At 41.7% G+C, this 288,358-nt stretch overlaps 14 protein-coding genes, 3 long non-coding RNA genes and 1 pseudogene across 20 annotated transcripts; 7 read left to right on the top strand and 11 right to left on the bottom strand.

The window, feature by feature from the left end:
* Positions 1 to 752, bottom strand: part of LOC136746592 (sialidase-3-like) — a 3,987-nt pseudogene extending 3,235 nt beyond the window's left edge.
* A 3,256-nt stretch (positions 753 to 4,008) lies between these two features.
* On the bottom strand, positions 4,009 to 8,227 carry wdr73 (WD repeat domain 73). Its single transcript, XM_066699185.1, has 8 exons — positions 8,116 to 8,227; positions 7,436 to 7,503; positions 6,990 to 7,078; positions 6,417 to 6,505; positions 6,228 to 6,295; positions 5,491 to 5,652; positions 4,931 to 5,299; positions 4,009 to 4,545 (listed from the first exon to the last, which is right to left on the bottom strand). Exons 1-8 carry the CDS (start codon positions 8,172 to 8,174, stop codon positions 4,304 to 4,306), a joined length of 1,146 nt encoding a protein of 381 aa, XP_066555282.1. The 5' UTR covers positions 8,175 to 8,227; the 3' UTR covers positions 4,009 to 4,303.
* A 3,092-nt stretch (positions 8,228 to 11,319) lies between these two features.
* On the bottom strand, positions 11,320 to 13,327 carry defbl3 (defensin, beta-like 3). The gene is made up of 3 exons (XM_066700256.1): positions 13,262 to 13,327; positions 12,865 to 12,976; positions 11,320 to 12,467 (listed from the first exon to the last, which is right to left on the bottom strand). The coding sequence occupies exons 1-3, from the start codon at positions 13,314 to 13,316 to the stop codon at positions 12,446 to 12,448; spliced, it is 189 nt and encodes a 62-aa protein (XP_066556353.1). The 5' UTR covers positions 13,317 to 13,327; the 3' UTR covers positions 11,320 to 12,445.
* Positions 13,328 to 17,942: 4,615 nt separating this feature from the next.
* On the top strand, positions 17,943 to 45,764 carry abcg1 (ATP-binding cassette, sub-family G (WHITE), member 1). The gene is made up of 15 exons (XM_066699183.1): positions 17,943 to 18,193; positions 19,590 to 19,833; positions 29,696 to 29,813; positions 30,109 to 30,241; positions 30,795 to 30,845; positions 31,149 to 31,294; positions 32,238 to 32,361; positions 32,534 to 32,648; positions 32,860 to 33,008; positions 33,898 to 33,999; positions 34,202 to 34,370; positions 35,071 to 35,171; positions 41,295 to 41,453; positions 41,891 to 42,009; positions 42,325 to 45,764. The coding sequence occupies exons 1-15, from the start codon at positions 18,131 to 18,133 to the stop codon at positions 42,551 to 42,553; spliced, it is 2,022 nt and encodes a 673-aa protein (XP_066555280.1). The 5' UTR covers positions 17,943 to 18,130; the 3' UTR covers positions 42,554 to 45,764.
* Positions 45,765 to 45,830: 66 nt separating this feature from the next.
* Positions 45,831 to 52,985, bottom strand: LOC136746589 (thread biopolymer filament subunit alpha). Its single transcript, XM_066699184.1, has 10 exons — positions 52,319 to 52,985; positions 50,778 to 50,989; positions 50,488 to 50,548; positions 49,951 to 50,046; positions 48,304 to 48,480; positions 47,722 to 47,847; positions 47,255 to 47,368; positions 46,977 to 47,083; positions 46,341 to 46,711; positions 45,831 to 46,228 (listed from the first exon to the last, which is right to left on the bottom strand). Exons 1-10 carry the CDS (start codon positions 52,916 to 52,918, stop codon positions 46,209 to 46,211), a joined length of 1,884 nt encoding a protein of 627 aa, XP_066555281.1. The 5' UTR covers positions 52,919 to 52,985; the 3' UTR covers positions 45,831 to 46,208.
* A 10,001-nt stretch (positions 52,986 to 62,986) lies between these two features.
* LOC136747318 (uncharacterized protein C11orf87 homolog) lies at positions 62,987 to 66,011 on the bottom strand. The gene is made up of 2 exons (XM_066700255.1): positions 65,657 to 66,011; positions 62,987 to 64,852 (listed from the first exon to the last, which is right to left on the bottom strand). The coding sequence occupies exon 2, from the start codon at positions 64,699 to 64,701 to the stop codon at positions 64,213 to 64,215; it is 489 nt and encodes a 162-aa protein (XP_066556352.1). The 5' UTR covers positions 64,702 to 64,852; positions 65,657 to 66,011; the 3' UTR covers positions 62,987 to 64,212.
* Positions 66,012 to 80,497: 14,486 nt separating this feature from the next.
* On the bottom strand, positions 80,498 to 203,368 carry ddx10 (DEAD (Asp-Glu-Ala-Asp) box polypeptide 10). The gene is made up of 18 exons (XM_066699182.1): positions 203,055 to 203,368; positions 202,386 to 202,446; positions 201,688 to 201,818; positions 201,085 to 201,243; positions 200,756 to 200,876; positions 200,201 to 200,390; positions 196,995 to 197,121; positions 196,394 to 196,556; positions 196,109 to 196,193; positions 189,081 to 189,182; positions 181,870 to 181,957; positions 179,543 to 179,631; positions 177,057 to 177,426; positions 140,335 to 140,460; positions 138,636 to 138,815; positions 128,109 to 128,165; positions 93,562 to 93,725; positions 80,498 to 81,355 (listed from the first exon to the last, which is right to left on the bottom strand). Exons 1-18 carry the CDS (start codon positions 203,274 to 203,276, stop codon positions 81,157 to 81,159), a joined length of 2,634 nt encoding a protein of 877 aa, XP_066555279.1. The 5' UTR covers positions 203,277 to 203,368; the 3' UTR covers positions 80,498 to 81,156.
* Positions 203,369 to 205,611: 2,243 nt separating this feature from the next.
* spcs2 (signal peptidase complex subunit 2) lies at positions 205,612 to 210,082 on the bottom strand. Of its 2 annotated transcripts, none has more exons than XM_066699180.1 (5): positions 209,975 to 210,082; positions 208,503 to 208,586; positions 208,106 to 208,265; positions 207,640 to 207,775; positions 205,612 to 207,242 (listed from the first exon to the last, which is right to left on the bottom strand). In XM_066699180.1, exons 1-5 carry the CDS (start codon positions 210,011 to 210,013, stop codon positions 207,056 to 207,058), a joined length of 606 nt encoding a protein of 201 aa, XP_066555277.1. In that variant the 5' UTR covers positions 210,014 to 210,082; the 3' UTR covers positions 205,612 to 207,055. The 2 variants fall into 2 exon arrangements, with proteins under 2 accessions (XP_066555277.1, XP_066555278.1); XM_066699181.1 differs by having other exon boundaries at positions 208,503 to 208,583; positions 209,975 to 210,081.
* On the top strand, positions 208,181 to 214,393 carry LOC136746586 (uncharacterized). Its single transcript, XR_010816404.1, has 3 exons — positions 208,181 to 208,317; positions 210,647 to 210,739; positions 214,313 to 214,393. It is a non-coding gene; the product is annotated as an uncharacterized LOC136746586 (long non-coding RNA).
* On the bottom strand, positions 210,817 to 223,522 carry kpna1 (karyopherin alpha 1 (importin alpha 5)). The gene is made up of 14 exons (XM_066699179.1): positions 223,334 to 223,522; positions 222,310 to 222,444; positions 221,804 to 221,914; positions 218,466 to 218,565; positions 218,152 to 218,246; positions 217,825 to 217,956; positions 217,531 to 217,619; positions 217,082 to 217,181; positions 216,382 to 216,545; positions 216,116 to 216,194; positions 214,739 to 214,864; positions 214,394 to 214,521; positions 213,853 to 214,028; positions 210,817 to 213,516 (listed from the first exon to the last, which is right to left on the bottom strand). The coding sequence occupies exons 2-14, from the start codon at positions 222,433 to 222,435 to the stop codon at positions 213,329 to 213,331; spliced, it is 1,614 nt and encodes a 537-aa protein (XP_066555276.1). The 5' UTR covers positions 222,436 to 222,444; positions 223,334 to 223,522; the 3' UTR covers positions 210,817 to 213,328.
* Positions 223,523 to 224,967: 1,445 nt separating this feature from the next.
* Positions 224,968 to 226,257, top strand: LOC136746583 (uncharacterized). The gene is made up of 3 exons (XR_010816403.1): positions 224,968 to 225,056; positions 225,198 to 225,278; positions 226,214 to 226,257. It is a non-coding gene; the product is annotated as an uncharacterized LOC136746583 (long non-coding RNA).
* Positions 226,258 to 226,787: 530 nt separating this feature from the next.
* Positions 226,788 to 228,853, top strand: LOC136746582 (uncharacterized). Its single transcript, XR_010816402.1, has 4 exons — positions 226,788 to 226,833; positions 227,375 to 227,407; positions 227,879 to 227,895; positions 228,204 to 228,853. It is a non-coding gene; the product is annotated as an uncharacterized LOC136746582 (long non-coding RNA).
* A 543-nt stretch (positions 228,854 to 229,396) lies between these two features.
* Positions 229,397 to 237,274, top strand: c8g (complement component 8, gamma polypeptide). The gene is made up of 7 exons (XM_066699177.1): positions 229,397 to 229,631; positions 230,338 to 230,483; positions 235,532 to 235,602; positions 235,718 to 235,825; positions 236,208 to 236,309; positions 236,668 to 236,726; positions 237,121 to 237,274. Exons 1-6 carry the CDS (start codon positions 229,485 to 229,487, stop codon positions 236,709 to 236,711), a joined length of 618 nt encoding a protein of 205 aa, XP_066555274.1. The 5' UTR covers positions 229,397 to 229,484; the 3' UTR covers positions 236,712 to 236,726; positions 237,121 to 237,274.
* Positions 237,275 to 247,387: 10,113 nt separating this feature from the next.
* Positions 247,388 to 249,796, top strand: LOC136746580 (lipocalin). The gene is made up of 7 exons (XM_066699176.1): positions 247,388 to 247,572; positions 247,840 to 247,979; positions 248,273 to 248,352; positions 248,481 to 248,594; positions 248,811 to 248,912; positions 249,008 to 249,030; positions 249,487 to 249,796. The coding sequence occupies exons 1-6, from the start codon at positions 247,477 to 247,479 to the stop codon at positions 249,022 to 249,024; spliced, it is 549 nt and encodes a 182-aa protein (XP_066555273.1). The 5' UTR covers positions 247,388 to 247,476; the 3' UTR covers positions 249,025 to 249,030; positions 249,487 to 249,796.
* A 2,968-nt stretch (positions 249,797 to 252,764) lies between these two features.
* Positions 252,765 to 258,714, bottom strand: LOC136746578 (zinc finger X-chromosomal protein). 2 transcript variants are annotated; one of them, XM_066699174.1, is made up of 8 exons: positions 258,235 to 258,714; positions 256,918 to 257,008; positions 255,932 to 256,453; positions 255,649 to 255,798; positions 255,294 to 255,431; positions 254,724 to 254,858; positions 254,203 to 254,346; positions 252,765 to 254,012 (listed from the first exon to the last, which is right to left on the bottom strand). In XM_066699174.1, the coding sequence occupies exons 2-8, from the start codon at positions 256,976 to 256,978 to the stop codon at positions 252,823 to 252,825; spliced, it is 2,340 nt and encodes a 779-aa protein (XP_066555271.1). In that variant the 5' UTR covers positions 256,979 to 257,008; positions 258,235 to 258,714; the 3' UTR covers positions 252,765 to 252,822. The 2 variants fall into 2 exon arrangements, with proteins under 2 accessions (XP_066555271.1, XP_066555272.1); XM_066699175.1 differs by lacking the exon at positions 255,294 to 255,431.
* A 1,501-nt stretch (positions 258,715 to 260,215) lies between these two features.
* On the bottom strand, positions 260,216 to 266,162 carry eif2s3 (eukaryotic translation initiation factor 2, subunit 3 gamma). The gene is made up of 12 exons (XM_066699173.1): positions 265,898 to 266,162; positions 264,951 to 265,014; positions 264,634 to 264,761; positions 264,243 to 264,364; positions 263,777 to 263,871; positions 263,257 to 263,415; positions 262,894 to 263,028; positions 262,433 to 262,527; positions 261,897 to 262,041; positions 261,457 to 261,626; positions 260,617 to 260,789; positions 260,216 to 260,528 (listed from the first exon to the last, which is right to left on the bottom strand). Exons 1-12 carry the CDS (start codon positions 265,964 to 265,966, stop codon positions 260,465 to 260,467), a joined length of 1,419 nt encoding a protein of 472 aa, XP_066555270.1. The 5' UTR covers positions 265,967 to 266,162; the 3' UTR covers positions 260,216 to 260,464.
* A 415-nt stretch (positions 266,163 to 266,577) lies between these two features.
* klhl15 (kelch-like family member 15) lies at positions 266,578 to 271,896 on the top strand. 2 transcript variants are annotated; one of them, XM_066699171.1, is made up of 4 exons: positions 266,578 to 267,029; positions 267,707 to 267,794; positions 268,642 to 269,353; positions 270,398 to 271,896. In XM_066699171.1, exons 1-4 carry the CDS (start codon positions 266,969 to 266,971, stop codon positions 271,505 to 271,507), a joined length of 1,971 nt encoding a protein of 656 aa, XP_066555268.1. In that variant the 5' UTR covers positions 266,578 to 266,968; the 3' UTR covers positions 271,508 to 271,896. The 2 variants fall into 2 exon arrangements, with proteins under 2 accessions (XP_066555268.1, XP_066555269.1); XM_066699172.1 differs by lacking the exon at positions 267,707 to 267,794.
* A 3,741-nt stretch (positions 271,897 to 275,637) lies between these two features.
* On the bottom strand, positions 275,638 to 280,186 carry c3hxorf58 (chromosome 3 CXorf58 homolog). Its single transcript, XM_066700073.1, has 8 exons — positions 279,819 to 280,186; positions 279,091 to 279,194; positions 278,873 to 278,967; positions 278,532 to 278,637; positions 277,783 to 277,914; positions 277,494 to 277,603; positions 277,009 to 277,138; positions 275,638 to 276,825 (listed from the first exon to the last, which is right to left on the bottom strand). Exons 1-8 carry the CDS (start codon positions 279,844 to 279,846, stop codon positions 276,610 to 276,612), a joined length of 921 nt encoding a protein of 306 aa, XP_066556170.1. The 5' UTR covers positions 279,847 to 280,186; the 3' UTR covers positions 275,638 to 276,609.
* Positions 280,187 to 288,358: the final 8,172 nt, after the last annotated feature.

Genomic DNA, 288,358 nt, shown 5'->3' with positions numbered 1-288,358 from the left:
ATCCTCACACCTGACTGTACTAAACCAACAGACTGTACCATCTTCGATGCTTTCAGGTGATTGGTGATCCTTAGATATAGATTAGTCTTACCTCAACCGATTCACTATTCATCTTTCCTCTCCTCATCACCAGGCATTTTGCATCACTATCAGCAGGTGAGGAGCGTTTCTCTGCTGTTAAGGTACAACGCTTCAGGTGAAGCAACCCTTCGGATCCCAGTGAATCAGGCAGTCAGGCCAGTCAGTGTTTCAGCTACAGGAGAGACTGTTCAGCAGGAGACAAGCGCTCGGGGAGAAAAATTCACAGACACAGAAGTAGTCTGTTAGTTTATCTTCCGTTTATTGAAAGTTTCACACAGCTTTTATACAGTCTAACAAACAACTTCAGCAACAGTTATGGGGCAGTCCTGATACGTAGTTACATAACATAATAGTAATGATTCATTGGTTAATGGGTTTGGGAAAGAAAAAGTTCTGCAGTGTTCCCAACAAGCAGGTGCACATGTCATGCCTCGTGGGAATGTTATTGTCCAAGGAGGTGCAACACATAATATATTTGTGGCAAAGAAGGGGGAGATAGTTTAGTACATACTGTGCGAATAACATGTTTTGTGTCTGCCACAGCTGCAGGGATTACAAGCAGTTCTGTGGGTTACAATAATAAGTACAAATATGAAAGCTAAAACCAGGCAGTACACAAGAACAAACCTTAAACTACTACTATATATATACACCGTACATCAGAAGCGGCACGTCAACACAGTTTACATAAAAATGAAACAAAAGAAACCCTCGCATCTGCGAAGGCCAGGAATGTGCTGATTTCCTCCAGGTAGATAAGGGCTGGGATTCTGTAGGTCACTCCATTGGGCTCCTGACTGAACATGATTGTTTGGTTCACCGTGCTCAGTGGAGGCAATGGTGTTGACTGAGGTTTGTTGCTTGATGTGTGGCCACCCATTCTTAAAAGCAGTGTAACTGGAGAACCAAAGGATTAATGAAAAATTACAACACCCCTAAAAATAAACGCCTAATTCAAGGAAAAAAATGTATTTTCCCCTTTTACTGCTTTGGAGAGAGGAATGCAGCTCCTGGGTATAGAAATTCAACAGGTATGATTCTGGGTCAAGTAGCCCTTTTCAGTTCTTGAATGCCTTATATGGGAAAGAGCTGACAGCCAGATGCAGTTTCCTCCATTGAAACATCCCTTTCTTATTCCAGGAACTTTCACAACCACCCCGTACCCATGCACAGCCACAGTACTGGGCATTTTAAGTCAGGCTGGGGATCATCTGACATATTGTTACACATATTATAAAAAAAAAAAAGAAAAAAAAGGCTACACACGTTGAGACTACAACCCCCTGGAGACAGCATGGCTTCTGCAGGTGGGTATTGAAACCAAGATAAAATGAACAGTTAAATATTGTAAAGCACAAAAACACCAACTAAAGGTAATATCTACTAAGGTAAGCATTTACAACATTTTTTCCAGTTTAACTCTCCTTTAAGTCAATTAAATCTGATTGCATTTATTATAAGTACATTATTGTTGTTTCCAAGGAACAAGACAGACTTAAGAAAACACGGATATACATGGTTATAAATGTCCATGGTTATACATGGATAAACATAGCTATATACTAGTACTGTACATTTTATTCTCAGGACACATGAAGGACTAATAAATGAATGACAATTACCAGTCTTATTGAATTAAAATTGTATTGTTCAATATTGTGAATTAAAAATACCCCTTCAGGAATCATTAATCTGTAGAGATTATTCTTTAAATAAATGTTTGATCTGATGTCTGTAAAACTGTAAAATATTCTACACATTTTGACGAGTCTTATTCATGAGCTTCAACACAAGTCTTATTCGTGAGCAAACAAATAGAATATTTTCTGTCAAGATCCTCCATCACACTATTTATGTGCAGAACATATGACTAAACTACACCTATGACACAAGTGCGCTTCATATGTTATGTCGCATTGAATCACAACATGCTGATCTACTTATCAATTAGAGTTTGCATGGGGAAGTGATTGATTGACCAAGTTAAGGACCATGCAGTTCCTGACCACTGACCTGCATCTATTCAAGACATGTGTGTTCAGACTATACCTAGAATACAATACCACCCCCCCTGCCGGACAATATGGCACTCTTACATCACACTTCTAGCACTTTTAATTGGCCTTATTGTAATTAATGCTAGATTTGGCCAACGGTGACGTAACTAATGCAGAGCATTTTGTACTTGAGTTCACATAAATTGGAATTAATGCTGTACATTGCATTTTGCTTAATGTGATGTTTTTCTGACAACTGTAAGTCACCCAGCTGAAGGCCAAAATAAATAAATACACTCACCTAAAGGATTATTAGGAACACCTGTTCAATTTCTCATTAATGCAATTATCTAACCAACCAATCACATGGCAGTTGCTTCAATGCATTTAGGGGTGTGGTCCTGGTCAAGACAATCTCCTGAACTCCAAACTGAATGTCTGAATGGGAAAGAAAGGTGATTTAAGCAATTTTGAGCGTGGCATGGTTGTTGGTGCCAGACGGGCCGGTCTGAGTATTTCACAATCTGCTCAGTTACTGGGATTTTCACGCACAACCATTTCTAGGGTTTACAAAGAATGGTGTGAAAAGGGAAAAACATCCAGTATGCGGCAGTCCTGTGGGCGAAAATGCCTTGTTGATGCTAGAGGTCAGAGGAGAATGGGCCGACTGATTCAAGCTGATAGAAGAGCAACTTTGACTGAAATAACCACAATAAGCCACAACACGTACAACCTTGAGGCGGATGGGCTACAACAGCAGAAGACCCCACCGGGTACCACTCATCTCCACTACAAATAGGAAAAAGAGGCTACAATTTGCACAAGCTCACCAAAATTGGACAGTTGAAGACTGGAAAAATGTTGCCTGGTCTGATGAGTCTCGATTTCTGTTGAGACATTCAGATGGTAGAGTCAGAATTTGGCGTAAACAGAATGAGAACATGGATCCATCATGCCTTGTTACCACTGTGCAGGCTGGTGGTGGTGGTGTAATGGTGTGGGGGATGTTTTCTTGGCACACTTTAGGCCCCTTAGTGCCAATTGGGCATCGTTTAAATGCCACGACCTACCTGAGCGTTGTTTCTGACCATGTCCATCCCTTTATGACCACCATGTACCCATCCTCTGATGGCTACTTCCAGCAGGATAATGCACCATGTCACAAAGGTCGAATCATTTCAAATTGGTTTCTTGAACATGACAATAAGTTCACTGTACTAAACTGGCCCCCACAGTTACCAGATCTCAACCCAATAGAGCATCTTTGGGATGTGGTGGAACGGGAGCTTCGTGCCCTGGATGTGCATCCCACAAATCTCCATCAACTGCAAGATGCTATCCTATCAATATGGGCCAACATTTCTAAAGAATGCTTTCAGCACCTTGTTGAATCAATGCCACGTAGAATTAAGGCAGTTCTGAAGGCGAAAGGGGGTCAAACACAGTATTAGTATGGTGTTCCTAATAATCCTTTAGGTTAGTGTACATTAATGGTCTTATCAAGTGGGGATTTTTTTTTTTTTTTTTTTTGAAAAAAAAAAAAGTAAAACCTTCCCAGAACACTAAACTTGGGTTTTCCAGGCAGAAAAAAACCCATATAAATCAGACTATTTTTGATGTATCATTTCAGGAATGTATAAATAATGCTGCATCCATCTGTGTCAAAAGGACACTACAATATTTGTCTATGTTACAAATTACTGTGAAAATTTTATCACACAGAATGTTGCAGGGTCAGCTTCTGGTAACCAGTTCTCGACAGAATGAAACCAATTAAAGGGGAATTAAACATTGCGAAAAATAAAACCTAGACTAGGACCGAAGCTTCCCCTCAATCATAGGACTCAGGAAATACATTGATAGGAAATAGTTGATGTCCAAAATTTCCCAGATGGAAGAATAGTAAATAATACATTCTAAAAAACAAACCTAAAAACAGAATAAATATTTTTTATTTATCATTTCAGAAACATATGAATAATGCTGAATCCATGTGTATCAAAAGGACGTTACAAATGTGGTCGTGTTCAGTTTATTATGAAAGCTGAATCACGCAGAATGTTGCAGGGTCAGCTTCTGGTAACCAGTTCTTGACAGTGAAACCAATAAAAGGGGAATTAAACATTAAAACCTGGGTTAGGACCGAAGATTTCCCTCAATCATAGGACTCAGGAAATACAGATTGTGAGTTAGCTAGAAGACATGTATTAAAATGTCTGTGCTTCTTAGCGGTGGACAGCTGTCTGGTCGGCCCAGTCCCAGACGTGCAATGAGCCGTTAGTGGCAGCGGATAACACAGTCCTGGGTTTCCATGGATGCCACACATGTGTTGTGACCACAACTGAATCCCTGTCCCTGTCGGGGTCGTGTGACATCCTGTGGCCCTTGTGAATAAACAGCGGTTCTGCTTCCGTGGCTGCTGGGCCCCAGGATTGTGTGTCATAGATGTGCACTGCTCCATTGAAACCTTATGCAAAACAAAAGAACACAAATGTGATGCACCATTATTGGCTGATATCTGTTCTCAGTTTCACTGTGGCTCAGATTGCTCTGGACAACAGTAATAATGACAACAACAGTAATGTACTACACTCAGTGGCTGCAGATGTCTGTAGGATCACCGTCTTCACTCCTCTCAGATTGTTCCAGTTAGAATTACTGTACTGGGGAATGTGTGTGAGCCCATTTCATTTCAATTGTTGGGGTTGTTTCTGCTATGAGCCGCTGAGAGGGAACAAGAGCTACCTGCGGTTTTTACACTAAACACATACAAACATACCTATAGCAAGCGTGACACTGTTCTGCAAATCTGTCACACTTATATTACTCTCATCAATGGCTTCCTTGCTCACCTGACACAGCCACACACTGATCTAAAGCTGGCGCCCAGGTCACAGTCATGAAATCCAGACAAGGAGCGTCCTGGTGGATGGTCATCTTGGCCTGACACAAAGGGCTCCTTGGACTTCTGAGATCTGTGACAAGGACTTGGCAAGCAGAAGAGAGCCTCGCCACAGCACAGGCGGCTGGGTCTGTGTGGACGTGCCGTTTCTTCAACCCCATACACCACTGGAGTCCCTCCTGCTCTGGGCTCGCCACGGACTGCAGGCCGGCTGGGTCCCTCACATCACACAACCACAAGTGACCCCTGTCCGAGCAAACCACAAACTCATCTGCACTCACAAACTCTAGGCCGCTCACTCTGTCTGCACAGTCTGTGTCTGCAATGGGCGGTAAAGAAAGGAAAAAAGGTAAACCTCATCAGCACAAGCTGCACAAGTGATTGAGTGGAAAATAAAAGATCAAATCAAAACACAGAAAAGGTGATTCCACACTGAAACAAAATAACAAATAGGTGTAAATTAAATATAGAACATACAATCACACACAAACACCTCTGTTTTGTAATTACCCACTGAATAGAGAGACCTGTGTGACTCCAGGTCAGTGAGCGCTGTGTCATTGACCTGGGAGGCGTGGAGAACACAAGGTTTCCCGGAGAGACTGGGAGCAACCTTCCTCTGGCTCCGTGACCCAGTCGAAGCTTCAATACATGCTGTTCTCTTGATGACATCTACAGTCCAACAAAAGACAAAACACAATGGAGCACAATGAGCTGCTAAGCATTTAATAATAAAACAATACAAAAATCTCCTTGAATTTGCCCCTTTCTTATTCCTTTAAAAAAAAAAAAAAAAACTATATGCAGTTTATGCACACAGGGTCCTTAGAAGTATGTCTCATTTATTCTAGATAAATACTGTATTAGAATGTATTTCAGTAGACTATGGGGCAGGTGCCTCGAACCCTGGCCCTGGAGAGCCCCTATCCAGCAGGTTTTGGAGGTCACCCTTCTATCACAAATTGATAAACACCTGGAAGTATTTTATTCTGATCCATGAAGCAGGTGGTTTGGTAAATCCAGTCCTTTAGAAAAGAGTGGGACTGATCATCTGAATACCTTCAGCCTCTCAGAGCAAGAACGATTTGATTAATTGATTAATAACTCATGTGTTCCCAGTATTTAGCAATGGGTGATTTACGGTGACCTAAAGTGGAGTGGGGCTCCCCAGGACCAGTGCTGGAGACCCCAACTATAGGGGCTGTTAATCTTGTCCTTTAAACTCCTGAGAAGGCGCTGGTGCTCACCACTGTCATCACCTCCGATCCTCCAGATCTGCAGAGGGCTCTCGGGGGGACCGCTGGTCACCACAGATCTTAGAAACAGTAAAGGAAAGTGTGCACATTTAGAATGCCTTTGATACAGAGCGGAACTGACAAGCCAGTCAGGAATAACATTATTTTATAGTGACAGCATAACAGAGAGGGGTAAATCACCTTGTTCCCAAGACGTGCTTGAGGCAGTGAATGGGTGTGTCAGAGAAGCCCCCGTGTTCCACCTTAAAATCCCTTTCAGGACACAAACCCTGAGGAGAAAGGTCACACAGCATGCAGGACATTGACCGAGGGACCCAATGCAATTTCTTAAATTACATTTATCCTATTAATCCCTTTACAATAAATATGTATTAATGCAAATCTATTTTCTTATTTTTAGTTAGTTACAAACTATTGATCCAGGCATTAAGTTCTAATGTTTAATATAAATGCACTCAGAAGCTTGTTTTATATCAAAGTTAAAAAGCAGCTACTGACTATCAGTATCTTATGCACAAACTACACAAATACATAAACAAGTCAATCAATCAATGAATAAGAAGCTTTGCTGCTAAGAATGCGCTAATTTACAGATTGAATACTAAGTGTCCATGCACAGTGTTAGTCCTGTAGTGTGAGGTGCTTGCTGTCAGGTTCCCTGTTCTGATATGGTCAAGGATGGCACCTCCACAGAGGGATGCGCCTGCAGCTGCTCGGGTCTTTATAGAGCACAGAAGCCGGCTGCATGCTCACCCGGTTTTCTTTGGCGTACAGTTTCTGAGGCAAAGCCAGCTCCAGGATTTCATTCCTTTTGCTACTTCCATAGCCTGCTACACAGATACCTAGGGTGTATTATAAAGGAAGGTCAATGATAAAGTTGCATAATACTGATAAAGCAAAGATAAATATGCATGTTGTATTCTACATTTCCAAAGCACTCCATTCAATGTCCTCTTTGAACTCTGCAACATTGTACAGTTCCTTAAAACTTTTGCATTGTGAAAGGCAATTCCAGTTCAATATAAACCGGAATTGCCGTTCACAATGTGAGTTTCCTTGGAGCCAGTCAAATGATTAAATAAATACACACCAATGAAGACACTTCAGAAAGGTCACAAAGGAAGCATTTCAATTGCACTGGGAACTCAGTCCTATAATTCTCAAAACACAGATTTGTTGTGTTTATTTTTCTTTCTCACTTTTCTCTCCGGTCCATTCTATGACTTGCGTCGGACCCTGGAGCTCAAACAGATGCAGATCCGTGTACCTGAGGGAGAGAACAACAGTGTGAATGAAGACACAGTAATCTCAGTGTAACAGTGCAATATTGCCCGATATGGCATGAACAGTGCGTTTGAAAACTAAACAAACCACCGTTTGCTCAATTCAATATGCTAATGCTGTGACTCGTATATTATAGTTTCAAAGTATTTAGTACAGGGTATCATACTCACAGCTCTGGTTTATTTTATATATATATATATATATATATATATATATATACATACACACGCACACACATTTATTAAAACTGCCTGTAAACGTCACAATGTGTGCACCATTGTACATTACACTTGAAACCGGAATAACGTTCAGTCTGATACAAATCCCTTTAATCCATCGTGTTTATGTACACAAGGCTGAATTACATACGATATACATGATATAAGTGCGCCAGTTTTCTTCAGTTGCCAATAAAATATATATATATATCACAGAGAGGGACCATTTCAAAATGCTACTGCCGAGACATGCGTTACTGTTTTGCACAGATGCAATGTCAATGTGTAGCAGTAAAGCGCCGCAAAGTGGTAGGTTAAGTAAACTCCCCTCTTTGTATTATATCCAAATGTTTATCTGAATAATGTAGTCTGCTCACAAGTTAATGGATTCGATAAACCAGTCGTCAACTTCATCTTCATACGAGGATCCCTCCATCTTGACTCAAAATAAAGGCAGGTGTCGCAGTTCTGTAGTACTTCCGGGTTACTGAGAAAGCAGCGCCTACATTCAGGCAGGGCGGAATCCCCCGCGTGAAATGGGCAATTACTGAAACATGGCTCTTTATTATGCTTGTTAATTTGTAGTTTTCAATTTACAACAATGCTTTAAAGTACAGTCTTAGTTCAACTACGTAATGCCACTGTGCACAGATGGGTAGCTGAACAGGCGGATTTCAGGCTAGTGAGAGCTAATAGATGCGGACACGTCTAGACTGAGAGATGCTGAACAATACATGCAGGCCTGTACAGAAGAAATGCCACCACAGGTTATAAAGGCTTCTGTTAATGCCTTGAGAGAAAGAGTTTACCCTGTTTTTATTATTATTATTATTATTATTATTATTATTATTATTATTATTATTATTATTATTATATCTGTATAAGGAGAATAGAAGAAATGGCACAGAGTGATATTGCTAGTACTGTACCACCCTCAAACAGGCATGTTAGAATTTAAACTTAAAAAGAGGAAACCCAGTGAGACTGAGATAAAGGTTTAGCACAAGGGCTACAGTGGAATTGTATCTTGTATCGCAAGAGCGGTTATAGCTGCCAGCTTGTGTTGCCACAGAAATATCACTCCCGAGCAGGGTGGCCGCTGATAGATCAGAAGAAAACCATATAGACGGGCAGATAGAAAATACCAGACGAATGGCCAACCTAGATAGAACTCCACACCAAAATGTACCACTTCCTCATGCAGCTCATGATAGACTTATGAGTAGGCTGTCCATTTGTCCCATTTTCAGCTGGTCTGTCCCCTATCCGTTAATGAAACGGCACTGGGCATTAGCCATCACAGTTAAAACCCATGTCTGCATCAATATTAGCTCTACCGAGCCTGGACAGTAAAATTAAAATCAGCTAGTTCCGCTACCCATCTTTGCAGAACTAATAATGTATGTTAAAGGATTATTGTCACTGTAAACTATAAATGAAGAAGCATAATAGAGATAATCCTTTCATTTTTCAGTATTTATCCATTTTAATGCTAGGGATTCCAACTTGCCTGAATGTAGGTGGTGATTTGTCTCAGTGGGCGTCAATTTTCGTGTCCCATAGGCAAACTCTCTCATATTACCTTCCTAGCGCTGGTACAGCACTGCACCAATCCCCTCCTGCGATGCACCAGTGTGTCAGACAAATGGCTGCTTAAAGTCAGGGGACCTAATATCTGGTGGCATCAGTTAAAGTAATAAATATTACCTGGTGCTGCTCTGTCCACTGAATAGCTTGAGACTTTCCCTTTCCATCACCATTAATTTATGAACACTTGGATTCCAGTCTCTTTGGCCTTGTCTGGAAGGACTACTTTGACAGCTCGTAGTTTACCAATTACTGTTTTTCTCCTTAGTGTTACATCATAGCCTGCATTATTAATGACCTGCAATGTTACATATTGACCTGCTCCTAACTGCAGAATATGTAAGAAAGTACTTTAATTAGCCTAATCAAATGACATCCCCAATGTGGAAACACCTGGGCAGTTATCTGCAGATGAAAATGTTTTATCTAGAATACACTACTTGATGAATTCCCAATCCCTAGTTGTGTGCCTGAGGAGCAATTATAAATAGTGCCACGTATTCTGTTTGTTTGTTTTATGCTTTTTCGGATTGCTTCTCAGCAGGTTGTGAAAAGGCTAAGATTAATAGGGTATCCCATAGAAATAAAAATTACACAACCATTATAATGATTTTCAAATCAAATGAGTTTCTTTCTAACCGGCTTTGAATGTTGAAAGCAAATGGGATTTAAAGCAGATTTTAAAATAAATAAGTTATCTAAGGATTCTGCCGAGATCAAAAGTTCAGCCTTTTTTTGCTCCGAAATCCATCACTGGTTTGGACCAGCCAGAGACAGCTGTCTGTGGTTTGTTGTCATATTATTCTGCACGTAAAAAAACTCATGTAAACAGATTTGTGGGGGTTTGTTCCATTGTAGCAGTGTCACGCTGTGCTGACCGTATTACAGAAGTACAAAGATTGAATGATAACCCAGACGACAATGAAGTGCACAGAGCAGCACATGTTTATAGACACAGGAATCTTTAACCACTACTGAGCCAGATCTGGCGCTGCTGTTTCTTCACAAAAATGTCTGGTTGTTGCACATTGGTGTCTTACCATACAGAAGATTAATATATTTAAAATATATAGGAAAGCATATATCTTAATTTACATTAACACTGTATAGTGCTTTAAAAATGTTTTATGAATACCGTAAATGAAAACATATAGACTGTATGTTTAATGATACCTTATATGTAGGGGGAAATAAATACATGTATCATATGTACATTTGAATTTAGAAAATAAATACATAAAATGTTTGCTTCCTACTTGAAACAATACTTAAATATATTATTTCAAATGCAGACCTGACTAATAGAAGTTTATAACAAGAAGTCCAACTCTAAAGGTGAATTTTAATAGCTAATATTAGGGTTTGGGCTAGATAACCAACATTATGTGTGTTCTTTTTGTGTTCCGGATGCTAAACAAAGATGAGAAGAGTGTAGTTTTCTTTTGTTTTTGTTTTTTTGTTATTTATGTTGGCGGCTAAGGTTGCAATTCAGGTTGTTTTTAATGCTAATAAGGTAGGGGTTCGTGCTGCTACTAACTGACTCATTGCCAGAATCCCTAGCCTAGTCAACACCCAAATAGTAGACCCAGTCCACTAAACTTCCTGTTTACATTTTCCCAGTACATTTGATATGTTGTATCAAAGTATCATTGCATTATGTTAATAAGGACTACTGCAATTGATTTAACATAAACACCTACGTACTGAACTACAGAGAAGTCGATAACATGACACAACTAAATCACTCTTCAGTAGGCATTTAGATCACTCTTGTCATTGATTATTCTAATAGTTTGCTCTCAGTACTGTCTTTGAGATTAATTTCCAGTTCCTGAAGGTCTGTAAAAGTAATCGACAACTGTATTGATCTAATTTTACCCAGCCAGATACTGTAAACAAATAAACACAAAAACAAGACCAGAACATTTTTTTTTTTTTTTGTAATTTATTTTATTTTAATTAATTATTATTTGGAAAACAAGCCAAAATATACATATAAATATTTGTGACACAACTAGTCTGTGATTATGACTGATACAAACATGCATATAGACAGTAACACTTTTATAAAACTGCCTGTTTGTTTAAACCAGTTTGGTTTGCTGTGCAGTTGCTTTTGTCACATAGATTGTGAAACACCAGAAAATTGTACATACCTGTCAACAAAAAGCTTTCAAAAAGCTGCAGTCAGTAGTTCAGGGCTCCAAAACTGGTCTTGATAGAAAATTTTGTAAACCGAGATCTCTTTTCATTAATACATTTAAATGTCGGTGTGAGACACTCAGTTCTTTTCTCTTAAGTCACATATTACTAAATATTTGAATATGGGAAATAAGCTCTCTAGGAGAAATTTCCAAAATAAGGGAGACTTCTGGAAAATAAGGGAGAGTTGACAGATATGTTTTAATTTAGAAATAAATTAAATTAAAACATGTACATCTGTTCTGGGATTGTAGTTTAAGTGCATGTGTTTAAATGTAATAGATTAACAAAAATGTAGGCAAAATATCTCGGAAGATATTGGATATTGGATGTTGGAAATCAACAGCATTACCACATCTCAATGTTTCACTGCTCTTCAGTTCTGTATCTTATACTATTGCGTGCAAAAGTAATGTTGTATAAGAGATTACCTAAGCTACACAAAGGCGTGCTTTGTCAGTAACTTATATTTTCCTCCTTTAGGGTTTTCAAGGGGTCCTCTCAGTATAATGAGCACAGCCCCTTTAACACAGGCAGCTGTTTTGTATACTAGACCCATCAGAGGATTCAATTCTTTATATTCATGGCTATCTCTAATAATTTGTGGAAATGTTTTGGTTGGACTACATTTCATACATTTTATTTTTGTTAAATCAGTCCTCCTAGTCCCAGATAGATTTTTCAATATTTACAACATTTTAGTGGTTAGTCTGCACTAAGTGGTTTATTATATTTTTCCATTATTCTCATGTTATTACACTAGATTTCTAAACTCCGCAATGCTATCACCATGGTATCATACCCTAAATGCTCAAGAGCACAGTTCTTTAGATGCAAACTAAAGCTAATGCTGCACTTATTCTATGCACACTCTGCCTGCATGTCTCATTGTGGATTCAGATTCCTTTGCTGTGGGTGCTAATTCCTCAAAGCACAGCATCTGCAAAAGATAAAACAAAGCAAAGCAAAAACACCTTCAGCACTGCGTGTTTGCATTCATTACAAATGATAACATCCATAATATGTACACATCTAGCTTTTACAGTGTTGAGTGCAAATGCTAAATAATAATCATCATACTTCACGTAAAGGCATGTGGGAAATGCTAATTTATAATTAAACATGACTGTGCCACTAGCATAGATATCCTGCAAATACATTCTGTGGAGAGGAAACTGCTGAGCACAGTGGAAGTGACATTTTAGTGTTTCCCTCTAAAATAGTTACTTCAGCACAGGGGAGCAGCTGATTGATCAGAGAGACTAGTCAGAGCAAACTTGGATCGGATCAGCTGGTTAATCTTCAGTTATTTTCGGACTGGTCAGAGTTTGCAGTACCTGTATTTGCGAGGACAGCCATGATGACCCACTATGTACTCCTGGGCATAGCAGAACCGGCGACAGTACCCCCTGTAACCGCAGGTCATGTACTTCACCTCCACCTCGTCAGCTTTACAGGGGGACAATGCGGAGACTAAGTCACAGCACTGTATCATCACAGCTGAAGGTTAGAATGCCAGGTTCCAAGATTCTACAAAATCCATCGACTTGCTTTCCTAGTTCCACCCTTCAGTCACTCATTGAGAACCATGACAACGTTTACATGATCTGTTCACCTGTTCCCCACAGCGGGTTTTGCTAACAGTACATGAGATAATTAAGGTGACAGACAAGAAATGCAAGTATTATTAAAATTAATAGTCATCATCATCTCAGCATCTCATATGCTGCTTACCTTGTACAGCTGCAAGTAGAAAAAGCACAAAGAAAGCCAAGCCCAGCCGGTTCATGACGTGACTGTGTCAAGAAAAGACCTCAGACAGCACAGCAGGGCACCCAGGCTGCATTTATATGACCCCTAACAACCCAGGGGGCGGAGTCCACTGCAGTTGACTGGACCTCAACAATTAACACCAGCAACACTGAGGTCAGGTGCCCAGAGGAACTCAGTTATAACACTCTCCAGATACAGCTAGGAAAGTAAACAAGGACACACACAAAAACAATGTATAAACTGAAACAAATTTAAATGCCACTTGTGGGAAACATACCTTTTCACAGTTTGAGTCGTCTAAAAGTACCAAAACTTGGTTCAAAGGTAAACAAATCCTCTGAGGAAATGGTTAATGCTGCACAAAGTGTGTGTGTGTGTGTATTTACTTCACACAGTTGTCAAGCTACACTTTGTCAGGGATAACTCAGTCTATGAGGTGCTGAATGAATAGGAAAAGCTCAGCAAGGAGTGCTTCTCCCTAGCTGGACAATTTGCGTTCATGGGCAGACCTTCACAGCTCAGACAGACACAGGAGAGCAAACAAAGTCTGAGCTAGTGATGGTACTGTGTCAGCACCCCTGTAAACCACAGGCTGTTAGTATTAGGTTGATAGGACTGCAAGGGTACACTTACAGTTAGGCTGAGAGCACTATTTCCCCACTTTCCTCCACCCATAGCAGACATGTTTAATGTATTTGAATATGTAAAGACAGTGTTTTGATTTCCAGATTTTTTATCTTTAAAATTTATTATTTAGTAATTGTCTTACTGTAAGTCTTCAGCAGACTGGATAGTTGAATTTGTGTAAGTTATGGATGAGGTAACTGATACATGAAAATACATGAAAACTAAGTTAAAAGAGAATTTATAGTGAAGTTATTCCATTTCAAATTTAAGAACACTACCTGATTAACCAATTACCAAACTGTGTGTAGTCCATGTAATTTAATACTTGTCTGTTCTCAGGGCTCCATCTTCCACTGGACACGGAAGCTTTGCACGAGATATTGCTGAGGTGGACAAACTGTAGTAAACCAGCTCCACACAGACAGCATTGTGATACAAGAACCATTGTTTTGGGTTCCACAATAGCTGTCATGTATAGAGGGAAAATGCAAACACGAGCTTAACTTTATGACCCCTGCAGTCCCTGTGAGGGGGTCTTAAATTTGTTTTGGAGATGGACTGATTTTTTGAGACCGAAGTGAATGACAGAATCAAGGAGGATTCAAGCACAAAATGTGGCCTGTTTTGATCTTGCACTCAGCTGGGGAAATTTGTCATGTTCAGCAATAATAATATTTGTTATTTACTTTAATATTTGTTATTTTAGATTAAATTGGCACTTGATACTCAGTCATTTTGCAAACATCAAAATTCCTCAAGAAATATAGTAACTGGGCTGCAACTAAATTTCTACATTTGAATTTTTAAAGGGCATACAAGAGTATTCAATCTTATACGATATAAAATCACACCTCCCTTCTGCCAGTTTAGTGACCCAAACATTATCACAGTGAGATTAAACGGCTTGAAAGCCATTCCACGATGTAAACGCACACCTCCCTGTTCCCATTTTACATGGAATGATTAATAAAACTCACCATTTCTATTTCAAGCATGCTGATTAGGTTCACTGTAAGCAGACAGACTTGTTATTTCTACGCCATTCATTGAGCATCAGTTGTGTACCTTTCTCTGTGACGCACTTTTGTGTGAGTTATTGCACATTTCTGCACTTGAAATATTGCTGTTGTGGGGAAATAAGGTGCCGTCAGCACAATTAGTATTCACAAGCAGCGGCAGCAACACTGGCACATGCAGGCCCTGTGACTCGTTCTCCATGCCAGGTACGCAGATGTTATTCAGTGAAAAACTTGTTCCCTGATAAAGGAAAATAGTCGGTACAAGAAGGCAGTCCTGGCTGTTTGCTCTATACTGTGAATTCACAATTCTATTGCAGTAATCTAGCTGCCGCCTTTGTCTAACTATTGTACAGAAGACAAAACTGGCAGGTTCCATAAGACCTGGTAACAGTGTTTGTCATGCTCTGTTTTATTTCAGTTATTATAATGTTTAAATAGTAATTACAAAAAATGATTAATCTGTAGTTTAAATTGTAGTGCAAACATTTGTCCATTGTATATTGTCTTTAAAACAAACTTTGTGTAATGTCCACTATTGGGAAATATCTTACTCTTTTTAATATGTATATTGTCATTTTTCGTACAGATTTTGATGGTTAATACATATATCTTATCATGTGGTAAACTGGAGATATTATCACACATTCCTTGCTGTAAATCTTCCTAGCAAATAAATGTACACCACAGTTTCAGTCAGGAATCAACCTCATTTATATACAGATGTTTTAAGCTGTGACCCAGTGGTCTTGCTCTCACATCTTCCAACACATTGTACCTAAGGGGAAGGCCAACTGGAAAGCAGGCAGGGAGCCAAAACCTACCCACTACAGCCCAGAGACAATCTCCAGCCAGGAGGTGGAGAGAGTAAACCAAAAGCCAAGGAACAGATGTGGCTGAATTTCAATAGCTGTTGAGTAGTTGACCCCGATGAGCTGGATGACTTGCTTTGGATTTTCCTTCCAGAAATATAACTTGTTTTGCAAGGGCACTGCAGCAAGCTACCCCACTGTGCAGTCGAAGCTGAATCTTTAGTGTTCTTTCAGGAAAACGTTTAGATGAAGTGTCTGAGGTCAATTAGACACTGAAAACCAAGTGAACCAGATGGGCCCACTTGCCACCACTTGTTGGTCTCCTTTCTTGGCTTCTCATAGTTCTTATCCTCATTGTTTGCATTTTTTTGGTTGCTTCCTTTCCATCCCAGATTTTGCAAAAAAGTGGTTAAAATATGGGCACCAAACAGGCAGTGAGCAATGGGTGTGTTGAGAGCATATGTAACCTGTTATACAATGGCAAATTTGAGATTAGGCTCTCTATATCATGTGTACCATTGAGGAGACCAGTAGAGATGACCGCAACTGAAAAGTCAGTGGTGTGATGAGTGGGTGTGCGCACTGGATATTCACAAGGGGGCGCACTAACACTGCTGCTGTCAGGGTACCAGGACAGGACAGACAGCTGCCCTTTCTATGCTCACACTCCCTCATGGTACACACCAGTTACATCTGAAATCTACTGAAAGCCTTTTCTTTAAAACACCTGAATATCAGCTTCATCATGATCATCACTCTTTAATGAGCCAAGAAGTTGAGCGATTAAGTATTCCCTCCACATCCATCTTCTTCCTGCAAATCATCATTTATTCTCTTGCCATTTTGCAACAGTTCTGCTTTTTTGTCTTATATTAAAATAAACAAATGCATATTATTTTGTATTAATCATCATCATAACTAGATTATCTGATAAGTATCTGAAGATTGTCTGCATATGACAGTACTTCTTGCATGATATATTGGATATGTATGATGTTTATGGTAATATGCAGGTTAATATCAGTGATAATTTTTGTATAATTTAGTTCAGAAGTAGTATGCATCAGTATTAGTATGTTAAAGTACATTGGTAACGGTAGTATAATGGAAGGTGTGTTCATTTTCACGGAAGTGCTACCATTAGTATTATCCTCCAAAAGCAGTAATGCTGTATTTATATCTTAACCCCTTTATAATACGCACATAAAGGAGCCAAATAAGGAAAAGGCAGACATTGTGTTGTACAAATTCAAAAAGAGTCACAAGACAACAAGAGATGCCCTTAGGGAACAAACAGGGTCATACATGTACAACATTAACATACTTAGGTAAGCTGATATATATATATATATATATTAGACTGGGGCTTTTCATTTATGAATGAAGATTTTAGGGATATATATTTCAATAGTTTTTACACAATGCAGTTATGTTCAGTGGCTTTAGGCTACTTAGAAATTCATAATCTCTCGGCTTTTGTGCTTGACCCTTGAAATCCAAAACACATGTGTTCACATGTAGGGAAATATATTTACCAATTTTTGAACTTGAGGGTGTGTGTTTGTTTTTTAATAATTTTTTGATGCATTTTAAAATGTGCCAGTACATGGCTAACAATGTTTTATTGTGTAAACGAACCAATAATGTTTTATTTGTTTTGAGTAGCCTATACAACAAATAGTTTTTATTTTAGGAATTTCATATTGAACTATCTTATTTCAATGAAAGGGAAATTATGTTTTACAAAGAACCGCTTGGACCAGTCAGAAATAAACTGGTAACGAATGTGAAGATTAGTTATACAGTAAATGTTTCTCTATTATAATGTTATCATTATAACAAGAACACATTCACCTAATGCAAGTGTCGCTATAGTTGCGAAATTGTACAGAAGAATGATCAATAATAAAATAAAAATAAAAATATAAGCAACCACAGTGAAATATTCTTGAAAATATATACATATTCTCCACCAATTCTGTGTACTTTATAGCTCCCGAAATGCTGCGTTTCACCTGCGCGCATCCTGTCCAGAAGAAGCACCAGGAGCGACACACGAGCATCTCCTCTCCCGCCCTCGCCCCGCCCCCTGCTCGCCAGCGCTCCAATGAGCTGCGGGGGTTTGCCTGACGTCACGGTATAACCACGGGGAGCAGGTAGTGCGCTTGTAAACAATAACAGAGCGACCTCATGCTGGACTGAGCGGAGTGCGGGACCGCAGACACAGACACACACAGCTGCCCTGCGAAAAGCGCCCGGCACAAGAACAGAGGAAGAAAAACATTTTGCAAAAGCAGCAGGCAGTGGGAACTGATGCACAGTGGCTGGAGTGGAATAGAACCAGATAACGTGATTAGATACAAATTAGTTCGGGAATGGCATGTCTTATGGCAGCTTTTTCAGTTAACAACACTGCAGTTACGAACTCCATCATCATGGTAAGTCTGAAGGTTATTTCATTTTTAAAATGTATGTATTTATGTATGCATGTTATTATATTCTATATGCAAATTATTATAGTTCTCAGCAGATACCATTATCCAGGGACAATTGTTACAAGATATCACATTATGTTTATTACCCATTTATGCAACTGGGTTTCTACTGTAGCTGTAGATGTTGTTGTTTTATTTGTAATGGGGGCAATAGCCCATGCATGGAGTGATAAACCCACCAAGAAACATTCCCAAGTCTATATAATAAAAGGCTGTTACAGTACGCACTTACGTCGGGCATAAATTACAATTTGATATTGTGTGGGTGATTCTGTAGACAATGTGAATAATCCCACCTGAAACAGGTGTACAGTAGCCTACTTGGGAAGTTCGTTAAAAAATGCTGCACGTTTTGATGCAATGGGTGCCTAAAATAGCTCACCTGTATTGTGGATGAACTGCAGAATGAACGCTAGTAACCTTTCAGATGGCTGGACACAAAAGCTAATCGTTAGTAGCTCTGTATTGACGTTACAAAGTAATAATGTGTTTGTGTTCGAGCTCTTTCATCGATCTTGTTATAACTGACATACGGACTTTATGTATAATGTTGATCCGTTGCGTACATGTTTTAACAGTATTATCACATATTTTGCACAAACGCCACAGTGTTGCTGTTTATTTTATTGCTTTTGATTTAGGGCAGGTAGTGTTAAATGTATATATGCGTTCATCTGGAAGATGCATTTGATTATACTTAGTATTTTAAAATGTAATTATCAAATGTAGATATTCATATATACAATTAATTCGTTATCTATAGTATTAAGAACAATGTGATATGCTGTTGTTGCAGTATTGTTCCGTTATTTTAAAATGATCAGTAACATGAAATGAGTTTTGTCGCACGGCTGTTTTCCTTCACTATTAAAATCAACTGTGTCCGATAGTAACCCCACTGGCTTCTGCTGAAGAAGAGGGATTACTGTATCTTTACTCCGGAGCATGCTCACAGCACTGCTGCATCAAATCACATTGGAACAGATTTATTAGAGAGCTGGAGAAACAAAATATAAAACTCCCCAACACTATGTATGTTATGCACTCTCAGCTAAACCTATAAACAATACATTGTGAGGAATATATTTGGAGCAAAAGTACAGTTATATATTCACCAAGTATAAAATAAAAAAACAAGACAAAAAAAAAAAAACACACACACACAGTCCTAATATAAGAACAACTTAATATTCATAATCAGGCTAATAATTGTCTATTTGCAGAAACAACATTCTTTCTTTCTGTATTATTATTATTATTATTATTATTATTATTATTATTATTATTATTATTATTATTATTCAGGCATGGTTATGGTTCTTTATTATTTCCTGGGTAGAATACCAACGGCCCCCCTGACCTGATGCTGGATGCAAGATCAGTGTGTGTGTCTGTGGATGAGGTGGTATCGAATGGTGTGGGGCAGCAGCAGACCCCCCTGCTTCATGGGCACCTGAAGAAGGTGGAGAACAGCCTAACCGAGGCCCAGCGCTTCTCCTATCTGCCCCGTCGGCCCGCCGTCAACATCGAATTCAAAGACCTCTCTTACTCGGTGCCTGAGGGGCCGTGGTGGAGGAAGAAAGGTAAGAGCCTCAGTCCAAGGCAGGGGTCTGCAGCCCTGGTCCTGTAGAGCTGCATAGAGCCTTCCCGGGAATTATTATAGCTACGCTCAGAAATACTTAATTGGACCAATTGTTGGCTTCTTAGAGATGATAACTTATTTTTCCAGGTCTATAGGTGTTTGAGAAGTAGTTAAAGCTACCTATAAAACTGAAGATATAGAATAGACATGCTATGGCTGACAAGAACCAGTATCTGTATATCTTCTGGTAAAGATTTTTTCTATTTTTGAGAAAAAAAAAAAAAAAAACCCACTGGCAGTTTGTATACTAATTTGGTGGACAAAATGCAGTTGTGGCTAAAACACTCATCAGATAAAGTTTAATTGGAATTAAATTAAATTTAAAAGCAAACAAACAAATGATATACAGTTGGGTCAAATAAGTCAATGCATCCAAAGTTGCCAGAACCGCAATTATTAAATAAATCAGCTTTTGAAATAATACATCTTATTAATAGGATTTGGTGAGAGTTGTTATATAAATCCTTGGGCTGTCTAGTTCTTGCAGTAGAGAGGGACCTATGTCACTTGCATCTGGATGCACATGCCCCACACAGCCATGACCGCTGAGCATTTAAGCCTCTGTGAGCAAGACACAAAATATTAGGCAGAATTACATCCAGTGCAAAGTGTCAGATAGGGCTCACGTGTGTACTCCTCAATTCTGTTGTGCCCAAACTAGTGAACCTGTTTACTTCTCCTGCTTTGTAGCATGACTGATTACATTTTGTTGGTCATCTGAGACAAGTTAAAATATACCTGTATGTTTTACAATGAAATGACCACTTGCGTTGCATCCAGTTCAGATGTTGTGGGTTGTGTCTGCCCCAAATGTCACAAGAGTTGGTAGCTTCTGAAAATACCACTTCTAGCTGGAGTAAAAGAGCATGCATTAAACCCTGCTCTGAGAATTAACCCCCACCCTTTAATAACCATCATCCAATTCACCATGCAGTTTTGTATTTTGGAGGGGGGGATGACCCAAACATCATCTTTGGATTGCAGAGGATTTCCATGTGCACAGGACAAACATACAAGAGATTTATCATCCTAGAATATTATGCAATTACGCAATCTCCAGCTGAGTTCCCGAGCTAGTGCCTGGATGTTACTTGGATAATTTATGTAAAGGAGGATTTGTTGTGGTTCTCTTGTGAAAGTGGCATTTGGATTATGTTTTTTGCTGTTGTTGTGGCTTTCGTTCGGTGGAAAAAGGTACATGGAATTTAATACACTATCCAGGGCAGGGGCCACAGGCATATATCCCAGTCTTTTAGGCCGGTTGGATGGCTTAAAAGGGCATCCTAATGTCAGGCTGTTTGGAAATTTATAAATGGACACAAAAGATAAAGGCCTTTACCTTATTTTGATAGCCATTTGGAAATAGTAGGGCAGTATCAATTTCAGACAGTGGTGTCCAACTCCTGGTCCTGCAGGGCTGCAGTCTAGCAGAGTTCAATTTGCCACCTGTGAAAAGGGTTACACTGTTTCAATTAAGCAAGTAATTAGTTGAATAACTATAATTAAGGACTCAGGTGTTACAAAATACCAGGAGAAACTGTAGCCCCTGAAAGCCAAAGCTGGGTCCCCCTGCTTTAGGGGACGAGCCTGTTTCTGAAATAGCAGGTCACTGTTAACGTGTGTGTTCAGGACTGCAGTTACTGTCCCGTGGCAGAACATGTGTTACCGTTACAGCAGGAGGTGGTGCTCGTTTGATATGTTTTCGTACTATTACCAATTCTCTGTATTCTGCAGGGGGAAGGTGTTTGTTACATTGACATAACTGTGCAGCTGGCTGTTCAGCTCAGGCAGCCCTCCACCTCAGGGGTCCAGTTATATGAGGGCCGTTCACTTCATTGTCAGGTCCAGAGCAGGTCTTCTGAAGGACACATACAAACATCTGAAGGAGGGAATCTTTGGACAGTGTCCTGATATTCTCTTCTTTTTCTTCCTCTCCCTTCCTGTAGCGTATGATCTCTTTGTGTGTAGGCTTATACACAGGTACAGTGAAGCTTCTTATGGGGCATGTGATGAGATGTGCAAAGCAGATTCACCCAAAGGCCTACTTTTCTTCATCCTCAAGGAATATATCGCCTCAGAGTGACTTTGGTTCTGCACTGGAACAGATTAACCAGATACTGTCACACAGGCTATATAGGCAGCTGGTTGTTTTGCTCCATTCTTCTGATCTCAGGAGCTTTACAGGAACCCTTCCTTATCGTAGGAGACTTTCTTAAAAACCAAGAGAGGCATTAAAGTTCAGCTGTCAGTGCACTGAAATACCTTATGATTTATCTCGACAGCCCTGAACCAGACTGTGAGAATGGGCACATCGTATTAGCAAATGCCCAGCGTGATTTGCATGATTTTTGAGAGTCAGAGTTTGTGGCAGAGTTTAAAAATCGAATCAAACGCAGAGCAAGTGTAGATAAAACCTTTATAATCATACCTATAGAGCAACATCAGGATTTAATACTTTTCCTTCACATCATGCTGCCTATTATTTCAAGGTATTTTAAGTTCTTCCTACAGTATTATCTTTGAAAATGCTAATGAACCTTTTTCTGCCACTGACCTACTTAAAATCTTCAAGTAAAGGCTATAGATCTATATGATTCCTTGTATTGGAACAAATTAAAAGAATAAAAATGGCATCTTCCCAGTATTTTTTTAAGCGCCCACCCATGTTTTCTTGGCAGTACACAGCGGCACATATTTTGCAATGCGACTGTGACATGACTTCATTAGTGGCATCTCGCAGTGCAGCCAAACGCAGCGAAGGAAAAACACAAAATGAAATGTGTGAAAAACAAACAAACCAAGGAGGATTTCAAAACCGGTCAAAATCAGGTTACAATGGCAGAGCTTATTTCATTTCCCAATTATCAAGGAATTTAACCAAAAACAAGACGACAGATGACAGATAACTTGTAAAGTGTATTGTTAAGTATTTTCATTCCAGAAAATGTATACTTGGGCTGAAGTGAGCCCTGTATGAATGAGTGTGTTTGTTGGAGGGGGGGGCAGGAGAGGTAATGGCTGTATCTCAGTTCAGTCCTTCTCCCCTGGCTGTTCTGTGTTGTGTGTGCTGAAGAGGAGTCAAATATCAGCCTTCTTTGCTGCCAGCTGAGGTGACTTCATATTAATGTAGAGTTCTGATACGCCAAACACATTAAATATACATGAACGCCGGTGCAGGTGTCTGTCCTCGTGGACACAATGAGTGAAGGAGGCCCAAGCTGCATACTTCTCTAAGGAGGAAAGCCAGCAGTAGCGCATTTTAATGAGTAGGATTTTTTTTGGAACATGGGATAATGAATTCTCCCAGAGGACACTGCTCTCATAGACACACATTCAGCTGAATGAAGAGTGCCTGAGGAAGGGAGACTCACTGGCAGGTCTCACTCACCTAAAGACAGAGTTCCAGCATTGTCATTTCAGAAGCTGTCTGTGGTGTAGGCCTGTATCTATATTTGTGCACTAAAACCCTTTCGAGTTTATTGATGGGAAGGGGAGGCCTCAGCCTTTCTTTTTCTCAGCCTCTTTACTTTTATTCTTGACCAGAACTCCAAGGTTTTTCTAATGTGAGTCTCTTTAATTTGTCCAAAAACCATATAGATTTTATGGAGTCCAGATCAGTTCATTTTCACATTATCATCTAGCTGCTTCTGCCTCAGGTGCAGTGCTCTCCCACTGACTACTGAAAGCCATAAATTCATCCTGGAAGTGACCAAAACTTTGGTGAAAATAACCTATGCCATTGGGACACTTGGCTAAGCATGCATTTCTGCTCTCTGAATTAGGATACTATTATATAATGGCTAAACCAAGCGAGAGCCTCGTTTGTGGTTGTTTATTGGGCGCAATTTCAATGGAAGAAAATGAATTAGCAAACAGAAAAAAAATACATGGAATTAGTGGAGATGCCTCCCAGGCTTTTGACACTGAATTTAAAAGCAAAGCAAATCCTCCCCTGAGACTTGTCCCAGTATATTTTCTAATCCACGCGAGAAGGAGATGCAAAGCTTCTTCCCTTCAGAGCAGGTGCACTGCAGCAAAGCAGTGTATGAGCAGCTCACAGGCGGTTACTATCGGTCAACAAACTGTAGTAACCTCACTTGAGGAGGCGGGGCATGGAAGGCAGCAGGCTCCGATTGGCTGCGTTGTTGCTAGGATGGAAGAGGATGCTGACAGGGGAAAGGATGGAGCCGTGCAACATCTCTTGCTCATGTTATACAACTGCATCACAAGGGAAGTAGGTCTCTTAGCTAGCTGTAGGCATTTTTTCTCTTTATTTTTGTTCAGAGATTTGCATGCTGGGACTATTTCAGTTCAGGGTGACGTTTTCGAACACTTACCAACCAGAGCGAACAAAAATAGTTGTTGTTTTCTTGCCAAGATTAAATTAGCTTTTCTGATTGTGCAACATAGTGAACCAAATCTTTAGTGATACTTTTTTTAAATGACAGATGGAAATGTGACTCTTCTGCAGCAAACCCTCTTTTACAAGAAAATAAATGATTACCTACAAGGCTTTAATCCGAATACCTGTACATACAATTCATAGTCCTGCTGAGTGTAAAGATCTCTGGTCGGAATTGCTTACAAATAATAGACTCTTATGTAACAGTTTTAAAAATGTAATTTGTTTCCAAAATCGCTTTTGTGTTTACATATTTATTCAGCATTAATGTAATATTTTTCAGAAGCATTAACACTCTGCATGTATAAAATTAGATCAGACCTGAATTAATAGACCTCACAGCTTTTGTCAACATTATTTACCACTAGTTATGGATTACCCAATGTTACTTTGGGAAGAGAAGTCCTAGACTAGTGTAAATCGAGGTCTGTGAAACCAGCCAATAGAGTATATTCAGAATTCATGGGAATTTTTTAATTCAGTATGCTTTAATATTTTTTTCTCCAGAATCAAAATGAATTATATTACTTCAGCTTAACTAAACCCTTAAAATCCAAAGAACTTAAACACACAAGGTTACACTGAAACCAAAACATAACAGAATGACACCTTGTAATATTTACCAATTGGGTTCCTGAATTCACTCCTTTCTGTCAGCGAACTCTCATTGATCTTTTCAAACTGAAGACAAAGGGAAACTTGTGCATATCTGCAGAGGGGGAGGAGCTCATAAATTTTTTCTTTGATACGTTCAAGCTTAATGAGATTTCAGAAGACAGAATCTTGTGTTTGGTTCTATACATTTGTATTCATTTGTCACAAAACATAAAACATCTCCTTTTGCATGTAGTTTATATATTTATTTCATGCACGGAGGATGTCCCGGTCACATCAGGCATCACACAGATCCACTCCCCTCTCCATCTGTCTAATGGACATTGGCTACAGATTAGTTGTGGAAATTACCACCAAGCTCATTATATACGTATGCTTTTAGTGCACTGATTATTTACAGATCACAGCTGCTTTTCAACCCAGATAACGCAGGAAAAAGACCCCAGACTGCAGCTGTGAATATCGGAAAATAATGTAAAAGGACGATATGGAGAACACTTGCTTTTTGTATCATTGGACTCCATTGGTGAAAAAGTGTATGAGTGTGTGTTGTAAATATCAGCGCCAGTCTTATTTGTGCGGACTTGAACAGAACTGCTGCATACAGGAAAGTGTCCCTCTAAATAACTATTGAAAGCCTGATTAATTTTCCAGCGCATTTTCTGCTGCACAGAGGGATTCTGAATGGCGTACACTGGGTCATTTCCACTGAGCTTTCCTGCTCAGGTGTTAGTGTTAATTAATTATTAGTTTAATAATCCAACAAGGAAGTAGAGAATGTTTATGGAGGTCAGACTTTGGGAATGAGACACAAGACTGACTGTCACCTTGGGTAAACCCTGGTATTAATACCTTACTAGTTGCTCAGCACTGCCTTGATGCACACTGCGGGATTAATGCACTGTGATTTACGTGACTGTAAGCTGCTGTTCTGCGCAACAGCTCCAAATAGGCATGAGAAAGTTTGCACCACCAGGGTTTATTTTCACTGGCTTTTAATAGAAGTTTCCAAGCTGCACAGGAGTTCATGAATTGAAAAAACATATATCTATCAGCAGACATAATGGACCAGCTATGTCCTCATGGTCTGATAACTGAGAAGCCTGGAAATGGTTATGTATCTTGGTGCTCCGCCTTTCAATCCGATGCAACAGATTCAGTATTATATTGCAAAAGCTGTAGTGAAGTCAGTATATCTTAATTAGGAACATATTACATTTGACCAGACACTGATATTTGGCAGGCCTATTTATTTAAATACATATACTTTAAGGTGAAATGTGTCAAACGTGCTTTTAAAAATCATTGGAGAAAAAACTACTGAAAAGCTTTTGATCATCTTGATGGTCAGTGAACTTGCTGATACTTCATCGTAAGCATGTTTCCCCATTCATGACCAAAAGGATTTTGTCACACAGATGATTCATTTTGCTGTAGAATAATCCAATGTATCCTGAAGCAGAAGCATGTCTTGTTTTCACAAAGGTCTAGGCTTTGGGTGTTCTAGACGAGCAACAGGAATAAACTGTCAACGGAAGGCTGCAGCATTTTAAACATGAAAACAAAATGGCTGCCTGTGCCGCAGATGGATTTTTTGATTACTTTGTGTGGTTGGGTCTTTGATGAGATAAAGAAACAGCAACTCCGGTAAATGTTGGTAATAGCATCTGTGGGGACTTTCTCACTTGGGCTTTGGCTTCCCTTGCCACTTTTGACAGTGCCAGAGCTACATTGAAAGTTGACATTTGGCCTGCACTGAAGCAAAAGTACTAGGGCCATAAAGGAGGCTCCTGTGCAGTTATAGTGTCCTTGGATGTGATAGAGGCGTGAATGAAGGAAGGTGATTTTTTGTGAGGTGTTCTGCAACAACGACTTCCATTTTGGAGCACTGCCAGCCAGGTGTAACGGTACAAGACCCGTGTGTCACCAAATCACAGGAAATTGTTACCAATATCCTGTTTGCTTTAAATCATTGGAATGGAATTTTAATATCTAGATGTGTGTAGCTGAGCAGGTGTGGGAGATTTAAGTGTTTAGTGACTTTAATCTCGCTCCATCTCCTGCTTGCCTCCAAGACGTTGGGTGCTTCCTTAGATTTAACAAATAACACTGATAATGTATCAAAGATGGAACCCATTCAGTACAGATTTTAAATGTTTCTAAACATAAAATATTGTGTTTTTAGCACTCAATAACTTGTAAAATCTGTAAAACTGTCAAATCTGCCTTTAATGCAACAATTGCCTGTTCTGCAGTGAAACCAGCCATGCAACAGTTTACTGTGGTAAACGATAGGTTATTATCATAACCCCGGTTCCCTGAAAAAGAAAGACAGCCATTACCTAATGGGGAGAGCCTTCTGATTGGCAGGTCAGGAGGCTCTTCCCATTAGGTAATGGCCGTCTTTCGAATTGAAAGGGAAGCTACTTTACATTGTTTATTGTTTATTGTGTGTCATTGTTTGACACTCTGCTTTATCTGTGTTGATGACTGGTTGCTTAAAATATTTGTGAGAGGATTGTGCCATCTGGGGAAATACAGGATTGTGGACAGTATTAGTTACAAAAATAAATATGTTCTTCTTTAAAACTATGGCCAGAAAGTGTTGAGTCACAATGTCACAAAATTGGATAATAGGCAGAACTTCTTTCGTAACCACGGTGTATATGTAAGCCACATATTCCTGAAATCATCATTATTAATCCAGTTGCCTGGGAGTACAAAATCACCTTCGTTTAAATATAGAAATGTGGTTGTAGTGAAGGGATTACACTGTACATCCCAGGAGTCACTGATACAATGAATTACCAGTTTGTCAAAACACACTAGGGCTACAAACAGGTGTAAATGTGCACACTGGAAGGCAGATTGCAGCACGAAGGCTATCCGGATTATGTAAATACCCTAGAGAATCCATTAATTTTATATTTTTTCACAACCGGTACTGTTTATCTGTCATCTGTCAGTCATTCAAACTGAAGCCTGAAATAGCACACCTCATTGAGATAATGGGAATATGAAGCTGTCAGTTGACAAAGCAAATGTCCCCAGCAATTAAACTAACTATTTCAATGTGGTGACAATGTACCATGAAAATATAGTTTTACTTTGTCTGTTGGAGCACATTGATGGCAATATAAGACCATAGTGAATAAGAATGATAATGATGATATTAAATAAAAGGAAGTGTCACTCTTCCCTAAACTTTGATTGGCCAACAGCAGAATGAACCAGACTCCTGTAGGACACCATCAGCAAGGAGAAGGTTCTCGGTTTGGAAACCCATATCAGAGGGTTTATAGTACTGCACAGGATCAGAGGGTTTATAGTACTGCACAGGGCTTTTTATAGTACCTTACTCAGGTGAACATTTTTCAACAACTAATTTGCTTGTTTTTGTCACATCCATCGTGCTGTTATTCCTCTGCATTTGACCTCTGAAGACCTCCCCCCCCAGTCTGAGGTTAAAATTGTTTTTGCTGAAAAGGCTCCTTGGTCTTCCTTCGATAACCTTGCCAGTGGTAACACACTCCGGGGTGCTTTACAGCTTACCTGTCTTTCGGTAAAAGTGATACTGTCAAGGGCTGAGACACTGCTGACCACTTCTCCAGAGGTGGGTCTGAGAAGCTGCACCGAAAGCAAATCCCCATCGAAGAGGACAGGAAAGGTCAGAGATATTTGTGTATCGCTCTGACAGATTATAATGAAAATCCAATTAGGCTGGGAACTACTGCAATCAACAGGATTAATGCTGTGGGGCATCCATTAGGTAAATAACAGGTTACTGTCGGTTATTCCAGCCTGTACAGACCCTGTGATTGCTAAGGACAAATCCATGGTTATTGTTGTAGTTGTTGTTGTTTCAGTGATAGACAATAGGCAACCCCAAATTCCAGTGGAAAGATCTGTGGAAATGTCAGTAGACCAGTGATGACATTTACATGCATAATAAGAAGCATCAAGGGAAAATATATAGAAATAGAAATATATAGCAAAGAAAAATCAAGAACACCACAAAATGCTACAAAGACATCCTGCCTTTACTGCTCGAACATTTCTTGTGAGTGCAGGGTTTGGGTTGTCATTTTAATCTAGCAATTTGTCATTCATCTGTCATGGGCTAGCATAGTGAACCTGGTGTTTATAAACTGTAGATCAAATAACTTTTGAGCAAAACAAAAAGATAGTTCTGTGACTTGCGATATAAAGTGCTGGGCTTGCAGATAGTAGAATACTATCAGAATAGGACAGATCTTCAACTCTGGCAATTAGACCGCTCTTGGCTTAACGATTTCAATACTGCATCACAATTAAGGAGTATCTGACAGAAAGCTTTCATCCATAAGGGCTGCCTCTTGTGAAGAAAAGTGTGTTTTTTGTGGGATTTACACTTGTAGGTATAGGTAAACATTGCAACACACCTATTTTCCTCCCAAAATGTTTGTGTGAGTTCATATTTTATTAACTGTAGCCACTAACAAACCCAAAAAGAAGGCAAGATCTGTTATTGTGTTCATATTCCCCCAACAGCCAACTCAAACACTGGAACTGAGGGTCAAACAGGGGTGCGACCAGTGATACCGCTGATAAACCATGTAAGCGCAGTCACACAGTGCAGGGCTCAGGAACAGACAATGCATTCACGAGAACAAAGAGACACTGTCCTAGGGAGATGAGAATATAGGGCAAAAAAACCTCAGCAGGTAGACTGTGTGAATTTGGATTTCTATTGCTATTGTGTAGGGGTTGACATTCAAAACCTGGTGTTTGTTGCCTTGTGTTTCAGGTTACAAGACCTTGTTGAAAGGCATCTCTGGGAACTTCAGCAGCGGAGGTCTGGTTGCCATTATGGGCCCTTCAGGAGCCGGAAAGTCTACCCTCATGAATATCCTGGCTGGCTACAGGTCAGTACAGCATGAGAACACACAGACCCTCAGAAAAGGCTCAGAAAACACTAATAATAATAATAATAATAATAATAATAATAATAATATTTGTTGTAGTAGTAGTAGTAGTAGTAGTAGTAGTAGTAGTAGTAGTAGTATAACTGGTAATCAAATACCACTTGTGGTGGGAGTATCTCCATACTGACTTTTCCAGAGGCTTCTTTATTTCTATTGTAAAACTTTTTCTAACATGGAGACTTCTCCCAGTCACCGTAGTCATGTTGTGTCTCATCTCTGCTGTGTGGGTTTGCAGGGAAACTGGGATGAAAGGCGAGATCCTCATCAACGGCCATCCCCGTGACCTCCGATCCTTCCGCAAGGTGTCGTGTTACATCATGCAGGACGACATGCTCCTCCCACACCTGACTGTACAGGAGGCCATGATGGTGAGTGCCGGGGGGTGGGGGAATTGGTGGTCAAGCGGTATTGGGGGCACTTGGGGGTTGGTTGAGGGGTGACAGGTCACCCAAAGATTACAGCGTGGGAGAACTTCTAGCTGAGGGTACTGGGTCACTCATTTTCCATGGCTGCACTCATTGGGGTTTTAACACTACCTCTGACTCTTGCAGGACGGTGCAGGACAGTGCACTTTCATGGACTTTCAGATCCCTGCTTTAGGCCTTCCTCTGGATGAAGATTGCTTAGTCATTCTAAAATGAATGGTCTCTGTATCTTACCATGCTTTACTGTCCTAAACACCTTGACCTGCTCATTATAATATCATCATGTTACCAGCTATCTTTTTAAAGCTAAGTTAAACGTATTTAAGGAGAAGTTTTGTATTCCTGTAATAGAGCACTCGGCTCACTGGAACGGACTGCTCAAGTTCTTTGATAATATGCAAGGAAGGAAATGTTTTTGTAGGAATTGATGAGGTTTTTATACCAGCTGATACCTTACCTAGTGCTAATGACTCCTTTTCATTTCCCGTCCTTTCAGGTGTCAGCTAACCTTAAACTTCAAGAGAAAGACGAGGGCCGGAGAGAGATGGTAAGAGATACAGTAGATTCTAGTAGAGCACTGTACCTCTGCTTTTTTCTTTGGTGACAAAGACCATGTTGGCCTTTATCTTGGCTTGTAACGTATGCTGGCATACTCCTTCATCTTCAGTTTATTGCTGAACCAGTAACCATTTTATCTCCTGAGCTTGGCTTTGATGTCAGAAACTCACTCAACACTTTTTAGCTTGGAGATGTGCAAATAATTATTCTTGGGAAGACTGCTTTAAAATGTTGTCAAATGTTGCCATAAGGAGAAGTTTTTTTGCTTTAATGCTGGCATTTCCTGTGTTAGGTGAAGGAGATTCTGACCGCCCTTGGACTGCTTGAATGTGCCAAAACACGGACGGCCAACCTGTCTGGGGGCCAGAGGAAGCGGTTGGCCATTGCTCTGGAGCTGGTCAACAACCCCCCAGTGATGTTCTTTGATGAGCCCACCAGGTCAGTGAGTTCTGCCCTCCTGCTTCACTATATTGGAAACTGTGGATTAGGGACCACAATAAAAGACCTACGTTTTTATATTAATCCGGGTAATGTCTCCAGTTTTTCACTTCAGCAATATAGAAGAGTTAATTACATATGCTTAAGAAGCCTTTTTGTATTGGTGCCCATGGGTAACATCCATGGGATCTGATGGGAGCATTTAACAGCACAACAGTCCCTTCGGAATAAATTAAACCATTAGGAACAGGAGTTCTCCCTAGATAACCATTTGATGCTAAACCAGTGGGATTGCAGCGAAATTTTAAACCAGGAGTACAATAAAGCAGAATCTCAGCTGAGCAAATTGAAGGCTCGTCCATTGACACACATCCTTTTAATCTCGTAGATTGTCGTGCCTCTCTGCTACACAGAGGTGCCCAGTGTTCACAGCCTGATTTCAGTAGAATGTAATACATATGCTAATAAAAGCAATTAAATACATGTTCTGTCCTAGTTACACATGTGTGTTTGGTTGGCCTAATTGTGTATTAGCACTGTGTGTCTTAGTCAGTGCATTGATCCCTCAGGATTGTGTTGTTGGCTTATGACCTCCAGCTGCCCACATGTCAGTACTGCTGTATTCTGGAGAAAAGCGAGAGAATATACCGCCACCTACTGGAGACAGAATAATAATTTAACACTTTTTCTTCAGCGCCCTAGAAAGGAACAATTTCTCTCTCAAATGTTGGTTTCCAAATGCACCATCCAGATAACTTTTCACCCAACGCTTTTTTGTGGAAGGGAGAAGGGTTTCTTTCATAGTGGACAGTGTCCTGAGTCAGGGTGTGAGGCCCATGGCCAGCTAAGGATAGAACTGCTGTCCACCTCATGTAGGTCACACGTGTGGGGACATTTGGGGTGTTAATAAAGGTGTCTTACTGTGCATCTCTTAAACCCACAGTGGTCTGGACAGCTCCTCGTGTTTCCAGGTCGTATCCCTCATGAAGGCCCTGGCCCAGGGGGGGCGCACAATCATCTGCACCATCCACCAGCCCAGTGCCAAACTCTTCGAGCTGTTTGACAAGGTGACACACACTTGTCTTTTTTTTTCTTCTGTTCTTTTCTGCTCTGTTTAATTTCACTGTCATAAGGACGGTAACCTGGTGCCATTTGTGATCAGCCTAAAAAAAGAACAAATGTAGATGTTTTTAATTAATCAATCAACCAGAGTTACTTATGTATGATTTGGTTTTCCAGCTGTATGTCCTGAGTCAAGGACAGTGTATCTACCGAGGCAAGGTCTCCAGTCTGGTCCCTTATCTTCGGGAGCTGGGACTCAACTGCCCCACGTACCACAACCCTGCAGACTTTGGTAAGAAACCCAGCGTCTTTCTTTACCCCATTGCAGCTGTGACATCTTTTATGTGTTAACCACTGTGCACACGTGTGTGTCGGCACAGCAAATCATAAATATATATTTGCAGTTTTTTTAAAAATAATTCATGGTCACCGGAGATGTGTCGATCATAAGAGAGACGGTGCATTCCGTTGTCATGGTGAGCAGCCGTATGTGTTTTGCACAGTGATGGAGGTGGCCTCGGGGGAGTACGGAGACCAGACCTCTCGGCTGGTGAGGGCCGTGCAGGACAGGAAGTGTGAGAAGGACTACAAGACCGAGACGAATGGGGACAGGCCTCACAACCCCTTCCTGTGGCACAGACCCTCAGAGGAGGTAATGGCTAACACGCAAATGTGTCTTTGGTAGATATGGTCTGCATTAATGGTAACCTAGCAGGTTGTGGCTCTGTATGCCATTAAAAAAGTTCAGTGTCATTATTAGATCACAGTGAGAAGTATGAGAATAAGCATATGTGCCCACTGGACATGGGTGACCTTGTAACCAGCTTTGGCTTCATTGTGACCAGGGCTTCCCCATTCCCAGGAGCAGTACAGCCTATTGCTTTGTGTTAGTGTCAGACAGTGATTGAGATACTGTTGAATCTCTCTCTGAAGGTCCATAAGGAGCTGGATTAGATCAACTGAGGATTCGTATTGCATGATTCTTGAATATCCAGTTGTATATGCCCTTAGAGATTCTCTACTTCTGTTTCTGCTACAGCTGTTGTTTACAAGAATAGAAGAGCCCAATGCAGATTATTAGATTTTTTTTATATAGTTACCAAATAGCCAAGGGAAACCTGTCAATAAGGTTAATGAATAATGTTGGCCAACACATCACTCAGCGGGATATAGACACCTAAGAGAAACTCTATAGGAAAGCAGCCGCAGGCATGTAAGGGCTCTAGGTCAGGAGCTCTGAGGACAGACTGAGGAATGATCTTTCCAGGGAATAAACAAAGCTAACTTTCAAATAAATGCATAGAGAACAATACAAGGAAATGAGAGGAAACATTTTAAAAAGTGCTTCTTGATGGAATTCATCAATCCATTGGAGGACTAGAGGAAAGTTAATACAGAGGGCTAATCTCATTAGAAATGTTCTCTGTCTCTCAGGGAGATGGTGATGTGGAGTTTAACCCTGGCTTGTGCTGAGTTTAGGTCCATATTTGCTGTGTGGAAAAGATTTAAGTTTTCATTTTGTTTGTCATCATGTTGCCCAGGATTCCTCCTCCACAGAGGGCTGCCACAGTTTTTCTGCCAGCTGCCTGACTCAGTTCTGCATCCTGTTTAAGCGGACCTTCCTCAGCATCATGAGAGACTCGGTAAGAGCCCTCAGCTGCCGGGAGTGGGGGGCGGGGAGTGCTGGGGAGCTGAGCACAGGGGGAAGAGAGTGAGAGCCTCCACCCTGGAGTGTGTCTGGTGTGTGATTGAGATCTTGACTGCGTGACGCCCCTTGTGTCTCTCTGTGCTAAGCCGTCCTGGCTGTGTCCGTAGTCGTGGGTCTGACTGCCTTGTCTCCTGCAGGTCCTCACTCACCTGCGCATCACGTCTCACATCGGCATTGGCATCCTGATCGGCCTGCTGTACCTGGGCATCGGCAACGAGGCCAAGAAAGTGCTGAGCAACTCCGGGTTCCTCTTCTTCTCCATGCTCTTCCTCATGTTCGCCGCCCTCATGCCCACCGTATTGACCTGTGAGTGAGACCTGGACCTGTAGTTAAGGTCTAATGTGTATATAAGGTAGATTTAATAATATTACATTTATTCCCAGCTAAACACAGCAACAAAGAAAGAAACAAAAGTACATGTAATACAGTCTGCTATCCCAAAAGCAGGCATTTTGTCATACAGACCAGCTCTAAACGAGAGATCTGAAAATAACTGACATTTTTCATCGTTGCTACTTTCACAGAGGGCTCCTAATTATAAACTGAAAGCATTCGCAAGAACAAAACATGTCAGAGATTCAAACGTGATTTTCAGACACTGACCTGGAGTAACCTGGATGTGAGAGACCCGGTCACACATATGTAAATAAATAATGAATAAACGCAGGCTGGAGCCAGAGAGCAGTACTTAAGGACCTGATCTGCAGTGAGCTGTGAATGATTGATGTTATTAGGGAGACACAGAAAATCTCCAAACCTAATCATCCTGAAGACGCAGCACATTCACGTTGGCTTCAGTCGGAGGCTGCACTTCTCGTAAACACATATTAGTATTAGATCTTATGCAGAAAAGTGTGAAGCAAGAATATATATTTTTTTAATTCCTTATTGAAATACAGAGCTTTTCAGATAGATGGTTAGATAGATAGACAGACTGACAGAAATTAATAAAAACAAATTTATAATGATTAATTACTGATTCAATCTCTCTTTTTTTTTGCTGTAGTTCCTTTGGAGATGGGGGTGTTTCTCAGAGAACACCTAAACTACTGGTACAGTCTGAAGGCCTATTATCTTGCTAAAACCATGGCTGATGTGCCCTTTCAGGTAACTGTCCCTCTGCTAGACTGCATATTTTCATCAAATAGTTACTGCATGACCAAGCCTGGCTTAATTTGGAGTATTGCAGAACTTTGCCTGACTGGGTCTGAGTGTTGTTTAAAAGAGGATAGATAGATAGATAGATAGATAGATAGATAGATAGATAGATAGATAGATAGATAGATAGATAGATAGATAGATAGATAGATAGATAGATAGATAGATAGATAGATAGATAGATAGATAGATAGATAGATAGATAGATAGATAGATAGATAGATAGATAGATAGATAGGTTTAGGTTTTAATAAGCACTTTATTTACAAGTTGAAATAAACAAAAACACTGTACAGCAATCCACTAAATCATTAACACAGCAACCACCCCAAACCCTCCCATCCCCCACCCCACCCACATTCCACCAACTACTACAAGCAAAAGTATAAAACCTGCAATCTTATACATAAAAGCACATATCACAGCAACCAACACAACATTTTCAAGAATAAAAATGCCCCCCCTCAGGTTGATAGAGATATAGGTTTTAGTTAAATTAAAACTTCATTCATAATTTCAGCATAACAATAACATTGTAGACCTATCCACTAAATCATTAGCACTGCAAAAACCCCAAACCCTCCCATCCCCTCCCATCCCCTCCCATCCCATCCCCCACCCCACCCCACCCCACCCACATTCCACCAACTACTACAAGCAAACGTATAAAAACAGCAGTCTTATACATTAAAAGCACATAAAACAGCAAACCAACCATTAAATCATCATATAAACAACACTAAACCACCCCCCTCCACTTCACACAACACTTTGTTTACACACCACAGTAGCTCAAAGCTGTCCAAATCCTGCTTAGTGCTGTAGAACTGAAAATCTACCCTGATTTTAGACACCACTAGATGTTTGAAAATATGCACAGGATCCTGAGCGATAAAACCATTGACTTTGTTCTTCCTGCTTTTTAAAATGGCAAACTTGGCCTGTCCAAAAATAAAATTGCTCAGCTGAAAAATGCTTTGCCTCGTCTTTCGGTATTTAAAACCAAAAATAAAACTTGCTTCAGTAAACGGCAAACCCAGACCCTCAATCAGCGTCTTCATTAGCATAAACAGTGGCCTCAGTCTAGCAAAGAAAAAAAAGCAGTGAAAAACAGTCTCCCTCTGAGAACAGAAAGGACAATTGTCCGTAACCCCAGGCTTAATGATGGTCAGAAAAGAGTTAATGGCAATGATGGAATGCAGGATCCTCCACTGCAGATCCCCCGACCTTTTTTGCAGTGGAGGTTTGTACAAAGTACGCCAAGCTGGTTCAAACTCCTCCCCCACCCCTAACTGCTCTCGCCAGTGCGTATCAGGTAACTGCTGGAGCTGCTGCTGGTGACGAACCTTCACGCAGGCCTTGTACACCTGCTTCCCATCCACAGTAAATAGAGAAAGCTCAGTAACATTCTCCACCTTCAGTAAATGAACCGGCACCTCAGTGTGCTGACTCAATGCTGGGGACACTGTTAACAAGGGGAACTCAGAGTCAGGCTGTGGGGCCCTCCTTTGCCTAAGCATTCTCCCCACCAAAACCAGCCCCTCTGTAACGCAGAGCATTACGGACCTGATTTAGAAACCGCTCCACTACACGCACAGAGTTAACGCCCAGCTCTGCAGCCAAAAGCTCAGGCTCCTTCCACCTAAAATTACTCAAGTCCAACAAGTGCCCGACTTTCACCACTCCAGCCCTGACTAACACACTAGTGAAATGCAACCTCTCCACTAGCTGTGTTTGGAAAAAGGGATTCAGAATCAGGGGCTCCTCCAGTACACCATAGAAACTGAACCTCTCAGTATCTCTGCCGACAATTCTGAACAAGCTCCAGGCCTTCAGGAGACTGCAGTAGTACAGGGGCAACTGGGTCACCTTAAGGCAATGCATTTCTATGAGAAAAATACTCTTTCCAAAACCTAACTCCCCCACCTGTCGCAGGAAACCCAGAGCAAGCTGTGCCCAGGGCACGTCCTCTGAAGAGTACAGCAGCCTCTGAAGTGCCTTCAGACGAAAGGCCGCAGTCCTACTGGCAATGTCGATCAGACCCTGCCCCCCCTCTGCCAAAGGCAGATACAGCACACATTGTCTGATCCAGTGCAGCCCGTCCCAAAAAAAATCCAACAAAATGGACTGAAGCTGCTTAATCAAAACCTCAGGAGGTTCTAAAACAATAAACCTGTGCCATACACTTGAGGCAACCAGGTTATTAACTACAAGTGCCCTGCCCCTATAAGACAGTTGAGGAAGTAACCACCACCATCGCTGCAACCTGGCTTTAAATTTCTCCACCAGCCCTTCCCAATTCTTCTGAGTGGTGGCGTCATCACCCAAAAACACTCCCAAGTACTGGAAACCCCCCCTGTCCCACCGCAGTCCTGCTGGCAGGTATGGCATAGCACAGCCATTCCAGTCACCCACTAGCACTGCATTGCTTTTCGCCCAGTTGATTTTTGCACTGGAGAGCCTCTCATACTTTCTCTGGCATGCCTCAAGCTGCTCCACATCCCCGTCTCCAACCACAAGCACTGCTATGTCATCAGCATATGCAGTGACTTTGAAGGACATATCTGGACACTGAGGAAAAGTCACCCCTGTCAGTACTCTCCGTAACTCATTCACCAGGGGCTCTATAGCCAAGGAGTACAGCATGCCAGAGAGAGGGCAGCCTTGCCAAATGCCCCGCTGTACCGAAAATGGGGCACTTAAAATGTCATTTATCTTCAGTACACCAAAAATATCACCATAAAGCAGCTGGATTTTCTCAATAAAGCCGACACTAAACCCAAAGGCATCCAGGACCTTCCACAAATACAAGTGATCTACTCTATCAAAAGCTTTCTCTTGATCCAACGACACGATACCAGCTTTAAAACCAAAAAGTTTAGAGGCTGCCATAATGTCCCGAATCAAAAAAACATTGTCAAAAATGGACCTGTTAGGTATACAGTACGTCTGATCTGGATGCACCACCTCGCTCATGACAGTCTTTAAGCGATTGGCTAGGGCTTTTGAGATGATCTTATAATCGGTACAGAGTAGCGACACAGGTCTCCAGTTCCTTATGCTGCAGAGGTCCCCTTTCTTGGGGAGCTGCGAGATCACAGCCCTTCGGCAACTCAGAGGCAGTTCTTTCCTTTGCAGACTCTCCTCCAACACCTCACACAGATCTGCCTTCAACAAGGACCAGAACAGTTTGTAGAACTCCACTGACAAGCCATCAATCCCAGGAGCCTTGCCAGTGTTCAGGCCCTGCAAAGCGTCAGTGAGCTCCTCCTCACTCAGATGCTGCTCAAGTCGCCTGGCTCCCTCCTCTGAAACCTGCGGGAGGTCCTCAAGGAAGCGCTGGGAATCCGACGTCTCCTCCATGGCCTCCGCCATGAACAAGTCCCTGTAGAACTCCACAGCCAGCCTGCGAATGTCCCCAGGCTCGCGCAGCTCCTGTCCTGCTGAGGTCGTCAAGCAGTGTATCAGCTTACTCTGTGCCCTCTTTTTCTCTAGCCCGAAAAAATAATGAGTGGGAGCATCCATCTCCGCACAACTCTGAAAACGTGCCCTCACCAGGGCTCCCTGTACTTTCATTCCCAACAGATCCGACAATCCCCTCCTTTTCTTCTGCAGACTCTCAATCAGTCCAGCCGTTGGGTAGGAGTCTACGGCTCTCTGGAGCTCCACCTCTAAAACTTTCATGGCTTCAGTTAAGCCTTTGGTGACATTCATGGTGTACTGCTGACAAAAAGCCCGAATCTGTACTTTCCCCACATCCCACCATTGCCGTACAGAAGAGAAACCGGATTTCTGCGCCCTCCACCTCTCCCAAAAGAAGGTAAATACTCTCCTAAAGTGCATGTCAGCACCCAGAACTGCATTGAAATGCCAATGGGAGCTACGTGGCTTTACTGATGGAAACATCACAGTTGCCGTTACCAAACTGTGATCTGAAAAACCACTAGGGGTGATAAAACCAGCTTTTAAAATATTTACATTGTGCTGAAAGGTATAAAAGCGATCCAATCTAGCCAGAGAGACATCCTTCTCTGTGATCTTCGTCCAAGTATACTGTCTGGTGTTGTTAAAAACTTTCCAAACATCAGCCAATTGAAAACGTTGAATAATCCTTAAAAGCTCTTTGCTGGACTGAGGATGAGGTTCTAAATGATTCCTATCCTTCAGAGGATCAACTGTACAATTAAAATCCCCCCCTATAACCACCGTCTCCTCAGGTGTGCACTCCAAAAGCAGTGTTTCCAACACTTGGAGGAAACACACTCTCTCTCTTCCCTCAGTGGGTGCATGACTCCGTTTTTTAGCAGAAGCACCGTCCACAGATTTGCGAGTGCGTTTCTTCCCAGGCACTTTAAAAACCCTGCCGTCCTGACCAGGATCCGTCCCCACTTCCATTCCCGTGTCCCACACACTGCTCAGTGTTGTCTTCACAGTCTCCATCTTTTCAGTCTGGTCACCAGCCCTCTCGCTGCTCACCCCCACTCCACTACCTGATGCCCCGTCCTGCTGCTGTATACTGCCATTCAGTCCAGTTAAACGGCTGTCATCCGTACTGTCTGATGCTCCACAAACATTAGCTGACACACCGCTAATACCTGGGACCTCCACAATCGGCACGGTACCGCCGCGGTCAGAAGTACTCTCACCGCCCACACTCTCCTGTACCTGGACCTCCAGACCCTCACTCTCTTCAACAGCCTCCCCCGCAGCCCCTCTTCTCGCCACCTCTGCCTCCTCGGCTGTTCCGCTAGTAGGGCGGTCGGGCTGCTCACCACTCCCCGACCTGGCCTGCTTGGGCTCCCCGGTTCCCTGCCCCCAAGTTTCCCCGTCGACTGGGACCAGCACCCTCATCCTGATCCTTCTCAGGGCAATGCCTAACAGTGTGGCCTTCATTACCGCAGTTGACGCACTTCATAGAATCAGATGTGACAAAGACAACATAATCATTGCCATCAACCTTGAACTTAAGCACAATGTTCAGATCCCCATTTATGTCATTCAAAATCATAAATACCTGCCTTCTGAACGAAACAACATGTTTCAACTGCTGTGACTTACACCCAAGCGGTATACGTTTCAAGCCCGACGTTATCTGCCCATGTCTCGCCAGTTCCCTCTCTAATAGGTCGTTTGACAGAAAAGGAGGAACATTAGACAAAGTAACTCTCCTGGCCGGAGCTGCTAGGGGGGTAACATTGATCAAAACACCACCGATCACTATACCGGTCTCAACGATACGCGAGACCAACTCAATGCTGCTCAGAAACAGCACAACAGACCCGCTCATACCAGCTGCCGACTTTATATTTTCACAACCGACAACTTGCCCGATCGCCAGAACACACTCCTCCAGCGGCAAAAACTCATCAGAGGTCACTTTAACGCCATGCCGACGTGTTAAAGTCTCGAATGAAAAACTCAGATTCCCCCACCTCCCCGACCCAGCCCCAGACATCCCGATCGCTTCGTTGACTGCAGGAGTCAGCTCAGCATGGGGAAACTCTTCAGAAAAACCTTTTACAAAACTGTCAAAAACACATTCAGAAAGAAAGAAAGAAAGGAAAAAGTAAAGGAGAAAAACCACAAACAAACCTGGCAGCAGCAAACATGCACACCTGCACCTCCACACTCACTCCCAACAATCACAGCGGCAGACAGCAACAGTCGATAGTCGATAGTCGATAGATAGATAGATAGATAGATAGATAGATAGATAGATAGATAGATAGATAGATAGCAAACAAAGAAAATGCCAAATGAAAGCGTGAAGTAGAGAGAAACACTGCAGAGCTTGCCACTTTATCCTCTCTTAAAATGAGAAGCTATTGCATTAAAAAAAGCTGTTTTCCTGATTTAGCCAAATCCTTCATCCAGTATCAAGTTATATAACCTGGTTTACCTCTGAACTGCAGCTTAGAGTTGCTCAGTTATTCATTGCGCTGACGTTATTTGAAGGAGTGTTTTTTAGTTGCTGTTGTTTACTCACTTGTTTGTGTTTTTAATTTTAAGTTTACTTATCTTTTTTATTACCAAGGCCACACACATTTCTAATATCTCCATTTGTTTCCATAGATAATATTCCCCGTGTCGTACTGCAGTATAGTGTACTGGATGACATCGCAGCCCTGCGACGCCCTCCGCTTTACTCTCTTCTCTGCGCTAGGGACGATGACGTCACTGGTGGCGCAGTCGCTGGGGCTACTGATAGGAGCCGCCTCCACCTCTTTACAGGTAAATAACCATAGCAACAGCCCTCGTTGCACAAAAGGGTACGGATAAGACGAGGCTATTTCATCCCGGCCTGAGCAGTTTAACGATCCAGAACCACCACGACCTTCTAGAAGGCGTGCACTGTTTGTCAAGTTTATGGTTTAATGTAGTTAAAAAGAGATTGATCCTAGATAACACAAGGCCATGGGCTCAAGTTCTGGTGGTGTACAAGCTTCAAGCAGGGCTGGGTTCCCTTGAGGGTTACAAATCGCAAAGAGTAGGATTGCATTGGCAGAGATGATAACAGCAGCTGGACAATGCTGTATTTTGTGTCCGTCAGCACCACACAGCGGCCATGTAGGATGCTATGCTGGTCCCAGACTGAACTGCTGCACCAGGAGGCAGTTTCTTATCCAGTAAAGACGTTTCTCTGATGTTGTTTCTTTCCGTGCCTGAAGGTGGCGACATTCGTGGGTCCAGTGACTGCCATCCCAGTGCTGCTGTTCTCGGGATTCTTTGTCAGCTTCGATACCATTCCTAAATACCTTCAGTGGATGTCATACATTTCTTATGTCAGGTACGTTTGTTCAGGAGGATTCTTTCATCACTCTGGTCAGGTTCATGGGGTGAAAGAGAGCCATGCAGGGTTCGTCCAATGTCTAATGTCCATAAAGACATTAATCCACTCCTTTGTTCTTTAAGTAATTGTCCAGTGTAAATATTCTTACCACCCACCTGTACAACAATGAATGAATAAATAAATACATACATAATTTCTATCTTCACCTCAGAATTGTACAGGCCAAATAGCATTGAATCATCTCCTTTTCTTTTTGTTCATTGGTTTGTTTCTGTCCTAAAGAGAGTCTCTCCCATGTCCCCCACCTTGCAGGTACGGCTTCGAAGGGGTCATCTTGTCCATTTACGGGCTGGACCGCGAGGACCTGTACTGCGACAAGGACGAAACCTGCCACTTCCAGAAGTCCAAGGCCATCCTCAAGGAGCTGGACGTGGAGAACGCCAAGCTCTACCTGGACTTCATCGTGCTGGGGATCTTCTTTGTCACGCTGCGCCTCATTGCCTACTTCGTGCTGCGCTACAAGATCAGTGCTGAGAGGTAGAGTTTGTCAGGGAGCAGCAGGAGGAGGCCTGACTGTGGGGAGGGGTGTCTCCATTCGGTTCAGTCTCAATACAGCAGATAGGGAAGATGACAGTGACCCTTCGCTGAGGTGTTAGGCCCCCATAAAAGCGCTGAGCAGATGTGCGTAATGTGAATGCAAAAAAGCAACAACAAACGGAAACAAAGCCCTGTTTTGTGTGTGTGTGTGTGTGTGTGTGTGTGTGTGTGTATCTATCTGGATGACCCATGTGTGTACAGGAAGCACACAGGACAGAGCTGTCACTTGAGCTTTTTTTGTGTGCACTCAGCTTTTCCACGAGATGAGACACGTCTCCAGTCTGTTACGGCTTGGTCTCATTCAGATGTTTAAGATGCATAGATGTGTTGATGAAGTATAACTTAAAATGTTTAAATGACATTTTAGGGGGGGTCAAAAAATCACTTAAGGTTTGCTTATCCTGAATGTAACCTATTCAGGACATTTAGCTATAGAAACATTTAGTTTAAAAATGGCTGGACCATAATTTCTCAGCATTGTTCACTGTTCAAGTTTAAAACAAAACATGTGAGGGTCCAGTCCTGGGATGGATACCGGGCATATAATAGTAGTACCCTTCTATTATTTGGTGCAGTGTTTCTCTGCTAACAAAACAATGTCGTTTTCAAGAGATTGACAGCTGTACGCGCTCTCAGTGGACCACTGTCATTCTGCCTGAATCACTCTATATTTGTTATTGCTGTTTTGCTACAACTTTTCAGATGATGAGAAGTGAAATGACTGACACCAATAAGATAAGCTCAACTGCAAGAGCTGGTCTCTTCATATGCTTTACACTACGACTAGGTAAACATTTGCAGTGGTGTTTGGAAATTGTTTTGCATGTTTTTTTTCTCACACTCCAAAAAATCCCACTAACACTGTTGTACGTGTCCCTGTGTGTGGTGATCTCAGAGCGGGCATGCTGCCATTCGGCTTTGCCACTCTGAGAGCCGTAGTGTGGTGCTTTGAGCTTCTTTGCATTATGCTCAGCCCAAAGGAGGTCCTCGCAGGCAGCCCGTGCACAGGTAGGAATGTATTAGATCCTCCACACCCTAGCTGCCTGTAGGCCTCACACCCCTCCTCTGTGCTGACATTGTGCACTGCAGTCGTTTTCATCCGAGCCTGATGCTGCTGTGTGTTTGTATCCAGGGAAGACGAAACTACCTGTCTCCTGTCACATCCTATCATGTCCTATGACAAGCTGTACACTGTGTGTTCAGTTGCATGTATAGCTGACCACACCCACAACGTGAGGGGGCATCTCATTCCAGTTTGACTGGTGTCCGAGTCATGACAGTAGTGTACCTGTGTTGTACACCTGAGATAAATTGGTCTGCAGGTTGGCCTGTCTCTTTAAAAGTGTTCTGCCTGTTTCTGTAAAACTGGCCAGTAGACAGGTTTACATTCAGCATGGAATCCAAGGGTTTGAGCATGTTTTTAATTGCACAATGGGTCGAATGGCCTCCTCTCGAATGGCCTCCTCTCGTTTGCAAACTTTCTTATGTTTCTTATACTGTTGCCCAGTCAGACCTGGTTTTATGCAACTGAAAAAACAGGTCAACAAAAACCTTTCACAGGAGCTTTTCTTGTTATATGTTGCTTTCTGAAATGTCAGTACATAGTTGGCAAAAACGTGAGTGGAATTTCTCCAGTATTCTGTTCTCTGAGTTAAGTCAGCACATGCATTTGTTGATCTAAAGGTGTACTGAACAGAGAGCTGAAAATACCCACACGATAGTGTTACTCCAGGTTGGACTACAGTTGTTATCAGACAAATACACTTAGATACAGTCCACTGGACAGAACTGCATCAGCCTATTTACATAAGAGGCAGTATTACACAACGAGAATAGTGTTCAAACAAGCTAAACCGACATCCTGATTGTTAATGGAGCCGTGATGCCACTCCGTAAATTTAAACAGCGCTGTGACTGTTCAAACCTAATTCTCATTGCCAGAGGCTATTCACACTCAATCGTTCAACTGGACGATCAGGCACCAGTTCACAAGGCATACAGAGAGCATCTCCCACATCAGAGTTGAAACTTGTCCGAAGCATTTATCCTACACACAGGCGCCAGGGTGAAATACAACTGTAGTGCTGTTTCTGTGATAGTTGTTTCATCCACAGAGAATGAGATGAGGCCCATAAAGCACTGTGGGATCTCTCCGGATGAAAGGTGCTATATAAATGTAAGATATGATTAACCATATGTTGAAGAATACTCAGAATTTGATTTAGAGGCTGCGATAAAGCAGGTTACTGTTAGGTCGAAACAAAAGAAACAATATAACTATATTCTGGGGAGACCCTATTCCTCTGTATAGAGGCTCAACACCATGGCGATCAAAACTGAAATCCATCTGTTTTTTAATGATGGATATTATATCCCTGCTTGTATTTTTCAAAAGATGCAGTAACAGTTAATGAATTACACTCTTTGAAACCCATTATTCTTTCTCCTAAGCTCTATGCTATTTAATATGATTAATTATGATAGCCCCATTTTTTTCTCAAGTCAATATGCACGCTTTGTGTATTTTGTATTGTCGAATATTGTAACAGATTATTAAACTATATTTAAACATCTTAACACAGGCTATTGAAGGGTTTGGCTAGTTTGTGGGGGGGACAAAAAGTTTACACCAATAAAAGCAAAAGTCAATGCAAAACTATTATTTTTGTAGTTGAAATGCAATTTTGTGCTTATGTTTAATTAGTAATATATATATATATATATATATATTTTCTTTTTCTATGTTATACATTGTAATTGCTGAAGGATACGTTTAATTTCTAGGGTATTTAAACCTCTTGTTCCTTGACTTGCATATTTGTAATTTTTACACACTTGTAAATACAACGTCTGTCAAAGCTGTGTTCTCCTGTTTGGTATTGAAATATATTCTGAACTCATTAGAGCAGCATAACAGTTTTAATAGGATGTGGGGCATTACAATTACAAAATGCATTTGATTTCTCTGTTTTTTGTTTTGTTTTTTAAGTCTGACAAAAACACTTTCCCAGCTTTGTACTCTCTAGTTGATCTGTAGTTGATCTTGTTACCTCGTGTAAAGGAAGGGAGTTCAGACGTTTCTAGGTCATGTTTTCTGTACACTACAGATATGTATGGAAATGTAAAGAAATCTAATAAAGTGACAATATTTTCCAGCTTGGCTGTGTTTGTGCTTCGTTTCCACACGATTTTTCTTTGGTCACAGGGCAGTTATATTGACATATTAGCAAAGGTTTTTATTTATTCCAACCACTGACAACATTCATTAACAACAGCTGTCTTTACAGTAGACTTGAGACATGGTATGTGTGGGGGAGGGTCAGGTAAACCATCGGGTTTCTTGAACCATTTGTCTATTATAAAAAACGGCACGCGACAATGGAAGTCGCAAACTACAGTCTCGCAATGAAAAGGGAAGCACACCGTTACTGAACTTAATGGCTGAGCTGTCATCAGGTACTGGTGATGCTGGGAGCTGATCCTTGAAGGTGTGGAAGTTCCCTCTCATCAATGTTGCTGTTTAGCAGAGAAGAACTCTAGATTATGTGAAGCGCAGACAAGGCAGGAGGTCTTCAGAGTGTCTGTAGCCAGTCCTGTCCTCAGTAGGCCGTGGAAGAAACTAGATCAAAATTAAAACAATGCTGCTGTAATGAAATGCAGTGAGGACAAGCACCCTGGTATTCTTGTGCAGGCATCACATGCCATGTGCACTGGTGTGGCGCTGTACTTACATGTGCTGCTGTTGAGGCTGGAGGACACAAAGCTGCCCCCGGCGCTGCTGCCCATGCCAAAGCCCGCCGAGCTGCCGCCCAGGCCCCCACCAAGGCTGTAGCCGCCTCCCAGACCAAGGCCTCCTCCAAAGCTCGATCCTAAACCGAGACCTGAGCCTCCTCCTAGGCCGCCTCCAAGGCCGCCTCCCAGACCTCCTCCAAGGCTGCCTCCATAGCCGCCACCATAGCCGCCTCCATAGCTGCCGCCGCCTCCTCCTCCTCCTGCGGCCAAGGCCATGCCACCACCTCCTCCCATCCCAATGCCGGCTCCTCCACCGCTGCCCACTGACGTCCTGGACATGTGGACGGTCACTCCTCCCCCGGACTTCAGCCTGCAACACCAAGAGTACAGTGAGGACTCGCCAGCCATGGGGACATGGTCACACTGACGCACAAATACACACACACAGTAGATCTAAAAGTCTAAATTGCAAATGTATCTGGCAAGAACCAACACAGATGTAAAGCAAAGATGCAAAATGGTTTGTCTGATTTATGGTACGTTTACATAGAAACTGGATTTTACCAGATAATAGGAAAAAGTGGAATTATTCCAGAGCCCAGTGGGTGTATGAGAGGCTGGTGAAGGAGTCTCACCTGCTCTCCTCACTGTCCAGGAGCTTCTTGTAGGCTGTGATCTCCACATCTAGGGACATTTTGCTGGCCAACAGTTCCTGGTACTCTTGGCCATAATGAGCAATTTGCTTGGAAGAAAAACATTGGGGAAATAAAATCATGATCAATCTACTGGCAAAAAAACGAAGTAAATAAATAAGGAGCACTAATAAATGGACTGGCCATTAAATACACAGACGTGTTATACACACATATATGTATATGTGTAGCGAGTGCAGAGAGAGAGAGTGCTGGGCTACCTTTCTGAGGTCATCAAGCTGCGACTTCAGAGTGATGGCGGTCTCCTGGTATTGCTCAGTGTGGCTGCTGGAGTGGGATTCAGCGTCTGAAACCTGAGATTCCAGCTGGAGGTTCTGTAAAGCAACACCAGGAGATTGAATTAGATTTAAGGCACTAGAAGTTATTTGCTCTAAACTGTAGCCTAAACTCCTACAGGCAATTGAAATTCATAGTGTAAGAAATATCTAAATTCTTGTTTTAACCAGTAGTAAGGCACCATGTGTAGAACAGAATGGATAACACTATAGTTCAGCTGAAGTGTGATGAATGCATGTTTAAATGTTTGTATAAAAAAGTCATGATGCATCTCTGATGACAAAATGTGTTTTGTCCTGTGTATGGTTTTTTTTTTTTATCAACAAAAACATTTATTTTTTAAATAGTCCTGCTGAATACTACTGCAACTTTTAACATCAACACAACATACCGCTGTTTTCAGTCGGTCGACCTCCCTGAGGATAGAGTCGATCTGTAGTTTTATAAGCCGCAGTTCCTCCTTGGTGTTAGTGAGGGCCTGGACATTGGGCTGGGTGCTACCAGACATCATGGAGATCTGCAACCAAATGAAGACTTGCCATTGCTGATGTTCTTTTTGTTATAGCTTTTCAGTACTCTTTTCTCTAGAATTTTACATTCTATTCTAGTAATGTATATTTTCCAGTCTTCCATTTTCCATTGAGCACAATTACTGGAAGATTTTGGAAAGTAAAAATACATAGGCTACATGGATCCATGCATACATACATACATGGTTTCTCTTTCAGTTCTTGTTTTAAATCAGATTTGGCTCAGAGACTCAGAAAATTGAGTAACCATCAGGGTCAGTCACCTTAAAAATATTCCCAGATATGAGTACAAGGTGTTGTGAGGGTTTATTATGTTCTTATTCTCAGAAAACCTTTCTTACAGCACATAAAAATGTATGTAGAGATTAAGTTCCTTTGTTGCAGTACCACTTAGATACCACTTGATGGAGACAAACGAGCATACGTGAAACAAATGCCCATACCGTGTCCTGCACCGCCAGGAGAGAGTCCTGTTTGCTCCGCTGTGCCAGGTGCTCGTAGTGGGCCTTCACTTCAGTCAGGGCCGAGCTCAGGTCTTGCGCCTGGGCCGCATTATCCACCGAGATGGAGAAGGCAGATCTTACACCCCCGGATATGATGTTCCTGACCTCCTTCACTTTCTGCGAAACACAAAGAACACAGAGAGCCGGAGGATAAATCTTAGAAAGTAATTTTAAGTCATTTAATGGGAAAAGGTCTGGAGGGAAACCTCCACTTAATTGACTGTTGTCAATATTCCAATACCCACATCACTGTCAATCACCATCACACACTTGGTTTATTTCACTCAACATCAATCATTCAAAGTTCAAACAGCATCTCCATCATGCTGAAGTTAGACATGTCATGAGGCAAAGAGAAAATAGTTTCTTAAAATTAAGCCTCTCCATATAATCATCATCAAGTGCATTGTGCAAGTTTCTTTAAGTTAAAGTGATGAGTCTGTATTAAACTTTTATTAATCAAGCTGTCTAAATGGTAAGGGGGTGGATTATAATATACTCCTGATATTCAATACCAATCCACTGAAATGCATAATAAAAAATACTTATAAAGTCCTTTATATTCACTGCTGATCCCCTCATTAGCATTCACTGTAGCTATCTGATTGATTTTAGCTGAACCAGGCAGAAGATAGCCCAGAATGGCTTTCAGATCATTTGAATTTCCATGATTGATGAAAGGACATTTTAATAGTATACAGTGCTTCAGCACAGCAGATCTCAAAGGGGCATTTCTAATGAAGCTTGCAACTCAAAAAGCAAAGAAAATTATTTGTATTTTCCAGGGAGTTTTGAATATAATTTTTATTTGAATTCACTGTTTAATATGGGGGTCTGGGAACAGAGATGACGGCCATAAAATGTATAAATACAGTAAGAAAATGAAAGAGAAATTGAAAGATTATAGGTACCCTATTAAAAGGACAACATTTAGACACAATTAATTGTTTCTGAAGCCAATGGTGTTTGGCGATAAGATCACATACGGTTTTCATTATTTCACTAGACTAATGACCATTGTAAAGGTCATGACATCATCAGGAAGACGGGACAAAACATACCACCGCTTTTCAATAACAATAACACATGCAAATCACTTTAATTGCTGAGGAAATCTAAGCCATATCATTAGGAAGTCTGAATGAAATTGGATTTCTAATTAGAGTGAGGCGTTCAAAAAGGTATTGATTGTGATTCGAGCCTTTTTGAGACTGTTTATACATTCAATGGGGACAATTCAATAAAGCAGCTCAGGGAAAGGGGAGCTGGAGGAGCAGTATCCACCCGTGCAACGCAACCTGCGATGCAAATGCATCTGTTTATACCATAAGCAAGACAATACATTGTAAGAAAATACTGTTTTCCACTGTAAATGTTTCTTTTTCAACATTTGACTGGGAAACAATGTTATTTTTTAAAACAAAACAACACTACAATGTCCTGAATAAAGTTAGAAGGGGCAGTTTTACATTATTCAAACTATGTACTGATGGCTTAGAGGAATATGCTGCAAAGAAGTCTCCAGGAAAAAATGACTGAAGAACCTAAAACTCTGATTATTGTGTGTGTGTTCAGGTGTGTACTTACAGCATCATAAATTTGCTTGGAAAGGACAATCTGATCTTCCAGTCCCACGATGTTGGTTTGCAGTTCAAAGATGGTCATGTACAAATGATCCACCTCCTGCAGAAACACACAGGCAGACTTCAGTGTGCAGACAGGTGTGCAATGTTTAAAGCTGTGTCAGAACTGCCTGCCTCAGCAACTGACCCCTGAAGTACAGAAATACTTACCTGATGAAGAATGTGAAGGGGCTGCATTTATTAAACTTTGTATAGTTATCTTACGGTTCATTCTTACAACAGCTTGAATAAAAATATACTATATTTCATTTAAAAAAAGTAACTACTAACATGGTAAACTCTTGAAGAAGGCTTTGTTGCTGAAACACAGTATTTTTGGAAATTGTTTTCTTTAATATTGACATGTTTATCCATATACTTGAAGCATTAAGATTATAGTTTAATTTATTTCAAGTGCACTCCTTCTGTGCATGTAGTTCTTTAAGAGTGAAGAGAGAAATGAGACAGATCACCTCACGGGAAAGGAAATGGCTGCCCTTACCTCTTTCAGTGTGGTCCACTCCAACTCCAGAGACTTTGTCACTGATGTCTCCTCATCGTACCTTTACAACAGAAGCAATAACCAAAAAGTCACAAACACTCATCTGCTGAATTAACTGTGAGGTCACACTTGTTGCCCTGCCTTTTCTCAGAGGTGGTGGGAGGGCGGCTCTGTGTGGTTACATGTCTGACAATCAAAGCACCAGCTCTGTACGACACACAACACAGCTTAGTGTCTATTCTTTTGTAACGAAGCAATACGGTCAAATTAAAACAGATATCTGAACTCACTTGGCTTGGACATCATCCATCACAGCTTTGAAGTGTTCGATCTCAGCCAGGATTGCCTCTTTGGTGGCGGTCAGGGTGTCAATCTGGGACTTGTAAGCCCCGATGGCAGAGGTCAGGATGATTGATGAGCTTGCAGGTCCATTCTGGTCTGGGTTGGTGTACATCGAAATCTTGGCTCTCAGAACAGCGTTTTGCTGCTCTAAGAATCTGACCTGAAACAGATACGTTAGGTTGAACATAAAGTGACTGAAACATGCCTTCATATACTGCCCCCCAGCCCTGCTGCAGGGTTGGCCCCGCTCTATAAACTTCCATAGGCACCTTCAGTCAGTGTCAAAATAACATCTGAGTCTTGACTACGTAAATGTATTGAAATTATAACCAGTCACAGGGCCTCTGCCAAAGCAGGACAGGAGGCGAATTTCCTGTCCATTCAGTGAATCATTCCAACCAAGTTGTGTGCTTTTGAATCAATGCATGGGAACAACTTTAGATTTAGACTCTGTGCACAATTACACAGTTGTTTTAGGAGGGCAGTCGCTTTGCGATGCTCAGCACATTTAGAGAATCCTGTAAAATGGTGCTTCTATATCCAGCCTCTTCCAAAGATTTATTGCAAGTGTCGGAGAATCTCTCATGGCGTTTTATTAAATTCTCTCCTTGTGGCTGCCGTCCTGTTTAACAGGTACGTGGCTGGACTTACAAACATTTTATTCCACCAAAGTGTGATTTGCACCCCCTGTTATTAAAAACGATATCATATCCATCAGGGCGCCTGTCTCTTTTGCCAAGACACATTCAGGAAAGACTTTGATCACAGAGATCTGTGGTGAGAGATAATTTGTGGTTGATTCTGAAATTGCACACACACTTGTTAGTTTATCAAGCCCTCTCACTCAGGATATTTAAAGAGGATGGATTCGACCCCAGATAAAAACACAAGGCGGATCTCTGGATGGAATTGAATCTCTCTGCTGTATCTTTATGGATAGAGATGAAGACTGATGTCAATGGATTTGATTCCCGTGTCAGCATGAGAAATGATTTCACCATTCAAAATGCTTGTTGTTTGAAAAAAATATTAAAGTCACTTTGGTCATGAAGACAAAAGATGCACAAATGATGATGTGATGAATCATAAGAGGTAAGCTGAACAATGGATGAACATAATTAAATTGTACTTTACTGCTGAAGGACAGATTAATTTATGCTGGTGTTAAGGCTACGGGAAGCATTGATCTTTGTAGTGACAGACAAAGCCCTCACACAAGTCATTTAAGATGAACTGTAATTTTAGGTCAAATGAACAAAGTGCGCTGAAGGATTCAACAAAGAAACTTTTAAATTTCTACCCCAAAACAAACATGTGAAGAGAATTCCTGTTAACCTAAAGGAAGTTCAAAACAAATTACAGCAAGAGGGTATCATAATATATTTAAAGTTCAGTAAAATGGTGTTAAAGGGCTGTACGAGATTTTGTCAGAATAACAAAAAATAAATATTTGAAGTATAAATAAACAAGCAAACAAGCAAATAAATACCTTGTCAATGAATGAGGCAAATTTGTCGTTCAAAACCTGCAGCTCCTCCTTCTCTTTCAGACGGGTGACCTGCACAGTGTCCACCGAGGGCAGGGAGGGGTCGATGCTGGGCATAGGGATGATCCCCGTGTCCACTGTGGTGGTGCTGCTTATGAAGGAAGGGTTGAAGCCAAAGCCCCCAATTTTGAAGACACGGCCACCCAGACGAGCCCTCAGCGGGGCGACACCCGCCCTGAAGCTTGCCATCCTGCTTGCCATAGCACCCCCCCCCAAGCCCAGCCCTCCTCCTCCTCCTCCCATCATCATGCCAGTGGGCACCATCCCCCCACCGTAACCAAAACCGGCCCCTGCGGCAATGCCTCCTCCATATCCAGCTCCGAACCCCAATCCAGCCGCACTTCCCATGCCTATGCCCATGCCCAGACCTCCTCCTCCTCCTCTGAGACCATATCCAGACCCTACACCCCCCCCACCCAGGGATCTCGAGAGCCCATAGGCAGCTCCAGAGCTGCCCCTGTTGCCTCCGAACATCTTGTTGCTTTCATAAGTGGCGCCAAACCTCACGGCACCACCACTAAGTTTTCCGCTCGTCTCTGACATCTTGGCTCAATAAAGGGGGTTTGTAGGTGTCTGCCTTGAGTCCTCCAGGTAAGCAAGTACTCCAAGCCCTGCCAGGCTGCTTTATACCCTGCGCTGCGGACAAGGGCCACACAGACCCCAGCACCTGATTGGCTGGCTGGGCGTCAGCGTCACAGTGCGAAACCAAAGCGTCTGGCCTACAGGCGTTTAAAATCATAGATCATCAAAAAAAACATGTTGAGAGTGATCCAAGGCTGAGAGGCATGCATGACTGAAAATGCCTTGAAATAACTTCCCCACCCTGCTCTTAACTCCATGCTAGAAGGGGATTCTAAAAGTTTTTTTTTATACAGTTGTATTAGTTACAAGTACTTGTCAGATTATAATCACTGTGCTTTTTTAAACAAACAGACAAAAAAAGCCCTGAATTCCAGTTAACCATTCACAGTCTGCTGGTTTCCCAATTTTTACTGTCCTGCAGTATCACATGCACATGTATCACAGGCAGGTACAGTGTTATATAACAGACATTGCTAGATCAAGTTAACTGCTGTCCCCATAGAATACACACTAAATACACTGCGGAACATATGAGGAGCAATTCAGGGAATCCCCACAACCCAGTGGAAGAGCCCACGTACTGAAGTGGGGCTCATTGCTGAAAGCTCAGAGCTAAGCTATGGACAGTATTTGTGATGGATGAGCTGGGTAATAAGTTCTCATTCCCCAGACTAGTGCTGAAAGACTTGGACAATGAGAAAATTAAAGAAAATAAAACGCCCTTTTTCAGATTAATTTCTACTTAATTTCTACTTAATTTCCTGGACGATTAAAAAACACAAATTAGATCACACCAAGAGAGGACCTTAACGATTGATTGATCCAACAGCATAGTAAGCAACAGCTACCTTACATACAGAGCCTTGTATTTTCTCCTGTGTTGTTTATAATGAGTCCCTTGCCCGCGGTGTGAACGCCCCCTGCAGCACTCATGGCTTCTACGAGACCATCAGAGACACGCTTTGTAACTGCCAGGGAATCTGCTGGGGCAGGACTGGGGCAGGACTGTTCCTCATGGATTCACCTCACTTGCTGAGTAACACACCAGAATCAGCCAGGGCGTGGTGTGTACTGGGCAATGGGGGTCTACTATAGAAATCAAAGGTCAATGTTCATGTAGGCACAGCACCAGTGGGCACTTTTCCCAAATCAGTTCCCAGCGTGATAAATGGGTTGTTGACCTTAGGTCCCATCCTGCTGACTGGAATTAAACATCCTTTTATTCAGTTATATTTATTTCAGAACCCCACCACACAGAAGAACAGTCCCATTCAGTCTCAAGATTGATCAGACAGTGGATTTCAGGCTACAGGTGGAACTCTGTAGTCAGCTACAGCTACAGTCAACATTGTGTCAGCCATTGAAGTGTGTGTTTTTGTTGGTTTCCTATGGTGAGAGCAAGTAAAATAAATTTGAGTAGATCAATAATATTTTTGCATTTTGCCCAGTAAGCCATTCAGTACACTGAGAAGTTAAAGCACCCTCTGTATTAGGCTGACATCTTCTGTTCCAGTTCAAGGAAAAATCCTGATGTGCCAGGCTTAGTTTGAAGTCCATGCTGTGAACTTGGAAAATTCAGCCTGAAATACTGTCATAGAATCACACCTTGCACAGAAAAAAGGCCATCTCTGAGAGACTGTTAGGCTCATTCATTCCATTATTGTTTTAATGTTCTTAGAACACAAAGGACTGTCCTTCACAGTTCAAAGATTTCAATGCATAGCTCATAAAAGAAAGGCATGTAGACCTGAAATCCAGTGAAACAGAGAAAACCTACATCTGTGCATTAGCAATTAGCACTTCACACATCCCAACTACACAGAATGTACAGTGGCATTATACTCGACCATGTATATGACCTTTTCCAAGGGCTGTGTGTGTGTGTGTGTTCTGAACATCTTCATTGTGGGCTGTACGCCGTACACTGGGAGCTGGACCGGATACATTCTCTATGGACTGGCGTTCACTGAAACAGGACCAGAGGTATTCAATAAAACAGACAGCTATGATATGAGCCTAACCAGGGATATTTCACTGTCACTGCAGAGAAAGATGTAATTATATGATAGTGCCCTGTCTAAGATCTAGTTTCAGATTATGCCAACAATTTTACAATTCACCTCACTGTTCCCCATGGGCTTTTTCTTTTGTAGAGGATACAAATATTGATTAATTTAAATATACACCTTGATCCAACATGAGCTTAAATCAGATTTGTTTGGAGTTTCCAGGCTCTTTACGATTGTGAATATTTAAACTATTTGTTGCTTTAACGGCGTCTGCATGGCCTCATAAAATGGCTGACATCATCAATCACTGTAATGAAAATCAGAACAAAGACCTCTTTTTTGTGAGTGAGTGTGTGCACGTGAGTGTGATTGGGGATATAATATTAAAAACAAGGAACTTATCTTCAACTGACAACACTGCAGCTGAAACAGGAGACCTGCATACCTGTGGCATTAGGAAGTGGGCAGGGACTGCACCCCTGGAATCAAGCCAGTCTCAGGGATCACCAAGACGGCAAGATGCACTGAAAAATATCCTCTCTGTAAACCACAGTGAAATCAAATTCTTCAGGTTTTTGAAAATCAACAGGCTCTTGAATCCCAACGCACACCACTCCATTTTACAGTGTTAATATTTTATCAACCCTGAACACAAGACAAAAAAAAAGAATTAAAGATGTGAGGAAAACACTGCAGTATATTTCCAAACTGCAACAAATTCATATTGACAAAACACAAACCTTAGCTTGTCACAAGGGATGACACTTCATTGTATGTAGATGTTATCTAATTAGTCGCAAATGGCTTTGCTAGTCTCAGCCTGATCAGATCTGCATCTTGTGTTAGCATGTAGAAGGTTTGAACGGGTGAGATAAAGAGCAATAACCAAAAAAAAAGACACAAACATGGAGAAATTACATTGATATGAATATTGACTGCCTGAGAAAAGACATTCACTGTACATCTCATATAGCATACACATCTATGACTTTTCCTTTGAAGTGGTGTTAGATAGCAGAGAGGGCACCAGTTCCAGTTTTGTACATCTCAGCAACAGTGCAAGTTGACTTACCTCATGTTCACAGTGTTGGACTGTTAGCACAAAACACAACACAGTGGCTCACATGGCGAATGTTGAAGGACCTACTCCTGTGCTATCCAGTCATTATGGTTGTCTTTCAAGTCTAGCTTATCTCTTTAATCAAATTACACATTATTGCATTAGATGTTTCAGCGTGTCCATTTATTCCTGTTACTCATTAAATGCAATGGGAAGCTCCATCCACAAACCGTGTGAACGAGCTCCATAGCCTGGCAGAAAAACAATGATCCACAGCTTCATTCAGCTTGAGGCCGGACTTGCTATATGGGTGATTCCATGTGTAGTATATGGGACACCCAGAAATGGTTTCCTTCTCTTTGCAAGCAACAGAATTAGTATGCACTACATATGCAAATATGAACATGGACTTTTAATTGATGCACCTCTGAATATGATGTTCCTCATGAAAATAATGATGAATCCTATCATTTTATTTGTTTACTTTTTCTGTTTGACCATAAAGACAAATATCCAAGCAACTGGTTTCTGAACCCCAATCATTTTGTTGCCCTGCTGTGGATGAATCGAAGTGATCTGAAGAAGTATCTGGGGACGTTTTAGCTCTGTAATGCATTTTGATGATTCAGGTAATGGCATGCTGGCCTGTAGACCAAGTAAACACCATAAGGATAATTTTACTCCAGACACTGTGGATTAAAGTGTTCAGAATGTAACCAGCTACAGTTTGTCATCTATTAGATGAATGTGCGGTTCCAAATATTGTGTGTATTCAAGAAATGTACAGTGGGGGAAAAAGTATTTGATCCCCTGCTGATTTTGTACGTTTGCCCACTGACAAAGAAATGATCAGTCTATAATTTTAATGGTAGGTGTACTTTAACAGTGAGAGACAGAATAACAACAAAAAAATCCAGAAAAACGCATTTCAAAAAAGTTATAAATTGAGTTGCATGTTAATGAGGGAAATAAGTATTTGACCCCTTCGACTTAGTACTTGGTGGCAAAACCCTTGTTGGCAATCACAGAGGTCAGACGTTTCTTGTAGTTGGCCACCAGGTTTGCACACATCTCAGGAGGGATTTTGTCCCACTCCTCTTTGCAGATCCTCTCCAAGTCATTAAGGTTTCGAGGCTGACGTTTGGCAACTCGAACCTTCAGCTCCCTCCACAGATTTTCTATGGGATTAAGGTCTGGAGACTGGCTAGGCCACTCCAGGACCTTAATGTGCTTCTTCTTGAGCCACTCCTTTGTTGCCTTGGCTGTGTGTTTTGGCTCATTGTCATGCTGGAATACCCATCCACGACCCATTTTCAATGCCCTGGCTGAGGGAAGGAGGTTCTCACCCAAGATTTGACGGTACATGGCCCCGTCCATTGTCCCTTTGATGCGGTGCAGTTGTCCTGTCCCCTTAGCAGAAAGACACCCCCAAAGCATAATGTTTCCACCTCCATGTTTGACGGTGGGGATGGTGTTCTTGGGGTCATTCCTCCTCCTCCAAACACGGCGAGTTGAGTTGATGCCAAAGAGCTCGATTTTGGTCTCATCTGAGACCACTTTCACCCAGTTCTCCTCTGAATCATTCAGATGTTCATTGGCAAACTTCAGACGGGCCTGTACATGTGCTTTCTTGAGCAGGGGGACCTTGCGGGCGCTGCAGGATTTCAGTCCTTCACGGCGTAGTGTGTTACCAATTGTTTTCTTGGTGACTATGGTCCCAGCTGTATTGAGATCATTAACAAGATCCTCCCATGTAGTTCTGGGCTGATTCCTCACCGTTCTCATGATCATTGAAACTCCACGAGGTGAGATCTTGCATGGAGCCCCAGACCGAGGGAGACTGACAGTTATTTTGTGTTTCTTCCATTTGCGAATAATCGCACCAACTGTTGTCACCTTCTCACCAAGCTGCTTGGCGATGGTCTTGTAGCCCATTCCAGCCTTGTGTAGGTCTACAATCTTGTCCCTGACATCCTTGGACAGCTCTTTGGTCTTGGCCATGGTGGAGAGTTTGGAATCTGATTGATTGATTGCTTCTGTGGACAGGTGTCTTTTATACAGGTAACGAGCTGAGATTAGGAGCACTCCCTTTAAGAGATGCTCCTAATCTCAGCTCGTTACCTGTATAAAAGACACCTGGGAGCCAGAAATCTTACTGATTGATAGGGGATCAAATACTTATTTCCCTCATTAACATGCAAATCAATTTATAACTTTTTTGAAATGCGTTTTTCTGGATTTTTTTGTTGTTATTCTGTCTCTCACTGTTAAAATACACCTACCATTAAAATTATAGACTGATCATTTCTTTGTCAGTGGGCAAACGTACAAAATCAGCAGGGGATCAAATACTTTTTTCCCTCACTGTACCTTTGCAATTCCAGTCATTGATAAATTTAATTTCCTCTTTGCTTTCTGTTATGATTAGATTCTTTCCCAAATTGAGACTTGTTACACTGTTAATATACTTAGTCATAATTAATCATGCTTTTTTATGAACATATCTTCCTGTAATCGCCACCCTGAGAGCTATTTTCCTAATTATTGCTGTGCTCGTGCTGTATTCTGTTGCAGGGCGGTCTCTTGAGGAACATTCTGGCCTCAGTTGCAGTCTATGAGGAGTGCTTTTCCATATTACCTAACTCTAGGTGAGTCAGCACAACACATCAGCACTGACTTTGATTCCTTGGTTCAGTGCACAGCAGAGAATAGAATATAGGTTCACTGTATTGAATGTGAAATACTATAAAAAAGATTTTGCCCATAATACTGAATCAAACTTATGACCTTTATCAAACACTGTTTTTTCAGCATCTGTCACTGAAAGTGTTACATCTGTTAGAGCAAGTGAAAAAAGACAGGACAATCTGTTTCCAAACCATCATGATAACTATGATATTGAGGATATGATAAATGATATATAATACATTATATATATATATATATATATATATATATATATATAAAAAACTATTGTGCGTGCATAGATATATTTCTAAAATAGAATTTGACCAAATGTATTATTCTTGCTTCAGCACTTGAAGAGAGTTCTGTTGACAGATACAGAGCACTCTGACATTTCTTGCTTGTGCGCCTCCTACTCTCTTCTGTACTGAAGATATAATAGATATTAATGTTCCCCCACACACGCTACTGTGTCTGCCAAGGAGGGAGGATCTTCTTAAGAGATAAGGTGCACTTTTATGGGCCTTTCTGGAAGCTGTCTGCAATGCTTTCCAGCGGCAATGACACTGAACATGTAGGGGGTTTATATGCTTTACTTTGCACATTGGACAAATTTAAAAGCTTTGCTCATTTTCCGGGAAGATTGATGAAAACTGGATCGCCCCCCCCCTCGCTTCTACAAATAAAGAAACACTTAACTAAATGAGTTATGCCAATTAGTTCAATCTGAGGATGTGGAAAACTCACAATGTGAGTATAAGTTATATAAATGTATGTTTTGTCTACAAATCACTAGGGTTAGATATCATTCCACTAAGATAAAAAAAAAAAAAAAAATGTAAATGTACTGTAGTCCAGTATTTTCCTGATATGTTGTAATTTTCTGTAAAGCTGCTTCCATTGAGGTGCACTGCATACAGTGAGGGAAAAAAGTATTTGATCCCCTGCTGATTTTGTACGTTTCCCACTGACAAAGAAATGATCAGTCTATAATTTTAATGGTAGGTGTATTTTAACAGTGAGAGACAGAATAACAATAAAAAAATCCAGAAAAACGCATTTCAAAAAAGTTATAAATTGATTTGCATGTTAATGAGGGAAGTAAGTATTTGACCCCTTCGACTTAGTACTTGGTGGCAAAACCCTTGTTGGCAATCACAGAGGTCAGACATTTCTGGTAGTTGGCCACCAGGTTTGCACACATCTCAGGAGGGATTTTGTCCCACTCCTCTTTGCAGATCCTCTCCAAGTCATTAAGGTTTCGAGGCTGACGTTTGGCAACTCGAACCTTCAGCTCCCTCCACAGATTTTCTATGGGATTAAGGTCTGGAGACTGGCTAGGCCACTCCAGGACCTTAATGTGCTTCTTCTTGAGCCACTCCTTTGTTGCCTTGGCTGTGTGTTTTGGGTCATTGTCATGCTGGAATACCCATCCACGACCCATTTTCAATGCCCTGGCTGAGGGAAGGAGGTTCTCACCCAAGATTTGACGGTACATGGCCCCGTCCATCGTCCCTTTGATGCGGTGCAGTTGTCCTGTCCCCTTAGCAGAAAGACACCCCCAAAGCATAATGTTTCCACCTCCATGTTTGACGGTGGGGATGGTGTTCTTGGGGTCATTCCTCCTCCTCCAAACATGGCGAGTTGAGTTGATGCCAAAGAGCTCGATTTTGGTCTCATCTGAGACCACTTTCACCCAGTTCTCCTCTGAATCATTCAGATGTTGGCAAACTTCAGACAGGCCTGTACATGTGCTTTCTTGAGCAGGGGGACCTTGCGGGCACTGCAGGATTTCAGTCCTTCATGGTGTAGTGTGTTACCAATTGTTTTCTTGGTGACTATGGTCCCAGCTGTATTGAGATCATTAACAAGATCCTCCCGTGTAGTTCTGGGCTGATTCCTCACCATTCTCATGATCATTGAAACTCCATGAGGTGAGATCTTGCATGGAGCCCCAGACCGAGGGAGACTGACAGTTATTTTGTGTTTCTTCCATTTGCGAATAATCGCACCAACTGTTGTCACCTTCTCACCCAGCTGCTTGGCGATGGTCTTGTAGCCCATTCCAGCCTTGTGTAGGTCTACAATCTTGTCCCTGACATCCTTGGACAGCTCTTTGGTCTTGGCCATGGTGGAGAGTTTGGAATCTGATTGATTGATTGCTTCTGTGGACAGGTGTCTTTTATACAGGTAACGAGCTGAGATTAGGAGCACTCCCTTTAAGAGATGCTCCTAATCTCAGCTCGTTACCTGTATAAAAGACACCTGGGAGCCAGAAATCTTACTGATTGATAGGGGATCAAATACTTATTTCCCTCATTAACAACATGCAAATCAATGTATAACTTTTTTGAAATGCGTTTTTCTGGATTTTTTTGTTGTTATTCTGTCTCTCACTGTTAAAATACACCTACCATTAAAATTATAGACTGATCATTTCTTTGTCAGTGGGCAAACGTACAAAATCAGCAGGGGATCAAATAATTTTTTCCCTCACTGTAGATAACACTGGTGATTGTTCTAATGGCTAGCTAAACACTAAAATCACACAAATTAACTTGATTAAAAGAAACACAGCTCAATAAACAAGTCATACAATCGAGTTATGTTAATCACATTGAAACATGTGAAACAATTCTGAAATTCGACACTGAAATCCAGTTTCAGCTTCACACTTGTACACAATATAACACATTATACACGCCAAGATGCAAAACCAACATCTTCATCATGCTGTTTCAATAAGGGCTGTATGAAGGAGAGCTAAATGTATCATAATGCACAGAACCACAACTCAGACCCCTTCAGCTTTGGGGGAAAACTTCATCTTGATAAGAAAAAAAACTATATATTTCTCAATACATTTACAAAAATAAAAATGTTCTCATAAGATTGTGATTTCCAAGGATTACACACACTCAGTTTTGCCCTCTGAAGTACAATATCCTAACCTAACAGCAGGGAGAGAGTTTTGAAGATTGTTCAAATCCTCACAGAACTGCCAAAACTCACTGTGATAACAGCTACACTACAATAGAATAGAATAGACCCTCAAAACAGCATCACTTACTCGAACAGTCCAACTCCTTTGCTAAATATATAATTATTATTATAAACCATTGATTTAAGTATTTTTAATTCTTTGTGGTGAGTTCTGCATGGAAATGGTAGGAAACATGGCCTTTGAATACCCCATCCCCGCCAACATCTTGTTTCCATAGGAACGGGGTTAGTTTTGTCTGTATTAAACCAACGTCTGTAGTGTTACCCCCTGGAAAGGGCTACCTGTAACCTTGGGTGTAAGCAAGCAGAAAGTATGATGAAAAATATAATGTGGTAGAAATGTAATATTCATCCACTGTGAGATGTCATTTCCACCATAAGACAGGAAACTGAAATGAACAAGAGAAGTGAAGAGAAATGGGTACATGAGATGTGAATGTGTGTCTGTGTTTATTGATAGCACTACTATTGTTTACTAAGAAAATGTTATACTTTGGACTGAAATGCAGTGTTAACTCGAATGTGCTTTGTTATTTCTTAAAGATTTAGAATTAGAGTGGATCCAGCAATGAAAGATAAAAACATTTGTAAAAGACAGTCCAGTAACAAAATGATTAATGTTACAGTTCAGAGTGATAGCAGGCAAGGTACTCAAATATAAGTTATTGTTTCTTTATGATTATTAGTAGATAAAATAGGAAAGCTAAAACTGAGAATGTGCTTTGCAGCTAAGTGGTGTAAAATACTATTTCCCAACTCTTTAAAGCTCAAGGCACACACACTTAGCTATTTTGGCATGACATATAAACTGCTCCTGCACCACTTTTATAAATTTGAAAATACATTTAAATTTCAGTGAGAAACTTCTGCTTGTCTTGCTGCACAGACTCATTTAATTCTGGTAGAAACATTTATTATTTTAGTTTTTCTTATGTGTGACTTTCTGATATGACCAAAACTTCCCTGGCACACCTGTGACTGCCTGCCAATGGCATCCCAATGGGGTCGAAAAACACTGGTACGAAACAACAACACATTAACAAGCAAAGCAAACAAATAAATAGAGCACCCTAAGAAAATCAACATCAGTTTACCATTTATTGTTAGTTTATCAGCTGATATTAAATATTTGCCTTTGCAAAATGTTTCAAAATGTAAAGTATTGCATGTTTTGTTGAGTGCATATAATTCATGCTTAATACCTATTCTACTTTACACACACACACACACACACACACATATCTACTGGTCATAAAATACAGAAAAGCACAGTGACTTTTTAAATTGTTTTTCATTTATTTAACGGTTGTTACACTATAAATACCATTTGTATATACAAAACGAATCATTTCAATGTATAGAGCTTGATGCAAGAAAGCTAAGTTAAAGTAGAGTTATTGCACATATTGAAAACATACAAAGAAATAATAAATAAACGAGAAACTTCTATAAGAACAGCTATGTATCACTTTTGGTTTACAGCACTGAGACCGTTAACTACCACTAGCAGCAGCGATTGCACATTAAGCTGTCTGGTAAATATAACAGCTGAAAATAAAGGTTTCCGTTTCTCCTCTCGCAATAACTCAATTTTCTCACCAAGCATTATCCGCATTGCAAAACGACGCATCTCAATCACAAATCACGCAATCTTTCATTTCTCTTGTCACTGGAATTGACTTGCAGCCCTGGAGCTAAACACAAGTCGTTTTTTTTTTCCCAGAAAACGAAATGTATATTTATGGTTCATTGAGTAAGACGTTATGGTTCCTAATGATTTTATTTTATTGCAGATGTAAGCTCGTTGAAATGTTTTCTTCTCTTTAAACAATATCAATGCTTGAGAAAGGACTTGCAATATATATACACAACAAATAAATAAACAAATAAACAAATAAATAAACCGAGCAGAAGTTTGTGTTACTGGTTGTAATGCATGGGTCTGAGTTGCCGTTTTCTTCAGCACCACTGCATTGGACAGCGCCTGAAACCCTATAGACTTCAATAGAAAACTTGCATTTTTGTTTTTTTCACGTGTACCTTTTCCAGCGGCGTTGACTTACATTTTCTTTATCCTTTTCTTTCTAAAAAGTAAAACGCGTTTTCAACATAAGAATGAAATTACTGTTCCAGCTTCCTCTGAACAAAATGATTTATAATGTACAATGCATTGCGGTTTTGTTCTTGGAAACAGATTAGTGCATCCAAATCCACCCTTTACGACTCTATTGCGATATTTACAGAGACTGTGGGTGAGAACTGGATCCAGTCATAATTGGGATTACAAATAGATATTGTACATTACAACTCAGAGGAGATGATTAATTTGTGCCATACTGCTTCTCCTGGGTCATCCTGGAAGCGTTAGAGAAGGATTATAGTCACTATCCATGCGGCTTTTGAATGGTTTCTATATGTTTCTCTATTGACTATTGACTTGTAGTATATAGATTTGTTTAATGTACAAAGTTCTCCATTAGCTTTATCCCCTTTCTTTATCAAGACAAGATTACGGTTTCCAATAACTGCTCATGTCCCTGTCCTGTGTGTCTGGTATCCGCTTTATTTGAGTCGTCCACTGCCATGGGGGGGTCGCTCTGAGATCCCAGCTTTCTTTCACATTTCTGCTCGCCAGTGGGTGGCCGATGGTCCCCGTCCCTGTGCCCAGGTCTGACCATTATACACTGTCTGTCCGCAGGTCTGCCCTTGGCTGTTGTGGGGCTGCAGTTATCTCGCTCGTACTCCTCTTGTGCCCTTTGTATCTTTCTCTTTTTCATCTTGCTCTTGTGGAAGTGAAACGTGGTGAGGGAAACGAGGATGATCCCAACAATGACGGCGACCAGCACAACGAGCACAACGGTGGACGAGAAAGCCTGAGAGAAGTGATCCACCTGGAGGAGGCAAGTCCCATTGGTCTGGTCAATGGTCCCGTTGAAAGTGCAATGTGGGATGGAAAGCGCCAGATCCGGGGCTGTCCTGGCACCCATTGAGCAGGTTTCTCAGGGCAGAGTCTCTGTTCCTGGTGTGTGTAAGGGTTCTCCGATGCAGGGTTCCCCTCTCCTGTCTCTCTCCGAGTGATTGCTGCCCTCACGGTGATGCCGTCCCAATGAAATGCCTTGCGCTTCCCATAGGAATAACCTAGAAATGGACCCAATACAGAATGGGTGATTAACATGCCATTGAGGGTTGTTATGCAGACAGACTGTGACACATCAATAGGGGAAATGACCGTATTCGCAATCCATAGGATTGATGAAACACACTTTTAATGATAATATAATAATTATATGAATGAAAAGCCTATTAAAGAAAGCTTGCAGTATACACATCTAATGCTGATGCTAGTCTAAGGGTTATATCATGAACGAAGAAGCTTTTAACAGGGGGGCAAACCGTACAAAAGAAGCTGTCACCTTCATGTGCTCCTTGTTATTTGAGCTTAACCATATATGAATTAAATATAAACCCCTTTGAATGCCGATTGTATTTATGAAATAATAATAATAATAATAATAATAATAATAATAATAATAATAATAATAATAACGGATCAGTCACTGTTTAAACAGAAGTATTCAAAGAATACATTCAAAATCATTTAAGAAACAGACTGTAGGATAGGACACTTCAGTTTCTGCAATAGCGGCAATATGCAATACTTTAACTTGCATCACTGCTCCGGCACATTCTTTCAGCACAACACTGAACATCGAGAGATGCTGAAAAAACTCAAAACCAGTGCCATACACGAAACAAACGAGTTAATATAATCACGCTGCCAATGCAATCGGTGCCAAATGCTTTAGGATTAATGAGTGAAAATAAACCCAACACGAAACGTTACTTGAACACACAATTTAGTTTAACATTATACGGGTTTAAGTTTGCCCCTAATTTTGCCTCCAGCAGCCAATAAGGATGTAAAATATCTGTTCCCCTTACCTGGTAAATGTGTCAGACCCCTGCTGTTCCAGTGGCGAGGACCGGCTGAACTAGCACAGTTCTGTAAAGATGCAGTTTGGGAAGCGCACAGAGCCCAGCCAATCCCTACGGGTCACAATGACGTATCCCGTTAGATAATGAAAAACCATCACCGAGTCCCAGCTCCTCCATTCATGGATATGTGCACATTACAGTTCTCCTCCTGTCATCCCAATACGTGCCATCAGTAAGCTCAGCAATAACTGCTCTTCAGCATTCAAATGTGTTTGTCCCTGCTCCCTCTTTGCCAGTGCGCACACACAATGTTTTAGCGACCCTGCTCTGTGGGCGCTATGGGGAGGATGCGTAATCAGGACTTGCTTGAGTTTCAGAGACACCACGATCATTTGACTCGGGGCGAGTGCTTTCATTGCTGTGATGAGAACAGGAGGGGAAACCAGTGACGAGAACAGGAGGGGAAACCAGCAGTTGCGTATGCTGACCGTGTAGCGACAATAGATTATTAATGGGTTAACTATATGTTGGAAGACAAAGAAGAGCGGAATCATTTGACCTAGTAGGCTAATCCTTACACTCCAGCCCCCAGCAATGCTAGTGTGAGTTTTAAGAAGCAGACTAACACGTTGCGCAGTGAAAAGTCAAGCGTTTGGAAAGTGCATATGAAAACAGTTTCTATCCGGAGGTTTTGTGCATTGGGGATCTGGTAGGAGTCCAGCAGGCAGCCAGTGTGGCTCTGTCGGCGTTAGGCTGTGCTTTTAAGAGCTAGTAAAGAAATGCATATCAACACGACTGAAGAATAATAGGGCTGTTTAAATAATGTATTGGATGCTTGTTATCAAGACATTATTCAACTGCATATTTTAATTCCAGTACAATGTTCACTGTGGGTTTTAAATATTTAGCCTGCGTATAGCAGTGTCCATCTAACGGAAGCCCTAGTATACCATCAATTCTTTAGCTCTGCTTTCTGGAAGTACACACTGCTGAACATTAGTATAAGGACTTGCCAATATCCAAGACACGTTTACTATCCACCGTGATCTGATCTCTAATGGAAAGACATGAACCTGTGGGATTTCCTATTACAATAACTCAAGTATTTCCCAACAGTTCTGTAACCAAAACCTGTCAAAGCTTTGTGTATAATTTAGTGCTTACTGCGTTAAAACAACTTTCTGGTGTCATCTGAATGCGGTTGTTGGCACTTGGCAGTCATATAGTTGGTTTTAATTATACATCACAATTGAAGATTAACACTTTTGCAGAATAAAAAGAAAAGTTGAGCAGTGAATGCGCTATATTGCGATCACTTCTGACCTTTTCTTGTCCCAGATCTGGATCATCGAGAAGGAACCGCCTCCCTAGAAAATTACACATCGGGGCAATTTAGATTAAAAAAAAAAAAAGAAAAGAAAAACAATCTCCAGGGATGCCCAGCCGCCAAAGAAAGATCTATCGATTGGGCTCCACATTGAAATTCCTCACTGTATGTTCTGCTCTTTGTTTTTTGGGTTTAGGATGGAGACAGACGCAAGTGCACTCGGTGTAGCCCAGTGACGTGTTAGTTAAATTAAGGGTTCAATTAAGCATTTGAGAGCTCAGATGCAACGGAAAGCAGCAGAGCAGGGGCTCCAGGGCCGGTTTGCGAACAACTGTTATAGACCAAATCAGTAACTGGCCAGAGGAGCCAGGAAGGGAACTGTCCGGTGCTGAAAAAGACGCGGGGGTTTGCTGCCTTGTGAAACGTGTGCGAGTATGGGGTACAGACACATTGTACAATAAACAAACAGATTAGGTCATTAATAGCCTGCGATTGCGCATTCTGCAAATTGAGGTTAACCTGTGTAGCAGTGACACGTGTCAGCGCTGCAAATCGTACTCATCGATTGTGCTCTAGGGTGTATTTATTCTGGTAATCGCAGGGAAGCGACTGTGCGCTTAACTTATTGGTTTAATTTGTGCAGTGACCTGAAGTCTGGAAGTCTGTGTCAGTGTTAGTGGCAAGGAAATTGTATCAGACATTATTCAGGATGCTTTTTACCATAAACGGTGCATGTGCTCTAGGTCAGTGGTTCCCACCCTGGTCCTGGGGACCCCCTGCCCTGCCCTGCTGGTTTTTATTCCAACCGAGTTCTCAATTACTTAATTGAACCCTTAAGTAATCATTTGCTTTTTTTAAAACCCCTACTATTTATTTATTTATTTTAAAATAATTAAAAGGCTCTGATGTAGGAAATTATTTAAATTAGTTCAATGAAGTAATTGAGAGGGTAGGGGGTCCTCCAGGACCAGGGTTGAGAACCACTGCTCTAGGTGATGAAGCATTGCTGCTTTTTTATGGTTATTTTAAATATAATGTATTGATGCACAGTTCCATTTTGAAGCACAGGCGAAGTTGACACAAAACACATTTTCAGTGGGACTCTACATGTCCTGTGTGATGAAGTCAGCAATTTATCACAGTACCGAGAATAATTGATGGTGTGTGTGTGTGTGCGTTTGCTTTTTCCCCACCATATTGAGATATATGATACCACTCATGTGTGTGTATAAAACCAGGCAGCCATGCTCAGGTATATTTTGGAGACTGGGGCCTAGTAAGCAACTGGAAACAATGGTGTCTGCAGGACTTGCCTTTTCAGGCAAAGTGACCTACAGCGCTGACACCTCATTGTGCTGCAAGTTCCTGGACTTGTAAGTTAAATCAAGTGGCTTTGTCATTTGTCATCTAAGTTGCAAGCCTTTGCTAGAGGACCTAAAGACACAAATTATTTTGAAAGTTGATGACAAATTATTTTGATGAAGAAGCGAGTGCCTGGCGCCTAAGTAATATAGATGAATGCGTTTATTTGGTGCCTCCTCTGCATAGGAATGAGGCAGAGTGACTGACACCAACTAAAACTGTGGACACCAGGGCCCAGTCAATTACTCAGCTCGTACGGATTTGCTTTTTATTTCACTTCAGTTAAATTCAATAAGAAACAGTGAGAGAATTAAACCTTCTTGTGCATGGCAGAAAACTTTATATAATACTTTTTTATTTTGGTAACACTTAATATGACTGTCATTAATAAATGATCAGTACATAGTTTATAAAACAGTTAGGTCCATTAATAATTCAATTTATAATGGATCAATAAACCTTAAGATATAATTTATCATTTATAATAAAGATTTGAAAGAAAATTGTGTTTTGGCAGCTTCAACCCACTATTTTCTTTCAATTGTCACGATACAAGATCTTATAAAGGTTTATTGATAATTTATAAATTGAATTATTAATGGTTTCTACCTGTTTTAGAAACTAATTACTGATAATTTATTAAGGACACTCATTTAAGAGTTACCATAATTATGCCCTTTGGATTGAATTTTTTTTACAATTAATCTACATACCACATTCAGCAGGGACTGTATGCTAGTTCACAAGAATGAAAACAGTATCATTTGTCATAGATGCATCTCAGTCCCATATTAGGCAGACGGCTAGTTTGTTATAATGTGTTTTTTTTCTCAGCTTTCATGTTAAACTGCCAAGCAGTACAGTTGCAAAATCAAGCAAATAGACATTTCAGCATGTGTTAGTAATTATTAATAGAAGGCTATAAAATAAAAAGCATGGGGTTATTGGATTAAAATTTTAAAACTGGGCCACAATTTCATTACTGCCTTTCATCAGAGACATGTTGGAGGTGGTCTCAGCTTTGGCCACAGTGAAAAATTGTCCATAACACAAATGCAATAACGTCAATTTGTGCATGACGTCCTTTGAAACAGAATGATTCTCTAGACACACAGCAGGATTCTGAAATAATGAAGCTCCCGTAAATCAAATTTTCCAATTATCAAGTTGAGAAAATCAAAACGCAAGCTGGGCAAATTGCATAAGAAATGCTTTATCACTGTGTGTTGTGGCGCAAGTTAAACAAAGAATGGTGTATAATATCAGTGTCCTTCCTAGTCTGATGCATCCCAAGGGGTTATCAATACGGAGTTATTATGCTTCAAATCAGTTCAACAAACCTGATGTGAGGAGTGGCATTTTCATGTAACATACTGACAACTTCTAGAATCATTAGAATGCATTTTGTAATGTTGTGATTTTGCTTTTCGTGTCTTCATTGCTAATACATTCTAAGACATCTCCTTTGAAAATAACCGTTGTCAGTGTAATTCAAAAGAACTGCTTTAATATCTAAAAGCAACACACTGAAGATCAGATCAAAGCACTGTTTGCTCAGTAATATAACACGACAGGCCATATTCAAAACAGTCTGAACAGCAAATTAATTTCATTAAGTAGCACAGGTCACTACCACAAATAAATACCATCTTGTCAAGGGTTGCTTTTTTGTTACTTCTGGAAGCAGAATGAAGTCCACCCCTCTTGACATATGCTAGTTTGTCTGCCAACACCTAAATAGCTACCTAAATGCAGAATGGCTTGTATTGTCAACTCATTCCATATCCTGTTGTATCATGGTCTAAATACAACTACTGTAATTAAAACAACAAGATTAACAAAGGGACAATAATCAGAAATCCCTCACCCTCAATGAACATGGACACTGAAGAAACAAAGAGGTTTAAACAGAACACTCATAAAATCACATATTTCTGTTCTTGTATTGACCACTGTTAAGGTATTGCTGACCTTGAATATGGTTACAATAGTCAAGTTACCAATCAGCACCCCATCTCACTCTCACAACACACAAGAGCTCACATAGCTGTTTTGATCATTTACAGGACTTTGATAAACATGTATAACTCCTTCCCCTCAGGTTGCCCATGGAGTCTAACTGCAGGGAAGCTTTCCCGGTAAAGATAATGTGATATAAATTGACAAACAAATACATAAATACATCTGGTTCTACATCAGATTGGACTGCACATCAATGAGCAGTTATTTGCTTAAGATTTTTTCTTTCATTATTACCTTAGAAGTTATACATTAACTGTGAATTGCCTTCAGCTTTCTTAAGATGTGACAATGAGAACCGTGATGTTTCGCATTATCTACTTCAATCACAGTCCATTTCCATGGAGATGCTTGCCAAGCAGATGCTCAGAGCAACCTCAGACTATTCACCATGTCCTGCCATTCAGCGCTGGCTTCTGCCTCACAACGAGGTGTTGCAAATCTGGAACTCCACGGTCTGCCAATGAACAAAGGAAAGATACAGAAAGTTGAGCAACATTTTTCCAACCAGGCTTTGGTCTGGGAGGGAGGGAATAGAGGATGTGAAAAGCTGAGAATTCTTTAAAAAGCCTTGGATTCTTTAAGGCTAAAATGTAAACCAAGATACTTTAACATTATAATATACTGCTCACCCACAAGCAATCAATTGGAACAGAAATAAAAGATACCTTGTAGCCAAATAGCTTAATCACATATAATTCTGAAATCAGGTCTGCAAGTGAGTTGGAGGATGAAGAATATGTTTATGATCCTGAGCATACCTGCGATGTCTAAAGATTTCAATTAAATTTGGTGGATAATGGTTCATTTTGGCAAATTGACCTCGTAATTTATTAAACCCCTTTCCCTCTTAGCAAACCAGTTCCAATTAATGAAGAATTATGGGCGTTTAACTTATTAGCATAACGGTAAGATCCGCTTCAATATAATGTAATGGTGGGTAATTCGTTTCCACATTTATCTATGCAGCAGGCTCATTTCCTTCTTTTATTGTTGCCATCGGAAGAAATAAGCGGAAAAAATCTAAAAACTGCAGAACCGCTTTTCATTCCTACTGGGAAAGGGAAGTATAGACATTTGTGGCTTAAAATATACAATGAAAAAATAAATGTCCTGTGTGTAAACTGAAGCAATAAAAGAAACTCAATTTCTTACTTGTTTTTTTGGGATAAAAAGAAATACACTCAAATTAATTATACGTGCTATAACCGTATTCTCACCTTTATTTCTAATGTAGACTCTTGTTTTGAGGACTAAACTGGAGGCTATCAGTGCAGAGAGCTCATGTTTTCAGACAGCTTGGTAGTTGTATCATAAAGACTGTTGCTGCTGAAGATGACACTGCAGAAAAGTGACAGTGAATGTGAAGAGGCCTCTCTGATGCAGCCAAGCAAAGCTGAACTGAAAGGGACTGGGAATTTAAATCGCATTCAAGTGTTGCTAATCATAAAAGCATGTGAAATGGTCAAAGGAAATTGCAAAATAAACATCAGGCACTTGCGAGCTTATGGAAGCAGGCACAACAAACAAGAAATAAAATATTATTTTAACTTTTAAAGATTTAACAAAGATAAAATGTCTCTGCATTGCATGAGGCCAGTTAGTTATTTAAAGGTTCATCTAAACCTATCAATATCGTAAGTAAATGTTTCTTTATTGTCAGGATGCCCAAATAATTGAATCTGTTTTGATTGTTTTCCCACATGCTTGCATTCTGGTGATATTAAATGATTAAAAAATGCAAACAATGCTTGTTTTAAATTATCCAGAATGCAAACTTTTGGAAAACAATCCAATCATATAAAATAATTTGGGGATCCTGACAAGCAAGCAAAGCAATTCAATATTATATTGATAGGTTTATCCAAACCCTTTAATAGAGAATATCTGCTGGTTATAGACCTTGACATTAGATTCACAGCACAAGTTATGCCAGAGGGGACTGGTATAACATTTTTGAATGGCCATTGTCTGGCAGAAAGAGCGTTTGCAGCTGCAGAGCAATTCAATTTAAATAGCAATTACCTCTGGGCAGCAGTCGAGTCAGAAACCCTTCCCAAACAGGCTCTTCAGGATACAGAATTAGAAAGAAACTCAAGTATTTAATCGGGACTTGGTAGTGAATGAAAACAGACCGCGCTGTCGGTGGTCACACTGCCATCAAATACAATTTAGGTAGAATCGCAGTCAGTAGACAGAGCCAGTGCATGGTAACAAACCATGGCATTCAAATAAAAGTGGGTCTCTAGACCATGGAGGATTTCAATTTTGCAAGTCAACATTCATATTTTAAAAGCAGTTCATGCAGAAAATGACAACCACTGAGTCCCTTGAAAAAATGGGGGGGGTGGGGGGGAATCTAACACTTCACGCACTCAAAATGAGTGCTCTATAGCTATTTTATTTAGTACTGGAAAGAGTTAATTGAACCTGTCTTTAAAAAAACCGTGAACAGACTGGGCAGGGGCTTTTGGATATTTGATGGACAACATATAGTTTAAGAAGGCTGAATATTATCGAATACAACTGTCCTTCAACAGACCTGGCACAGTTCCTCGTATCGCTGACACACAGGAGAGGCACAGCGAGTTGGCACCGATACCTCCAAGACGTTTTCCAGACAAAGGCAGATTGACAGCATGGCAGCATAGCGGTCTGATCTGAGAGAGGGGTGGGGGGGGCATAGGAATGGTTCAGGTTGCTGGGGCCGTGTGTGGAACCATGAACTGGATGGAAAAACAACTGAGTCAGTGGTGAGGGTTGGATTATTTATGCACATCCGTCTCTGTGCTGCCGCTGGAGCGTTCCTCTAACACGGCAAGTCTGCGCACTAAAGAGCTCTGCCCAACTGGGGAGGGGAGCTCAACCTACAGACTGATCGGCTACAGCAGCAGCAGTGGCAGGTATGATTTTGTTAAAGATTAAACAGACTAAATTGAAGGGTTTTTTTTCCCTTTCTTTCCCCTTCTTGCCATCTTCAGAACAGAGCAATCCGGTTCCACAGCACACGCTTACCTGGTTGCTAGGAAACCAGCCCTCGTTAACTGCCAGAAGCTGCACAATCCCGAAAGTCTGTGCTTCGTAACTGTAAAGGCGTGTGTGTGTGTGTGTGTGTGTGTGTGTGTGTGTGTTGACTAACCTCAACAAGGGCCCAATTTAAATCAAACACAATTGAGCATTTCTTGCATTATAATGTCTTAAACGAGCAGGTGGGTGAATGACCTTTTGTAGGCTGTTAAATTGGGTTTTTCCACTTTACCCAGTTCATCCCTGACCCCACAGACCTGCACCTTCCAGACGGCGTTTCATCATATCAGTTTTGTGCGGCTCTGATACCTGGCATAAAAGAATAGGGCGTCTGTGTGTAACGTATTATTCCTGCCCAGTTCCTTCCTTCCAGATCATAAAGCAGATCATATCCTGTAAGGTGTCATGGTGAGCCATTTTTCAGGACCCCTGTGCCACTGAGCTGCCCCTAAACCAGATACAATAAGGGCAAAATCCTTTCTGGTTGTTTAAAATGATGTACAAAATGTCAAAATGGAATATTGCAATACAACCCTTAACAACCCCACCATCAAAAATAAATACAATACTGTCAAGAATTGTGTGCTTGTATAATTCAGTAATGTTATTGTGAGTCGACTTTTATAGTCCAAATGATTAAAACCCACCAATTTCCCTTTACTTAATGCGTCTCAAATGGACATGAAAATTATTCATTTTTAAAAATAATCTGATAATGGAGTACAAACGTGATCCTCAAGAGGGTAATTCAGAAAAGGACAGAATGGAAATGGTCTGATAATATTTACAGATAATTAGTTTCTATCTGATAATAGCAGATAATGTTCTCTTGAAGAGCAGGTAGTGACACTATCACCTTCTAATGCTTTAAACCTGCAATCAATAGTTCAGATCACTGGAGGAAGTACAATAGAAAGCAATCTGGTCTAATTAATCAGGGCTCAGATGAAGAATCCTCGACACCGATGTTTGATTTCTGCCCAAAATGTAATTCTTCAGGTCAGTGAAAGGGTCCCTGCATATAAACAGCCAAAACTCCTTTGAATGTTAATGTCTTGTTGGAGATGTGAGGCAGAACACGAAAGAGAAATGGAAAGAGCTATGGAAGAACAATGAGTGCTTTTTCTTTTGGTTGTATGCACTTCCGATTATAGAGGTGTTAAACATCTACACCCAGTAGATGATCCTAGTTATAAATGCAAGGTTACGTAGTCACCATGACCCTCTCAATCATTCTCTATGACACAATAAGATTCCCCCATTCCCCCAATCTCAAACATTTCCACCCAACTCAGTCTCAACGTGGCCCCTACACCAGAAAAACCCAATCTGTGGGCAAGCTTTTCAGCTCCAATGAACAGCTCGATAAGCCTTGGCTGGTGAGAGGACAACTGGTCACATGTAGCGATTAATGAGGTGGGACATTTTCACAGTCATGCTCATGAAAAAGGAAGATTTACACAGCAGACTGACCGGGACTGAGGGTCAGACTATTTTACTGCCCCTTTATGACATCGGATGCTTCGAGAAGGAAGAGTGCCTGGTTTCCTATGATGAACGTAAGTAAGGACACTTTCAAATGAGACATGGTTTTGCATTTTGTTGACTCCCTCTTTGGGTTTCCATCGCAAAACTTGTATGACATCACATAGAATTGATAGCTGGTGAACTGGTCCCTAAACTCAGCTTTTGAGTGATTTTATTTTTGACAAATTACAATTCTAACAATATAATGCATGAGCAAGCTAATTAATGTTATATTAAACATAGCAGTCAACAAGCATGCATATTAAGCCATGTGTTTTGTCAGATTAGTTCAGATAAAGAGTTATTTTAAGCACCCATTCTTGTATAATAGTGCAAATGAAAAAGCACTTTACTGCCTATTGAATTAGAGTTATGCAACTGGATGGCATCGAGTAACAGCTGTAATTGAACTACAATTAAAACACAAAGTGAAGTCAAAGGGAGGTGGAATTTAAAGCACTGCAAAAAACGATTGTTCAAAGAAACGTTAATTTCAATTAAACTGCAAGCAACTAGATGAGATAACGAAATATCTGCAAAACAAAAAGAAACTGCATCAAAACCAACACAGACATCAACATGCGGCTCCCAACCTCAGTGTCTATAACTCAGGACTTTTGCTAACAATTAAAAAAAAAAAAAAAAGCTTAAAAAGTAGGTTCATGTGTAAACAGATTCCATACAGCAGTGGGCGAAGACACAGCAAGGAGCAGCCGTCTAATTGGCGAGGAACAGGAATGACAAGAGGGAAGCCTGAGACGAGGTGAAGGTTGCCCACACAGCTCTGCGAACGCTATCCTGGGCTGCGTCTCTGCGCTCCAGCCGAGCACAGCACCGTCGCACTCACTGCAGAGTCTCTTCATTAAAGGAGAGCATCAGGGGGTTTGTTTTGGCAACAGCAAGGAGAGAGGATCGCAATCGTAAGTAGAGGAGTAGAGACAGGGTCTCTGACCACACACGCAGACACGCAACTGCATTTTTTGTTAACATGTTCGCAAAAATACCCAAAACACAACCAGGCATATAAAAAACAGTTTACTTCATAAAGTCAGGATATAGCTTAAACCTTAAACCAAACACCCCCCACCACGTCCTACCTCCTCCCTTATCCAAGACCGGTGTAGAAGCCTGGATTGCTTTGAACTTTGGGCTATAACTCTCTAAACGCTGCTGCAGGTTTGCAGGCAGTAATCTGCCTAATGTATTGGGTTTTCGAAACCATAAATCACAGCTGTCTGTGGTCACACAAGGGAAAGGGCAGACAGAGGACTAAACACTGCAGCATGCTAATCTTACTTAAAAACTCTGTCCCTCATCAGTCCAAAAGCAAGGTGGGGGGGTTGTTATGAATGGTTCATCTGTCATGTTGCTGCAGCATATTATATTTTCCTCTTTCTTTTTTGAAAGAGGATAGATCTTGCTAAAACCGATGTCCATTTCAGAAAAACAGGATCAATGTATGATCTTACAGGAAAGCTTCAAGACGCTGTCAGCCTTGTAGATTTAGAAATTGAACATTTAATCATGTTAATATCTTGATGCAAATGTCTGACCCGGTATTTGCACAGTTTTCTTATTTACATTTTAGTTCCTTTATTTGCACGAAAAAACTTTTCCACATAAAAAATAAACTGACTTACATATTGAAATAACAAACTTTGCTAATTTGCTCTAATTAAACCTTCTCAAAACACAGGATAAAGCACGTATTGAGAGCCTCCATCCAGTCTCAAAAACAGCAAAGCAAGCACAGCGCGTTCTCTCCACACGGTTAACACATCATAGCACAGTCCTAAACTCCTGCTTTTAAATTTATTGCTGGTGTAACAGCAAGCTGTGATCACTCTCGATAGATATAAATGGCCACTTCGTTCTCTAGAAGGCGGCATTAAAGAATGGCAAGGAAGGCAGTTCAGATCAGGGCTTTAGGAGTGACTTATCCCCATCTGTCTGGGGAAAGCCAGCCCTGAGAAAGGAAAGGAAAGCTCACGGCGAGGGTTTGAAGCAGCTGAATTCCAGTCGTTTCAAGTGGGGCCCACTTGTGTTCAGCTGGGGCTGAGGTTCGCTCCTTGGCAACATGCTAGAGTGAAAAAAGCCAAGCCTATTAGGAAGAGAGCACCACGGCACGGTGGTACACAAGGCCAAGCGTGGTGGACCCTGATAAGCTGTGTGAACTCTCTCCCAGGGCAATATCAGCACTGTTGAATTTCCATTGGAAACGCTTGGGACCGGACTGAGGGTGACCCTTTTGGGCCGGTCCCTCTCCTCGCTGCTCCGTTCACATCGCCTGCTATGATACAAATAGGTAGAATTACAGGGAAAAAGAAAACCGAAAATATCGTATTACTGTTATGCATTGATGCCTCCTGTTAAAAAAATAAATTGGAAATCTACAGCAGGAGGGGATTAGAAGAGGCTCCAGGACAGAGACAATCGGGCTGATTTAGTGTCAGAGCCGAACAGTCAGACGAGATAGAAAGCAGATTTGAGCAGCTTTTAAAGCATGCAGCTTCCCATTGATTACAGCAATAAGGCCATGAGCGACACAAAGATAAACTGGGACAAAGAAACCAAAAACCTTTATAGAAATACTTAAAAGCATATTTGTACCGGTTCTTCCACACAGCTCTCATCTGAGATCCCTCGCACAATGTGAAGGGGTAAAAACCAGTTCTGCAGCACCGGAGGGGGCCCTGTCAGAGATTTCTAGAACCTGGGAGAGAGGAACGGTACACAGGCCGAACTCAGGGTTGGTTATCTGGAGAGGCTATCCTTCAACATTTCAAATGATTTTCAAGGGCAAGTCTTACCCTTGAACACATTAAGCTCACTTAATTCACTACAACTCTCCTGCATTTGATCGAGAAGCGCTACATGCATACTGCAGCCTCAGATTTGGATAATGTGAATTTCTTTAACACTGTTCTGGGGTTATTCAAGTTAAAACTAACGTGTGGGTTTTCATAGTTTTATTTATTGATTTAAAATAATGTATAACACTTACAAAATACAAACCATTATGTTCCAGATCAAGTTGTTTCAGACTGTACGAAGGAATACAAAATCTCCTTCCACACAAGTATTGACTATAAGGGGCTGGGAGATTAGGAGAGATTAACTGACCCCAACATGTCAGCAGCAGAATCGTCAACAGACGCGCTAACACTACCTCAGGTAATAGCCTCGATGCAGAGATAGTTATGACATCTTAAAAGATGAGAGCAGCACAGTAGCACAGCACATACAGTGCATTTGGAAAGTATTCACAGCGCTTCACTTTTTCCACATTTTGTTATGTTACAGCCTTATTCCAAAATGGATTAAATTCATTATTTTCCTCAAAATTCTACAAACAAACCCCATAATGACAACGTGAAAGAAGTTTGTTTGAAATCTTTGCAAATGTATTAAAAATAAAAAACAAAAAAAGGACACGTACATAAGTATTCACAGCCTTTGCTCAGTACTTTGTTGACGCACCTTTCTCATGGTCTGAGAGTCCTTCAGGTGCCTTTTGGCAAACTCCAGGCGGGCTGTCACGTGCCTTTTACTGAGGAGTGGCTTCCGTCTGGCCACTCTACCATACAGGCCTGATTGGTGGAGTGCTGCAGAGATGGTTGTTCTTCTGGAAGGTTCTCCTCTCTCCACAGAGACATGCTGGAGCTCTGTCAGAGTGACTATCGGGTTCTTGGTCACCTCCCTGACTAAGGCCCTTCTCCCCCGATCGCTCAGTTTGGCCGGGCGGACAGCTCTAGGAAGAGTCCTGGTGGTTCTAAACTTCTTCCATTTACGGATGATGGAGGCCACTGTTCTCATTGGGACCTTCAATGCTGCAGAATGTTTTCTGTACCCTTCCCCAGATCTGTGCCTCGATACAATCCTGTCTCGGAGGTCTACAGACAATTCCTTGGACTTCATGGCTGGGTTTGTGCTCTGACATGCACTGTTAACTGTGGGACCTTATATAGACAGGTGTGTGCCTTTCCAAATCATGTCCAATCAACTGAATTTACCACAGGTGGACTCCAATCAAGTTGTAGAAACATCTCAAGGATGATCAGTGGAAACAGGATGCACCTGAGCTCAATTTTGAGTGTCCTGGCAAAGGCTGTGAATACTTATGTACATGTGCTTTTTTTGTTTTAGTTTTTTTTAATAAATTTGCAAAGATTTCAAACAAACTTCTTTCACGTTGTCATTATGGGGTTTGTTTGTAGAATTTTGAGGAAAATAATAATTTTGGAATAAGGCTGTAACATAACAATGTGGAAAAAGTGAAGCGCTGTGAATACTTTCCGGATGCACTGTAAGACAAATAAATGAATACATTTAAAAACAGCACTGTTGTTAAAACAGCCATTTGGTGTGCTTTTGAAAAACCCTGATAAAAACTGACATCCTCCAGGCAAAGCAGATGTGAAAGACGCCTCAAAGAGCAATGGCACATCATGGGGTCCAGACCCTGAGTAACAGATTAGATACAATCATTGTTGTCAAGGTACCAACCAGCCTGATCGCCAGGTTATTTTCATAGCATTTTGGTCCCACAAGTGAAATCCGAAAAGCAAAGCATGGAGGGAATAAAACATGAAAATAATAAAATTGCCTGGGCTGATTTCTTCAATAAGGCAGCATTGATGCCATTGAATAAATTCAAACCTAGAAATAAATCATTCCACGTTTATCTGGAGAGTAACTACATCCCTGTTACCTGCAGATTAGCGACAAGACTGAGGGATCTTTCTCTGTTCAGATGGATTAAAAACATGACTTGCATCCCCACAGAAAAAAAATAAATAATAATCAAGCCTACCTACCCTACCCACAGTGAAAAATGGCCAACGTTAAAGGTTTAGCTTAAATTTAATAGATAAATATAGTGCATTTAATAGGACACAGATGGTAGCATGGATGCTAGAAATATTTTATGATAATTACATTTCTTCTTGCGGTGCAGACAGAATTGTACCGTCCTCCAAGGTGCTTCTGGCTGGACGCCAACTGGAGACGCAGGTACTGAGCTGCAGCATCTGCAGGGCCCTGGCGGCCTGTGAGCGTCAGTCACATCCGCTGGGCCCAGAGAGCCGTGCTTCTGTATAATGTGCATCTGTCAGGCTGTCAGCCCTCCACCCCAGCATCCCATTATGAACCCCTACTGGCAGACAGGAGAGGTCTTCTTAAATTCCCTACTAGAAACAATCAGAGAGAAGAAATAATGGACAATTCTGCTGCTCAGACACCGGGGGTAACACTTGAGGAATGCAAGGAGGCAACCTGTGGAAAAATTAACACTGCTCTGCGAGTTTAAATAACATCAGGAACGAGGCTAAATTCTGAAGCTGGAAATACTTCTGGTGCAACACAAATGAGGAGTGATAAATTAATAAATGCAACACTGCATACTAAATGAGATTCTGACCAATGGAGAATTCCCCCAGGATATTCTGAAAAGAAAATGGATTCAGGAGAGCATTGAGATGTACAGTCATAAGTACTTCCAGCAGGACACGAACAAGGCTTCCTTTTCCAAAAGGCACCAAGAAACAAGCACCTTACCTTCAAAAAGATAGATTTTCAAAACCAAGTTAAAAAAAACTTTTTTTTTTTTATTGATAAGACTGATACATGACACTACAGTAATGGAAAACAACACCCTTCAGTAAATAAAAGGTTACAGACAAGCGTTTCCAATGGAAATTCAACTACAAACGTGTCCCACTTGCATTAAATCAGACTTGGTTTATGACTATATCAGGTGTTTATTAGTCTTAGTATCATACTTTAAATAGGTATGAACACACACATAGAGCTGGGCAAGGGAACGCAAAGGATGAATAACAGCTCAGTGTTAATGCCCAGAAAGAATCACTCTTGCTCAGCCTGGATAGCTTCATATTGGACTAGAGAACAGATTAATTTGACCAATTTCACACTATTGAAAGCAAATGTGTTTTAATTGTTCAACAGTGGGGATAACTGACTATGGGGGTGGGGGCAAGGTGGTGGGGTGACTAATGTTTCAATTCTAAATTACCTTTTCTTTTTACTCGACTGAAAATGGGAGAGATTTGATTGTATTTACAGGTTTATTTTCAGCCACCTGGAAGTCTCTGGCACATTTGTAATTTCAAGAGACAGTCACAGCAGAGCCCTCCCTCTCCACTCCGTCAAAGTCGATGTTGATCATAAACAGCTACAAAAAATAGCAAAAGTGACCCAGAAAGCATCCCCTGGGGCCGAATAACTAGCTCCTGTTGCCGAGCAAATGGAGCACCAGCTCTTCATCTTCTGCCAAAGACAGGCCGGTGTCGAGAGGCTTGAACAGGCTGCCGTCGCGCTGGCTCTTCGGTTTCTTCCTTTGGCTCGGTGGAGCGCGGTCCTCATCAGACTCATAGCTGCTGCTGCTGTATCTTCTCTTGCACGCAGCCTTCCCTGCCTGCGTCCTGCAGAGAGAGCAAGAGAGACAGACAGATAAATAAATAAATCCATGATTCAACCAGGCTGGTGATCGATAGTGCATATCCTAATGGGTTGCACATTATTTCAAATGAGGTGAAATGATAGCCCTTGTTTATATCTCCCAGATTACATGAAATTACACTTTAGGACACTGGGTGACCTATTAGCTGCAGATCAATTGTTGGCACGCCACCGAAGTGTGATAAATAACTGGCCAGACGTATTGGGTTCTCGTACAAACTGCGCTCAGCCCCGGACACTGTGGCCGGCGCATCCCCTTCCTGAACTGCTGAGCACAGGCCTGAAGGCATCTGAGAAAGTTCAAAGTAATCATTCAGGAGGATTTACTGGCCAAATGGAAAATAATAACTTTAACACAGTGCCTCTCCAGTACTTTTACATTGTGAGTAATCGCCTCTTATTGTGCTAATGAGAGCCCTGCATATATGTAGGGACCATGTAGGAAGCAGTTTCACTACTGCCTTTGACACAAATACATTTTTCTCACAGCTCTTTAACTGTCACAGGCAGCGAGTCTTGATTCAATGCACCGAGGGCACCGCTATGCTACGCCTTTGTTTTGTGTCACTTGTAAACGGAGGCTGCAGTGAGATGTGCTTTTACTAAATAACAGGTGACGTTTCAGACAGTGCGAGTAAACAACATATTTAGCATACTGACAACAAATAGCCTAATTACAGCGACGCCATAGAATGCATTTGGAAAACCAAGAACACAGACTTGATTTACAGGCTGTTCTCAGCTCTAATGCTTCTCGTCAACATTTAGAAGACATAACGAGAATCAAACTTTTCATGTCCCTGTGCCAATCACATGCTCAAATGGGCTCATCAAACTCTCAGAATTCACTGGGTCATGAAAAGAGGAACATTTTGGGCCCTAAATCACAGAGGCTAATTTCTATTTTTCTAGAACCTTCCTGGGATTTATGGGCACGCTGACCGAGGACACAGAAAATAAGAAACATGACTCACTTCACAAACAGCCTAAGAGCACTGTACAGATGTCACCAATACAGCAGTTCTTCAGTGCCTCTCTATAACAGTGAAGGGGTAAGATATTAAATTTAAAAAAAAAAAAAAAAAAAAGTGATTTAAAACTCATTAAAAAGCCAAGAATGCCATCATCCCTTGACATAGATCAATTGGTTTAAGTTTTCTTTTCTTTTCTTTACCTAAGCGTACAATTTCATAATCTTCAGGAGTCTCTGCTTTCTCTCTCTGCCAAACAGAGCAGGGGTGGAAAATATCATGCCCAAGAATGATCTGTGCTGTATGTCAAAAATATAAATTTCCTGCTAAATACATTTTCTCCTCCACAGGTGCTTACTTCAAAAATGCTGGGTTACCCTGACTAACAATAGAGCAAATTACTCCTTTCTGCTTTCCCTTCTTTTCCTTTAAGTTCTTCTATAACCAGAGAAATTGAACATGTATTATTTATGAATTAGGTCAAGGCAACAGTCAATTGCACCCCCCATTTAAAAGACAAGCGGGGTACTCCCCAGGCCAACACAAACCCTGAGCACATTAAGATGAGAGCAGCCTGCAGTGAAGGCTGTCCACATCGGCCCGGGGGAGTGGTGTCATGGGGAGCCGCCTTCACTTTACAGGCATAAAACTCACTCCTGGAAATAATCAGCACTTGAGCAAGAAGATCTGCTGGATTATTCCCTAAAGTAATATAACATTTTTACAGAGGCACAATACACTGATTAAAGATAAAGCAGGATATTTTTATGCTTGTGGTGCACACGCCTTCTGCTTTCAGTGGATACTGAAATAGCTGAAAAACTATTATTAACAGCAGCAGTGATCGTGTTGTTACTAGTCATATTTGTTATGTCTTTCTATTTTCACTTATACAATTCTGTTTATCTTTTGCCCTGCAACACACAACATGAAAGACCAGGCACCAGTCCAACCATCCTTTACTCTTTCCTTTGGGAGGGACCAATCAATCTTCACTTCATCCAATACACTCCAGTGCAGGATTTGGGACGAACCAGCTTATCATCTTTTGACTAAATGACAGTTTCCTCAGTTAAACCATTAGGAGCTGGTCTTCCCAAAGCCCTGTGAGGCACTCTGAGGAACCGGTATATGCTCTGGTTCACCAGTTGCAGTTTCCAATGCAGCTCAACACATCTGTGGGCAGAGGCAGCTGAGTGTTGGGGGGTGCTGTGTGTCTAGGCTAGGGGATTACTTGTTGCACAAAGAGGTGCATTCTCCCTCCAGCTGGCATGAAAAGGGTTTGAGAAACAAGGAAACCAGATGGCCACACAAGTCACCTTCCTCACAGGCGGGTGTGCACTGCCACTACGCCCCCCCTCATTGCTGCGTGACACTTTTCCAAACCAGCGATCATGCAAGAGGAGAAATAAGAGGGGCTTCTGCACTGAGCAGAAGGTAAATGTGGAGGGTGAAGGGAATTTCAATACATTTCCTATCCTGCATGTTCACATCCTAAATGTCATTCACGCTGCTTTCTAAAGGTGGAAAATTGAGACAACTGGACTGACATTAAAAGAATATATAAAATAATTGTATGTATGTATATCATTGCAAAAACTATGTGGTTTACTTTCTACGCTTTACTCAAAACCAGATACTGTCGAACAGCTTCTACGAGCCTGGAACATCAATAAACTGCTGCGACTAAGGCACTTAATAATAACAGAAAAGCAGTGCAACATTAAATATCAATATTCTATAGACATTGCTTGGATTTAGCTATGGTATGAGTTCACATGAGCCCTGGAGTTGGACTGATGTTGTCAAGTACAACAAACTGGAAATTGAGCCAAACAGCTGCATGAGAACAACACCGGGGGAACTCAAGAAACGCACCTTTCTAAAAAGTCAAATCAATACATAATCTCAGGCCCAAGGAACACCCTGCAATAGCAACAAACTGAGGACGAGGGTTTATACATTCTGAGTCAGTTACCCAGCTCTACTTTAAATCAATGGCAAAACCCTCTCAGGCCACACGGTGCTAATGAAATACAACATCATTCCCCAATAAAGGTCTCAGGGACGCGGAGTTTGAAGCATCAATGAGTGGCTGCCGATGTCACTTAATTTGCTCTTGCATCAGAAGAAATAAGCGGATAAAGATCAGATTTTCTGCAATATTTGAGTCTTTGGATTCACATGAAACCAGGCTAAAGAATACATTGGGACAGTCCATCAACTGTATCCTTTTGCAGGAACCACAAAAAACAAGTAGAGTCACATAGATCTTGTGCCAACAACACAGCTTTAACTGCAATAATATTGGCACAAATATCAGTTGAACAAAGACACAGCACAGATACTCTGGTCTCAAACCACTGATTGCACTTTAAGATACAAAAAACAAAACACATTAATGTAGAGTTGGGTTACAGGACACAAACTGATGGTTATAAATGTAAAGTTTTATTTTGGATTTTGTAATGGGGAGATGGTGAAAACAGTGGATCAGGACAATGCCCTTGTTTAAGCAATGCGTTTAAGAAATGCCAGAGAAATATGCATGTACGCCTTTAAAATAAATACATTTTTATATTCATGTTTTTAAAAAGCTACTTGAAATTTCCATTAGGCCAATCAATCACCAGCACCATGAAAGCCTGCGATCAGAAATGTAGGCTTTAATCCAAACTTGAAACACTACAGTCAAGAGAGTGAATGAATTAAATAGATGGAGACCATAGTTCATGATTAAATCTTCCTGTTAATCTGGTTACACAAAAGTTACACATGAAGTGCGGGAGGCTAACCATGGGGGCATGGGAGACCCAGAACAAACCAGTCAGGACGAACACATTCCTCTACCGCACCAGGAAGGCACGGGCCGCCTTCTCAGGGCTTTTATATTCATTAAACCTCAAGGTCTGCGTAGCTGCTTTGAACATTAAACCCAGCAGAGGATTTTTCTTTCGGCATGATCCCATAATCACTGATTTAGTGACAGCTGCAGCAATATAAAAGGTAGTAGGGAGCATTAATGAACAGTGTAAGAGGTTCAAAATACAATCCTGCAGCAGGGGGACACATGCTGAACTCGGGCTGCCTTTCAGATTGTAAGCGGTTAGGGCAGCTCATTAAAATTAAATGATCCTAATGGTCGATGTGAAGAACACAACAGACAGCTTTACGGACCTTCCAAGAATGTTCTGCCTTTTCAAGGGCCATTAAACAGTCATTAAAATGTAACTGAATAAAATACACTTAATGTAAATACAGATGTACAAGTTATCTCAGGTAACAATATATTGGTGTGTGTGTGTGTGTGTGTGTGTGTGTGCACATGGTGGTGGGCTAACTTTAGAGTTGCCGCTAACTTCCCTAGTTATAAGTCTTTTCAATTTGCGGCTTAATGTAGTGTCATAATTCCAATGTAATTAGAAAAGGCCAATAAAAAAAATAGGGAGGAAAAAAAGCTTTGTATGTGTACAATCTTATTATCTGATGATTTTAACAGGAAGCAAACATTGTACATTTTAAATGCACCTGATATCTCATTGGTTTCGCTTCTCATTATCTCAGTATTTGCTCACAGTCTCGCGGTTAATTTATTTACTTTAAAAAGAGACTTAATAATAAAAAATTAAAATAAATAAAAAGGTTTGTTCTATCAAATGAGATACGAGTTCTCTGTTTAATGTACGCAATTGAAGGGATGTTTACTCAAAGCCAACAGCACACATGGACGAAAGTTAAAGACAAGAATGATAAGGGGCTTGTAAAGCATAAGTTTTTATATTAAATAATTAAGGATAAAACTATGTAAGAATATTTAAAAATCTGAGGGGCTGGACAGCTTGATCAATGGCATTTCTATTGCTTAACATCAGCTGGAAGTGGGATATGTTTGAAAATGGGAGATGTAGGCCTACTTCCATATCTGTCAGCTTGTCTTTTTTGTGTTGATCAATCTGTTCCTTTTTATTTACGCTTCTACATCAAACCGGGAGAGAGTGGGTGGTCAAGATTTATCTTTGCTCTGACAGGGAATTTGAAACATGAGTGGGATGCCTCTGCTCTTGACATGAAATAAAAGTTTGAATCTCATTTTAGCACTGCATGATCTAGAAGAACAAAAAGTTACCCAAGATAAAAAAAAAATGAATATATGTACACACATACATACAGGATCCCATAACTCTAGGATTTATTAGACTGGTTAAAATATTTTTTTCCTGGATGACACAAAGTGCCATAATGTCTGTAAAGATCCTTTCTGCACTATTGGGGGTGTTAAAACATATTAAAAACATTTAACCCATCTTAATTCTGCTAATTGAAGCAGTTTTTAATTGTCTGAACTGGAACATGTTGGTTTTGGTACTTCGATGATTCACTGCCAAGCTGGCTTGTTAAAACTGTGCAGTGCTGACACCAATTAAACACACTGACACTAGAAAATATGATTTATATATATATATTTTGTATTAAGTATTTTTTTTTTTTTAAATACAAAACCAACTATTTCAGAAGTTCAGCGCATGCACTTTTCACAAAAACATGACATACTAACTGCAAAATACCATATGCAATACACCGCATAAAATGTATAGGGAGCGCAAAATAGTTCACTTAAATCACACAGACCTGTTCATGAGACCAAGCAGCCTGCACTAACTAGAGCTTTCCACAATTCTAGTTTTACATCAACTCATGGCAAATCCCATAGAAAGGTTTCTGTGGTATAGCTTGCAGCAATAACCTACTGCACACCTCTGTGAGAAAGTTAGTTATGATCCTGACACAGAATGACTGAGCTTCTAGTGATTGAGCAGGATTCAAATTCACTGAAGTGGGGAAGAATTGATTTGTAATCATGAACTTCCAGTAAAGGAAGAGAGGGCAATACTGGAGACTGGAGAAGTACACTGACTGATGAATAAGCAAGTTATATTTGGGGACAGTTTGAATGCTGGACATGAAAGATGATGAGAAAACAAACAACAACAAACAGTTCAAATCTATACCCAGGGATAGCACAGGCCTACATAAAGCAATCTGAAAATTCAAAATGGTTATATTTAGATAGCCACCAGAGGGAAAACCCTGATCTAGCCCACATCCTTGTTAAGAAAACAATATCATGTAAAAACTAAAAATACATACAATTGCTACATGGAGGAGTTATGCTAGAAGTGAATTATATTACTCAATGAACCTTTGTGTTAAATAAAAATAAAACCCTACAAATAAAATAACACCAAAACAGATGCCTATAAATAAATACATAAAATGGAATACAATTAACGAATGGCAGGTGGAAACAAAACAAAAAGATAAGTAAATTATTCAATCTCACAAGAACAAGCAAACAAAAAAAAATATCTTAAAACTCCTTTGCATCAAGAGACACAGACAAACCACACAGCAGGGCATAGTGTAGTGTAGGCAAAATATAGCAAAAGAAAACCTGGGAAATCAGCCAAGGCAAGTGAGAGGAAAGAAATAGTTGAATCTCATTCACAGGGGCAACCAGAGACACTGCTGATCGTAGGAGTCTGAAGCAACAAAAACACTATGAAGAACAACCAACACAGAAGAGACACTCCATTGATAATAGAGAAGAGAGAAGGAAGATTAAAAAACAAAACAAAAAAAACTATGTGGCAGTCCAAGGCCTCAGAGGGAAATTAAGATATCAGTATTGCAGTGGATCCAGCTTAAAATATGCACAATTAACCTTTGGACTGATTTTTCCTATTTCAGAACAAACAATCAAAGAGTATTGGTTTTGGATTATCTGTAAACAAGAGCGTGTCAGAAATCTGCAGCAGCTTGGTTGGCTTCCAAAACAAACAAACAAAACAGTGCCACTACAGATGAACCCCCAGGTGCACCAAAGAGCACAGTCAAGGGAGTCAATCAATCTGTGCTTAATATAGCACATTTTCACCAATGTTCTGCCACAGAGCCTTGCACATAGACACTGAGGAAAGTGCACAAAGAACAACATCAAAGGGGGAAGAGAAATATCCTAAAATACGCACCATGCATAGATAAAGGTGCACTGTGCCTCCACTTACACAGAGACGGCTTGACGCACCAAGTTCAGCCCTCAGAATCCAGCCATCCCCCCCCCCCCGGGTACATCTGCCTTTTACAGGCATCAGCCAGCGTGTCAGAGAGGACAGCAGATCTATGGAGAGCTCACCGTTTCTGTAGTACGGTTGACCTCGCTCAAACACTTTTACTCAGCTACTGTGCAACCTTGAACATTTTCAAAGGACAGACGCCAGGGTTTAATAAAGCAATGCGGTAAAAGAGCTCAGCTTTCAGATAACATTTTTCTGTTCTAAGGGAATTCCTCCAACTGGTGCTCTCCAGGAAACGTGTAATGACAGGACTAATAATAAATACCCCTTTGTGATACACAACTTTATAAGTCATGGTCAAGTAGTTAAAATAACCAACCCCTGATGTCACTGGCACACAGTGTGCTGTGGGAGGACACGGTATCAAGATCTCCATTGCGAGGGAAGGCAGCAAACTCTTCCATTGTACCTTCATTTGGGGTTTGCTGAACAAACAGCAACTTGCATTTTTTTAAATTATACTCCTTGCAAAGAAATGTCCCCAGTTTCCTATGGATACATCACTGTGAGACTTGTCAATAGCTTCCCAATTGAGTGCTGCTACAACCAATTTACTTTGGATGACAATGTGTCAGTTTTGTCCAAAAAACATACACTATTTGTTAAAGCAATCCACTCTTCTTCAAGACTCTTTAATAGTTTTACTTAAACAAATAAGTACATAAATAAATACCACTTCAGATGTCATTTCATTTCATGAAATTATGTATTTATACAAAAGTTCTTGAGAGGGCTATAGTTCACTGTAAATCTAAGAGGCTGGCTCTTTGTGGCTGTTGGCTGAACCCACACAGGAGGCAGCCTATAAAAACACAATACACAGCCAGTCACAACTGTTGAATCTTGTTGCATATTAACAATGTAACATGAGAACTGAAGTAGCAGTTTTCCATTCTCCTTCTTCCTGTAAGAGAAGACTGACAAAGGATGAAGAGGAGGAAAGAAACTGAACGGGAACCGTGAGCCTCTACACAAAAACGGGCACATTCACTGTGTATTCAAACCACTCTTCCAACCACTATCTCTGATACACCAGATTTGCTACTCACTGCCTGTACAGCGGCTAAGATATCTGAAAGATGCTCTGTGTAGATAGCGAGGAGCACCTCCCAGGATCTTCTCCAACATCTCCGTCTATACATTCAAACTGCCAGCAAACCAGATCACACACGAGAGATACAAGTCAGGGAATGCCTTCCATCGAGGAGCCATTCCCTCTTCTGTCTTGATTAGTCACCTGATCTTTAGTGAAATACACTTTTGTAAATATAATTCAGTGACATGCATTATATTCAGTACTGTGCAAATGTTTTAGGCAGGTGTGAAAAAATGCTGTGAAGATAGAATGCTTTCAAAAAGACATGTTAATAGGTTATATTTATCAATTAACTAAATGCAAAGTGAGTGAACAGAAGAAAAATCTAAATCAAATCCATATTTGGTGTGACCACCCGTTGCCTTCAAAACAGCATCAATTCTTCTAGGTACACTTGCACAAAGTTAGGGATTTTTCAGGCATATAGTCAGGTGTATGATTAAACAATTATACCAAATAGGTGCTAATGATCATCAATTCAATATGTAGGTCCCTGGAACACCCATCTAGAAGTCTGGAAACGTGGCAACAAAGCCAAGTGACTCAACTATGCACGAAAACACAGGAACTGGGCTGCAGCAAAATGGCAGCAGGTGCTCTGGACTGATGAGTCAAAATTTGAAATATCTGGCTGTAGCAGAAGGCAGTTTATTCGCTGAAGAGCTGGAGAGCGGTACACGAATGAGTGTCTGCAGGCAACAGTGAAGCATGGTGGAGGTTCCTTGCAAGTTTGGGGCTGCATTTCTGCAAATGGAGTTGGGGATTTGGTCAGAATTAATGGCCTCCTCAATGCTGAGAAGTACAGGCAGATACTTATCCATCATGCAATACCATCAGAGAGGCATCAGATTGGCCCCAAATTTATTCTGCAGCATGACAATGACCCCAAACATAAAAATCATTAAAAACTATCTTCAGCGTAAAGAAGAACAAGAAGTCCTGGAAGTGATGGTATGGCCCCCACAGAGCCCTGATCTCAACATCATCGAGTCTGTCTGGGATCACATGAAGAGAGAGAAGCAACTGAGGCTGCCTAAATCCACAGAAGAACTGTGGTTAGTTCTCCAAGATGTTTGGGCCAACCTACCTGCCGAGTTCCTTCAAAAACTGTGTGCAAGTGTACCTAGATTTAGTTATTGATAAATACACTCACCTAAAGGATTATTAGGAACACCTGTTCAATTTCTCATTAATGCAATTATCTAACCAACCAATTACATGGCAGTTGCTTCAATGCATTTAGGGGTGTGGTCCTGGTCAAGACAATCTCCTGAACTCCAAACTGAATGTCTGAATGGGAAAGAAAGGTGATTTAAGCAATTTTGAGCGTGGCATGGTTGTTGGTGCCAGACGGGCCGGTCTGAGTATTTCACAATCTGCTCAGTTACTGGGATTTTCACGCACAACCATTTCTAGGGTTTACAAAGAATGGTCTGAAAAGGGAAAAACATCCAGTATGCGGCAGTCCTGTGGGCGAAAATGCCTTGTTGATGCTAGAGGTCAGAGGAGAATGGGCCGACTGATTCAAGCTGATAGAAGAGCAACTTTGACTGAAATAACCACTCGTTACAACCGAGGTATGCAGCAAAGCATTTGTGAAGCCACAACACGTACAACCTTGAGGCGGATGGGCTACAACAGCAGAAGACCCCACCGGGTACCACTCATCTCCACTACAAATAGGAAAAAGAGGCTACAATTTGCACAAGCTCACCAAAATTGGACATTTGAAGACTGGAAAAATGTTGCCTGGTCTGATGAGTCTCGATTTCTGTTGAGACATTCAGATGGTAGAGTCAGAATTTGGCGAAAACAGAATGAGAACATGGATCCATCATGCCTTGTTACCACTGTGCAGGCTGGTGGTGGTGGTGTAATGGTGTGGGGGATGTTTTCTTGGCACACTTTAGACCCCTTAGTGCCAATTGGGCATCGTTTAAATGCCACGGCCTACCTGAGCATTGTTTCTGACCATGTCCATCCCTTTATGACCACCATGTACCCATCCTCTAATGGCTACTTCCAGCAGGATAATGCACCATGTCACAAAGGTCGAATCATTTCAAATTGGTTTCTTGAACATGACAATGAGTTCACTGTACTAAACTGGCCCCCACAGTCACCAGATCTCAACCCAATAGAGCATCTTTGGGATGTGGTGGAACGGGAGCTTTGTGCCCTGGATGTGCATCCCACAAATCTCCATCAACTGCAAGATGCTATCCTATCAATATGGGCCAGCATTTCTAAAGAATGCTTTCAGCACCTTGTTGAATCAATGCCACGTAGAATTAAGGCAGTTCTGAAGGCGAAAGGGGGTCAAACACAGTACTAGTATGGTGTTCCTAATAATCCTTTAGGTGAGTGTATAATCTATTAACATGTCTGTTTTTGAAAGCATTCTTACTTCACAGCATTTTTTCACACCTGCCTAAAACTTTTGCACAGTACTGTACATTTTAAACTTTTCAGGCAGTGCCAGCTCTGAATCACCCCAGGATCCCAGAGCACAATGCAGTTCAGCCTAGGCAGTGAACTAGCTCAATACAACTACCAAACACAATGGTTTAAAAGAGAAACAGCTGAGGGAGGGCATCCAACATATTTCACGGGTTACGTTTCACTTGCACTAAAAGCTTGGTTGGTTTTCCTGCGAGACTTCACAGCAACAGAGCGAGTGATGGGGCTCCAGTAATCACCTGTGCGGTCGATCACAGCACAGCGGGTTAGTCACCTCATTACCATGAACAGGGAAAACCAACGGAGCCCTGTGTTTAAACTACAGACACAGCAAGCAAGTTGTTTAGTTTTTTTTTTCCATTCCTTTTATTTAGAAAAATGGTGCCTCATCCCACTACACAGAAAAACAGTTATGTTAAAAAGTAAAACATCTTGGTGGGATTGTAGCATTGGTCTCAATAAGCAATGGTCGGTTACTTTCATATATGTGGAGACCTCCAATAACAGCTTTGTAGCTCTTATTACATTTAGGCAAACAAGTACCATGAAGGCTTAATCCGCTTTAGAATTTCATACCACATGGGAAAAACGCTGTAGTATTTTTTTTTTGGCAAACGCAGTGCCTGATTGTCTCTCGAGTCCAGGGATTATGTCACGTGACTGATCGTGAGGCAACGCCTTGACACGGCCCGTGGGAGGGACCACAGCAATGCCGCTCATTTCAGACAGGAAGGGGGGATAAACAAGTCTCCCTGTTCATGCATGGCAATGCTGAGCTCTGAAATACTCCAGAGGAGGCTTTTCAGCATAGATCTGTTCACTAAATAAAACGTTCCTGCAGTTCACGGCGATTCCCTGAATACCGTATGCAGACTGTGTAGCCATGCAGTAAGAGCAGAATCTGCTATAAATCACTGGGATTGCTCTACAAGCACGATTGAGAGGGAGAGCAATCACCTGCCGGTCTGGCCGGCCTGCAGGGAAGGCTCTGAGCCTGGGAGCCCTAGTGCCTGTCTTAGGCTGCCTAAAAACAGGCCATTCATTATCTTAATATTACACACAGCAATTCCTGGGTCGCATACCATGGCATGCTGCATTAAGCCAAATTCCGTGTTCGTAAGTGATACTGCTTTAAATGGCTCTCAGTGATTAAACCTTTTATGGACTATCAGTTTCGGATAATAAAGCAATACATTTTTCTTATTTTTTACACTACCGAGGTACATATACATATTCTTTTATGTCCGATATTAATTTCTTACAACAATAATGTCACCAAGACTCCAAGGAATACCAATCATAGACGGGAACACTGATAATAAAATGCACCACAGCATGGCTAATGGAAATTCAACAGCTCATCCAAACTAAACTTCTCTTTTCATACCCGTTTATACTTTAACATGGTAACGAGAAGACCACCAGAAGAATAACAGAAGGGTCACTCAACACAATGGTGCTGAACGGTGCCACATGGTACAGCAGGAACACGAAAGGCAGATTCTAACCTGAGGTCGGTGTCGGAGCTGCTGTCTTGCTCCTGCTCCAAGTCCCGCGGTCTGTCTGGGTCTGGCAGCGTGCTGGGGTCAAACTCGCCCTCACTCTCACTGTGCCCCAGGTACGCCACCACCTCCTCCTCCTCCTCCTCCGACCCTGACTCCTCTGCAGCCCCCTGAGAATAGACAAAAACACAAAATAAAGAGGTTGTTAACAAGGGAGGGATTGACACCAGATGATTAAGATGAAGAACCAGCCATTAGCACATGCATTTTGCAGACTGTTTCTAGCAGGCCGCAGAGAAGGGTTAAAAAAAGAGGGAGACTTTTATTTTGTTCTGGCCCTTTAAATCTCCATCTCAGCATAAAAAATAAAAAAAAAAAGGTTAACTGTAGCAGATAAACACTGTTAGCTAGAATAAGAGCGTGTCTCTTCTGTTTTGTCTCCCATTTTTCTCCCGAATAGACTTGGTAATCAAGTGCTTTGCAAAAGACACAACCACTACAGTTTAATGTGATCACTCACAAGCCCTGCAGCGGCTGCTGGGAGTTTAGGTCATGGGAATCAACAGGAGGATCTGCGTTGCCATACTTCTCTGTCACACTGCTCCAGCTGCACGGTACCACCAGTGACGCAGTGTGGGACCATCAGCTGAATATCTACTCATACACTCAGGCTCAAACATAGAAAAGCAGTTGTTCCTGTGAAAGATCTACTATGCTACTCCAAGGATATACAGTAGTAGGGGATTTAAAATGCAGGTAAAAAAAAAAAACGAAAATGTATGTAGTCATACATAGTGATTTCTTGAAAACATAAATCTTATTACAACCCCACAATGCATCCACTCCCTAATACTCACTAGCATCCACACAGTAACTCTGATCTATGCAGAAAAGAGGCAAAGAATCTGTGAAAGTAGAAATGTGAAGTTTGCAAAATAAAATAAAAGCTTTTGTTTGAGTGTATAAAAGGTTGGTGAATGCACACTTGGGATGTAATACACTTACAGAAATACGAGGAGTTGCTCTGCTGGAGAGGCAAAATGGAAAATATATATTTTTAATCTAAATGCCTAATATTTTCATCTGACTAAACATGATTACTTTCTCTGAATCTATTTCCTTTCCCTACCGAAATATAATTTAATTTAAAGGAAACAAAAATGGAAATAATAATAACAATTGCTGTCAGTTTGATAAAATTGCAGAGCTAGCAGGAAACTAATCAGCACAGCCTCACAAAGTGAAATGACAAGGTAATAAGTTTGAGTGGGAAAAAAAGTTATAAAAATCATGGCTGTTAAAATTAGAAAACAATAAAATCGCTTAACCATAATTAATTTTATATTGCATTTCTATTTTAAGCTTGCCATTTGGACATCAACTATGAAGGTAGGACTGGTAATAAAAAGATAAGTCATTAGACTGAAAAAATAAAGTGTGATTTAAAAGTTATGGTGAACATAAGCTCTTTATAATGAACTGAATAAGCAGAAATACATTGGTCACATCATAACTAAATTATTGAATATAAACATACAAGATATTTGATGAATGGCCTTAAATCATTTAAAAAATAACCTGAAAACTATTTGAAGATACAGAAGAACTGTATTTTTTTTATTTTTTTTAATCCAATGCAGTTAAGTCCCAGAGACTTGGATCTCCACAGATGCTCGACCAATTCCTGGGATGGCTAAAATATCACTTTTAACAAAGCTAGATATTCACTTGAGTACAGAGGGACTCAGATTAACTAAGGACAAGGAGATTTAGTAAAAAGTACATTGTAGCAGGGTAATGCATCTTCAGTAAAATGCCTGACTAAGTGAAGGAGGTGAGTACCGCAGTGATGTTATTAAGTTTACTATCTAAACCTAGTACTATAATATCAGAACAGCCACCTCTTTTACCAACAGACTTGACTTCTGTTCATTTAGGATTGGTTTTCTGACATCAGATACAATTCTGGTCGACTTTAACGGATGGCTTTTTATTCTAGTTGAATTCCATAGATTCTCAAATGAGTCACAGTTCAGTACTAAAGAACAAAGCAGACCGAATATCTGAAGACATTTTCAATTATTAGATTCAATAAAATGGTGTCTCTCTAACAACAGTGTTGAAGAAAACCTTTTTTCCTGCCCTCTTGAGTGGCAGGAGAATTCTCATATGAAAGAATGTAAACATGGATCAGAAACACAGACCCTGTGTAGGATTTATAATATACAATCCTATTATATCTACTTCCTACACTGCATCCACATCGTTAAGGTCAGCAGACAGCTTTAACAGAAGCAGAATATGCTGAGGCTTAAACCAGACTATTAGCTTTAACTAATTCTCGAAAACTCAAATCAGTAATAATGTGGGGGGAGAAAAACGTTTCAATTTGCTTTTAAGTCTACATAAAATCTGTACAAAGGCAAGTGCAAGGGAGAGGAGCTGCTTTCTCAGGAGTAGATGTAGATTAAAGCAAGTTTAAGTGTAATTACTTCTGCAATTGTAGGATGGAAGCAAAAGCTTCAGGAAATGGAGGAAAGTACTGATATCTACACTTAGTTCAATGTTTTGAGTAGGACATATGCTCTTAGGCCTTAAAACAGCAGCTTAGATTTATGAAATTGGTTTCCAAAAAATGTCAAGGCTAAGGAGATGATGCTCAATGAAGTCAATAGGTGATAACTCCAACACAGAACAGCCTGCACTCTCCATCTAAATGGACTAATTCAAGCTGGAGGTAAGAAAATTAGGTGAGAGAAGTGTAACAGTGTTGCAAGGTCATGATTGAACTGAGGCTTCTTTCCAAACGCTCCCTTCAATCAGAAACACTGTTACACCTGGGAAACAAAAGTGACTCAATCCAAGTAATTATTTTAATGAAGTAATTGGGAGGCTGAATGAAAACCAGGGAGACCCTTGAGGGATGGAGTTGCCATATACAAAGAACATGAGTGTAGCAGCACAAAACTAAAATGGAAGTAACTTATCAATGTAAAGAACATAATGTAAAGCTGCTTGACTGCATGCCCAGCTAAGTCATGTGATACTAACAGATGCTCCCAAGGGTTATTCCTCTAGGCCGCCTGTAAATACGAGACAACACCATTAAGGCAGAAATGGAAAATGTAGAAAGGTGATAGCTGATAATCCAAAATACTGATGGGAGGAAAAAAAGATGACATGTATTCATCAAATAAAATGGAGACTATAATTCCCCTCCCCACCAAATGAACAACAAAAAACACGGCAATTCGATATCTGTCTGTTTGAAATCCATTCCGCAGCAAGACTTTGTAACGATCAGTTTATTACTTGGTTATTTAATTGAGCGGAGTCACAATCAATTAAATAATTAAGAAGTTTGGCTGTAAAAAAATCCTGCTATGAACATGAATTAGAAAAACAGTATAACAGGTAGTAGCCCTGCTCTGAGAAATCATTATCCACCTGACCCAATCCCCCCAACTTCGAAAATAAAAATACTTTAGTCAGGTCAGATGTGGTAGAGTATTACTATTTTCGCTCTCTTTGATCGCCATACAAAGATGGAGGGTCACTAACTGGAAAACTTCCAACATTGACATCTTAAATCAAAGTGGATTGGGCTATTCATTCTTCAGTCTTAAATCCATCATTACCCTGGTTTATTTGGACAGGTCTTTACTTTTCACCACTTCAATGGCATGAACACAGTTGTCCAACCGCAATGCAGGCAATTGACAGTAATGGGATTCTTTAGATTGTAGACTCAAGCAGGGATTCTAACGGAATGTCAACGGTGGTTTTTAAGTGTTTCTTTTTTCTTGTTCTTTTCCAAGTGTTCAAAGGGGGCAGCCTGTGAGCTTGGGAGGGTGGGTTGCACTCCCAGTATAATGGTAGGGGAAACACTGGACTTGCACTTAAGGTTTTGTCCATGCTGCAGTTCCAGCAGAAACCTGCATACTTCCTAGGGTGGTGCTGAGAAATGGTAACTGATACCAAAACAGTAAAATCACGTGTCCCTGTTCTTTATTGTTCATTTTAAAAAATTTCATCAGCACAACAACTGTGTGTTATGCAAAGGGCACGGGCCTTGATTCTCAATTTCCAGGTTGTCAAAGAAGCTGTTAATATCTGACAAGAGAGTCTAATCACAAATGACAGGATCGTTTAGTAGACGGTGAAAGCTGGTGTCCCAGAAAAACATTCCCTTCCTCAACTGGAATTTGTGTTTATTACACGTACCACAGGGTATCCTTTTCAATCACATGTCCCACTATCACAGGGTTCCGATGAAAAAGTCAGGAGGCTAAGTTTTCCTCCCAATGCATATTACTTACTTCAGATTTTACATACAAAAGGATGAACCCTGAAGTCAGTACGATTCCTCTGCTGCAGGCTAAATGTGATTGATCATTTTTAATAGCATATTGGGGTCTTGACCTCCGTAGGGTTGTCCGAGAGCTGCCAGAATGCTGGCTATTATAACTGTTCTTTCACGGTACATCCATGTTACTTGATTAAACGGATTAACTTCTTAATTGGAGAAATTATCATTGAAGGGTCCCTATAAAACCTGCACATGTGCTCTAAAATACAGTTTCTAAATTTGTGCAGTAGCCCTGAAGGGGAAAACTAGGGTTGGTTAGTGCCGGCAGCAGGTGGCATATCAGGATCTCTCCTACAACTGTTCCATCAGGTAACATCAGCACCCAGCACACAAGAGAGAACTGGGTCAGCATTCAGACTGCAGGAATGGCAGGATATTTTATTCATGCCCTGACTGAGGGTATTTAAGATTACAACTCAGCACTGAAAAGCCGGTTATTGTTTTTCTGTGGTGTTTGAATTTTTTCTTCCCAACATCTCCGTTACAAAGAGTTATGAAAATTCGTGTCTGGAACAATTTCCTTCTCCTCCCTGTTCTTCAGCACTCTGCCAGATATTGGTCTTTGTTGCTGGCTAGTTCCTCTTTGCAGCGGAGCTCAAAACCTTCACCCTCTTCAGGAAACCTCCCCCGCGCACATGACAGTCAAGTCACACAATGGGCTTATTTGGAGATAAAGGATGGAATCAACAAGATCAATTTTACTTATTTTTTTAGGTGTGAAGCTTGCGATTCGCAGAGTACATAAAATTAGAAAGCTTTCCTTCTTTTCATTTCAGATGGCAGCATTCACACAATGTTTTGCGCTGTTTATGATTTCAGACACGCACTGGGAATGGGAAGTAATTCTGTACTGCTGAAAACCACCATTCCTAGGGTTGCCTCCCCTGATGAAAACCAGAAAAACCCTGCATTTAAAGCTGTGTGAAGCCCCTGTGTTATAGTCATGGGAGTAGCTTAATAAAATAAAAATTGTGTTTGGATATCTGATAAATGAAGCAAGGTCAGCTGCATACAAAAGAGTTACTAAAATCCAAGTTAATTGTAAAATAAATAAAAAATTCTGCCAAGAATCAGATTAAGATTATACACCGCAAGATTTGCTTTGTTTTACATTCAGCTAAGGATTAATACTAATTAACTAATTATTAATCCTAATACATCACACAGCATGGCTACCGAGGCATACTGGGAACCATAAGCATGTGTTATAGGACAGAGAGGCTTGTAAAACAGAATTGAACCATAAGGGACATTGATCTTTCAGGATGATATACTGCATCCTTGGTGACCTGGGTAAACAGGGCAGTTTGTTTTATGTAACACTGTGTACTACGATTCTCAAATGCATGCCACTCAAGAAACACAGTCACGCATAAAAAAAATAAAAGAGAAAGCATGGATTTGCAAGATTAGAAAAATGGGGAACATAGCATCCAATTAAGTAGGTGTCTGGGGAGTGGTAAAATTCTGTGATGATTCCTCCATCTTAATGCAGGTTAAACATAATGAGGCAGTCTACGAACATAAATCAATATGAAGATTTAAAAAAGCTTAGGTTATTCCAGAATTTCAACTCGGTAAGAACACTCAAGCAATATTTTAAAACAACAACATTAGTGTTCTCTCAGGAGAGCGTACAGGGAACCATCTCTCTCTTCCTGGAAGGACTGAAGTGCTCCCTAGTTAGACTCCATTTTGCATGAGCTGCAAGTGGACACTTTAAAGGGTACATTTTCTTTCCTTTATATAGAGTAAAGCTTCCATTAAGCTCTGTGTCAATAAATGCAGTTAAAGGGAGAAAGGCCATCTATCCACCTGCTCAAACCTCTCTCTACCCCAGGGATATGTGGACTCAGTTTAAGATTAGGATGTTTGAAATGAGCTGGGGAAATTCTTTTAAAATTTACTTCTACCTACAAGCTGAAAATCATCATTCGGGACATCTATGAGTCATTTGCAGAAGGATGTTGTACAACCAGAGCAGGCCGATCATGCCATCACAGCTCACCGGTTTACTTTACACTGAGGTAGTCTATGACAGTCAGTGTTAATATTGAAAGAATACCCTGACCCGGGGTGGAGAGTGGGACCTGTTCCTTGGACACTACTGGTTTGGATCAGCAGGGACTTCAGGGTCTTGCTACTGTTGTTTCTCAATGTGAAATGAAGGAGAATTGGGTAGTATACCAGGATATGTGGGATGTTAGTTTCCCCAGGGTCGGTGTGGGAGTACTGTGACCACACAGCATAGAGAGGCAATTTGTGTTCCATACACTGAGCTACATAAAGAGGGGAGGCTTTTTCTAGTGTTGTAGACATACATTTGAGTGGTGAATCAATATAGAATACATGTACCTTCTAACAAGACCACACTGTGACTGAGGTATAATCAAATTGCCAGAAGAAGTGCCCAACACTGTTGCACGCCTGAGCCACTACAGTGTCCCATAAGATTATTTTTAAAACCACAGACGAGGTCATTAACATGCCAAATGTGCAAGGGCAGCATTCCTGCTGCACATGCTTTTTTGACAAGGCCTTTCCACCTTGCATACTGACTTCATGTGAAGCACAAGTCACGGGGTCTTTCTGATCGTAAGCCAACGCACACACTAGTGCAAAATCAGAAGGAGACTTTGATTCAACAGGCTCAAGCTGATTCATGCATCTCCAGCCCTATAACTCACAAAAGTAGTGGATCTCTGCCACAGTCGACGAGACTCCCGTGCTCGGAGTAGTACCTGACAGTGGAGAAATGGGTTTTTGATGTATTGCCGTCAGTAAAGCCCCGGGGCGATCAATCCGCGTCAGTCAAGGCCCCTGACCCCAGACAACCACTTCATATAAATTGCCAGGTCTAGAAATCATTTGACTAACAAAGGACAGACAAAGAGGGAAGAAAATATATTCTGAGGATGTGCTGTAGCTAAAGAGAATCCATGAGTCAGACACAATGATATAAGAGGAAGCATGATGCAGGGCATTAAACTGTGCACAGATTAATAAATAAAATCTTATCACCCTGATAGCATAGCCTACCCAGACTTTCCACAGCACAGCACCTGTGGAGTGAGTATTTGTACTACTTATGTAGATTAAGAGCATGCCATGTTCAGTCCATGTTAAAATGATGTTTGCAAGTATACAATAACATTAAATGCCAGCATACATTTATAATACAATCTGGAAACCTGGCTGGTAGGATACCTACATCACTGGGCAAATCAGACCAGTTTAAGATTTTAAGTTTAAGTTCAAAGCAAATCACAGGTACAGATTTAACAGTGATTTGTACATCTTGGGGGCGGCACGGGTTCGAGACCTGTCTGTGTGGAGTTTGCATGTTCTCCCTGTGCCTGTGTGTGTGTGTGTGTGTGTGTGTCTGTCTGGGCCCGATGATCGGCTCTGGCTTCCCCATGGCCCTCACCAGGATAAGCAGTTTTAAAAATGGATGGATGGATTGTATGTCTTGGTGATTTATTAACTGAAAGCGTTTTGCATTTGTTTGTATGTTCTTTTGGTGGTAATATCCTCACAATCCCATCTGGCTGATGTATGACCCTGGCGTTTCCTCCCTGTTCAAGTAAGAAAGGGAGAGCGCTGCGTGTCTTTTTGGCTAATAGTAACGACAGTGTTGAGTTCTCCGGCATAAACACTCTGAAACGTGTAAGAGACTCGGTGCTGTCGTGACGGGGAAAACAATCAATATGGATTATTGTAAGTCCGAAAAATAACAAGTAGAAGTGTTTGCTTAAAATAAATGATGTCCTCTTTACCAATGCAGTCGAGGCAAAGCATAGAGAGGTGGGTAGGGGAAGGGGGGGGAGAAGGATCAATACGCTTCAGTTTAAAGAGCCATGAGTGCCCATTTATCGTACTTTTCAATTTATCCCGGGAACCTTTTCGTCACACTGCCGGCTTTATAAAAAATAAAATAAAAACTCCTTACAGCCATTTCATCAGGTTGAACATATATTCTGCGTATCAGTGACACCGCGATTGCAAACAACCACTGACCACTGACACAATAATAATGAAACACTTCAAACCAGCTGCATAATTCTGGAGACATTCAACATCTACTTAATCAAGGACAGAAGAAAATGCTGTCAGACCATAAAGCAAATGGGCCGTCTAAAAAAAAAAAAAAAGGACAAGAAGGGTTTCCTTACTCCTTATAATCCTTTCACTGCAGAGTGCAGAGATGCTTTTTGGTGGAGCTATAGCTTACTACAAAAATGATCAATTTCAATATATATTTATTTAATCATTGCAAGACGTTTTGAAACAAGGTTGCTGTGTACAACCTGATAAGAAAAAGCTCAAAGCATGGATTAAAAATAATGGAGATTAAGAAATGGAAAACAAAACCTGCAGGAAGCAAAACACATCATTATGTATGGATCTCCATTGTGCCCAAACCTTCAAATCAATATACTGATTGAAGACTGACTGATCCATTGAATGGAAGGGGGAATATACAATACAGCCGCCAGCCAGGACAGCAATGAATCTGAAACATGCTTAGCAAAAGAAAAAGCCTTTCTGGCCAAAACTACCATTTATAACTAAAACCTCTATTTGCGGTCGAGAACAAAATCAATAGATTAATGTAATAAACACACTGCTGGTAGAGGCACACAACTTTAGTGAACAGAGGATTCGAGAGTAAAGACAGGGTGGGGGAAAGCAAAACCTAGAAGAAAATGTCTCTCCACACAGCTGAAAGCTCAGAGGCGACTCAGCCTTAACGAGCGATCCATGTTCACTGCTAGACGCTCCGCTCCAATCCATGTCAATAGTAATTCAATTCACCTAGGAAAGCGTTTTCCTCTTTCCATCTGCCTTAATTAAAATGTAATCTTCTCCACTGAGTGGTTTTCTATAAATAGCACATTCAAATTAGTGTTATCTGGACAAGGTGTTTTAATTTTGTTTTCATGAAGTAGAAAAATTACCCGCCCTCCCCATGTAAAACAAGGTGTGCTGAATAGAATAGGTTTGAACGGGTGGAGAATCAGGTCATACCCAGATTTTCAGGCACAATATAAAAATCTCTGCTTCAGCAAAGCGAACACATGACTGTAACCTGTTAGGATATTTATGGGTGTTAATCCTCTCATCGCTCACATGCAAAAAGGGATCTAGGTAATAACCATAGTGGACATGGTCAAATCAAGTCTGGCCTTTACATTTTACTAGGTATTTCAGGATTGTTTACTTTTCATGGCTTAACCCCATTTCTCAGGCTATCTTTTGCAAAGAAAGTACAAGAATACAAGTTCAAATCCGATGAGGTCTTAACGGGGAATTTGGCTTTAAAAGTGCTTGAGCTGGCATTCCAATGTGGCGTTATTGTCATAGTGAGTCATTGTGTAGAAGTGGTACAGGCCATATCCTGTCTTTTCAGCACTTTTGAAATGAAAGCATCAATCAGACAGAAAAAAAATGATTTCTCCTGCCAAGGCAAATGATACCTACACTCCTTCAGGGGCAAACTAAAACAGCCGAACAGTCTTGTGTATTGGCTTAATCCCCAACACTAGGAGAACTAGGTCAACAGAAAGAAAAAGACCAATCCTGTAACTGAATGAATACTGCACCTTATTTTCGGTAGGACCAGCAGTCTCCTTGCAGATTACAGACAATGGGGAAGTTTGCCATACGTGTTGTATTTCTTCTTCACAAGTAAACTGGTGACATGGTTTGGGAGAACGCCTGTAATAATGCAGTGTAATAGAGTACAGCGCCTGGGCTCTGCAATGCAGTACAACCATTCAGCATAAAAATTATCAATAGTAATTGAATGTTAGACCAATTAAATGTTGTCCCAGAATTCATTTGAACACTTGGATGTGACAGAAAAATCTCAAAATATAAATACTGAAAATGGTACCAACAGGTTGGAATATATTTAGGTTGTTTAGCATTTAAACTAGGGTTTTGTTTAGGTTCAGGCTAGGGTCTGTAGTAAAACTAGGCTTTCGTTAAGGTTGGGGTTGCTTTTCTAACAACTTAACTGAATGAAGTGAGGACTTGTATGGTCCTAGCCTGACATCATGGTGTTGGCTAGATTTGGGGTACAGGTCACCTATTGATGTAATTTTATTATGTCTTGTGAAAACTCTCTCCACTGAAACACAGCATCGCAATTCAGCATACAGATTCAAAATATTATTTCGGTTTTAACTAATGTATTAACTGAAAATGTGGATGTTTATGAGATGTATCACATGATGCTTTTTCTTTTTAGGTGAGAACATAAAAGTTAAGTTTGTACATTTCGCCTCCATTTCACTGCTCCATTACTGTGGGTTGTTTATTGAGCAGCAGATGGCAGGAGCCCAAGAGGTGAAGGGCACTTCAGTTTTTTTTGTTTTTTTGTCACAAAACCTTATTTTTAAATAAGCTACCAGTACCTTCTTGGTCCTTTCTTTTTTCTTTTTCTTTTCTGTTTTTTATTTTGAAATATTATGTGCTTAATCTTGTGTGACAGAAATAGGTTTAAATGTTTCATATTTATTTTTGCTGCTGCTGTATTACAGCAGTCAGTCATACCAGTGCTGCGCCGTACCAGTTCATCTGTAAAACACCAGACCGTGTCCTCCACCACACAGTGATGTATAGGGACTGCTAAACTCCATGACAGCAGGGCGACGTCTGTTTGGAACAAATGGAGTTTAATAGCAAAAGTTCAGGAGAGATGAGTCGCAGTTTAGGTCACGTTCCTGAGCTCCTGCACAGACTCTAAACCGGTGGACTCAAACTCAATCCCTGGAGGGCCGGGTTTATACTGGTTTTCGTTCCAACAGCCTCTTCAATGACTTAATTGGTCTAATTGTTTAATTAGCTAAATACATTTAAACACCTATTCAGGCCCTGGGATATTTTATAAGCAACTGTGCCTTAAATCAAATGCACTTTTAGACCATCAACTGTAAAATACCTCAAAATATATTTTTTAAATATGTCAAATTGAAATATGAATTGCACAAATTAAGTAATTGAGGACTCTGTTGAAACGAAAACCAGCATACACACGGCCCTCCAGGAACTGAGTTTGAGACCACTGCTCTAAACCCCGGAAATGTACCTTCATCAGCCAGTGTTTGCCCTGTTTTTACCCAACCCTCCTCCCCTTTATGTAGTTGTCCCTCGGCTCAGATGTCAGCTCTCACCAAATCAGTCACAAGTCAGAAAGGCCTCATAAACATATTAATAAAACGGCCAATAAAGGCATTAGGCTGCGGGGTGCTGAGGGAGTCCCCTGGCACAATCACTGGCTGCTCAGTCTGTTGTTTGTAAGCTGCTGCCTGTGCACAATCTCACCATAGTAAACCTTTGATCATACGCTGGATCTGCACTAGGGCTGACCTTATCCAGCAAGCTTTAAAGAGTAAACTGCTTAAAATGCTTTTCATATATTTTTTTATATTTATATTTTTTATTCTTATATATTTTTTTAATATAAATCAAAATAAAAACTGCTCTTTTGAAGTCCTAGAACACCTGGTACATGAAATCATCTCTGCCAACTACAAAGCTATCTGAAGGCAGGAGGAGAAAAACTTAAAATCAAATCTTTTAACCTGATGCAGAATTAATCCACGTCAGACTCACTCTCGATGTGGCTCTTTTAATGCTGCTTTAATTACTGATGAATAGACCGGAGCCCCCAGGCCCCCCTGCATTAGTGTGAAAGGGTCGAGCAGGAAAATAGAAAATCTGAATGATGAACGAAATCGATCTATAATTGGTCCAAAACGCGTACATCTCAAAATGCTTTCAGTGTCTTTCCACATTGCCAGGAGTGAACTGAAGCACAGCTGTTAATGCGTTTGAATCTCGGCTCTACATAACCAACCTGGAGGGGCCGCACTTTACAGGATGGTCAAGTAGAGCCGAGATGCACATCGAATTAACAACAGTGCTTCAGCTCACTTCTGGAAATGAGTCATCCTTCCCAAGGTCTGCCCGACGAGTCAGAAGTCTGAATTAATCTTGAAGAAATTGAAGATGACACAAAGAACACCGCGAAAGCAGAAGGCTGAGCTGCCACTGGGCATTAATGTGGTCTGCGTAGGCCAGGGACAATGTTTAACCTTAAACCAGCTGCAGTCCACACAGTGCCCAGTCATTCCTCTTCTGCGTGTGCTTTTGGCTTTCTCAACCTTGACGAACAAGCTATTAAAAGCCTGATGGTCATTGAAATTGCTTCTATTGTAGTATGTGCTTAATGCATAAAAGGACAGTCAATGATGCCATTTGTGGGACCACCTGAGCTTGCAAAAGCACATATATAGATCATATATAAGAATTTAATAAGGGATTCATGGGAAATCAATTGTTAAATTAAGGTGACTTCAGCTTTAATCAAGTACTAATCAATGCTGCAAACGCCACAATACTGCACTTGAATGTGAGTGCTCCTGTTAAAATGATGACAATCACCCAGCGAAGAACACCACTCTTCAGCTGGGACCCACTACAGAGATGCACCTTGCAGTTCCACAAGCGGGGAAGAGAGAACATTGTCTTGTCTTTTCTGACATTCATTATACAGTAACGGGAATTGACATTCATGAAGAGCAGGCTTTGAAGACAGGCCTTAAATGATCCTCCTTAACCAGTGTTCCCTTAATGCAGTGCAGCACATCCAGCGTGTGGTACAGGCAAAGGCACAAAGACAGGAATAATACAAGACAGCAGAGAAGTGTCCTGTTGCATATCATCTCACATGAGGCAACTATTTAAATTACATTTAAATCTTATATTCTTACATTTATGATTACATTTCTGAGCAGATGTCTTTATCAAGGGTGACTTACAACTGTTTCAATACAACACATTTGTTACATACAATTCTAGAGCTGCATTTATAGAACTGGGTTTTCACCAGGTTAAGTTAAAGTAATTTAAAGTAAATTACCTCACTCAAGGGCACAAAAGCAGTTGGGATTGAACCAACAAGACTCTGCTCAGGAGTCCATAGCCCTACCTACTACTCCACACTGCTGAAAGTAAATATATATACGGAAGTAAATATTGATACATCACCTCAGTTGCTGTGATAAACATTGTCAGTGCACATCCTTTTTTTGGGGGGATACAAAACAAACACTGAGACACTCAGCCAGTGCCTAACAAATAATAATACTTCTTCAGGTTTGCAAACAGGTTTTAAATGAAATTCAGATTGCAGCACAATATTTGCGAAGCATGCACAATCATCCACTTCCACAGTTCTCACCCAACCGTGCATTGAAATACACAGAAATACGCTCCTGACATGATTTTAAAGGTATACAATAATTAAACCAAAACAACAACCTAAAGCAACTTAAGGTGTAACTCTGTTTTGTGTCTAAAGAATACAGCACACATGAAATGACATGGTCATCCAATTTATTATTCTTTACACTTTCTTTGCAATTGATCAAAACCTATTAGTTGGTTCAATCCTGCAACAGCATTTTGCTTTCTGTTAAGAATATATCAATGAGCTTTTTTTTTTCTTTTTGTTTTAAGGTGCTAAAAATTATGCTGTGTGTGCAAAACGCAGCTTTTCAGCTGCATATGTTAAATGACTTTTGTGCTGGTGCTTTAAAGATCTGGGTTTCTATGTCAGGCTGTTGTCAACATAATACTGCAGCTGCACAGAGAACAGGCTTCTTTCTCGTTTTACAGTACAGGTCACGGCATGAACAACATTCTCAATCATTCGTTACCGTCTCATACCTCCTCTGGACTTTATTTGTTTTCTCTCCATCACCTGTCACTTTACATGCTCAATCAATTTAGCAGCCAAAAGGCAGAAGCTGACATTTATTATAAAGCAATTTTCTTAAAACATTTTAATGTATTTCTCTAGTTATTTATTTTTAAATAATCCAGCGTGTGAATGGCCTAAGCTGTCAAGCAAAGCTGCAACAAACTGGTTATTAACACTGGCTATATTCTGACACAGAAATGTATTACAAATACGATCAAAGTATTCTTGAAAATAATAATGGGGGGGCTATTCTATTTTCTTGGTCGATTTCAAAATCCAATCTTATGTTACACAGAAAGAGGGAATTGTTTCGTTGCACTGTAATGTAGGGAGGATAAAAGACAAATGTAAAATCTTCCTGACAGAGGTGTGTGAATGAAAAACAATAGCAACTGATTTGTTTTAATAAGGATGCTATTCTTTACTAATCTTTTAGAGATTGTCAATTAACAATTTTTGTTCCTGGGTAGTAAGTGTTATTTCCTAATTGCTTATGCTTCAAAAGCATAGAAAATGGCTATTATTCCCCACAAACTTTGTTTTTGTGACCAGTACAGTGATATTTTGAAATTTACCTATTTCCAATGAGAAAACTGGTGAATTTGTCTTTTCCTTCACATAAAAGTCAGAAAATAACAACATATGAATCCAAAGTATAATCGTAAATCTCGAAAAACTACTCACTTCTAAATCTTTTGTAGTCATTTTTGTATTACTTTGGTACAAATACTTGTTAATTTGGATTCATATGTTGTTTTTTCTGACTTTAAGTGAACGAAAAGATATCAATGTCCTGGTCACAAAAGCAAGGTTTGTGGGGAATAATAGCCATTTTCTATACTTTTGAGGCATAAGCAATTAGGAAATAACACTTTCTACCCAGGAACAAAAAACTAAAAAAATTGTTACATGGTGTTACTTATTAGATGAAGCATAAAAACCTCAAGACCAAAATCAATCGCATGACACAGAGGGGGAAATCATTATCTTAGTTATTTCACTACAGAGGTGATCTCCGAATCAAAGCACCGAGCTGGGCAGGGGAATACAGTGAGGGAAAAATTATTTGATCCCCTGCTGATTTTGTACGTTTGCCCACTGACAAAGAAATGATCAGTCTATCATTTTAATGGTAGGTGTATTTTAACAGTGAGAGACATTTCACGCATTTCAAAAAAGTTATAAATTGATTTGCATGTTAATGAGGGAAATAAGTATTTGACCCCTTCGACTTAGTACTTGGTGGCAAAACCCTTGCTGGCAATCACAGAGGTCAGACGTTTCTTGTAGTTGGCCACCAGGTTTGCACACATCTCAGGAGGGATTTTGTCCCACTCCTCTTTGCAGATCCTCTCCAAGTCATTAAGGTTTCCAGGCTGACGTTTGGCAACACGAACCTTCAGCTCCCTCCACAGATTTTCTATGGGATTAAGGTCTGGAGACTGGCTAGGCCACTCCAGGACCTTAATGTGCTTCTTCTTGAGCCACTCCTTTGTTGCCTTGGCTGTGTGTTTTGGGTCATTGTCATGCTGGAATACTCATCCACGACCCATTTTCAATGCCCTGGCTGAGGGAAGGAGGTTCTCACCCAAGATTTGACGGTACATGGCCCCGTCCATCGTCCCTTTGATGGGGTGCAGTTGTCCTGTCCCCTTAGCAGAAAAACACCCCCAAAGCATAATGTTTCCACCTCCATGTTTGACGGTGGGGATGGTGTTCTTGGGGTCATTCCTCCTCCTCCAAACACGGCGAGCTGAGTTGATGCCAAAGAGCTCGATTTTGGTCTCATCTGACCACAACACTTTCACCCAGTTCTCCTCTGAATCATTCAGATGTTCAGTGGCAAACTTCAGACGGGCCTGTACATGTGCTTTCTTGAGCAGGGGGACCTTGCGGGCGCTGCAGGATTTCAGTCCTTCACGGCATAGTGTGTTACCAATTGTTTTCTTGGTGACTATGGTCCCAGCTGCCTTGAGATCATTAACAAGATCCTCCCGTGTAGTTCTGGGCTGATTCCTCACCGTTCTCCTGATCATTGAAACTCCACGAGGTGAGATCTTGCATGGAGCCCCAGACCGAGGGAGACTGACAGTTATTTTGCGTTTCTTCCATTTGTGAATAATCGCACCGACTGCTGTCACCTTCTCACCAAGCTGCTTGGCGATGGTCTTGTAGCCCATTCCAGCCTTGTGTAGGTCTACAATCTTGTCCCTGACATCCTTGGACAGCTCTTTGGTCTTGGCCATGGTGGAGAGTTTGGAATCTGATTGATTGATTGCTTCTGTGGACAGGTGTCTTTTATACAGGTAACGAGCTGAGATTAGGAGTACTCCCTTTAAGAGAGTGCTCCTAATCTCAGCTCGTTACCTGTATAAAAGACACCTGGGAGCCAGAAATCTTGCTGATTGATAGGGGATCAAATACTTATTTCCCTCATTAACATGCAAATCAATTCATAACTTTTTTGAAATGCGTTTTCCTGGATTTTTTTGTTGTTATTCTGTCTCTCACTGTTAAAATACACCTACCATTAAAATTATAGACTGATCATTTCTTTGTCAGTGGGCAAATGTACAAAATCAGCAGGAGATCAAATACTTTTTTCCCTCACTGTACCGAGTCAGAGCGGAGAACGCCACCAGCCTGATTAAAAACGCACATTAGCGAGAGCAGGTCAAGGGACCAAATATCTTCAGTGTCAATCAGAGGCAGATACGAGGGGGTTTGACGCAGACACTCTGGATTCCTTTCCAAGAACTATAAGGAAAGGCAGGAGTCACATGGTCACTGCAACCACTCTTGCTCGTTCAAGCTGCTGCCACCCTATAGGACAGAAGCCTCCGACATTAGAAAACCAAGACATTCCTGGATACAATCATCTGCAATTGATCGGCTAAACAAGGAGGCAGTTAATAACCCTGACCAGAAAACCACTAACAGCGGACAGGGTAGTTACCGTGAACATCATGCAGTAACTGCAGGGCTGCTACTTCCACAATGTTAAATATTAAGTAATGTTTCACTTGTATAGCTGCAGAATTTCTCATTATTCAAATATTTTAGAAGAATACATAAATACATGAAAAAGTGCCAGAGCGGCTACAGTGGTGAATTAACAGGGAGCTGGTTAAGGCTGTCACTTCACTGTAATTGGGCCCAAGGTCTTCATTCTGCACCCACTCTCTGGTATTTCAGCTGTAAACTAGTCTGCATTTAAGCCCCCACAGATTTCCAGACAAATCCAGGGATTTCTCATTCTCCTTAGGAGCCTCTTATACCACCAGGTGCAAGCAGACACCCGTGAAAATAATTACAGAATGTGATTCATGAGGATGAAGACTGCTTTAAGTTCTTGTACCACAAAAATCACAGACATCAGCAAATGCTTCTTTTTGTGGCCCACCCTCAGCCCCTCTTATACAAATCCACACACCACTCATTTCCTGGAGAATTAACATGTACATTTTAATTGTGGTGTTGATTTGATTCAATGTTTTATTATTAAAGCCATTTTGATTAGAATCTTCCCTCAGTCTAGTAATAAACCCTTCAGTGTCCTTGTTTTTCCCAGGCCCATCAGTCCGTGTGGATGAAGTGTACAGAGATCAGGGATTAAAAATTAGCATCCAAGCCCCACAGCAGACAGTCATAGGAGAAAGCAGCAACCATAACTCACCGTACCTAGCTGCTCAGAGTCTGTAGTTTATTCACCTGCCGACTGCCACGATTTATCACAAATAAATAAATATACAAATAAAACATTATGAATAGGATAAAATAAAATTAGGATATTAGCATTTATATGTTTCAGCTATTCAGTAATCCTGTTTATTCAATACGAGTAGCTTTTCTTGTATGTTAGCATAGCTCACATTTACTATTGATACATTTATTTTTAGCACTTTTGGTCCAGGAAGTGTTAGACTGCTCATTACAGATTGCTCACCCTTTCACTGCGGATCGGTCGAATTACCCATGGAAAAAGGCAGCTTTCACAGACTGAAGTTATCAAAAATAAATTTAGGCTGAAGCAATGAAACAGGCGATCAATATATTGCACCCTTTGATCATTATCGACAGTGCGCCGCATTGATTGTTGTTGGATGATTTAAACAAGGGATCCGTTACTCTAAAATTTGACTCTCTTCAATTGACTACTGATCAATTACTCAGCTATAATTGCCTTTTATTATTATTAACAATGTTATTGTTAAATGTTATGGACTAAAACTGCATTTTTTGTATGGTTTTATTTTTAGGATGAATGGATTTTTCCTCCGACTCCAACTGGCAGAAATCAACACTGATAAGTTAACAGCGATTTAATCCATATCAGAGGGCAACTTAATCAATTTCATTATTTAAGGCATTCACTATCAATGTTGCCTGGTAATCCACAGCTCCATATGGATTACTAATGACTTTTTTGGCCATATTCTCCACATCAAATACATATTACAAGTTGATTCAGTTTCTGTAAAAATATGCCACACCACCACCTAGCACAGCCCCAGTTTCTTAAAACAAATAACTAAAAGCAAGAATTGGGAACTCAGAGCAATTCATATGAATGAAAGTACTACAGACATATGTATTTCGGAGATATGCCAACTTCAAACATTCAACTATTAAAATACATAAATTGCATAGTTTATTTTGGATTGCAGTGGGGTTCATACACCACTGCTTAACACCCATAATAAGGCAAAGATTAGGTCACTGACAGAATCAAAAGCCAGAAAGCCTGCAGCTGCATTGTGCTCTGGATCATGAATGATGCGTCAAAGAATAGTTTGTTACACTAAAATACATCAGTCAAGTATTTTTCTTTACTTGCCTGTGGGAGGGGGGAGGCAAATATATGTCATCAGCTCCCCATTCGGGGGAGGCAAGGTTACATTTCCTAAACTTTACTGCATTAGGCTTCATGAATAATTAAAACGTGGGCTTTAGGATTTGCTCAAAGATGACCACAGCGATTAACCCAGCCGGCAATAATAGGAAATGACACGTCTAACTACACTGCGTGGGTATAATCTCCTATTGTTATTAGCAGGGCCAGCATTGTACTTATTGGGAAATGGAAATCTCTTCACACACAGAAATTGGTAAAATTAAGACCAGCTCCAGGGGGACCGACAGTGGAGTAATCGTATGGAATTGGCACCTATTTCTGCTGACGAGGTAGTATTGCATTGTTTAATATTTTATTTATGAGTTTATATGATAACATTATATGTGACCAAAAGGTGGTAAGAAACATGTTGTAGAAACAAATTGTATTTTTAAATATCTATACCTCTATATCCATATTTATAAACACCACAAATACGGTCTACCTCTCTTTCAACATGCAGTACGAAGGTTAATTTCTGAGGGAATACAATAACAGAATATAAACAAAGGAATTTTCATTGCTAACTGACACTAAACCAGATTCTCCCCACTGGGATTTGTGTATATGAAATGGACACATTCATTGACTTTGCATTCTTTTTCCTCACTAAAAGGCAAATGAAAAGCAGCACTGTGTCCATTTTTAGATACTCATTAAATCCTTTCATACGTGCACTTCATCACACCAGGGAATTATAAAGAATATTTTCTATACCTGTAAGCAGCAAAATGTTGAACTCAAAAGGTTGTGTTTTGGTTTTTTTCCAAATGCAAACAGTGCAGCTCTCACTTTTTCCCCCCTCTCTCCACCAAACTGCCTTAAGCACCATTTTTTGCTTTACAATGAAAAGTACATCTGACAGGTACAAACACTTCACAAAAGACATCTTAAGAAAATTCTATTGCCCTTTCATTACATCTTCTAACTTGTTTATTTTAGGTTCACTGGTCCCAACAGATAATTCTCAGTAGAAAACAGAAATGGCAGGTCGGCTAGTAAAGGGTTTGAGGAGTCTCTATTTTCTGCTGCAGCAAGTGTAGTAGAGGCAATTTAGCATTCGGAAAACACATATTTCATGCTCATATCAAAAAAGTGCTGTAGTTGTATATGAACACATTCATTATATATTCTTAAGGTGACTAGGAATCAAGGATGCCAAAATGAAGAGACACCTGAAGTACATTCCCCCGGTCTTCACCTGCAGTACATCATTCGGGATATATGAGGAGACATTAATATTTAAGTTTAATTGTTACATCTTGTGTGAACATCAGCAGTTGTATACATATTTAATTCACTTTGAATATTACATTAAAAAATCTGCTACCATCACTAAAAAGAAGGTTACACAATTTTTCTGAATTTAAATATTTCATTTCAATTTTACACTTGAGCAAGTGGCAATACTATGGCTGCTTGGCGCAGGCAAAGACAACAGCTTCAATCGGACTGGAGGAGAGTCAGTCGTTAGAACACTTCCCATTAAAGGTTGACAATAGTGCGTGTTTATGTGCGTCTTTATATTATATATGTATATATACAATCCAAGTCAAGAGAAACTATAACGGGAGATGCGTTTTATTCTTGATTGACCTCAGTTGTTCCCATGAAAACATTACCCTTTATAGTAATCTATGGTGAGTTACCATAGCCCCTATAAAGACAAGGACATCTAATGATTGTGTATCCATAGTTACCCTGCACGCATTTTCCCGTCTAGGTCGTATTTCTGTCAGATTTCCAGGAGACCGCAAAGTTTTGACCAACACCATCTTTACACATTATATATCAATCAGGAATTGAAATCGAAAATAGACCACGAGCTATGGTTATAAAAATGGAAAACATGCTTTTTCATGGCATTTAGAGTGAATACAAAAGTAGGAGGCATCACTAGAAGTCTCAACCATGCATCTCCAAATCTGGCATCTCCACGCACAGTTCAATGACCAGGTCATATGCTCTTCTACATTACTTTAAAACCGCTGTGACCATGACAACATAGCAATCTAACGATCCTAACCACAAGCCCGCCAGACAGCCTTGGAAGAGAGACGTAGCCCAGAATGACGTCTGAAAGGCAAGAGAAGCCAAAAACTCACTGGAAATATCTCAGTACTCTACACAGGGAACAGAGAGAGGGGAGAAATGCAATTAATTAAACTTAATTCTTCACCAAAGGAGAAAAAAAAAAAGATGAAACATTAATTGGAAACTGTTAAATGTGTGAATTGTCTGTCAGCGTTTGACACACACAATCACAATAACACAGAGAAAAAGATTGGCAATTGTTCAGATAGGGGCCCATAAATGATAAAAAGAAAAAGGTCAGCGTCTAGCACATTTCCTATGTGCCAATTAATACTGGTTAATTAAGTCAAGATATTAACAAACCTGAAAAGTCAGGGCTTCTATTTATATTATCTATTTGCTAAGCAGGGTATTACAGCGGGTTATGCATTTGACCACAATGCTTGCTTAACACATTGCATCATAAAGTTCTGTTTCCTATGTCTCGGAGTGTGAGCCCAGACGTGGAGAGCTGCAGTCTAGCTAGGTAACCAGCAGTAGCCCACAGTGAGAGTCCACTTCCATTATTCATAGACAGCATTGCCGAGGCCCTGTTTGTGTGACAGTCTGCTCTGTGAAATGCATATATGCAGAAAGAAATAGTAGAAAAACAGAAACATGATCTACAGCTTGTATATTAAACCAGGTACAAGATTATTTTATTTTTGAAAGACCTTTTTCCCCCCCATTATGTCAACAGAATCATAAAGCCACAAAAAAAAGAAAAAGGTATTGAACTCTGCTGCTGTTGATCACACACACATTCACAACCTCCCGAGCCGCAGTGAACTTGTAAAAACGTCGCTTGCCAGGCTGGCAGCTCTGATTACATTAGCTGAGTGTCTGGAGCCCCTGGGTGTGTCAGCAAGCTGGAAGCCTGAGAAGCCTGCCACCACAGAAAATAAATTCACAATTCTTCTTTTCAATCCACCCCCCCCATCCCTGAGCACCAATGGAAGATAATCTATTTTAAGCCTTTTCCCTGTACAGCACTTTAAAGGTGAACTGCATAAAAGGGGGATACTGAAAAAGTACAGGGAGATAGGGTGAGAATTCAACTGCACAACAGGCTGCCACAGCGTCTGCAGTGGCCAAACTCCAGAGTGACCGTGATCCAAGCTAGGTTAATTGTGTGCGATTGCTACAGGTGGATCAGACTGATCCACCTTGGCACGGTACCTCCAACTCTGTTGTGATAATAGGAATAAATAAATAAAAATCAACAAGATGAAGCCGGGCAGAGCAAGAGGCAGCGTGGCACGGGAAAGGATAATTTTTGGATTTCAGTCGCTTTGAATTATTCTGCCGTAGAGTGGCATGATTCTGGACGCACACATACGGCCCCAACCCCCACTACCATTGCAACCAATATGAAGCTGTGGAAATGTCAGGGCTGAATGTTGCTACATGATACTGGCTAGTGCAATTTGCAAAGGGCTTAGGATTCCTTCAAAGCATGAGGAATTACATCACAATAATCGGTTTCTGTGGGAATACTGAAAATGGTGCAGGGCTCCAGCTATCAAACACCAGTATGTTTTCGATGATTAAGAGTAATCTGTCCGGGGCCCTGGAAATACTGCAGGGGAGTGGTATAAACATCTTCCTTTCAAGTGGGAATCACTAGCCATTGATCAAGAACAAATCTGCAAAAGTGTAGTTAAGTTTAAAAGCCGCCTGTGGCATCACTTTCCCAGGCACATGGATTTAAAATGAGCTGTCAATCACAATACAAAAAGTGGGGGGGAAAGAAAGAAAATACCATTGCCCTTCATTGCAGCTTTTAACATTTTCATTGTAGGTTCACTGGTTAAGTTTCGACTGAGAATTTTCAGTAGAAAACAGAAATGGACTGAAGAGTGAAGGGAGACTTTGATAAGAGTTTTGTTAATTAATAAATAAATAGACAAACACAAAAACAAAAAAACAAACAAACAAACAAACAAAAAGAAACAGCAGATGGTGAGGTGGGGACTTTGAATAGATATTTTTGAAGGCGGCACAGAGATGGGAATTACAGACATGCAAGCTACTAGCAATTAGAATGCAGGTTTGTATTGTACATAAACGGTGGCAATTTAGAAGGGACATGCTTAAAAAAAAAAAAAAAAAAACGCCCAATTTATTCTATCCCGCTGCCTGGCAGGAGCTATTATTCGCTGTAAAATGCCAACTTGTTCATAAGTTGGTATACGTCCGTCAGTGGCAGGAGGGAATGAATGTCATTTCGCTGCTCCCGAGCTGGAGACACAGGCCGTGTGGTGTTCCAACCAGAATTGTCTGTCGTGTCCTGCCAATTGTTCTTCACCTGGGACTGGGTTGGGCTGAAACAACTTGTCCTTCTTCTCTCTCTAACCAAGCTCTCAGTTCAGCTTGCACACAAACACGGTTCAGGGACATAGCTATGATGGCAAGAGGAGCAGAGCCTGGCATATAAACATGCCCCACTATAAGCACGCCAGTCCCAGTTGCAGGAGAGACAGGAGCACCTCGGGGAGGAGGAGGAGGATGCTGGGAGTTGTTCACTGCAGGCCGCCACTAACCCTGAACACACTTTCACACTGCAGAGGAGGAACAAGTCTGCCAGGCTGTTGAGTTTGATCTCGCCACAGCACCCAAAGACAGAAGATCTTTCATCATTTCATTGTGTCACTGTTAATTCTATGATTTATGTGCCTCTGGTAACACAGAGTTAATGTTTCCAACAGTATGAGGAAAAAGAAGAGAAGAAAAAGAACCCCAAAAAAAAAAAAACTATTATCCTCTCATTGAATTGAATTCTGAACACCTCAGTGTATTCCAACTTTGGCGGCAAGCCAGGGGATTGAAACATCGTGATAAATAGCTGTGTCCTAAGACAGTCACTGTCATTGATCAAATGACTAATTGCTGGGCCACAACATCAGTATTTGCATGCGTCTGAAATGGACGCAGCCCTGTGAATAAGAATGAAGTGCAAGTGGCAGCTGCCAGCATAAAGAAACTGACGCAAAAAGGAGGAGAGCGTTGGTCAGAGGGTCAGCCACCACTATAACTGATTTGCAGAGCCCTGCAGAGAGGAAAGGCTCAGACCATGGTGGACGGAGCTGCACAGCGCACCCCTATAGCAGTGCCATGGTTCACTTCTGCTGAATCACTGAAGGCCTGCATTTCAGCGTATCCTATAAATGCAGTCAGGCCATATGCTTCTCTCTAGGAAGTTTTCTGCCTACTGGCTTAACCCCCTTCTGTCAAGTACCATTGAAACCACTTGTTTTCAGGCCATTTCCAGTTCTTGTGCTCCTGAGCTCCAAGTGAACGATGGCATGTATTTGCCCTGCTGGTGTTTAATTATCTTTATGTGGAGCCCTGCTCACATATCATCTTAACAGAGCGCATCAATAGGCTTGATGTCTGCGAGTATTCAAATCTAAAATTATTATTTGTCTGTCTGCAAGCATTAGATAGGAAGCAATCACCATCCATGACAACAGTTGATTTTCCTGCTGGCTCGATGATAATATTTTTGCAGACTTGACAAGGATTTAATTGCTTTGATTTCCCCAGGTTTTAGATGTGAATAGCTCTGTTCGGGATTGGGTCTGTTCACTTCACTCGCCGTATTCAGTGTTTGTTTGTGGGGATTCAGACAGAAGCAGCTATCGGGAGTATTAAGCAGCTCGTCGTAGTGAGACAGGGACAGAGGGGATCGTTTCAATAGCTATCTAATCGGTTTATGTTCTAAGCAGAAAAATAATTAAAACAGTCTGTTGTACCTGGAGATTTATTTTATCAAACTTCAATGCCGTACACATGTGGAATCCTCCATATTTGTGTGCATCCTGTGCATAATTATTTGGCAAAGATGAAAAGATGAACTGAACAGGCGAATGTGTTTGCTGGCCCCTTTTTCACTTCCGATTAGACTAACAAATAATGAGGCAGCAGTTATTGTGCAACACTGAGTGAAGACAGAGCCTTGGTTGCTTACAAAGGAGTCTAAACTCATAGCTTGGACATGGAGTGTAAACAAGTTTCTTCTAAATCAACTAAAAACTGGGATATCTGCAGAGGTGAAACAACACACCTTTCAATATTGTAAGGAGTAGCTTTGCTTAAAAATAGTATTATGAGTAATGGTGCTAAGTGTTGGTTTACAGCTTAACCTTCCCTCTGGTAGTAGGGACAATAGACAATAGAGGACATTATGCTTCCTGAAAACATGATTTTGTGTTTACCCAGCCAATGGCAAACACCATAACTTTTAACAGGTTCTAATACTGTAATAATGGCCATCTTTGAATATCATTTTTCAGGAAAAACCTCTGAAGGGGGAAATCCTGTAGGCTGATAGAGGGTTAGATGGATGGATTTAAAATTGTAAATTCTCAAAAACAAAATACTTTGACCTTTCAGCTTGCAGCTCTATACTGGGATTCCCGTAGGACCAGTGTGAGGTCCCTTTCACCTGCCACACACCCTCTCAGGGTTCACTATTGGCTTTCCTGCCACTTGCTTGACCTCATGATCTATCCATTCAGAAATGAATTCGGGGCACAGCACAATGAGCAGGAAAGGAGCAGCAGGTGATGGACTAGTAAAGCTTGATTTCAGCACATTTAATGTAGTTAGAGAGTGAAACTAGAACCCATCATGCCGATTAATGACACTATGCTAAGACACAATGGGCAGTCTGGTTTCTCTGTGCCTACATAATACGGCTTGTAGAAACTTTCCTCATACTGGTGCCAATAAAATTAAGCACACATATAGTACACAACATTGAATACTATACAGATTAAGCACCAGGGACCATTTTTAAAATAAATGGAAATGTCTGAATAAACTAAAATATTTTTTAATCTTGTTATAGGAGAGGGCCAAAATAGAAATACTCACATTAACTAGAAGTTCCCTATTTTGTATTAGAAGGTAGCAACTTACATTCATTTTCAAAAGGAAACAAAATTACATCGTGGTCTCATTCTGAAAAATCAGTTTTATTTTTTAATATTTTATTTCATGCCACTGATGGTATATCGCATCATATTGGAATCCTTTTCATAAAACAAGAATCTGAAAATGCATATGGTATCACTAGCAAAAGTCCCCCCCCCGCCCCTCCGCCCCTCCGGCGGATACTTCAGTGACAGATCTCAGAGATCACATTCATATGCAGGTGGATATTAAGCGGAGATGATTTATGACACGTCAATCGTCAAACAAAAATGTGTCTGTAGTACTAGAGATAAATCCTCAATATAGAATCATGGGTCATTTATTAGCATGAATAGTATATCCATAATGAGTTGTTATCTCTAGCAAAAATGTTAATGTCAAAAAGGAAAAATATAATTGTTTAACAGTAGTGAAATAATATACAAGTGTGTATATATACAGATGTATGTGAGTGTACATTAAATATAGCATTTTTGCAACAAATAGGATCATAAACCTATGCTGGTCAAGTAGAACAAGGTGTTTGGTAGCCAGCTCAATTAAATGTTAGATGCCATGAATACACCAAGACCATCTGGCACTTTGAACTGCTTTGGAAGAGACCAGACACACAAAAACAGGGGCAAGTCTACAGTCTCTCTCAGGAAGTGTTTGGAAGAGGGAACCCAGGGACTTCACACTAATGCTGTCCATCTCGTGTTATTTGCAGTGTACGAGAGTGCTTTGCTTTCCCTGGACACCCATCTGGATCGATTTCAAAATATTTGCCGACGTTATACATGTATGATAATACATAAAATAAATAAATAAATGTGGACTAGTTCCAGATTTGTTTTTGCATTCCATTTTAGCATCTTTACAGAACTACTGAAAGCTCTTACACCTGTCAACAACCTGACGTCCTGAAAACAAGCCACCCTACAAGATGTACTGCAGGAATTGACAAAAGTGCTCTCAACAGGGTCAGATAGGTAATGGCACTAGCGAGAATTAAATGCACTACCCAGACCGCCAATAAAACTGCAGAAGCCAAGTCCACACGAATCTCTGCATTTCCAATTGTGGGACATAAATACACATCACCATAAGGATCATAAGGTGATATTTAAACACACATTGGTTTGACATTTGTGTTCCTCATGACATCAGCAAGTTCCTATGGTGGTGCTGGTATTCGGAGGAAGAGATAAATCATAACAAAACCTGATATTAAAAGGTGTTAAAGGGATGTTTAGATGTCTGAGAGATGCTGACAATTTCAATTATCTTGTGTACGTTTACCCCATTGGGGAATTCAGTTAGAGATTTGATAATACATATGCAAAAGTGCATCTCATATGGAATGCTTCAAGCTTGCTTACAGGACGAGCAAGATTAAACCACTGACACTTATTTCCAGCCAACGGACTATCAACAATGCCAGCTGCCTGCAGGAGTGCCCCCTCCCCTCCTACCCACTTCCCATCTTTAGTAATAGTAATAAAGTTAATGTTTAGTCTTTTGAATGGGTTTTGCTCTCCCTGTGGCTCTCTATGTAATTACAGTAACATTGCATAATTCATTTGAGTAACAGAGTTAAATTTCAGAGAAAAGTAGAAAGAAACCTTTTTCCCTGTGCATCGAATTATGAGTACCGTGTGCTGCGAGCGGTTTCCTTGCCGGGAAAACACTTGGCTGCCATGAAACTCGTGATCTCTCTGTTATCCAGGGACACCATTACTTTGATTATTTAATCTGTCTAAATTCATCGTTATTGCAGGAGCAGACTCTTTGTACCAGAAATACCAGTTCGGAAATTATTCTGAAAAACTTTTCAATCGCAGCCTCACAAAATGAGTTCCACAATATGAGGATTACAAAGAGAAGCAAAATATCATGTTTAGCAAACCGTAACATCTATTTGGTTTATTTAATAAAATTGAAATAATTGAATATTACAGAAAATGTTGCTGCTTTTTTCAAACAATCTTTGCTGAGATGAGTAACATAACCCTGATTGTTCAGTGCTCAGATGGTAAAATATCTTTATTTCGTGTTTTATATAGAATTTATTAAGTATTTGTTTCCCCTGAGTGGTGTAGATGGTAAACAGATTAAGAGTAGGTCTGTAATGATACCCAGAAGCACATCCATTTTAATAACCTCTGCAGTTCTTCAGCCCTTGAAGTTTTAATACTAACGCGTAACTGGGAGGGGCAAGACGGCCCGTTGCAGCACAGCACTGCACGACTTGGGTCACAATGCCACTGGCAATGCAAAACATCCAAGGCTTTCACACCAGGATATGCAAGATGTGAAATAATGTGAAATTAGCAGCAAACTTCATTCAAAATTGCGAGCTTTAATGGCATTTAATAGGTCAGGAATTCAGAGAGCGAGTGCTCGGTTTCAGCTGTTTTAGCTGACCTTGGTGTGAAGTGCCTCTGGAAATGAACAGCAGTACATCATGATCCTCATCGCAGCAGCGTGCAGGCAGCTAGGAACACACGGGCACCACTGCATGACTGCTACCGACAGAGAGGACTGACATGAATATCTACCCTGAAAGACATCTTACAGACGGCCGTTTAAAAAAAGACATCTCTGCAATAAAATGTATGTCGCTACTCAGATGCAGACTTCCTCCACAAATTGTACACATCACCACTCCGGCATCTAGATGAAAACGTAATACATTGTATCAGCTCTGCAGCTTTGCACATGTTTTTTTGTTGTTGTTTGAATGTTGCTGGTGTCATTCTTAATATAGGAAACTGCTCATGAAATGTAATTGTCTTCAGATGGTATAATGAGTTACCGTCTAGACCTTAAATTTGAAAGCAAGAGTTTTTATTTCAGTACAGGAAACTTGCCAGTGTTTTACAAAGGGATTGCTGTGCTGTTTGCCGGAGTTAATGATTATTCATCATACTTACCTTGTTGCCATCAGACGACAACCTTTTCTGTGTGCACGAACATTATAGGAATCCAAATTACAAACAACTCATTTGTGAAAATTGGTTGCAGACATTAACGGCAGATGTCTGCCGCGAGAAACACAATGTTCAAAAGATACATTTTTGCTAATTGATCATTAAACACGAGACAAAAATCAAATTGGCAGGCCTAAAATAAAAGATAAGAAACAACAACAAAAAATAACTGTCATGTTCTTAATATATTACGTAAATTAATATAATGAGGCTGTCAGCTTGATGATGTGTCACTGGCTCTGGTAACCTAAGCAGGTAAACCAGCTATCAAATGTAAGGGAGTTAACATTAGTCATGCTTCGTGGCATTTCCATCTTAATGAAACAGAAGTATGGTTCGAGGAAGGAGATGCACATTCTGTGTAAGCAGTTTCTTATCACCTTTAAATAAGCCGTACACTCAAAGGCAACACTGAACTCTCCAAGGCCTGCCGCAAGTGGCTTCGGAGGGATCCTGCAATCTCCCGAGTAATGAGTGACAATCATGGGGGTTTCACAGTTTTCAGAGCAGATGCAGCTGTGATGACCCATGGCTTTACACATATATACACTCACCTAAAGGATTATTAGGAACACCATACTAATACTGTGTTTGACCCCCTTTCGCCTTCAGAACTGCCTTAATTCTACGTGGCATTGATTCAACAAGGTGCTGAAAGCATTCTTTAGAAATGTTGGCCCATATTGATAGGATAGCATCTTGCAGTTGATGGAGATTTGTGGGATGCACATCCAGGGCACGAAGCTCCCGTTCCACCACATCCCAAAGATGCTCTATTGGGTTGAGATCTGGTGACTGTGGGGGCCAGTTTAGTACAGTGAACTCATTGTCATGTTCAAGAAACCAATTTGAAATGATTCGACCTTTGTGACATGGTGCATTATCCTGCTGGAAGTAGCCATCAGAGGATGGGTACATGGTGGTCATAAAGGGATGGACATGGTCAGAAACAATGCTCAGGTAGGCCGTGGCATTTAAACGATGCCCAATTGGCACTAAGGGGCCTAAAGTGTGCCAAGAAAACATCCCCCACACCCTTACACCACCACCACCAGCCTGCACAGTGGTAACAAGGCATGATGGATCCATGTTCTCATTCGGTTTACGCCAAATTCTGACTCTACCATCTGAATGTCTCAACAGAAATCGAGACTCATCAGACCAGGCAACATTTTTCCAGTCTTCAACTGTCCAATTTTGGTGAGCTTGTGCAAATTGTAGCCTCTTTTTCCTATTTGTAGTGGAGATGAGTGGTACCCGGTGGGGTCTTCTGCTGTTGTAGCCCATCCGCCTCAAGGTTGTACGTGTTGTGGCTTCACAAATGCTTTGCTGCATACCTCGGTTGTAACGAGTGGTTATTTCAGTCAAAGTTGCTCTTCTATCAGCTTGAATCAGTCGGCCCATTCTCCTCTGACCTCTAGCATCAACAAGGCATTTTCGCCCACAGGACTGCCGCATACTGGATGTTTTTCCCTTTTCACACCATTCTTTGTAAACCCTAGAAATGGTTGTGCGTGAAAATCCCAGTAACTGAGCAGATTGTGAAATACTCAGACCGGCCCGTCTGGCACCAACAACCATGCCACGCTCAAAATTCACCTTTCTTTCCCATTCAGACATTCAGTTTGGAGTTCAGGAGATTGTCTTGACCAGGACTACACCCCTAAATGCATTGAAGCAACTGCCATGTGATTGGTTGGTTAGATAATTGCATTAATGAGAAATTGAACAGGTGTTCCTAATAATCCTTTAGGTGAGTGTATATCACCCCCAACCATGTTGTACAGAGCAACTGGACCCTAGTGTCAAAGCAGGGGGAGTGCAAAATAGTTTACATTGGATTCATATTTTATATCCTCCTTCAATACACAGCAAAGAACTGTGATAATCCCACTGTTTACAGGTTGCTAACCCTACTGCATCATTATTATTGTAAATGCAAATAAATACAGCACACAAAACTGCATTTTGTCTGAAACAAAGACAAGCTATTTCTGCAGGGCATCTCTGGCTAGTCATGGAAACATTACAAACTGGCCATCCACTGCATATTGAGATTCACTGGATGGATTTGGCCCGTACTCCCACCATGACAGGAACGTGTTTAAACTCTCAGATCGATTGGACAGGCAGGGTGTTTGTATAACACACCACATTTTTATACCCAAGTGCCAATGTATAAACAATGAGTTCGAAGATTTCAGACAGGAGATTATTTGGAAGAAAATAAAGGGTATCCGAATGAATGGCTTGCAAATTATAAGATGTGAAGCCAGCAGAGACAGTGAAGGCTTTTTCCATACAGGGCTGTTTACTGCTGTCACAGTAAATGGCTGGAACTCTGAGGAAATGCAGGGCCAGAGAGGGCAAGAGACACGGGAGTCCAAACTCCATATATTCAATTATCCCAAGACACAATTTAATGAACCTTGAACCAATTATTCCTCTTGATACAGCTCCTTTAACTACAGCTCAAACCTAATTAATATAAAGAAGAGTTCCTCTTGTGCATTTTAAAGCAAATTCAAATGCGTTCATCACCTTGTGATCTGCCTGGAGCTGCAGACACAGGGCAAAGTGCTCTCTCGTGATGCACGTGAGAGAAAAGTGTTGTTTTTTTCTTCTGGATTTTCCTGCATATATTCTTGCAGAAAACAGCAGGTGTTAAAACCACAGGGACATTTTTTCATGTCACTAGCAACAAATAGGTTTTTATGAATGCAGCACAATGACTTCAGAATAAAACAGGACAGAATCACAGGCTTATAAATGGAAACTGAGTGATAGAGAACATTTCAACAAACGCATTTGACTGGCACATGACCTGCAATATGGCAAAAACGCCTGAGGGGCTTGTCAGCTACAAGGGAACAGAACATTGAAAGAACATTAAAATCTACTCAAAATTAAACACTCTCCACATAAAAATAAAAATAAATCAGTCTCCAAATCCGGTCCTGGAGAGCCCCAATCCACTTCATCTTATGGGTCACCATAAATCACCAATTTCTTAATACTGGGAGTTAATCAATTAAGCAACTCAACCATGGGATCTCTTGACTCCAGAGGCTGAAGGGAATCAGATGATTGCTCCAATGGTTTCTAAATGACTGAATTGACCAAATCACCTTCTTAATTATTTTGAATTAAATAGTTTCAGGTGAAAGAAGGGTGATCTCCAAAACCTGCTGGATAGGGGCTCTCCAGGACCAGGGTTGGAGAACACTGCTGTAGATGTTATGACATGACAGAAACAGCATGGCAATTCCAGTGGGCAAAATCCCTGTGCTGTGAGCTTTTTTTAAAACAAAACAGTCACTTACAAAGTGCATACAGATAGTCAACAAAGGAGAAGTAAAACAAAAATATGTATTTTTTTAATTGGGAGCTAACCTTTCTGCTGTTGAGCTGAATCTTATTTTCATCTACCTCAGTAAGGTCTCTCGGGTCCTGTATTCCACAGAGGCCGAGTTTCCCCACACAAAAGTATTTATTGTGCAGCTGATTTTAACACAGTATAAAACATTGCCCCAATAATTACTAAACACTCGCATTGATTTCCCTCCAGAAGGGATGCTACCTTGCATATATTTTAAAGTTTGCAAACTGCGAATCTTCAACAGCATGTGAGATGCTGGGCAGAGTATACGATCCGGGCTGATACTGAAAACCGCTTCATGAAGACAATAAATATATCATAACACTTTCCTCTGATTCAGGAATTATAAGATGGCACAGCAACTTACAACTCGACTAATTTAATTGAATTACCCCATAACTGTAGATCAATCCAGTTTCTACATTTGTATTATTTAAAAAAAGTGTGTAAGTGTAAGTAATCTCTTTGATTCACTCCCCGATCCCTACATTTCCTGTGGAAATCTGTAATTTGGCAGAAGTTAAACATTTGCAGCATTCCATGTCCCCCGTCAGAATAACTGTCTAAAGGAAAAGGTTTAAACAGGAAAACTAGCAAAATATTCCACAGCAAAACCACTGGCGAAAGGTGACTGATTAGCTCTGCACATGGCATAGGGATAGTTTTCATCAGGATGCTTGTTGCACGATTCCCTGGGACTGACCCTATAGTTTTTCCAGTGAGGAAATAGTGCAGCACACACCAACATGCATTGGTAGCCATGGTCTCCCAGCCACTAAAAACACACATTTAAAATGGTGACTTTGATACAGATACTGTACTATACATTACAGCAGTGGTTGCCAAACTTTTTGTCTGGTGCCCCCCCCCTTATACATTTGGGTCACAGCTCATGAGATGTTTGCCTCAGATGCGGTTGATGTGGAACTGCGCAATGTCATTGTTTTTTTTTTTTTGATAATGCCATTTATTGTTTTGTTAAGGCCTTTCAAAAATATTGCAGCAGAGATTCCTGAAGAGCTAATTTTTCACTCATTGACATTTTGGAGCCACAAGTCATTTGCATGTTTTTGTTTTACGGTAATTATCACCTGCTGTGTATTTTGTTCTGAAACTAAGGAGAAGCGGCACGACACGACAATCCTCTATTCTGATTGGCCATGATAGGATTAATCCAATGACAGAGAACCGATTTCCACTCTCATGAGTCACAACCGCAGTTTATTTTTAATGTGCGTCAGTGTGGAAAAAGTTGATTCACCGAGATATAGGTCGATGCAAAAGGAATCTGTTTATCCAATGTGATTTCAGCAGGGCCCAGATCCCCTCGTGGATTTCGTGCATGTCAACTTGACTTTTCACTTGTTCAGCTCTTTACCCGCACCCAGGAAATCACTGCATTACAGTATAGTCAGTTTTTGGCAACTGGGAAATAGTTCATTTGTATGTGGGAAAAAATAGGTAAAAATGTCATGACTGGTGTGTTCATCTGGGCTACACACAAGCAAAAACAAAGTTTATTGCTGGAATTGTGCTTTGGCAAAATGCCGATTAGGAGTGTAACAAGGCCCTGGGATTATAAGCACTGGAGGGAGCAGCCACTTCTGCAAGCTAATTTATGACAGTGCTTAAGTGTACTCACCGTAATGCCCAAGTCTCCTAACACACAAACTGAACAGACTGACTTTTAGAAAATCTTCCAAAAAAAAAAAGGAAAATGTGAAAAAAACTGTAGAAATTAAACTTATCTGAACCGTTCATGGAACCAGGAAAGATGTGTAGGAGTCACTATTTTGTAAACGTGAAAGAAAGTCTCTGTTACTTTCCAGAGAATATCTGACACCTTCAGCTGTGCATTAGATGGCTCTTATTTCATAGAACAAACAAACAAAAAAAAAGGATGTTTATTGACATTAAATATATACCCACGTTTGAAGTTGATATGCCTCTGTGAAGGCAGAGCTGAGGGTGTAAAACTATTTGGTTTTGTTCCAGGAGCAGTAGTGTGTGTGAGTACGCGTGTGTAGTCTGTGTAGCGCATCACAAAGCTGCAACAGCTCTCCTCCGGTCCCTCTATCAGTGCTGATGGAGAGTGACACTGTATATGAACTCTCTCTCTCCCTGAGAAGGAAGAGCAAAAACACAGGCTGACTTACCTCTTTCTGTCGCTTGCTGGCCTCTCTTCTAGCTGCTTTTTCTTTAAGCCTTCTCTCCTATTAAAAAGATTTGAAAAGAAAGAAGAGAAATTATCATTTTTGACAGGACATGGTACTATACCCCTCAAGACCTGGCATATGTTATCATTTTCACCATTTCCCCAAACTGATTATGCATTTTCATCCTTGGCAGACCTGGAGTTTCAGATTAAATTGAATCATTCTGCGATTCACTTGAGGATGAAAGAAATGACAGGACTGTCCTTAAGCTTGCCAATGGCTTGCTCAAATATCAGCTCAAGTTAAAGGGAAAGAAAATGTTGAAGAAAAATAAACCTCAAAAAATAAAAAAAATCGAAAGAAAGATCAAAAACATCAGTGCTGCTCCAGCCTCAAGTGAAGATTACATTTGGCCATCCAACTAAGGAACAAAGCAGCAAACAAGTCATTGTAAAGGTTACAGGGATGAACAAAAGCATATAAAAAAACAACAAAGCATACAAACTAAAATTGCAAACTTTTTTTTTCCTAAAGGGGGAGGCTTCATCAAAAAATAAATAAAGGCGCACTCTCAATGCCTGGGCATCAAACGGTGGAGAAGATAAGCTCACGTCCTTCAGAGCTCTCGGCTCTATCCCTCATGCAAGCCCAAAAACAATGAATAAGCAGTTGTTTCTGATTTGTTTTCCAAATGAACTGCAAGTATTAGTATTGTTCGTTCCAGTCTCACTGGGTTAACCCCAGATATTTCATTTTCAATGTTAGCTAAAACCAGTCAGCCATGAAACAATCAAAATATGTAAATCCAAAGACAGATTGCAGCAGCAGCCAGGGAGCCGTGCACAGAGACCAGATCGAGGTCCGCAGATGACCAGGAGAATATGGACCAGGGCAGAGTAAGGGCCACTAGTTGGCTTTATTTTATTTATTTATTTTGGTTGGTTTGTTTTTTTCATTTTCTGGGGACAGGGGAATGGGATTAAATCTAGAACATTGAATTTTAAATTTTCTGATTGCACGGCAAGCGTCACATACAGGTTTCTAATACCAGGATCCCCCCTTAATCAATCACACACACTGCATTTAAGCATTACATTTTTCAATACGTAACAAGTACGTCCATATGCATTTCGGGATGAAGAGATTGCCTTTGGTTTACATTGGATTCAGGACATTCAGTTCCTCCAATGCAGAGAAAATCCTTTTGCATTAAAATTTGTTTTGCATAATTATCACCTTAGTACAGCCACACAAATGGGTGAATTTTCTTCTGGGTTTTTTCTGAAAAGTTATTCGAGTTTTTATTTTATTTTTTTTCTAGGTGAAAATCCAGCAATAGAGAATGTGTTGAAATATAAATTAAAATATATTTTTCCAGTAAATCCTGTTTGGGAATTGCACCATTGTTTATGTGGAGAGACAATGGGGAACAGATCTAAGGTGCAAAGGCATTCTTTTCACATTGATTACTTTACCTCAGATTTAATTAAGTCAGTTTTCTGTGTAACTAATTTTTAACAGCTAGTGAGAACTGACTCATCGCAGATAATTACACCCCTGTGAATTTAATACATTTTTAAATAGCTCCTCTCATTTAAAACTGTTTTATAATATGGAATTGTAATTGACTTTTAAAGCATATGCAAAGGTCCTTCATGCAAGTTTTAAACAGCCATTATCTGGCTCTGACACTGGAGAATAGGACTACAACAGTCTATCAGCAATGTCTTAGACAAAGAGCCGAACTGGCCAGTGCTGAGCCAACGCATCAAACATCTGGGCTTCTCTCTTCGATGGAGAAAAACACCCACCCTCAGGCACTCGTCAGGCAGTGTCATAATCAGAACAGAGGCAGCAACAATATTTCTCAGCAAATGACCACCCACCATGTCTGTGGATAATGGACATGCACCTCAAAGCAAGCCTACAGAGATAAAAGGTTTTAATTGCCTTTTACAGTCAAATTGCCACCTACCTGAAAACAAGGAATATCAAGGTAGAATAATTAAAAATGCTGAATGCTTTACTGTAAAGGAGAAGGCATTTAACTGCAGAGCTAATTATTTTTTTACTATTAAGCCAAGATTAAAGTTTGGGGGGAGCAGGAGGTGGGCAATTTGAGAGAGGTGTTCACCCTTGCCACCCCGCCACCACACCACACACACATAATTTGTATTAATTATACCAAATATAATCACATTTTTAGACAAAACAAAGAGCTTTTCATCGTCTCAATAAATGCCTGGACAATTAACATGATGAATTTCTAGGACTGCTTGGTGGATTATCCATTGTTCCAAGCCATGCTGAAAAATTAACAAGCGAATGTGTAATTTTGTCATTAATAATGCCTCCTGCTTCCATTAGCCTTCAGACGGTGTATGAATATCCCTCTTAGTGGAAATGAATCAGGAGTGAAAGGCTGTATTTTATCAATTAAGCCAGCAGCTTTAACTAGAATATGAATTTCACACATCAATGTTATGCCCACAGGCAATTAATGAAACCAGCAGATTGAGGCTATGATGCTCAGTTCTTTCAGATTTTGTATTTCACAATTTGCATTTTGTTTTTGTTTCCACACCAGAGAAAAAGGATAATGAGAAATGAAGGTGGAGAAGGGTGGGGGTGTGTCTATTTTGCATAAACTGCACACAGCGTAACCTTACCCCAGAGAAAATGTTGTAAAATGCCATCCCTCCTTCAGCATGCTTAAACCCTCTAGCTTGCCATTCAAAGTCTCAAAGTCACCTACTGATGATGTCAAAATGGTAGCAGAGAGTAACAAAAAAAAAAAAAAAAACAATGAATAGGCACACGAGAGTGGGCAGGTGAGATATGCTCATCTCGTTTCAACATAGCCATCAGAAACATCGCTTCAGAATCCCTCACTGGTACCAGTCCTCTTTCCTTCCTTCCATTAAACAGCTGAATTAAGTCATGCCACCCTGACCATGCAACCTGAAGCCCATTACTTAATTTTTTAAATCAGACTACCTCCACCCAGGGCACAGCTTTAGGTACTGTAGTCCAGGTACTACTGGTCAAGTGCTGCCTGGGTTGTCTAAGCTTGCCACAAAGCACTGACCCTCTCTCACTGGACCACTGTGAAGGGACTGGCAGAGTTCAGAGCAAAAGTCCTCCATTCAATGCACCACCCTACTATTTGCTCTGTGGATGCGCAGTGTGAAAACATGTGGATGACCCCACAGCACCCGTTATTTAGAGGATGCTTGAACCACATTTGGTCTATATATCTGCTCTGTCAGTCCAGAGGTCCAAACAAATACATACACATATTAGATTATATATATATATATATATATATATAAAATGGAAATTCAAAATTAATATAAATAAGTTAGAATAAATCTAAGAAAATGCTATTTACTATTATCCCCATGTATAAACTGCGAGTCAAATGAATATATATATATATGTGTGTGTGTGTGTGTGTATATATTATTATTATTATTATTAGGAACACCATACTAATACTGTGTTTGACCCCCTTTCGCCTTCAGAACTGCCTTAATTCTACGTGGCATTGATTCAACAAGGTGCTGAAAGCATTCTTTAGAAATGTTGGCCCATATTGATAGGATAGCATCTTGCAGTTGATGGAGATTTGTGGGATGCACATCCAGGGCACGAAGCTCCCGTTCCACCACATCCCAAAGATGCTCTATTGGGTTGAGATCTGGTGAGTGTGGGGGCCAGTTTAGTACAGTGAACTCATTGTCATGTTCAAGAAACCAATTTGAAATGATTCGACCTTTGTGACATGGTGCATTATCCTGCTGGAAGTAGCCATCAGAGGATGGGTACATGGTGGTCATAAAGGGATGGACATGGTCAGAAACAATGCTCAGGTAGGCCGTGGCATTTAAACGATGCCCAATTGGCACTAAGGGGCCTAAAGTGTGCCAAGAAAACATCCCCCACACCATTACACCACCACCACCAGCCTGCACAGTGGTAACAAGGCATGATGGATCCATGTTCTCATTCTGTTTACGCCAAATTCTGACTCTACCATCTGAATGTCTCAACAGAAATCGAGACTCATCAGACCAGGCAACATTTTTCCAGTCTTCAACTGTCCAATTTTGGTGAGCTTGTGCAAATTGTAGCCTCATTTTCCTATTTGTAGTGGAGATGAGTGGTACCCGGTGGGGTCTTCTGCTGTTGTAGCCCATCCGCCTCAAGGTTGTACGTGTTGTGGCTTCAAAAAATGCTTTGCTGCATACCTCGGTTGTAACGAGTGGTTATTTCAGTCAAAGTTGCTCTTCTATCAGCTTGAATCAGTCGGCCCATTCTCCTCTGACCTCTAGCATCAACAAGGCATTTTCGCCCACAGGACTGCCGCATACTGGATGTTTTTCCCTTTTCACACCATTCTTTGTAAACCCTAGAAATGGTTGTGCGTGAAAATCCCAGTAACTGAGCAGATTGTGAAATACTCAGACCGGCCCGTCTGGCACCAACAACCATGCCACGCTCAAAATTGCTTAAATCACCTTTCTTTCCCATTCAGACATTCAGTTTGGAGTTCAGGAGATTGTCTTGACCAGGACCACACCCCTAAATGCATTGAAGCAACTGCCATGTGATTGGTTGGTTAGATAATTGCATTAATGAGAAATTGAACAGGTGTTCCTAATAATCCTTTAGGTGAGTGTATATATATATATATATATATATAATGTGTGTGTATATGTATATATATATATATATATATATATATATGTGTGTATATATATATATATATATATATATATATATATATATATATATATATATATATGTGTGAGCCCCATGAGCCACTTTCACTGGAACAGCAGCCTGAATGCTCCTGACAGGGCCTTGACTGCAGAGAAGTGCTTTAGGATATTGTTGTATTAATAATGTTCATTGAAATGCTTTTTTCTTTATAAACCAGATGATAATAAAAACAAAAAAACGATCTGCCACAACATCCTCAAGAATTCTTTAACACATCAGGTATCGAGGTTAAAGTAAAGTAAACAAAAACAGTGTCTACACTACAGTCACCTTTCTCTTGCAGCTCTTCCTACACTGGACATTACAAAACACAAAAACAGTGTGTTGTACGTGCAGCATACAAACACCACCACCTGGACAGTTGGACAGCAGCTAAATCCAACGGGAAAGATGCCCTGTGCCATGCATATTGCAAAACAGGCAAACATTTTGAACCGCCAAAGGCCCTTGAACAAATCAACACAATAAATGTGAGAGAGCACATTACTAGGCAAATTCAACACAAATGTACACTTTAACATAAAGGCAAAATAAAACAGAAGTTCCAGAGTTACGAATTGAAAGTATTAAAATAACATTAAAAAAAGATTGATTGCTTACAGCTCTGATGCCACTGAATGACAGCGCATCAGTGCAAATCGACATATTGAAAGCATTGCGGCTACCACAACATGAAATCCAAAAAGTAATTAACGAATAACCAAGTTGCCATGGAAACTGTAACAAAGTCAGAAATAATAACTAAGAAGCTGTCAAAAAAAATAAAAAAATACAAAATGCTATCTGATGAATTTTAAATCAAGATGTTGAATAATCCCACCAGCATCACATTAGTTAAGTGCTTGGTCTTATAATGGTGGCCTATTTATAATAAAATAAAATAAAAACATTCAAAGAATTTAAAAAGATTAAAAAAAAAAAAAAACAGTATGAGGAAGATATATTGGGCATGAACTCATGATAATTGTGGTAAGTGTAAAAATGTATGCCAGAGTCTGTGGGAAGGATCTTTTAGAAAACAATAGAGAAATTATCAAATCAAAGGCCTTAAATTTTGCTAAAATGTATCAGATTTTGTTAATCTGATACTTGAAAAATATAACATTAACATCCTCAAGGTGAGCATATTAAAGGAGGTGCTAAATGTATCCTATGTTTAATATAAGCTAAACTCAGAGGGGTGACTGTTCAACCCAACAGAATTTTGAGATCTTCTGTTGACACAAATTTCATCATTAGGCAGTTACATAGCCCTTCTAAAGAGGAATCAAAATGTTCCTTTGAAATTAACATCTCAGAAGAAATTCCATGTGAAAACTGATGTCCCCATGCTGTGCCTTTGAAGTACCAACAAACAATTGAGCAAACAATTGTACTTCCAAAGCACAATCTGCACAGGATGACGTTAGGGCTGGGCGATATGACAAAAATAATATCTCGATATTTTTAGAAGTTTGGGTGATGCACGATATATATCTCGATATTTCTTGTTTTTATCCAATCAAGCTACAAAAATGACCAAATACATTCAAACTACAAGTATTTCATTAATCATTAAATAAGTAAAAAACGATATACCGGTATTAATTTACGGACCGGTTTGGAATTTTACTATACCTTCAATATCGGTATTTTAAAGTTTTGAATAATTTACTATTTACTGTGTCATTGAGTCATAGAATTCAGCTACCAATAAACTGGATCATGTTCTCGAATCCCACAATTGCTGCGCCGGCTGCTTGAGACTGCGCTGTCTGACATGAGACGCATCTGATCAAAAAACGCCGATAGTGTTCGTGTAAGGCAAATTTCCACAGATTTGCACAGATCTGCACAGCTCCACCAGTGGGATGGGCTGGATCCTGCACTACAAGAACGCGACCACCTTTCTTCACAAACCCTGCAGAAATCGATGTAATTGGATGATTTATTATATCTATATTTTAGGTTTTTTTTTAAATAGAATTGCCAATCATTTAAGTAACTACTTAATTATTGTGCACTAGAAGCTGCTTGGCGATGGTCTTGTAGCCCATTCCAGCCTTGTGTAGGTCTACAATCTTGTCCCTGACATCCTTGGACAGCTCTTTGGTCTTGGCCATGGTGGAGAGTGTGGAATCTGATTGATTGATTGCTTCTGTGGACAGGTGTCTTTTATACAGGTAACGAGCTGAGATTAGGAGCACTCCCTTTAAGAGATGCTCCTAATCTCAGCTCGTTACCTGTATAAAAGACACCTGGGAGCCAGAAATCTTGCTGATTGATAGGGGATCAAATACTTATTCCCCTAATTAACATGCAAATCAATTTATAACTTTTTTTCTGGAATTTGTTGTTGTTATTCTGTCTCTCACTGTTAAAATACACCTACCATTAAAATTATAGACTGATCATTTCTTTGTCAGTGGGAAAACGTACAAAATCAGCAGGGAATCAAATACTTTTTTCCCCTCACTGTACATATATATGTATATACATTTATATATATATACACACATATATATACATACATACATATTATTTATATATATACACACACATACATATATATATATATATATATATATATATACATACATACACACACACACATACACATATACACATACACACACACATTACATATATATGTATATAACCCATACCCAAAACTTTCAGCATCTGTTTGCATTCCTTTCCAATTTATTAAAATGCAAACAAACTCTGTTTTTCTTTAATTTTATACAAATTATATACATTTAAATTTGTGGGGGTGGGGGGTGCGATGGCATATTGTTGGGGGTGCTTGCAGATCAAGTTTAGCCCAGTGACGAGAACGGGTAGGAACATGTGTGCTTGTGCATTAAAGTATCTTTTGGTTATTTTGGTTATTCTGTGTCAAGTTCACTCTCCTCTATATTTGTTTGTGTTTCTGAATGCAAATTTCTTGCCTGTATCCAGCACGTGTGGAAGAACCAGGAAGAACGCAAAGCGTCGTCCAAATGACAAAAAATATTGCTGTAAAGAGTGGGATTTGCGACAATGAAATAAACGATAATATGAAACGATAGATGTTTTTCTATCCCACACATATCACACAGCCCTAGATGACGTACAGGCAGTGACAAATCAAGGGACTCTCTTGATGAAACCCAGAAGACTAGATTCCTTATGGAAAGCTGTGAGATGAAAGATGCAGATGGACTAAAGTTAAAACAGCACTGAACTATGGTCTTATTGTTGATGGTTGATGTATAGGAAACAGAGGGTGTCGATTAGAGGAGTTGCTTCTAACTGGAGTGAGGTTGTTAGTGGAGTTCCACAGGGATCAGTACTAGGGCCTTTGCTTTTTCTAATCTATATTAATGATCTGGACTCTGGGATAGTTAGCAAACTTGTCAAATTTGCAGATGATACTAAAATAGGCGGCTCAGCAGATACAATCTCAGCAGCACAGGCTATTCAGAGGGACTTAGATAATATTCAGTTGTGGGCCGACACCTGGCAGATGAAATTCAATGTGGACAAGTGCAAGGTAATACATGCAGGTAACAAAAATGTCCACTATAATTACACTATGGGAGGAACAGAACTAGATTAAGTAACGCATGAGAAAGACCTAGGAGTCTATGTGGACTCCTCACTTTCTCCATCCAAACAATGTGGGGAAGCAATAAAAAAGGCAAACAGGATGTTAGGGTATATTGTCAAAAGTGTAGAATTGAGAACAAGGGCAGTAATGTTCAGACTGTACAATGCGCTAGTTAGAGCTCATCTGGATACTGTGGACAGTTCTGGGCTCCACACTTCAAGAAAGATATCGCTGCTCTAGGGGCAGTTCAGAGGAGAGCAACCAGACTTATTCCAGGTCTGAAGGGAAAGTCCTACTGAGAGACTGAGGGAACTGAACCTTTTCACCCTGGAACAGAGGAGACTGTGGGGACTTGATTCAAGTCTTCAAAATCATGAAGGGCATCGACCACATCAAACCAGAGGAACTTTTTCAGGTCAGCAGGGACACACATGGAAATTAGGCTTCAAGGCATTCAAAACGGAAAACAGGAGACACTTCTTCACACAGAAAGTTGTCACAATCTGAACAAACTCCCCAGCGATGTGGTTGAACCTGAAAATTTGGGAACATTTAAAAATAGACTGGATAGGATCCTTGCATCACTTAGTTATTAATGGACACCAAACGAGCACGATGGGTCGAATGGCCTCCTCTCATTTGTAAACTTTCTTATGTTTCTTATGTATCATTGTGCTCCTATAGTGTAGCCTTGAAATGCTCTGCGGCGATCATTATATGCAGCATATAAAACCATTAGGCAGTAATAACTCCATTGTTAATGTCTATAGGGCCTTAGGTCATTATATGTCACCTAAGCATCACTTAATCAGAGAATTGTCTCCTGTGCCAGTGATGCTCACTGCCTTTGGTGGATTTGGTTGTGGAAAAGTCCAAGTTTAAACTTGCAGCTTAATTGGACCACGGCATCAGATATTACAGAGGATGGCAGTTTAATTTATTTTTTGGAGAGCAAAGTCAAAGATACATAGATTATGCCACAGGTAAGAAGTTTCAATAACAGATTAAACAGTTACGCTGGGTTCGAGATGTGATCAGTCACGGTGGAGCGGCCCTTAAGCTGTCACCTTTTGGCAGCTGTCAAAAAGAATCAGCGAATACCTGGAATGTTCAAGAAGATTTAAGAAGCGTGGACCCTGAGGAACGCTGCTTCCTTTGGCAACTTCTACCAGTTTCAGCTTGAATTATTCATATAGGCACGCATACATGTGCGTGTGTATGGGCATTCATGTGTGCATTTCTAAGTTTGTACTATACTGTATTATGAGGATTGTCGATTCATAGCCTTCTTAACTGGACAGTGTTAAGTGTTGTTTAATATGAGTTTTTGATGGACATTATTCCTAACATGGCTTCAGCAGATTCTTTATAGAAATAACTTTATTTATTGTACTTTTAAGCAACAGACTAAAGTCATTTTACTTTTTACATAATTACTCAACACTGTCATTTATCTTTTGAGACAATAACCAGAACGCTGCACGGACAGCTGCTGCTCCACCCACTCAGTTTTACATTTAATTCACGGTGAAACACAGAGAGGCAATTGGCAGGACCAGGTCTTCTCTATAACCACTGAACTTCCACATAGCCTCCTTGTTAAGTCAAAAGACATACAGACTTCAAGAATGACTACAGTTATTAAATATGACCTATACAACTACGATGAATCATTCCATGTCATCCAAACCCCGGGATCCACCGGGATGTGTATTTTGGATGCTAACTGTAAACCTGGCCCTGTCCTCTAGAGCACAGGTTGCTGCGGTGACTGTGGAAAGTGTGGTCCTCTCCTCCTTCATCTGAAGGGTTTGGGAATCTCCGCATTTTAATGACTGACAAAGAAGTAACACCACTTGAATGTAAATGTGGTTTGTATTTTTATGACTTAAACACAAGCTTTTCAAAATATAAAAGAGGTAATTACTGCGCAAATTAATTTCAGCAATCCCTAGAGAGAAGTTAATAATATTTTCATTAACATCGCTAAATACTCTACGAGCCAGGCGAACGGCAGCGTTCACTGTGCATCCCGCTGAAACAGGTTCGCTGGTGTCGTGTCTCCCATGGTGTAAAGCAAAAGATTACAGTGGAAAATAAACATTCGGGGTGGGGGGGCACAGGTGTTTGTCTGAAGGAAAGAGGACTACACAGAAACAGTGCCAGCTTACCCTGTGCTTCTCTTTCACTTTTCTCCTGTACTCTTCTTTGTCCAGCTTGTCCTCTGCCTGCAGCCGCTGTCGGGCCTTATCCACATTGATGCCGGCAGCTGCATCCTCCTCTTCCTCCTCCTCCCCCTCCTTGTCCTGCTGCAAAGCTGACTTCTGCACTGGGGGCCACTGCTGCACCATCTGGGGGAGGAGAGTGGGGAACACATGACAACACTCGCGTAGCCCCCCAGGCTTCCTCTGCAGGAGCATGGGCAAAACACGGCCGCGCACCACAGCGATTCCAAATAAAGACATGCCTACCTTAAAACAGAATTACAAATAAATAATTAAAAAGTCAGATTGGTTGATTTCCCTGCAACGATACACCCACACCCCAAATGAAATTCCACGTTCTTGAGCAATATCCCTGAGGATTTAGTGTTGATGAAACGGAAAATGGTCTGCATTGAAAATTAAGGGATCTGTTGCTGCTTTAAATCAATAAATCTGGAAACCCATTTGGTCAGTACTGGACATGAGAGAGTGACAAATGGGGATTGCAAGAATAAGGGATGTTAATATTGCTATTAATACAAATAAACGCCCTGTGGGAAACACTGGCGTAGAAAAAAAGAGTGTGAGAATATTAAAAACATGCCGTACACAAATCCTCATGTATTAATTGTGGTCAAAACAGAGCAGGGGACTAGAATAAATGGATATATCAAGACATGGCAAGCCAAGGGATTCTCTAGAGACAACTATTGTCCAGACATGTAGCAGTTGTTCTAAAATCACCTGATAATTTAGCAAGATTAAGCTTCTTCTGCTCATGTTGGCCATGAAAAAAGGAAGTATTTATCCATACAGAGCTACATGTGGCAGGGGGGGGGGGAGTCCAGAGCGGGCGGTGAATGTTCCCCAGACATCCATTTCACTGTTTCTTCAGGAAATCACTGCTGGAACACCAGTGGCATTTGGTTGGTCTTTTGTCATAGTGCCAGTCTTAATAAAAAATAAAGAAAGAAAGAGAAAACCCTAGCTGTCTAGCTCTGTGACACAATCAGTTCAGATGGGTTATGTCGCCTGGGGGAAATTAGATAATCAACTCCAGACACCTGGGACTCAAGACGGTGTGCAGGGGTGTGTGACAAAGTGTAATTAAAATAAAACTCTGGGAGCAATGTTTTGGTCTCAGAGATTAACAGTTTTGCGTTTTTGTCTTCAGAAGGACATTCAGAGCGCTAAACAAGCTGCATTTATGTATTTTTTAATCATTATTAATTAATTGTCATTAATGATTACTTTTAAGTTTGTAGTCGATTGTGCATTTCCGTTTTAAAATTCTAATTCTATAAAGCGTTGAGCTCTGGGTACGGGTTTGGTGTCACAAACAATTACAATCCCCATCATGCACGTCACTAAAGAGACACAAACACTGTTGCCCGATACAGACACTTTAAAGCAACAAAAGTAATGGTGAACAAGAAAATGACATCACTACGGAATAATAGACTAGATGGAAAAATACAACTAACATTGCTGTGGCATCTGAACACTTTGTTAAGTGTGCCTTCTATTCTTTACCATACAAAGCCACAGGAATGTCAAGCCTAATTTCATCCTTGAAAAAAACCACAAGAACAAATTGTTGGCCAAAGTAATCCAATGCCAGATGAAACCAAGAAATTCATAAATAAAGAAAAGGTTGAGGACAAACCTCTCCATCTTCTGTGAAGACAATCTTTGTGTTGACCTTGAAGTTCCTCTTAAGGACTTTCTTCGCTTCTCTGAACTTTGTGTGCACTTCATTCTTTTTCTTCGTAGGTTCTGTTGGTTTAGCTTCCTGAAATATGAAATTAAGCATTACAAACAATCAAAAAATAAATAAAAATCAACACCTCAGAACTCATTGCATTTACTCCTCTGTTCACAATTGCTCATTATACAACAAACCACCTTAGAAGCCAAGTTTTTCTTCTAAGTTTGATTTAAAATGTTATTGTATGTGTAGAGCACTGTGGCTTCAAATGCCTTTAGAAGCAGGCCATTTGAAACACTTTCTCTGGAAAGAAACAGATGCACAACACAAAAGATAGAAGTCCACGCAGATACATAAACAATTAATAAAAATGCTACTTTCTAGGCCATCCAACTATGCAACGGTGCCCACACAATTTCTGCATCAGTCTGAAGTGCTGATAAATGCAAAGGAACAGACACAGCATTTCATTTGAAAATAAAAATAAAATTATTGTTTCCCCCTTTTAATCACACTAACAATCCACTTGGGAAAACTGCTCAGAGGAACGAAAGGAGTAATTCAGATGCAAATGTGTGCAGTCATGACCAGTGCTTATGATATCACTAGGATTGGCTCCACATCAGACTTGCATTTTTGTATCCACATCTCTTTGCATTTCACTTAGTATCTGAATAATCAAATTACACATTTGTATTTAAATTAGAAAGTTTCCAACATGTCAAATGCATTTAAATACTGTTTGGTAATTTACAAATGCTGTGTTCCCGTGTACATATATAATTATCATATTCAGGGTGAACCGAAGGCCTTAAGGTGTAAATCAAGGCCGGGGTCCTGTCCAGGTTAGGGGGGGTGAAGCCAGGTAACCGAACAACACACTCAATCTCTCTGCTCTCACAAAACTCCACAGATGCCCTATTGCAGTTCCCTTACAGTACACTGCAATGTAGCAAGGGGGGCGTTGATCTATTATCAGGTTCGCGATCAGAGCTCTCAGGTGAAGCTTATCGGCTGGGCTGACAGGTGCAGAGGTTGGTAGCTGTAGTCTGAGTCTGCTGGGGGATGCGGGCTCCAGAAGGGGGAGCCAGTCCTTTCTTATACAGAATCCATTCCGAACTATACCACGCACTGTGTCCCAATATAAATATTCCATGTAAAGTGGATTAAATAAACAAAATGCATAAATACATTTTTAATCCCAATGAAAGGAAGAATATCCATGGTGAAACTTGATGTGTTGATCATACAGAATATTGGTTCTTCAGCATCACTACCTGTCTGAGCTCCCAGTGAAGTGGATACACAGAGCTGTACAGAATAGACTGGAGATCATTAACAGGAGGTCAACTGTAGTGGAAGACTGCCATTGGCATACAAATTGACACATACGCCAACAAAGATACTGAAGTGGCCATTTACATTCTCAGAGAACCATCAGACACCACAGCCTGTAATAAACGTTAAATTCGCTTTCAAAACGTATTTGAAATGGAATAAACGATAGTCTTCCCCACATTCCCATACACCGCACTAGATAAGGTTTACAATGAACAGTAAAGATCTCTGCATAGTAAAGGAGTACTTCAGAACACACTTGAAGGTCATATTCTCAATTCAACTCTACTGGGGGAGGGGGGAACTCAAGGTAGCTTACCTATTGTCAAAAAGGTGAAAATGAAAATGAAGACAGGTTGTTGTGTTATTTTGGCATGGTAATGGAAGCAAGTACTCAAAATTCACTGAGTAGGATGAGGCCTGATATTTATTTGAACATGCTGCACTCCACACAGTTGACAAGCACCAGTTTTTCTTGTTCAAACCTTAATACAACAGCCATGGGTTGCAAATTAACCAAACAGATGCTTAAGCATGTACCAATGGATTGCAGTGTCCCAATGCTTTGGGGTTGGAAAAACAAAGGCACATTACTCTAAAAAAACATCCCTTGAAATAACTTATTTCTGGCATCTTTACTGCGAAAAGTGCTGAACTTAACTGCTAACTGAGCCGATATGCTGTAAAGTACATTTCCCCAGATTGCAGTTCTAGCAAAGCTGTCGATACTAATCTAAAGTGCCCCTTCATCTTGTTTTACACTGTCCAGCATCATAATTAGAGCACTGTTTCAGCAGGAAACACTCATCTCACCCAGCTTAACGGTCGGCTCCATCCGTTAAAGGTCACATTTCTCTTTTTCCTTACCAGGCAGATGTTCCCAGGAAAAATTAAGACATCATTAAGGCAAATGTGTCAAAGAGGGGAAAACAAATCTTCCATCTCTGCATAACGTCACTGCGACATTCTCGAGCAGCCAATGGCTTCATGGAGCAAAGCCCCTTCGCAGCGTGAAATTTTGTTAAGCAGCTGGCTGGATTTTAAGCCACTCATTTATGCCTCAACTGAAAATTTGCTTTTCAGAGGAAAAGAGCATGAGTTGTGTGCTTTTTGCATCTCAAGTGTACACACACACACACACACACATACATACAAACCCTCTCTCTCTCTCAGTACTCTGCGACTCTGTCATTTTGCTCGGTGAATTAGAGTACACATTTTCGTATTCTCGGGACAGAGAAGAAGAGCTCCCCCCATGGGGTGTTAATAAAACGAGACCTTGAAATATTACATTGGTTAAACCAGCCAAGCCTGCTGAGTCAGCATGTAGTGGGACCCATAAATACTGCATGTCAGACTATTATGATGCTCATTCTCTTGACCAAATTATGGAAGGGCTGAGCGTAATATTTTCACAACAGGCTGTAAGCCGGTAACATTTTTCACTGAAGCAAAGTAGTTGATTACACAGCAGCCCCAGGTCACAGTGTCCAGGAGTGTTAAAATGCCCAAACCGTCAATCCTGTACACAGATATACTTAAATAAACTTATCCTGATATTAGGTCTCATCAACAGAAAAGAGGAGGGATTTAAAAATAAATACAAACTTTCTATGCATCAGCAAACCCTTCAGTACAATAAACCAATTCATTTGGTATTTCTATTCTTTTTTGTTTTTGTTCCCGAGTGCACGAATTAACTTGCCATTAGGGGAACTCTGAATTCATGCCTGAGAGGAGAGTGTTGTGGCTTTGACACAATGACAGAAGCAGTGCGACAGCGCCAGTAGTTGAGGTTCTGCATGTGAATTCAGTCTGAGGATTACCTCAGACGTACCACTGCAGAGATGCAAGCGGAGTATCCAAATTAGCATTTTTAAAAGGCGAAATAGTACCTGCCTGGCTTCTTTCATGCTGCTTTTGTTTTAATCTTGCTATGGTTTGAAACATAAATAAATAAATATGCGCCACCTTAAATGGCATACTCAGATTACACTACTAGTTAACAATTAAAAAGACATTCCAGATTCTTCTTTCCCTGTATGAACTGAGGTGTACAATTGTTATATACAACAAAAACAGAGCCAGGTTTTCTTGATAGACTATTCCCAGTTGCTAGGACTTTTGTGACAGCAGCCTGGTAGGTGACCTGTACTGCTAATGGAGGTCAAATCAAGTCAACCTTGTAGTTATGTAGTATTTTAGTAAAGAGAGTACAAAAGGAACAGTTCCAGACAGATAACTTCAGTGTGGTTTAATCTGGTGATGCTCCATGACAAAGCAATTTAAGGCAAAAAGCTGGTTTGTATGAAATGACAACTGACTTTGATGCTTGCCATTGACTCTTTCCTTAAGGGAAAACTATACGTGTACAATGTTTGAAATTCATGCATGTTTATTTTTGTTGATACAATTTTGAATATGCATTTCGGTTTGTAGGTTGAGAGAGAGAGAGAGAGAGAGAGGAAAAAAAAAAAAAAAAACTGAAACTAGCATTAACTGTTCAACTGTGAAAAATTAGTTATTTACTTTGCTGGAACTCCAGTAGCCAGCTCTTGCTCTCAGTGAGCAGAAATTAAACTGGTTTTCAAAGTTTCATTAACAATTGCTCTCATTACAGACTAGATTGTCCTGGTCTTCAATGTTAGATTTGAATCATTGCCTTTAAAAAAACTAATACAAAAACAAACAGGCGGCTCATTGCAGAGACCAGTGACTGTTGATGACATTGCTTATATACAGGAAGGTGGATAGTGAAAAATGTGATAGAACCATTTTTAAAAGATATTTATGTTGTTAATCATGAAATGACATGTACTGAATCAAGTTACAGAGTCAACCATGCAACCTCTACACTATTTCTTTAATCTCGATTTCTGTATGCAAGACAAAGGATTCAATTTGAGATGTATTGTTTTCCCTCCCCCTCCCCACGACTCACTCTCTCTCTCTCACTCTCTCTTCCCCTACAGCTAAATTAAGAAGCAAACCATATTCTGCCCCAGGAATTCAATTCCTTAACCTTCTGTGTTTAATGAATACATTACGCATTAGGCGAAAGGGACATCTGGCAGCGGATTTGACTGAAACTGAAAAATTATCTCCTCATAACTTTTCGCTTTACATTTTTAATACCGAATTATCGCAAGGAATCATTATCCCAGAGGTAATTTGAAAACCTTCTCCACATCAAAAGAGCAGCGGTCACTACAAGCTTTGCTTCTTTAAATGTTTCTGGGTGATCCTGGTTAAAACATAGTTGCACAGTTCGGGCGGCTAGTGAGCCTCGTCGCTGGGGTCCTATAAGAGAACATGGCGCAGGGTGGGCTGCTGTGACCGCAGCTCCAGATTGGCACCTTGCTGTCCGACAGTCCCGTTGCACACCACACGGATCAGACACCTGCCACCACGCAACTTCTTGTTTGTCCCTCTTTTTCCATGCTCGAACAGGATCAGAGGAGGGTCGCCAAGCAGATGAAGCAAACGACAGACAGTTTACCATGGGCACGTCTGTCTGGACTATTCGGCATGAGCAGAGACGCACACGAACAACAAAGTAGCTCAGAATGTAGCACTAGCACATCAGTGTGTTCGCAGGAGTGACGAATGCTAGGAACAGTCTTGCCTTTTCCTCTTCAACCCATCCGGCTTCACTGACTGCATTCTCTGAAACACAACTACCAGTAAAGTGTGCTACAAATTCAAACACAAATATCATAAGCTGCCACGTGTTCATCCATATACAGTGGCCAGTGTATTTAGCTCCTCCGCTGTTCACAGCAGTTCATTTGTTGTCCTTTTCTTCTCCCTCTGCAGAGTGTCAGTGATTTTAAATTAGACTTCAGACGTGACTTCCTTATAGCATGGAAAGGAAATGGATTTCAGAATCTCTTCTCTATACATTGCTTTCTAACAATTCAGCCAGGACAGGAGGGGATGTTGGGCTGTGCGGTAAATAAGGTTTTTACCATTTCCTTAAGTATTGTTCCTCTGAAATAATATTACAGATGCTTCACATTTTTCATATTTACATACAAACCACTACTTTTTCACAGGGCAATTAGTCATGGGAAGTCTGGTCAACTGTGGACTCCCAAAAAGAAAAGGTAAATCTGGTTAATAAGAGGCATATTCCCTGAAAACTATTACAGTAAAACAGTTTTTGCTTCGCCCTGCAGTTAATTATTAAATTTGAGGGGAAACCCTGATGTGGAAAAGTGATTGATGCCAAATATTTCAGTCCAACATTGCTCACAAAACAGAAATCATGCATTTTTGTACTAATACAAAATATATAGCCTATTATATGCTGCACACATACTGTGAACGTAACTGCTGTGGGGGATTTAAAAAAATATGAAAAGAAAAATATATATATTCTAAATATGCTGTTTTCCTGAAGAGCAAATATATTTGCTTGCTAAAGAGACAAATGTCAGAAAGGTCTAAAGCAAGATGAGATAAATATTAAAAGTAATACTCAGTCAGTTACCTGCACTGGCTAAGAGCTTTCCTATTCTGCTTGTTAACATGCCATCCTACATCTTCGGTGTTCCTCCTGATTTAGCGTGCCATCCTGTGATACCAGGAGGGTTGCAAACAGTCGCTCTGAAAGCTCTGCATTTAAATTATTTACTGCCAACAGCTTCAGAAATTAACCTCCAACTTATGCAAATATCTCGTAGCCTAAAAGCAACGTTTCGCCTCACACTGTGGGGAGGGGTTTCCATGGTGATCCCGTTGTAATGAGGGTGCTACATATCCCAATTTCCTGTTTGCATAGGAGAATATTTAAGTGTGGAAAAAAATGTCCCGCCCCAGCTCCCATCCTCAGGAATCCCTAGTCCCTGAAGCATCCCAAACAGATCTGAACTGTAAGGAGAGGTATTAATACAAGGGGCTTACTAGTGGAGGTCTGCATCTCATTTTTTGTATCAAAGTTGTTTTGTTTTTTCTCAAAGGCAGGGGGTTGATAAATAAATGTTTGAGTGGAGTGGTCATATATAATGTGTGCAAAAAAAACAAAACAAGGAAAACCCTGGGCCCATGCTTCACTGGGAAACTGCGCTATTGCCAGCAGGTGCTTGGCACAGCAGGTAAAGCTTGCGGATGAAAACCCAGTCCTTTCATGGAGGCGTGCAAGTGGTATTTCCATCTCTCAGAGTCACGCTTAGCCTGTTCCTCACATCATTAGCATGGCAGACCGCTGCTCCACAGCTTCACAGATATCTCGGGAGCGGACTGCAGAGGCAATGTTCTGGTAAGTCTGGGGAAAACAGCGGGGATCGTGCCAAATGGAAGTATCACAGCAGAGTTTGCTCCCCCCCCGCCCCTTCTCTCCCTCTTTCTTTCAATGTTTTGTAAATGCTGCTACCAGCTCACTACTTCTGCTGTCAAATGGACTCGGAAGAAAGACAGCAGGAACATCTTTGCAGACCATTTATATGTAGATTTCATCATGCAGTGCTATGAATATATGAATGTGGTAAGATTTATACATGCATCTAGCGCATGCACACGCAGCGTATATAGGTATGGTCATAGTATACCTCAAGAATTAATGCACCTCACCTGATTACAATGCTAAAAAGACTTGCACTCAACTATGCATCCTCAGTGTCTTACTAAGTGTCTTGCAAGTGTTCAACAGATCTGATGCAGCACTGCCAGCCTGGGTCACCAGTCGTTTCTCATCACAAAAGCCTTACTGGTCTGTCATTCAGACTTCTTCCTCCAACTTCCCATGGCAGCAAACCACACCGCATTTTACTGATCACTGGAGGTTTTGAACACCAGTTGTGTACTTGGGCCTCCAAGCAAGAAAGACTTTGGTTAGTAGTGGCCCGACTCCATAGTGCTGTCCTGTATATAATGCCAGGTTGTTCACAGGTTGTTTTTTTTGTTTGTTTTGTTTTACTTCTCACAGCCCCAAAGGAAGTAAAATAAACAAATAAATATATAAAACATGTTCTGGATTTGCATTTCAAAATGCAACAAAGTTGTTCCCCATCGGCTCCCAAAACCACAGGAGGGCAGGTTATTTTCTCCCTGCATGTGATGCAGAATTAGTCATCAACCCGATGTCAGGGTTATTTTCTCTGTACTAGCTTTGTGTTTTTTAGTACAGTGTCCTTTCCTTTCTTGAGCCTTTACTGTCAAAGTGGTTCAAGCAGCCTAATCAATATAGACCAGAGGCAGAAGGGCTATTATACAGTACTTTTATTTGATGAAGAACACCAAGGTGACATTCATCACAGCACAAGCTGCAAACAGAAGTAGCCTTAACGAGTTTTAATAAACATCTAAAATGTGTGTGTGTGTGTGTGTGTGTGTGTATATACACTCACCTAAAGGATTATTAGGAACACCATACTAATACTGTGTTTGACCCCCTTTCGCCCTCAGAACTGCCTTAATTCTACGTGGCATTGATTCAACAAGGTGCTGAAAGCATTCTTTAGAAATGTTGGCCCATATTGATAGGATAGCATCTTGCAGTTGATGGAGATTTGTGGGATGCACATCCAGGGCACGAAGCTCCCGTTCCACCACATCCCAAAGATGCTCTATTGGGTTGAGACTGTGGGGGCCAGTTTAGTACAGTGAACTCATTGTCATGTTCAAGAAACCAATTTGAAATGATTCGACCTTTGTGACATGGTGCATTATCCTGCTGGAAGTAGCCATCAGAGGATGGGTACATGGTGGTCATAAAGGGATGGACATGGTCAGAAACAATGCTCAGGTAGGCCGTGGCATTTAAACGATGCCCTATTGGCACTAAGGGGCCTAAAGTGTGCCAAGAAAACATCCCCCACACCCTTACACCACCACCACCAGCCTGCACAGTGGTAACAAGGCATGATGGATCCATGTTCTCATTCTGTTTACGCCAAATTCTGACTCTACCATCTGAATGTCTCAACAGAAATCGAGACTCATCAGACCAGGCAATATTTTTCCAGTCTTCAACTGTCCAATTTTGGTGAGCTTGTGCAAATTGTAGTCTCTTTTTCCTATTTGTAGTGGAGATGAGTGGTACCCGGTGGGGTCTTCTGCTGTTGTAGCCCATCCGCCTCAAGGTTGTACGTGTTGTGGCTTCACAAATGCTTTGCTGCATACCTCGGTTGTAACGAGTGGTTATTTCTGTCAAAGTTGCTCTTCTATCAGCTTGAATCAGTCGGCCCATTCTCCTCTGACCTCTAGCATCAACAAGGCATTTTCGCCCAAAGGACTGCCGCATACTGGATGTTTTTCCCTTTTCACACCATTCTTTGTAAACCCTAGAAATGGTTGTGCGTGAAAATCCCAGTAACTGAGCAGATTGTGAAATACTCAGACCGGCCCGTCTGGCACCAACAACCATGCCACGCTCAAAATTGCTTAAATCACCTTTCTTTCCCATTCAGACATTCAGTTTGGAGTTCAGGAGATTGTCTTGACCAGGACCACACCCCTAAATGAATTGAAGCAACTGCCATGTGATTGGTTGGTTAGATAATTGCATTAATGAGAAATTGAACAGGTGTTCCTAATAATCCTTTAGGTGAGTGTGTATATATATATATATATATATATATATATATATATATATATATATATATATATATATATTACACACACACACACACACACACACACACACACACACATTTGTTCTAAATCCTTTCATGGATTACCACCTATACTGCTGTTTTTTGTTCCAATTGAGCTCTCAATTACTTAATTGAAGTAATCTGATTATATTTGACTATTTAAAATGTGTAACTGATAAAAAGTTGGTTTCTTAACAAGATCATTTCCTTATACAATTTTATACTTACAAAACTCCTGTTAGAAATAATTAAAAGGTTCTGATTTAGGAAATTATTAGTTCAATTAAGGGTTTAATTAAGTAATTGAGAGCATGGATGGGACAAAAACTAGCAGGGTATGTGGTACTCCAGGACAGGATTGAGAACCAGTGCATTAAAGAATGCAGTCTTCTAAGAAAAAGTATCAACTTGTTATACAGGAACAGAAAAAGCAGGAAAAAACAGCAACTGAACCAATTAATCACATAGGACAATTCAAAGCACAAAAATATGACACTCACATGTGTCTATAGATAGGCTGTTACCTCTAATTACCATGTCTAATTATATGACCTGAATGGAATTTCTCATTATAATTCCTCTCTGCTGCCCCAGAATAATAACAAGTATAAAAAGCTTATAACACTATGATTGTGAGCCCATTTCTCTTCTTGCGGGGTGCCATTTGAATTATCTTCAAACAATGGTTGGTGCTCTGGTTCTTAATTCGCTTTGCTGATATCATCTTTGGGTACCGCTAGACAGCACTGTTGTGATCTGAAACCTACTTAAACTACAACTATTCTGTGGGAAACAAATGTAAGTAAACTAAATGCATTACTGAACAGGCAGAAAACAGCTGAAGGCTGACTCTTGTATTCTGTAGGAAACAACAGAAATGGATGTGAGCTAAATGTATTACTAGATATGTAGGTAGGAGCTGGAGGCTGACCCTTGTGACCCTTGAGGCAGGACAAAACCTAATTTGAAAACAGTTTGTCTTTTAATTAACTCCATTTGTTACTTCTTTGTAAAACAGACGGGCATATTTTGGAGCTTGTTGCGCCAGGGGTATCAACTGTATAAATACTTCCTGTTATCTCGATGGACGCTTCAGAGCCTGATTCCTCTCTCCAGGAGTGCTCTTGTAACCTAACAAAATCTCCCTTTTGCTGAACTCCATTTGTGTTTTCTTAAATCTTAAATCCTACAAAATGGAGCACAGTGGCTGATGAAGGAGCTTGGAGAAAGAGCTGTGTAATGCAGAGCAGGCATAAGACACAGCACACAGCGTCTGGGTTGTTTATAGATCAGAAAGCTTTCCCTGGGAAATGTAATTCATTTGCTGCAACCAGAATCTGACATCAGCCTGCACGCTGCTTATCAAGGCTGTCCATGGCAGAGGATGAAACCCGGTTTCTCTCAGTCTGCTTTCTGAGGGAGATAAGTGGACTTTCCTTGCTGTAAACCGATAAATATTTTAAGCAAGTGCAATGTAATCCAGTCCACATTAAGGACCTGAAGGAAAAGGCTGGTGTTCAAATGAGAAAGCACCTTTATCAAACTGCAATAAACAGCATCTGACCTTCCTACTCCCTTCAGTTTTTTTCATTAAGCGCAAATGAAGTTACTTTAAATCACACATTATGTACATTTAAACAGGTTTACACTTATTAACCCACAAATTACCACAAGTCAAAATACAACACAGTAAGATGCGGTGTTATTTGTCACGTTTTGAAAGAAATGTAGACCTGAGCAATGAATTTCATAACTATAGATCCCCTTGTTAGGTATGAATACATTAGAGGTGGCTCTTAAGGACACAAACCTCTATGCTGCAGTGCTTTCGGTACATCCTGACTTAACAACAACCATAGTGATAACATGTCACAACTTAGCATAAGTCTAGAAAAAAAAAAAAGAAAAGAAAATAGGATACAGAAGGATACAATTTGAAGTTCTCTAACCTGAAATATGGTAAGTTATTTTCAAGGGCAAAGACACAATATATTTTATTTCCAGTTAACAATCTCCACACAGAATGATCCCTAAGATAATTTATAGCCATATCTATCCACTTGTCTGTTTTTATTATAAATGGGTTCCAGTGTTTAGTCTGGCCCGTCACAACATGAACAGCTGAGGGCAAATTAATGAGCCAGCCACAGTACGTTAATGCAGTGATCAATGTTTTAACTAAAAAGGAATGTGCCATAAATTTAGCTGTCAGGCTCTCAAACCTAAATGAAGAACCTGGGCGACTTTTTTTTTTGGAGGGAGCTTCCTACTCAGGGGAGTCTCAGAGAGAGTCACCTCTGACAGCACAATGCCAAATCAAAATTTAAGATAACAAGCTTCGACTTGTTAAATATAATATTTGCCTTCTGCAAAACACATTCTTAAAGGGTCTTAAAGGCTGAAAGGTCAGCATCAAACCTATAAATAGATTAGACGAAATTACATTTTAACACTGGTTAAGACCAAACAAGACCAGACAAAATTTAAAAAGACAACAATTTATAAAATATAAATGTCATACATTTGTAAAAGATATTTTTGAAAGATATCAAATAAAATTTACAACCACCATGACTCTGACATCAAGTCAAAGACAACAGTTACATGTGTTTTCATCTCAATATTTTTTGAATTTGGCAAAGATGAGAAAGTCATAATTAAACATATACACACACATCTACAGTACTTCTCTGTATGAATATACAGTGTGCATATGATTGACATCTCAGAGGATATATTAAAAGGCAGCATAAATCCAAATTAATTTAAATACATACTCCAGTCTTTAAGCCCTTTCACATGGGTTTGATTCCCCCCCATGAAACAAGAAAAATTAAATACACCATAAAAAAGAAACCTCTGCACTGCTTTGACTTCTCCGATTAAAAAGGACTTGTTACTCTCACTTGGTTTAAAGGTATGCCTCCATTACGCAGTAACGGCCATTAAGACTGCAGCTCCTTCAACATATTGGCCTACTATAAGGCAATATTAATGTAAGTGTTGTGTAAAACATAAAAAATACAGAAGCCCATCTAATTTCTGAGTAAGCATTACTACCACTATTGAACTCATTTGCAACAACAATTAACTAATATTTTTGGATTTATTTCAAACCCTTGCTCATAAATCTGGAGGAATCAATTCTGGTCACGTTGCAATTCTTCATTTTCTGAGCAAATACCTTTTTATACATCTCTGTAAGCATTCACACAGTTACTGGCAATCAATTCTCAAAAAATTGGGGCACCTAAGAAAAAGCTTTACAATTCTATTGATCCTGTTTTGGCCTTGAGTTCAATCCAATTACCCTCAATTGGACATAAGCAAATTACCTCTCTAAGCATTTGCTTGTCCAGCTTCTGACTGATAGAGTGTCTTGAATACTGAAGGCTTACTATGCTAAGCGAGCATCTCGGTGCCATCAAAGCAATCTGTAAATGAAATGCACTGAGCCACCTTTAAATGGCTTGGGGTACTGAATATCCAAAATTGTTTTGGCTTATTAAGTATCTGAATTGCTCAACTCAGACTCTGATAAAAAAAAAAAAAGGCATAAACAAAACGGGGATTATATGGGATATATAAATAAAATCAATTGTAATACATAAGCATAAGGGCTCAGTTAAACATTGTAACCTATCATTCTTTACTAACTGTACTCTACTGCGCTACTCTCCTCTGCTACAGTGTTTTGCCTCACAAAATCTTAATTGACTGTTAAAGGGGCTGCAAAATTTGAAATGCCACATTAAACCCTAAACTGTTACTTCCCAAAAGGCCTAACTGGAAATAATCTGTTTTATACATATATAAAGTGAGGGAAAAAAGTATTTGATCCCCTGCTGATTTTGTACGTTTGCCCACTGACAAAGAAATGATCAGTCTATAATTTTAATGGTAGGTGTATTTTAACAGTGAGAGACAGAATAACAGCAAAACAATCCAGAAAAACGCATTTCAAAAAAGTTATACATTGATTTGCATATTAATGAGTGAAATAAGTATTTGATCCCCTATCAATCAGCAAGATTTCTGGCTCCCAGGTGTCTCTCTTAAAGGGAGTGCTCCTGATCTCAGCTCGTTACCTGTATAAAAGACACCTGTCCACAGAAGCAATCAATCAATCAGATTCCAAACTCTCCACCATGGCCAAGACCAAAGAGCTGTCCAAGGATGTCAGGGACAAGATTGTAGACCTACACAAGGCTGGAATGGGCTACAAGACCATCGCCAAGCAGCTTGGTGAGAAGGTGACAACAGTTGGTGCGATTATTCGCAAATGGAAGAAACACAAAATAACTGTCAGTCTCCCTCGGTCTGGGGCTCCATGCAAGATCTCGCCTCGTGGAGTTTCAATGATCATGAGAACGGTGAGGAATCAGCCCAGAACTACACGGGAGGATCTTGTTAATGATCTCAAGGCAGCTGGGACCATAGTCACCAAGAAAACAATTGGTAACACACTACGCCGTGAAGGACTGAAATCCTGCAGCGCCCGCAAGGTCCCCCTGCTCAAGAAAGCACATGTACAGTCTGAAGTTTGCCAATGAACATCTGAATGATTCAGAGGAGAACTGGGTGAAAGTGTTGTGGTCAGATGAGACCAAAATCAAGCTCTTTGGCATCAACTCAACTCGCCGTGTTTGGAGGAGGAGGAATGACCCCAAGAACACCATCCCCACCGTCAAACATGGAGGTGGAAACATTATGCTTTGGGGGTGTTTTTCTGCTAAGGGGACAGGACAACTGCACCGTATCAAAGGGACGATGGACGGGGCCATGTACCGTCAAATCTTGGGTGAGAACCTCCTTCCCTCAGCCAGGGCATTGAAAATGGGTCGTGGATGGGTATTCCAGCATGACAATGACCCAAAACACACAGCCAAGGCAACAAAGGAGTGGCTCAAGAAGAAGCACATTAAGGTCCTGGAGTGGCCTAGCCAGTCTCCAGACCTTAATCCCATAGTTAAAATACACCTATCATTAAAATTATAGACTGATCATTTTTTTGTCAGTGGGCAAACGTACAAAATCAGCAGGGGATCAAATACTTTTTCCCCTCACTGTATATATATATATATGTACATTTGTTCATCTCTCAAGTCCTACAGCTGTTTAATAAAAATATGTACAGTTTGGATAACGAAAACACAAATTTCACATTTATCTTTGGCGGGGGGGTTGGGGAACTTGAAGGAAAATGTTAAGCCTTGCAGTTGGATACATTTTTCCCCACAGTGAAAGCCTGAGATATGTATTTGCATAAACTGTGCTGCTGTTCGGTGAATTTGAAAGAGATGTTCACATGTGCAAACATTTATACACATTGTAAAGGCCTACTTAGTGCAGCTGGGACAGAAAACAAATGTTTTGTTTTTTCCTCTGCTTCTTCAAAAGCATTAAAAGGACACAAAGTCAATATTCTGCACAATTGCAAAATCACTTTGTTGAGGGGATAGGGTCCATCTTCGGTATCCTTGATCTAGACCTTGCTTTTGTTTTAGTACTTCGTTAAATTACTGAATTCTAGATGTCTGCCTGACATTTGTGGTTCTGGGTTGACAATACAGGAAAGAGAAGGCCTACTATTTTTCTTTCTCAAACGAAGCAAACAATCTAACAAAGGTGTAGATACAGTACAGTGTAAAAAAAAAAAAAAACTATTTGCGCTCTTCATCTTAAGATGAAACCCACAAACACCATCAATATGTACAGTGGCTGACAGACTATTTATTTGGTAGGAGAAACACAGCTGTTTGGAACCTGCACTGAATGGGTTTAAAACAAGTATTAACATTAATTTCAGTTACAAAGTTACTTCTTAAACTCAAGTTAACAATAACACAGTCACAAGTGGAAAGTAGCACTTAAATAGCACAAGGCAGAAAGTTTACCTTCCCTGTGATTTCAGACTAATATCCTGCTATTTTTCATATTCTTCTGCAAACAATGGTGACCTGTACCATATTATTGACAATTTCTGTGAATAGAGGTCAATGATACAAGGAATTTCCAAAATCCCGTGGGTGTCAATGAACCTCACAAATTATCCAGAGACAAAAAAGATCAAATCAAAAAAAAAAAAAAGTTAAATCAGATTACCTTTTTCCCCTCCCTTTTAGACAGCAATCAGGGCATTATAGTTTATTTCAAACTCGCAGAAGAAAAGCTTAAGTATAAATCTTTTCATTAAAACTGGTGTGCCAGCTGAATGAAATTAAGAGCAATTAGCTTTCCTTTTCTTCAATATAAAAAAGGGTGGGCAGAATTACATTTGTTTCTATAATTTGCCAACAACAAATAGCTCTGTCCCATCAATTTGTTGGGTTTTCAATGAGCACTTGCCGAGACATCCCTTTCTCTGGGCAAGAGTAGTGTACCTACTCACAAATCTAATGAAATAAAGACTGCTTTCCCTCATGCAAGTATGCCCTAGAACAAGCATGCACAGACAAAGCTTTAATTTCAGGTTCCTGGTTAAGGGAGAGTTGCTGAAAGAAGTGCTTTATTTAAGGTTTAAGTTAGTATTCTCTTCTCTTCACAGGGATTTATTTTTGTTTACACGCGAACATTACCTCATTGTGTTAATTTAACAGTATAAAATATGGGTGTGTCTGTGATACCCCGTTTCCACTGGCCACGTTCAGCTGCACCTCAGCGTGGCCGTGCTGCATCTGTGCTCCTACAATACACTAGTGGAAACGGGGTATGAGTGTCCGCATGAGTCTGGCAGGGTGCGAGTGTGTGTGGGTGCGTTTCTGAAACGTGTCATTGCGTGTGTCTGAAGTGTGTGTTGGAGACAGGCATAGGCTCATTCTAATTCTGCCAGCACTGAAGCCCCCAGTTAAATGGGTTAAAGTTATATTTATCACTGTCTCCTTCAAGGGCGCACACAGTGCTTCTCCAGAGAAGATCGGAGCAGATACGAGCCCCTGTGACCCTTTCAACATTTCGCTGTGTTAACTGGGTGTTTGCCCACCATCGTCAGGGTCACGGCTAGTAATTAAGTTTTGCAGCACAGAATGCGCTTTTTAAATTGCGGCTGAATGCTTCTGAAATTCACAGAGATTCCAGAGCATGGAGGGGGGTTGGATTATTCTGTATTAAATCTGCATTTCAGTTGTTATTGCTAATTAGGTCAACCCCCCCCCAATTCCCCTTTTTTCAGTGAAGTATTGTTCCTAGAGGTAATGGGAAACCATAGCTATGAAAATGAGTTATGTGAAAGAAAGGCGCTCAGTGATGGGAAATGTTTTGCAATGTAAATAAGTCTATGGAGCAATTATCGAAGTGCTTATGGTGGTAAGAACTGGTCAAGTGGACTGATTTATTCATGCATGAAGTGTGTAATACAAACATAACACAATAACTTCTAATCAGTGCGAGAGCTTTCCTTTTTCCAGTTTAATAAAATAGTTTAAATAAGTAAATCAATTATGTTGGCCTTCGATGATTCAGTTTCAGGTGCTTGTATTTTAATATGCAGTTCCAAATAATGATGGAAGCATGTGACTACCTTTCATAGAAAGTGTATTCATTCTTCCTCTGTTTATCTTATTTTACAAAAGAGTTTCTGATTTGTGAGCCGGCTGCTAGTGTGGCCAACGCCACAAGTGAAGTTAAGGTTGCAGAAGGGTTTATGGGGTAGAAGTATTATCCGCCCCTCAAACGCAGTTGATACCCTGGCTCAGTGCTGACAACTTCCATGGGTTAATGGTAATTAGCTTCTTCATCAAGGCTTGGCGCTAACTGCTGAGCCCTAGGCAGACTAGTCAGGCAGGCTATGCACCACACAGTGAGAACAGTTGGAAATGACTGTTGTGTGGAGTGGGGTGGGGGGGACCCGAGTAACAGACTGGTATTTCAGCAAGCTGCAGCATCTTTTTTTTTTTTTTTTTTTTAACCTCATTCCTTGTGCTCTGGAACAGCCATTTAGTTATGTGCACTGAGTACATGCACTTGTAAGTGCACACAGTGTTGTGTTTAAGTAAAGTCTCAGAAGCAGGTGTTTCTTGGGTAATAAATGCATCAATCTATCTGTATGCAGTTTACAAAGCAGGAGCAAGGAGCCCATTCATGGCAATGAAGTACTGCCAGTGGTAAATAATTAAACAATGCCCTTGAACTTTACCCAAAGCTTGTGGCTCTAAAATAGAAGTAGCGCCATCAAAGCTGTCAAAAGCTTTTAATAAAAATCAATGAGTGTAGCAGATACAGATGCTTAAGCACACTAACGCTCTCCAAGCACTGCAAGAACAGCCCCGACACCTCCCAAGGAGAGAGGACATTAAAGCAAAAAACTAGAATAGCAATTCTGCTCCACTTAAAATGGTGTAGATAACCTACTGTTGTAACACAATACACTGCAATGCAGTATCAAAGAAGGAAGATACTGATCACTTAGTGCGATTAGTTAAATCGATGGAATGTGTCGATACAGATTGGGGGAAAACATTATTAAAAGTATATTTAAACCTTGGTATGGAAATCCTAAGTTTCAGGAAAAGCCGATTAGATTCTGATTTGCGGAACTGCTATACAAATGGAATTTTTTGTATTCATTATTTTTAAATCCATACAGAATAGTGAATCAAATCTACTTTGATCGGGCTGCTTTCTGAAGGCGTGATGGCAATCAGCGCACTGCTTCAAAAACCACCCGCGCCAAACGCTCTCCAAACAAGAGGCTTTACACAAACTCCCCTCGCTCTCAAGGATGTTATTTTTATCACCTCCGGTGCAGAAGGCCTCCACAGCGCTGGCGCTCACCCACTGACTGACAGCACACCCACCCACCACAGGGTTCTCCTGGAGGCCTCAGATTGGACTGAACCAGACCTGACATTCCTTGGTTTGTTTTTAACTTCCAGTCTGGTTCTTGCTAAACTACAGTAACTGCTGCCTTACAGTGCTTATTAACAGTGGTCAGAACTGTGTACCTCATCTGGACCTAAACTTATGCTTACCTAGGACTGTTTTAAAACTTAACAGAATCAATTTTCCATACAAGGTGTAGAGATTTAGTGAAGACGTGAATACATGCTAATTATGAACACAGCTGCTAACAAGATTGAGCATGATCACACACTGGATATCAACCAGGAGCTAAAATACAGAGCATCATTCATCTTTGTCAAATGACAGTTCTACATGAAGTTCAACTAAATGAGCCAAAAAGGTATGCGAACCAAAAAAGCCCGAGTGTCTGTGGTCTCGTGACACTGAGCGCAGCTGAATACAGTGCTAGACTTGCAACCCATCCGAAATACAATTCATTTTCAAGCTCAGTGAAACTAAAACAATCTGTCATGTAACCGTATCGGCTACAGTTGCAGCTTTTCGTTTAAATCGAAACGTAAGTAAAAATGTGGTGAATGAAAGCCAGACAGGAAAAAAAAAAAAAAAAAAAACTAAATATAACCAAGAAAGACACCTTGAACACTGTATTCTGGTGTGTACACAATAAACTAAAATAAAAATAAAGTTTGAGAAAGTCCATCATAAGTATTGTAAAGATGTATAAACACATCAGGATCACAAACACTACTTTGGTTTGCTACAAGGCAGCAGACTATGTTCTGAGGAGAGAGCCAGTATCCCACGTTCTGACACCATCAGCACTGTCTGAATAATGATGCCAAATAGAACAAGGAATGATCAAACAGAATGAGCACGGGATGATGCAAGAAAGGCAATTCCAAGATGACTTAGAAAGTGACGATTACTGATGTTCAGACATGCACATCTAAGGGAGAACACATTAGATATTTCCCATCCAATGCTTTATTACGCACATGACACACACATGTTTTCAGCTGAGTAGCCTACAGAAAATGGAGAACAGCAGATGGTACTCAGAGATGGGGGTAGTGCAGAAGCAGTACCAAACTTTTATTTTTAAGCCATCGAGGGGATCTTCCTGGGATCTTCACCACCACACTAGTACGGTTTTCAGACGTGTAGCCAGCCTGAGCTAACCGAAAACAACCGAGAGGCGGAAAAAAAAAAAAAAAAAAGAAAGCACCCATAAAAACAGCTTCACACTTGGCTCCCAGCACTGCTTTCTCTTCCTGCCAAGACCCCCTGTTGGCAGCCTTCAGACATCCAGCTATAGACATCTCCTGCATTTATCCCCAGATTGTTTGTTTTGTGTGCTTGTTGGGGGTGGGAGGGTTCACAACAAATGTCTAGAATTTAGAGGTCTGCAGAGTGAAGGCTGTGCAGGCCTCAGAGGGACTGTAGAGCTTCCCAGGACTGAAACGGCCTCCTTACTACCGTCAGACCTGAATTCAAGGCACTCCTACTCGAGTAAAGACTGCAACGCTCACGTTAAAATTGCTTGGCATCTCTAGAAGTCTGGGCACACGGGTTCCATAGTCACGATCATCCACCGTAACTGTGCTGGACACGTGGGCGGAAGCATCAACACCATTCACAGCAGGATCCCTCAGCAGCCCGGTCATTGAAGAGACACGGGCAGAGTTTGGCTTCACAAACGATGTGTGATTATGGACCTCCTCCACCACACAGCCAGAGGCCTGTACACTGACGAGGCAGCACGTGTGTCTTCAGCTCAGCGGGGGCACAACAGCCAGCCAAGCGAATATAATCCCTGGCCAATACAAATGAAATAATGGCTCCTGACACCAGCAATGTTGGGCCCATTTACCTAGAGGAGACTCTGTAAATGAATGCCACATTTTCATTACAGAGTTCGTCTTTGCCTTCCTTTGAGGCCCCTGAGAGTTCACCCCTCCCCTCAGACTCCCCAGGGCTGAGACTGAATTCCAATTAAACTCAAGCTGCGAGTGACAGTCATGGATGCCCCAGTGCTGCCAGTAAGTTAATAAGGATTCAACCCCAATGCATTCTCATATACCTAACAGAATTTACCCAATGACAGCAATGGATTTATACTTTATTAACTGGCAGAGAGATTAAATTATTGCGGGAAGAATTCAATCTCATCATCACTTAGGCTTACTAGTGCTTACACCCAGAAAATACAATTCTATACTTAGGAATGGCTGAAACAAAGCCTTGCTTTAGCTGGATATAATGATCGAAAGAGGGAAGAGTTAAAATTTACACTATAAGAGAATTAAATGGAAAGCAGTGAATTGTTGCAGCAATGCAATGAGACCAGTTGTAAATATTTCAAATGTCAATATAACCTCTTTACATTGCTGATGGAAGTGTAGACATGCAGAAAAACTGAGGAAAAGGCTAATTGTCCTGTCATCTTATTGCACCGTGTGTGTGTGTATGTATGGACAATTGCAAGTTAGTCTAATACAAAGCAATATAATTACACAAGACACAATGGCATCAAGACAGCAATTTAAATAAAAATAAACCTCTATTTCTGAGTCATTAAAAACTTCCTTTCAACTTTCTTTCGATCCACTTTTATCTGAAGCAATTCTTCACAAAGATAAGTACGCTCGGGAATGTTTTCCGAGATGGCACAGAAGGTTGGAGCCCAATTCTAAAAAATATTTAATGACTGGGTTGGTTCCAACATTCTCATTATATAATTTGAATTCTACTGTTGAAAAAGATTCAAGTTTTGAAATTTCGTTTGTGAAATCTTTTGTTTTAATGTTTTGTGTTTTTCAGCGCCAGACCTCTTAAAGTTATATAATAAAACACATATTAAAATAAATATATCCAGAGTGCATGCCAGAGAAACAGAGAGGAGCATTTTATGGAGATACACAACTTCAGCTTACAAATCTTTAAACACATTCCATGTGGCACAGTTGCCATCTTTCTTTGCAAGAAAGAAGCTTTTCTCCACTTTGCAGAATTCAAAAATTATGTAAAAAAGCACTGCACAGGTGAATGAAAATGAGATAATTCGACATTAAAACAAATACAAATGAAAAAGGACAATGACTTCCATTTTCAGGGCTAAGATACCGCTGCAACTGTCTCCTATCCGTGGATATCAGCCACATCTCTGATAATTAGTTTATCGCACTCACTCAGGCGAGGGAGAGGATCGTTCTTCAGGAGCCCAGCCTCCACTCCCTCTCTCTAGATCACATTGTTGCTACAGCTACACAAAGACAGATAAAACCCATTACCCCACTGCACCGAGAATCGTGAGTAATAATAAGGACATAATTATGCAGCCTTTGACAGATACAATCTGCGACTAAATGCATTTATTAAAACGGGAGATATTGAATTCTGACAAGCTCAGAGACGGATCAGCGTGGCAATAATAACAATCATCATCAGCATAACAAATAAGTACTGGCCTTCTTTGGAATTTTTGCAGCCCACTGTTTCATTAATCCAGATTCTAGTGATGTGGTTTGGTCTTTTTAGAAATATGAACACATACAAAAAAAAAGGCTCATTAAAACTGCTACTGTGAAGCACGTTTAAGGAGATCTGTCTGGGAAGAGTGGCACTGAAATATCAGCAAGAAGGGCCTCCATTCGTGGTTTTGTCTAAGGCAGAGGATTTAGCAAGAACCCAATTATCAAAGACTACACAATCTTGGCACAACTGGCATCCACACATCAAAGAACAAGGGCTATAAAAAAGACTGTAGCATGTACAGTTCATCACACTCCTGATAAACACTGCACATCTGACTGCCTATTCTCCCCCTTTATGTACAACTCCAGTCTGAGGGAGGGAGGCTGTTGTACATGACTATTATAAAAATATCCCCACTGTCATTTAGTGGCAAATACACAAAAACAGGATTGTAGGTTTCTCCGCTTAATATGGGAGCAATCACTCTTGTGGCATTCAAATAAAACCAACAATACAAAGATGTATATTACCAAATGTCAGTCCTTCTTACGTGATAATATAATTACTATAGAAAATGTTGGAAAGGCACATAGGTGCTTAGCAACCAACCACCAACCCAGACAACAATTAAGGACGTTTCACAACACCTCTAAACTCCTAATTAAGCAGAACTAAAAAAAAAAAACGGAGATTGTGGAGGCGTCCATTCTATAATGGCCAATTATTAAGGTAATGGAGCTGAACACAGGCAGGTGGTTCAATTAGGTGAGACGGACGCCGAGGTGAGAGCATCTGTGGCTTCTCCAGAGCAGAGACAAATACACATTTAAAACAGAAAAAATAAACCATTACTGTCATTGCCTGCACATAAAGACCAGTGACAATGAGATAACTATTACCGCCACAAGTGATAAAAACTCCAGGATCCCGTAAGATGTTCTGTAGTGAAACAGACCGGCACAAGTAACAAGCGATCCTGACAACGCTTTTGACAAGTAAGACCACACAGCAGGACACGGCAAATCACACTCCACACACAAGGCTCTTCGGTTCTTCAAGAATAGTTTATAAACTGGGATCTATCACAAGGCATTACAGCAATGAAATGATGCCCTCGGTGGGAAGTGTCACCCACTACTACCCATCTCAGCAAAACCGCTATCCAATTATTATTACAGGGCAATGCCAGGTCCACTGGTAAACAAACACAAAGAGAACAAAGTGTTAAAGACAGAGCATTAAATAAAGCAAGAAGGGGAACAATAAATGTTGAACTGTAATATACAGCGCAAGTCCTGTATGTCTGCAGTATACATTTGTACCATGATAATGCTTACCGTGACAATTTAATATTGCCTTTCATTACTCGGGAAACTATTACTGTACTGGCCCTGGAAAACAAATTTGATTTAGTGTATGATTACAATCAATAGGTGATATTTCTATCTGTCCATCTCAATTACCAACACTGCACTGTTTCAGCATTACATATGAAAATCTACCAGCCCAGCTTGCATTACTAGCGATGGACACTATCCATTGGGCATAGAGACCCCATAGCAACAAGAAACCATATCCTCTTTCTATAAATTGTACATCACATCAGTGAGTCTTACTAAAATACTACCACTGGTGTGCAGTCAATTCAAATTAATATGAACAGCACTTAATATAAACTAGCATGCTGACCTTTACATATGAATTCCCAGGAGAGGGAAAATCCAGTGGATTGTATGATGCCTAAAGTGCCATGCTGGATTTCTGTTGAATAGCCAGGCAAAGATTTATAGTCAACCTTTCTGGTCAATATCCTCAGTTGTTACAAAAGCTAAATCAAATTTAAAGCATCAATAAAGTTATGATAAAAAAAAAAAAATAGAATACCCAAACAAATATAAATAAATAAATACAAATCCGTAGAGGCAGTCATCGGTATTGCTTTATAAACAATGAAGGGGAAGATTAATTTGAATTATTATTTTAGAGGACAGTGTCACAGCTTACTTATATTTCTATATAATCCCTTTCTATATATCCCTTTCATATTCTCACCTGTCCGCCGAAGCCATTTCCTTATAATGATTATCTGGGTTTTTTAATGAGGTGGGCTTGTGTTTCCGATGCAGCAGACCGGCCCTGAGCTGCAGGTACAGAAATCCTCTCAGACTCTCAGATGCTCACAGCATATTTTCAGTTTCGCAGTAAAAGTATTAAGAGACTGACAAGTCGTCACCCAAAACAGAGTCCCACAGAACAGAAGTCTGACAATAGATACAAGAAAACGCAATGCTCATTTGTACAATGTTTTAATATACATTTGTTATAGTAGTTAATTTAATTCCTGACACGTTTACAGAGCTCTGCATTAGTATGACTGATGAGATTAACATTACACACTGTTTCTCCAAAAGTTATAATTTTCAAAACATCCCTTCCAAATGTTTTAAAATTTGTTCCTGCATTGTCACTGTCAGCACCTGCATTTCAGCTCTTACAAGAAAGATCTGAAATACCAACCAAATGTAGGTACTGAAGACGTTCAGTGTTTGGTGAAGGACACCGCATGTACAGGCTGCCTCTAAAGGCAAATAAACCCGCAAATGAACAAACACACAAAAAGCTGATATACAGATTTATTTCACAAGAGCCAAAACAAAACCTCACTTGACTCAACATTGAGCTCATTAACTCACAGTTTAAAATCTGCACAGTGAGTGCTTTCCACGCGACTTACGGTGTCAAACTTCACTGCGACAAGCCACACAGAGAGAAACAATCAATCAGAAAGTGTTTATTTTGATTCATATTAAAAGAGGCTTTGGCACATGCTGCAGGAAACGGCAATCTGGGAAAATTGAGGTCCCTGCCATTGGAGCTGGAGGTAATCACGAGACGCAGAAGAAAAACACAGTACACAGTACACAGTAAGGCTCAGTCTTGTACGCCTTACTGGAGCTCGACAGATGGGGAGCTCACAGCATGGGAGATATCGGTGCTGATCTGAATGGGAAAACAACTATCCTGCCTTCATTTAGGTGAATGGTAAACTAACCACAGCAAAGAGGGCCTTAGCAAGGGAAGAGTTAGCAAAATAGGTAGTGTTTATTAAAATATATCACAGAAATAAAATTATCCAGGTTATGCTTTTAAGGCATTGAGGCAAAAAATTAAACACTTTTCTACAGGGTCTGGCCTTGTAATGCAATACATCTCTAAATGCAGAGCAGCAATACAAGTCAGGGGAGATCCTTTTCAGTGAAAGCAGCTTTTGGCAACAGGGGTTAATTACGGAATACGCGACACAGCAGTGCCACATTGTTCGCTTGTCGCCGTGTCGCTGGGCACAAGTGCCATTTCGACATTTCACACACACAGATTGGTGTTGGCGGCTTTCAAAGCTGCCATTGAAATCCATTAACAAGAAGTGGAATGCATTTTTCAAAACTGAAGTGCATTCCATGAATGGCCATTACAGCAAGCGCCGTGATAGCCACTTAACAAGGAACTGCAGGGGTTGGGGGGGGGGGGGGTCACTGGTTAAACTGAGCCGTTGTGGGAAACAATGATTCTCAGCGGCACTGTTAGCCTATAGCCTACATGTTGGCTGCGAGAATACAGCTTCTTTATTGCTACCCATTATATGAAGGCAGTGAAAGTTTTTGAATGATTCAAAATGTGCTCTAATCTGTCCATCTTGTTCAGAAATTCCTGGTGCTTGTTGATGACATCAATATTGCGTTCATCTAAAAGCTACATTACTAATGTATCGTGAATCTGGGAAGTATTGTATACAACAAAGTAATGAGGATATCAGGGACAACTGGCTACCAGGAAGAGAGAAAAGGCAAGCGAGCCCACGGTGGGGGGTTAGCTGCACTTCGGAGGCCTACCCTCCTGCTTTCGTTTGACTATTTAAAAAAAAATGTTTCCCTTCTAAGAGTGGTGAAAATACAAAAAAAAAAGCATTAATGAACAATGAAATCATATACATCCTGTGTAAATGAAAATGAATACACAGCATAACATAAGGTGCTTTCCCAAAAAGTTGGTGGAAAGTTGTCAATTACCTAACATGATGCAGTGAAAACTAAATATACTGCGTGGTTTTTATTACAGTTATAGAGACATTCACATTTTCTTTCATCCTTTCATCTTTGTATTGATTTTAAATCAACAAAGGCTGCATTCCATATACTGTATAAAACAAAAAAGCAGATATTTCCATTAGTCTAATTTTAAACTCCTGGACACCTGCAGAGAAAAGTCACCTGTCAGAAGATGTTTCCTAATTAAAATGGTTCATTCTATTGGTAGTTCACAGCTGGAAGACAAACAAAGTGTGCATGTTGATGTAACTCAACGTGGGAGGTTGAGTTACAGTGCTGGCTGCTGTGCACATATAGTGGTATCTAAACCACATTAACATACACCCTTTGTGGCAAGTCATCCTTCAGACTAGCATCACGACACTGCCTCAATACTGCAGAGCCTATGTAGCCGAGGCAGACCTACAAAAGCCACTCGCCCTATTTATGACTGTAAGACACGTTTGGGAGTGGTGGAGGGGGCTTGACCTGAAAATGTAATTTGTTACTTTTTGTTTTAGATCAGAGATATAAGAAAAATTACATAAAACACATCTATTGTTCCTGCACTATGTAGCTCCAGTCGCGATTGTCAAACGGCCAGTAACCCAGGATACCTCTAAGGCAATCACATTAATCACCCCCGGCATGATGGGATGTGGGTATAAAGATTAATATGTGGCATAGAAGTAGTCAACAGGTCAGACACTCCCAAGTAACTTCAGATCGGTACCATTTTTTCTCCTTTGTACTCCCCAGCTTCCCTTTCTCTTTGCAAGCCTGAGTAAATATTACACTACCGTACTAAGACCATATTGATCTCTGCAGATTTCTGACAAGTCTTGTTTGCAGGGAGATGCTTAGCAACTCGGCAAGGCTCTCACATGCCAGTACCTCAGACAGTCTAAACCCAAGTGAAAGCCACATGCCTTATTCCTTTTCGAAGGCACCGATTGTTAAAAAGGTATTGCTCGTGTGTGGCCCCCAAACCCCTGAAAACAGCCTAGCACGTGTTTTGAACACATGCAAGAGCATGCTTCAGAAACCTCTAACAGTAAGTGAAAACAGCATAACTGTCATATGGGACATGTGTAGTGAACTACATTTATTTCGTGTTGACTGAAGGTGTGCGTTTCATTTTATCAAATGAAGTCTTAAAGACGCAGGTTATTAAATGATTCCCTGCACACGCTCTTTCACCTTGAAGAGTCATGCAAATTCATGCTCAGTTTTCGGCCGAGTTATGATGATATCACTGCTGAACAAACTCCGCAAAGACTACAAATTTCGGATTCCTTTTTGAAATAGCAGCAAAACAGTCCACACACTACATGGTCTGAACCCTGGCAGTGTCTCAGCCGACATGTTAAAGACCCCAGTGCACCTCAGAGCTGCATCCCTTTCCATTTCAGGTTTCCATGGTGACACTAATAAAACCAAAAGAGGCTTTCAGCTCACCAACATACAGTCCTGCTAATAAAAGTGGAAATATTTCAGTGCTGCTGCAGAAAGATAAAAAACATTCACCAAGTTCATGGCTGAATGACTCTGGATTAATACCACTTTTGGGCAGCTGGAGAGATAGAAATCTGAAGAAGTTTTCTGCACGTCTATGACTCACTGGGGTAGTAACTGCACTGCACTGCATTGTCAGCGCTGCAGTTAGATCTTATTGGTCTCCTGCTTATCATCGTAGCCGAAACACCTGTCCCGCACCTTTTCACTCACAGTCACAATGATGCATTCAGTCTGTCTGTCCATCCATCACCCCCCCCACCCCCAAAGAGGAAGCATAGCTTGTCATGAACAGAGCAATGCCAGGTTACCTGATCTCAGCATGATACTATTATATAGGACAATCACTGTCCCTTAAATGGTAATTAGGTCTTTATTATCATTATTATTATTATTATTATTATTATTATATAAATTACCCTTTACAGATTCTTTAATTCAAGTTTTCATCATCTTCAAAACCGTGGAGAATAGGGATCTAAGTCCAGATAATTAGGAGTTTGGTAGACTTTGATCATACATTAAAAGTGTAGTACACGCGGGCGTCCATTAAAATCGGGATTCAAAGTTTCAAACTAGGACAAGAGAATTTCATGTGGAGAGGTACGGTTCAATCCACCACAAAGAGGGAATACAAAGGAGTAGGTGCTGCAGATTATTATTTTGTCTCCACTGTTGTTAACAATGGCTTGTTAATGTAGAGTAAGCCCCATAGGAGACAAACACCTTCAGATGATATAAAAGAGCTTTGATACAGCTGAAGAAGTCTCAAAGGATCTTGCACTGCACTACTAATGTCCTGTGATTGTAGTAGTGTAGCAGTAAAAGCTCCCATCATCAATGCAAGAGCCAAGAGAAAGATTACAGATATAAACTGACATACAAGTGTGCATGCACATGCGCACACACAGCTGAGCCAGGCGCTCAGTGGTATTGTTTGCAGAGGGTTGAGCAGGAAGTCGTTGGCCCGATGTACTTCCCAGAACTATTGTTAGAAAAATAACCCCTTGACCTGAACGGGTTAAAATGGAATCTCAGGACCTGGAACAAAATGTGCCAAGAAAAGAAAAACTAAAATTCTCCATGCTGAAGGCGATAATTCAATTTCCACTCTGTATCTACCTTAATTTAACCCTTCCCTCCTTCTGACCTCACTCATACACACACCCTTCTCCCTCCTTCCCTTAATTGCTACGAAGGCATTAACTAGCTATGTGATCTGCTGCTCTCCCACTCATACACCCTCCTCCATACAAACGGCATGTGCATTATACCTCCTGTGTGGGATGAAATACGTTTCAATCGCATCCCACATCTCAGCTGACACCATGTTCGCTACAACCTAAGCCACCTCTGGTATATTCTTAGCACACTGCAGAGGAGTCAATAAAGCGCTTGCTGCAGGCTCTCTCACACTAACCTCTTTAATTCCTCGCTATTGCAACAGGCTGCACACTATGCAGTTTCTCCATATCAGCACTGCACATCCAGTCAACCTGCGAGTGCTGTCTGCGTCCTCTACCCGGCACAGTATGATAACCTGGCACACTATGCAGTGCAAGGGTGGGGGGGGGGCTGTACATTTTTGGAAATGCATAAAAGAAATAATATCAAATAAAATGCCACGTTGGAAAATCAACATTACATTACATTGAACTCCCTGATGTTTGAGCACCTGTCAACATACAGGTTGTGTAAATGGCACCCTACACATTCAGCAGTGCCAAACAGCCCACACTTATATTAAATAATAGTAGTCTGAAGAATATTACTCACATTTTTGTTGCAAATGTTTGTTTTTGTTTTCTTGGGGGGGCACTGGGTCCAGTCAGGAACATGTTTGCCTATTTGGATGTGGTTAACAGCACCAAGTCCATTCTGGCACGTGGTGATCTCATTCTTAAAATGCCAGAATGCTGGGAGTGAATACGCAATGGACAAACTGCACTGGACTGCACTTCACATTCTCCTACACAAATCAGCCCAAGAGGGGCTGGGAAAAAATACATTCATGAAGCCTGAAGCAATTAAAACTGTCTCACCGTGGAGCGTAGTGAACTACATTTATTTCATGTTGACTGAAGGTGTGCACTTCATTTTAATGAAATGAAGTCTTAAAGACACATGTTATTAAATTATTCCCTGCAAATGCTCTTTCACATTGAAGAGTCGTGCATATTCAAAGACTGCAAATTTTGGATTCCCTTTTGAAATAGCAGCAAAACAGTCCACGCACCCGGCACAGCTTGACAGGCATGGTCTTTCCATTTCAGGTTTCCATGGTGAGGAGAAACCAGGAAATAAACATTAATGGTACAGAGCCCACCTCCCCAAAAAAACAACCCACAACCCAAAAAAAAACACATTACCGGGTTACCCTCAAGCGATTTAATAGAAGGCAGTCAATTAAAAATACGATCCTAAATGGCCGGATAATTACAGACCTTGGGGAATGTCGTTAGTTAAATGGTTCTTGTCCGATAGAAAGCGTTATCTCCTTTATTGTTGGTTTTTTCAATTTGGAATTACTAATAGTAAGTACAGCCCTCCTGAGACACCGTGTAGGTCAAGCCATGTCCTGACAGCCTGGAACATTTATCCAATAAGCATACAGAACACAAAGCATTTCATTAAAAATACCAAACATATTAGGACATGAAGTGTCCTAAAATACAACTGCATACACTAATATATATTATATAGTGACAATTGTACAGCTTGATTATAGTTAGTTATACAAGGGTCAGCTGTTAAATCTGTAGTTAAAGACAGTGAGAAGGCTGAGAAAGTATTTTAAACAGTCGAAAGTGACATTTCCTACTGCCTGCTTCAGGTCTGCAGTTGTAAGCAGGCAGGCTGTGAGCTATACTGACAGACAAGAAGCAGGTCCAGGCCAGTACAGCTACCCTGCTCCCTCAAGGCAGTGCATCGCACCAGGGAGAAGTGTGTCACACCATAGATCATACACTGCAACCCAAAAGGAAAGCAGCAGTTATGCATTAGATCAGTTGAGTTACTTCAGCCTTTTTTCTCATTCGTCAACACAACTCAACAGTGCACTAAAAATATTCTGGTTACCCGTATAACAAATTTTTGCTATTTTGTCTCTACACTATTTCACAGCAGGGGGCCTTGCCAGTCTTTTACTACATTTGCAGCAGCACAAACCTACAGCCCACGCTCGCAACGCAACACTGCTGCACCAGCACACAATAGGTTAACCCATGGATGTGTTAAACACTCTAGGTGGCACTACAATTTAAACACAATATGTCCGGCTGGCAGCCAGAAGAATCAGTGATTGGCTTTTTTTAATTACAGCACAAAATTGCCTGTCACCACTGTCAGGAGGACTCGGCTCACAAATCCAGGGCCCAACTGGAAATACCAGGAGAGGCCTGACTTTCAGGACACAACTTTCTCTGACGGGTTGTGTGTGCGGGAGAAGGAAGAAAGTTCACGCTCACTGGGTATGGGGGCAACGTTGCACTGCAGTGGATACAAATCTAAAACAATAATGAAAACAGGGCAGCGCCTCTACATTTCCAGTCATCTGGTGCAATTATTCTGCCTAGGTTTTACAATGAAACCTCTGGCGCAAGTAGTAAAGGAGTTTTTTTTTTATACTCCAGGTGATTTACAGGCTGGAAATATCAGTTGGAGAGGAATCTTAACCACGGGGTGTTTTCTAAATCATTTTTATGATCTTCACTGAATTCCATGTTGCACAGTTCAAAGCACATGTTTTAAATGGTATAAAACAGGCATAAAGTTGAATAAACAGCATGTAACACTATATATTCTAAATACACTTCTGGCTTTTTCAGAGCTCAAGATTGTTTACAGAATCATATAATCAAATACCATAGCATATCAGGCTTCTTGCTACTGGATCCGCCACTGACAAAAACACAGAGTCGGGGTTCCTGCAAACCGATTTATTTCACGGGCAGCTTTTAAGGAGCAACATTCTCTCTCTAAACTAGCCTACCTCTCCACGGCAGTAATTGGGGCACCTCTATGCACTCCTTGTGGCCATGACTGGCACCGCGCTGTTCTCACACAGGGTTAAACTTCAACCCTGGAAACTACAATAATTCCCCTTAATAAATTAGATCCCCATACACTCAGCCCCAGCCCCAAAACATACAGAAGTGACAGACAGACACACAACCCACTCCACATAACAGTCCCAGTTCACTACAATACTATTTAATATCAAGTGTGCAATTTGCAAGTCTGGAGTCAACAAAAAGTTATAAATTCCTCAACCTGAAAACTGATTTGCAAGTAGAAATTTGTCAGAAGACCAAAGGGTTGCGTGTTTAATGAGTTGTTTCATCTCAAGTAGGTGTAGGAATTTGACAGCTGTAAACACGATGAGATCTGAACGGTTTTCAGGTTTTAGTCACTCTTAGGGGCAGAAGGTCCCTATTCCTCAGTGTCCTTCTGAAAGTACCACCTGCGTACCGCGTGCGGAAATAAAACTGCTGATGACTTCTTCCACAATGCAGTCTCTTGTCAATGCCTCAGGTGAACAGATGGCAGAAGAGATAGAAGCATATCTTCATCATCGTTCTGGGAGCAGTTCAATTGCCTCCAATACATTTTAATGGCCTCCGAGCACGATCCCCGCTTCAGTATAAATCACTTTCATCCGACGTGAAAACTCAACACAAATTAATCTCTGGCGTTCCATTCGGGAGAATGGGATTACCGAGACCAGCGCCGAGGTGAGATAAGAGCGACACATAAATCTGAGAAACATGCAAAGCAGGTTTACTGAAGAAAAGAGAAAAAAAATATATACATTTATACAACAATGATAAGAAATTGGGATTGGCTTCACAAAAGCCAAGGAGATAACAGGAAGAAAGAGGCTTTGTGAATACCTAAACTACGCTGACCCTCTCTCAGAAGCATATTAGCTTTGTCATCGGCTACATCACTCTTCTCTGCAGCATAAAGCCACGTGAGCCCTTAAAAATTCAAGACACGATGCAGTTGTAACAGGGGCCCGGTCTGTTTAGAAAAGGGATAAACTGGTGTCTTAGCCTATTTGAGGATGCAGGAAGGGTATAAACTTATGATGTCATCATAACCTGACAAAAGCAGGGTTTCAGGGAGGTTCAGATGGTATCAGTATTGTGCCGATAACGCCAAAGGCCAGGATTCAATCTCCATCAGTTCACATATACTCACCAAGCTGTCTGGAAGATCTGACTGTTCTTGGCCACTTCCCCCCATGACCTCCTCCCGCCCTACCCCCCAGAGTTGTAGATGATGAAAATATAATTAAATAAAAAACACACCAGTCAGTGCATTGGAAAAATATATAATACAAGTTGACTCTTCCTGGACACTTCAATATTTCCATCCTGACCTTGATCAAGACTCCACAGATGAGCACTCAGATGTGTTGTTCTCCCACTGCATCATTAATCCAAACTGATCTTTGCTCTTGTTTTCTAATGGTTTACTTAACCAAGGCTGGGGGGATTAAAGAGGTATTAAAAAGCTTGGGTTGCTTTCTTACTGAACTGAAACAAATATACCACAAAGCATTCTGGTGACTGATTTGAACAGAATACAGAGTGGTCTCGCAACTTCAAGCCTGCTTAACATTCAGTAGGTCGCATTATATTTATACACGACAGCGTGTCCAATATAGAGGTTCACTCAATGCTCCACTGGGGAATTATGGGCCCTCACACACACACCGCAATGTAATACCCTCACCCGACCAAACTCCCTGAACAATAATTTTTTTATCAGCTGTGGTACTCTATGCATGCATTGCTTTATGTGAGCCATTGAATCAGTAAATTAAAAACATGGTTGATCTTTCTTTCAGCAAAACCCATTAGGGATTATGCCAAATCTGCAGAGGATTCAAACCGATTATGAATTTATACACACAGACAAAACAAAATAAAATAATAAAGAGTAGTCCAAGTTATTAAATAATAAGAAACATGTCAAAAGGTACGGTGTATGACAAAATGTACGGAAAGAAGTGAGAAATAATTCCACTCTGGATGTTCAACACTCTTGATATGAAGGAGTCTGTTGTCTGTTATCACCTACTGAATGTCACAAGAGACATTTTATTGTTTTGGTAACTATCAATATGTATCAGACTAGGATATCTGTATTATGTTGGGAGTCATGCAGAACCTTTCAGAGGCTCCCAGATAGTTCGTTCATTTGTTTGTTTTCCCTTACGCAGGCTTACATAGCTCCTTCTGTCAAAACCAAGCAATCTCCAATCTCAGTGGAACCAGTCAACTCGCGCTCAATGCCTGCATCACAGGGAAGGAGAAAGCCTCTAGGCCACTGTAGTCTTCAAGGCACTGAGGTACAGTGTGGACCATTATCTTGCAGATCCCAAGCCATGACAACTTATTCCAATGGCTTGCATTTCAGCAGGAGCCAGTTCATTTCACTACAACCTCTCCATAAAGCATTTCACTCGTGTAACCCTGCATTACAATAATCCCGCTGTCATGTTATTTTAGATCTGTGACCTAATGGATGTACAAGCTTGTAATGACACCGTAGGGAGTGAAAGTGTGCGTAGCCTTGACAACCAATATGCCACTCTTCACTGTGAAAGTGAGTATCTGTTTTGGGGGGGGGGGGGGGGGGGTTGTTAAAGGACTATGGCAGTTGAATAGAAAGCAGCACACACAGATGGAAAACAGCAGTTAGACCCCTCTGTGGTGTTCATGTAGAACTCTGCTGATACACACAGATCTCAAGCTGAAATACAGAGGCTTTTATTAATGTTTTAGCCTTGTGCTCCTCCCCCTTCCAGCTACATGCGTTGCTTATCTCCAGTGTCAGAGCCCCCCCACAGAGTCCAGAGGAGACACGAATGGCAGCGCTATCCCCCCAGCTTTTCACCACCCCCATGAGCGCCGTTGAGGAAGCTTGTAGATCTCCTGGCTGACTGCGAAAACAACTACACCAATGTCTTACTTCTGCCTTTTTAACCTGGGAGCGGGGGGGGAATGGGGGGGGGGGGGCTAACAGGAGGGATTAACTGCATTCCTGCTCCCTGCAGGCTACAGCACACATTGCAGCATTTCAGGTGAACAGAGATATGAAGTGTACTACAAAGTTCACTTTCTAATAACTGCACAGCTGCAGGTACTCAGTGAACAGTGCAAGGGCTCCGTTTGAAAGGAGCGCACAGACGCATCATGTGAGCCTCACTGGGACACATTTACTGCCTACATCAAGGTCATTAGAAGAACAGGAACTTGAACAAGGAACTGTGAGCTCCTCTGCCTCTGTATATCATCTGTGACTCACAAATGATCGCCTGTTAGCACACAAACACAGTATAGTTTGACAGGAACAGAGGCTATGCTTCACTGGGCGCTGCTTCTAACTCCTTGCACACATACACAGGCTCTGTACCCGAGGTCTGGTCTGTAAAGAGGCAGCAAGGCAAGGTGGAGCTGGGCTTGCTGTTGACAAACACTAATGGTCGTCCACCACGAGCTCACAGAGTTCACAGTATATTTACCACATCCGTTAAAACAGATTACTCGCGTCTGTCGCTAATCTATAAACAAATCCTAGCCAACGCTCCTAGGGAAGAGCAGAGTAAATCTGATTAACTTTATGATTATGAACAATTCTCTTCCTCTTTTATGGAAGATTGCAAGTAACTGAATTACGCAATTTAAATTCGAGCAGTGATGTATGGGGCCGAGATGAATCCTCATTACACATTGCATAAAAGAAAATGAAGATGCACAATTTCGTCTCAAAGTCAGCCAAGCAAGGATCCCGTCGTCTTTATTCAGCAGAGCTGGATCAATCTGCATCAAACGGCATAAGCCAAACACACACTGAACTTCCTTCTCTGAATAAAAAATGTAATCGGATTTATGAGTTTTCTGGCATGAGACAAACTTTGGAAAAACACGTCTGTAGGAGAGAGTGCCGTGAAACATACGCTGCAATTTCAGCATCGTAAAAATACTCACAGACAATCCTTCCCCTAGGCCAATGGTTGTCCATTGGATTAAAATACACATCAGAAGAGACTCCCTCAACCCGACAACAAATTCCTTTGCAGCTAAGCTGGCAGTCCTTTTTTGAAAACTCACAATGTGGAGTTCAAAATGCGACTCATAGATGCATTTGTCTGCCTGCTAGGATATCAATCTCCACAAATGGGATGAACAGCTTTTCCCCCCATGAAACTTGTCATTGCTTTGACTAAAGAAGGACTTTTAGTAACTCATAAGTATGTTACTGCCTCTGTTAAAGCTTCATTAAGTGCCATTTTACAAAGTAGATTTTAAAACTAGGCCTCACAAATCCACCATCAGGATTCCTGCCCAGAACACATTAAACAGAACATCACATCGACTGAAAACTAAATCTGCAAACTGAACGCAGTCCGTTCTGCTGGACAAACTTGTAATCACATTCGCATAAAATCTCCATGGTGATCCAGAGTGACAGGCAAATATGTCCCAGTGCTGCTCTGAGCTCAAAAGCCAAATAAATATCCTGACATAAGACTAAAGTCTGCCTCAGCATTTATGGATTTCAACAATTAGCTGTTGGTGATGAAGCCTTAAGAAGGGATTTGCATGCACATCTGTCATCGTGACAACGCTGCTCTTCAACACCCTGTGGCTTCATGGAGGCGGCCAACCTGCTCCTGAGCCATTCTACGGACCACTTTATGGCAGTCACACTTATAGAATACAACACGTTGCTTATAACAATAGCTGGACACGCACTAAGGATCAGCAGAGGGTAAGGCGGCAGCAGTACTGCAGAGCCACAAGCAGGCGAAGGGATGGGCGGCTCAGGCGAGGGGGGGGGTTGATTCTGTGCTAAATGGAACCATGATGCAGGTGAGGCAAGGGAATGTGTATTGTGAGAATGAGCTTAAAGCACTGAGAATTGGAAAGGCAAAATGTCTATACCGCTGGACTGCCCTTGTTACGCTATGATGTCATACAAACAACTGCTGCATAACATTCAGATCCAATTAACTTAAAAGCAAACCTTTTAAATGGTAAAATTCTCTAAAGTTTGTTGCCCATTTTTAATAAGAGGCATGAAATAGCACAGATCTGTGGTGGTTGGTCTATGCAAATGAGTCCACTGTGCAGCTGGGTTGAACTAAATGCCACCATTTTTATTATTGTTTCAGTTAAATCATGTACTGTGGTAAATCATGTTTCTACCATTCTTTAAATTATGTTAACTGGATTATTTTAGTGTTTGTCCAAGTGATTTAGTCAACGAATAATCCTTTTGGCTTAGCATCAACACCTCATGGGCATGGACTTGGCACAATAAGGCAGGTCTCACCAATTCATTAATTCCCTGAACAATTCTTTTTTTTAATTGGATGCATTTCTAATACCAGTTAGATCTCTCAAAATAAGCATCAGCAAACTGTCATTATGGTCTGCGAAACAGGCAGAACATAAATGAAAACGAAAGAATAAATTATCTTCTGTGAAAGTCACAGGTAAAACAGTGTCTAACAAATACGGACAAGATATTTGACTCATTTCTCCAGCAAGCTTCTGAATTAAACTGCATCATTAGAACTTTAAGGCTAATTGCTACAACTATACATATTGCAGACAAATGTTTCAACAAATAAGAACATCGCCTCAAATTTCCTAAACATGTCATTCACAGTACACACCACGTGGAATCTAGATTTTGGACTTTTACTCTAATTGAATGTATTACAATAATTGCTGATCAATTAAAGGCTGAAAACCTCAGTGCGTCACCCACAAACAAGCTTTAAATCAAGCCAATCGCTTCAGCGGACACATTAAATAGAGCCCAAGGGGTAAAAAAATCAAACACAACCAACCTCTTCAGGATCAGATTCCAGACCAAACACGTCCCTGCGTTTCACAGTCAGAAAATCCAGGTCTCTCAGGTCATCTTCGTCATCGTCATCTGCCCCCAGCTTCATCTCTGAAGTCGCTGCTATTGCATCCTCATCATCCTCATCCTCTTCTTCTTCTTCCTCCTCCTCCTCTGATTCAGGATTGGCTACAGCACTATGGGGCATCTTCCGTTCAGGGTGCTTGTCCCCTCGGAGCTGAGATCTGAAGTTCTCCAGCTCTTCCTCAGTGCCAGATTGGTCTTCCTCTGGCTGGACTGGTGCACTGCCCTCTTTCTGCTTCTGGGCATTGAGCAGGAAGCGGACTCGAGGGGCCACAGCAAGACCCAGGGATCTGTCGGAAGAACAGTGGCAACAAGAACCTTAAAGCATCGCTACCAGTTGTCCAAATACAAAGCAGCCGCTAAACAAGCCCAAGACCTAAGCAGACTGTAGAGTGGACTCGAGACATTATTGTGCCTAACTTTTCAGTTAGTGTAACTGGTGAAGTGGACAACAGATTTCCTGTAGGAAACGTGAGAATTAGTCAATAGAAATCATTAAGACACTTTCCATCTTTAATAGACAACTATGAATGATCAATTCCAAATAAATCTAGTTGTTGAGTATTTTGTTTTTACAGTAAAGCTAAATATAAAAAATTAAAAATCCTATCTGAAGGTCATGCCTGTGTCCACACAGTCACTGAGAAACAATAAAAAATAAAAAAATAAAATTATATATATATATATATATATATATATATTTTCTTGAGGATAGCAAGTGTACGGCTTCCACCTCCTGTGGGTGGGGTCTCTACAAGGTTAATGGCCATTTCACAAATCATTTAGGGAAGAATACTTTCATGTTAATAATCTAAAATCATACATCCATCGCCCCAAACTGGATTTACCCTTCAATTAAGAAAGGATGGAGCCCACCAAGTCTTTAGAAAGACTTACAAATGGCCTAAACCACATAGATTCATATAAAAGTAGAACTGCAAAGAGAATGTGTTAAAATGTCCATAATAAGATAAAGGTTATACTTCATAACCCAGAACCAGTTTCAAAAGTGTAAAAACGAGCAGCATGCCAGCCCATATATCACTCTCCCAAACAAATCTAATCATGCAGTAAACCTGCCCCAGCTGGGTGCCCATTAAGCTCTAGCTCAACTAATGTATTGCATTTAACCTTTCCGGTCCATTTCTTCCTCCCAGCAAGCCAAGCCATGTTTTTTTTTTTTTTGGTGGCGAAGTTTTATTTGGGGTGTAGGTGGTGGAATGGGATCAAGACTGTTTGTTGTTTTGCTGTTTTTCTCTTCTCTGCTTGTCTCTAATTCAGAGCGAAGGTCTGCCAGCTCCAGAGCTGCACACGCAGGCCATCCCCCGAGGCCTGTGCCGGCGCATTGTTATGAAAATGGATCATGTCAAGCAGCTCATGAAAGATGCATCACAAGTGGCCTGCGACAGCACAGCAAGGACAGACGAGTGCGGACAGCGCGACGGGGGCTCAGCGGCTCGGCCACGGGCCAGGCCGGACACGAGCATGTGGGCAGACTGCTAATACAGACTGAACCAGGGAGCTGCACTCATCGCACAGAGATCAATCTCCACATACTAGGCCTCAGGCTTTAATATTGCCTTTCTTTCTTGCTAGTTTGTTTTCTTTACGGAGAGCTTCTCTGGGGTATGCATTTGCATGCTAGATAAAACTATTATAATTAGTTGTAGATAATAGGACAGATAATATGATGTGTGTGTGTAATATATATTACACACACACATTACACACACACTTTTATACATTGTTTTCTAAATAAAGATAACTTTCCTCCATCTTTTGTGGCTTACTATAACTTTAACAGTCTTGTTTCATAGTATATAATATGCAACAAAGGAGCAAAAGCATTTGATTTCTTCTCAGTTAGGCAGTAAGGGCAGTCATGTATTTTTAGTGATACAGGTACAAAAGCATACCACCACCAAAACCACAGCAGCTTCAGGCCCAAAGTCAATAATAGCATAATCAGAAATTCAAACAGACACTTTCTTCCCCCCCCCACCATAATATCTGTGTGCATCTCCCTTTGAGACTTGATTTTTTAGAGTTTTTAAAAATAACTGCATGAGCACTGCTCTCAGCCGAACACCTCTGTCTATCCAAGCGATACAGAGCAGGCGGCTGCAACGTAAAGCGCTCCACGCTTCCTCTGCCAGGGCCCCTGTACCTGGGACACAGGGCAACATTTAGGCGGTGAGTGGGCGACACCCATTGCAGGAAATTCTTGGTTATTCACCTTTAACTACGAGTCTGATTTTTTTAGTCTCATCTGAATCCAGAGCTTAAATATAACCCTGCAAACTTGCCCAAAATGTTTGTTCATAATTGCCAAGCACTGATAACACTCGAAGTGTCAATGCCAATTCACTGAATGAGTTTACATATTGCATAAAGGGATGTACTTACTGAGCATATTCTGTTAACTGGATCTTAAAGACATCAAAGACTTCTTTGTTCTTCATTAGGTAGATGGAGCGTAGGTAGGACATAAAGCACTGAAAATGAAACCAGATGTTTGTGAATAGGCAAGTTCCCTTTTCATGAGAAACTCTCGATTGGCTTGGTGCTCAAAAACATCTGTTTAGACTGAGAGACGCAAAGATAAATAGTATTACGATACCCTTTTCACTATCAGTGTTCAATTTTCCGATCTGTTACCTTCAATGTTTCCTCACCTGGCACCAGTTTCTATTTTGAGACAGATCTGTGAGGCAATACTGCAATAGCGCAGCAAAGCCATTAAAGCACATAATGACAGATATAAGGCTTTTCATTCTGATTGAAACATTATACGAGAGGTAGCTGTAGGTTAGATGAATTCAACTTCGTGTACAGACTCAAAACTGCTCTGGAACGCATTGGGACAGTGTCCTCTGGGGCTGCTCTGATGCAGAATGCCAGGCTTAAGCTGTAATTGCTTTCAAAAATGAATATTGGCACACAAATTTGAATTATTTTGAAAAAAAGAGGACAAAATTAATTGACATTATGGGGATCGATTTTCAAATCATTCTGTAATTACTTTTCTAATTATTATTTTTTCCATGCATTACATCAGACACACACACACACACATATATGCATGTGTGTATATATAATCAAGAGGTTTCTGTGTAGAGCAAAAAAAACAGCCCACCCCATTTTAAGCATTGTAATTTCGTATAATCATGTCATTACATATTTCATTTCCAGCTTTTATGGAGGCTGCTATTCTTTGGGGGAGCAAAGAAATAAGAATAATCTCCTAGCGTGTTGGAGGAAACTGCAGTTCCAATAGCCAGATTCTTTCAGAATGAAAACTCTCCACAAAGACTGTGGGGGAGACTTCCAGGGTATTTAATAGCAGAAGTGGAGCTGGAGCTGGCTGTCTGACCATTGTCTGGACAGGTTCAATTCTCAGGAATCGGTAAGAAAGGTTTCCCCACTGTGCTGGTTTGCTATCGCTGGAAACCTAAAGCTATGGAATCACTTTATGTGGACGTATAAAGGACAGTACTCACAAACAGTAACTGTAACCCCCTTTACAACATGTGAGAGCTGATGAGGATTCTTTGTTGACTGGTTCAGAACTGCTTTCATCCATGTCAGTAACGCAATAGTTCCACTGATGGCAAAAAGTGGAACTTTTAATGAACAGTGATTTTATTAAAGAGGCAAGCAGCTGAGTTTTGGGGAGCCAGACACTAAGTGTGAAATAGCCGTTTCAAAACGGAAACATACTAACACAGCTCGGAAAACCCTACCATTAACTATTATAATTCTACCCCAAATTCATCAGCCTCAAGCAAAGTTTGCTCAAACTATATTGACTGTGTACAAATCCTAAAAGAGAAAAATAATGAATAGCCTTAATTAAGTATCGTAATGGAGCACAGGGGAGTGATTAGTTGAGAGGTAATTGACTTTGTAGCAATAGATAAGTGTCCTCAGCCCAAAGTAAAGGCCCTCCATAAAACACAAGGTCAGCTGTCTAGCAATTAACACTATCGAGAATGGAATTATTAACTTTATTGTACTCAATTGCATTGTTTGCAGTATTTTTAACTTCATTACTTAAATGTTTTGTTTTCTGATCCCAAAGGACATGTTTGTGTTGGCAGTGTACATTGTTACTGTAGAGATCCTAAATAAAGAATCCATTTGTGCTTTTGTTAAACTTGTTAAAAGTAATACCAATTTAAATATTTAAATGACTTTGTTAAACATTTTAACCATTTTCATTGGTGGATATCTCGTATTCTGGAAGCAGGGCAGGAAAAACATAAATCACATAAATAGCCAAGAAAACACAGAAAATTGACAGACAAGCCAGTTTTATCAGCTGCAAGAACTTTAATTTGATAACTTCCTATTCACAATCTCCCTCACCTTCAAAGTCAACTAAAAAGTAAAGTTCCCTGCTTTCCCCCCTCATGTCCTCAAGCTGGACTTTGAAGGCCAGGGAAGAGAGCCTGGAGAATTTCATGCTCAATCCCCCAGGCCTGACTGCCTGTTCCCAGTGATAGAAAGCAGGACAGCAGGCCCCTCAGGGCCAGCAAAGCTGACCAGAAGCCTGTTCTCAACTGGGTCTCAGAGGAGGCCAGGTCCTGCAAGTGAGCGTCACACAAATCCAGTCTCATCCCACAGGATACAAACTGGTCACTCAAACTGAAGACCACCAGAGAGTGACAGGACCAGAACCAGAAGAAGGTACACATGGGATTGTGTGGCTTCTCCTCAAGTGTGTAACTCACCCTCTTTGCTCGCTCCTTCTGCTCCGTCTCCTGCGCCAGGAAAGCCTCCAGCTTCTGTTGCACATTGGTCAGTTTTTCAGGATTCACCCTGAAACAAGTCCATGTCAACACTTTACACTCACAAGCCTCACCTGGAAGAGAGCTCTGTCACATTCTTGAATAGGATGGCAATTAGAAGAGAGTTTAAACAAAGATTCTTATTTTTTTACATCCGTTATATTAAAATACAAAACATGAAAAGACCAAGCAGCATTTTTCAGGTTTTTATTCCCTGAAGCAGGATAAAAAGCACTTAACAGGAAACCCCAGGAGACTCTGTAATACAGAATGTCACAAAGCACATTGAAAACAGCAGTAAATCTCCCCCAGCTGTCTCGTTTCACCTTCCCTTCATTCTACTGCTGAACTGATACCAGCACAGATGACAGGGTAAACACAGGTTATGGGTGGCCAGGCTGTGACAAGGTGGTACCCTGCACTGTCCTACAAGCAGGCCTGTGCATTAACCCCGAGTGAACATCAGCCAGAGAGCAGCTCAGTCAAGCCAGGAGCCTGTGATTGTGGGGCTGAGCTGTGAGGCAAATACGCATCAAGCAGCGTTTTGCAGAAATTTAGACTTCCAACAGATTATATAATAGACAAATAGACAGACAGACAGTCAATATCGATCCGCTGCTGGATGAAGGCCTCCACAAGATGTTTCCATTTGCTTTGATCTTTAGCTTCCGTTTGCCAAGTGTGAATACGCACGCACAGGGGTATAGCAATGAGGATAAAACTGCACTCTTCTGTTCATTTTAACTGTCCTGACTAGGTCACTGTTTAAGAATTCCTACAGTACAATGTATTGTGAAGCAGGAAAATGTATCCTTTGGTAGTTAACACTGAAGACCTTAATTATACTGTGCTACAGATTCAAAAACATTTTTGGTTAAAGGCTGTATTCCAGTTGCAATTTACTGGAATATAATGTAAAGTAAGAATACAGTTAAATGTAACAGCTTGAACAGGAAAATGTACATGTTCTACTCTATCAAGCTATTAACATTTCATTAAGTCAGCATTTTAAAATCCATACAGGAAGAGTGCAAAGCTAATGAACAAGTATGCCGAGGCGGGAGGAAATGTTCTTCTCCGACGCCTTTTGTTTCCAAGTCAGAACCAATTAAAGCTCCGTTTGTAAAACATGGATATATACGTTTTTGGTTACAAAAGCATTCGCACCTGAAGATTGAGCAGCGGAAAGGCCACCTGGAGGGGGACAGCATCTGCGTATCTCTTGTGTCCACCCCCGTTCCCCCTGCTGTAACTTGACAGCAGTCCTTGCCAGACTCCCCCGCCCACAGTCCACAGACCTCGAAAGCACCACAGAAACTGCTGGAGAACACAGGGTCTTCAAAGTCCAGAGGATCGGAGCAGAGGAGCTCTCACTGCCCTAGGGAGTACCCCTGCCAGAAGCATTTCAAATGCAGATTTATCACCACAGCAGCCGGGGGGGTAATTTAGCTTGTCATTCTGCAAACTTGAAAACATACTTATTTTTTAAATTTTCTCCCCTTAACCGTCATATCGTATGAGTTTGATCACTTCGATCCCCAACATGAGCCGAAGTTCTGCAGTGAGAGCGCCAAGCTGAATTGGGCACTTTTTCCCTGTAGGCCCTTATGTTCTGTATCCTGTTGCGCTTTCTGCGGTTCTTCGATAAAACCCGAGTTAAGCAGACAGCCTACAGCATGTCACGTTCAGTCCTGCACACAGTGTACAAACTATGTAAATAAAGCACCATGAGAAAGAACACGCATCTATCAGCAGCAGATTCTTACCAAACTGCTTGAAAAGGTGCCCGTGTTTTTTTACAAATATGTATTTGATCTTGTAGATTGTGGTTTTGTTTCTACATATTTCCATGGCTGACTGCCAGCAAGTTTTTTTTTTGTAAGGAAGCCAAATTTATAGTTCTCGGTTTATGATCTGAACAGATGAAAGACATGCTGCTTAGGTGTCTTGTGTACTGGTTACAGAGCCTGTTGCCATGGTATATTGAGCAGACTGGGATAGAGATGAGAAAGGTCAAGTGAGTCAATGTCAGGACACACTGACATTAGAGGAAGGCAAGCACAAACAAAGAGTGGTTTAGGAAGAAGTGCTCGGAGCAAAACGTTTACATAACTTTGGGAAGCACTGCTCTCTATTAAATACACAAGGGGAAAAAAAAGAGCAATCTTCCAAATGAATTAGTGTCTGTAACAGCATGTAGCCAACTAAAAGTCTAAAGAAAGATTTGTTTTGTGGCTCATTTTCTCAATCAACTGGTTCCGAAAGTGTGGTCCCTGGCACACCAGTGGGCCTTTGCCAGTCTTGCAGGTGGTCCTAGGCCTGAAGCAAATGTAGTCTTATCCAGAAATAATGTTTATACTTGTTGCGGTATTATGAATAATTGTGAATTACTGGTATTTAGAGCTAAGCAAATGCGTTTGGTCACCAGGTTTGGGGGCTGGGTGGTCCACGGGCCAATGAAGTTTGACAAACACACCTCAAAGATTCTTCCCTACATGGAATGTAAACTGTGTAGTGGCATCACTGCTTCTTGTTGTCTCGCCCATTCTACAGGGAATTAGGGAATATAACGGTGTTCTGGAGCAGCGGCCTGGCACACAGCCACAGGCTCATTGTTCAGGGAGCTCTGCGATCTGAAGGACTCTGCCCTTGCCATCAACTACAGGGTACGTGCTGCATGTCACTTTTTCCCACTGATACTCACCCCCCTCTCTAGTTAAAATAGTCCCTGTTCTGAAAATTGGACAGCAGCACTCACAATTCAAACGTGCAGGAAGTCCAGAGTGGTCTTATAAGTGTTTTTAATTGCGTGTTTTCTTTACTCAATGAGAACAGAGAGGACTGTGACAACCTTCTCTGGCAGATGTGGAAAATAATTAAAATAAACACCTAGCCTAGGTATGTGCTTTGCTTATATACACCTGCTTGATGAGCACCAGGTGTGTACACCTGGCAGAGCTGGGGGTTTAGGCGCGGTACTTTACTCTCAATCATATCGCGTCTGTTTCAAAATACATCCCCCCAAGGCATCTCTCTCTCTCTCTCTCTCTCTCTCTCTCTTTATTTATATATATATATATATATATATATATATATATATATATATATAAATAAATAATGTACATACACAGAGTGCAATGTTCATGATGTACATTTATGGAAACTCTTCCAAGCAGAGGGCTCAGCAGTCTGAATTCTGCAATTTAGCAGAGAGAACAAAAGATATCAAACCAAGCCTCTACAGACCACCACAGTACCTTGCTGCCCTTCACCAGCACCAGTAGGCCTGCTGCCAGATTAGGTGAGAGGAGGGAGGGGGAGGAGAAGAAAAAAAATAATAATAATAATTAGGAGTAAACAAATTGAATAATAGCAGTTCAGTGGCAGAGTATTGAGAGGCTGACAGGATGCAGAGCCAAAACTGGCTGTGACTGTATTGCAACGCTGGGCACTCCAGAGTGCTCCCCCGGGAAGGGCTTCATCCAGCAGCCCTTGTCTTGCAGTTAGCTCTAAAAATAGGTGTCTGAGGAAGTCCCCAGCTGGCTCTGGGTCTCTTATCAGTTTTCCACCAGACTGTTAAATGATCAAATAAATCCCATGAGTGGCTGATCCCCAGCAGAGTCGAGTAAGATCATATCGAACGCTGCTCTCCACCTGACCTGCGCTAGAGGCACAAGCAGTGCAGAACAAGCTGGCAAACACAGGTACACATCAGAGTGGGAGGCTGGAAACGGCAAACCATGCTTACTCTGTAGCTATTGGGATATCCATCTCCTGCCTACATGGTTGGCAGAAATATACATGCCTTTTAAACCTAGAAATCTAATCAAAATATGTACATCACCATTTAAAATAAATAAATGCAGATGACCACACCCTCCTGCTGACCTTCTGTTTCGAGGCCCCATTCTCCACACCCTATCATTTCTGTCTCTCATCCAGGAGTTGCACGCGCACACGAACACGGGGCTCCACCATGTCTCTTCGGCAGCGTCTCCTGTACTCACACTCATGCCTCTGAGGTCATCCCATACATCACGTCTCCCGCCCCCTGTGGCCTAATAAACCCATCAGAATCACAGCCAGCCCCTAGAGACCCAGGCTAAACAAACAGTGGTTTAGCAATCCATCACACATCCCAGCCTCACACCTCCTTTCCACATGGGATCCAGGGAGAGACTATTTGTGAAAGGATCACAGGACAACAAGGCACATTTGCCAAGCATTAGCACATTTAATAAACGGCAATATAATTTGCTGCCATAATATGCCAGAGGAATATGCTTGACCAAATACTAAAAAAAAAATCCACCCTAGTCTTGAACCCATTGTAATTCTAGTCACAATTTCAGATTATCTTGTGGGAATCCAGCACATGCAGTCTAGTCTGCTGATAAACCGGCTCACAGACTAGAGGGTCTTCCACAAGTCCTACTGATATACCGCTGGAAACCAGACGTTTCCCTATAGACTACTACTACTGTATAGACTACTATCATACAGTGCAAACAGGTCAAAGGGCCAACAATTTCTGCAAACAGACGACGAAGCAAGTACAGAACATGTAGTCCCAGGCTGGAAGAATAAACAAGGATGTTTCAAGGATGCCTACCATTTTAAATTACTTGCAGTAAAATCTGCTTGTGCTGAATAATGTTAATACTAATTATATTATATACATTACTGTTCCTGATAATCTGTCGCAGGGAATACTAATCAGTTGTGATGAAAACCTTGTTTCCCGTCACAGTTTAAGAAGGAAAACAGCCGAACGTATCAGGATTCGGGTAACCTGTTCTGTTTTAATTGGAAGAAGAAAATCAATTATAGCTGAAAACAAAGAGCATCTCATGCTAACTAATGAATCAGTGAGTGTCTGACAGTTTGTGGAGTCTATTGTTATTCTAAAAGACAACAGCTGAGTAGTCCTTGACATGTTCTTTACTTACACATACTGATAGTAAATAAAGTTTGAGAGAAAAAAGTGTATTATTTGAATGCGTTATTGCCCATATAATAAGAGAAGTGTCATGTTCTTATTGTTTGATATTTCAGTGAAAGATTACTCAGTTTAGCAGCAAACTGTCTCTAGGGGAAGAAACACAGGGATGAAGATGTCTTTGCTCTGTAATCCCAACAGGACACTGAGCAGCCACGACTTTCTTGAAACAGACGAGCATTGGCATCACAAATCCGCAGTGATATCATGTGTGACTGGGAGTGCTGTTCTTGAGGTTACAAATCTCATTTTAGCCAAAAAAAAAAACCTAATTTAATTCACATGAAATCTAAATCTTGCTTCCAATAATATTACTTTATTTCACATTTATTCACTGTTATCGGCTAGGTGTCTGTATGATGCATGTTTAATGCAATGTAATCTATCATTTCTTTCAGCGCCTGTTTAAAATTAAGGGGTATAATTCTGTGATATGAATCTGAACAAAACGCAGACAGCTGGGGTTTTGAAACCATTTAACTGGTGGATAATTTATTTTGCTTCTTATCTTTAAGCTCAACTAGCTCTCCAGTGGCTGATAAAGGTTACTGCAAGTATGCACTTGACACGCAAAAAACTATTTTCATAATGTTTTAACATTCAGACAGGCCAGCTCTTATCAAAGTCCATCGCATTTCAGAACAGTACTTTTTACCTTTAGAAAGAAGTTTGCAAAACCGGTCAACTCAACTCTAGATAAATATGTAATAAAAGTGCTTTAAATAATCCAGATAGGAACTAACAGGACATTACCTATGCTACCTCCTACAACTGTCATTTAAATACACCAGTGTAATTGAAATAAAGGTTCTGCTTATCTTAAGTAATGACTTGAATCGACTTTCTCCACTGGGAAGGCAGGGTGTAAATGAAAAGCAGACAACGCTGGAGTGACATAGGTAATAGTCTTAGGTCTGGACATTTACTTGGATATTAGAAGCACTACGGACAGTGCAGCAATTTCACTCAGATCTCTTACTGCACAGTGGAGGGCAATAACCCCATCAGCTGTTATCTGGATGATAACACAGAGGTCACACCACAACCGAAGTGCGATTCCTTGAGGGCCGGCACAGGTCTCCCTGGTTCCCTTACAGCAACCCACCAGTCTCTACATTTCTTAACTTCTCTCAGTTTCTCTCTCTCCAGACTACCGCAATGGGCCTCGTTAGAAATAAGCAAGACATTAACTAATATCGCTGGAGGTCTCTCAGAACATTTGCTGCGTGTTTGTTTTGTTTGCTTTTTAATTAAATAAGACTCAAGTTCTGAGGACTTGATTCACCATTAGCGCTGTCCTTTCTTGTCCCTGTGAGTTTAGTTTTTTTCTGTAAAAATAAATATATAGCTCAAGAACTCTAGATTTGTCAAGGAGAAAGACATTTGAAAATGTGTTGTCTTTCTCCCCAACCTTTCCTAAGGAGAATGAGATGCTATGCCTGAACCACAAAAGACCAGAAGACTAGTGGAAACATCCATCAACACAAGCATCAATCACCTGAGGTGTAGCTGTGCAAGCATAGAGACACCACTCCTACACCCAGAGGTTTCTCAACATTGCAAGAGGAGGCTAAAATGTCTGCCACTGTCGGATGAGTCTACTTTGCCAAACAAAGAGATGAAGGCCGGGCATCCTGACTAATATTCTGTTTCCAAGACTAAATAAAAGTTAACAGGCGTCACACTGAATTCACACTGAAATCACCCATGTCAGTATGAGGGCTGACAACACAAAGTAGTCAGATTGGGTTTATTTATCACAATTTACAAGAAAGAGATTATCTTTGATATTCAAATAGACTCCTGGACTCAGATGTAATGGAAAGGAACATCCCAGGCACTCACACACTCATATGAAAACCTCTACAAGTTTGCTTTGCAATGCTTTGATCTGTATGCCAGATTATGGATGTGTAAATCCAAATCATTGTAAGTACCTTGCAAATAAAGTGCAGCATTGATCGTTTTAAGGCTGACAGTTATTCTCTTAAGGGGGACTGAGCCCTAAAGAAGAAAAAAAAAAGGATGCCATGGAACAGAAGAACAGGAACCCTCATTGTCTCATCCCCATCTTTTACCGATCCTGCACGAGCCAACAAGATGAGGGATAAAAAGACAAATGGTAAAAAATACTAATTTAAAAAAAGCAACTTACTGGATTTTGTTAATGGGCACCTTTCTTTCCTCAAGCTGCTTGAGCATCCCTGGCTCCTCTGATGGCAGGAGAACTAACAGGGCTTCCCCACCTTCCTTGTACCTGACACAGAGAAACAGAGGGGGTCAACAGTGGAAAATAGAAGATCCAAAACTACAGAACTTTTCTTCTTGCTGTAAATGAGAGAAGAGCAAAATAGTAGAGGGAACACAAACAACACTGGGGTCTTCACTGGACCTGTGGAAATATTTATAATTACTTTATAATAAGGCAGTTATGGTTTGTTAAAGCACTGTAATATCTTCTTTTATATGTTTTTCCTGGCCACTGACACTGAATCGCTGTGTCCCCAAAGCAGGTGTTGCAGTCACAAAGTCAGCGCTGTCGTATTCTTATTTCCCTTATTACGGCCGCCCGCACGAGGGCCAGCACCTTGTAAGTGAGCTGCACTGCAGACAGTCAAGCCGTGTTCAGACTCAGCTCCTCAAAACATGGCTTGACGGTGCTGACCAATCGCTCGACCTTCTCAGGCGTTAACGAGCCATACTGCCATAAGTGTGCACAGACGCACACCATGCTTTTTTCCAAGAGAGAGATAGATGGAGAGATTAATATATCGATCTAATATACACAGAACACATTTAAGGTATATTCTGTGCTAGTCTACTGTATACGTGACTGTAGATCACAGCAGATTGTTTGAACAGGCAACAGTGAGGCGTATTAGCTAAAGAAGAACATCCTTTTCTGCTGTGGCAGTGCTGGAGAGGGGATGCGGGGGCAGGACCCCTGCTGGGGGAGTGAGTCAGTGTTGTGCGTGTTAGTCTGAGGGCAGCACACACCACTGCGGCTCCACAGTCACCATTAAAAGTGAAGAAAATAAACGATAAAGCGGTGTCCGCGGGAGGGTGAGGAACAGAGGTAAAGGATCGGCCATGAATCACTCAACTCGAGGTCAGATTTAGAACACTCAGAAAGTCCATCTTTGGTGGCTGGATTTCTGCTCAGAACAGAGCAGGCTGCCCAGCGATGCTCCCTCCCCCTCCCCCCATTAGTGCTGTCAAACTCCAGCAGCAGCAACCGCCAGCCATGGGGGATTCCTGCCAAAGACTGTCTTTCAGTCCTTCCTTTTCAATCTGAAGTGATCTAGCAGCGAGTCAAACTGCGCTCATTGTGACAGCGCTTCAGTTTCAGCAGAGAAAGCAACACCAGAGCAGAAGGACCTATATGTTATTTTATTTATTTTTTCTGGAAAACTAATGCAACTGAAAGTGTTGTTCATAATATAATGAAGAGGTATACATTTCTCACATTAAACACAGTAGCAGTCCCAAGCACCTCTGTTAAATCTGTTTTATTTTTATGTATTTTTTAAAGCACTGGATCACTTAAAAGACAGCTCCGCAGCAGGACCAAAAAAGCATTAATTTCAAACCCTAGCATTAAGATTTGAACTCGACTCCTGATATACACCGATCAGCCATAACATTATGACCACCTGCCTAATATTGTGTAGGTCCCCCATTTTGCCGCCAAAACAGCCCTGACCCATCGAGGCATGGACTCCACTAGACCTCTGAAGGTGTGCTGTGGTATCTGGCACCAAGACGTTAGCAGCAGATCCTGTAAGTTGCGAGGTGGGGCCTCCATGGATCGGACTTGTTTGTCCAGCACATCCCACAGATGCTCAACTGGATTGAGATCTGGGGAATTTGGAGGCCAAGTCAACACCTTGAACTCGGGATTCATCAGACCAGGCCACCTTCTTCCATTGCTCCGTGGTCCAGTTCTGATGCTCACGTGCCCATTGTAGGCACTTTCGGCAGTGGACAAGGGTCAGCATGGGCACCCTGACAGGTCTGCGGCTACGCAGCCCCATACGCAACAAACTGCGATGCACTGTGTGTTCTGACACCTTTCTATCAGAACCAGGATTCACTTTTTCAGCAATTTGAGCTACAGTAGGTCGTCTGTTGGATCAGACAACACGGGCCAGCCTTCGCTCCCCACGTGCATCAATGAGCCTTGGCCGCCCATGACCCAGTCACCGGTTCACCGCTTTTCCTTCCTTGGACCACTTTTGATAGGTACTGACCACTGCAGAGCGGAAACACCACACAAGAGCTGCAGTTTTGGAGATGCTCTGACCCAGTCCTCTAGCTATCACAATTTGGCCCTTGTCAAAGTCGCTCAGATCCTTACGCTTGCCCATTTTTCCTGCTTCGAACACATCAACTTTGAGGACAAAATGTTCACTTGCTGCCTAATATATCCAACCCACTGACAGGTGCCATGATAACGAGATTATCAGTGTTAATCACTTCACCTGTCAGTGGTCATAATGTTATGGCTGATCGGTGTACATCTCGCCATACTATGCTCGTCAATGTAAAATCCATTCCCCACCTGTGGAATCCCAGAATAGTTCAGCCGTGCCCAGTGATAACCATGCCCACCTGTTACTGATATTGGCTTCATTAATGTAATGGCATTGATGCTGTGATGCTCGTCTACAAAACACCATCTGAACTGCAGCTGTGATCTCAAAGTGCTTTTGTATCCTAAGAGCTCAGATCATACGCACGCCACACTTTCAGAAATGTACGTTTTTAAAATTCACACCTAGGAACGACGTGTAATGTCTGTAGTGCTGTCATTTCCAAGCCAATGCATATTTCAGGTCACTGGAAACAAACCGCAAAACGTGTGAAAGTTGAAAGAGGTTAACCAGAACATTTCACACAATAGTGAAGTATTATTGTTTTGAGCTAAAACTAGAATTTAATATTCCTATTTTACGTTGTGGGATGCGTTTCACATAACTGGTGATTACAAGTTTATAATCCTTTTTTATGTGATAAACTAGGTATAATGTTTTGTATAAGCTGACGATGGTTGTATGAAAATAAAAACTCACTATAGGTGTGGAGTATATTGCACATAAAAAATACGTTGTTCTAAAGCCTGAAAATCAATGGCATCTTTCTGCTTTTGACAAGCCCATTATCACCTACAAGGAGAGCTTCACACTCAGCACTCCAGTGTCACTTCACTTCACCAATGATTTCAGAGAACGCCTGTCAAGAGGCCGATAGGTTTCTAAAAGTCCAGTACAATGTGTGAGCTCCATGTTACCTGGGCTTGTACTGCAAAATATGCAAAGGAACAATAAAAACAAAAAGTTTTCATAGCTATCCATAGCTGTCCGAATGGTCCGCCAGTGGAAACGGGGCATTACAAGGTGCTGGCCCTCATGCGGGCGGCCATAATGACAGGCACCGACACAGGGAAATCAGAATACGACAGCGCTGACTTCATGACTGCTATCCATCCATAGCTCTACTCCATCATTGTCATTCTCCACTTCATGAAAAGCAGCAATCTGAACAGACAGGGACCATGCCACAACTAACGGTGCCAACAACTAAACCAAAGAGTTTGTCTGCAATGGGAAAAGGGCACAGGAACGACACCACCACTGTGTTAGACCAGTGACCTGTTCTACAGAACTGCTTGGATAGCAGCTGCTCCTACACTCACTCTCTCACACAATTTATCCATCTTCCCAAGATGATCTTTCACAGTCAGGAAATCACATCTCTCTGCGAAGTTGTCTTATAAATACAATTCATTAACACCACGTCCGAGCCATGAAATCAGAGTGAGAAAATTCACAATGACTTCCGGTTTCCTCTCCCTACCTGGATCATCTTCAATTGTTAAACTGAAGCTTTGTAAAGAACTATTACATTTGTATATAGGTGGAGAGCAAAGGTGTTTCATACCGAGAAGCTCACAGGCCCCAGCTGCTGCCAGCAGGGCTTGTACACACTGCCAAAGAAACCTGTCCGAACTGGCACAATAGAGGATCAGTTAAAGCAATCCGAGTAAAAAAAAAAAAGAGAGAGATTTCCTGAAAACATTGAACAAGCAGGACACAAAGATTGCCAACTGCCACTGCCATTTAGTAAAAGGAAAAGAACAGAAAGGAAACATGCTGAAGAGCCTCTTGACTGAAAGAGACACAGTGACACAGTGGTGCTCAGGGGCCACAAAGATTCCCCACAAGACAAAGACCTCAACTAACAGTACATGATGCATAGCCAGGTAGCCATGGTCCACCCCGGTTGAGTGCAGCCACAGAGAGCACACTCGTGTCCAGGTGGGTATCGAAGGCAACAGTACCATGAGAGCAGGCACAAAGCGCACCACAATCTGTCCCAGTCCAGCCCACGAAAATAAACTTCTGTTCCTTCTGTTGGAATCGCTGTGAATCACAAAGCCATTAGCAATCTGCCAATATCTCATTAGACACTGTTATCCAACCCCAGCCTTTCAGCTACCGCAGAGTCACTTTAGGGGAGGAAGAGAAAAAAAATAAATCATGCATTAAGTCAAGTTGAGCACACTGATACTCTTGTTTGTTGTTGTTTGTACTACTGGTGAAAGCCTTTTTGTTGTTTCTCAAAATCACAGCAGTCACAGCCTGCTCAGCATCAATTCTCACCGGCCCCATTATGAAGCCTCTGCTATCTGCCAAGTTAAATTAAGGTCAGAAGAGTATTACTGGCCTGCCTTTACAAGTTAGGCCTTAAAATCATCAGGTCTAGGGCAGCCCAGGAATCAATCCAATCAACAGACAGCCAAGCAATTTAACTTGAACTATAAAAGGATAATACACAGGAAATTTAAAGCAAGTGTCCATTACTTAATGAAGATGCAGAAGGAGAACAGAATTAAACTAAGTTCAAAGTAATGCCAGAACGTCAGTCCAGTGCGAGTTCCACCATTTTCAATAAATCAAGGCTACTGCTTTCATGCATGTGTATTCTAACGGCAAACAACGTGTCTTGGCACAGGGCCTGGCCGGCACGAGGGCTGTATCATTTGTAAGAAGTTCTCATTCGGCAGACACGCTCTGTGGACCGGGTGATAGAAACCTAGATTGACCTCAGTCATAGATCATAAAGGACCTGCTTCAGCCGTCTGCTTCAAAACCATTCTTCAGGAAAAAAAAATCTATTTCATATAGCCACTGCCCAGTACTAGTAAACCACATGCAAGAAAGGACATTTAAACTGTCCCAAATCTTTGCTTAATGCCATCAATGTCACCCCCCCCACACACACACACACACGTTTTACATGGTGCATCTTACATCTTGTCTGTGAAACCTCCAATTCAAATCTTCTAACGATGCACTTTACATGGTATTCCAAACATCAGCAAAAAAAAAAAAAAAAAAAAAAAAAAAAAAAACATGCAGTGTGATGCACTACGCTGGAAATAAGTCATCAGGTTTGCGTCTATAAACACAGAAAGGCTAATGGAGGCATTTTATTACAGTACACACTGCAGAGGTCAGGGGGAAACACTTCCAGCCTGATAAATTCAATAAATAACAGCCATCGAAACGTTCATTAAGTCAAGGTAAAATGCACTTTAATGCAAGATACAAGCCAGACACGTTCTTCACCCTCCCTGTAAGTGCCATTTAACAGCTTAACAATTTTCAATATGCCTCCACAGACAATTTCACAGGGGCTGTAGCAGTGCAGGGAGCTTTGACTGAACACTGTCGACACCTAGTGGAGAAGCTCTGTGTGGGAGACACGGGGGTTCGGAGTGGGAATTTAATTTACTGTTCATTTTAGACATGGAGGAGGAGGAGAGATAATAACCCCTTCTTACTCAGAGAGACTGACACGATTAAAGTATAATAATAGGGCTATTCTGTCAGGTTGGGAGATGGGATCAATAGAAGTAAAACTATTTTCTTTACTTTAATGGACTCCTTTGGACTGCCAACAACCCCCGGATGCATGAATCCACAAGGTCTAGGAACAAAAGCTTTTACACTTACACATACACACAAACCTGTTATCTTTATAGACATAAATATTTATCTGGATGGAAAAGATCAATTCAGAAAAACATGGGTATAAAATCTTTTTGAAACTCATTCAAATGGAAAAAAATGGCTCAAAAATTGCCTAGTTCGTCTGGTCATGAACTAAACTCTTGTCTATTACCACGATTTAATGACCAGCAGTGTGAGTGAACACAACCAGAGACGCATTGCATTCTACAAGTAACAGTTTTGTCAACAGCAGATGTCTGTACTGTTTGTTCTATTCATTTTAATGGTGCATATCATATACGTATTAAAAGACTGTGTAAATATCAGGCACTTCCACTGATTGGAAACTTCCTTCCACACTGATGCTGCCAAGGCTGTTATTTCTGACATTAAGATTTTTACTGCAGACCCTCTGCTGTGAAAATTACTAAACTTCCAAAGCAGAAGTCTTATATATAACCATTATTCCCAGAGCGAAGGCACAGTGCAAATTCCATCAGGCCCTCAATACAGCCACAGCGTTTACTGAAATATAACGATGTAACGCTATCTTAACATATGAATACTGTCAAGTATTTTCCTGTATTGTTTGGAATACAGGAAATTATAAGATGGAAAGTTAGTTGTACACAATATAACCATCCCTAAACAGCACCTTCAATAATGATTAAAGAATAAACAAATTCAGGACAAGCGAACGGGGCATTTTCCTCAACAGTGAAGACTTTAAACAGGTACAGGTGGTAAACTAGACATAACAAATCACCCACACTTTTAATGGCAAATGGCAGCACGTCTGAAGCGATCACTGCAGCTCGACCAGTCCAGCACACAGAACGCCCCCCCCCCCCAAGACAGCTGTGAAACATGCATTCCCTCCGGCGGCAGCAAACCAGACCGGCACCGGGCAAAACACCATGGCAAAGTGCTGCACATCTGATCAACAGCAACGCATCCCACAAGTCAAAATCAATAGCTCAAGTGGGTCTAAGGCAAGAATCCTTGTCAGAAAACCTTCAACAGCTACTGGAATCTCTCACAGCTACCCTACACGAAGTGCCCTATGAGCTCAGAATTACCCTGTGGGTGCCAAAGCCAAACAATTACAAAATAAAAGTGTTTGTGTTTCTAGTGTGCTAAGGGAGCGGATGAGGTCTCCAATAGGTACCTGGCCGTTCTTCCCACTCTGTGGATATAAGTGTTGGCGTCCTCGGGACAGTCAAACTGCAGTACCCAGTTCACGGCAGGGAAATCTGTGGAGCAGATATGCGCGTTTTCAGTGAAGTACAAATAAAACAGCCTGAAAGCAAACCGTCCCAACAAATACACAATCTTGCATTTACATCCTGAAGGTGGAAACCTGATAAGCCCTTTGCACTTGTTTTCAAGATGTCAGCTTACACATGCAGAGGAAAAACTGAGTGGTGGGGCTTTACTCTCCAGTCTTACTCACCGAGGCCCCGGGCCGCAATGTCGGTGGCAAACAGAACAGCTGCCTTCTTGCGGATAAAGTCGTTGTAAACCTCCATCCTCTTCATCTGCTGCTGTTTTCCGTGCAGGGCCAGTACCGAGATCCCGGGGCGCAGGCGGCAGAATATGCGGAACAGGTACTGCACCTGAAACGACAAGCCGCGTCAGAGCCGAGCAGCCACCGAGTCCACCAGCACAGAGCGCAACGGTTTACTGCTGCTGAGAGGAGCCCGGCTCTGCGGATCAGAGCTCAGAGCAGCTCTCAACTCTCCCATCACTACAAGCAGCTTCTCATATAACAAGTGAACTCAGATCCCAGTAGCGGGAAATTGGTTCAGAAGTTTAGACAAAGTTCTCCTCAAGTTTTGGCTGACAGCTGTAACTGACTCAGAAGATCACAACAGAGGGATTACAAATGTCAGCTACTGTATAAAACTGGGGATTTATTTCTCTTTTATTGCTAATTTAAAGGTAGTTATTATAGTTTCTCAAATCATACATGTAGCAACTTGATGTATTAAAACAGTGTAATTAAATATATTTTTAGATGAACACGTCCAAATATTAGTAGTTTTTTGGCACACCTCTTTGCAGCAGGCAAAAAACACAATGATCTTCTTATTAGTGTGGTTCTTGAGGAAGGAGATGAGCATGTTGATTTTCTGGTGCAGCTCACAGACGACATAATTCTGCTCTAGAGTCGCTGGGGTACTGAGAAGGAAGATACAAATATAAAATGTAAATGCAAATATGTAATAATTAATACATAACATTTAAAAAAAAGTCATCAGCTTAGAAAAATGATTTCATTTCATGCAAGAGACTTTGCTCACTTATTAAAAACCCGGTCATTAAGCAACTTGCTTGGCATGTTTGAGAATCACAGAGATTCACTTGGAAACCGAACCAAACCACGATTGTGATGCGAGTCAGCGAGGCCTGCCTCCTCCGAGTCAAACAAAATGCACAGCATGGGCGATGCCCTCAGTCCCAGGATGTCAGGTTGGTGCCCGTCTCTTAAGCTTTCCATCTTTAAGATAATCTGAAGTGACAAGCAACCGCACTGATGAGATGAGCTGTACTTCAAAGTGATGTTCTAGGATCAGGATTCAAACTGAAATGTTTGCACAGAAAGCTAATCACTTCCCTTCAGAAAGGACAACACAAAATGATAAAAAATGACCTTCACCTCCCCTGTACTAAAACAAATGCAGTACAATTTTAAATAGAAAAAGGTGCGCATTTAGCAGAAAGTACAGACGTGCATAACCCGGGAGCACCGCCCAAAGGGACAGATTCAATAACAGTGTTTCCAGTGTCTTTTTAAAACTCTCTCAATCCGAATGTCAGTTTACTTATTAAAGTTTAAACTTATTGCATTAGTGCCCAAGTTACGCAAAAATATGACTTAATACAATGGGACTGTGTGTCAAAATTATAGATTTAAACGAGAAAAAGGGGGCGATCCAACTATTCCAAGATTATTTCTGTTCTGCTTTGTTCCACCAAAGACGTGAACCGACCACATAACCACGGTAGTCTGAAAGCAGGTCACTGCTAATTATATACACCAACTAGACGGGAAGTCCAGAGAGGTGCAAGCCGCCACAGGGCACCAACACAGAGAACAGGGCAATCCCTTCACAGAGCCAGGAAGCAGTCCCTGCCAATCAAAGACCCAATTAACTACTGTGCCTGGCACAAAAATCACAAAGGGCAGCCAGAGACGAGAACCAGCATACAGGCGGGATTACAATGAAAAGACCCTGGCATCTCTCATCAACAGCCTTGACACCAAGCCCTGGATCTTCTCTGTTCACGTCTCTTGGAGTTACAAAGGCAACAGCTTCTTTTAACAAGTGGCAGAAGTCCTTTGGCCTTGAACCGTGAGATACAGCCAGTTCCTTTAACGATAACCTCTGACTGCGGGGGGCTTTAGTCTGTCAGAGTATCAGACAGACATGGTCTTTAAAAAATATATAATTCTCCCGTTTAGCAGCTGCGAGTCACGCAGAGCTCTTTGGAAGAGCGGGTTCTCGCTGGGTTGTGGGAGAGTAATTATGCCATACAAATTTGGTAATTTGAATAATAAGCAGAACGGAGTATACATCAGTACCCGTGGCTTCCAAACAGTGCGGGCGAGATTGCGCTTATCAAATAATTGTGCCTTCAGTAACAACAGGCTTCCAGAGAACATCTTGCACGATAACCCTTTTCCCAACTGTGCACATTTAACCCTCTCTCGAACAACCAGAGGCAAGCACAAGCAAGAACCATGTTGTTCAACTATAGACAATACAAGGAGAGTGAGGAATCTGTTACTTGAATAATACAGGTCTATTTTCACAAAGGACACACTGGCAAGGGGAAATTCTCTCCTGTTGCACTACTATGTCGAGTTAAGACGGATGACATTGGGACCAGAAATCTTTACTCAAACAGGGAAATGTCTCGGGTATTTGGAGATGGCAAACCGGTGACAGGTGAGCTTCTGCCAGTTCATAAAAAGATTGTAAAAAGATATTAGGGTTTGTATCACAAATTAAATTCACCCTCCCTTCCTTGTTTTATTAATGAATGCTATTGTACGACATGTTTTTATACCACTTTTTGTATCTCACAAATTCTCCAACAAAGGATATGTGGTGGAAATGTAATAAATCCCAGTATTCTCCACCAGATGAAGTACCCTGATTATTTGGCCTTCTCCTCCTTCTCGCATTGCACCTCAACCATACAAATTTCATTACCAAACAGCACAGCGGCAAAGACATCAGTCTTTGAGGATTTTACAGCACAAGCCTGGTCTCAATGTCAATTGAGAATTCATATCAGAGAGAAGCGCCTTCTCTGCAAGGAGAGAATTACCCGCTACTGTGTGCAGTCTTACCACATGACTCTAAAGCCTACATTTCTGAGCTTCCGTTAACAAATCAGCTGTCATTTCAGTTCACACAGGGCATCTGAATTATTGCTTAGAGAGAAACTAAATCTGCAAGTGCAATTGGAAAGCTGTCCCCTGGGAGGCTGTGAAAGGCTTGTTGGATGCAATGCTCTTAATGCATTTTGAGTTTTATATTGAAGGCAGTCAGAATTATTACTTAAAAATTACGTTAAAAAATAATAATAAAAATAATAATAAAACAAACTCAAAAAATAAAACCAGGGCTTGGAGATTGCAGCCAGCCCCAGAAACCGACAACAGTATATATAAATCCTGAACGTGTGCAAGTGATTGCAATATAGTTAACAGTACATCTTCGCTTCAAATCAGATGGCAGGGTGCCAGATATAAATTAAAGCCACTGCAGGACCTGCATTAAGGCTGCAGAGACATGAAACAAATTGTGAATATTTCACAGCTCGCTCCTTTCAGGGTGAACAGGAAAATCTATGGTTTGTTGTCTCCCACCCACTTCCCCTCAGTTATCTTGCCATTTCATACTGATAATTAGAGGAAAAATAGAAAGCCATATGCACAAATACAGGAAATCTGGCCCTGATGCTGAAGGACTAAAGATTTACTGCAGCTAAATACAGTAAGTCTAGCAGTTTTTTTAACCCCTGCAGAACAAGTGCTTTCACTTACGCACCACGAAACCAAAAGGTTTGGTTCGACAATTAGGGTATACTGGAGCACAACTTCAATTATAAAAGGTACCAGAATGTGTAACCTTATCTGTAACAACCTTCAATACATAAACACATAGCTGAATAAATGCATATAAAATATCATATAAAACCTGTGAAATGTGCGTCACACTGGGGATTTAAGGGCTGAACACCCTACCTGAATTTGGCCTTCTCATGCACCCAGATGTACTCTGGGTCTTTCAGGCTGAGTCTGGCCAGGTCCTTCACCGACTTGGTCTGTGTGGCAGAGAACAGCAGGGTCTGCCTGGTCTTGGGGAGGTTCTCCACGATGGCATTCATCGTGTCAGCAAAGCCCATGTCCAGAATGCGATCTGCTTCATCCAAAACTGCAAAGAAAGGGAGAAGAGTAACAGGTTTGAGGATGCAGAGAGAAGCAAGACCAGTATGCAAGTATTAACACCAGCCGTAAGAAAGGCCCAGACCCAGCGGACTAAAACAAGACAAAACGACTAAGCTGAGTAACCGAAGAGAAAGCTAAAAGACCCAAGAGAACAGATAACTGGGAAAGGGAAGGCAAAAGGTTCCCTAACGAGTTAAATTAGTCTAAAGAGTTCAGAATAAAAATAAAAAGGTGACATATATTGACCTTGTCATGAGAAGAAAAACTGAGGACTTACAGTAATTGAGCGGAGGATTAGCCCCCTGCAAAACAGTGCAGATCGTTTGTCACCGAAACAGAGGAAGTGGGTACCTAGGATCTGCAGTGAAGAGGCATGGAAAGCCATCGTCTCATCCATGTGCTGCAGGAGGCGGCCTGGGGTGCAGATGATAATGTTGGTACGATGGATCCTCTCAGACTCGTGCTTCAGATCCTGCAAAACAACAACAACAAACACAAAAATAAGAAGAATAATAGTGCCCTGAGGCGGAGCAGCTGTGTCCCACTCAACGAGGAGAACGTTTCATTAGAGAGAGGTGATGCAACCAGCCTTGGGGAAACTATAGTTCATCACCAATGCGTTTACAGCAGGAGAGGAGGGCTGCCGAGCACAGGAGCCGGACGTATCTTTCTACACAAACCTTTCCCCCGATGATGAGCCCGGCAGAGAACTCATGGTTCTTCCCGACTTTGCGCAGCACCTCGAAGGTCTGGTAGGCCAGCTCTCTGGTGGGGGAGATGATAAGAGCGCCCAGCCCGTCGTCAGCCGTCCACTGCTGCCGGAACAAGCACTCCAGTACCTGCAAAGCAGAAAAACACGCTGAAACAGAGCGGAGGGGTATAAAAACCACATTTTTCACATCAGAGAATGCTTCACATCATTTGAAAGCTGAGAGTCTCAGCTTTCATGGGATACCAATCACTTGGCAAACAACAAAACAGTGAAGAGTACACATGGGATTAAAGACAAGCACATGGATTTGGTGCCCTTTTAAGGTACCAGAGGGGTTTGTCAGCTTAAGGGGTTACAGTTTGTTAAACAAAACAATTCCATGAATTAGTTTTTCTCTCTGATTGTTTATTCAGAGTACATTGAGACATTAAACTGTGTAAAAAAAAATATATATGGGATGGTTAGAATTAAATTATTCACAGGGTACAACAGGTGGGAATGGTTACACACAGCTCCTGCACCTCTGCTTTCATGGAGGGTGTGCTAACTTATTTCAAAAGGATCCACTCACAGGGATGAGAAAGGCTAGCGTCTTGCCAGAGCCAGTCTTGGCTGCTCCCAGCACGTCCTTGCCTTGCAGTGCCAAGCCGATCGTCTGCCTCTGGATTTCCGTGGGCAGCCGATACTTTGTTTCCAACAGCCCTGTGGAGCAGAGCAGAGCAGAGCACACTGCAGTAACAACGGGACGAGCGCTTCAGAGTTTAGGGTCTCATCAAAAGGCTAGGGGAGAATGCAACTACACTGGCAAAGTCTCTTCATCAAGTTGGCAAATAAGGTTAGGACTTGTGAAGCTGGACTACTTAGTATTCAAAGAGTAATATTACACAATTACACATAAAGCATACCCCTTCTGTTCACCTCGGCAACAGCCCCCTCTGAGAATAAACTCACATTTCACGAAATAAAAACTAGTCTGTCCGCCACACTCTTGCAAAGGACTCAAACCCGCCAATAAACTATTCTTCTGTACCACTGAGAAAATAACATTGAGAAGATGAAATAAAGTACATTGTAACTTGGGTCTTCTAATTTCTTGACTATGCTGCCCTCTAGTGCTGAGGTGTGCAAACAAACGACTCTTTACATAAAGATGTTGGTAATTTAGGGTAAATGCTAGAAAAGTTGTGACTGTAAATATAAATAGTCCCAGTTAGTAATCCTAATAAGACCGATATCAAAAAGCGACTTTCAGTCAAAGCTTGAAAATACCTTTGAGCGTCTTCTTAGAGAGAGGGAAATCCGAAAACTTCACCGCATCTGTCGCGTTTATCTGGGAAGAACGGATCGATATTAACATCTGATTTTTTTCAGCCTCCAACAGACTGTTTAGTTAAACAAATAAGTATTGTTGGTTATGACTTCTGCAGTAAATGACGTTTTTTTCGTATACTAGTGCAGAGGTGACGTCTGTCTTACATCAACACACGATGCCTGTTTTTATGGTTTTTGTTTTGTTGATGTTGATGTACCAACCAAAAGGAGACATAATAGTTACATGTATACCGGTAGTTGCCAGATTCATGTATTGTATTTATATATAAAGTAATTAAGAAAATATCACGTTGTTTAATCCGAAGACATATTTGACCTTCTGATGGAAAGAGAATAATAACACACACACACACACACACATATATAAATATATATATGCATGCATGCACATATTCACAAAGTATAGCTGTCGCAATGTCAATCATTTGCACTGCTAGTGTTCGTAAGATGTATAGCTAGGTTTAGTATACAAGCTGAGATAACACATCACACAAAATAATTCAGACGTTATCGGTTTACGTGCTGATATTAACCAATTCTGCATTTTGTAAAAAAGTGTAAAATGTCAGCTGTCAACCGGGGGAAACAATATTTACTGTACGTTACCTCTTGGTACTTGCTGACGAGATTGTTGATATTCTCCCTTTCGACCTGCCACTCGGGTTTCTTGTTGCGTTTCTTCTCACGTTTCACTTTGGATTTGATCTTGTTGTATTTCTTCTTCCATCGCTCGAAGTTCTTCACGGGGTCCTGGGTGTCTCTGCTGTTGCCTCCCTTTTTCTTCTGCTTGGAAACATTCGCCTTTTTCCCCTTACTTTCGCCCGTCATGTTGAACCTGCTTGCCCGACTGCAGCACAATCCAGCGTGGAAGCAACAGAGCCCAACGTGCCTTCTTCCAGAATGTTGGTCGCATCGAGATGACGTCAAGACGCACTCGACAGGAAAAAGCGTGGTCGCGTCCATGTAGTGCAAATGTACGCGTTTCTGCGCGGCTCCACCAATGGGATCGGTGAAATTCTGCAGCTACATTAATTTGGACTACAAGGACGCAGTGCAACACCTTCATGTCTACATTTAAATATCTACATTTGGTAAAGCGATAGGACGGTAATACAATTTACACACTCACAGTATGTTACCCATCATGGACACTGGTATTCTGTAACAGACCTCCTCAGTGGGAGCACTTCTCAGTTATTGGGGTAGAGGCTCTGCCCACCTGTTTCTATCTAACTACAGGCAGAAGGATAAACAATCACAGAAGCTTTGCAGCCTCTTGATTAAATTGCATTAAAGACAAACAGACCCTCAATAAAATAAAACAACTAAAAAAGAAAAAACTCCCATCCACTCTGAAGGTTTATCTATTTAGGGTATGGAGGGGGTGGGGAGGGCAAGGTCTTGTAAAATGAAGACTGAGATTATTATTATTATTATTATTATTATTATTATTTCTTGGCAGATGCCCTTATCCATCGCGACTTACAATATAACTGCAATACAAAGTGCAATAATACCATTAAGTACAAGGCATCAAACATTAGAAATTCAAATTTACTTTATACAAAGCAATTCAAAGTGTAGTACATTTTACCACTTCCAATTTACACAGGTAAGTACAGTAAGTGAGGTCAAACATCCTGGAAAGTAAAAGCTAAGTGCTGTCAAGATGTAGGGTCACAGTTAAGGGCTACGGGAAAGGGATCAAGGAGGAAAACAATCAATAATACAAGTATTAGTAATGCAAGAAGCATGGTAAAATGTTGTGAAGTGCTATCTTACAGGGGATTAAAAGGACTAATGTTACAAGTACTGTCTGAAAAGATGTGTGGAGTAAGCGCCGGAAGGAGGTCAAAGACTGTTAGACTTCGGTGGGCAGGTCGTTCCACCACTTAGGGGCCAGGGATGAGAAGGAGCGGCTCTGGAGGAAGGGGAGTGGGGAGGAGGAGTTAGTCTTCTGGCACTAGAGGAACGCAGTGGTCTGGAGGGGATGTATGGAGAGATGAGTGACTGAAGGTAGCTTGGTGCAGTGTGGTCAAGACAGCAGAAGGTGAGGGTCAATGTCTTGAACTGAATGTGTGCCGGTATCGGGAGCCAGAGCTGGAGCGGCGGGTAGTGGATGCAGGCAGGCCGGCCAGGAGGGAGTTGCAGTAGTCCAGGCGGGAGAGGACCAGTGACTGGACGAGCAGCTGAGTCGAGTAGTCGGTGAGGAAGGGACGGATTTGGCGTATATTGCTCAGGAAGAATCTGCAGGTGCGCGTCAGCGTGGTGATGTTCTGGGTGTAGGAGAGCGCAGGATCGAGGATGACTTCTAGATTTTTTAGCGGAAAAAGAAGGAGAGAGTGTGGTGGATTCCAAGGGGATCAAGATGGGGAGGTCAGCAGAAGGTGAGGAAGAGTGGGGGAAAAACTGGAGATCCGATTTGGAGAGGTTGAGCTTGAGGTGGTGCGAGTGCATCCAGGCAGAGATAGCAGACAAACAGGAAGACAAGCGAGAGGGGATGAGAGAGTCAGAAGAGGGAAAAGACAGGAAGATCTGGGCATCATCAGCATAGAAGTGGTAGGAGAAACCATGGGATGCAATGAGGGGGCCCAGGGAGCGAGTGTAGAGAGAAAGCAGGAGGGGGCCCAGGACGGAGCCTTGGGGAACGCCTGTGAGGAGAGGTTGGGGGGTGGATGAGGAACCTCGCCATGTCACTTGGTAGGACCGGTCGCTGAGGTAGGAGGAGAACCAGGTGAGAGAGATTCCAAGGTCAGCGAGGCAGGAGAGGAGGTGATCGATGGTGTCAAATGCTGCAGAGAGATCAAGGAGGACTGAGGAGAGGGAGGCGCCCGAGCACAGCTGAGGGAGTCAGTGACAGCCAGGAGAGCCGTCTCAGTGGAGTGAGCTGTGCGGAAGCCGGATTGCAGAGGATCAAGGAGTGAGTGTTGGGACAGAAAGGCAGAGAGCGGACGGTGGACCGATCTCTTGAGAGTCTTTGAGGGAAAGGGGAGTAGGGAGACAGGGCAGTAGTTCTGAGGAGAGGTGGGGTCAAGGATAGGTTTCTTGAGGAGTGGGGATAGCGGTCGGTGACTGCTTGTCCATAGAGAATAACACGGCACAGCTGGAGGATAGTACATGCAAACAGCATGTGTAATATTGCCCACAGAAGAAAACACAAATATAAAAATGCCATTGTCTTTTTATTTATACATCGCCTGTGAAGTACATAACAGGAAGCTAAAGCAAAAGATCAGTATACAACCATCAAACCGATAGGGGTTCAATAGAATTCACTGGAAATAAATATATAAAAAGGTGAGTTGTGTGTGTGTTGCTGGGACAAAAAGTTAGCAAAAAGAAACTGCATCCTCACACATCATTGACCTATTACGTATTCTGAATTCTACATGTTGGATATACAGATGTTGAACAAAAAGAAAAAGCTATTACAACTATGTATTTATATTTTGTGAAAGATAAGGTTATTTATTATGCAGCAAAAACCGTCACAGTCTGCACGAATGTTTGTTTTAAATATGAAACTGTTAATCTACATTGCAATGCATAGTGTATGCTCAGCATTTAAATTTCAGTTTATTTATTTGAATCCATCACTACCCAATACATACAGATCAGATCATGAAAACCTGTGGTCCATCCTTTACATACACGCTAACCATTATAATGTGCATAAAGGAGGCAATGGATCAGGATACAGTCCCTTTTTGAGATTTATACTTTGTCCTTAAAGCCCATTTAGAAAACCTGTAGTCATAATATGACATTCATAGGACTATAAGGTGGTAGAGCATGGTTTATATATATATTTAAAAAAAAAAAATTAAACTGAGTAAGGCTTTCAGGACAAAACACTGTCAAGAACATAACAAAAAAAAAAAAAAAATGCAAGCAAAAAAAAAAAACATAATTCAAGTCATACACCCCATTCTCATTATAAGGCTCAGTGACCACAAATTCAAGATGTGTTCTCTCAATTTGAATTGTATACGCTTCAGAAATGGCAATGATGTTCTGCCAGGTTTTCAGATATTCCATTCGGTCCAGTTAAGTGTTTTTTTGTTAGTAACACAAATCATTTAGCATTCTTTTACACAGAAAGTTCTCCAATAGCACTACTGTCCCTTAAATAGAATGGAGCACCATTTAAACTTTCAAGGCAAAACAAATGTAAATACAATCTATAATGCTAAGCTACTGAACAGACCCATTACAGGAAGGTATTTCATCTATAAGTTAAACTGAACATAGTTTGTCCTTAAATGTCACTGGGGAACCTATAATAACCCAAAGCAGATAAAGTTCACAAAATTTATGAGTTTTGCAATTTAAGTCTACTTCCCAATTTCTCTCCTGTTCATTAATCTCATTAAAGAAAATGAAGCTAGGATTCAGCTCATGGACTAATGAGCATTTATACATTGTTGTGGTCGATAACTAAAAACAAAACAAAAGTACTGAGTCTGTCATCAATTAGACAGCCATGACAACAGTTCAGTAGATAACCTGAACACAATCGAGACTACACAACAGAAGCATCTTCTGTGGTTCTCATGTTGCAGGGTTGAGTTATAATGAGGCTGGTGTGTACTGGGTTTCGGAAAACTTTATTTGAGTTTCTTTTCCATCGCCAGACTGTCATGAAGTTTAGACACGTTTCTCTCATACTGGTCCATCACCAACGTCCCATTTTCGTCAAAGAATGTCCCCACCGACTTTGTAAACTCCAGCTCCCTTTGCTGCTTCTTTTTTCCATCAATAAAGGTCATTCTAAGAGTGTACTGGTCATCAAACCTGCAAAGCAAAAACACCAATCGGGTTTATGTCTGCAGGGAACAGCACGGCCGACACATCCACTCAAATAAAGCAGTTTTTGGTGCATTCAAGTCCATACAGGTACAGTCAAATAAAGTGACAGTCTTTCCCCTGTGCGTTTACTAGGGCTGAATTACATTAGAACAATGTTTCTGTCCTTCAATAACAGCAGTTCAGTACAGCTAATGACACAGGGATTACCCAAACATCTTAGTCTTTGAATTAAATGCACGGCACACATTTAACGTTTGAGTGATGCTGATAAATTTTCTGGAGGAAACCGATGGTGGCTGTGTGATACAATATGCGCTGATTTGGCCAGTGAATGGACAACACCTATAATATCGCATGTTTATAAAAGCAGACAATACTGTACCTTTTGAGACTTGAAGAGAGCTGCCAGATCCGGTCAGGGTCTAAGCCAGTTGGGTCTTTCTGAACCGCAACCAAGAAGATGCTTTTTTCCTTGTAGGAGGTGTACAGGGTGAGAATACCCATCATTATAAAATAAGTAAAGATCAATTAAGGGAAAAAATAACCAAACACTTGTGTATATAAACTATACATATAAGCCATCTCTCCCTCCAATACAATTGTTGACTGGACATGAGTATCTGCATATAAATTTGTCATGTTAAGACTAATTTCCGGTTAGATACTAAACAAACTGCTGAACTAAGAACACATGCTCGACAGGATGCACACAGCTGTGTAGCGGAAAGCAAAGGGGAAACCCCCCCACACACACTCTGCTTTTAAGCGGCCCACCACACTTTTACCACACAAACAGCTCGCTCTCTTGCGCTCTCACTCGGGTTTAGTTCTGTCTGGTAAAGGATATGATATAACACAGCATGCCAGAACAGGTTTCGACTCAGGGAACGGATGGAGATAGTCCCACACCAGCGCCACGATGGCAAAGAGGCACGACACTGTGCAGATGATGAGGCGCCCATCAATGAGGCTGAAGTTCTCAACGTAGCCGTACTTCTCTAAAAGTACCTGCGAAAGGAAGTAAAACCTGCACGTCAACAACTGACACCAATGCTTACAGGTAAATTGCCTGGTTTCCTTTTAGTGAAGATATACATAAAAATACATCAGAATTAAAAAAAAAAAAAAAAAAAAACAATGTAAAGGCATATTTATGGCACTCAAAATGTGTTATTGCATTTAGTATGGCTTTCAATAAGGAGCCAGACATCCTGGTATCATTGTTTAACATAAGGTCTTTCACACCTTCTTGGCAGCATCATCCAGAGAGTTCTTCACAGCAGCTCCATCCCATTTATCGATCTTCACCGGCTTCTCATCGATCCTCCACTGAAACGAAATAGTAATCCGATGGGTAGTTTTAGGTTCAACGGGCAACCTGTCCATATATAACGCCGCTGATTTCACACTGCATTTCTGTTTTAATGGGACGAAGTTAAAAAAAGACATCCATGCTTTCTCAATGACTGCTCCCTAGCGACAGCATGTGGCGGGACAATTGCAATTGAGAGAGAAATTAAGGGCAAAATCGGCTGGATAAAATACTATTGCGCTGCTTCGAGGGAGGCAGGCCAACGAGATACCCAATATAGTTGCCCAACATCTACACAAAGATCACAATATCAGACAAATGTCACCTGACCTTCAGCAACAGGACGACATTCACGGTCACACAAATACAAATTAAACAAACAAACGTCATTTTTTCTGGCTCAGTGACATCTGTAACCCAGTCTTACACGAGTCAGCAGCTGGACACTGGGAACGGGTGTTTGTATTTCGGGTGCTAGTCTGGATTGTGCTGTTTTTTCCTATCAATATTTGCCATAATTATCGATTAAACTTCGTGTAGGATGATCGGTGGCGCCGCCAGACTGACTCCAATGATCGATTATATCGGGAACATGAAATAACGCGAATCCATTTCACTTCCACTTACTAATCTGCAGCTTATTTACTATGTCATGCATTAAAAGATTATTAGTTCATCTTCCTATATTTTGTGGTCGTCTGCTCTCTCTCGTGTGATATATATTCACACATTATATGTAACACGTATGCACACACACATAAACATGAACACACATAATGACTGAATTCGACATAGAACCAGTTTAAAATTAAGGACTTGCGATGGATGATAAGATATGATATTAAATATAAATTCTAGATTATTTAATTAGATAAGAATAAGCTAGGGTGAATCGTGTATAGCTGGAAGGCAACCCTAAACGCAGCATATGTGTGGGTTAAACTACCGATTTATTAAACCGTGAGTTGATCTATAATACATAGATCTGGAGGGCTAAACACACATGCATAAATCAACACACATGCATAAGTCAGATGTTTCACTGTACAAAGGAAGTTGCTGTCGATGTGCAGCAGGAGACACAGGTAGACACAGTGCCGCTCACCGCACACATGTTGCGTGCTGTGCGGTGTACACATATGCACATTTATATGAGCTACTTTGGTGTGCACTGACGTGCTACGAGACAGTGTTTCACTGCGCGCTGTGGACACACATAACCGACCTCACGCTAAGTTTCTGTGGGAGCTGGTGAATGAACGAGCGGCCACAGGCAGGGCTGCCCGCCGACGCGCACACACCGTCTGCCGGGAGCAGCGCAGACAGGCGCGGCACAGCTCCACACGCCCGCACATCGACCGTGCAGCGATACATCGACGAAAACCTCACAAAATACACATCTTACTTTTTCCAGGAGACCACTCTTCCCGTTTTTCGCCGCCATCTTTTCTTCCTGTTCTTTCACAGTGACCTGGGGCGTCGTGATTGGCTACCCTCGCTGTTTCAATAGACCAATCCCGCTGCGGGGACGGGTTGAAAGGGCGCAGTCGTGGGCGGAAGAGAAACCCAAAGCAAGTCTTTCTGGGAGTTGTAGTTAATTGTACCCACTGTCCCCGTGCAATCCTGTAATGTGCAGTACACAATGTGCACTGTGCGGCCTCGGCGCAGCATTAGGGTGCCAAAATAATTTGCATCAGGACTTCTTTAGGTCGATAACTTTTGGTCTCTGTTCTCCCCGGCCGCTGCATGAAGGATAATAACCTTTGCTGGGTATAATAGTCTGAGCAATATAACAATTGTGTATTTGTATTGACAAGTTAGTGATATTACCTCATTGATTTACAGGCGTTTCACTGTTCGATCTGGTGCTTTCTTTTTGTGCAGAGAAGTAATTGCACAGTGCTGTAATCACACTGCCCTCTTTGTCCTGCAGTAACCATCACATTATTGTCTGTGCTTTATCAAAACATTGTGCATCCACCCTGGATTATTATAAAACAAATATGTCTGTTTTTTTTGTATGTATATCATATATATCATGTATGAGAATGCCACCTCAAGCCCTTGTGTCCAACAGGTCCCCATTCCCCATGAATGGCAACAGGGAAACAGTAGAGGAATGAAATCAAGAGGTCTTGCAGGAAAACGTGTCAGATGCTGTTGACTGAAGGTGATTACCCTGCATGTAAAAAGTATTTTGTGAAACAACGAACCCTGAAAAACACATACACGTGTATAAAGTAGACAGTATTTTTTTTCTTTTTTTAATTAAAGCAGCTTTTATGCAAATGACATAACAGAGTACATTTACAAGTCTCAATACAACAAAAGTATTGTACATCATTATATATTGGTCGATCATTCTGGAAGAATTTGACATAAAAAAAATTAATTAACTTGTTAAACAATTTAGTCATTTAGGATTAGCCATTAAATCGCTTCTAATTCAAGTTTGATACAGCTATGGATTTATTTTAGTCTATTTCACAATATGGCACCTTCGGTCTTATACAGCTTCTAGAAAGAAAATAACTTTAAAATAAACAAATCTCTGACCAATAAACAGATCTCTCTTTCCCAATAAAGCATCCTTAACAAGTGATTCTGTATCTTTCTGTCTTGCATCACTCATAGTTAGCAGGTTTCCTGTTGACATCTTTATATAGAAATACACACCAATGCAAGACCAATAGAAAAGGCTAGCCTTCAACCTCTTCCTTTCTTTTACAAATTCAAATAATTTATAAACACTCCTAAAGATTTAGAATGGCTCTGTGCTCAGTTGTGGCTACTTCAAAATTCCCTTCTCCAAATTATAATATTGAAAAGGCATGGGATACCGTAACACACACATCTTATTTATATGAAAATATTATGCATATTAAAGGCCATGACCCCAGGGCCACATGATTTCTGGGGTTTGTGCAATTTGCCAGTTAAAACAGAGCATTTATTTTTCTTACAGCTGAATAGTGGTGATAGGAGGGACAAGCATAGACTCTTAATTAAGTAGACTGAGAAATCTCAGTGTGGCAAGGATGAATGAAAGAAGAGCTTAAAAAATGTGATCTTGTGAAAATGTTCATATGGTGGCGACTCTGTTTCCTGTGTCCTGTTCCTTTGGAAATTGACAACAGATTTCAACCAATACTGTCTCCGCTGGCCAGCCTTGAACTTTTAAAAAATCTAGACAAAAAATAAATGAATTTCTGTTCCCATTTTTCTAGCAGATCACATGCAGATTTTCTGCAAAGCTTTGACAAAAGTGTTTTTTCGGTTCAGTTTTTGTAATAAAAACAATGCTATTAGCCATAAAAATAGACCGTATATTTCAGTCAATTAATAAGTTGAAATACTCAAGAAGAAAGGACCTGAGTGGCTGCCACTGCTCAAGGTGCAGGATTTAAATATCAACCACAGATCTGGTATTATAATGCACCCGGCATACGTCCACAGTGAGCTGCATGAAAACCCAGTGAACCTTCAACAGAAAACTCAATTTCGTATAGGGATATACATTGTGAGACCCTTCTATTTTGCCAAACATTGGGTGATCACAAATACAATCTCAGGTTTTCCTAGTAAACTACATTAAGCAGTTTATACACTTTAAAATATAAAAATATATAGGATTCAACCATTTTTATGGTTTCTCTGTTGCATTTCATTGTAAACACCCATTGGTTTCCAAAATGGACGTTTTCCTGTGACGGTTTCTGCACACCGGCTGTTTATGAACTTTGCTGGATCCAAGAGATTATGCACAACACCATCCAACTACAGAGTCAGTGAACTGTGTGGAAATTGAAGTGTGCGATTCAGCTTGTTGAACCATGCAAATGAGGAGTACATTCACAGACAGGAATGTTTTACATGATCTGGGGAATACCGAGCAGGCAAATGGCAATGTCCCTGTCCTGGCCACACCCACCCACCACCGTTGATCAGGATAGTGTGCTTTCAACCCAGCCCAAAGAAAAAAATAAAAATCAAAACTGAAGTCCTTGATAATTTACGAGGCACATTCCACAAAGGAGAACGGACAAAAAAAAAAAAAAAAAAAAGCCACTTCCTTTTCCTATTTCTGTCAGGGTTTCCTTAAGTTTATCAATGTAATTAATGCCTGGGCATTCATTCTGGTAACTTTCAGTTTATGTATTGTAGACATAGGAGATGTTTGTCAGAGAGTAGATCTCCACACACTATGTTTTGCTTCTCAGTCAGTGGCAATAGTCAGTCTTGAATTGAAAGTAATATCCTTGAAAAATCGACCCTTCACAAATAGCAAAGTCAATCCAGTGTTTAGTTCAAGTGATTTTGGAAAAATAAATAAAAAATTGTCCTTGCAAACCAGATCAAACTGAGTCGCTGACAGACAGCACTTCATCATGGGCGAAAGGGTGCCGTGATCCTTGAAGCTGGGCAACCAGACACGATCCTTCAGTGTCCACAGGTCCATCAGGGCGGTTCACTGTCCGTGAGGGAAGGGTGTCCAGTGCATGTGCTATAGGGGAGGCTGGAGCCTGTTCTATTGTCTGATTAATTATAAAAAATAATCACAATAATATGTATTTAAAAAGGAAGATATAATCCTGGGGAAAGGACAGACTGTGTGGGATGAGCCAACTGACTGCCTTCAAAACATTCCTCCTGGACAAAGGAAGGCCCTCTCTGTGCCATGGCAGAGCTACCACGTCCTCTCCAGGCAGGCTGCTGATCAACTGCTTGAGGAGGAGAGAGAGCAGGAGAGGAGAGAGGATTAAAGCTGGAAGCCTTCCATGGGAGCCTCACACTGCTGGAAGATATACTGCTGCTGCTGCAGGTCCACCGAGGGGGCGATGCTGGCATCCTCGTCATCGGGGTTGAAGTAATGCTCGATCAGGTCAAATGCCTTCTGGTAGATCTCTTGGTTCTCATGACCCTGCAGGAACTCGATCTTGTCCAGGCCTGTAACAAGACAGCCAGAGAGAGGCACTGAAGTCAAATAGGATCCTGCCAATTCATGCATTATCTGATTTGGATGTTTCATTGAAAACGTATGATACAAATGTAGGAGATTTGTCTATGGTCATTTTTAATTACAGATACAGAGAACGGTAGAAATAGTCAAGCGGTTATATTTAGGGCGTTAAAATGTTGCTCTAAAATTAAGTTTGGTGAGGAAATGAAGGGTTAGGAATCGAGACCCCAGTAATCCTAGGCTTCTATTTAGGTGAGGATTACGAGACGTGTGTGCATCGGTCTAGTTTCAGGCCTTGCTGTGGGCTTGGACTGGGGTCTCACCGTAGGCCTCCTCGATGGGAGCGCAATATGGGTTGATGCCGCCGCTCCGCTTAGCCTCCTGCTCCCCCAGCCGCAGGATGTTCTCCAACCCGTTCAGAGCCACCTGCACGACCTTCGGGTCCATCAGTGTCAGCAGGTCACACAGTGGCTTCACACAGCCCATCTCCACCAGGTACCTGAGCACACAGCAGTACCAATCCGTCAGTGGGTCAGTCAGTCACGGCACTGTTTTTATGTCACACAGTGCCTTTATAATGAAGATCACCACCCTTGTGAGGAGATTATATTTATCCTGTTTTACGGATTCAAGTCAACAGTCAGTTTGGACTTATAATACAGTTTACAACAGAGATTCTATTGGTTAATTTGCAGATTGGGAGTTGCTATCCAAAAGGTACTATTGTTTTTCCCTCCTTCAGGAACAATCAATGATCTGTCGTTTATCTGTCCCTTTAAACAGAAGCTGTTGTCCGCAGTCGCAGGGTGCTACTTTACAAAGGAGGTCTACAGCAAACACGCAGAGAGAGGTACTGAAACTGACCGTATCTGTTCCGCAGACCCCCCCGACGTGGCATTGGTAATGGCCCAGGCGGCCTCCTTCCTTGTCCTGAACTCTGCCACTTGGAGGATGTTTATCAGAGCTGGCAGTATGTTGGCATCTATTACCATCTGGTAGAAATAAATAAATGATGACCTCACTTTCAGCCACGTGACTCTGACCTGATGTTGACTCATTTGTGGGTGCTGGCTAGACCGGATTTAACATCTAGGGAAACAACTTTAAACTCCAGATGAAGAGCAGTCTTTATGCTGGCACGCTGTAGTAAAAGTAAATGAGCACATAGAGGTACAGACAAACAGGGCCGCATGGCAGCCGCTAGCTCACCTGAATCTGTGCCCTGTTTCCCGCCGTGATGTTGGATATTGTCCAGCACGCCTCTTTTTTGATGGACTCCTTGGGGCTGCTCAGCAAGTGCAACAGGCTCTGCAGGGCTGAGCAGTTTAGAATGACCTGCAAAAACAAACAAATGCTGTGCACGGCTATCTCTACATTCAGCAGACCACGTTCTTCCTTTCTGAAATGCTTTCTGCTATCCAAACTACGGATGTGCATGTCAAATATATTGACAATCGATAATTCCACAGCTGTTTTCCCGCCCCCCATTTAAAATGCGACATACATTAAATGCGAAATAATGCAAGTTTGGAACTTTAAGCTATATTTTATAAACATTAGGCAATATAAAAAAAAACCTTCCTATTAGGAGATGTACTGAAATGGCATAATAGCAGCAATAAGCAGACCTGTCAACTCTCACACATGATGTCAGACACTCGTATTATTATTGTTTCAAATTAACTATAAAGGTTGTGACTACTTTTTATAAAGGAAATCTTGCTTATACAACATGCGTCTCCCAGAAATTACGACACGTAGTCCCTGCACACTGTGCTGTCGCCTGAATACTGAATATTTTGCAATTACAGCTGTAACTAACCTATCAAAATGTTTTTCTTTCAATTTGTATTCATTTCATTTTCATTCAATAATAATAATAATGTGAGCTGTGATGCAAACGCCTTAACATAAGCGTCCTTATGGCAATGTTTCGGTCATAACAACGAAATACAATGCATTACGATTAGACGGTCTAGCTACCTAATTTATACAATCCACTTAACTAAACTATGTTCGGAAACATACCTGTGCGTTTGAGTTCCAGTGAATACAAAATAAATTGCAATAGCTGGCTGTTTATGTAGCTTAATAATATTAGTTTGTTGCTCCTCTTTCATTTTCTGTCATTGCTAGTGTTGCAGAAGGGTGTTTGGCTTTTAGGTGGGTTAACACACCAGCCGTAGATGTTAGTTTATTTGCACTGCACATATTATACACTTAACAGTATTTTAATTTACTTTGTCAAGTATTTCCATACAAAACATCTCTGTGAGGAAGCCATTGTTAGCCAAGGTACTTCTATTTTAGCCAATCACAGACAAGAAATAACAAATCCCACCATCAGCTACACAGAGAGCCACTCAACAGTACAGGCTGTAAAATAAGATCAATATAGATTTTTACATTTTTTTAACCAACAAATGTTAGATTCACTTGTCGATAGTGGCCATCTTTAACGAATAGCTGACTATTCAGTCTCATCCCTAATCCACACAGACAGAATATCGCCACACTTTCCAGACAGACACTGGCTTGTCCTGTACAAGCCCAGAGAACAGAAAGCCCTGAGGAAGGAGTGCGCACCTGAGTCTGAACATCATCTCCTGTGACGATGTTGCCCACTGCTCGGAGTGCTGGGGAGACCACCTTGTAATCACTGTGCCTGGAGAGACACAAACGCACACAAACAGAGTCAACTCGACTGCCTCTATGTGCAATGTTGAGCAAGATCGGTTCTTCAGTCTCAATGCGAGGCACTTGGGGTTGTGTAACATCCCTAGCCACAAAATGATTAGGTTAGAGAGGGAAAATAACATCCATCTTAATATTTAAATTTCCATCTCACTTACATCAGAAGTTCGACCAGCTGCCTGCAAACTCCTGCATCAATGACGGCCTGGATCTTGTCGTTGGGTCCATCAGAGAGGTACGACAAGGCCCAGCAGGCATCTGCCAGCACGTCCGTGTCGTTTACAAACAGGAGCCAGGACAGCACACTGAGACAGGGCGACACCTGCAGAGTTCACAACACCCACATTCAGACAGCGCAGAACAGAGCACTTCCGAAAGCTGCATTTCAACTCTCGTTATTTTCCACAATACATTTGTGTCTCGGCTTTCTACTACCTGTGGATGACAGTCAAAAGAGGAAATCTGACAATTTCAGTGCTCTCCATGAGTAGTAGACCAATGCTATGTTTAGATTTAAAAAAATAGATTTTGGGAAAAACATATATAAAGAAATCGTATTCATTTTAAAAGTTCAGCAAGTGTAAGTGGCAGGTGCACACAGACAGACTTGTCCACAGCTAGGGTCTATTAGTCACCTGTGAAGAGGGGGATGGTGTGGCTGAAATCTGGGCAGGGAGGGGTTATCTTTGTGGAGACCAAGATGGGAAGGGGAAGGTAGATTAGGGCCATGAAGAGTCAACAAGTGGGGTTAATTAGGTTGCTGGAGACTGTGGAGGTTGTGGGGTGCCGTTGCCTTGAAGCGAGTCTATTGGGGACCAGGGGAGCATTACTGTGGTGATGAGCAGGGGCAGCAGTTACCTTGGTGAAGTCGGGAGGTGGGTTCTTGCCTCGGCACAGGTTGGACAGCGCCCACACAGCGTTCCTCATCATCATCAGCCTGTTCTGCTTGGCCAGTAACCTGATGCACAGAGCAGGGAGTCAATACTCAAGACATGCGCCGTTTATTCTCCTCTTTATGCAAGGATTGAAAAATATGACTTTTATGCGGTGAAGCAGGAGAGCGATACATTAGGAATCTAGCAATCTAAATTAAGCCCCTTGTGACAATCAACAGAAAGTTTGGTTGCCACCTACTAAGACAACTAGACTGCAAAATTCCTCTGGTAGAATCCCACACGCCTGTTTGGCTTGTGGGCTGGGAGTGTCAGGGAAGCGTTACTCACTGCAGGCTTGTGGGCTGGGAGTGTCAGGGAAGCGTTACTCACTGCAGGCTTGTGGGCTGGGAGTGTCAGGGAAGCGTTACTCACTGCAGCAGAGATGGCAGGATGTTGCAGTCCAGCACGTAGTCCCTGCACACTGTGCTGTCGCCTGCGATGTTCCCAAGCGCCCACACAGCCTGCAACACACAAGCAACACGCTACACACACAGCACAGAGTAGAAGGTAATGCCACACTCACACTCCAGGGCCAGTGTGTGTGTTTGCAGAATGAAATGCAACATTTTGAAAGTTTAACACAGTTTAATAAAGGATCGCAATTTTAAAAAATGATAATAACCCAATAAAGCCCATGGTGAGGCCCACGGAGGGTCCTGCTGTTACCTGCTCCTGCACGTCCTCAAAGTCCGAGGCCAGCATCTCAATGAAGATCGGCACGGCCCCTGCCTGGATCACCACCCTCGTCTGGTGGGACGTCCCGGATGCGATGTTGGTCAGCACCCACGCCGCTTCAAACTGTGGACACACACATGCCCGTTATACACCCAACACACATACAAGAAATGCTCAGAACCTGCATACTGGCTTCTGACGTATGCCATTCATCCCTTCCATTCTCAGCTGCTACCTTCAGGAGAGCCTTGTTCAAATATGCCAGTGTTAACAACATTAACGCAGCGGGGGGGCAGCACCATCAGGGAGGCCAGGTACCTGCAGGGTGCAGTTCTCTCTCCTCTTGAGGAACTCCACAAACCTCTCCACCACACCAGACGAAGCAATCACCTCATCAATGGGAGGGTTGGGCTCTGGCAAAGAGAAACAGTCAATAGAAACAGTCTTAGCAACAACCACCACAATCACACCAGTGATACTAACAATAATACACATTAAAACTCGTAATATAACAACACACATGGGCACACCTCCAGCGGTTTTACATGGATGGTTCAACCCAGTAAACACAGATGCAAGAGCATGGGGGCAGACTGCAGTGGGTAGGATTAGCAACAGAGCCAGGCCCTCACCTTTAGACAGCAGCTTCCTGAAGCGCTGTGTGCCCATGAGCTGCTGCTCGGGAGCGCTGGAGAAGATCATCTGGATCATGTCCTCTGAGATGATCCCTGCCTAGAGGAGAGGCACAGGGAGGAGGCACATTTAATGGAGCAGCTGCTCTCCCTATACCAGTGGCCTGTTGCATAAATTGGTATCAAAAAACTATGTAATTTATCAAAAGTGCTTCAATTGCCATTATGTTTGAACATACATGTCCATTTTATGCTTAGTTTGTCAAATCTTGGGCCAAACCGAAACATATTACAGAATAAATGGAGACACTCTATATACTGATATCCATGGTAGTGTGCATCTTCAAGTGTGTCAACCACATTATCAATTCCATGTGGAAACAAGTGTCAGTGACATTAGTCCAGATACAAAAATAGTTCACCAGTGTTGTCAGTACAGCAAAACAAAATGAAAAATATATTGTTTTCACTTCTTTCAGATGAAAAACACAGGTTACATTGGAAAAAATGAAGCGTATATATACACTCACCTAAAGGTTTATTAGGAACACCATACTAATACTGTGTTTGACCCCCTTTCGCCTTCAGAACTGCCTTAATTCTACGTGGCATTGATTCAACAAGGTGCTGAAAGCATTCTTTAGAAATGTTGGCCCATATTGATAGGATAGCATCTTGCAGTTGATGGAGATTTGTGGGATGCACATCCAGGGCACGAAGCTCCCGTTCCACCACATCCCAAAGATGCTCTATTGGGTTGAGATCTGGTGACTGTGGGGGCCAGTTTAGTACAGTGAACTCATTGTCATGTTCAAGAAACCAATTTGAAATGATTCGACCTTTGTGACATGGTGCATTATCCTGCTGGAAGTAGCCATCAGAGGATGGGTACATGGTGGTCATAAAGGGATGGACATGGTCAGAAACAATGCTCAGGTAGGCCGTGGCATTTAAACGATGCCCAATTGGCACTAAGGGGCCTAAAGTGTGCCAAGAAAACATCCCCCACACCATTACACCACCACCACCAGCCTGCACAGTGGTAACAAGGCATGATGGATCCATGTTCTCATTCGGTTTACGCCAAATTCTGACTCTACCATCTGAATGTCTCGACAGAAATCGAGACTCATCAGACCAGGCAACATTTTTCCAGTCTTCAACTGTCCAATTTTGGTGAGCTTGTGCAAATTGTAGCCTCTTTTTCCTATTTGTAGTGGAGATGAGTGGTACCCGGTGAGGTCTTCTGCTGTTGAAGCCCATCCGCCTCAAGGTTGTACGTGTTGTGGCTTCACAAATGCTTTGCTGCATACCTCGGTTGTAACGAGTAGTTATTTCAGTCAAAGTTGCTCTTCTATCAGCTTGAATCAGTCGGCCCATTCTCCTCTGACCTCTAGCATCAACAAGGCATTTTCGCCCACAGGACTGCCGCATACTGGATGTTTTTCCCTTTTCACACCATTCTTTGTAAACCATAGAAATGGTTGTGCGTGAAAATCCCAGTAACTGAGCAGATTGTGAAATACTCAGACCGGCCCGTCTAGCACCAACAACCATGCCACGCTCAAAATTGCTTAAATCACCTTTCTTTCCCATTCAGACATTCAGTTTGGAGTTCAGGAGATTGTCTTGACCAGGACCACACCCCTAAATGCATTGAAGCAACTGCCATGTGATTGGTTGGTTAGATAATTGCATTAATGAGAAATTGAACAGGTGTTCCTAATAATCCTTTAGGTGAGTGTATACTGTGCTGTTTACAAAGCAATCAAAGTTCTGAACAATTCAGATTTATTTATTAGTACAATTCTGTTACTATCAGGGTTGGACCATTTGTCCCCTTATGAAAATAAGTTATAGGTTTCTATAGACGTGAATATATTTACATATTCATATTGTATACATCATATACATCAATTGTCATTATTTTGGCTCTGTATGCCACAATAATGGATTTGAAAGGAAACAACTAAGATGTGCTTTAAGTGTAGACTTTCATCTTTAATTTGAGGGTAGTTTTTTTATGTGATCCCTCCGTCTTTAGTTCCTGCTTGTTCTTGGGGTGTTTTGGGGTGTGAGCAGATAATATAGCCCTAAACACTTCAGAATTCATCCTGCTGCTTTTGTCAGCAGTCACATCATCAATAAATACAAGGAACCAGTTCCCTTGGCAGCTATACATGCCCATGCCATAACATGCTTCACAGATGAGGTGGTATGCTTCGGATCATGAGCAGTTCCTTCCTTTCTCTATACTCTTCTCTTCCCATCATTCTGGTACAAGTTGATCTTTGTCTCATCTGTCCATAGGATGTTGTTCCAGAACTGTACTGGGTTCTTCAGATGTTTTTTGGCAAACTCTCATCTGGTCTTCCTGTTTCCTGTTTAAATTTTATGGTAAACCCTCTGTATTTACTCTGGTGAAGTCTTCTCTTGATTGTTGACTTTGACACAGATATGCCTACCTCCTGGGTGTTCTTGATCTGGCCAACTGTTGTGAAGGGGTTTTTCTTCACCAGGGAAATAATTCTTCTATCATCCAGCACAGTTGTTTTCCGTGGTCTTCTGGGCCTTTTGGCGTTCCTGAGCTAACCAGTGCGTTCTTTCTTTTTAAGAATGTACCAAATAGTTGATTTGGCCACACCTAATGTTTTGCTGTCTCTCTGATTGGTTTGTTTTGATTTCTAATGCACAACTGAAGGCAAAACGCCCCAAGAACAAGCAGGAACTAAAGACAGCTGCAGTACAGACCTGGCAGAGCATCACCAGGGAAGAAACCCAGCATCTGGTGATGTCTATGGGCTCCAGACTTCAGGCAGTCATTGACAGCAAAGGATTTGGAACCAAGTATTGAAACTCACAATTTATTTCATGATTATGTTAGTCTGTCCAATTACTTTTGAGCCCCTAATATCGGGGGGACCACATATAAAAATGGGTGTAATTCCTACACCGTTCACCCAATTTGGATGTAACTACCCTCAAATTAAAGATGAAAGTCTGCACGTACAGAGCCAAAATGATGACAATTGTGTCACTGTCCAAATAATTATGGACCTAACTGTATATTCCAAATACTTGTTGCAGTAAATAGGTTAGGCTGTACAGTTTGTACAATATCTATCAATAAAATAAAATAAATACCTATAAATAAATAAATACATGAATGCATGCATGTATACACTGTATTTGAAGAATGCAGGCACAAACAGCAGGGGGGATTCAGGATACATTTTCCAAAAACAAAAACAGAGGGTATTCTGTTAGACCCATTATTATAATTATATTAGAAAAACAGCATCACATGAAGATGGTAAACATAGCAGGTGAACACTCACTGAGATCATGTCCATGTTATTGACCTGAGACTCCAGGTACCCACTGTCTGACATCCCATCATCTTCTAGCACGCCGTCCTCTGCCGTCGCTACGTTCCTCCGCTTGAACAGCTGCAGCAAAGACCACCACACACTTTAATTATTATTATGAATATTTATTTATTAGCAGATGCCCTTACCCAGTGCGACTTGCAGTTTTCACTAGAATCATTTATCATAATGACACACAATATGATGCCAGTCCTACATTAATGCACTGATTCCAGTGCAGTCAATTCCAGGGCAGGTTTCTGGTACAACTAGATAAATCGAAATTAGTCGAACAGTTTACTAGCTGGTCGTTCAAATATCCCACATTCACTGACCAGAGATTGTACCCCTGATCTACATAAGCTGTACAGTAGAGCAGGAGCACAATCCAGTATAAGACTGCTTTGTCAGTCACTTTCAAGACTGGCCGCTGCAGTTGTTCAGAAAGGGGGGTACCCAATAAGGGAAGGCCGCACCTGTTCGTCTTTCTTCTGTTTGCGGAGCTGCAGCCCTTCCTCCTCCCTCCTCCTCCTCATCTCCTCTGGGTTCAGAGACTTGTTCTTGTAGCTCTTGAGACGCACGTTGTCCTTTCCTGAGCTCATGATGGGAGTCTGCAAAGAGAGTCCAACACAGGTCTCCTTAATCCGTACACTGTTTCACTGACAAGCTGACACTGTATCCAATTATATCCTCTGGTTTAAAATGTTTTGAGAACTAGTGTTAGGGTTCGGGCAGGAGTAGGGATTATGGGGGATCTAGTGGGTTCATATAAAAATAATCACAAATACAGCACAATATTGTTTCAAGTTATATATGTGTGTATAATTAATATACACAGTATTCCCAATTAAAAAAGTGAATTTTCAACTAGAACAGGGAACATGCATATGTCTTTCTTGATGGTATACTACTGAGGCGATTAACTGTGTCATATATAAAGCGCTCCAGCGCAGCCGGTCAGCTGAGCGCACATCTGTCCACAGGAAAGGAAGTGATGTGATGGCTTCCGCGTATCCCAGGCATGTCATATTGAAACCCACAGCGGCTTTACATAAACACTTTCTGGATTCATTTCATGTGTTTCCTAGACATTCACGCGTGGAATTATTATTAATGCCATATTGCTGCTAATACCGGCTGGGTTTGTGTAACAGAAGTGATCGCATCCGATGCATTTCCACGATTGCGATCCTTTTGTTTTCCATATTTGTACATCAATGTATCGCATATTTCTAGGGTGACTTATGAAACGACACCGCTGCCAAACCAGCCAAGCCATTATAACGCAGATGTGTTGCTTCTGTTATCCACACAGGCTCGACGATATGGGGATTGTTATTATGGTTGCTGTTTTTAGTGTCCAGATCGATTTTATAGCAATGTAGTGGTGATGTCTACTAAAAAATATAATCACTGACACTGTTCCTCACAGAAGCCAAGGCACTGCCGGACCTAACGTGGAGCCCACCGCCTAATACGGCAACGACAGTCCATACTTACATCTGTATTGTAATTGTGTTAATGACACACGTGTGTGGATTGCAGTTTTGAGTGTCCGATTTCAGGGTCGCTCGTCTCCCCCCTCACACCTTGCTGTCGTGTCTAATCTCTGTTTCCAATCTCCTCAAATTGCGTCTCTTGTCCCAGGCCGCGTCCAGTTGCCGGTGTGCTATTGCGCATGCGCCCCCGGCCTCAGCCCAGGTCTCCGACAGCGCATGCGCCTAGCAAGGCATCCGCTGTGAATGCGGATGGGCCAGCCTAGCCAGGCCTTATAGACCTTAATGTTATAGCTAACGCAAGTGTACAAAGGAGAAAAAGAAAAAAAGCACTACGATTTACGATAAGATAACTGCTCCGCCAATACGAAATATAATCATAAATAATAAGACATGTAGCCTAAAAAACTATCCAAGATATATACAATATAAAACTGTAAATTAGGTATAATTAACATACAGTTTTAGGGCATAAACACAGCCTCCCTCTTGTGCAAATACCAAAGCAGCTGACGGCAGTAAATAAACTGAATTTATACAGATATTATACTGAACAGCAATGTTGTACTGCACCATAACATGTACAACCCCCTACTGCAACTGCACTATTCTGCTGTTTTTGCGATTCACGTCTATATTTCTCTTTTGTACACAAGAACGTTGTAATTTGCCATTGTTTGTCCATATACATGACTTCCACAACATGTTACAACTTCACGCATACTTGAACTGAGTAGTTTCAATGAGTACAAGCTGCATCTTTCATATAACTGGAAAAACGCAGTATATTAGCTTATACCCTCCACTACACCCCTGTACACCAAAGTCCCCAAACAGGCCCTCCTCTCAGTCATCTGCTATTTATACTAAACATATATCATGGAAACAACACTACTGATTATTTTAATAACCGCTCTCATCTCTTAATGTATATTTTGCACAGTAGTCTGCATATAGTTGTAATTTCCCTCCACTATAACCCCACATTAGCTGCTTTTTGGCATGTGACACCAGACCTGAGATTCCATCATGCTTACAGGACAGGTTATCCTGCATACTAATACGAATAATACAAATAATCCATTTAGAAATAAGTAAATGGATGTGCTTGTTCATAAAGCACAAAACCCAGCTGCAACATTTCTGTTTTTACTGATCATACACAATTTAGGTTATGGTTTTCTTTATATGAGTTTATGATCGAGCATCCACAGATTCCAAAATAAGAAGACAAATATTCGTTATTGTTTTGTTTGACCTTACACATGTTGTTCTTTACTCAATTTCTGTTTTGGAAAAGATGATTCAAGGAAAGACAGTGAGTTCAACTCTTCACTCAATAGTAATCAGGTTTGCAGAAATACACACATTCTGTACCACTAGGTATCACTCTCTCATACACACAGGGATAAGGGGTTCAGAAAGTGCTAAAGACTGATGTAGAACACCACAGTATTCTAGAATTTGGGGAAATTGCAGAGTGTTCTGAGTTAATCTGGGGAATCAGATGGTGCCAACCTTCATTTTTAGTGTGCCACCCACACAGGGGTCTGTAATTACCTGGTGCTGCAGGAGAGCCTGGGAGGGACACAGGAGAGGGTGAATACATAAATACACCCAGTGCAGAGGGACAGGAGACACAGAAGGAAGAAGACTTTGTTTTCCAGCCGGTGCGATGAGGAAGGTGTGTGTGCTGCTGCTGGCTGTGCTGCTGCTCTGTGACACAGGTAGGAGAGCCAGGCCAGACAAACAAATCTGCAGGCAAAAGTGCAGTTTTCAGTTCAGTTTTTTTATAGGCAGATAGGTTGGTCCTTAATGAGACCCCCGTTTAATCTCTCTCACCTTCTCTCTCCATTTCTGTCACCCAGAGGGAAAACGCAAAGGTGTTAGCACACACAAGAGCAAGTCTAAGGTGACGAAAGGTGCAGGGGAGACCAAGAAACCACCAGGTGAGCTTTGTTTTATTTCTTATGTTTTCAGCATGGGGGAGGGGAGGGGAGGCAGCCGCTACAGTGATTCGATTGAGTTCTGCTCATATTGTCCTGCTGACAGCTGATTGCTGTTTGGAAACACTTGGCAAGTTTACACTAGTCCCATCCCCTGCCTCTCCAGTTGTGAAACTGTCAGCCGGGGGTCAGACTATAATCTCTGACACTCTTTGAAGTTGGATCACTAGGATTCCTGCTTCACAGCCTAGGTGGGATCACAGCACACTTACTCCCGGGGAGAGTCATTATAAGCATTTATTAGGAGTCATAAAGGTTAGGAAAACAACAGTCAAATCCACGTCAGTATTTGAATATTGTGTATTTTTTGGTGATGGACTAATCAAAACTTTTAGAAAACAGAGCTATGATAGTCATTCTGTTAATGATCAGCCTTCTCTGATCGTGACCCACACACAGGCAATTATCCTAATTACAGTCGTTAACAAAGTACTCACTGGAAACAGCACAGCGCACAGTTCCACTGCACTTAAACACAGCTCTTCGACAGTGAAGGACACTCCTCTCCAGCACAGCAGACACTTGTGCTGAGTGGGGAGCAGAGCTGCGCTGTGTCTACAGCCCTCCACCTGCACTCACTGTGTGGTGTGCAGCATTCTCTAACCACCAGCTTCTGTTCAGCTCCACTGTGACGTGTGGGTTTCAATCTGGGTCTGCAACAATAGCCAATTATGTACAATTACTGTTCATTTATTTATATATTTTAATGTGACTGACATCTGTATGAGTTTGACTTATTCAGAATGACAATTCCCTCGTCACATCGGCAGCAGTGTAGATTCCTGCCACAGCTGGGATAATGTATGGCTTTGTGGGGTATTTCGGTGGCACACTGTAAACTGAATGCCCTGCCCTGTCTGTTCTGTGTCTCTTCACAGACCCCAGCGGTGCTCTCAATCCCAAGGAGACCACCAAAGGCCTGGGTGAGTGCTGTGTGTGCCCCTTCCCTTTTGTTCCTCTTTTCCAGCAACGTCAACTCCAACTCATTGATGTTGAACAAGCAGACTCACTGAGACCAACAAGCAGACAGCTTAAAACTTAGTGAGCGCATAGGTGTGGAGTGTGTCTGCCCTCATTATAAAGTGATGCTATCGCTATTCTGCTTTTATACTGTTTAAGCTGTGTTTGAAATAATTGTGTCTGGCCCATATTTGTTATGGACAGCCAGTGAAAGCCACACCGATTCCTACCTTGATGCTATGTTGTTTTTTGTTTTAGCTAAAATAGCTGAAGAAACCATTTTCAATGAGCAAGCACGCTGTAAGTAAACACACAGTTACTTATTTATGGATGGCCATTATGAAATTAGTCTTTTAATACTTCTAATTTTGTCTTCTTTACCTTTCTTTACAGTTACAACCCAATGTAAGTGCATTTATTTATTTGCAAATAGTATATATATATATTTTTTTTACACCTATTTGTATTGAATTACTATTGACAGCTGTTCCTTTTCCCTCCACAGTTATGAAATGGATACATAATGTGGTGGATGTCGGTAAGAGAGTAACCCCCCCATCCCACTGCTTCCTTTCCACTCCAGCAGCTTGTATTCTGTGCAGAGTATCATTGTGAGGGTTGTCTCTGGCTCTGAGGTCACACAGCAGCCCCCGACAGTGTCAAGAACTGCGGGGCCTGATGGGAGATGTACCAACACCCTCCACACTGGAGACCCCCAAAGAACACACCCTGGGCTCTCACTAACTTAACATCACTTCCTTACTTAATGATACAAAACTGTGATACAACAATTGTGTATAGGTCTATAAAGAATTGGCATTGTTTCCAGGTTTCAACCCTTCTTGTATATGTACAGACTCCAAATTATGCAGTACCATGGCTGTCCAGTGACAGGGTTGGCAATCCCTGTACTGACTTCCAAGATTTGGTGGAGGGGTTAACTGTGGGAGGATTTCAATAACAACTGGCCTGTGTTAACTTCACTCTGTCAGAAGCATCTCCTAAGCAAAGTTTCTGTCCATCATGCAATGCAGTCTTGTGATTCCAGTTCTGTGACTCACACTCTGCTTGTTTTGCAGGCCAGGGGATAGCAAGTGGAGTCTGTAAAGCCAGTGAGTGCCGCTGCTTCTTTCTCATCCGGATATGATTTTTGCTTTGTTTTCACCAGGGTGTGCCACAGTAAATAGGTTCCTCTCCCTCTATGATAAAGACTGTTTGAAGCCATGCATACGTTCAACATGAACAATATGTACTGAGTGGAGTGGGAGCTGTTGCAGTATTGTTTAGGATGTATTGCTCAAGTTCCCATCCCACAATGTGGAAATAGTGTCTGTGATAATTTCACCTACTGTATAATAATCAACTCATTCACAGGTTTTTAGTTTTGCTTTCTTTTATCCTGCAAAAACATGTTTACAGCACCCTCTTGTGGAAGAGAACAGGATTTCTGAGTATGCTAGAGTATTAACAAAGTATAAGCTGCTGATTTTCTATGAGGAATGTGCAGTGCTATGACATTCTGTTTGCTGGTTTTGTGCACAGTTCTGTACTGACCTGTGTTTGTTGTATTTCCTTTCCCACAGTCAATAGCTTCTAAAAGGTATGTTCTATTTGATATAACATGTATTTTTACAAGTTAATATATTTTAAAAAATGTGATGTTTGAATGCAAGAGACACTGATCACATGTTTTTAGCTACAGTGTACATGGGTGCGATAGGACAAGTTCTGCTATAAAATAATAATAATAATAATAATAATAATAATAATAATAATAATAATAATAATAATAATAATAATAATAATAATAAGCAAACTGACACTTTGACAACTGCAGAAATGAAAAATAAACATTGAAAGTGTTAAAATACTGATAAGCATCCCTCTCACCTCCCTTGGGAATTCCAGCAGTATCAGCTCAGCACAGTAAGAGGAGTTGCATATGAACTAGTAGGTCGAAACTAGAGAAGGCGGGTCAAAGGTCAGCCTACTAGACTCCCATCATGCTCCATCAATGGAACCGCTGGTACAGAACGACAGCAGACAGAAGCCTAAGAGGAGCAATCACATCACCCCACTCCTGGCTCTGCTACCAAGGCTGCCCATCTGGTTTGGAGGTGCATTGCTGATCAGTCCACACCTCCACCACATCAGGCCTGGTTACATCCATTATCTGTTGGCCTTCTGTGTTCCTAGAAGGCACCGGTTGTGAGCCTCCCATCCAACACCAAAATCCTCTGGCTCCCCGTGCCTCACATCTTCTCCTCATATGTTCTGGTTCAGATCTTAAATAAACACACATTTCGTCTCTATGGTTTACCCTTAATCAACAGCCTTTCCAGTACACTGTGAGGAATACATTGTTATGTCACCATAATGCTGTTTAGATGTTGTTTTATGATCTTGTCTGTTCAAACTTCATATTTTAGCTTCTTATATATTCAAAACACTTTTTTTGTACATGCTATTTTGCTACTGTATTTTAATTTTGAGTTATTGTCACATGACTCATTAAAAGAATGGGATAAAATGGCAAAAATAAAATTAAAATAATTTGACCCTGCAGTTTCCTGACCAATAATACACAATCTTATTCCTAGCCCTCACTGATAACTGACCTGACCAATGAGGAGAGCTCCCCTGTCAGTATGTCTGTATCTCCTGATTATCAAGCAGTGGTCCTGTCTGCTCTGTTGAATTGCCACAGCTGCATTGCCCATACTTGGCAGGAAGCAGCCATGTGGGGCTCAGAAAGTGTGTCTGCCATGAAGATCCAAGTAATACCCCCAGTAAACTCTGTGATTAATCATGACCGCTAACAGGTCATCAGCCTTTTTTTGTAAATAATCAAAGTCTGTTTGCACTGCAAGTTCATAACACCCATGAGGACAGAGATAGGGGCAGAGAGCAAAATATAAGCCAGAGAGAGGGTGGTGGTGGGGGGCGGGTGGGGCGTACAGAGACAGGGACAAACACATTGGGAAACAGAATAATCAGAAAAGATGACAGACAGAGAAAGGGGGAGGCATAAAGCACAAGATAGACTGAGGGGGAGGGGCAGACACACTGGGGTAAACAAACAGAGTCTGAGTGAAAGATAGCAGGCAACAGTTAGAGAGACAGAGAAAGATAAATAGACAGACAGAGAGAAAGACACAAACATAGAGAGAGCTCAGCAGGCCAGGAGTGATGTTAGGCTGGGTGTCTATGTGTCTTGTGGCAGTGCTTGGCACGTGTGTTCTGAGGACTGGGGCGGCAGCGCGGCCTGGCCAAGACAAACAGAAAGATAACCCCATCGACAAGATCGCTGCCCAGGACAACCTCCAGCTGCCACAGGTAATCCCTTCTCTCCTGACTGCGCAGCACTGGATTGCCAATAGACTGACATTTACACTCCTAAACTGCGTTGGTCTCTGAGTGAGGAGTGTCCCTTAAGCCTCCAGGCTACAGGTCCCAAAGGATTTCTGTCTATCCTTTGGAAATTAAGAATAGAACCGAAAATGGAAGGCACTTTCACAAACCAGTGAAAAAACTACCCAGCCATATTGTTGAAACTGACTCCTGGGGCTGGATGAGATTCTGGGATTAATTGGCAACTAGGAAGTAAACAAGCTTCAGGGATTGACTGCCTCTTGAATGGAAGCATTAATTTGTTCTCATGTTCTTGTGTAGTTGAAGTTGTGTTATGCAAAGATCTCCTTTTGCTCATTATGGGCAGATTCTGCTTAGATATAAAGGCACTGAATTTGAGATCCCTCTTCATGCAGAACAAATTAAGCCCTGGTCATAAGCAAGCAGATGTTTTTACACAACTTTAAAAAAACTTCACTCCTTAAGTCCCAAGAAACAATTTGAACTGATCAAAACTTTTCATATGATAACATCAGGGGTCCACTTAAGACAAGACTAGGAGGGTAGTGGGCAATGTGAGTGGCAGGAGTGTGTGGTTGTGGAGGATTTGTGAATGTACTGCTCTGTCCAGTCAGTCAGTCAGTCATTGTATTTACCCTCTCTCTCTTCCTCTCTATCCCTCTCTCCTCAGATGGCCGGGAAGTGGTACCTGCTGGGTGTGGCGTCGGAGTGCAATTACCTCCGAGAGAATAACTTCAAGCTGGAGGGCACGACCATAACCCTGACGGCCCCATCGTCTCCCAAAGCCCCACTGTCCGTGAGCACACTGAGGAAGCTGTGAGTACTGCCCCCGTCATGCCCTACCCACGGCTACCCACTGCTGCCAGCAAATGGGGGCTACATGCAGGGATTTAGGTAATCTGCTCTCCAAAAGTCCCAGCTCATTAATTTTCATTGCCACGTCTGAAGCATCTCCAAACCACAGTCTCAACACCAAGCTCAACTGTAAACAGTAACTGGACATCCTTCCCCCTTCCTGCTCCCCCTCTAATGCAGCCTGTGTGTGCAGTCAGATTGTGTGTCAGTGTGTCTCCTGCTGTGGCCAGCAGACACGTCTCAAGGAAAAGGGCTGGCTCACTCCACAGCGCCATCTTTCGACCAAAAGTCCTGGCAGCGACATGCTTCACAAAGTAGGATAAGTTCCAAAATACCACATTTGTGCCCCAGAGTGAGGATGTCAAAGGATATAATGTGTTTTCTGTTTTCGTGCATTTTTTGGCGAACCTGTTCAAACTCTAAATCTCTTAAGTAAGCTGTTATGAAAGCTGTTATGAAAGCTAAAGGTATACAAGTGTATATATCTGCAAGTGTTTTTCTTAAGTAACTCAGCAGGCCAAGCTGTTGGAACTTTCTTAACCCCACCACCCCACCCCCATCCCAGGGGGGAGTGCAGCCTGCAGGTCTTGGTCTGTGTCTGTGGCCCTGTCTGAAGAGCAAAAAATATATGTTTTAGAGATGTCAACTTTCTTATCAAACCAGAGCCAATTTAATTTCCCCGCCCCCCAGTGTTGGGACTTTCGCCAGTAATATCAAACCACAAATTGTAAATAAAATTGAACTTGAAATAGAAATTTGATCCTGCAATTTCCTGACCAATAATACACAATCTTATTCCTAGCCCTCACTGATAATGATAGGTTATTATCATAACCCCGGTTCCCTGAAAAAGAAAGACAGCTATTAACTAATGGGAAGAGCCTTCTGACCTGCCAATCATTGAAAACATGTACCAAAGCTGCCCAATAGGGGCCCTGCTGCCAGGAGAGACCCGCCCCGGCGAAAAGTTTCCTCCTGACTGCAGCTCCCTGCCATTTCTTCATCAGGAAGGTCGTCTGGCCGAGCGACCCCTGAAGAGTAGTGGCTGTCTTTCTTTTTCAGGGAACCGGGGTTATGATAATAACCTATCGTTCGCTTTCAAATCGAAAGACAGCCATTACCTAATGGGAAGACTATACCAGAGCTGTCGCGAGTCCTGACACCTGAATAAGTCTAAACCCACAATGACAAGGATAGTAGAGCCTCAAGCCTGGGTGCAGCCAGTCCGCCACGTTGAAGCAGTAGAACCTTGTGAACGTCTGTTGCCCAAACCAGGTCGCAGCATTGCACAGATCTTGCAGTGTGGCACCGTGAAAGAGAGCCCACGACGTGGCTTGTCCCCTCGTTGAGTGCGCTGAGATGTGTTCAGGCATGGGAACATTAGCAATCTCATAGGTGAGCAGGATTGCATCCGCCACCCAGTGCGCCAGTCACTGTTTTGAAACCGCCCTCCCTCTAGTGGTGGAACCGTAGCAGACAAACAGCTAGTCGGATTTGCAGCTCTGCGCAGTCCTCCGCATATAGCACCTCAAAGCCCGGACAGGGCAGAGTGTGTGTAGTCTGTGGTCCTCATCCGATTCATGTGGAGGGGGATGGAAAGACTCCAGGACAATAGGTTGATTTATATGAAACGCCAACACGACCTTGGGCAGGAAGGCCGGGTTCATCTTGAGAGTGACTCTGTCGTTGCTTCCCGAGAAGATCAGACAGGCTTTATCCACAGACAAGGTGTGAATTTCACCAATTCTCCTTGCTGACGTTATCGCTACAAGAAAAGCTACCTTGAGCGAGAGGAAGCGAAGCTCCGTTGTGGAGATGGGCTCAAAGGGAGCACCGCTCAGCCTTTTCAGCACTAATTTCAAGTCCCAGGCTGGAATTGTGTCCTTTATCGGTGGTCTCAAGTGTCTCGCACCTTTCAGAAACTGGATCGCCAGGACATGCATTCCTGGGGAGACATTGTCAATTTTATCGTGACATGCCGATATGGCAGCCAGATAAACTTTCAGCATAGATGCAGATTTCCTGTCTTCAAGCAGCTGTTGCAGGAAGCACAGGATTGTCGATATGGGGCACGACACGGGATCCACACGTCTCTCTAGACACCAGTTCTGAAAAACTGACCACTTGTAAGTATATTGAGCTCTGGTGGAGGGGGCCCTGGCCGATTGCAGCATTTCCACGACATTCGCAGGCAGCCCTAGAGACATCAGACGGTGCCTTTCAGAGGCCAGACCCACAACTGCAGCTGTGCTGGGTTGGGGTGCCACAACAGTCCCTCTGCTTGAGTCAATAAGTCCCGTCGAAGCGGGAGCTGCCACGGGTCCGTGCTGATCATCTGTGCCAGCGTTGCGAACCACAACGGTTTCGGCCACCGGGGGGCGATCAGGAGAATTTGAGCTCTGTCTTGGCGAATCCTCTCCAGTGTCAGTAGAAGAAGTGGCAGTAGGGGGAAGGCATACAGCAGTTCCTGCAGCCATTGGTGAGCAAAGGCGTCCACACCCAGGGGGCCGCCTCCCGTCTCCAGGGAAAACCACAGAGGTCAGTGAGTCGTTGCCTGTGTAGCAAAAAGGTCGACCCGAGCTCGTCCCAGCCTCTGCCAGATCTGTTCCACCACCTGAGGATTCAGTCTCCACTCCGAGCTGTCCGGACCTCCCCTGGAGAGAATGTCCGCCGCTGTATTGGACACGCCCGGCAGGTGTATTGCCCGAATGGAGCGGAGATTGTCTTGCGCCCACAGGAGAAGTCTGCACACCACACAATGTAGTCTGGGGGAGCGTAAACCCCTCTGGTGGTTGATGTAGGCCACCACTGACGTGTTGTCCGTCCGGATCAGGACGTGTTTGTTTGTCAGACCGTGGCGAAAGTGGCGCAGCGCCAGCCGCACCGCTTGTAGCTCCTGTACATTGATGTGTGCGGCTGACCAGAGGCTGCTCCACACTCCTTGGACTCCCCTCCCATTCCAGACAGCGCCCCAGCCTGTTCAGGAGGCGTCAGTGGTGCTGACTTCCCGTCTGTGTGGGCATCCGAGGGGGGAGCTGACGCACAGGTTGATTGCATTTTCTCCACCAGGACAGTGCCTGCCAGCACGCCGTGGTCACTATAAGTGGGCGGTGTTTGTGTCTCGCTGGGTGTAGCTAGTGGGTGTTTACCCAGCATTGCAATGGGCGCGTGTGCATCAGGCCCAGAGGGAGAATATTCGAGGCGGCAGCCATCAGCCACAACAGTCTTCGAAATTTCACCAGCTGGAGAGTCGATGCCTTTCTGAATGATGCCAGGCACTTCTCCAACGACTCGAGTCTCTGGACAGCTAGGCAAGCATATTTTGAGAGTCTTATTCCCAGGAAAGTCGCCCTCTGTGCAGGCTTGAGGGAGCTTTTCTTTGTGTGAACTGCGAGACCCAGTGCAGTCACGTGAAGTATGACCTCCGCTGTGTTTTCCTCCGCCTGAAGCCTGGAGTCCGCGCACACCAGCTAGTCGTCCAGGTAGTTCAGGATCCTTATCCCCTTTGTCCTGAGGGGGGCCAAGGCTGCATCCATGCACTTTGAAAAGGTGCGGGGAGCCAGAGAGAGGCCAAATGGCAGCACATTGAACTCGTACGCCTGGCCCTGGAAGGTGAAGCGCAGGTATTTCCTTTGCGCCGCGAGAATGGGGACGTGGAAGTAGGTGTCCCTGAGGTCTATTGATGTGAACCAGTCACCCGGCTGGACAGACTGGAGGATACGCTGTACAGTCAACATGCGGAAGTGTCTTTTCTTCAGAAACATGTTGAGGCCCCTCAGATCGAGAATGGGCTGGAAGCCTCCATCCTTCTTTGACACCAGGAAGTACCCCAAGTACAAGCCTGCTAGAGAGTCCTCTGCAGCCACTAGTCATATCGCTCGTTTCTCCCACATCACCGCGATCTCCTGAGAGAGAGCTTGAGCCATTTCAGGACATCCGACAGTAGTGGGCAGCACCCCCCTGAAGTGGGGGGGGCCAGAGTGGAATTGGAGGGCGTATCCGTGGGTCATCGTTGTTCACACCTACGAGTCCTGGGTGCAGGCTTGCCATTGGGTCTGTTGGGGGGGTGGGGTTGGCGATGGCGGCTGTGCCCCTTCAGGGATGCTGCTGCGGCTTCGCAGGGGGCTGCTGGGGTTTTCTTAATACCATGATACTTGTGTTTACTGCTCTGGCCCATTTGATATGGAGTGAAGATTGTGTATCTTTATGAAAGGAATGCTAATGTTTGTGTACAGATTTTTATTTTTTTGTGTGCGTGGTATTGAATTGGTATCGAGTATCGTGAAATTGAACTGGTATCGTATCGAAGTTCAAAATTCTAGTATCATGACAACCCTAATCTCCAGATTATCAAGCAGTGGTCCTGTCTGCTCCGTGGGTTTGCCTCAAAAAGTGCATACAACCCCTGAAACACTTCTGCCATGAAGATCCAAGTAATACCTCCAGTAAACTCTGATTAATCATGACCACTAACAGGTCATCAGCCTGTTTTTGTAAATAATCAAAGTCTGTTTGCACTGCAAGTCCATAACCCCATGGGGACAGAGATAGGGGCAGAGAGCAAAATATGAGCCAGAGAGAGGGTGGTGGGGGGGAGGTACAGGGACAAACAAATTGGGAAACAGAATAATACAAAACGATGGCAAAAGGTTTCAAGTGACGGATAGAGAGAGAAAGGGGGAGGTATTGAGCACAAGATAGATTGATCGTGCTCTCATTTTGAACCAGACAAAATAGGGGAAAAGAAGAGTCAGATAAAGGAAATTAATTTTATTTACTTGTAGTTCTTTACATTTGCTTCAAACGTCAGGCTGTCAATTTATTATAAAATACACCTGTATAACCCCGCCACCTGCCCCACACACACACACACACACACACTATGAAGTACATTTGTAATGGGAAGCTTCCAGGGCTTCCTCTGGGATCTGCAAAACCTTGTCTAGCAAAAGTCCTACTTTCTTGTTCTCTCTCACTCTCTCTCCTTCCCTCCTGTGTTCTGACCACAGGGACCTGCAGTGCTGGGACATTCGCCAGGAGTATCAAACCATGAAGACTACAGGCCGCTTCCTTCTCAAAGGTGAGTGTGACAGGCTGGGGCAGTGGTACCTGAGCTTCAGATTGGACTGTCTGTGAGATACAATACAGGCCAGGCATGTGCAAATCCTCTATGTACCCTTGTTTCTCTGCTACAGGCCGTGGGGCTTCTAACAACATCGACATTGTGATTGGCGAGACAGACTACAGGTCCTACGCCATCCTGTATTACCAGAAACGTCGCAAGATCTCAGTCAAGCTCTACGGTCAGTATCTACCCAGCCTGCCTGGGAAAACGTCCAGAAAAATATCTTGGAAATCCCTGATAAAGTTCCTTAGACAGAATGACGCAAACAGAGGTAGTCAGCTCGAGACATTTTGTGAAGACACAGTGGAGGCCACAGAAAAATGTTTTTTAATGATGATAAATATCAATCAGAGAAGTAAAAATGTAAGATGCGAGGACTATGCAAGAAAAGGCCTGGACAAGTGGTCTATGAAGGAGGAAATAGACAATGGGAGGAGCTAACAAGGCAATGCTGAGAAATTAGAGACATGCTGACAGGAGAGCTCGGACCCGCAGTGAACAAAGATCTCAAGTCAACAAAAGGTGCATCTTCTCTCACTGTCCTTGTTCTTTTCCCTCAGGGAGGTCAACAGAAATCCCAGAAGATATCATAGACAAGTTTGAGCAGTCAGCACTCAATCAGAAGATCACCAATGATTTTATTTACTATTTCCCCAAATACGGTGAGAATTTCCCCAATATTATTGGCCCCCTCGGCCCCAGTCACTCCATGAAAATATCAGAGGGACTGTAGTCTCAGTGATTTAGAATATTTCAGGATTAGTAATTTACATAAATAGATCAACATAGTTCAGTTTTCTTTATTCTTCTTTTTGCTATAAGTGTGGTTTGAGAGTTGGCCCGCATTAACAGTCGTGTTGAGATTTTATAATTCATTTACAAACTAGACACAGGCATTGACGTTTCTGTCCTCTATTGAGAGGGTTCTGCAGTAAACCTTATTTGCTCCTGTTTACTTAATGGCCCAGTGGATAGAAAACAATCTGAGCCAATGACACCACTGTCTCCTCATCTCCACAGGCTTCTGCGAATCAGCGGATGAATTTCACATCCTGCATGAGTGACTCTGTCGGCTTCAGGTATATGTATGGGTTTACAGTCATGTCTGGGCAATCACAGGCACAGCTGTTTGCTTATGAATGGTATATCTGCAAAGTGCTGTCAAACAGTGGGCACAGCCAAATGCAGTGTCCCTGGGAATTCCCCAGCACTGGCTGAAAAACAGACCTGCATGCACAGACAGTGTTGATAAGAACAGGGAGATTAAAGCACTTTTTTGAACATGTTTTCACAGACTAACACCTGTGAGCCTGTTTTTTCTTTTCTTTTTTCTTTAAGTTTTGGATTTGTGTTTAATTCTATGTTTTTTAAACACAATAAAGAATGTCATTCTTTGAGCATACCTGCTGATTTCCATTCATCAGAATAAAATGCTTCAAAACATACTGATTTCTTGATTTACTTGCTTCTCAGGCTCATGAAGATTGCATAGTGTTGAAGAAGCTGCAAGACAGGAGCACCAGAAGAGAGCTGGAGACCGCTCATGGAAAAGTCTATGACATTGTTTTTCAATTCTTCATCTGTATACTGCAATCTGCCCTCCTTTAATAAAAACAGAGCAGGGTGATGGGATGTGTGTGCATGTTTATCAAGCCCCTTCTCCCTCCAGCACAGCTTCAGCTCTCTGCAGAGATCTTCCAGCACATGTGCTGTGATTGGCTGCCAAGTTATGCAAAAGCATTTCCCACTGCCCTGGAATTCTGTTTACAACATAAAGTGCTGACAGACTGACAATCAGTGTGGAGCCATTCTGACACATGACTGTTTTACAGTATGAGCAGAAAGGTCTGGAAAGGAGTATTCCAGGTCTTTAAATGAGTCCCGTTTGTTGGTGTGCTGGTTTGTTGGTCTGTTTTGTTTGGTTTCAGATAGGAGGCTGATTTGCATTGTCCACAATGACAAGTCAGCATACACATGAACCCCACACTGGACACAGCAGGTTCTTCATTTGTGTCTAATAAAAGGATATAGGGGGAAAGAAATGAAATATATATATATATACAGTTAGGTCTATAAATATTTGGACAGTAACACAATTGTCATCATTTTTGGCTCTGTACACCCCCACAATGGATTTGAAGAAAACGTGCTTGAAGTGTGGACTTTCATCTTTAATGTGAGGGTAGTTACATACAAATTGGGTGAACGGTGTAGGAATTACACCCATTTTTATTCAACCTTGCAAACCTTGAAGGTATAAGGTGGCACTTGGAAGAGGTAGACTAGAGCACACTGGATACAGAGTCAGTTGAAAATGGATGGTTATATTTTAAGAATATACTACTTGAGGCTCAGCAGCAATTTGTACCAAAACTTAGCAAATTGAGGACCAACAAACATTGGCCAAAATGGTTTAATAGAAGTATGCAAAAAATATATAAAGAGAATGAAAACTATGTATAGGGCATACAAAAGGGATGGAGACTAAACAAAATAAAGAATATGTTGAACTGCAAAGATATCTTAAGAAAGGGACCAGGAAAGCAAAGAGGGAAATGGAAAGAAACCAGTCTTGGAGCTAAAACTAATGCAAAGAGCTTTTTTCAATATTACAACAGCAAGAAGTCAATAAAGGAGGACGTGAAACAGATACAGGGCAAAAATTGAGGTATCTTGGAAAATGAACAATATGTGGCAAATGTTCTAAATGAGTATTTCACAGAGGTTTTAACTAAAGAAAAAACAGATACCATGCCACAGGTTAACAATCAGCCCACTCAAATCCTAAGAGAGATCAGGATAAATGAGGAGGAGGTACTAAAGGGACTAGCAGAATTAAAAACAAACAAATCACCTGGGCCAGATGGTACATTTCCAACAGTACTTAAAGAAATTAGGGAAATTATTTATTGGCCGCTAACTCAAATATTGCAAATGACACTTAGAACAGGGGATGTGCCAACTGACTGGAAGACAGCAAATGTCATACCAATCCACAAGAAAGGGACAAAACTGAGCCAGGAAATTACAGACCAATCAGTCTCACCTGCATCACTTGTAAAATGTTGGAAAAAATTATTAGACAGAAAATAGAGGAGCATCTTAATGAAAACCATATTCTTGGAGATAGTCAACATGGGTTTGGACGAGGCAGATCATGTCTTACTAATTGATTAGAATTTCTTGAACACGCAACTGCAGCTGTAGATCATGTGAAAGCATATTGTAACGGGTTGGGGACTATCACAAGAAAGGGCTGTATGTAGGCAGGGTCTGGTCTTGAAACAGTACGGAGGCAGGCAGAGGGTACAAAACAGGCTTGCTGTTGCTTTATGGCTTCCCTTAATGGCAGGCACAGGGTCAAAAAGCAAAACAAAACCTAAACTAAACATACCCAATAACTAACTACAAAGACAATAACAATAACAGTAAATGCCCAGGTCGGTAGAGCCGAACACTGAGTGGACAGAAGCAAAAAGGGATAAGGCAGGTTCGTAGTCACAGTCCGTAATCAAAGTTCGTTACCGGTGGGGGGTTGTCAGACAGTCCGGGGTTCAAGAGGGAGAATGGTCTAGGTCCAGAAAAAGGGTCGCAAGCCAGTGAATCCGTCAACTATGAGCTTCAACCTTCTTTCTCCTGCTCTCGCGCTCACCTCTCTCCGTTGTCTTCTCACCCTCCTATGCACCTTGCTACCCCCCCCCCCCCCCCCTTGGAGGAGAGGTTTGTAGTCTCCTCCACTGAAAGACCCACCCTGACCCCAGCCTTGCCTCGCACACTGCAACAATATGATATGATATACTTAGATTTTCAAAAAGCTTTTGATAAGGTTCCACACCAAAGACTGATCCTCAAATTGGAAGCTGTAGGCATTCAGGGTAATGTAAGTAGATGGATTATGAACTGGTTGATGTATAGAAAACAGAGGGTGTCGATTAGAGGAGTCGCTTCTAACTGGAGTGAGGTTGTTAGTGGAGTTCCACAGGGATCAGTACTAGGGCCTTTGCTTTTTCTAATCTATATTAATGATCTGGACTCTGGGATAGTTAGCAAACTTGTCAAATTTGCAGATGATACTAAAATAGGCGGCTCAGCAGATACAATCTCAGCAGCACAGGCTATTCAGAGGGACTTAGATAATATTCAGTTGTGGGCCGACACCTGGCAGATGAAATTCAATGTGGACAAGTGCAAGGTAATACATGCAGGTAACAAAAATGTCCACTATAATTACACTATAGGAGGAATAGAACTAGAGGAAGTAACGCATGAGAAAGACCTAGGAGTCTACGTGGACTCCTCACTTTCTCCATCCAAACAATGTGGGGAAGCAATAAAAAAGGCAAACAGAGTGTTAGGGTATATTGTCAAAAGTGTAGAATTTAAAACAGGGGTGTCAAACTCATATTAGGTAGTGGGCCGGATTTGTTCAAATGAGGCCTCATGGGGTCCGGATAATTTTTTGCTGAAATCAATTTGACTCTACACATGGATATGTTTGTGGATTTATTATTTGAAATCATTCAAGAAAATGATTCAAGCCCTTCTTAAGACCTGACATATTTAAATATTGTTTGCTTTATTTAAATAAATCGATTTAAAAAGTGTATGTATGTATATTTAATGGGTGTAACATAAAATGCATTAACAGTTTCACCTATGAGATGTATTTAAGTTAGATCAACGCAAAATAAATTAGTTTAATTGAGAGAACGGCCTTTGCGCACAATGCGGCCTCGCCGTTTCTCTCGTGTTTGTTGTGCGCCTTCACCTTCCGGCTGCAACTGAAGAGGCACTGCAGGTGGAAGTGCAGTAGTTTACAATGTACCTCGCTATGTGCATAACGTGCATTCCGTAATATTGACCGAAATATGTGCAACAACCATTAAACTATGCGAATTTTGCACCGTTTTTACTTTCAGTCAAGTCCGAGTTGGCAGGCTAGCTGGCTAGTCTGGCTAGGTACTGTACAACAGCCTAGGTTATAGCATTGATTATTAATGATACCTAGCTAGCTAACCTTTCTTAGAATCTTCTGCCACTTTCTGAAACGTCTTGTTAATGAAATGGACCGAAAACACAAGGTTAACACTAGGTATGTCGGTTTGTGCACAAAAATTGCATGCACGTCTAACGTGGTCGCAGCTATTGCGAATTCACGCTTGTTTAATATACAATGCTAAGTAGTGTGGTATATTCCCACATATTATCCCATTTAAGGAAATGTAAAAAATGCAAGTATGTATATATAGGTTCAGTATTGCAGTTAAACGATTGCTAGTCCCATAGGCGCTAAACTACACGGCTGAGACCCCGCCCCCTCCTACCGGTTAAAACTCCGTTAGCCCCCCCGCTCTTACCGGAGAAAGCACCGTCCCCCTCCCTCCTACCGGAGAAAACATCCTCATCCTCCCCCCCTCTTGCTAATTATTTTAGTAACTCAGCCCCCCCTCCCCCTCCTCCTCGGGAATTTCAAAACTCCAGCCTATGGCTAGTCCATACTAAATGTTAACATTTATCAGGTTTGTTTGGGGGCGAATACAATACTCTAATGCAATTAGACTTGTAGATGAACATCCAAGTTTCCTACCACTTGTACTCACGCCTCTAATATATTTATCTCATCTTTCATAGTTTGATCAGCATTACCAAGCTAGTGGCAACCTCCTAGTGATAGTAAGTAATAGGCTACTTGCTCAATGCTAGCACAAGCTGATCTGTATCATTGTATCATGCATCACTGTATTGTTCAATGTGATATGTGCTAATTCTCTTTAGTCTCCCTTTTCAGGATTATGAATGTGGCAGTGCAAAGAGTGCAGTTTAGAACTAGCTAGCAGGTATGTGTTGTTGCAACATTTTATGCAGACTCATGGGCATTTTAGGGGCAGTTATCGCTATCCATGTCCATACTCAGATTGCTTGTGTATGTTTAATACATGGAATAAGCTACTAAAACACACATACAAAAGTCATGGTAAACAGCAAACTTCAAACTTGTTCTCCTTTTTCCTTTGTTTCTGCTCCAGATTACAGGTGTTCCATAATGGCAGGTCCGGATGTTCTGCGGATCATCTTTGGTGATTTGTCTGACTCAAGAAAACTGCCCCTGGATTCTGGAATTCCAGCAACAGTGGAGGAACTACATACAATAGTAAAGACATTCTTTCAATTAAAAGAGGACTTCCGGTTGCAATACATGGATGCTGACTGTAACGAGTTCATGAACCTAACTTCTGTCTTTGAAATTGAACATAAAAGCACACTGAAAGTAATATACATTCCTATCTTGTCACCTGTAGAGCCCTGCATCACTTTGTAAACAGTAGACTCATCTAATGAGACCTCAATTACCACTTGCCCAGAGCCTGAAATCCCTGCTTCGTCAATAGCCTCATCCTGCAGCGATGATACGCTGTGCACGTCAGCCCCGCATTCATCCCCAGAAACTCAGCCCTCATTATTCTCCTCCTGGCTCTCTGTTTTTGTAGTCCCTAAACTCACCTATGAGGCTGAATTTGAGCTAAACCAAAATAATAGAGTTTGAGACAAATGGAACATACTTCAACCCTGTCCCAAAGCTGAAAGGAGTTATCCTTGATGGCCTAGTCTAAGAAATGATGAAATACACAAAGTACCCAAAAGACTATCAGTGTGAAGATGTAGCAGCAGCTTTGACAAGGGCCCATCCTTGTTTGGGGGAGCTGGGATCCATGACAGGATTTTGGGGAAGGAAACAGTCACTTAAATATAAAATGCTAAACTATTGAACAAAGCTTGGGTGACTCGGACATCCTGAAATCCGTGTGAACTCCTTGAAGCACAAATGAGAAGGCCAAAGCAAAGCTGCAGCCAACATCAAGAAACCTAGAAAGGCTGAAGTTAACTACATTCCTCTGCACCCAAAAGGTGAAACCACAGAAAGCTTAGAGAATGAGAGAATTGATTTATTGTCAGAACTGAAAAAGCGTGATAATGAAGTGGTGATAAAATCAAAAATGGAAAAAACCTTCTCCCACAGACTAGAGATTGTGGAGCAGAGGCCCATGATAGGAGAGTTCAAAAACAGATGGCCTGCCCAGTTTCAGCAGAATGAAGTAACTAAATGTGTATGTTCGTATGTGTTAACAATTTTTATTATTGTCCATGATGATTAATGGCTGCACAATTTGAATTTGCCAATAATCCTACATCGTTATATGCTAGTAATTATAACTAACAAGTAACAAATTACTGTATTTTGTTAAAAAATATTTTTCAGGTGAATGCAGAGTTCTTGTGGATCACCACCAAGCCACTGCAATCAAAGTTCATGTCACAGCTGGACCACTTCTCAGACAAGCTGATACAGATCTTCAAGAGAAAAGGAGGAGTGAAGGGGCAAAGGATCAAGGACATCTTGGCAATCATAGATTTGGTTAGTAGAAATGCATATAACATCCTTTTCATTGTACTGGGCTGGTTATTGTAAGGTTTTCTTGTCCATCACTGCTCATTTAAACACATTTGATAAATGGTGAATGGCCTGTTCATATAGTGCTCTTATCCAAAGTGCTTTACAGTTTTTGCATTTCATTCACCCACTCACACCAATGGCTGTGTAAATCATGCGAGGTTCATTTGGGGCATTTAGGGGTAAGGTGTTTCTCACGGAAGGACTCCTCAACAGATACGACCCTCTGGTCTTCAGACAACCTGCTCTCCTACCTGTGCCACTGTCACACCCACATTTGGCTAAATTCTGTCTTGATTTTAGTGTGACAACATCAACACCAGGAGGGAGTGCATCCTGAGAAGCCTTGTCATTTACCTTAATGAAGATCCAGATGCTTTCTTCAAGGAATATCTGGTAAGTTTATCACAATATGTTCCCCATGTAGCGTTAAAACAGTGTTACCCATTCTTATTTCTCCCAAGGCACACTATTTATAATGAGAAAATCCTATGGCACACATCACTACCCACGGCTAGATTAATTTTTCGGGCTACGGGACAGGCTACGTCCGTCTAGCAATTGCACGAAAATGTGATTTGGCAAATTACATCTGATTTTGACCCCAACAACCGATGAACTGACCATCTAGTCTGCATCTATAAACTGCTAATTGATGATCTAAGAATGCCTTTTTATCTTTTATATAGTTTCTGGTTTGTGGTGTGTGGCATTTTATTTAACACAAGTGTCCTGTGTTTGTGTTGTTGTTCAGGCCTCCGCCACTGAGGATGCAGAGAGGGACATCGCAGTCACAGTCATGGGGATTTACATGATCCGAAGAGATGGAGATGGGGAGGCAGAGGATGTGGGAATTGTGATTGAAGGCATCAAAGTCCTGAGCAATGTGGGCAGTGTCATCATGGGGTTCATCATGCTGTTTGGGCTCATTTATTCCCTTGATCTAAGCTTCCCAGACAACCTCAAGTACACCTTTGAGTTTTTCCAGAAGGTCATAATGAATTTCGATGGGCACAAGCTGAATGCAAAGGTACAGCAGCTGAAAATCAAGTTGTTTGCATGAGAAGGGAAACCCTTGTGTACATTGTTAGTACATTGTCCTAATTTAGTTAGACCTACCTTTTTTAGTTTTATCTTTGCCTGAGATAGTACATGTAGTACTTATTTAGTTTATCTTTAATTAGTTTCCTTATGATCTTTTGGGAGTTATTCTGACATTTAAAAATGTACGCTGTGCTTTTAATTTTATTTATTTTTAAATGAAGTTGTTTGCATATAGGGAACACCATGCACATTGTAAGTACATTGTCCATATTTAGTTAGGCTTACCTTATTTAGTTTACCTTTATTGAGTTTCCTCATGATCTTTTGGGAGTTTGAAGATGACTGATTCAGGGTCATCAGTAATACTGGGAATGACAGATCATTTGTGGGTTTGTGCCAATGCTGTGAACACATTGCGAGTGAAACGCAGATCCAAATGTCACGGAGTACTTTTACTCTACTGATCAATACACGATGCTACTGCAGTACAGAGTGCAATAATGCAGCACATCCACCAAAATAATGATTCACGGACATTATCAGCGGAGCAGCATTTATTGTGATGCTGTATATTCGTGGAGTTATTCATGTTTTGACTGCAGTGTGCGCATTTAGAAAAAAAAAGTGTATTGATGTTAGACAGAAAATAGAGGAGCATCTTAATGAAAACCATATTCTTGGAGATAGTCAACATGGGTTTAGATGAGGCAGATCATGTCTTACTAATGTATTCAAATTTTTTGAACATGCAACTGCAGCTGTAGATCATGTGAAAGCATATGATATGATATATTAGATTTTCAGAAAGCTTTTGATAAGGTTCCACACCAAAGACTGGTCCTCAAATTGGAAGCTGTAGGTATTCAGGGTAATGTAAGTAGATGGATTATGAGCTGGTTGATGTATAGAAAACAGAGGGTGTCGATTAGAGGAGTCACTTCTAACTGGAGTGAGGTTGTTAGTGGAGTTCCACAGGGATCAGTACTAGGGCCTTTGCTTTTTCTAATCTATAATAATGATCTGGACTCTGGGATAGTTAGCAAACTTGTCAAATTTGCAGATGATACTAAAATAGGTGGCTCAGCAGATACAATCTTGGCAGCACAGGCTATTCAGAGGGACTTAGATAATATTCAGTTGTGGGCCGACACCTGGCAGATGAAATTCAATGTGGACAAGTGCAAGGTATTACATACAGGCAATAAAATGTCCACTATAATTACATGGGAGGAACAGAACTAGATGAAGTAACGCATGAGAAAGACCTAGGAGTCTATGTGGACTCCTCACTTTTCCATCCAAACAATGTGGGGAAGCAATAAAAAATGCAAACAGAGTGTTAGGGTATATTATCAAAAGTGTATAATTGAGATCAAGGGCAGTGATGTTCAGACTGTACAATGCACTAGTTAGAGCTCATCTGGATACTGTGGACAGTTCTGGGCTCCACACTTCAAGAAAGATGTCGCTGCTCTAGAGGCAGTTCAGAGGAGAGCAACCAGACTTATTCCAGGTCTGAAGGGAATGTCCTACTGAGAGACTGAGGACCTGAACCTTTTCACCCTGGAACAGAGGAGACTACGTGGGGACTTGATTCAAGTCTTCAAAATCATGAAAGGCATCGACCACATCAAACCAGAGGAGCTTTTCCAGATCAGCAGGGACACACGCACCCGGGGACACAAATGGAAATTGGGCTTCAAGGCATTCAAGACGGAAAATAGGAGACACTTCTTCACACAGAGAGGCGTCACAATCTGGAACAAACTCCCAAGCGATGTGGCTGAATCGACAATTTGGGGACATTTAAAAACAGACTGGATAGGATCCTTGGATCACTTAGTTATTAATGGACACCAAACGAGCACGATGGGTCGAATGACCTCCTCTCGATTGGACACTTCTTATGTTCTTATGTTCTAGTGTCGAAATGCATTGTGATGTGATTCAATAAAACTATTTTTTATTATACAAAAGTCTGGTCTAAAAACCGAGTAAGTGAGAGTGCGGCTACAAAATTAATACATTTTTCTTATATATACAGCTCTGGAAAAAATTAAGAGACCACTGCAATTCTTTCTTAAATCAGTTTCACTACATGTATGGCAGCCACTCCATTCCATTCATATTGTTATTTGGAATTTGGGAGAAATGTTGTCAGTAGTTTATAGAATAAAACAAAAATGTTAATTTTACCAAAACACATACCTATAAATAGTAAAACCAGAGAAACTGATTATTTTGCAGCGGTCTCTTGATTTTTTCCAGAGCTATATATATATATATATATATATATATATATATCAATTATCAGCCCTAGCTGCTTGTGACAGCAGGACAAAAAATCTAACTTTGAACAGAACCACAAATACCCAGCAGTGATGTAATTTATGGTGTCAAAAATATAAAGAGTAAAACAGGGGCCATACTATGACTTTTAAAACCATTCACATTTTAAAGAGTAATTGCAAAATGAAGCAGGAGTGATATCTAGGTACAAAGTGCAGTTATATGTGCACTGGCAGATATCAGGCTTTCTTGTTTTGGACTCACTTATAAACCACAGACAGTTTGTTCCCTATAGCGTTTGTGACCAGCAGCTCAGTACAGCTTTCAAAGTCATGCTGTCACATGGAAAACAGTAAGAGACATCCCATACGGTTTCAGCATGGATTCCAGATTTTCTTCTGTGCTCAATAGCTAACAGATTCCAGTTACGAATGCCTGTCAGACAGCTATGGAGCAGGTTAGTGCTGTAATATAAATGTTGGCTGATCCCTGAAATAAGTTGATATTTATGTATTTATTATTTTGGTTATGAAAGTAATACAGGAAAGGAGGAGAGAGTCCTTCAGGGAATTAGCTTTACTTTATTTTTTTTGGGGGGGAGGTTTTTTTAATCAATTACTGCCATGAACTGTACTGTGTGTGCTGGAAAGAATCCCTCCTCCAATTGAATGTAAAATCCCCAGTTGAGATGTCGACTGTGGGTTAGAGAGAGATAACAAACATCACATGTGGACATCCTGAAGTCCCCACAACCCCATGGTATCAGCAGCTTGATTACTATCTAGGTAGGGGTGCAAAGCATGCCATTATGCAATGCCTGTAATTAATTCAACATGCACAGTGGGGTGGGCATGTGTGTGTGTGTGTGTTGAGATGGGATGGGAGGGATGGATTTAGGGGAGGGGTGCACCTTTATGTAAGCCAAACTCTGGTATAAATACAGGGCTTTTTCAGTGAGCTGGTACAACAGTGAGCTCTCTCCTTTCTGATAGCAGCAACTCCACTCTCTCTGACAACTCCCCAAACGCCAAAGAAGAGGCTTAACCATGACAAGCATGCTGCTGACTGCCCTGGGGGTGTTGCTCTGTGTGCTGGCCACCTCGGCCGATGTCCAGCCACAGAAAGACTTCAACCTGCAGAAGGTACGTCTCCTGCTCTGTTTATGTATACTTACACATACGTATTTCACATGCGGCCCGAGTGGCTGCTAACACCCCAATAATCTGATGTAGACAATAACTCCCACACTCCAAAGCCTAAAAGTATGGAGTGTTCTATATTTAGTGGATCCAGATTATTTAAACTGAAAACAAAACGATAATGTCAAAACATGGACTGTATGCAGCTGGGACACGGAGCTCTAGGGCTGTTACTGCTGTAAATTAGGCTGACTGTCTGTATCTCTCCAGTTTTCAGGGAAATGGTACCTGATTGGATTTGCCACCAATGCACCATGGTTTGTGGCAAAGAAGACGGCTATGAAGCAGGGGGTAGTGGTGTTCACACCCACTGCAGGGGGTGACCTGGACATGAGCTATAGCAGCAAGAAGTGAGTTCAGAGCGAGAGAGAGACATTGAGAGTGGAGAGAAAGAGATGGAGACAAAGTGAGAGAGAGTGATCAGAAACTTGTGATGCCTGTATTAGAGCTGTGAGCACGGGTGTTCTTGTGGTGCTGAAGGGAAAGGGATGGTTATTATGTTTAGTTCATAACTTGGTGATATGTTCAGTATCAAATGGGTGAAAGTCCTGCGGTGGGCAAGACTGCCAGCTCCAAGGTCTATGCCCACTATGCTGGGGTGAGAGATGGTTAGTGGATCAGTCTGTGCCCCTGTTCTTCTCAGGGCTGACGGGACCTGCTGGCAGGCTACACACCTGGCCACGAAGACGGAGACCCCTGGCCGTTTCACCTTCTTCAGCCAGCGTGAGTGAGCGCATCTCCCCGACACTGACAGGAGAACAGGCACTTGTAGACAACTGCCGATTCAGAGGTGTGTGTAAAGCCAGTTGCTTGCTTGTCACCCTGTGCACTTACAGTCTCTCTTTTAACAGGGTGGGGCAACAACAATGACATGCGTATCGTGGAGTCAAAGTATGAGGAGTACACTATGGTGTACACCATCAAAACCAAGGGCGAGGACACCAGCACCCTGCTCAAGATTTACAGTAAGTCCACAGTAAAACCCTGTCCACGCACACAGTGCCTTCAAATATCTGGGTTCCTTTTATAATGCACACATTATAATGCATCCATTAACATTCCATGCTGTGGAGCCACAGAACACCAGCAGATAATTCCACATGTGCGGACCTGTGCAGAGCTCTCCAGCTCAGGTGTCTGGACCAAGGCAGGCAGGTTCTGACCCACATGTCTATTGGCAGGCCGCACAACGGAGCTGAGGCCTGAGCTACTGCAGAAGTTCAGACAGTTCTGCATTGAGAACGGAATCGAGAAGGACAACATCGCCATCCTGCCTGTGAATGGTACAGCCACATTACTGCCTCTCGCCAGAATAATCATCTTCATCCTCAGTCATAATAATGGTTATTAACTTTTTTTCAATGTTTGTCTCCCACAGACGAGTGTGTGTTTTAAGATCAGGTAGGTACACTCCTTTCTTTACTTGCCATAGCACCAGCTCATCTCAATTTCACTTGAAGTATTCAGCAAAGCTTAAGATTTGCAAACAAGCAACACTGTCAAAACAGGTGCACACAACCCTGTAGTTTCACAGCATTCGCTTGTTGTGAAAATCACTCGACTCCCCCGTCGTTCAGACTCCTGGGTTGCCTTCCTGGCAGTTTATTCACCAGCTTCCGGCGTGCATATACCGACAGGATTGTGTTGGCACTGGCAGAGCCACAGGTCTCCCTGCCTCCAGAACAAGAGGAGCAGGACTACAAGAAACTACCTGAAACTGTCGACATCACCTGTGACCATGGGGCTTACACCCATAATAATTAAATAAAAGCTCCGTCTTGTTCGAATTTTAGATGCATCTCATGAGCAAACGGAAACAGAAATAACTGATCTGCTCACCTCTTTCTTCCTCCTCAGGAGTGAGTACCACGCCCTGTCAGCTGTGTACCCAACGTCCTTCCTCTTTGACCTATAATCTTTCCATGAGTTTGGGGCTGCCTCCCATCTTTGTTAATCAATACAACCCAGTGATTAAACCCAGCCGCCTGCCTTCTCCAGCCATGTCCAACATGGCTAACTGCTTATAGTCATACTGCTGAGCTGTGCCACACTACTATATGTACCTCTGTCTATTTTATACCTGCTGATCAGATTCTGTAGTTTGTTTTTACTCCTGCAAGTATCTGAATTTGTCAAATGTATAAATAAAAGGTTTGGACAACTACAATGTTATTGTCTATTTCCTCAGATTATAAAATACTGCACTTCACTTTCCATTTGTCTTTCCATATATATATAAAACCAGCATCTTAAAGGTGTTAAAGGAATGTTCCTCAAAGAAAAATACTCTGGCTTTTATTTGTTTTTGTGTTTACAAATATATCAAGTACACCCATTACAATACACAGCTCCGGTTTTTCATTTCTTAAATGTGTACACCTAGAGATAACTTTTTTTTTTTTTTAAGGATTTGTATACAAAACAATAATTTATATTATATATCCTAGTTAAAACATCATAACTATTCAACACAAATTAAAATGATTGAAAAACAAAATCATAAAAAACATGTTTAACAAAGAAAAGAAATGAGAGAAAGGTGGTTATTTTAGTGCCAGACAACAGCTCTGCCCTGGCGTTGGTCTGCAGTGAGTGGGTATATTACGCCTGCCTGCAACACTACAGCATTGTGTTCAGAGCGCCGTGGATAACACTCCAGTACCATAGCTTGTTTATTTTTTTTTAAAAGCACTGAACTGCGCGTTTCTATTGCTGAACAAACATGAATATTAAGGATTACAAATATATGTTTTTATTCCCATTCATTTACTTTTAACAATGCAAAATGTCACCTGATCAGGTGATTTTCTTGTTCTACTTGTGAAAAGACTTCCAACCAACACCTGCTGAACCGAGTGCACACAAGAGTGGGATCGGTATATATACTCATCTTCAGCAGGTGATCTGCTCTCCCACAGACTATTTAGCCTATTAGGAGACATTTGTCAGACTGAGGACTTGTCTTCTGTAGAGACGTGTGTTACATTTAAATTTCCTCACAGATAACTGGGAATTAAAAAATTCTGCAGCCTACCGCGATCCAATCAAAACACGCATTAATATCAGCTGCAGGTGCGCCTGGAAAACAAGGGAGGGAAGTCCGCTTACACAGTGCTCTTACAGAGATCAAGGAAGAGCAAACTGACTATTAAAACACCGATTTCCACAGCTGAAATACCCTCTTAAAGCCGACTGGCAGCTGCCCATTTCAGAGCTGTCGTTCTCGGGTGGGATGTCTACTCAAACATCAGCTCCAAAACCAGCCTCCCTCTGGCATTTAAGCAACCTGTATTCAACGTCTTTTAATCAGATTAAGATCAAGTTAGCTTTTAAAAACAAGGGATCTAACATGAAAAAGTGTGCTTAAAAATATGATCAAGAAATTCTCAATTGTGTTCCCCCCAAGCAACTTAACCAACATGTTTCCAGATAAAAAGTGAGCAAGACCCTCAAACTGTGGAACACCAGGGGCACGGATACAGAAACATAATCAACAAACTGACACGAACAAGATTTTATACAGTGAAACTTATGAGCAGGTTCTCTCTTCATGGGCTTGGGTACAACAGGTACAGTGGCATCAAAATACAAACAAACGTAAGAATCTACTGGTGTAGTTTTCATGCTCTTACAATGTTAATAAAGGAATCTGGAATGGCAACAGTAAAATAACTGTTAGTTGACTTAAATCTGTGCATCCTGTCTCATGGGAAAGAAGCTTTACAGCGAACACATACAGTACAGATCAGTGCATCTCTAAAAGACTCTTGATAAAGTCTTTGCTTTATTGCAAATTATAAGAATAAGTGCTGCCGAAGGTGCTGTAAATGGAATACCTCAATCTTTCATAGTAGGTTGCTTTTTAATTTTACATTAAATTCAAATATTCTTATAGTTGGGTTTTATAAGTCTTAAAAAAAAAAAAAAAAAATACGATTCACAATTGTCTTTAGTTTTTTCTTAATCAATGTACACCTTGAAGCAGAAGGAACAGAAATGCTAGAGTGGCATTCATTTTTGATCAAGGTTAATCTCCTGCAGCTGTCTACAAATGAGAAACTTGAATGGAAGTTTTGATCAAACAAAATGACAAAACAAATAATAGCAGTAGTTCAGAAACTTCCATTTATGGACTTCAATAAAAAAATAAATACCCCCCAACCATTAAAAATAATAATTTATATATCCAGACCTGGATTCTCTGTGCTCACTGAGGCCGAGGAACAAAAAGTGCCAATCAAAAAGTCCTCTTTTCAAACACACATTATGATCATGGAAAGGTATATTTTACACCGTTTCCTCAACAACAAAATGGACTATACAGCCGTAACACCTAAGTGCTGCCATTCAACAGATTATTCAGCTTTTCGTTTTACTGTTAAGAGCCCCACCAGTTCTTACTGATGGACAAACACACAATAAAGTGCAAACCCTTGGGGAGAATGATACCTGAAATGAATGGCCTTCAATATACAAAGTGGTAGTGTGATGTAAACACAAGCATCATTTAAAACAAATGCTTTATGGGGAATAATTTCCTTTGATGAACAAAGATGTACTTTATCAAACTAGATCAATCACTTAATGACACTGTTTCAAACAAAGGGTGTGAACACCTGCAAACTACAACTGTATACTTGTTACATAGATCTGGGGAAGGGCATTGTAGAATCTGCTGCCACCCCTGCCATGTACGCTTTCACAACAAGGACAGGAAAAAGGAAAAACAGAGTACAAGACTGATTGTGAAACGCCAAGGGAAAAAGAAAAAAGAACAGAAGAATTACAGCAACAACAACATTAACAATGGAGGGTTTAGCACCAAGTCTGTGGCGATGACAGTGAGGTTTACCCACACTAGGAGGCAGTTCCCTTCAACCACAATCACACTGAGAGTGGAGCATGTGTTAAGGGGCAACCACAATGTCTGAAACTGGCTAAGTGCTCCACGTGCGATCAGGGGTCCGACCTGCTGGCTGTACCAGGCCGAGAGGTTTGTATACGGTCAGTTCTGTTGCAGCTGTTTTGTTAAGACTGCTTGCATTTTAGGATGTTGTTTGTTTGTTGTTTTACGTGGTATGACACACGCTTATGCACACGTATATTCCCAATGAATTACTACTCAACATGGGGGGGGGGGGGGCATTGTTGCGATGCACCGCAGCCCTGGCGAGTGGGCACCTCTGCCCGCTGTCACTCAACGACCACCATGTCCTTGTGGTGCCTCATGATGTGCTGGTTCTTCTCGGAGGGCCGGCGGAAGCCCTTGCTGCAGTACTCGCAGCGGTGGGGGTAGTCCTTGGTGTGGATGGAGATGACATGGCGCTTGAAGCCAGAGGCGTCGGAGGTGCTGTAGTCGCAGTACTGGCACTGGTAGACACGCCGCTCCCGGTGGACCTTGCTGCCGCCTTTCTTCAGCTCCGCCCGCGGCCCGAAGGTCCTCTTGCGGCGCTTGCCAGCGAAGGGCGGGTCCTTGGTGTGCACCGACAGGATGTGCCGGCTGAGCACGAAGGGGTCGGAGATCTTGAAGTTGCAGTGCCGGCACTGGTGCAGCTTCTTGCTGCGGTGGGATGTCATGTGCTTCTTGAGCTCGGAGGGCCGGTGGAAGCCCTTGGCGCACACGTCGCACTTGTGGGGGTAGTCCTTGGTGTGCACCGAGATGATGTGCCGCTTCAAGTCGCTGGAGTTGGAGCTCTTGTGGTCGCAGTGTGCGCACGGGTGCGTCTTCGCCTCCTCGTGGCTCAAGGCGTGGGTCAACAGCTCCTCGGCCTCCGAGAAGGTCTGGAAGCAGCGCTCACACTTGTAGGGCATCTCCTTGCTGTGCTTAGTCTTTATGTGCGTCTTCAAGTTGGAGGAGTCGGCCGACCTGTACTCACAGTACAGGCACTGGTACGGCTTCTCCCCCGTGTGGGTCCTCATGTGTTTCTTCAGCTCTGAGGGGTGGCGGAAGCCCTTCCCACAGTCCACGCAGATATGGGGGAAGTTTTTGCTGTGCACAGCCAGCAGGTGTCGGTTCAGCAGGCCCAGCTCGGCCGTCTCGTAGTCACAGAACTTGCACTTGTGCATCTTGCTGGCCCCTTTGTCTCTGTGCAGTGCCTTGTGGGTGAAGAGTGCCCCTGCATGGAAGAACTCCTTCCCACACTCTTCACACTCCACAGCCTTCTCTGCTTTGCTGGTCAGCTTGTGGACCTCCATGTGGTTGTGCAGGCTGACCTTTTTGTTGGTGGTGAAGTCACAGTCAGTGCACTGGTACTTCTTCTTGTTCACAACCTCATGGTGGTTTCTCATGTGCCTCTTCAGAAACCCTCGGGACTTAAACTTCTTGCCACAAAGGACACAGGGATAGACAGTCAGAGGCTGCCCATAAGGCCCTATTATAATTGCTAGGGAGAGAAAGAGGGGAAACAAATTCATGAATTAGAAAACCTAAGGCTATCAAATGACTAATTATGAACATCAAGCTGCAAGGGAAGGACTTTTAGCACTTTGTGGATGTACGAAACTGCCCTGAAGCTGTGCTCCAGCAGAAGCCCAAGTCAGCTCAATCAAACAGCCGGAACCATATGGCCGTACCTGTCTGGAATTGCCTGGCATCAATCCTCCTCTTCTGCTTGGTCTTCTGCTTGGTCACCTTTGCGGGGCTGACCGAGTCATCGATGTGCAGCAGAGCACTAGCTGCGCCATTCCGGTTCTCGCAGCCCTCGCTCTCATCGTTTCCTGTCCCAGCGCAGAGCAGAGACACAGACACAAAGAACTTTAATTTTCGAGCCACTAATTCTGCACGCCTGACTGACGGATTGTGCTTGCATTCTAGGGGCTAGACTAGGACAGGATGAAAGGAGGATTAAGCTTAGTTTCATATTTTGTTGGCTAGGGATGGGGTTTGGCTATTGTTAGGACTTACTAGCTAATAGGCAGAATCCCAATCCACCCCATGAAAGTGAACCCAGCAGAAATCTGATCCTAAAGCCAATGGAAGTATACATTTACTAGTTACCCTAACCATAGCCATAGAACAAGACAAAATATAACCCTAACTGACAATTAAAGTTAAATTTTAAATGCTAAATTGAGCAAGAATGTAAGCCGCTCACCATAGGCAGCTGCCCAGGCCACTGGCATGAAGTCTTTACTCAGGACGGTGTTGTCAAACTGTCTCTCGTGTGCTACCGCCTCCTCTCCCCCGACCACCACCTCCATGTACACTTCATCTGCCATCTCAGCCACATCTGGGCAACACAGACGGAGAGAGAGCATGTTAGGACTGGACGCTCATGATCAAATTGTGGAGCGCCAGCAATCACAACAACGTTTATAGGATATGGAGAAGAGCTGAAGTGGGAAACGCCACGCAGAGCGAGAGAGATACCTGGACTGCTCCCTCAGGAGTCTTATTGATACAAAAAGCTACCGATGCACTACGGACACCTGGTTACAGGTTAAACAAAACATGGAATGAGTACAACATGCACCAATACAGATACCAGCATTTGTGTTTGTTATTTAAGCGTCTTTACAGTACAATGATCAAGACTATGGGTCGTCTTGTTACAGGCAGATGAACGCATAACATACAATAACATAACCTATAACATGGGAAATATAACAAATAACAGGACATGACATGACCTCCTGCAGACAGATGTGGGGAGTCAGGCACTTACTGAGGTCCACTTCGCTGTGCTGGGAGCCCCCCACCGTCATGTACACCATCTTATCTCTGGGGCCGCGCCCGTGCTGCTCCAGCAGCTGCACCCCGTGGTCATTCTCCACCTCACTCTCTTCAATGTCTACAGTGCCCCCTGGTGGCAATCGGACATCACAATGTAAAGCCTGTCTAGGCAATTCTGTAATCCAAACTGTTCCTGTGGCTGGGGTGTGATTATTACTACCCTAAACTGGTGGTGGACAGAATATGTATTTATTATGGCCACTGTAAAGCAGGCAGAACAATCTTCTTGAAGTTCTGCAAAGGCCCTGCTAATGTATCTTGGGAAGGTAGGGATTATGAAGTCTTACCGAGATCATCTTCTCCCGAGTCGGCCTTGAAGATGTACACTTTGATGACCTCCCCACTGTCGTCCTTGGACAGCTGGCTCTGCTCTTCCATGCCATGGCCTACTGCGATCTCCTCACTGCCATCCTGCACCATCTTGTTAGCCTCATCCACTGCAAACAAACAAAAGTTTTGGATATATATTTAGTGTATTTTAAGAGTGTGTGAAAAAACATTCTATTTATCCTTTAACCATATGTGGGACTGCGGTCATTTCACTCCTTCAATTTCATCTTCTGCACTTACAGGAGATCATGAGGTAATTCTCACAGGAGCCCTGTTCCTGCCCAGGGTCCATGCCATCCTGGGGGGCACAGTTTGACACCAGGACCTCCTCAGGGACCACGTCTACTTGCAGCGCCTCCACTGGGATATCTGCGAGGGAGCCGTCGGCGTCTGTCACAGCCTCGTCCTCAGGCTCCGCGATGCAATCTCCGTCAAGGACGTTGTCCTGCACCGTGCACCCAGCCCCCGTCTCCACCTCAGACACCATGCTGCCTACAGGGATCACACACTGCTCCACGGAGTCCCCCTCCCCGACGCCGGCCTCCAGCATCTCCTCGGCGATGAGCACGGCCTCCGAGTCCTCGCACTGCACGTACTCTGCCACCACGTCTTCGATGGCATCCTGGATGACCACCGAGTCCAGGTCCTCAGGGCTGAAGTTGTGGACGGACACATCGGAGCCATCCACCCCCGACACAAACACTGTCTCCTGCAGCTCCACCACAATCTCCCCCGCAGAAATATGGCCGCTCACGTCTGCCTCTGGACAATCAACACAACAGGATTAATTATTATTTCGCCACTGGGGGGGATAAATTTAAAAAAAGGCTGAACTGTCATGAAAACAGGCTTTAGATGATCTTTACTTTGTTATAAATTGCATGCTCTTTATCCCTTTCCTCGCTCACTGCAATAGATACTTGAGACTATCACCAAATACCAGCTCTTCATAGACACTCTAGGAGAAACATTTGATACAAGCAGCTCCATAACAATGTTATTAATTGCATAATCTATAATAAGCTGCTTGTGCAAAATCCTGAACTGGAATGGACTGATTTGACTACGCTTGCCACAGGGAATTTAGAAATCAATCCAAACGGGAAGGAAAGGGTCAGTTAACAAATTCAGTTCTATGCAGTGATAGTGTTCAGGGGTTAAAAACAGTTACATATTACAGCTGGGCTCAAACTACAGTCTATGGAGGATCATTTTGTTATCATTACCTGATCGATCAAAAATGATCTTCGGCTCCTGTGCATTCAGATCAAGCCCATCTTCATCCATTGTCCTTACACTTCATTTGTCACTTAAAACCTAATAGGACAAGAATGTGTTAACAATCATGCACAAAATCATATGTACAAAATGCTAACTATTTATATGCAAAAAGTTAAAGCCACACAGCCATAACTACAATAATAAACACTGATTTTGTAAAAAAATATATATATATATATATATATATATATATATATATATATATATATATATATATATACACCAAAACGGAGCCACTACTATCCATCAGAGGGAGCCATTAACTAGTTATCTCGGCAGGGTCTGATCTTAACCAATTAAAGACATAACAGCACGGTATGTTTTTTTGTTGTTTTTTTAGACATGGCGTGGAATGGATGTTCATGTATCACCATCAAAATGCTCGCGTATGTACTGTCAATAGGGGCTATTGTTGATAAGGGCGGGTGAAATGCAAGGTTGTAAGCGAGACTGGTAATGCGGTGCATGTAATACACATTACCAAAAGGCACGAGAAGTGTGAACATGTTTTAATATGATCTTCTTCTAGATCTGAACATAGCAAGTCTCTCTTGTGCAGCATGGTATCAAGTGACAGCAGCACATTGCTAGTACAAGACAAATCTACGAAGCTGCATTATGTGTAGTGAAATGAAGATCCTGGGGTTGCTCGTAATGTTGTGTTGGGAGACATGGGGATTGTGTGGCAGCGAGGGAAATGAAACACTACAGCTGCCATTTGAGATTCACAACACGGCTCCCTGCCCCCGCCCACCCGCCTCTACACTGCGCATCCAGGCCACCGGCCGAGGTCTCCAAAAAGCTCCTTGCCCCCTTTTCTACACTTCAAACCACGACAGACTCGGAGCAAAGATGGCGACTTATCTCCTCCTCCTGCCATACTTCCTAAAAAACACCCCCTCTCTCTCTCTCACACACACGATCGCCATCTTTTTTTCTCTCCTGTCACAGTCTCTGAAACAAGCATTCGTCGGGAAAGCATTTTACTTAAATAACGAAACAAAGGCTGTTCGCGTTACATTTAACACGTTCAAAACACACACAACAAGGAAAACATGCCCCTCCGGCCGGGATTTCTCTGAAACCTGGCCTTTTCCCTGAGGCCTACCTGCGGCCTCCGTGCGGCCTGGGCCCCGACGCTAAACCGAGGCCTAGCTGTCAAACCTCATTTCCCGCTTCACCGATAAACATTAAAACCCAGAAAAGGACAGCGATTGGTGTGACTCGACTGTCCCAGCCGCACAGCGCCCGGTCCGGCTTACCAGAGGTCCGGGTATCGCTACCGGGCGGCTGCCGTGTCTCTCTCACTTGTCCAGGCCGGTCAGGTTCCCCCAGACTCGGGCACGGCTCGATCGGGAGCTTGTGTCGGCGGGGCGGGCCGCTGAGGCGCAGGCAGGGAGGGAGGGGCCGAGTCTCTCCGAGCTCCACTGACACACACAGACACGCAGCGGCCCACAGCTCCGCCAGGCCCGCCGTCAGCGCGCCACGTCACTGCCCGAGAGCCGCAGGAAAATGCGGAAGGGGATTGAGAGCAGCTGGCAGCGCGTCTCCGGGCAGGCCGAGGCCGCGGGGTAGTTATTGTGCATTTGAGGAAGAAATGGGCAAGAGTTTCGTTTTATTTATTTGGTGAGATTTCCCTTTTTCCCAGGAGTGCGTCTGGTCGAGATGCTGTTATCCTGCGTTATGTGTCATGTTTCATAAGACGTTTGTTTTTGGAGGCGATCTTCGTATGTTGAGAGAAATGTCAGAGAAGGAGAGGAAAAAAAACGGATTTTGTGAGAGAAAGGCCAGATGAGCGAACACACGTTTATTGTAGTTGTCCGTTTTATATTTAATTAAAATCACTCATTTATAATCTCGCTTTAGCGGATGTCAAACAGGGTAAGTTTCAGTAATGCACATATATGATCTGCTATTTAAGTTTAAATGCAATAAATAATTCAGCGAAAGTAATTATACAGGGATATCAATACCAAATTGTTATTATTATTGAAAAAATACGTTTGAAGACACGTGTCAACTAATTAACTATTAAAACTAGTTGCCAAACAAATATACGATATTTTTTAAAATTATAAACACGAATGTATACTTTGAAATTCATCTATAGCCTACATTTACAATTTGATTTTCAAAAATAATATTTTAAACTACAGTATTACTTAAGTATAAGCCTAAGGATTACTATATCTGTAAAAAAAAAAATTAAACCCAAAACAGCTAGGTTACTAGGTTATGTGAAACATAATCCTTTTCTAAACCCCCTTGGTCACATTTATTGTTCAATTCGAGTTACAATTTCCAGCAACGCATTTAGTTTTAATCAAGATTCGCCCACATTGTCGCGGCGCCCGTCTCCCGCCCTGCCGCCGGGGGGCGCTGTTTCTGGGCGTGAGATTCCCACAGCGCCGCTCTGTTCAGGATCATCCACAGACCACTCTCGATATGCTGACACCCAAACTGCGCCAACATCTCTTAAATAAACCTCCCTGCATAAACCTTATCTATAACTATTTGAGTCTGGTCTTTTTTCTTCTGCAACCCCCTCAGGGAATACATTTGCCATTTATTTTTAACTATTGGAACTGTAGTGACATTTAACCTTTGCACATCTGTGAAAATACTATATTTTTCATAAGGGCAGGTTTTGTTCAGTCCTGACAGATCAGTCAAGTGCTGCTGAGGATTGACACTGCATCTCCTTTTAACATAAGTGGATGGTTATCAACAGGTCTGTTTGAAGCAGCTTATATTTTCTGAAATAGGATACTGTACTTAAAAACCAAATTCAAGAGCATAGACCACTTTGTATTCTAAAAGTCAAAACCAACAATAATCCAGTTTACAGTCATTGACTAGCATCTATGCCAAGAGCTCAATGGTCTGCTAGACTTTCATTGAAACCGCAACATTATGGGAAAAACTAACCAAAATGAAGAAGGTGAACTGATGTGAAGTGACATGCAGGTCCGTACAAAACTACATCCCTCTGTGCAGCCCGGCAGGAATCCAGGTGCAGCATTATCTTACAGAGGTTCTTCACTCGAGCCATTATGAACCACAGCTGTACTGGCGTTTATTATTTTTCTTGGTGAATAGAACAGACAATCTTCATGTGCGATTTCACGAGTCATTTATAGGAAGTGCAATGGTGTATGACAGCATGAAATTACAAAAGCCTGAACAACAAGAATTAGTTTAGAAATTACAGCACATGGGAACAGAAATGGACCAGAGCACGCATTTGTTCAAAACGTTTTAATTGGTTTTCAATGACAGCTGTTGGCGATACTATCAAACCTCCACGTGATCCCAAAACTAACCTCTTGTATGTATAAATTAGGCAAATTTGTAATGGAAGATACACAACTCCTTTTTAAAATGCAGAACCCTAGGATTCCAGTCCAGAGCCCGGGTGGGTATTCACCACAGCTCTGCAGTGTTGGACAGGCGTCGGGTGGGGTGCCAGGTACACGGTGGTCCGGCCGACTCTCAGTCATCGTCTACGGTGGGCTTGATTGTTACGCCTCTCCTGATCTGACCCCAGCCGATTAAACTAGATGAAAACAAAAGGGGGGGAATACATTAAACAACCTAATATCACCATTTTGTAAAATTGGAGCCTCGAGTAAAAAGGTAGTTACCGCCAATGCTTCTCCACTCTCCGGCTCAAGGCGATCTTCTCCCCCACCTCGGTGCACACGGGGTTGGTCAGCACAATCTTGGCAAGGTCAGCCTTCACCGCGCTTACTCTGCCGCCCGTCGACAGGGACCCGATGTTCACCATCAGAACCTCATTCTTAGACAGCTTTTGGACCTGGGGCAAAAGAATAGAAGCTATTACTTCTTGAGACATACAGCAGCATATACCGCGATTTGAGGGATTACAGATTTACGGTTACGCATCAGAAAAATTAGTTTGAACCTTTGAATTGGGTCTACTGAGCATGAACATCGCAGCCGTAGAAAGTATGTTATTTCTCTTAACCCAAGCCTTCTCTCTTCTTCAGCAATCAGTGGATGTGGATTTGTTTTTGTCCAGCCATCCATAAAACCAAGGCAAACTATTGTACCTTCAATGCACCACTAGGTTCGGTGCAAGCAAGCAAGTGCCTACTTGTGCAGTTGTTTTTTTAACTTCACTACAGATCCCACAGAGCTGCAGAGGGCTAAACTGCCTGGGATACTGAAGGAAACGCTTTGGTAAGCAGTCCGTCACGGCAGAAGGACACTGAAGCGGGTCATTTCAGCAAAAATGTAAAATCACAAGACAGCCTTAACATTAGGTTATGACCAGGCTCTTTGATACCAACACAACTGTAGAAAGATCAAAATATATACATAATTTTGAAGGGCTGAAGCCCAAAACCTCTGCACTGTACAGAGACCAAGTAGGAACACAAACTAGTAGTGGCAAAGACTGGCTGGCCAGTGGTTGTCCTGTAACCATGGCTGACTGACCAGTCCCCCTGCGCTGCTCTCACCTTGGCTGCCTTCTTGTCGCCCTCAGTGCGCACACCCAGCAGTCTGCGCAGGAGGAAGTAGGAGATCTCCAGCTCGGTAAAGATCTCGGGGAGTGCGCCCACAGCCCCCAGGACCTGGCCCACCATACGGTCCGCCCGGCACAGTGTGGGATCGATCTTCGTGCCCACACCTGCAACACACACAGGGTGTCGGTCATTGCCAACTCCAGAGGGGAACTGCATCAGATTATTTGATATACAACACAACAGAAAAATATAAAAACCCTCCACGTGCTGAGCGGCTAGTACTCTGTGGTGGTGAACCCGTTATTAAAGAACAAGCTTCCTAGGACTACCAAATCAGTTTTGGTGTGAAAACACACAATTATACAGTGTAGCAATTATGCCTCCTCTGGCATCAGATTAAATCTACAAATAAACATTAAGAAAATCTACCATACCGATGAGGCCCCCAGGAGCAGCGTACTGCAGGTCATTGTGCTCTGCAAACAGCGAGACGATTTTGGAGAAGATGGGCTTGCACATGAGCTTCCCCTCGTGGTCTTTGGACACAATACCTGGCCTCACCTCGATCTCCTGACCCACCTGGGGAAAGAAGGAGAGTCTGGGATCAGGGAGCCCAGTAATATCCCAGCGGTTTGCTGGACATTTGCAGTGGTTTTCCTGCGAATCTGTCCAGCTTAGTCATCACCCCGCACAAGCATCTGCTCCTCCTTGTCCCACTTATTGACTGTCCACTAGTGATCATATACAACACCATATTAGAGCTGTTCAACAAAATACCATCTTAGCTGCTTCTACTACCAGTGTCAGCACAAGGTAACTGTACCATGTTTAACCTTTAGGAATCTGATGAAGGGGAGAATGTGTAAGATATACCACATACAAAATTACACAACACACTAATCTGTGCATAAGTCATGAATAATAAATATGAATTTGCAGCCAAAGCCAAAGTCACAGACCAGAACCTTACCTTCAGCACTCCTTTCAATATACTGCCTCCAGCCACTCCGCCCTTCAGGTCGTCCACCTCACAACCAGGCTTGTTCACATCAAATGACCGGATCACTGGATGGAAAGGGACACATTACACCAGACCACAAACACCACGATCACCGACAGAAGCAGTGCATTAGGAGAACACTACTGAATTCATTATGTAGAGATGGGTAAGATTTCATTTTACAATACAGCATAACAAAGCCACAATCACCCCCCCCCACCCCCTTACAAAATGGTCACCCATTAAAGGGTACCTGTAGTCTGAGACAGATAAACCATATAAAAGTATAGAGATTTGACAGTCCATGTAAACAGTGACACCGGGGCAGACTGGACTTAAACGATGTGCATCTCAAGCTAAATGCAAAGGTGAGTCTTGCACATGCTTGTGCTGCATGTCAGCGCAGTGACAGGGCCCGGACTGTACCGCACCGATGAGGCGTGGCTCGGATATGAAGTCCCGGATAGGCACGGGGATCTTTTTCACGATGTACTCGCACACCACCTCGATGTTATACTTCAGCTGCGCCGAGATGGGGATGATGGGAGCTCCCTCCGCCACAGTGCCTGGGCACAGAGAGAGAGAGGGGGGGGGAGGGGGGGGAAGTTAGTCAAGCACATGAATTCTGACGCTTTACATTCAGTAGCTGGAGACATTTCAGACAAGACTACGATCTGAAGAGCCTACATGTGCAAACCATGCAGCACTGATCCATACATGAGAAGGAGGGAAGGAAGGAAAATAAAAAGCCTGTAACTATCAAATAGCTCAGCTGGCAGAAGTCCGGTCCTTACCCTGCACGAATGCCAGGATCTGCTCGTACTGCTCCTTAGCCTGACTCTCCTTCACCAGGTCAATCTTATTCTGCAGAATCAGGATGTGTTTCAGCTTCATGATCTCGATGGCAGCCAGATGCTCGGAGGTCTGGGGCTGAGGGCACGACTCGTTCCCGGCTGAGAGGGAACATAAATAACAAACATGCTAAATATCTTCTTTTACAAAGTCACAAAGATACCGTCAAATTAACACAGAAATAAAGGCCTATTATTTTTCTTAGATCAATGGTTCTTATGTTTTTCGAAAGCAACCCGATTAACAACACTGCAAGAATGAATCCTTTATACTATCACACATTCCTTATTTCTCAAAGAAAAACTGTTTTAGGTTCACGTTTTTCTCTCCAGTGTGCTGGCAAAGCTCAGAGCAGACTCTGAAGGCCACTGGTACTCATGTTCCTAAAACATCAAACTTGGAGACAGGTCTTTTGACTATAATGACAGTAATAATAATGCAGCCTGCCCTATGAGGCATTACCTATCAACAGCAGGGCGGCGTCCATCACTGCAGCTCCGTTCAGCATGGTAGCCATGAGGATGTCGTGGCCGGGACAGTCCACAAATGACACGTGTCTGGCAGGGGAGACGACGGACAGCCAGTTCAGCATTAAAACACACACAATTATACAGTGTAGCAGAAGACTGCAACGGTGTTGTGCATTAAAACAAGGTTGAGGAGATTTTTTTTCCGATTTACATTGTTGGACACTACAGGTTATGGATGTGCGACTTCAACTAATTAAAAAAAAAAAAAAAAGGGGGAGAAAAACAAAAAACACCTGGACTAATCTGAACAAAGCCTCTGCACTTAACAAAAGTCATCTGCCATTCTACATTTCCAATGGCAGTCAATAGAGAAAACAAAGTGGTGCGATGCATGAAGGGAGGGAGTCCTGGGTCAGCTGGACAGCAGCTTGTCCCCCAGGCCTGGCACAGTCACTGACCTGACGAGTTTGAAGTTGCCCTTGGTCCCAGGGATGTCTGTGGAGAACTCGTCTGGAGTGCTGCTGCCACACGACCGGTAACATTCAGGCCGGGGGCAGCTGGGGTCATCGAGTTTGTACACCTGAGAACAGACATTATGCGTTGTGTTCATTTCATGTCAGTGATTTCAACTCCATGTCCTATTTTAACCCAATTCTAAAATGCTTTGAAGTACAGGATATGACAATTAGAAACTGATGTTTAATAATTCAAAGCCCCCACACTTTGTAACCTAACAAAGTACAGAATAAAATAAATCAGAAAAGTACCATGTACCTACACCCTGTTACAGGTCATTGGAATATTGACAATGCCAGCAAAAATAATAAATTAGGAATATTTGACTCCTACCTTTGCATTTGCATAGCCAAGCTTGATAGTGATATTCCTCTCCAATTCATTCTTAAATCGGACAGTGTGAACACCTGAAATCGCTTTCACTACTGTGGATTTCCCGTGAGCTACATGACCAATTGTGCCTAAAATGAAAACAGACATGCATCTTATGAATTGTAACATCTCTTGTGACTTACATGCACACAGCTGGATAGTATAAACTCCTGTGGCAGCAACACTTCAACCAGCACAATACTTAAATTAAATACTTGAGTGGTTTCTGTTTTTATACATTCCAGACCAGCTCTTCAGGTAGGAAGACTGACACTTACCAATGTTAATTGTGGCTTGCCTACTGATGATTTCTTGAGAGAGGGGAGTTAGTTTGGACACATCCTGGAGAGAGGAAAGAGTGAAACGATAAGGAGAGGGATCGATTTTAGGCAATAAATCCTGCCCTCTGAACGCCAGTGCACTGGGAGGCGGGTACAATTCCTCTCGATATAGAGACATCGGTCTTTGAACATACAATGCATTACATGTTCTCAACGAAAACGTGTATTCAGCTCTTACTGCTGAATGCTTCATGAGGTTTTCCTGATCACGACCTGCCACCGGCTAATTTGTTTACACCAACTGTGCTGAATCAAGATCGCGTAATTAATGTTAATGATTCAATTTTAAATCTGAATACAAAATAAAATAGTCAGTTTAGATATATCATTTCATGTATAGTCACACACGTATTTAGAGCTATGTGCAATACAGAAATCCACAAATAAATGTTGACAGTTTATGTTATACTAACAAAATACTACCCAGGGCAATACATGCAGCGACCGAAAATTTGAGTTTCTTTGATCAAACGAGTGTGTTATAAATGTATGATTGTATGTAGCTCAGAAAAACAGATTGTCCAAGAGAAAGCTAGTGCACACAAGAACCACGGAGGGACGGTGGCAGATAAAATCAGGAGACATGGGATCCACGAGTGATGTCTTTTCCAGATGTAAAGCCAATGGAGTTGCGATTTAAAGAGAAATTTATTTATTTATAAGACGTTTTCCATTGATGCCACAAACCAGCCCACGCTGTCTCAACGGTGCTGGGTCCTGACTCACTGACTGCGCTCCTCTCATGTGGGGCTCCGCAGCCGGCTTTCCGGGCCTCATACGGACCCACCGCCTAGCCCCCATCACTCTGCCCCGGACACAACATACACCGGGGTGGTCAACACGCCAATCCCATTTCTCCCACTTACGAAAAACCAGGCACTCACCAGAGTATTGAGATCTTGTTTGGAAAGATGGGGCTGCCCCAGCGTTACTCCTGACTCGTCACCCGCCATCTTGAGCGAAAAAGGAGAGTTAGTACTCCGAGGCGATCGCCTGACTTGCTGTTTTATGGAGAGATCCTAACAAAATATATGTGAGCGAAAGGAAAAATACTCAAACCATTTCCCTCTACTAAATTTTATAGCAATAAATCACTGTCCTTCATACAGTTAAGAGACACTAAAGATTTCTAAAGTTTTATTTTAAAAAAGGGCTACGGGTCCTCCGCTAGTGGGTGATGCAATTTTATCTTACGTCATTGACGTCTACTGTGATTGGCTGCCGAGGCGGAAGTTATGAACGTTCCGCCCTCTTAAAGGGTGTAAATAATCTTATTACCGTTCCCTAGAATAAATAAATAATCGATTGCATTAAACCATATACCAATTATTCTGTAGATTAAATTATACTAACCTTAAATGAAAATGCTCGATTTTAAAATGTGTGTCAGAATCCTATTAATATAATGTAGCCTATGTTGCAACTATTGCATTCAATTGCAAAAGTTTTGGGTGGCATTAAAATATAGGCTTCCGTAATAAACTCATACAGTTGATTAAGGGAAAACGGACATGTTTGTGATTCCATCCCGGCTGTACAATTAGTATAGGAGAGAACTGTACAAAAAACGGGAAAACATTGTATCAATAAATCATTTTAGTTTACACTGTTCTTATGAGGCCTATTGTTAGTTACACGCCATTGTAACCGAAATAAGGGATGTGAGGATTAAACAAAAAGAAAACAGAAACGGCAGACAACGTGGCCCTAGTCCGAGCAGAGCCGACCCGCTGCAGCTGGGGACGGTTCCGTCCGCTCTGGCGGATTGCAGGAAATGACGTCAGTGCAGTCGAGAATATGGCGTCTGTGGTTGCTCTGAAAGACGGAGGTAAACAGTGTTGGGTTATCCACTGTTAATAATGTTCCCGGACAAAACGGCAAAGGCAGATAAAGGCATCGAGGGTCATGCGTGTTTAAAGCCCGGTCCTCTTAATTCGGATATACACTGTTAATCGATGTCCGAAGGTGCCCGAGCTCCCTGGTCGAAGAGGGGTTGTGTGGAGCCGCATCGCCGAGGTAAGATCTGTCTCTGCTTGTGTTTCCGAGTGTGTCGGCGGAGCTGCAGCTTCAACTCATGTACAGTCCGCCAGCCGCAGGACAGACCCCCAGCCTTGCCCCGGGGTATACACACACATTTGACGCATGCCCTGTAAAACGGATTCGTGTCAGTATTGTAAGGTGAAATCACAACTACGGATTGATACATTTGTCAACCCGAGATGTGTGTCATGTGTGTCGTAGTAGTACACTGCACTGTGTCAGTGGGTAACAACATAACGGTGAGCGCATATTTACTCGGGGTGCCGTTGTCGCCTAGTTATGTGTTAATCCGTTCATGAACTGTGATAATTATCAGTTGTACGTCAGACAGTTATGCCACTCAGGCGAAGTTGTTTTTTTTTAATGGGACTGTCATTCAGGTATTGACATTTTCCAGTATCACTAGTACGTCATCGCTGCTCTATAAAATCCCTTTGCAGAAGTAACGCGTCGGCGTAGGAGGTTTTCCTAGAGTGATAATTACTGAGGGAGTTCCTCTAAAGAGAAACAATGCTTATGTATGCAAGCATGCTGCTGTTTGTTTTGCAAATGTTGCGTTTTCCTCCCAAATAAAACCGTGTGTCTCCGTGCCTTGGCATGTGTGTGGTGTTTGATTGGCACTGGAGACTGAAGTGCTCTCTGTTTATCCACAGAGCAGGGAAAGCACAAGCAGAGAAAATGTGAACTTCCCCACATTACACAGTCTGCAAACCCCACGTTTGCCCTGGATGCACCAAAGAGGTAGTATTTCAGTCTCTGCACTTATGAAACCCTGGGCTTTCTGTTCAGGCTGCTGAAGTGTCACGGTTGTTTAAGCTGGTCTTTGACTTTACCAGAGTCATTACTGTTACTTTGTGCTGTCGAATTAACTTTTGTTTAGTTTCAATGCATTAAAACACTTATTCAACTGCTGTTTTATGGTTAATATTTGATTATTTTCTGTTAATGAAGTAAAACGAATAGAATAGTTGTGAACTCCTCCTACTCATGTGTATTTATATACTGTGCTGTGCTCATTTCTCCTGCACATCCCTGCCAACTTCCCCCCAGCAGTACTGGAAGTGAAGGCTGCAGGATTCAATGGAATAGCAGCTCGGCCATAAAGCAATTTGGTGTGCTTGCTATTTAGTCATTGTATCCTTCATTGCATGGACTAGACTAAGCCATTTTAAGTGAAGCCTTTCAATTTAGTCATCCCTGACATGCCCAAAGGACCGCTTTTGTTTCCAATGCCAGCTGGAATGTGAATATAAAATATACATTGTAGAGGTTGAGCTGCAATTGTACTTCTATTTTTCAGCATAAAATACACTTCTTTAGTTTCAAGTTTTATCTTTAATTTTTTTCAGTGTCCAGAATATCCTCAACCATTCAGAATCCTCATGTTGTTGTTATTGTTGTTTTAAAATACATGAAATATTATAAACATTACTTGCTGTGTCCCAGGTCTGTTTATGCAGACAACCTTGCTAGCCCAATGTTTTTGTTTGCACAGTTCTTGTTTGTATTGCTTCAATTATTACCATTTTAGGTGTTACTAGTGTGGTTTGGTTGATGTGCCTTTTCCCCCCTCCCCCCCACCGGCCAGGTCATTAATGGCAGGGGATGTGGAAGTGTACATCTCGTCGGACCACGACAGCAGCGTGTCGTCGGGGTTCCGGGCACTGTACGAGGAGCGGCTGCTGCTGGACGTCACGCTGCTGATTGAGGAGCATCACTTCCAGGCGCACAAAGCCCTGCTGGCCACACAGAGCGACTACTTCCGCATCATGTTCACAGCCGACATGCGCGAGCGCGACCAGGACAAGATCCACCTGAAGGGGCTGACGGCCACCGGCTTCAGCCACGTGCTGCAGTTCATGTACTACGGCACGCTGGAGCTCAGCATGCTCACGGTGCACGAGATCCTGCAGGCCGCCATGTACGTGCAGCTGACCGAGGTGGTGGAGTTCTGCTGCTCCTTCCTGCTGGCCAAGATCTGCCTGGACAACTGCGCCGAGGTCATGAGGCTGCTGGAGGACTTCAGTGTCAACATTGAGGGCGTGCAGGAGCAGCTGGACTCCTTCCTGCTGGAGAACTTCGTGCCGCTCATGTCCCGGCCGGACTTCCTGTCCTACCTTAGCTTCGAGAAGTTGATGGCCTACTTGGACAGTGACCAGCTGAGCCGCTTCCCCGAGATCGAGCTGTACGAGGCAGTTCAGGCCTGGCTGAGGCACGACCGCCGGCGCTGGCGCCACACCGACTCCGTCATACAGAACGTGCGCTTCTGCCTCATGACGCCCTCCAACGTTTTCGAGAAGGTAGGCGCTCTCTCTGTACCTACCCCCCGTAGCCTGACTTACTGGGTTTTACTGTACTGGCAGAGCAGGCCAGAGGGTGACCCACTGGTCCTACTGCACTGTTTTTATTGGGAATTTTTCATCCACGGGATGATGATTCCTTTGCAAATCTTCAAGTTGTTCTATTTCTAAAGTGGTGTTCACAAGGTCACCTCTAGCCAGCATACAACACCTTTCTTGTTGCATCGTGCTCATATTGTTCCGTTTCAGAAACTTTTTTTTTTTCTTTCTGTCCTCCCTGTCTGTGGGATGGAGCAAAATATTTATTTTACACCATGTGGGGAATGCTTGTTAATTCCTTTGGGAACAAACCGTAATTAGATATTGAATTTCCCTTAAATCCTCTTTAGCCTCTTTAGTGTTGCATTTACGTCTCTGGTGACTTAAGCAGTATCACTCAGCACAAAAGGAATTACTAAAAAGGCTGTGGGCCAGATTGGCAGTACTGAGCCCAAGCCTCCAGCGAGAGCTTATTAGGCACCGGCTGGGTCTGGGATTGTGGAGTGCTGAGGGAGATTCAGCGGAAGCTGGAAATCATGCTAATGAGAACATTCCTTTACACATTTTGACCATCTTCCAAGCAGAGCTCTGTAAAGCACCATCCAGTATTCTTCAATTTCTTTCTGTCATTTTTGCTTCGCGCCAATTTTTTGTGGAGTTATATTCTTATTTCATAGTGGTAGACCTACAAACCGTGTCTTTCAGCTTTAACCAAATGGTTTTGGAATGGTGTGGTGCAATTATTTATTTGCACTACTATGATTGTCTAACTCCACATGAAATTAGCAGAAGTGTCTGTATAAATTACCTGAATTACTTTGGGAATTCAGCCTCATTACACAATCTCTTTGATTGTGTGTTCTGAAAGGTGCACTCTAAAAATCTATCCCATTTTAATTCTCTGTGTACAAAATCTATTTTGTGTCATACTCCGCTGCAGTGTAAACACAAACCCTTTTCAGTTTGTTGTCGTTGTCACTCTTGTTCTGTGTCATCTCTATGCAGGTGAAGACCTCAGAGTTCTACCGCTACTCCCGGCAACTGCGGCATGAGGTTGACCAGGCGCTCAACTACTTCCACGGTGTGAACGAGCAGCCCCTGATGGACATGAAGTCAAACCGCATCCGGTCCATCCGGCCGCAGACTGCCGTATTCCGCGGCATGATTGGCCACAGCATGGTGAATAGCAAGATCCTGCTGCTGCACAAGCCCAAGGTCTGGTGGGAGCTGGAAGGCCCCCAGGTGCCCTTGCGGCCTGACTGTCTGGCCATCGTTAATAACTTTGTGTTCCTGCTGGGTGGGGAGGAGCTGGGCCCGGACGGCGAGTTCCACGCCTCCTCCAAAGTGTTCCGTTACGACCCGCGGCAGAACTCATGGCTGCGCATGGCGGACATGTCGGTGCCGCGCTCAGAGTTTGCGGTAGGAGTGATCGGGAAGTACATCTATGCCGTGGCAGGCCGGACGAGGGACGAGACTTTCTACTCCACAGAGCGCTATGACATCGTGGAGGACAAATGGGAGTTTGTGGACCCTTACCCCGTTAACAAGTACGGCCACGAGGGCACAGTGCTCAACGGCAAACTTTACATCACAGGCGGCATCACGTCCTCCTCCACCTCCAAGCAGGTGTGTGTGTTTGACCCCAGCAAGGAGGGCCTGACGGAGCACCGCACGCGCAGGACGCAGGTGGTCACGAACTGCTGGGAGAACAAGTCCAAGATGAACTACGCCCGCTGCTTCCACAAGATGATATCCTACAACGGCAAACTGTACGTCTTCGGCGGCGTGTGCGTCATCCTGCGTGCCTCCTTCGAGTCGCAGGGCTGTCCGTCCACGGAGGTGTACGACCCCGAGACGGACGAGTGGACCATCCTGGCCTCCATGCCCATCGGCCGCAGCGGGCACGGCGTGGCCGTCCTGGACAAGCAGATCATGGTCTTGGGAGGGCTGTGCTACAACGGCCACTACAGCGACTCCATCCTGACCTTCGACCCTGAGGAGAACAAGTGGAAGGAGGACGAATATCCCAGGATGCCTTGCAAGTTGGATGGCTTGCAAGTATGCAGTCTCCACTTCCCTGAGTACGTACTGGAGCATGTGAGGCGCTGCAGCTGAGGAGCACACACTCTGCCTCACTCTCCCTCTTTCTCACTCTTTCTCTCTCTTGTTCCTGAGACTCCTTTTGCGTTTTAAAAACCCAGTGGTTGATTTTTTTTTTTCATAGGAAAAAGAAAAAAGAAAATTGTTAAAAAAAAAAAGAATAAACAAAATATTTGTTTTCTCAAAACAAAATACAAAAATAAAATAGGTCAGTGGTTATTGCTATGGTATAGTCAAACAAAATAACCCCCCATTTGTCCATGGGTTGTTATGAGATATGAATAGTTTTTGGGGGGCAGAGGAAGGTGAGTAATCTCAGTTTATGCCTCATCCTCAGATCAACTCTCATTCTTTCAAAATATGAATTTTCCAAAAACAATAACAATAAAAAATAAATAAATGTCTGTGCAGATTCCTTCTTTTGTTTTTTTGGGCAAAATCTATTTCCTATAAATATCTCAAGGTAAGTCATCTGCAACGGCCTAGTGGAGTCATTATCCCAACCTCAATGAAAATAGCTTAGGGGTCTGCTTGTGTTTTTTTATAAAAGGTGCATTAGCTTTTCCTGCCCTTGCCATAATAAGCTTCTTCCTGCTGTTCTAAATAGTTTACTATATCTTGTCCGTGTTGGAGAAGTACAAGTCTTCTGTAGGTCTTGATGGGCAAAGACCAGCCTGTGCAGTGAGGTGGTGGGACAGGCAGTAGGGATGGTAGTGAAATGTAGTTTATAGAAGGTGACTGAGCAGATAGCAGCGTGAACTCACCAGCCTTGGCCACCCCAGTGAAAACACAGAGGAAATCAATATTGACTAAGGGGCACAGTGCAGGAGGGTCACAGTGACTTGAGCTGCAAGACCCTGCCTGCAATGGGCTGCCTACTGCTGCTACTCTTCCTCCTCCGCCGCCGGACAGTTGTGTTATCAGGATCCTGCTGATTCATAAGGGAAATCCTCTGAGGAAACGACCTCGCTTTCCGTCTCTTTAAGAACCGTTTCAGCTGCTGTTAAGTGAAAACGACCCATTAGAACCGAAGAAATATTGAACGCAGCCGTAGTCTCTCCTGGAGATGGCGGTGATAATGCAGGGAGATCAGAATTCTCTGCACCTCTTTCTGTTGTTGGCTGGCATTGCCGTTACACTTGTATGTTAAAACCGTTCTGGCTGCGTCTGCTTCCTGATCAGCAGGAGGAGATGGCTGTGCCTTTGTCAATCTGTCTGCCTGTCTGTTATAGCGAGCATTGAAAGACGTACCACTGGCTTCCTGCACAGCTTTCACAGCCTTTACTTACATACAAATACCCAATTATTTATATGCATACTTTTTCTTCAGTTGCAAATTTCACGTGTAATCTCAGTCTTCGGTGGTCAGTAATAATGTCTTGACCATTGATTGGTGTGGGTCAATCATGTGGCTTTATATATATTAATATATAAAACAACAACAGAAAAAGCCATAAGGCCTGTATACTGCAGAAGCAACTGCTGCATTTCTTACAGGAGTTTGATTTAAAATCCATGAACATAAACAACGCCAATTGTTTCATGTTGAACAAGTGGTAGGCTTCTGTCTGTAGCTGTGGGCCTGTGTGTGAGGGTGTGTGTGTGTGTGAGAGAGAGAGAGAGAGAGAGAGAGAGAGAGAGAGAGAGAGAAAGGAAGGAGGAATGGTTCCCCATGTCGAAGGACCAGCCTTGAGACCCTCAAGCTGCAGTCCAACTGGCTTACTCGAGATCCTTGTGGCCTGTGTCTGCAGCCCCCACATTTCACACTGGGTGCCCACCTGTTAGTAACTTCATTATCAAGATGCCAAACTAGCCTCCGTTCTCATGAACAGATGGAGCTTTTTTTAATTAATAATAATATTATTTATGTATTTATTTCCTTTTATTCATTTTTTTAAGTTTAATTTTAGGTTGCAGTGATTCTGAAAAGGGCTAAGCACAACAAAAGCATTGCTACCCAGATGTCTTAATTTGAGTCCCTCTGTGTGTCACCATGTTGTTTTGTTTTTTTAACATCAGCACATGTTTCTCTGTAGCATTTAGCTTCAGTGCGAATGACAGGCCTACTCCACTGACACTGATTACAGATAAACTGCAAACAATGTCTGAAGCTGTGTTTCTGTGAAAGCAATATTAATTTAAATTCTCTTTTTCAAGTGCACCTTTTATGAATAATTAAAGTTGGCACTGGGGAAAGAGCCTTGAAAATCAACCTATAAATGTTAAGTATCAATTATCAGACTAATTCTAGTATACCTCTCATCCATTAAGCGTACATTTGCATCCCTTTTCTAAGTGATTCAGAGATCTGCCCATTTTTACAGCCAGTAGTTTATTGAAGAATGTATTTTTTTTTTCTGAAAAGTAATTCTCTTAAATTGTTCTTTTATTGAATTCTTTGTGTGAATGTGTTTTGGAAATCAGGGCAATAAGCACATCGTAAAGCCCCTGCATGACAAAACTAACCACTCTCGGGGCTAGACCAAAACTTTGACCTGCCTCTCAATCACAGGTGTAAACCTGTACCCTCTCATGGTTTAATTTATTGACGGAAGCCACTTTCTACTATTTATGACTGAAAATGCAATAAGGTACAACATTGTAATTTGCCATTCACGGGTGGGTCAAAGTTCTGATTTGGTTTAGCCCTTAATTGATTAACTCCATTTCATTTGGCGAAATCATGCCGGCTCATTAAAGCAGAATCAATCTCCTGTGTTCATTCTTTTTTGTTTTGGATCACGTTCCCGTTGATCATGTATTGTTTAGGATATAACCTTAAACTGAAGACAGGCTGTCGCTAGTCAATTTTATAAATTATTTGTTTGCACAGCACGACAGTTGCAATGTTTACACATTATGTGTGTGTTTTTTTTTGTTTTTTTTTTAAATAAACCTACACCAGAATGTAAATGAGCTTTTCTGTATTTATTTTATTTATAAGGGAATGTTTTCTTTGTTTTGTTTTGCTGGGGATAAGGGTGGGGTGCTCTTGGTAGATTTGTGAAGTGGTATATGGTTGCTTGGTGTCTAATGCAGTTTTCATTCAGGAGTAGTCTTCAAACCTGAACTCCTCATTTAAATTTGAATCTTGCACGTGGCCTTTGCAGCGGTCAGGTATAATAATTTACAGGGGTGAAAATATGAATGCAATCTTAGCTGTCCTTCCCTTCAATATATTGTCTGTTAATCCACAATGGGTGTGGGTCATATATACTGGCTTCCTTCTTGTGTGCGTTGTCCTCCATGGTTTGTGCACTGCTTCCTGTCCTCCAGCACAGACACGCTGTGAATTCACATCTTCACTTGGATGTCGGTTTTGTTCTAGTTATAGGACATGTCCGAAAGTCACAGAAACCAGCACATTTAACCCGTTCCTTGAATTGAGTTGTTCCGCCTTTTATCTCATTCATCCCCCTCTACACGGTGGTGTACTTCAGCAAGAAAATCTCACAAATAATACAGATGAAAAGACACTACAAAATAATAATGTGGAGGGGGGAAAAAATAAAAAAATGTTTAGATGGGAATGACCTTGTGGCACCTATTTTGCTGGTTGGGTTGGCCTTCATTCTCATGACTATAGGTGCTGGGCAGGGTTTGGGTTTGTTGAAGTTATATGCGTGATGCTTGCCTCGTTTTGCACAGGGCATTGCTATTGCCAGACCAGTCCAATAACACACTTCATCTCCTGTCCCAATCCACCCATTGGCGCTTGACAGAATCGTGTAGAGGGTGTATACTGAGCCAGATTCTCTTGCTATGGATATTGTCGAGACCAGTTGCCTGTCCAGGGACTTGCAGGTCTCTTTACCTGCTGCAGGTATACGATGTACCTGTGAATGAGCTGTGAATGTGTTGTCTGTGTTGAAAAGGTTTAACACTAGCAGCGTGTCTGACTCCCAGGGGCCTTCCATCACCGTCTCAGATAGTGTGTCTTTACAGTACAGTGTGTCATTCAGTGAGGAACAACAGAATGGCATTGGTTTTTCTCTTCCTCCATGAGTTTTTCTTCAGATATTTCCCTGCTTTCATGAATCAGGAATATTCTGTCTTTCTGTTATGTTGTCCTGGTGCATTAGCACTGACGTGATCAACCATTCTCCTTCCCTTTCAATATGCTTTCAAGATTAAGAAAGAAAAACTTTTTTTTTATTTTTTGGAACTGACTTTTATTTTTGTATATTTTTGGTTATGTTCATTTCACTCTTTTTTCCCAATGTTAATATTGTGTATATAAAATGCCAAACTGCAATCTTTGTACAGTTTTTTGTTTTCTTTCTGTGCAGTTCAAAGTGTAATATTTTTATCTAGTGCACAGTCTGTCATGGTTAGATTTTTAGAATTACTCTCATCCTGTCATTGTTCAACAACATCTCTTAACTCTTAGGTTAAAGGTATTTGAGAAGATAAAATGAGATTACAGATATTCTTTATTACAAGCTGATTGTTCACTGCTGGTTGAACACTTTGTAATTTCTTGCAAAAAATAAATGTTCATATTGTTAATCTGCCTTTATTACTCACTGATTTGTACTTGTTCAAATGTCTGATTTTAAGCTCTTGATTGACATGTAATTTACCAAACTGGTTTTCAGAAGGCAGCACAGACACTGTAAAATATAGGCCTTGAATTCGATGCATATTGAACAGAAAGATTTGATGCAAAACAGAATTTAGGGAGAAATGTACTCAAATCCATGTGCAGCCAAAAACTAATTGCCATCGATAAGTGTTTGTGACTTCCACTGAAGTTACATATGAAATACAGCTGAAGGATGAACGGAGCAAAGGGATCAATCCTCAGTGTATCTTGCATGCCTTTCTGCATACATACAATGCCAAGTGTCGTCTTTGCGGTAAAGAACAGTCCTGAGCTTGGTGACTATATTTTAGAAGGAGTCTGCAAACAAAACCAGCCTCGGACTACAACATTTTACTCGGCAGGAGACAGGGCTGTGTGTCCATATTGATGAAGGCCGACGAAGAACCGTACAGCTCTGAGACCCGAGGGGGAGAGACCGAGTCGTGACAGGACTGCGAGTGACGGAACATTTCACTTCACAGAAGAGCGTTGTGTCAGGACAGAGGCCAGGGGCGGGGCCTGCTGGGAGTCACTAAGCGTGTTCAGAAATGAAGGCCGAGGCAGGTGTGCCCAGGTCCTCTAGAGAGAGCTGCTCGGTCCAGGTGCACAGCCTCTCCGCCTCCTCTTCCCACTCGCTGTCAGAGAAAGGAGACTCTTCGCCCGGGGGAGCAGAGGGAATGGCACCCAGGGGTTCTCCAGGGTCCACAGCTCCCGGGGGGGGCGGCTGCTTATACTCCTTCTCCTCCACCTGGAATCGGAAGGGATGAGATGCTGTACCTAAAGCTGGAGCACAGGAACACCAAACCCTGCCACCACACTCTGGCTAATCAAGGCTTACAGGGTAACCAGGGGGTCAGGGGTAGGACTGAAGCGGTCCATTCCAAGCACTATAGTGGGCAAATGGAAATGGCAGTGCTGGGGCCGGGCTTACCCCATTCCCCGTGTACAAGGTGTATAGTCTCCTCATCTTGGCGGCGGCACGGCGGGCTCTGCCAGAGCGCCGAGACGATGATTTCGGGGTGGCGGGAGCCTGGGCTGATCTCCGCACAGAGGTGAACGAGCTGTGAACACACGATACAGGGACAGACCACACTCAGTCAGCCTGGCAACTCCGGTAATCCTCGGGGACAGAAATAATGCTTGGAGTGCTAAGTCTTGCCCACATTTGTAGCTGTCATTTACACACAGATTGAAACACCCGCAACTATGTTACATTAGAGAGGAAAGAAAAGAACGGGCAGAAGGTATGTCTGTGATGTATGTCAGTTCAGGATGGAAAGTCACAGTCCTGTGTCTAGCTAGGCTGAGGACGTGATCAAAGGCAACAGTTCTTCCAATTCCAATACTAGCGCAGGAGCCAAAACCATTCAGAGACCGTTCATAGTCAAAAGATGGATGGCAGTGGCTCTGACTAACCTGTATTGTTGGGTGGTACCATGGCGCTTCAGCCCTTGCAGAGACAGAGTCCTCCAGCAGTTCTCTCTGCCTCCCATGTACGCCGGCATCTCGTCCAGATGACTGGAATACTGGAGATGAGGATAAAGCAACCATGTGCATTATTCCCCTTTCTGCAGCTCTTAAAACAATAATCATAATGCAATATGAAACCAGTAATTAATATGCTTATTAGTTACATACACGAATGGTCTCCGCTGCTGCTGTGAAAATATCTCGGTGAGATATCCCAGGCTCCTCTGTTACCCACCTGCATATAGTCTTTCATGCATGTGATGTCCTCTTCATTCACCACTTTCTGTCTGTGACGCTGCATTTCATCGAGTACGATTTGATTGAAAAACATCCTTCTCCCCATTATCTTGCAGGCATCGGCAGCCGCCTGTGGGATTGAAGGCAAACAGCGGGGAAAGAGGCAGGCAATTTATCTGCAGTGATGACATGAAGCACTCAGGGCAAAGGCTTTCAGAAGTGAGGAGAAATACTTAACTTCCCCCTCAGGGTTACAGGGAACTAGCCTGAGGCTTAAACAGTGCAAAGAGCACCACATGAACAGACTGCTTCTGCTGGGTGAGCAGGAGTTTTAAACAGGGCTCTCTTGTGTCTGGGCTGTCTTTCTCTTGCTTTCCATGCTGAGAAACATTCAAACTCCATCTTTGGGGTTTTTCCATTGTTTACATTAGCTTTTGTTGATTTCACCGTGTAAGGCACCCTGTAGCAACTCTGCGGAGGGCCTTATACCAAATAAAGACTGATTGATTGATCATGAGATACACTGCCACAGAGGGAAAGGCCTATACAGTTGTGGTTAAAGGTTAATTAATTCGCTCTACTTCAAGTATACATTGACCTGTGTTCCTTGTACACATTGATCTGTACCTCTGAGGCAATTATCTCGAGATGGGTGATGTATCAATTAAGATTGAATGATTGATTGATTGAGAAGAGCAGGGGTTTACGTCCCCACAGAACAGCAGATGGGATGAAGAGACGCATTACCGCACTCGCTCGGCTGAAGGCTCTTCTCCCAGTGATGTACTTGCTTCCTCCTCTCTGGTGAAAGATCTTGAAGACGAGGACCGGGGGGAACTCGCAACCAGAGAACCTGTGACTCGCAAAACAGACACACTCGGGTCACAAGACACCTGAAATGGAAACAGGTCCTGTTGTACTGCTGCTGAGCACAGTTTCATGTCAGTTTTGTCTTCTGCACACATGTATGCACGCCCTGCAACTTTCTCAAGAAAGACAAGGATTACACATATTTTCCCCCCCAACACAAGTTATCTGACCTTTCCCCAGTGAGCAGCCAGTGGGTGTAGATGGACAGACAGCAGTACCTGAATCTGACCTTGCATTTCAGACTGGGGTCTCTCAACAACTCCGCTTCACTGGGACTCAACTTCCTCAGGACCTCCGCAGTCAGGCAGTGCTCCTGGGGATCACAATAATCAACACAATGTGGGATATTGAAATGTCTGCATGGAACAAATGTGATTATGTGTTATTTGTTGTGATGGTTGTACACGGTTGCTGTGCGAGCTGGGTTTGAACTCACCGCGGCGATAACTGTGTGCTTCAGGAGGCGGAACAGGCGCCTGTCGCGGTGTGAACGCCAGGACCTTTGAATTGTTATGGCAGCATCATTTATGTCCATCCTCTCTGTAAAGAAGTGTGACAAAATACAGTATTATTATCAATAAAATAGAAAATATTCTTAGGTAATGATTAATGATAATGACCATTGTGAGTGAACGGGGTGAAAGTTGAACAGAACAGAAAAAGGCAAATGTTTAATTGAAGCGTTTTCTATTTAACATCAGTTGTAGAGCTGTATACAATACATTTCGAGACATCAATACAATCAGTCAGCCTTTCTCGAAGTTCACTTCATATACAATGGAGCAACACTTATTGGAGCCCATATATCTACAATAATCTGACAGTCCACAAAACATCTGATTGTGTCAACAGAAGTCAATTTTAAAACGCGCATTGATGTGTTCATTATTATTAATTATGTTGTCATTAATTCACACAAGGACGGCAGTGCCGTGAATGTTTTATGGTAGTCTGCAGATTAATAATATCAGTGATATGTTGTAATCGAAGTAGTAGTACTATAATTTAGGTTAGAAGTAGTATGCATCAGCTATAGGATGTAAAAGTAAGAAGGAATAGCACAGGTAAGTAAATAAGATATATTAGAACATGCATCCCTGACAGTTAGTTAATGAAGTACACATGACATGATTATTTTGCAGGATATTTGGGAGCAGTGCTTACCTGAGGGCCCCAGTGCGCTGATCTGCATGCGCAGCGCCGACGCCCGCACAGCCGAGCCTGGTCCCCGGATGTTGACGCGGTTGCTAGGAAACAGACGCACTGGCCCGGGCTCGGCCGGCGCGCGGCGCTGCGGAACCAGGAGCGCGCGAGGAGGAGCAGGCGTGTCCCTCCCCGGACACCGTCCCGCACAGCCCGACACTGAGCGTCCGCGTCCCTCCCCGGACACCGTCCCGCACAGCCCGACACTGAGCGTCCGCGTCCGCTGCTCAGAGCCGGCTGAAATTAGCTGCTGCGACTGAAGACATTAGGCCCTGTCTGAATCGGCTCCCAGCTGTTTTTCAACACTATTACTGTATTTAACACTTGCAATCCGAAGCAGCTCCCACAGAAGGACCCGTCAGAATGGGCTTTGCTTTTCAACACTATTACTGTTTTAGCAGCTTTCAAACCATAGGTAGCTCACCCTGTCATCTGTGCGTAATTAGCAAATTGGTCACTATGAAATAACACGGGCAAAATCATTTTAAATATACGTAATTATTACCAGCAGATTTATGGGCGTGTTCACTGCGCACGCGTACTTTCGCTAGGTCGCTCATCCTGCGCTTGCATTGAAATCAACGGCTTTCCGTTTCAACCAGTGTCGTGTATTGCGTGTTTGATCTCTCCTTCAATTAAGACAGAATCATACTACTTTGGGACATTTTTTGTCTTGAACAACATCAGTTATACACAGTATAAAGTCTCATTATAACACACATGTACTGTGTATGTAATACTTTCTTGTACACAATAGAAAACTAAATGTGTCTGGTATCTTTTTGCTTATATAAATCGCCAGGGCTCCTAAGAAAGTTTTTTATTCTTCTTTGACGCTGTAATATGTATTTAAATATATTCGTGATCTCAGACCCTGAATAATACATTACTAGCATCCAGGTTAATTGATAAATTAGTACTGGGTTAAATAAACCTTCAAAAACTACTAAATTGGCAGGGAAACAAATAAATAAATATAACCAAGTATATATTTTTAAAAAACATGAATATGTTTTTAATTTGCAGAATACAGAACAGGAAAGGGAAAATAAGGTGGAATTCAAGCTTTTTGTACCACTTGATGTTTTTTCTCAGGAAGCTGTAGTATTTCAGCAGTTAGTCGACTCCTCCCATGATGGCTTTGTAAGCCAAAATCACCTGGGCTATGAACAGGGGTTGGTTTTCCCTGGTCTTCTTTCCTGTGCTATGCTGGCATCATTGCAGTTTGAATGCATGATATTCAGCTTGTCAGTGGTGCGGTAGGTCACTTCTCCTTTCTGCAGTGGTCTTCCATCTGTTTTCATACACAAATCTTTAGGCATACCATGGTGATTACCATACACCGTTCACAGGCAATAAGTCTTCCAGACACAGTTCAGGACTGTTACTTATCTACAGCTAGCCAATATCCCCTATCTAACAGTTCCATCACAACGCAGAAACAAGAACCATATTGGCCATCAAGCAGTTGCATGGATTTCAGGTGGCTAAATGCCAGAACTTTTAAAGCTGCCTCTACCACGTCAAGCTGACTGCCTTGCTGCATTAGGAGGGAATGTTTATTTTAGCACCATGGATTTAACTTCAGGTTTCTATAACATCCCTCTTCATGAATCTGACAGAAAATATACTGCTTTCATCACTACTTTAGGGTTGCATGAATATAATTGCTTACCCCAGGCATTGTGTAACAGCCCTGCATCATCCATGCACATGATGTTAAGCATTTGTGGTGACTTAAATTTCTCAAGCTTACTTTGCTACCTTGATGATTTACTAGTCTGGGCACTGTCTATAGAATACAAATAATCTCTGGGATTCAGAAAGAGGCTTTGATGCTTGAGGATGGCTGTACACCATCACAAAAAATGAGCAGGCAGTTTCTTGGCATGGTCCTGTACTACCAGTATTTCTTGCCTGCATGCTCTTCTATGGCTAAACATCTTTTTAATCTCACAGCATGTAAAAAATATAAAGCTAAAAATAGCAGAGGCCCTGGGAAACATAGTACTTTCCATGTTCTGACTCCCCAAGACTGGAATTCTGTTTGTGATGTTTGTGGCATTTAATCAACTGAGGATTGCTTTTAAATTGTGTGGTGCTAGCGCATCCTAACTTTGCCATGCAATTTATCCTGTCAATCGATGCTTCTCTTGATTGTCTTGCGGCTGTGCTTTCTCAGGTTCCAGCAGGAGAAGGCAAGGCAAATTCCTCTTGCAAGCAAATCCCTGACTCGCAGCCAGGCTAAATATCCAGCTCTGGAATTTCTTCCTCTGAAATGGTCAATGTGCCACAAATTCACAGTATGGACTGACCCCCGTATATTATGACTAAGCCGAAACTGGATGCTGGTTAACTTGCTCCTTATAGTTTTGAAATTAAGCACATTCCTATAAGGTAGAATGTCATAGCGGACTCTAAGAGTAGGGAGCCATTTGTAACACCATTAGTTGCGAAGTACAGCAGAGCCAAGGCACAGGTTTTCTTGTTCAGAGCCCAAGAGATGTAGAGCTTGATGTGAGACATGATGGGGAGCAGAGTAGTGGAGTAGCCTGGATGAGCTGCATCTGGCAGGGACTGCACAGGGTCAAAGAGTGAGTCGTTAGAAAGAGAGCGGAGGCTGAACTTCCCACTCCAGGGTCTTAAGCTGCTTTCACACTAGACAATTGACCCTGAGTTGAAAATCAAGCGCTTTCACATTGTCATTTTCAACCCGAGACAAACAGGGCGATCTGCCCTGGGCCCTGGGTCCACTCAGCCCAGGATTAGATGGTGTTATGTGAAAAGCTTTAGAGAGTAAGTGGAGAAGGAAGACAGGATGATAATTCGGAAGAGAGGTAGACTAGATGCTTAGTTTTTTTGAGAAAAGGAATTACCAACACTTTTTGGAAAGCAGAAGGGAAACAGCCAGAAAGGAGTGTGGGATTGAGAACAGGAGATAAAGGGGAGAATAGCAGGAGCGGTCGTCTGGAGGAGGCAAGTGGGGAGGGGTTGTGGGTTTGTGGCCCTGCAGGACCCTCCTTTCAAGAGCTCCGACTCAGAGAGAGAAGAGAAAGAAGATAGGAGACAATTAATACCTTATATATTTTTCTTAAATGTAAAAAAAATAATATTTAATATGTTTTGCACAAATACTGAGCAGTTGTGTAAGTTGTAACTTGCTATGTGTAAAAAGCCTACGTATATTAATTATATAGAATAAGGTGTCGTTCTTACATTACGATCTATGAATATATATTCTGATTATTATTACTAGATTTAGCTATATAACTCTTTGATAATGAAATCAATGATAATGAAATATAAAATGATTTATTATGACAAGTATTGAGTTCCATAATTGTATCATGTTAATGCTTGTGGCGGTTGCACTGTAAGCCAGTGCAATGTGTTTTTCAGGGCTGTGGAAGACACAGATTCATAGGGGCACTGTTTAGTCTTTAATACAAATAAAAGTCTTCATGAACTCATAGAGTTTTCACTCTAGCTCACAATTTTAATAATTAGCAGTTTATCTCTATGGCACCGTCGGTAAATATTTCTGTTTCATAAAATATATAATTATACCTTGTTTTCCTCCCCTAAAACCCTCCAGCTTAGTTATAATGGTATAATTATAATTAATTAATTACGTTACATGTTTTTTTGTTACATTAGGGGTGACCTAATTGGTTCAGATTTTTTATTTTAAATAATTGAGTTGCTGAAGATCTGTAGAAATAAGTAAGTGATGAGCAATTAAGTTAATATCTAGTAAAATTAAGCAATTTATAACTAAAGCTTGAATGAATGAATAAATAAATAAGCACAATAGACCCTGAACAATACATTTTGGGTACCCCTAATAGTACAGTAAATGTATACCTTTTTGACTCTCATGGTTAGAAGTCTGTGTAAAGAGCAGCTCAGTACCACTTTCTCTCAAAAAGGATGAGCATTTTTTCTCCTTTCCATGGTAAATTGACATTTGTGTTGAATTGCAAAACTACGTGATGTCACAGATATTATCTGAATTTCCAGTTATGCGTTCAAAAATATCCACACACACAAAAAAGATACCACTAGATTACAATATTTAGTGTTCGTACTCAGCAAATTAAAACCCAATTTAAATCCAAACCGTAGTTCACATCCCCAAGACATCTATCTGGAGACAAACAGTTCAGTCCTCTCTCAGCTGAAACAGAAGAATCCTCAACCATCATGTTCAGAGCATTGAAGAATCTGTCCGGCCTGCTAGTTCTGGTTTTATATGTTTGCAGTGCTCCCACTCCATGTGCCCATAAGTGTCGGAATGAGATTATACAATCGGTGGAAGATTTGCTCACAGAGGTACCTAAGGTAAGACAGGCCGCAGGACCTACTTATTTAAATTAACTTTAAGTTCTGGGATACTAAATAAGATGGGAAAGGTCATTATCATTATCACATTACTTCATCAGAGTTTAAATGTCATTGTTTGATTATTTATTAAATACATACAATAATAATAATTATTATATCATACTTTTGAAAAGCTGTCTTAGTGCAAATAAGTGATGTGGTACCTGTGATAGATAGACTAGTATTTCACCAAGGCATAGTCTTGTACTTTGTTGAGCTCACCAGGAACTATAAGGGACTTTCATGACAACTTGAAATGATGTGCTTAAACACAATCTGACAGGAGTGACTGTAGTCAATTATTTATCCAGACACCTGTCAAAACATTACATTTGAGACTTAATAACCCTGCTAATGATATCTCAGATTGTATGTATGATTGTATTGGACTAAAGCTGTACCTTGGATTGTGGTATTTTAATATAATTGTTGTTGTTTTGTATTCTAGAAAAGGCTACAGGAATTGGTGCCCCGTGTAAAGCTGGAGGAGTGCAAGGTAAACAAATATTGTATTAAATATGAAAAGCTTTAATATTGGGTCTCAAGACCAGTCATATAAAGGATAACTGACCATTTTTATATTCATAGAGACATATGCTCAGATTGTAATCTGTATCAATTACATATTCCAGTAAATTTAAAGTATTATCTGAAGTGTAAATCTGTACCCGATTTTAAGATGGTTGATGCAGAAATTGTTGGTTTCCTCGTCTGTGTATCTCTGTAGGTAATCGTTTCAGAAGCCTCTGACTATTTTGATCAATGGATGCAGAGCATGCATAAAGGGGTAGATAAAATCAACCGTTTGAAAAACATCTGATTTATAGACAAACTGGCCCCTCTTCATGGCCTTACAATCTCCACACTGTTAAATATGATGGAGACACTTCCATGTTTAACTTCAGAATTACCACTGAGCTCCTGTTGGCTATAGACACAGTATATATGTATGTTTGATCGATGCTTGATCTTTTTTCTTTTTCTTTTCATCATTATTACACAGATTAAACATCTATGTGAAGTGCAGTTGGTTCTGGAGACACTAAACTATGAGGAATTTGGAAAGAATGGAACAATCGTCAGGGCTCTGAATCAGTACAACCAGCAGGTATTTGGGAACGTCTGTTTACGTGTTGAATAAGAGGTGATAATGCAATGTGATACACCCAGGTTCCGCAGCTTTTTGTACCTCTCTTTAACCTGTCAGCTAAAGCCCCTGAGAAGATGACAAACGTTCCCACATAAGTAAAGAACACAAAAATATACACAACAAACATAGTGGCCTACTAAGGTTAGATTGTGTTCTAAATTGTACAATTACAAGAGCTGACACACACAAATAAATACACTTGTTCAAAGAGAAATACAACAAAAAAGGAGACATCTGTGTTTATTTATGATTGTCTTTTTTTTTTCAGTTTCAAAAAAACTGTTCCATGCCTAACAGAGATGAGGAGGTTGAGTTGGAAATCCCCCTGAGGAAGCTGAAAGAATGTATGCAAAGAATTAATTCTCAACCTGAACTGAAGAAAGTTGCTACTGTGTGATTCCCTGTGTATCCCAGCATTATTAATTTGGATTTTTTCATTTATAACATTATTTTTTTTTAATAAATCTATGTATCTATCTATTTATGAGACAAAATAAAAGTATGCAATGGAAACAACCAAAAAAATGCTGTTTCTCATGTAATTTACATTTATCTTCACTGACATTTTATCAGTGTGACAGTTTAATTACATTTACCTAATTGTACCTACCTAAATGGGGTTGGCAGCTACTCGGCCAGCTGCCTAGGCTTAGACATTCATCAAAGATAGCAGGTTCAGACAGATGAAGAGAGGGCACACACAATTCAAGGCGAAAGGCCACATGCCAGATACTTTAATGTTACAAAATGTGGTAAACTTTAAGAACATTATGCAGTAATGTGTTACATCTCTGCCCTTTAATAAGCAGCTGAAAAACACAAGATTTCCAGACTGATATAAGCAACATCTGCACGCAGTGTGGAAAGTGGTTGTCAAAAGCTAAAAGCATCTGATTTTAGAGCCTTTTCTAATCTTTTGCAATCTCATTCACTGTGGAGGCTGTATACCTAATTTGAATGCACTAATGTATGTTGCTGTATCAATGGTGGGCAAATTCAGTATAGGAGGGCTTGAATATCCCATGTAGGATGAACATCTGTTGTGGTAAAAATTATAATATTTAAAAAACGATTTTATTGTTGCTCACAAGCAAATGGTCTGTATAGTCGTCCCTCTTTTTGGTGAGGTTTTTTTATGGTTTTAAATGCAAACATCACTGCAAACAAAGTACACAGAAAAAGATAGAGGAAAATTCTCACTTTGACACTGACCTGGGATTATACACAATTACTTCTCTTTTGGGTTCAAAGTCACAGAAAAGAGATAAAACTAAACATATTCTACATCACCCAGTATAAGGCAAACGAGGCTCCTTATTGTTTGTGCATGTATTAAAGTAAACTTTTCTGTGATCAGGTGATAAATCCAAAGATTGGAAAAAAAGAAAATGCTTTAGCACAGTGAGGAATATTTCATGATCAAACACCCAGTAGTTATCGGCTCCATACTTGTCAGAATAATTCCAGCCTCTTAGTATTATGATTCATGCATAATTATATCAGACAGTGTTGGTTCAGTTGCATTTTGCTTAGAGATTATACCACTGAAGCACAATACTGTAGAGATGAGTCAATGAGGTGTTGGGCTTGCAATGGAAATGGTAGAATATCAGGCCCCAAAGGGTTTTTCCAACAGGTAAAAATACCAGGAAAATTCAGAAAAGTTGGCAACTGTGGCTAAACACAGAGGGTATATTTTGAGATATAAAAGACACATTATTGTTTCAATCTACAGTGAGGGAAAAAAGTATTTGACACCTGTCCACAGAAGCAATCAATCAATCAGATTCCAAACTCTCCACCATGGCCAAGACCAAAGAGCTGTCCAAGGATGTCAGGGACAAGATTGTAGACCTACACAAGGCTGGAATGGGCTACAAGACCATCGCCAAGCAGCTTGGTGAGAAGGTGACAACAGTTGGTGCGATTATTCACAAATGGAAGAAACACAAAATAACTGTCAGTCTCCCTCGGTCTGGGGCTCCATGCAAGATCTCACCTCGTGGAGTTTTAATGATCATGAGAACGGTGAGGAATCAGCCCAGAACTACACGGGAGGATCTTGTTAATGATCTCAAGGCAGCTGGGACCATAGTCACCAAGAAAACAATTGGTAACACACTACGCCGTGAAGGACTGAAATCCTGCAGTGCCCACAAGGTCCCCCTGCTCAAGAAAGCATATGTACAGGCCCGTCTGAAGTTTGCCAACATCTGAATGATTCAGAGGAGAACTAGGTGAAAGTGTTGTGGTCATATGAGACCAAAATCGAGCTCTTTGGCATCAACTCAACTCGCCGTGTTTGGAGGAGGAGGAATGACCCCAAGAACACCATCCCCACCGTCAAACATGGAGGTGGAAACATTATGCTTTTGGGGTGTTTTTCTGCTAAGGGGACAGGACAACTGCACCGCATCAAAGGGACGATGGACGGGGCCATGTACCGTCAAATCTTGGGTAGGAACCTCCTTCCCTCAGCCAGGGCATTGAAAGTGGGTCGTGGATGGGTATTCCAGCATGACAATGAGCCAAAACACACAGCCAAGGCAACAAAGGAGTGGCTCAAGAAGAAGCACATTAAGGTCCTGGAGTGGCCTAGCCAGTCTCCAGACCTTAATCCCATAGACAATCTGTGGAGGGAGCTGAAGGTTCGAGTTCCCAAACGTCAGCCTTGAAACCATAATGACTTGGAGAGGATCTGCAAAGAGGAGTGGACAAAATCCCTCCTGAGATGTGTGCAAACCTGGTGGCCAACTACAAGAAACGTCTGACCTCTGTGATTGCCAACAAGGGTTTTGCCACCAAGTACTAAGTCGAAGGGGTCAAATACTTATTTCCCTCATTAACATGCAAATCAATTTATAACTTTTTTGAAATGCATTTTTCTGGATTTTTTTGCTGTTATTCTGTCTCTCACTGTTAAAATACACCTACCATTAAAATCATAGACTGATCATTTCTTTGTCAG

The sequence above is a fragment of the Amia ocellicauda genome, chromosome 3 (assembly GCF_036373705.1).
Source record: "Amia ocellicauda isolate fAmiCal2 chromosome 3, fAmiCal2.hap1, whole genome shotgun sequence".
NCBI classification, from domain to species: domain Eukaryota; kingdom Metazoa; phylum Chordata; class Actinopteri; order Amiiformes; family Amiidae; genus Amia; species Amia ocellicauda.
This window is presented reverse-complemented; position numbering and strand designations above follow the sequence as displayed.

Coding starts and splice junctions, on each gene's coding strand:
- kpna1 (XM_066699179.1), bottom strand. CDS start 222,435: ATGAGCTCAGGAAAGGACAACGTGCGTCTCAAGAGCTACAAGAACAAG. Junction 221,915..222,309: donor AACAGAAGAAAGACGAACAG/GTGCGGCCTTCC, acceptor TCTTTGCTGCAG/CTGTTCAAGCGGAGGAACGT. Junction 217,620..217,824: donor TTGAGGACGTGCAGGAGCAG/GTAACAGCAGGA, acceptor TGTGTGTTGCAG/GCTGTGTGGGCGCTTGGGAA.
- spcs2 (XM_066699180.1), bottom strand. CDS start 210,013: ATGGCGGCGAAAAACGGGAAGAGTGGTCTCCTGGAAAAA. Junction 208,587..209,974: donor AGAGTGGTCTCCTGGAAAAA/GTAAGATGTGTA, acceptor ATTTCGTTTCAG/TGGAGGATCGATGAGAAGCC. Junction 207,776..208,105: donor TCTGGCATGCTGTGTTATAT/CATATCCTTTAC, acceptor AATTGATCTTTA/CTTATTTTATAATGATGGGT.
- LOC136747318 (XM_066700255.1), bottom strand. CDS start 64,701: ATGGGTGCCAGGACAGCCCCGGATCTGGCGCTTTCCATCCCACATTGC.
- c3hxorf58 (XM_066700073.1), bottom strand. CDS start 279,846: ATGCAGATCAGCGCACTGGGGCCCTCAG. Junction 277,604..277,782: donor GCATGAAAGACTATATGCAG/GTGGGTAACAGA, acceptor CCTCATCTCCAG/TATTCCAGTCATCTGGACGA. Junction 276,826..277,008: donor CCTTGTACACGGGGAATGGG/GTAAGCCCGGCC, acceptor TTCCGATTCCAG/GTGGAGGAGAAGGAGTATAA.
- defbl3 (XM_066700256.1), bottom strand. CDS start 13,316: ATGAACCGGCTGGGCTTGGCTTTCTTTGTGCTTTTTCTACTTGCAGCT. Junction 12,977..13,261: donor TCTACTTGCAGCTGTACAAG/GTAAGCAGCATA, acceptor CCCCCTGTAAAG/CTGACGAGGTGGAGGTGAAG. Junction 12,468..12,864: donor GGCTGTCCTCGCAAATACAG/GTACTGCAAACT, acceptor TATCTTTTGCAG/ATGCTGTGCTTTGAGGAATT.
- klhl15 (XM_066699171.1), top strand. CDS start 266,969: ATGTCCGAAGGTGCCCGAGCTCCCTGGTCGAAGAGGGGTTGTGTGGAG. Junction 267,030..267,706: donor TGTGGAGCCGCATCGCCGAG/GTAAGATCTGTC, acceptor GTTTATCCACAG/AGCAGGGAAAGCACAAGCAG. Junction 267,795..268,641: donor GCCCTGGATGCACCAAAGAG/GTAGTATTTCAG, acceptor CCCACCGGCCAG/GTCATTAATGGCAGGGGATG.
- ddx10 (XM_066699182.1), bottom strand. CDS start 203,276: ATGACGGGCGAAAGTAAGGGGAAAAAGGCGAATGTTTCCAAGCAGAAG. Junction 179,632..181,869: donor AGAAGGAGCGAGCAAAGAGG/GTGAGTTACACA, acceptor TTTCATTTTCAG/TGCTTTATGTCCTACCTACG. Junction 93,726..128,108: donor CCAGCAAGCGACAGAAAGAG/GTAAGTCAGCCT, acceptor GTCTATTCTCAG/GGGGCTGCAGAGGAGTCAGG.
- c8g (XM_066699177.1), top strand. CDS start 229,485: ATGTTAGGCTGGGTGTCTATGTGTCTTGTGGCAGTGCTTGGCACGTGT. Junction 235,603..235,717: donor AGGCCGCTTCCTTCTCAAAG/GTGAGTGTGACA, acceptor TCTCTGCTACAG/GCCGTGGGGCTTCTAACAAC. Junction 236,310..236,667: donor TTACTATTTCCCCAAATACG/GTGAGAATTTCC, acceptor TCATCTCCACAG/GCTTCTGCGAATCAGCGGAT.
- wdr73 (XM_066699185.1), bottom strand. CDS start 8,174: ATGGAGGGATCCTCGTATGAAGATGAAGTTGACGACTGGTTTATCGAA. Junction 5,653..6,227: donor GATCGGAGGTGATGACAGTG/GTGAGCACCAGC, acceptor GTTGGACTGTAG/ATGTCATCAAGAGAACAGCA. Junction 5,300..5,490: donor CAGGTCTCTCTATTCAGTGG/GTAATTACAAAA, acceptor CGCCCATTGCAG/ACACAGACTGTGCAGACAGA.
- abcg1 (XM_066699183.1), top strand. CDS start 18,131: ATGGCATGTCTTATGGCAGCTTTTTCAGTTAACAACACTGCAGTTACG. Junction 34,000..34,201: donor TCAGCATCATGAGAGACTCG/GTAAGAGCCCTC, acceptor TGTCTCCTGCAG/GTCCTCACTCACCTGCGCAT. Junction 42,010..42,324: donor TCATACATTTCTTATGTCAG/GTACGTTTGTTC, acceptor CCCACCTTGCAG/GTACGGCTTCGAAGGGGTCA.
- LOC136746578 (XM_066699174.1), bottom strand. CDS start 256,978: ATGGATGAAGATGGGCTTGATCTGAATGCACAGGAGCCGAAGATCATT. Junction 256,454..256,917: donor GATCATTTTTGATCGATCAG/GTAATGATAACA, acceptor TTGATTGTCCAG/AGGCAGACGTGAGCGGCCAT. Junction 254,013..254,202: donor TGCCAGGCAATTCCAGACAG/GTACGGCCATAT, acceptor TTCTCTCCCTAG/CAATTATAATAGGGCCTTAT.
- LOC136746589 (XM_066699184.1), bottom strand. CDS start 52,918: ATGTCAGAGACGAGCGGAAAACTTAGTGGTGGTGCCGTGAGGTTTGGC. Junction 50,990..52,318: donor TTGCCTCATTCATTGACAAG/GTATTTATTTGC, acceptor TATCTGTTTCAG/GTCAGATTCTTAGAGCAGCA. Junction 50,047..50,487: donor AGTGGACCACACTGAAAGAG/GTAAGGGCAGCC, acceptor GTGTTTCTGCAG/GAGGTGGATCATTTGTACAT.
- eif2s3 (XM_066699173.1), bottom strand. CDS start 265,966: ATGGCGGGTGACGAGTCAGGAGTAACGCTGGGGCAGCCCCATCTTTCC. Junction 263,872..264,242: donor GGCAACTTCAAACTCGTCAG/GTCAGTGACTGT, acceptor CTCCCCTGCCAG/ACACGTGTCATTTGTGGACT. Junction 260,790..261,456: donor GCGACAAGAAGGCAGCCAAG/GTGAGAGCAGCG, acceptor CTTTTGCCCCAG/GTCCAAAAGCTGTCTAAGAA.
- LOC136746580 (XM_066699176.1), top strand. CDS start 247,477: ATGACAAGCATGCTGCTGACTGCCCTGGGGGTGTTGCTCTGTGTGCTG. Junction 247,980..248,272: donor ATGAGCTATAGCAGCAAGAA/GTGAGTTCAGAG, acceptor TGTTCTTCTCAG/GGCTGACGGGACCTGCTGGC. Junction 248,353..248,480: donor TTTCACCTTCTTCAGCCAGC/GTGAGTGAGCGC, acceptor CTCTTTTAACAG/GGTGGGGCAACAACAATGAC.